Source organism: Narcine bancroftii, chromosome 7, assembly GCF_036971445.1.
Source record: "Narcine bancroftii isolate sNarBan1 chromosome 7, sNarBan1.hap1, whole genome shotgun sequence".
Taxonomy (NCBI): domain Eukaryota; kingdom Metazoa; phylum Chordata; class Chondrichthyes; order Torpediniformes; family Narcinidae; genus Narcine; species Narcine bancroftii.
In genome coordinates this window covers 118,636,955-118,925,312 of record NC_091475.1, presented here as the reverse complement: position 1 = coordinate 118,925,312, position 288,358 = coordinate 118,636,955, and positions in this window count along the sequence as shown.

Here is a 288,358-nt window from a genome sequence, read left to right as displayed (position 1 = left end):
CCCGCCTCTGATTCGCCAGCTATGATTCCCCGCCTCTGATTCCCCGCGTCTGATTCCCTGCCTCTGATTCCCTGCCTCTGATTCCACATCTCTGATTCACCACCTCTGTTTCCCCGCGTCTGATTCCCCGCCTCTGATTCCCCATCTCTGATTCCCCATCTCTGATTCCCCAATTCTGATTCCCCGCCTCTGATACCCCAGCTCTGATTCCTCGCCTCTGATTCCCTTCCTCTGATTCCCAACCACTCATTCCCCACCTCTGATTTCCCATATTGATTCCCTGCGTCTGATTCCCCGCCTCTGATTCCCCAACTCTGATTCCCCGGCTCTGATTCCCCAGCTCTGATTCCCCGCCTCTGATTCCCCGTGTTTGATTCCCTGCCTCAGATTCCCGGCCTCTGATTCCCCATCTCTGATTCACCGCCTTTGATTCGCCACCTCTGATTCCCCATATCTGATTCCCCGCCTCTGTTTCCCCGCCTCTGATTCCCGGACTCTGATTCCCCACCTCTGATTCCCGGCCTCTTATTCCCGGCATCTGATTCAGGCCTCTGATTCCCGGCCTCTGATTCCCTGCTTCTGATTCTGATTCCCTGCCTCTGATTCCCCATCTCTGATTCCGCACATCTGATTCCGCACATCTGATTACCCACCTCTGATTCCCCATATCTGACTCCCCGCCTCTGTTTCCCCGCCTCTGATTCCCCGCCTCTGTTTCCCAATATCTAAGTCCCCGCCTCTGATTCCCCAACTCTGATTCCCCACCTCTGTTTCCCCAGCTCTGATTCCCCGCCTCTGATTCCCCGCATCTGATTCCCTGCATCTGATTCCAAGCCTCTGATTCCCTGCCTCTGATTTCCAACCTCTGATTCCCCACCTCTGATTCCCCATATCTGAATCCCCGCCTCTGTTTCCCCGCCTCTGATTCCCCACCTCTGTTTCCCCATATCTGATTCCCGGCCTCTGATTCCCTGCCTCTGAATCCCCGCCTCTGATTCCCTGCCTCTGATTCCCCATCTCCGATTCCGCACATCTGATTCCCTGCCTCTGATTCCCCGCCTCTGATTCCCCGCCTCTGATTCCCTGCCTCTGATTCCCAACCTCTGATTCCCCACCTCTGATTCCCCATATCTGATTCCCCGCCTCTGTTTCCCCGTTTCTGATTCCCCTCCTCTGATTCCCCAACTCTAATTCCCCGCCTCTGATTCCCCAGCTCTGATTCCCCGTGTTTGATTCCCTGCCTCTGATTCCCCGCCCTGATTCCCCATCTCTGTTTCACCGCCTTTGATTCGCCACCTCTGATTCCCCATATCTGATTCCCCGCCTCTGTTTCCCCGCCTCTGATTCCCTGCCTCTGATTCCCAACCTCTGATTCCACACCTCTGATTCCCCATATCTGATTCCCCGCCTCTGTTTCCCCGCCTCTGATTCCCTGCCCCTGTTTCCCCATATCTGATTCCCTGCCTCTGATTCCCCAACTCGGATTCCCCGCCTCTGATTCCCCAGCTCTGATTCCCCGCCTCTGATTTCCAGTGTTTGATTCCCTGCCTCTGATTCCCCGCCTCTGATTTCCCATCTCTGATTCACCGCCTTTGATTCGCCACCTCTGATTCCACATATCTGATTCCCCACCTCTGTTTCCCCGCCTCTGATTCCCCGCCTCTGATTCTCCATATCTCATTCCCCGCCTCTGAATCCTCATCTCTGATTCCCGGACTCTGATTCCCCACCTCTGATTCCCGGCCTCTTATTCCCAGCATCTGATTCCCGGCCTCTGATTCCCGGCCTCTGATTCCCCGCTTCTGATTCTGATTCCCTGCCTCTGATTCCCCATCTCTAATTCCACACATCTGATTCCCTGCCTCTGATTCCCCACCTCTGATTCCCCATATCTGATATCCCGCCTCTGTTTCCCCGCCTCTGATTCCCCGCCTCTGTTTCCCCATATCTAATTCCCAACCTCTGATGCCCCAACTCTGATTCCCTGCCTCTGATTCCCCGCGTTCTATTCCCTGCCTCTGATTCCCCGCCTGTGATTCCCCATCTCTGATTCACCACCTCTGATTCCCCACCTCTGATTCCCCATATCTAATTCCCCGCCTCTGTTTGCCCGACTCTGATTCCCCGCCTCTGTTTCCCCATATCTGATTCCCCGCCTCTGAATCCCCAACTCTGATTCCCTGCCTCTGATTCCCCAGCTCTGATTCCCCGCCTTTGATTCCCCCGTCTGATTCCCAGCCTCTGAAACCCCGTGTCTGATTTCTTGCCTCTGATTCTCCGCCTCTGATTCCCCATCTCTGATTCACAGCCTCTGATTCCCCACCTCTGATTCCCCATCTCTGATTCCGCACATCTGATTCCCTGCCTCTGATTCCCCGACTCTGATTCCCCGCCTCTGATTCCCTGCCTCTGATTCCCCATCTCCGATTCCGCACATCTGATTCCCTGCCTCTGATTCCCCGCCTCTGATTCCCCGCCGCTGATTCCCTGCCTCTGATATCCAACCTCTGATTCCCCACCTCTGATTCCCCGTGTTTGATTCCCCGCCTCTGTTTCCCCACCACTGATTCCCCGCCTCTGATTCCCCAACTCTAATTCCCCGCCTCTGATTCCCCATATCTGATTCCCCGCCTCTGTTTCCCCGCCTCTGATTCCCCGCCCCTGTTTCCCCATATCAGATTCCCTGTCTCTGATTCCCCAACTTTGATTCCCAGCCTCTGATTCCCCAGCTCTGATTCCCCGCCTCTGATTCTCCGTGTTTGATTCCCTGCCTCTGATTCCCCGCCTCTGATTCCCCATCTCTGATTCACCGCCTTTGATTCGCCACCTCTGATTCCCCATATCTGATTCCCCACCTCTGTTTCCCCGCCTCTGATTCCCCGCCTCTGATTCTCCATATCTCATTCCCCGCCTCTGACTCCCCATCTCTGATTCCCGGACTCTGATTCCCCACCTCTGATTCCCGGCCTCTTATTCCCAGCATCTGATTCCAGGCCTCTGATTCCCGGCCTCTGACTCCCCGCTTCTGATTCTGATTCCCTGCCTCTGATTCCCCATCTCTGAGTACGCACATCTGATTACCTGCCTCTGATTCCCCACCTCTGATTCCCCATATCTGATTCCCCGCCTCTGTTTCCACGCCTCTGATTCCCCGCCTCTGTTTCCCCATATCTAATTCCCCACCTCTGATGCCCCAACTCTGATTCCCCGCCTCTGATACCCCAGCTCTGATTCCCCGCCTCTGATTCCCTGCATCCGATCGCCCATATCTGATTCCCCGCCTCTGTTTCCCTGCCCCTGATTCCCCGCCTCTGTTTCCCCATATCTGACTATCCGCCTCTGATTCCCAACTATGATTCCCCGCCTCTGAATCCCCGCGTCTGATTCCCTGCCTCTGCTTCCCCGCCTCTGATTCCCCAACTCTGATTCCCCGCCTCTGATTCCCCAGCTCTGATTCCCCGCCTCTGATTCCCCGTGTTTGATTCCCTGCCTCTGATTCCCGGCCTCTGATTCCCCATCTCTGATTCACCGCCTTTGATTCGCCACCTCTGATTCCCCATATCTGATTCTCGGCATCTGTTTCCCCGCCTCTGATTCCCCGCCTCTGATTCCCCATATCTCATTCCCCGCCTCTGAATAACCATCTCTGATTCCCGGACTCTGATTCCCCACCTCTGATTCCCGGCCTCTTATTCCCGGCATCTGATTCCGGCCTCTGATTCCCGGCCTCTGATTCCCTGCTTCTGATTCTGATTTCCTGCCTCTGATTCCCCATCTCTGATTCCGCACATCTGATTCCCTGCCTCTGATTTCCCACCTCTGATTCCCCATATCTGACTCCACGCCTCTGTTTCCCCGCCTCTGATTCCCCGCCTTTGTTTCCCAATATCTAAGTCCCCGCCTCTGATTCCCCAACTCTAATTCCCCACCTCTGATTCCCCAGCTCTGATTCCCCGCCTCTGATTCCCCGCATCTGATTCCCTGCATCTGATTCCAAGCCTCTGATTCCCTGCCTCTGATTCCCAACCTCTGATTCCCCACCTCTGATTCCCCATATCTGATTCCCCGCCTCTGTTTCCCCGCCTCTGATTCCCCACCTCTGTTTCCCCATATCTGATTCCCGGCCTCTTATTCCCCGCCTCTGATTCCCCACCTCTGATTCCCTACCTCTGATTACCCATCTCCGATTCCGCACATCTGATTCCCTGCCTCTGATTCCCCGCCTCTGATTCCCTGCCTCTGATTCCCAACCTCTGATTCCCCACCTTTGATTCCCCATATCTGATTCCCCGCCTCTGTTTCCCCGCCTCTGATTCCCCTCCTCTGATTCCCCAACTCTAATTCCCCGCCTCTGATTCCCCAGCTCTGATTCCCCGTGTTTGATTCCCTGCCTCTGATTCCCTGCCCTGATTCCCCATCTCTGTTTCACCGCCTTTGATTCGCCACCTCTGATTCCCCATATCTGATTCCCCGCCTCTGTTTCGCCGCCTCTGATTCCCTGCCTCTGATTCCCAACCTCTGATTCCACACCTCTGATTCCCCATATCTGATTCCCCGCCTCTGTTTCCCCGCCTCTGATTCCCTGCCCTTGTTTGCCCATATCTGATTCCCTGCCTCTGATTCCCCAACTCTGATTCCCCGCCTCTGATTCCCCAGCTCTGATTCCCCGCCTCTGATTTCCCGTGTTTGATTCCCTGCCTCTGATTCCCCGCCTCTGATTCCCCATCTCTGATTCAACGCCTTTGATTCGCCACCTCTGATTCCACATATCTGATTCCCCACCTCTGTTTCCCCGCCTCTGATTCCCCGCCTCTGATTCTCCATATCTCATTCCCCGCCTCTGAATCCCCATCTCTGATTCCCGGACTCTGATTCCACACCTCTGATTCCCGGCCTCCTATTCCCAGCATCTGATTCCCGGCCTCTGATTCCCGGCCTCTGATTCCCCGCTTCTGATTCTGATTCGCTGCCTCTGATTCCCCATCTCTGATTGCGCACATCTGATTCCCTGCCTCTGATTCCCCACCTCTGATTCCCCATATCTGATTTCCCGCCTCTGTTTCCCCGCCTCTGGTTCCCCGCCTCTGTTTCCCCATATCTAATTCCCAACCTCTGATGCCCCAACTCTGATTCCCTGCCTCTGATTCCCCGCGTTCTATTCCCTGCCTCTGATTCCCCGCCTGTGATTCCCCATCTCTGATTCACCACCTCTGATTCCCCACCTCTGATTCCCCATATCTAATTCCCCGCCTCTGTTTGCCCGCCTCTGATTCCCCGCCTCTGTTTCCCCATATCTGATTCCCCGCCTCTGAATCCCCAACTCTGATTCCCTGCCTCTGATTCCCCAGCTCTGATTCCCCGCCTTTGATTCCCCCCGTCTGATTCCCAGCCTCTGAATCCCCGTGTCTGATTTCCTGCCTCTGATTCCCCGCCTCTGATTCCCCATCTCTGATTCACAGCCTCTGATTCCCCACCTCTGATTCCCCATCTCGGATTCCGCACATCTGATTCCCTGCCTCTGATTCCCCGACTCTGATCCCCACCTCTGATTCCCAAGCTCTGATTCCCCGCCTCTGATTCCCCAACTCTGATTCCCCAGCTCTGATTCCCCGCCTCTGATTCCCTGCATCTGATTCCCTGCATCTGATTCCAAGCCTCTGATTCCCTGCCTCTGATTCCCAACCTCTGATTCCCCACCTCTGATTCCCCATATCTGATTCCCAGCCTCTGTTTCCCCGCCTCTGATTCCCCGCCTCTGTTTCCCCATATATGATTACCGGACTCTGATTCCCCGCCTCTGATTCCCTGCCTCTGATACCCCATCTCCGATTCCGCACATCTGATTCCCTGCCTCTGATTCCCCGCCTCTGATTCCCCGCCTCTGATTCCCTGCCTCTGATTCCCAACCTCTGATTCCCCACCTCTGATTCCCCGTGTTTGATTCCCCGCCTCTGTTTCCCCGCCTCTGATTCCCCGCCTCTGATTCCCCAACTCTAATTCCCCGCCTCTGATTCCCCATATCTGATTCCCCGCCTCTGTTGCCCCGCATCTCATTCCCCGCCCCTGTTTCCCCATATCTGATTCCCTGCCTCTGATTCCCCAACTTTGATTCCCAGCCTCTGATTCCCCAGCTCTGATTCCCCGCCTCTGATTCCCCGTGTTTGATTCCCTGCCTCTGATTCCCGGCCTCTGATTCCCCATCTCTGATTCACCGCCTTTGATTCGCCACCTCTGATTCCCCATATCTGATTCCCCGCCTCTGTTTCCCCGCCTCTGATTCCCCGCCTCTGATTCCCCATATCTCATTCCCCGCCTCTGAATCCCCATCTCTGATTCCCGGACTCTGATTCCCCACCTCTGATTCCCGGCCTCTTATTCCCGGCATCTGATTCCGGCCTCTGATTCCCGGCCTCTGATTCCCTGCTTCTGATTCTGATTCCCTGCCTTTGATTCCCCATCTCTGATTCCGCACATCTGATTCCCTGCCTCTGATTCCCCATCTCTGATTCCCCATATCTGATTCCCCGCCTCTGTTTCCCCGCCTCTGATACCCCGCCTCTGTTTCCCAATATCTAAGTCCCCGCCTCTGATTCCCCAACTCTGATTCCCCACCTCTGATTCCCCAGCTCTGATTCCCCGCCTTTGAATCCCCGCATCTGATTCCTTGCATCTGATTCCAAGCCTCTGATTCCCTGCCTCTGATTCCCAACCTCTGATTCCCCACCTCTGATTCCCCATATCTGATTCCCAGCCTCTGTTTCCCCACCTCTGATTCCCCGCCTCTGTTTCCCCATATCTGATTCCCGGCCTCTGATTCCCCGCCTCTGATTCCCCGCCTCTGATTCCCTGCCTCTGATTCCCAATCTCCGATTCCGCACATCTGATTCCCTGCCTCTGATTCCCCGCCTCTGATTCCCCGCCTCTGATTCCCTGCCTCTGATTCCCAACCTCTGATTTCCCCACCTCTGATTCCCCGTGTTTGATTCCCCGCCTCTGTTTCCCCACCTCTGATTCCCCGCCTCTGATTCCCCAACTCTAATTCCCCGCCTCTGATTCCCCATATCTGATTCCCCGCCTCTGTTTCCCCGCCTCTGATTCCCCGCCCCTGATTCCCCATATCTGATTCCCTGCCTCTGATTCCACAACTTTGATTCCCAGCCTCTGATTCCCCAGCTCTGATTCCCCGCCTCTGATTCCCCGTGTTTGATTCCCTGCCTCTGATTCCCCGCCTCTGATTCCCCATCTCTGATTCACCGCCTTTGATTCGCCACCTCTGATTCCCCATATCTGTTTCCCCACCTCTGTTTCCCCGCCTCTGATTCCCCGCCTCTGATTCTCCATATCTCATTCCCCGCCTCTGAATCCCCATCTCTGATTCCCGGACTCTGATTCCCCACCTCTGATTCCCGGCCTCTTATTCCCAGCATCTGATTCCAGGCCTCTGATTCCCGGCCTCTGACTCCCCGCTTCTGATTCTGATTCGCTGCCTCTGATTCCCCATCTCTGATTCCGCACATCTGATTACCTGCCTCTGATTCCCCACCCCTGATTCCCCATATCTGATTCCCCGCCTCTGTTTCCACGCCTCTGATTCCCCACCTCTGTTTCCCCATATCTAATTCGCCACCTCTGATGCCCCAACTCTGATTCCCCGCCTCTGATTCCCCAGTTCTGATTCCCCGCCTCTGATTCCCCGCATCCGATTCCCCATATCTGATTCCCCGCCTCTGTTTCCCCGCCCCTGATTCCCCGCCTCTGTTTCCCCATATCTGATTCCCCGCCTCTGATTCCCAACTATGATTCCCCGCCTCTGATTCCCCAGCTCTGATTCCCTGCCTCTGATTCCCCGCGTTCTATTCCCTGCCTCTGATTCCCCGCCTGTGATTCCCCATCTCTGATTCACCACCTCTGATTCCCCACAACTGATTCCCCATATCTAATTCCCCGCCTCTGTTTGCCCGCCTCTGATTCCCCGCCTCTGATTCCCCACCTCTGATTCCCCATCTCTGATTCCGCACACCGATTCCCTGCCTCTGATTCCCCGACTCTGATTCCCCACCTCTGATTCCCCATCTCTGATTCCCCGCCTCTGATTCCCCAACTCTGATTCCCCGCCTCTGATTCCCCAGCTCTGATTCCCCGCCTCTGATTCCCCGTGTTTGATCCCCTGCCTCTGATTCCCCGCATCTGATTCCCCATCTCTGATTCACCGCCTTTGATTCGCCACCTCTGATTCCCCTTATCTGATTCCTCGCCACTGTTTCCCCGCCTCTGATTCCCCGCCTCTGATTCCCCATATCTCATTCCCCGCCTCTGATTCGCCAGCTATGATTCCCCGCCTCTGATTCCCCGCGTCTGATTCCCTGCCTCTGATTCCCCGCCTCTGATTCCACATCTCTGATTCACCACCTCTGTTTCCCCGCGTCTGATTCCCCGCCTCTGATTCCCCATCTCTGATTCCCCATCTCTGATTCCCCAATTCTGATTCCCCGCCTCTGACACCCCAGCTCTGATTCCTCGCCTCTGATTCCCTTCCTCTGATTCCCAACCACTCATTCCCCACCTCTGATTTCCCATATTGATTCCCTGCGTCTGATTCCCCGCCTCTGATTCCCCAACTCTGATTCCCCGGCTCTGATTCCCCAGCTCTGATTCCCCGCCTCTGATTCCCCGTGTTTGATTCCCTGCCTCTGATTCCCGGCCTCTGATTCCCCATCTCTGATTCACCGCCTTTGATTCGCCACCTCTGATTCCCCATATCTGATTCCCCGCCTCTGTTTCCCCGCCTCTGATTCCCGGACTCTGATTCCCCACCTCTGATTCCCGACCTCTTATTCCCGGCATCTGATTCAGGCCTCTGATTCCCGGCTGATTCCCTGCTTCTGATTCTGACTCCCTGCCTCTGATTCCCCATCTCTGATTCCGCACATCTGATTCCCTGCCTCTGATTCCCCACCTCTGATTCCCCATATCTGACTCCCCGCCTCTGTTTCCCCGCCTCTGATTCCCCGCCTCTGTTTCCCAATATCTAAGTCCCCGCCTCTGATTCCCCAACTCTGATTCCCCACCTCTGTTTCCCCAGCTCTGATTCCCCGCCTCTGATTCCCCGCATCTGATTCCCTGCATCTGATTCCAAGCCTCTGATTCCCTGCCTCTGATTCCCAACCTCTGATTCCCCACCTATGATTCCCCATATCTGAATCCCCGCCTCTGTTTCCCCGCCTCTGATTCCCCACCTCTGTTTCCCCATATCTGATTCCCGGCCTCTGATTCCCCTCCTCTGATTCCCCAACTCTAATTCCCCGCCTCTGATTCCCCAGCTCTGATTCCCCGTGTTTGATTCCCTGCCTCTGATTCCCTGCCCTGATTCCCCATCTCTGTTTCACCGCCTTTGATTCGCCACCTCTGATTCCCCATATGTGATTCCCCGCCTCTGTTTCCCCGCCTCTGATTCCCTGCCTCTGATTCCCAACCTCTGATTCCACACCTCTGATTCCCCATATCTGATTCCCCGCCTCTGTTTCCCCGCCTCTGATTCCCTGCCCCTGTTTCCCCATATCTGATTCCATGCCTCTGATTCCCCAACTCTGATTCCCCGCCTCTGATTCCCCAGCTCTGATTCCCCGCCTCTGATTTCCAGTGTTTGATTCCCTGCCTCTGATTCCCCGCCTCTGGTTCCCCATCTCTGATTCACCGCCTTTGATTCGCCACCTCTGATTCCACATATCTGATTCCCCACCTCTGTTTCCCCGCCTCTGATTCCCCGCCTCTGATTCTCCATATCTCATTCCCCGCCTCTGAATCCTCATCTCTGATTCCCGGACTCTGATTCCCCACCTCTGAATCCCGGCCTCTTATTCCCAGCATCTGATTCCCGGCCTCTGATTCCCGGCCTCTGATTCCCCGCTTCTGATTCTGATTCCCTGCCTCTGATTCCCCATCTCTGATTCCGCACATCTGATTCCCTGCCTCTGATTCCCCACCTCTGATTCCCCATATCTGATATCCCGCCTCTGTTTCCCCGCCTCTGATTCCCCGCCTCTGTTTCCCCATATCTAATTCCCAACCTCTGATGCCCCAACTCTGATTCCCTGCCTCTGATTCCCCGCGTTCTATTCCCTGCCTCTGATTCCCCGCCTGTGATTCCCCATCTCTGATTCACCACCTCTGATTCCCCACCTCTGATTCCCCATATCTAATTCCCCGCCTCTGTTTGCCCGACTCTGATTCCCCGCCTCTGTTTCCCCATATCTGATTCCCCGCCTCTGAATCCCCAAGTCTGAATCCCTGCCTCTGATTCCCCAGCTCTGATTCCCCGCCTTTGATTCCCCCGTCTGATTCCCAGCCTCTGAAACCCCCCGTCTGATTCCCAGCCTCTGAATCCCCGTGTCTGATTTCCTGCCTCTGATTCCCCACCTCTGATTCCCCACCTCTGATTCCACATATCTGATTCCCCACCTCTGTTTCCCCGCCTCTGATTCCCCGCCTCTGATTCTCCATATCTCATTCCCCGCCTCTGAATCCCCATCTCTGATTCCCGGACTCTGATTCCCCACCTCTGATTCCCGGCCTCTTATTCCCAGCATCTGATTCCCGGCCTCTGATTCCCGGCCTCTGATTCCCCGCTTCTGATTCTGATTCCCTGCCTCTGATTCCCCATCTCTGATTCCGCACATCTGATTCCCTGCCTCTGATTCCCCACCTCTGATTCCCCATATCTGATTTCCCGCCTCTGTTTCCCCGCCTCTGATTCCCCGCCTCTGTTTCCCCATATCTAAATCCCAACCTCTGATGCCCCAACTCTGATTCCCTGCCTCTGATTCCCCGCGTTCTATTCCCTGCCTCTGATTCCCCGCCTGTGATTCCCCATCTCTGATTCACCACCTCTGATTCCCCACCTCTGATTCCCCATATCTAATTCCCCGCCTCTGTTTGCCCGCCTCTGATTCCCCGCCTCTGTTTCCCCATATCTGATTCCCCGCCTCTGAATCCCCAACTCTGATTCCCTGCCTCTGATTCCCCAGCTCTGATTCCCCGCCTTTGATTCCCCCCGTCTGATTCCCAGCCTCTGAGTCCCCGTGTCTGATTTCCAGCCTCTGATTCCCCGCCTCTGATTCCCCATCTCTGATTCACAGCCTCTGATTCCCCACCTCTGATTCCCCATCTCTGATTCCGCACATCTGATTCCCTGCCTCTGATTCCCCGACTCTGAACCCCACCTCTGATTCCCCAGCTCTGATTCCCCGCCTCTGATTCCCCGTGTTTGATTCCCTGCCTCTGATTCCCCGCCTCTGATTCCCCATCTCTGATTCAACGCCTTTGATTCGCCACCTCTGATTCCCCATATCTGATTCCTCGCCTCTGTTTCCCCGCCTCTGATTCCCCTCCTCTGATTCCCCATATCTCATTCCCCGCCTCTGATTCCCCATCTCTGATTCCCGGACTCTGATTCCCCACCTCTGATTCCCGGCCTCTTATTCCCGGCATCTGATTCCGGCCTCTGATTCCCGGCCTCTGATTCCCTGCTTCTGATTCCCCATCTCTGATTCCGCAAATCTAATTCCCTGCCTCTGATTCCCCACCTCTGATTCCCCATATCTGATTCCCCGCCTCTGTTTCCCCGCCTCTGATTCCCCGCCTCTGTTTCCCCATATCTAAGTCCCCGCCTCTGATTCCCCAACTTTGATTCCCCACCTCTGATTCACCAGCTCTGATTCCCCGCCTCTGATTCCCGGCATCTGATACCATGCATCTGATTCCCAGCCTCTGATTCCCAGCCTCTGATTCCCAACCTCTGATTCCCCACCTCTGATCCCCATATCTGATTCCCCGCCTCTGTTTCCCCGCCTCTGATTCCCCGCCTCTGTTTCCCCATATCTGATCCCCGCCTCTATTTGCCCGCCTCTGATTCCCCGCCTCTGTTTCCCCATATCTGATTCCCCGACTCTGAATCCCCAACTCTGATTCCCTGCCTCTAATTTCGCAGCTCTGATTCCCCGCCTCTGATTCCCCGCGTCTGATTATTGGCCTCTGATTCCCCTCCTCTGATTCCCCATCTCTGATTCACAACCTCTGATTCCCCACCTCTGATACCCCATATCTGATTCCCCGCCTCTGTTTCCCCGCCTCTGATTCCCCACCTCTGAATCCCAATATCTGATTCCCCGCCTCTGATTCCCCACCTCTGATTCCCCGCCTCTGATTCGCCAGCTATGATTCCCCGCCTCTTATTCCCCGCGTCTGATTCCCTGCCTCTGATTCCCCGCCTCTGATTCCACATCTCTGATTCACCACCTCTGATTCCCCGCGTCTGATTCCCTGCCTCTGATTCCCCATCTCTGATTCCCCATCTCTGATTCCCCAATTCTGATTCCCCTCCTCTGATTCCCCGTGTTTGATTCCCTGCCTCTGATTCCCGGCCTCTGATTCCCCATCTCTGATTCACCGCCTTTGATTCGCCACCTCTGATTCGCCATATCTGATTCCCCGCCTCTGTTTCCCCGCCTCTGATTCCCCGCCTCTTATTCCCCATATCTCATTCCCCGCCTCTGAATCCCCATCTCTGATTCTCGGACTCTGATTCCCCACCTCTGATTTCCGGCCTCTTATTCCCGGCATCTGATTCCGGCCTCTGATTCCCGGCATCTGATTCCCTGCTTCTGATTCTGATTCCCTGCCTTTGATTCCCCATCTCTGATTCCGCACATCTGATTCCCTGCCTCTGATTCCCCATCTCTGATTCCCCATATCTGATTCCCCAGCTCAATTCCCCGCCTCTGATTCGCCGCATCTGATTCCCTGCATCTGATTCCAAGCCTCTGATTCCCCATCTCTGATTCACCGCCTTTGATTCGCCACCTCTGATTCGCCATATCTGATTCCCCGCATCTGTTTCCCCGCCTCTGATTCCCCGCCTCTATTTCCCCATATCTCATTCCCCGCCTCTGAATCCCCATCTCTGATTCCCGGACTCTGATTCCCCACCTCTGATTTCCGGCCTCTTATTCCCGGCATCTGATTCCGGCCTCTGATTCCCGGCCTCTGATTCCCTGCTTCTGATTCTGATTCCCTGCCTTTGATTCCCCATCTCTGATTCCGCACATCTGATTCCCTGCCTCTGATTCCCCATCTCTGATACCCCATATCTGATTCCCCGCCTCTGATTCCCCGCCTCTGTTTCCCAATATCTAAGTCCCCGCCTCTGATTCCCCAACTCTGATTCCCCACCTCTGATTCCCCACCTCTGATTCCCTGCCTCTGATTCCCCAGCTCTGATTCCCCGCCTTTGATTCCCCCCGTCTGATTCCCAGCCTCTGAATCCCCGTGTCTGATTTCCTGCCTCTGATTCCCCACCTCTGATTCCCCATCTCTGATTCACAGCCTCTGATTCCCCACCTCTGATTCCACATATCTGATTCCCCACCTCTGTTTCCCCGCCTCTGATTCCCCGCCTCTGATTCTCCATATCTCATTCCCCGCCTCTGAATCCCCATCTCTGATTCCCGGACTCTGATTCCCCACCTCTGATTCCCGGCCTCTTATTCCCAGCATCTGATTCCCGGCCTCTGATTCCCGGCCTCCGATTCCCCGCTTCTGATTCTGATTCCCTGCCTCTGATTCCCCATCTCTGATTCCGCACATCTGATTCCCTGCCTCTGATTCCCCACCTCTGATTCCCCATATCAGATTTCCCGCCTCTGTTTCCCCGCCTCTGATTCCCCGCCTGTTTCCCCATATCTAATTCCCAACCTCTGATGCCCCAACTCTGATTCCCTGCCTCTGATTCCCCGCGTTCTATTCCCTGCCTCTGATTCCCCGCCTGTGATTCCCCATCTCTGATTCACCACCTCTGATTCCCCACCTCTGATTCCCCATATCTAATTCCCCGCCTCTGTTTGCCCGCCTCTGATTCCCCGCCTCTGTTTCCCCATATCTGATTCCCCGCCTCTGAATCCCCAACTCTGATTCCCTGCCTCTGTTTCCCCAGCTCTGATTCCCCGCCTTTGATTCCCCCCGTCTGATTCCCAGCCTCTGAGTCCCCGTGTCTGATTTCCAGCCTCTGATTCCCCGCCTCTGATTCCCCATCTCTGATTCACAGCCTCCGATTCCCCACCTCTGATTCCCCATCTCTGATTCCGCACATCTGATTCCCTGCCTCTGATTCCCCGACTCTGATCCCCACCTCTGATTCCCCAGCTCTGATTCCCCGCCTCTGATTCCCCAACTCTGATTCCCCGCCTCTGATTCCCCAGCTCTGATTCCCCGCCTCTGATTCCCCGTGTTTGATTCCCCGCCTCTGATTCCCCTCCTCTGATTCCCCATATCTCATTCCCCGCCTCTGATTCCCCATCTCTGAGTCCCGGACTCTGATTCCACACCTCTGTTTCCCGTCCTCTTATTCCCGGCATCTGATTTCGGCCTCTGATTCCCGGCCTCTGATTCCCTGCTTCTGATTCTCCATCTCTGATTCCGCAAATCTAATTCCCTGCCTCTGATTCCCCACCTCTGATTCCCCATATCTGATTCCCCGCCTCTGTTTCCCCGCCTCTGATTCCCCGCCTCTGTTTCCCCATATCTAAGTCCCCGCCTCTGATTCCCCAACTTTGATTCCCCACCTCTGATTCCCCAGCTCTGATTCCCCGCCTCTGATTCCCCGCATCTGATTCCATGCATCTGATTCCCAGCCTCTGATTCCCAGCCTCTGATTCCCAACCTCTGATTCCCCACCTCTGATCCCCATATCTGATTCCCCGCCTCTGTTTCCCCGCCTCTGATTCCCCGCCTCTGTTTCCCCATATCTGATCCCCGCCTCTATTTGCCCGCCTCTGATTCCCCGCCTCTGTTTCCCCATATCTGATTCCCCGCCTCTGAATCCCCAACTCTGATTCCCTGCCTCTAATTTCCCAGCTCTGATTCCCCGCCTCTGATTCCCCGCGTCTGATTACCGGCCTCTGATTCCCCGCCTCTGATTCCCCATCTCTGATTCACAACCTCTGATTCCCCACCTCTGATACCCCATATCTGATTCCCCGCCTCTGTTTCCCCGCCTCTGATTCCCCACCTCTGATTCCCAATATCTGATTCCCCGCCTCTGATTCCCCACCTCTGATTCCCCGCCTCTGATTCGCCCGCTATGATTCCCCGCCTCTTATTCCCCGCGTCTGATTCCCTGCCTCTGATTCCCCGCCTCTGATACAACATCTCTGATTCACCACCTCTGATTCCCCGCATCTGATTCCCTGCCTCTGATTCCCCATCTCTGATTCCCCATCTCTGATTCCCCATTTCTGATTCCCCTCCTCTGATTCCCCGTGTTTGATTCCCTGCCTCTGATTCCCGGCCTCTGATTCCCCATCTCTGATTCACCGCCTTTGATTCGCCACCTCTGATTCGCCATATCTGATTCCCCGCCTCTGTTTCCCCGCCTCTGATTCCCCGCCTCTGATTCCCCATATCTCATTCCCCGCCTCTGAATCCCCATCTCTGATTCCTGGATTCTGATTCCCCACCTCTGATTTCCGGCCTCTTATTCCCGGCATCTGATTCCGGCCTCTGATTCCCGGCCTCTGATTCCCTGCTTCTCATTCTGATTCCCTGCCTTTGATTCCCCATCTCTGATTCCGCACATCTGATTCCCTGCCTCTGATTCCCCATCTCTGATTCCCCATATCTGATTCCCCGCCTCTGATTCCCCGCCTCTGTTTCCCAATATCTAAGTCCCCGCCTCTGATTCCCCAACTCTGATTCCCCACCTCTGATTCCCCACCTCTGATTTCCGGCCTCTTATTCCCGGCATCTGATTCCGGCCTCTGATTCCCGGCCTCTGATTCCCTGCTTCTGATTCTGATTCCCTGCCTTTGATTCCCCATCTCTGATTCCGCACATCTGATTCCCTGCATCTGATTCCAAGCCTCTGATTCCCTGCCTCTGATTCCCAACCTCTGATTCCCCACCTCTGATTCCCCATATCTGATTCCCAGCCTCTGTTTCCCCGCCTCTGATTCCCCGCCTCTGTTTCCCCATATCTGATTTCCGGCCTCTGATTCCCCGCCTCTGATTCCCCGCCTCTGATTCCCTGCCTCTGAATCCCCATCTCCGATTCAGCACATCTGATTCCCTGCCTCTGATTCCCCGCCTCTGATTCCCCGCCTCTGATTCCCTGCCTCTGATTCCCAACCTCTGATTCCCCACCTGATTCCCCGTGTTTGATTCCCCGCCTCTGTTTCCCCGCCTCTGATTCCCCGCCTCTGATTCCCCAACTCTAATTCCCCGCCTCTGATTCCCCATATCTGATTCCCCGCCTCTGTTTCCCCGCCTCTGATTCCCCGCCCCTGTTTCCCCATATCTGATTCCCAGCCTCTGATTCCCCAACTTTGATTCCCAGCCTCTGATTCCCCAGCTCTGATTCCCCGCCTCTAATTCCCCGTGTTTGATTCCCTGCCTCTGATTCCCCGCCTCTGATTCCCCATCTCTGATTCACCACCTTTGATTCGCCACCTCTGATTCCCCATATCTGATTCCCCACCTCTGTTTTCCCGCATCTGATTCCCTGCATCTGATTCCAAGCCTCTGATTCCCTGCCTCTGATTCCCAACCTCTGATTCCCCACCTATGATTCCCCATATCTGAATCCCCGCCTCTGTTTCCCCGCCTCTGATTCCCCACCTCTGTTTCCCCATATCTGATTCCCGGCCTCTGATTCCCCTCCTCTGATTCCCCAACTCTAATTCCCCGCCTCTGATTCCCCAGCTCTGATTCCCCGTGTTTGATTCCCTGCCTCTGATTCCCTGCCCTGATTCCCCATCTCTGTTTCACCGCCTTTGATTCGCCACCTCTGATTCCCCATATCTGATTCCCCGCCTCTGTTTCCCCGCCTCTGATTCCCTGCCTCTGATTCCCAACCTCTGATTCCACACCTCTGATTCCCCATATCTGATTCCCCGCCTCTGTTTCCCCGCCTCTGATTCCCTGCCCCTGTTTCCCCATATCTGATTCCCTGCCTCTGATTCCCCAACTCTGATTCCCCGCCTCTGATTCCCCAGCTCTGATTCCCCGCCTCTGATTTCCAGTGTTTGATTCCCTGCCTCTGATTCCCCGCCTCTGATTCCCCATCTCTGATTCACCGCCTTTGATTCGCCACCTCTGATTCCACATATCTGATTCCCCACCTCTGTTTCCCCGCCTCTGATTCCCCGCCTCTGATTCTCCATATCTCATTCCCCGCCTCTGAATCCTCATCTCTGATTCCCGGACTCTGATTCCCCACCTCTGAATCCCGGCCTCTTATTCCCAGCATCTGATTCCCGGCCTCTGATTCCCGGCCTCTGATTCCCCGCTTCTGATTCTGATTCCCTGCCTCTGATTCCCCATCTCTGATTCCGCACATCTGATTCCCTGCCTCTGATTCCCCACCTCTGATTCCCCATATCTGATATCCCGCCTCTGTTTCCCCGCCTCTGATTCCCCGCCTCTGTTTCCCCATATCTAATTCCCAACCTCTGATGCCCCAACTCTGATTCCCTGCCTCTGATTCCCCGCGTTCTATTCCCTGCCTCTGATTCCCCGCCTGTGATTCCCCATCTCTGATTCACCACCTCTGATTCCCCACCTCTGATTCCCCATATCTAATTCCCCGCCTCTGTTTGCCCGACTCTGATTCCCCGCCTCTGTTTCCCCATATCTGATTCCCCGCCTCTGAATCCCCAAGTCTGATTCCCTGCCTCTGATTCCCCAGCTCTGATTCCCCGCCTTTGATTCCCCCGTCTGATTCCCAGCCTCTGAAACCCCCCGTCTGATTCCCAGCCTCTGAATCCCCGTGTCTGATTTCCTGCCTCTGATTCCCCACCTCTGATTCCCCATCTCTGATTCACAGCCTCTGATTCCCCACCTCTGATTCCACATATCTGATTCCCCACCTCTGTTTCCCCGCCTCTGATTCCCCGCCTCTGATTCTCCATATCTCATTCCCCGCCTCTGAATCCCCATCTCTGATTCCCGGACTCTGATTCCCCACCTCTGATTCCCGGCCTCTTATTCCCAGCATCTGATTCCCGGCCTCTGATTCCCGGCCTCTGATTCCCCGCTTCTGATTCTGATTCCCTGCCTCTGATTCCCCATCTCTGATTCCGCACATCTGATTCCCTGCCTCTGATTCCCCACCTCTGATTCCCCATATCTGATTTCCCGCCTCTGTTTCCCCGCCTCTGATTCCCCGCCTCTGTTTCCCCATATCTAATTCCCAACCTCTGATGCCCCAACTCTGATTCCCTGCCTCTGATTCCCCGCGTTCTATTCCCTGCCTCTGATTCCCCGCCTGTGATTCCCCATCTCTGATTCACCACCTCTGATTCCCCACCTCTGATTCCCCATATCTAATTCCCCGCCTCTGTTTGCTCGCCTCTGATTCCCCGCCTCTGTTTCCCCATATCTGATTCCCCGCCTCTGAATCCCCAACTCTGATTCCCTGCCTCTGATTCCCCAGCTCTGATTCCCCGCCTTTGATTCCCCCCGTCTGATTCCCAGCCTCTGAGTCCCCACCTCTGATTCCCCATCTCTGATTCCGCACATCTGATTCCCTGCCTCTGATTCCCCGACTCTGAACCCCACCTCTGATTCCCCAGCTCTGATTCCCCGCCTCTGATTCCCAGTGTTTGATTCCCTGCCTCTGATTCCCCGCCTCTGATTCCCCATCTCTGATTCAACGCCTTTGATTCGCCACCTCTGATTCCCCATATCTGATTCCTCGCCTCTGTTTCCCCGCCTCTGATTCCCCTCCTCTGATTCCCCATATCTCATTCCCCGCCTCTGATTCCCCATCTCTGATTCCCGGACTCTGATTCCCCACCTCTGATTCCCGGCCTCTTATTCCCGGCATCTGATTCCGGCCTCTGATTCCCGGCCTCTGATTCCCTGCTTCTGATTCCCCATCTCTGATTCCGCAAATCTAATTCCCTGCCTCTGATTCCCCACCTCTGATTCCCCATATCTGATTCCCCGCCTCTGTTTCCCCGCCTCTGATTCCCCGCCTCTGTTTCCCCATATCTAAGTCCCCGCCTCTGATTCCCCAACTTTGATTCCCCACCTCTGATTCCCCAGCTCTGATTCCCCGCCTCTGATTCCCGGCATCTGATACCATGCATCTGATTCCCAGCCTCTGATTCCCAGCCTCTGATTCCCAACCTCTGATTCCCCACCTCTGATCCCCATATCTGATTCCCCGCCTCTGTTTCCCCGCTTCTGATTCCCCGCCTCTGTTTCCCCATATCTGATCCCCGCCTCTATTTGCCCGCCTCTGATTCCCCGCCTCTGTTTCCCCATATCTGATTCCCCGCCTCTGAATCCCCAACTCTGATTCCCTGCCTCTAATTTCGCAGCTCTGATTCCCCGCCTCTGATTCCCCGCGTCTGATTATTGGCCTCTGATTCCCCGCCTTTGATTCCCCATCTCTGATTCACAACCTCTGATTCCCCACCTCTGATACCCCATATCTGATTCCCCGCCTCTGTTTCCCCGCCTCTGATTCCCCACCTCTGAATCCCAATATCTGATTCCCCGCCTCTGATTCCCCACCTCTGATTCCCCGCCTCTGATTCGCCAGCTATGATTCCCCGCCTCTTATTCCCCGCGTCTGATTCCCTGCCTCTGATTCCCCGCCTCTGATTCCACATCTCTGATTCACCACCTCTGATTCCCCGCGTCTGATTCCCTGCCTCTGATTCCCCATCTCTGATTCCCCATCTCTGATTCCCCAATTCTGATTCCCCTCCTCTGATTCCCCGTGTTTGATTCCCTGCCTCTGATTCCCGGCCTCTGATTCCCCATCTCTGATTCACCGCCTTTGATTCGCCACCTCTGATTCGCCATATCTGATTCCCCGCCTCTGTTTCCCCGCCTCTGATTCCCCGCCTCTTATTCCCCATATCTCATTCCCCGCCTCTGAATCCCCATCTCTGATTCTCGGACTCTGATTCCCCACCTCTGATTTCCGGCCTCTTATTCCCGGCATCTGATTCCGGCCTCTGATTCCCGGCATCTGATTCCCTGCTTCTGATTCTGATTCCCTGCCTTTGATTCCCCATCTCTGATTCCGCACATCTGATTCCCTGCCTCTGATTCCCCATCTCTGATTCCCCATATCTGATTCCCCGCCTCTGTTTCCCCGCCTCTGATTCCCCGCCTCTGTTTCCCAATATCTAAGTCCCCGCCTCTGATTCCCCAGCTCAATTCCCCGCCTCTGATTCGCCGCATCTGATTCCCTGCATCTGATTCCAAGCCTCTGATTCCCCATCTCTGATTCACCGCCTTTGATTCGCCACCTCTGATTCGCCATATCTGATTCCCCGCATCTGTTTCCCCGCCTCTGATTCCCCGCCTCTATTTCCCCATATCTCATTCCCCGCCTCTGAATCCCCATCTCTGATTCCCGGACTCTGATTCCCCACCTCTGATTTCCGGCCTCTTATTCCCGGCATCTGATTCCGGCCTCTGATTCCCGGCCTCTGATTCCCTGCTTCTGATTCTGATTCCCTGCCTTTGAATCCCCATCTCTGATTCCGCACATCTGATTCCCTGCCTCTGATTCCCCATCTCTGATTCCCCATATCTGATTCCCCGCCTCTGATTCCCCGCCTCTGTTTCCCAATATCTAAGTCCCCGCCTCTGATTCCCCAACTCTGATTCCCCACCTCTGATTCCCCACCTCTGATTCCCTGCCTCTGATTCCCCAGTTCTGATTCCCCGCCTTTGATTCCCCCCGTCTGATTCCCAGCCTCTGAATCCCCGTGTCTGATTTCCTGCCTCTGATTCCCCACCTCAGATTCCCCATCTCTGATTCACAGCCTCTGATTCCCCACCTCTGATTCCACATATCTGATTCCCCACCTCTGTTTCCCCGCCTCTGATTCCCCGCCTCTGATTCTCCATATCTCATTCCCCGCCTCTGAATCCCCATCTCTGATTCCCGGACTCTGATTCCCCACCTCTGATTCCCGGCCTCTTATTCCCAGCATCTGATTCCCGGCCTCTGATTCCCGGCCTCCGATTCCCCGCTTCTGATTCTGATTCCCTGCCTCTGATTCCCCATCTCTGATTCCGCACATCTGATTCCCTGCCTCTGATTCCCCACCTCTGATTCCCCATATCAGATTTCCCGCCTCTGTTTCCCCGCCTCTGATTCCCCGCCTGTTTCCCCATATCTAATTCCCAACCTCTGATGCCCCAACTCTGATTCCCTGCCTCAGATTCCCCGCGTTCTATTCCCTGCCTCTGATTCCCCGCCTGTGATTCCCCATCTCTGATTCACCACCTCTGATTCCCCACCTCTGATTCCCCATATCTAATTCCCCGCCTCTGTTTGCCCACCTCTGATTCCCCGCCTCTGTTTCCCCATATCTGATTCCCCGCCTCTGAATCCCCAACTCTGATTCCCTGCCTCTGATTCCCCAGCTCTGATTCCCCGCCTTTGATTCCCCCCGTCTGATTCCCAGCCTCTGAGTCCCCGTGTCTGATTTCCAGCCTCTGATTCCCCGCCTCTGATTCCCCATCTCTGATTCACAGCCTCTGATTCCCCACCTCTGATTCCCCATCTCTGATTCCGCACATCTGATTCCCTGCCTCTGATTCCCCGACTCTGATCCCCACCTCTGATTCCCCAGCTCTGATTCCCCGCCTCTGATTCCCCAACTCTGATTCCCCGCCTCTGATTCCCCAGCTCTGATTCCCCGCCTCTGATTCCCCGTGTTTGATTCCCTGCCTCTGATTCCCCACCTCTGATTCCCCATCTCTGATTCAACGCCTTTGATTCGCCACCTCTGATTCCCCATATCTGATTCCTCGCCTCTGTTTCCCCGCCTCTGATTCCCCTCCTCTGATTCCCCATATCTCATTCCCCGCCTCTGATTCCCCATCTCTGAGTCCCGGACTCTGATTCCACACCTCTGTTTCCCGTCCTCTTATTCCCGGCATCTGATTCCGGCCTCTGATTCCCGGCCTCTGATTCCCTGCTTCTGATTCTCCATCTCTGATTCCGCAAATCTAATTCCCTGCCTCTGATTCCCCACCTCTGATTCCCCATATCTGATTCCCCGCCTCTGTTTCCCCGCCTCTGATTCCCCGCCTCTGTTTCCCCATATCTAAGTCCCCGCCTCTGATTCCCCAACTTTGATTCCCCACCTCTGATTCCCCAGCTCTGATTCCCCGCCTCTGATTCCCCGCATCTGATTCCATGCATCTGATTCCCAGCCTCTGATTCCCAGCCTCTGATTCCCAACCTCTGATTCCCCACCTCTGATCCCCATATCTGATTCCCCGCCTCTGTTTCCCCGCCTCTGATTCCCCGCCTCTGTTTCCCCATATCTGATCCCCGCCTCTATTTGCCCGCCTCTGATTCCCCGCCTCTGTTTCCCCATATCTGATTCCCCGCCTCTGAATCCCCAACTCTGATTCCCTGCCTCTAATTTCCCAGCTCTGATTCCCCGCCTCTGATTCCCCGCGTCTGATTACCGGCCTCTGATTCCCCGCCTCTGATTCCCCATCTCTGATTCACAACCTCTGATTCCCCACCTCTGATACCCCATATCTGATTCCCCGCCTCTGTTTCCCCGCCTCTGATTCCCCACCTCTGATTCCCAATATCTGATTCCCCGCCTCTGATTCCCCACCTCTGATTCCCCGCCTCTGATTCGCCCGCTATGATTCCCCGCCTCTTATTCCCCGCGTCTGATTCCCTGCCTCTGATTCCACATCTCTGATTCACCACCTCTGATTCCCCGCATCTGATTCCCTGCCTCTGATTCCCCATCTCTGATTCCCCATCTCTGATTCCCCATTTCTGATTCCCCTCCTCTGATTCCCCGTGTTTGATTCCCTGCCTCTGATTCCCGGCCTCTGATTCCCCATCTCTGATTCACCGCCTTTGATTCGCCACCTCTGATTCGCCATATCTGATTCCCCGCCTCTGTTTCCCCGCCTCTGATTCCCCGCCTCTGATTCCCCATATCTCATTCCCCGCCTCTGAATCCCCATCTCTGATTCCTGGATTCTGATTCCCCACCTCTGATTTCCGGCCTCTTATTCCCGGCATCTGATTCCGGCCTCTGATTCCCGGCCTCTGATTCCCTGCTTCTCATTCTGATTCCCTGCCTTTGATTCCCCATCTCTGATTCCGCACATCTGATTCCCTGCCTCTGATTCCCCATCTCTGATTCCCCATATCTGATTCCCCGCCTCTGATTCCCCGCCTCTGTTTCCCAATATCTAAGTCCCCGCCTCTGATTCCCCAACTCTGATTCCCCACCTCTGATTCCCCACCTCTGATTTCCGGCCTCTTATTCCCGGCATCTGATTCCGGCCTCTGATTCCCGGCCTCTGATTCCCTGCTTCTGATTCTGATTCCCTGCCTTTGATTCCCCATCTCTGATTCCGCACATCTGATTCCCTGCATCTGATTCCAAGCCTCTGATTCCCTGCCTCTGATTCCCAACCTCTGATTCCCCACCTCTGATTCCCCATATCTGATTCCCAGCCTCTGTTTCCCCGCCTCTGATTCCCCGCCTCTGTTTCCCCATATCTGATTTCCGGCCTCTGATTCCCCGCCTCTGATTCCCCGCCTCTGATTCCCTGCCTCTGAATCCCCATCTCCGATTCAGCACATCTGATTCCCTGCCTCTGATTCCCCGCCTCTGATTCCCCGCCTCTGATTCCCTGCCTCTGATTCCCAACCTCTGATTCCCCACCTGATTCCCCGTGTTTGATTCCCCGCCTCTGTTTCCCCGCCTCTGATTCCCCGCCTCTGATTCCCCAACTCTAATTCCCCGCCTCTGATTCCCCATATCTGATTCCCCGCCTCTGTTTCCCCGCCTCTGATTCCCCGCCCCTGTTTCCCCATATCTGATTCCCAGCCTCTGATTCCCCAACTTTGATTCCCAGCCTCTGATTCCCCAGCTCTGATTCCCCGCCTCTGATTCCCCGTGTTTGATTCCCTGCCTCTGATTCCCCGCCTCTGATTCCCCATCTCTGATTCACCACCTTTGATTCGCCACCTCTGATTCCCCATATCTGATTCCCCACCTCTGTTTTCCCGCCTCTGATTCCCCGCCTCTGATTCTCCATATCTCATTCCCCGCCTCTGAATCCCCATCTCTGATTCCCGGACTCTGATTCCCCACCACTGATTCCCGGCCTCTTATTCCCAGCATCTGATTCCAGGCCTCTGATTCCCGGCCTCTGACTCCCCGCTTCTGATTCTGATTCCCTGCCTCTGATTCCCCATCTCTGATTCCGCACATCTGATTACCTGCCTCTGATTCCCCACCTCTGATTCCCCATATCTGATTCCCCGCCTCTGTTTCCACGCCTCTGATTCCCCACCTCTGATTCCCCATATCTGATTCCCCAGCTCTGATTCCCCGCCTCTCATTCCCCGCATCCGATTCCCCATATCTGATTCCCCGCCTCTGTTTCCCCGCCCCTGATTCCCCGCCTCTGTTTCCCCATATCTGATTCCCCGCCTCTGATTCCCAACTATGATTCCCCGCCTCTGATTCCCCAGCTCTGATTCCCTGCCTCTGATTCCCCGTGTTCTATTCCCTGCCTCTGATTCCCCGCCTGTGATTCCCCATCTCTGATAAACCACCTCTGATTCCCCACCACTGATTCCCCATATCTAAATCCCCGCCTCTGTTTGCCCGCCTCTGATTCCCCGCCTCTGTTTCCCCATATCTGATTCCCCGCCTCTGAATCCCCAACTCTGATTCCCTGCCTCTGATTCCCCAGCTTCATTCCCCGCCTTTGATTCCCCCGTCTGATTCCCAGCCTCTGAATCTCCGTGTCTGATAACCTGCCTCTGATTCCCAGCCTCTGATTCCCCATCTCAGATTCACCGCCTCTGATTCCCCACCTCTGATTCCCCATCTCTGATTCCGCACATCCGACTCCCTGCCTCTGATTCCCCGACTCTGATTCCCCACCTCTGATTCCCCAGCTCTGATTCCCCGCCTCTGATTCCCCGCCTCTGATTCCACAGCTCTGATTCCCCGCCTCTGATTCCCCGTGTTTGATCCCCTGCCTCTGATTCCCCGCATCTGATTCCCCATCTCTGATTCACCGCCTTTGATTCGACACCTCTGATTCCCGATATCTGATTCCTCGCCACTGTTTCCCCGCCTCTGATTCCCCGCCTCTGATTGCCCATATCTCATTCCCCGCCTCTGATTCGCCAGCTATGATTCCCCGCCTCTGATTCCCCGCGTCTGATTCCCTGCCTCTGATTCCCCGCCTCTGATTCCACATCTCTGATTCACCACCTCTGATTCCACGCGTCTGATTCCCCGCCTCTGATTCCCCATCTCTGATTCCCCATCTCTGACTCCCCAATTCTGATTCCCCGCCTCTGATTCCCCAGCTCTGATTCCTCGCCTCTGATTCCCTTCCTCTGATTCCCAACCTCTGATTCCCCACCTCTGATTTCCCATATTGATTCCCTGCGTCTGATTCCCCACCTCTGATTTCCCATATTGATTCCCTGCGTCTGATTCCCCGCCTCTGATTCCCCAACTCTGATTCCCCGCCTCTGATTCCCCAGCTCTGATTCCCCGCATCTGATTCCCCGTGTTTGATTCCCTGCCTCTGATTCCCGGCCTCTGATTCCCCATCTCTGATTCACCGCCTTTGATTCGCAACCGCTGATTCCCCATATCTGATTCCCCGCCTCTGTTTCCCCGCCTCTGATTCCCCGCCTCTGATTCCCCATATCTCATTCCCCGCCTCTAAATCCCCATCTCTGATTCCCGGACTCTGATTCCCCACCTCTGATTCCCGGCCTCTTATTCCCGGCATCTGATTCCGGCCTCTGATTCCCGGCCTCTGATTCCCTGCTTCTGATTCTGATTCCCTGCCTCTGATTCCCCATCTCTGATTCCGCACATCTGATTCCCTGCCTCTGATTCCCCACCTCTGATTCCCCATATCTGATTCCCCGCCTCTGTTTCCCCACCTTTGATTCCCCGCCTCTGTTTCCCAATATCTAAGTCCCCGCCTCTGATTCCCCAACTCTGATTCCCCACCTCTGATTCCCCAGCTCTGATTCCCCGCCTCTGATTCCCCGCATCTGATTCCCTGCAACTGATTCCAAGCCTCTGATTCCCTGCCTCTGATTCCCAACCTCTGATTCCCAACCTCTGATTCCACACCTCTGATTCCCCATATCTGATTCCCCACCTCTGTTTCCCCGCCTCTGATTCCCCGCCTCTGATTCCCCATATCTCATTCCCCGCCTCTAATTCCGCATCTCTGATTCCCAACCTCTGATTCCCCACCTCTGATTCCCCATATCTGATTCCCCGCCTCTGTTTCCCCGCCTCTGATTCCCCGCCTCTGTTTCCCCATATCTGATCCCCGCCTCTATTTGCCCGCCTCTGATTCCCCGCCTCTGTTTCCCCATATCTGATTCCCCGCCTCTGAATCCCCAACTCTGATTCCCTGCCTCTAATTTCCCATGTCTGATTCCCCGCCTCTGATTCCCCGCGTCTGATTACCGGCCTCTGATTCCCCGCCTCTGATTCCCCATCTCTGATTCACAACCTCTGATTCCCCACCTCTGATACCCCATATCTGATTCCCCGCCTCTGTTTCCCCGCCTCTGATTCCCCACCTCTGATTCCCAATATCTGATTCCCCGCCTCTGATTCCCCACCTCTGATTCCCCGCCTCTGATTCGCCAGCTATGATTCCCCGCCTCTGATTCCCCGTGTTTGATTCCCTGCCTCTGATTCCCGGCCTCTGATTCCCCATCTCTGATTCACCGCCTTTGATTCGCCACCTCTGATTCGCCATATCTGATTCCCCGCCTCTGTTTCCCCGCCTCTGATTCCCCGCCTCTGATTCCCCATATCTCATTCCCCGCCTCTGAATCCCCATCTCTGATTCCTGGATTCTGATTCCCCACCTCTGATTTCCGGCCTCTTATTCCCGGCATCTGATTCCGGCCTCTGATTCCCGGCCTCTGATTCCCTGCTTCTCATTCTGATTCCCTGCCTTTGATTCCCCATCTCTGATTCCGCACATCTGATTCCCTGCCTCTGATTCCCCATCTCTGATTCCCCATATCTGATTCCCCGCCTCTGATTCCCCGCCTCTGTTTCCCAATATCTAAGTCCCCGCCTCTGATTCCCCAACTCTGATTCCCCACCTCTGATTCCCCACCTCTGATTTCCGGCCTCTTATTCCCGGCATCTGATTCCGGCCTCTGATTCCCGGCCTCTGATTCCCTGCTTCTGATTCTGATTCCCTGCCTTTGATTCCCCATCTCTGATTCCGCACATCTGATTCCCTGCATCTGATTCCAAGCCTCTGATTCCCTGCCTCTGATTCCCAACCTCTGATTCCCCACCTCTGATTCCCCATATCTGATTCCCAGCCTCTGTTTCCCCGCCTCTGATTCCCCGCCTCTGTTTCCCCATATCTGATTTCCGGCCTCTGATTCCCCGCCTCTGATTCCCCGCCTCTGATTCCCTGCCTCTGAATCCCCATCTCCGATTCAGCACATCTGATTCCCTGCCTCTGATTCCCCGCCTCTGATTCCCCGCCTCTGATTCCCTGCCTCTGATTCCCAACCTCTGATTCCCCACCTGATTCCCCGTGTTTGATTCCCCGCCTCTGTTTCCCCGCCTCTGATTCCCCGCCTCTGATTCCCCAACTCTAATTCCCCGCCTCTGATTCCCCATATCTGATTCCCCGCCTCTGTTTCCCCGCCTCTGATTCCCCGCCCCTGTTTCCCCATATCTGATTCCCAGCCTCTGATTCCCCAACTTTGATTCCCAGCCTCTGATTCCCCAGCTCTGATACCCCGCCTCTGATTCCCCGTGTTTGATTCCCTGCCTCTGATTCCCCGCCTCTGATTCCCCATCTCTGATTCACCACCTTTGATTCGCCACCTCTGATTCCCCATATCTGATTCCCCACCTCTGTTTTCCCGCCTCTGATTCCCCGCCTCTGATTCTCCATATCTCATTCCCCGCCTCTGAATCCCCATCTCTGATTCCCGGACTCTGATTCCCCACCACTGATTCCCGGCCTCTTATTCCCAGCATCTGATTCCAGGACTCTGATTCCCGGCCTCTGACTCCCCGCTTCTGATTCTGATTCCCTGCCTCTGATTCCCCATCTCTGATTCCGCACATCTGATTACCTGCCTCTGATTCCCCACCTCTGATTCCCCATATCTGATTCCCCGCCTCTGTTTCCACGCCTCTGATTCCCCACCTCTGATTCCCCATATCTGATTCCCCAGCTCTGATTCCCCGCCTCTCATTCCCCGCATCCGATTCCCCATATCTGATTCCCCGCCTCTGTTTCCCCGCCCCTGATTCCCCGCCTCTGTTTCCCCATATCTGATTCCCCGCCTCTGATTCCCAACTATGATTCCCCGCCTCTGATTCCCCAGCTCTGATTCCCTGCCTCTGATTCCCCGTGTTCTATTCCCTGCCTCTGATTCCCCGCCTGTGATTCCCCATCTCTGATAAACCACCTCTGATTCCCCACCACTGATTCCCCATATCTAAATCCCCGCCTCTGTTTGCCCGCCTCTGATTCCCCGCCTCTGTTTCCCCATATCTGATTCCCCGCCTCTGAATCCCCAACTCTGATTCCCTGCCTCTGATTCCCCAGCTTCATTCCCCGCCTTTGATTCCCCCGTCTGATTCCCAGCCTCTGAATCTCCGTGTCTGATAACCTGCCTCTGATTCCCCGCCTCTGATTCCCCATCTCAGATTCACCGCCTCTGATTCCCCACCTCTGATTCCCCATCTCTGATTCCGCACATCCGACTCCCTGCCTCTGATTCCCCGACTCTGATTCCCCACCTCTGATTGCCCAGCTCTGATTCCCCGCCTCTGATTCCCCGCCTCTGATTCCACAGCTCTGATTCCCCGCCTCTGATTCCCCGTGTTTGATCCCCTGCCTCTGATTCCCCGCATCTGATTCCCCATCTCTGATTCACCGCCTTTGATTCGACACCTCTGATTCCCGATATCTGATTCCTCGCCACTGTTTCCCCGCCTCTGATTCCCCGCCTCTGATTCCCCATATCTCATTCCCCGCCTCTGATTCGCCAGCTATGATTCCCCGCCTCTGATTCCGCGCGTCTGATTCCCTGCCTCTGATTCCCCGCCTCTGATTCCACATCTCTGATTCACCACCTCTGATTCCACGCGTCTGATTCCCCGCCTCTGATTCCCCATCTCTGATTCCCCATCTCTGACTCCCCAATTCTGATTCCCCGCCTCTGATTCCCCAGCTCTGATTCCTCGCCTCTGATTCCCTTCCTCTGATTCCCAACCTCTGATTCCCCACCTCTGATTTCCCATATTGATTCCCTGCGTCTGATTCCCCACCTCTGATTTCCCATATTGATTCCCTGCGTCTGATTCCCCGCCTCTGATTCCCCAACTCTGATTCCCCGCCTCTGATTCCCCAGCTCTGATTCCCCGCATCTGATTCCCCGTGTTTGATTCCCTGCCTCTGATTCCCGGCCTCTGATTCCCCATCTCTGATTCACCACCTTTGATTCGCAACCGCTGATTCCCCATATCTGATTCCCCGCCTCTGTTTCCCCGCCTCTGATTCCCCGCCTCTGATTCCCCATATCTCATTCCCCGCCTCTAAATCCCCATCTCTGATTCCCGGACTCTGATTCCCCACCTCTGATTCCCGGCCTCTTATTCCCGGCATCTGATTCCGGCCTCTGATTCCCGGCCTCTGATTCCCTGCTTCTGATTCTGATTCCCTGCCTCTGATTCCCCATCTCTGATTCCGCACATCTGATTCCCTGCCTCTGATTCCCCACCTCTGATTCCCCATATCTGATTCCCCGCCTCTGTTTCCCCACCTTTGATTCCCCGCCTCTGTTTCCCAATATCTAAGTCCCCGCCTCTGATTCCCCAACTCTGATTCCCCACCTCTGATTCCCCAGCTCTGATTCCCCGCCTCTGATTCCCCGCATCTGATTCCCTGCAACTGATTCCAAGCCTCTGATTCCCTGCCTCTGATTCCCAACCTCTGATTCCCAACCTCTGATTCCACACCTCTGATTCCCCATATCTGATTCCCCACCTCTGTTTCCCCGCCTCTGATTCCCCGCCTCTGATTCCCCATATCTCATTCCCCGCCTCTAATTCCGCATCTCTGATTCCCAACCTCTGATTCCCCACCTCTGATTCCCCATATCTGATTCCCCGCCTCTGTTTCCCCGCCTCTGATTCCCCGCCTCTGTTTCCCCATATCTGATCCCCGCCTCTATTTGCCCGCCTCTGATTCCCCGCCTCTGTTTCCCCATATCTGATTCCCCGCCTCTGAATCCCCAACTCTGATTCCCTGCCTCTAATTTCCCATGTCTGATTCCCCGCCTCTGATTCCCCGCGTCTGATTACCGGCCTCTGATTCCCCGCCTCTGATTCCCCATCTCTGATTCACAACCTCTGATTCCCCACCTCTGATACCCCATATCTGATTCCCCACCTCTGTTTCCCCGCCTCTGATTCCCCACCTCTGATTCCCAATATCTGATTCCCCGCCTCTGATTCCCCACCTCTGATTCCCCGCCTCTGATTCGCCAGCTATGATTCCCCGCCTCTGATTCCCCGCGTCTGATTCCCTGCCTCTGATTCCCCGCCTCTGATTCCACATCTCTGATTCACCACCGCTGATTCCCCGCATCTGATTCCCCGCCTCTGATTCCCCATCTCTGATTCCCCATCTCTGATTCCCCAATTCTGATTCCCCGCCTCTGATTCCCCAGCTATGATTCCTCGCCTCTGATTCCCTTCCTCTGATTCCCAACCTCTGATTCCCCACCTCTGATTTCCCATATTGATTCCCTGCGTCTGATTCCCCGCCTCTGATTCCCCAACTCTGATTCCCCGCCTCTGATTCCCCAGCTCTGATTCCCCGCCTCTGATTCCCCAGCTCTGATTCCCTGCCTCTTATTCCCGGCCTCTGATTCCCCATCTCTGATTCACCGCCTTTGATTCGCCACCTCTGATTCCCCAAATCTGATTCCCCGCCTCTGTTTCCCCGCCTCTGATTCCCCGCCTCTGATTCCCCATATCTCATTCCCCGCCTCTGAATCCCCATCTCTGATTCCCGGACTCTGATTCCCCACCTCTGATTCCCGGCCTCTTATTCCCGGCATCTGATTCCGGCCTCTGATTCCCGGCCTCTGATTCCCTGCTTCTGATTCTGATTCCCTGCCTCTGATTCCCCATCTCTGATTCCGCACATCTGATTAGCTGCCTCTGATTACCCCCCTCTGTTTCCCCGCCTCTGATTCCCCGCCTCTGTTTCCCAATATCTAAGTCCCCGCCTCTGATTCCCCAACTCTGATTCCCCACCTCTGATTCCCCAGCTCTGATTCCCCACCTCTGATTCCCCGCCTCTGATTCCCTGCATCTGATTCCAAGCCTCTGATTCCCTGCCTCTGATTCCCCGCCCTGATTCCCCATCTCTGTTTCACCGCCTTTGATTCGCCACCTCTGATTCCCCATATCTGATTCCCCGCCTCTGTTTCCCCGCCTCTGATTCCCTGCCTCTGATTCCCAACCTCTGATTCCACACCTCTGATTCCCCATATCTGATTCCCCGCCTCTGTTTCCCCGCCTCTGATTCCCTGCCCCTGTTTCCCCATATCTGATTCCCTGCCTCTGATTCCCCAACTCAGATTCCCCGCCTCTGATTCCCCAGCTCTGATTCCCCGCCTCTGATTTCCCGTGTTTGATTCCCTGCCTCTGATTCCCCGCCTCTGATTCCCCATGTCTGATTCACTGCCTTTGATTCGCCACCTCTGATTCCACATATCTCATTCCCCACCTCTGTTTCCCCGCCTCTGATTCCCCGCCTCTGATTCTCCATATCTCATTCCCCGCCTCTGAATCCCCATCTCTGATTCCCGGACTCTGATTCCCCACCTCTGATTCCCGGCCTCTCATTCCCAGCATCTGATTCCCGGCCTCTGATTCCCGGCCTCTGATTCCCCGCTTCTGATTCTGATTCCCTGCCTCTGATTCCCCATCTCTGATTCCGCACATCTGATTCCCTGCCTCTGATTCCCCACCTCTGATTCCCCATATCTGATTTCCCGCCTCTGTTTCCCCGCCTCTGATTCCCCGCCTCTGTTTCCCCATATCTAATTCCCAACCTCTGATGCCCCAACTCTGATTCCCTGCCTCTGATTCCCCGCGTTCTATTCCCTGCCTATGATTCCCCGCCTGTGATTCCCCATCTCTGATTCACCACCTCTGATTCCCCACCTCTGATTCCCCATATCTAATTCCCCGCCTCTGTTTGCCCGCCTCTGATTCCCCGCCTCTGTTTCCCCATATCTGATTCCCCGCATCTGAATCCCCAACTCTGATTCCCTGCCTCTGATTCCCCAGCTCTGATTCCCCGCCTTTGATTCCCCCCGTCTGATTCCCAGCCTCTGAATCCCCGTGTCTGATTTCCTGCCTCTGATTCCCCACCTCTGATTCCCCATCTCTGATTCACAGCCTCTGATTCCCCATCTCTGATTCCGCACATCTGATTCCCTGCCTCTGATTCCCCGCCTCTGTTTCCCCATATCTAATTCCCAACCTCTGATGCCCCAACTCTGATTCCCTGCCTCTGATTCCCCGCGTTCTATTCCCTGCCTCTGATTCCCCGCCTGTGATTCCCCATCTCTGATTCACCACCTCTGATTCCCCACCTCTGATTCCCCATATCTAATTCCCCGCCTCTGTTTGCCCGCCTCTGATTCCCCGCCTCTGTTTCCCCATATCTGATTCCCCGCCTTTGATTCCCCCCGTCTGATTCCCAGCCTCTGAATCCCCGTGTCTGATTTCCTGCCTCTGATTCCCCACCTCTGATTCCCCATCTCTGATTCACAGCCTCTGATTCCCCACCTCTGATTCCCCATCTCTGATTCCGCACATCTGATTCCCTGCCTCTGATTCCCCGACTCTGATCCCCACCTCTGATTCCCAACCTCTGATTCCTAACCTCTGAATCCCCATATCTGATTCCCTGCCTCTGATTCCCCGCCTCTGATTCCCTGCCTCTGATTCCCCGCCTCTGATTCCCCAGCTCTGATTCCCCGCCTCTGAATCCCCAACTCTGGTTCCCTGCCTCTGATTCCCTGCCTCTGATTCCCTGCCTCTGATTCCCAACCTCTGATTCCCCACCTCTGAGTCCCCATATCTGTTTCCCCGCCTCTGTTTCCCCGCCTCTGATTCCCCGCCTCTGATTCCCAGGCTCTGATTCTCCGCCTCTGATTCCCCGCCTCTGGTTCCCCGCCTCTGATTCGCTGCCTCTGATTACCCATCTCTGATTCCGCACATCTGATTCCCTGCCTCTGATTCCCCGCCTCTGACTCCCCGCCTCTGATTCCCTGCCTCTGTTTCCCAACCTCTGATTCCCCACCTCTGATTCCCCATATCTGATTCCCCACCTCTGTTTCCCTGCCTCTGATTCCCCACCTCTGTTTCCCCATATCTGATATCCCGCCTCTGATTCCCCAACTCTGATACCCCGCCTCTGATTCCCCAGCTCTGATTCCCCACCTCTGATTCCCCGTGTTTGATTCCTGCCTCTGATTCCCCGCCTCTGATTCCCCATCTCTGATTCACTGCCTTTCATTCGCCACCTCTGATTCCCCATATCAAATTCCCCGCCTCTGTTTCCCCGCCTCTGATTCCCCGCCTCTGTTTCCCCATATCTGATTCCCCACCTCTGATACCCCATATCTGATTCCCCGCCTCTGTTTCCCCGCCTCTGATTCCCGGACTCTGATTCCCCACCTCTGATTCCCGGCCTCTTATTCCCGGCATCTGATTCAGGCCTCTGATTCCCGGCCTCTGATTCCCTGCTTCTGATTCTGACTCCCTGCCTCTGATTCCCCATCTCTGATTCCGCACATCTGATTCCCTGCCTCTGATTCCCCACCTCTGATTCCCCATATCTGACTCCCCGCCTCTGTTTCCCCGCCTCTGATTCCCCGCCTCTGTTTCCCAATATCTAAGTCCCCGCCTCTGATTCCCCAACTCTGATTCCCCACCTCTGTTTCCCCAGCTCTGATTCCCCGCCTCTGATTCCCCGCATCTGATTCCCTGCATCTGATTCCAAGCCTCTGATTCCCTGCCTCTGATTCCCAACCTCTGATTCCCCACCTATGATTCCCCATATCTGAATCCCCGCCTCTGTTTCCCCGCCTCTGATTCCCCACCTCTGTTTCCCCATATCTGATTCCCGGCCTCTGATTCCCCGCCTCTGAATCCCCGCCTCTGATTCCCTGCCTCTGATTCCCCATCTCCGATTCCGCACATCTGATTCCCTGCCTCTGATTCCCCGCCTCTGATTCCCCGCCTCTGATTCCCTGCCTCTGATTCCCAACCTCTGATTCCCCACCTCTGATTCCCCATATCTGATTCCCCGCCTCTGTTTCCCCGCCTCTGATTCCCCTCCTCTGATTCCCCAACTCTAATTCCCCGCCTCTGATTCCCCAGCTCTGATTCCCCGTGTTTGATTCCCTGCCTCTGATTCCCTGCCCTGATTCCCCATCTCTGTTTCACCGCCTTTGATTCGCCACCTCTGATTCCCCATATCTGATTCCCCGCCTCTGTTTCCCCACCACTGATTCCCGGCCTCTTATTCCCAGCATCTGATTCCAGGCCTCTGATTCCCGGCCTCTGACTCCCCGCTTCTGATTCTGATTCCCTGCCTCTGATTCCCCATCTCTGATTCCGCACATCTGATTACCTGCCTCTGATTCCCCACCTCTGATTCCCCATATCTGATTCCCCGCCTCTGTTTCCACGCCTCTGATTCCCCACCTCTGATTCCCCATATCTGATTCCCCAGCTCTGATTCCCCGCCTCTCATTCCCCGCATCCGATTCCCCATATCTGATTCCCCGCCTCTGTTTCCCCGCCCCTGATTCCCCGCCTCTGTTTCCCCATATCTGATTCCCCGCCTCTGATTCCCAACTATGATTCCCCGCCTCTGATTCCCCAGCTCTGATTCCCTGCCTCTGATTCCCCGTGTTCTATTCCCTGCCTCTGATTCCCCGCCTGTGATTCCCCATCTCTGATAAACCACCTCTGATTCCCCACCACTGATTCCCCATATCTAAATCCCCGCCTCTGTTTGCCCGCCTCTGATTCCCCGCCTCTGTTTCCCCATATCTGATTCCCCGCCTCTGAATCCCCAACTCTGATTCCCTGCCTCTGATTCCCCAGCTTCATTCCCCGCCTTTGATTCCCCCGTCTGATTCCCAGCCTCTGAATCTCCGTGTCTGATAACCTGCCTCTGATTCCCCGCCTCTGATTCCCCATCTCAGATTCACCGCCTCTGATTCCCCACCTCTGATTCCCCATCTCTGATTCCGCACATCCGACTCCCTGCCTCTGATTCCCCGACTCTGATTCCCCACCTCTGATTGCCCAGCTCTGATTCCCCGCCTCTGATTCCCCGCCTCTGATTCCACAGCTCTGATTCCCCGCCTCTGATTCCCCGTGTTTGATCCCCTGCCTCTGATTCCCCGCATCTGATTCCCCATCTCTGATTCACCGCCTTTGATTCGACACCTCTGATTCCCGATATCTGATTCCTCGCCACTGTTTCCCCGCCTCTGATTCCCCGCCTCTGATTCCCCATATCTCATTCCCCGCCTCTGATTCGCCAGCTATGATTCCCCGCCTCTGATTCCGCGCGTCTGATTCCCTGCCTCTGATTCCCCGCCTCTGATTCCACATCTCTGATTCACCACCTCTGATTCCACGCGTCTGATTCCCCGCCTCTGATTCCCCATCTCTGATTCCCCATCTCTGACTCCCCAATTCTGATTCCCCGCCTCTGATTCCCCAGCTCTGATTCCTCGCCTCTGATTCCCTTCCTCTGATTCCCAACCTCTGATTCCCCACCTCTGATTTCCCATATTGATTCCCTGCGTCTGATTCCCCACCTCTGATTTCCCATATTGATTCCCTGCGTCTGATTCCCCGCCTCTGATTCCCCAACTCTGATTCCCCGCCTCTGATTCCCCAGCTCTGATTCCCCGCATCTGATTCCCCGTGTTTGATTCCCTGCCTCTGATTCCCGGCCTCTGATTCCCCATCTCTGATTCACCACCTTTGATTCGCAACCGCTGATTCCCCATATCTGATTCCCCGCCTCTGTTTCCCCGCCTCTGATTCCCCGCCTCTGATTCCCCATATCTCATTCCCCGCCTCTAAATCCCCATCTCTGATTCCCGGACTCTGATTCCCCACCTCTGATTCCCGGCCTCTTATTCCCGGCATCTGATTCCGGCCTCTGATTCCCGGCCTCTGATTCCCTGCTTCTGATTCTGATTCCCTGCCTCTGATTCCCCATCTCTGATTCCGCACATCTGATTCCCTGCCTCTGATTCCCCACCTCTGATTCCCCATATCTGATTCCCCGCCTCTGTTTCCCCACCTTTGATTCCCCGCCTCTGTTTCCCAATATCTAAGTCCCCGCCTCTGATTCCCCAACTCTGATTCCCCACCTCTGATTCCCCAGCTCTGATTCCCCGCCTCTGATTCCCCGCATCTGATTCCCTGCAACTGATTCCAAGCCTCTGATTCCCTGCCTCTGATTCCCAACCTCTGATTCCCAACCTCTGATTCCACACCTCTGATTCCCCATATCTGATTCCCCACCTCTGTTTCCCCGCCTCTGATTCCCCGCCTCTGATTCCCCATATCTCATTCCCCGCCTCTAATTCCGCATCTCTGATTCCCAACCTCTGATTCCCCACCTCTGATTCCCCATATCTGATTCCCCGCCTCTGTTTCCCCGCCTCTGATTCCCCGCCTCTGTTTCCCCATATCTGATCCCCGCCTCTATTTGCCCGCCTCTGATTCCCCGCCTCTGTTTCCCCATATCTGATTCCCCGCCTCTGAATCCCCAACTCTGATTCCCTGCCTCTAATTTCCCATGTCTGATTCCCCGCCTCTGATTCCCCGCGTCTGATTACCGGCCTCTGATTCCCCGCCTCTGATTCCCCATCTCTGATTCACAACCTCTGATTCCCCACCTCTGATACCCCATATCTGATTCCCCACCTCTGTTTCCCCGCCTCTGATTCCCCACCTCTGATTCCCAATATCTGATTCCCCGCCTCTGATTCCCCACCTCTGATTCCCCGCCTCTGATTCGCCAGCTATGATTCCCCGCCTCTGATTCCCCGCGTCTGATTCCCTGCCTCTGATTCCCCGCCTCTGATTCCACATCTCTGATTCACCACCGCTGATTCCCCGCATCTGATTCCCCGCCTCTGATTCCCCATCTCTGATTCCCCATCTCTGATTCCCCAATTCTGATTCCCCGCCTCTGATTCCCCAGCTATGATTCCTCGCCTCTGATTCCCTTCCTCTGATTCCCAACCTCTGATTCCCCACCTCTGATTTCCCATATTGATTCCCTGCGTCTGATTCCCCGCCTCTGATTCCCCAACTCTGATTCCCCGCCTCTGATTCCCCAGCTCTGATTCCCCGCCTCTGATTCCCCAGCTCTGATTCCCTGCCTCTGATTCCCGGCCTCTGATTCCCCATCTCTGATTCACCGCCTTTGATTCGCCACCTCTGATTCCCCAAATCTGATTCCCCGCCTCTGTTTCCCCGCCTCTGATTCCCCGCCTCTGATTCCCCATATCTCATTCCCCGCCTCTGAATCCCCATCTCTGATTCCCGGACTCTGATTCCCCACCTCTGATTCCCGGCCTCTTATTCCCGGCATCTGATTCCGGCCTCTGATTCCCGGCCTCTGATTCCCTGCTTCTGATTCTGATTCCCTGCCTCTGATTCCCCATCTCTGATTCCGCACATCTGATTAGCTGCCTCTGATTACCCCCCTCTGTTTCCCCGCCTCTGATTCCCCGCCTCTGTTTCCCAATATCTAAGTCCCCGCCTCTGATTCCCCAACTCTGATTCCCCACCTCTGATTCCCCAGCTCTGATTCCCCACCTCTGATTCCCCGCCTCTGATTCCCTGCATCTGATTCCAAGCCTCTGATTCCCTGCCTCTGATTCCCCGCCCTGATTCCCCATCTCTGTTTCACCGCCTTTGATTCGCCACCTCTGATTCCCCATATCTGATTCCCCGCCTCTGTTTCCCCGCCTCTGATTCCCTGCCTCTGATTCCCAACCTCTGATTCCACACCTCTGATTCCCCATATCTGATTCCCCGCCTCTGTTTCCCCGCCTCTGATTCCCTGCCCCTGTTTCCCCATATCTGATTCCCTGCCTCTGATTCCCCAACTCAGATTCCCCGCCTCTGATTCCCCAGCTCTGATTCCCCGCCTCTGATTTCCCGTGTTTGATTCCCTGCCTCTGATTCCCCGCCTCTGATTCCCCATGTCTGATTCACTGCCTTTGATTCGCCACCTCTGATTCCACATATCTCATTCCCCACCTCTGTTTCCCCGCCTCTGATTCCCCGCCTCTGATTCTCCATATCTCATTCCCCGCCTCTGAATCCCCATCTCTGATTCCCGGACTCTGATTCCCCACCTCTGATTCCCGGCCTCTCATTCCCAGCATCTGATTCCCGGCCTCTGATTCCCGGCCTCTGATTCCCCGCTTCTGATTCTGATTCCCTGCCTCTGATTCCCCATCTCTGATTCCGCACATCTGATTCCCTGCCTCTGATTCCCCACCTCTGATTCCCCATATCTGATTTCCCGCCTCTGTTTCCCCGCCTCTGATTCCCCGCCTCTGTTTCCCCATATCTAATTCCCAACCTCTGATGCCCCAACTCTGATTCCCTGCCTCTGATTCCCCGCGTTCTATTCCCTGCCTATGATTCCCCGCCTGTGATTCCCCATCTCTGATTCACCACCTCTGATTCCCCACCTCTGATTCCCCATATCTAATTCCCCGCCTCTGTTTGCCCGCCTCTGATTCCCCGCCTCTGTTTCCCCATATCTGATTCCCCGCATCTGAATCCCCAACTCTGATTCCCTGCCTCTGATTCCCCAGCTCTGATTCCCCGCCTTTGATTCCCCCCGTCTGATTCCCAGCCTCTGAATCCCCGTGTCTGATTTCCTGCCTCTGATTCCCCACCTCTGATTCCCCATCTCTGATTCACAGCCTCTGATTCCCCATCTCTGATTCCGCACATCTGATTCCCTGCCTCTGATTCCCCGCCTCTGTTTCCCCATATCTAATTCCCAACCTCTGATGCCCCAACTCTGATTCCCTGCCTCTGATTCCCCGCGTTCTATTCCCTGCCTCTGATTCCCCGCCTGTGATTCCCCATCTCTGATTCACCACCTCTGATTCCCCACCTCTGATTCCCCATATCTAATTCCCCGCCTCTGTTTGCCCGCCTCTGATTCCCCGCCTCTGTTTCCCCATATCTGATTCCCCGCCTTTGATTCCCCCCGTCTGATTCCCAGCCTCTGAATCCCCGTGTCTAATTTCCTGCCTCTGATTCCCCACCTCTGATTCCCCATCTCTGATTCACAGCCTCTGATTCCCCACCTCTGATTCCCCATCTCTGATTCCGCACATCTGATTCCCTGCCTCTGATTCCCCGACTCTGATCCCCACCTCTGATTCCCAACCTCTGATTCCTAACCTCTGAATCCCCATATCTGATTCCCTGCCTCTGATTCCCCGCCTCTGATTCCCTGCCTCTGAATCCCCGCCTCTGATTCCCCAGCTCTGATTCCCCGCCTCTGAATCCCCAACTCTGGTTCCCTGCCTCTGATTCCCTGCCTCTGATTCCCTGCCTCTGATTCCCAACCTCTGATTCCCCACCTCTGAGTCCCCATATCTGTTTCCCCGCCTCTGTTTCCCCGCCTCTGATTCCCCGCCTCTGATTCCCAGGCTCTGATTCTCCGCCTCTGATTCCCCGCCTCTGGTTCCCCGCCTCTGATTCGCTGCCTCTGATTACCCATCTCTGATTCCGCACATCTGATTCCCTGCCTCTGATTCCCCGCCTCTGACTCCCCGCCTCTGATTCCCTGCCTCTGTTTCCCAACCTCTGATTCCCCACCTCTGATTCCCCATATCTGATTCCCCACCTCTGTTTCCCTGCCTCTGATTCCCCACCTCTGTTTCCCCATATCTGATATCCCGCCTCTGATTCCCCAACTCTGATACCCCGCCTCTGATTCCCCAGCTCTGATTCCCCACCTCTGATTCCCCGTGTTTGATTCCTGCCTCTGATTCCCGGCCTCTGATTCCCCATCTCTGATTCACTGCCTTTCATTCGCCACCTCTGATTCCCCATATCAAATTCCCCGCCTCTGTTTCCCCGCCTCTGATTCCCCGCCTCTGTTTCCCCATATCTGATTCCCCACCTCTGATACCCCATATCTGATTCCCCGCCTCTGTTTCCCCGCCTCTGATTCCCGGACTCTGATTCCCCACCTCTGATTCCCGGCCTCTTATTCCCGGCATCTGATTCAGGCCTCTGATTCCCGGCCTCTGATTCCCTGCTTCTGATTCTGACTCCCTGCCTCTGATTCCCCATCTCTGATTCCGCACATCTGATTCCCTGCCTCTGATTCCCCACCTCTGATTCCCCATATCTGACTCCCCGCCTCTGTTTCCCCGCCTCTGATTCCCCGCCTCTGTTTCCCAATATCTAAGTCCCCGCCTCTGATTCCCCAACTCTGATTCCCCACCTCTGTTTCCCCAGCTCTGATTCCCCGCCTCTGATTCCCCGCATCTGATTCCCTGCATCTGATTCCAAGCCTCTGATTCCCTGCCTCTGATTCCCAACCTCTGATTCCCCACCTATGATTCCCCATATCTGAATCCCCGCCTCTGTTTCCCCGCCTCTGATTCCCCACCTCTGTTTCCCCATATCTGATTCCCGGCCTCTGATTCCCCGCCTCTGAATCCCCGCCTCTGATTCCCTGCCTCTGATTCCCCATCTCCGATTCCGCACATCTGATTCCCTGCCTCTGATTCCCCGCCTCTGATTCCCCGCCTCTGATTCCCTGCCTCTGATTCCCAACCTCTGATTCCCCACCTCTGATTCCCCATATCTGATTCCCCGCCTCTGTTTCCCCGCCTCTGATTCCCCTCCTCTGATTCCCCAACTCTAATTCCCCGCCTCTGATTCCCCAGCTCTGATTCCCCGTGTTTGATTCCCTGCCTCTGATTCCCTGCCCTGATTCCCCATCTCTGTTTCACCGCCTTTGATTCGCCACCTCTGATTCCCCATATCTGATTCCCCGCCTCTGTTTCCCCGCCTCTGATTCCCTGCCTCTGATTCCCAACCTCTGATTCCACACCTCTGATTCCCCATATCTGATTCCCCGCCTCTGTTTCCCCGCCTCTGATTCCCTGCCCCTGTTTCCCCATATCTGATTCCCTGCCTCTGATTCCCCAACTCTGATTCCCCGCCTCTGATTCCCCAGCTCTGATTCCCCGCCTCTGATTTCCAGTGTTTGATTCCCTGCCTCTGATTCCCCGCCTCTGATTCCCCATCTCTGATTCACCGCCTTTGATTCGCCACCTCTGATTCCACATATCTGATTCCCCACCTCTGTTTCCCCGCCTCTGATTCCCCGCCTCTGATTCTCCATATCTCATTCCCCGCCTCTGAATCCTCATCTCTGATTCCCGGACTCTGATTCCCCACCTCTGAATCCCGGCCTCTTATTCCCAGCATCTGATTCCCGGCCTCTGATTCCCGGCCTCTGATTCCCCGCTTCTGATTCTGATTCCCTGCCTCTGATTCCCCATCTCTGATTCCGCACATCTGATTCCCTGCCTCTGATTCCCCACCTCTGATTCCCCATATCTGATATCCCGCCTCTGTTTCCCCGCCTCTTATTCCCCGCCTCTGTTTCCCCATATCTAATTCCCAACCTCTGATGCCCCAACTCTGATTCCCTGCCTCTGATTCCCCGCGTTCTATTCCCTGCCTCTGATTCCCCGCCTGTGATTCCCCATCTCTGATTCACCACCTCTGATTCCCCACCTCTGATTCCCCATATCTAATTCCCCGCCTCTGTTTGCCCGACTCTGATTCCCCGCCTCTGTTTCCCCATATCTGATTCCCCGCCTCTGAATCCCCAAGTCTGATTCCCTGCCTCTGATTCCCCAGCTCTGATTCCCCGCCTTTGATTCCCCCGTCTGATTCCCAGCCTCTGAAACCCCCCGTCTGATTCCCAGCCTCTGAATCCCCGTGTCTGATTTCCTGCCTCTGATTCCCCACCTCTGATTCCCCATCTCTGATTCACAGCCTCTGATTCCCCACCTCTGATTCCACATATCTGATTCCCCACCTCTGTTTCCCCGCCTCTGATTCCCCGCCTCTGATTCTCCATATCTCATTCCCCGCCTCTGAATCCCCATCTCTGATTCCCGGACTCTGATTCCCCACCTCTGATTCCCGGCCTCTTATTCCCAGCATCTGATTCCCGGCCTCTGATTCCCGGCCTCTGATTCCCCGCTCCTGATTCTGATTCCCTGCCTCTGATTCCCCATCTCTGATTCCGCACATCTGATTCCCTGCCTCTGATTCCCCACCTCTGATTCCCCATATCTGATTTCCCGCCTCTGTTTCCCCGCCTCTGATTCCCCGCCTCTGTTTCCCCATATCTAATTCCCAACCTCTGATGCCCCAACTCTGATTCCCTGCCTCTGATTCCCCGCGTTCTATTCCCTGCCTCTGATTCCCCGCCTGTGATTCCCCATCTCTGATTCACCACCTCTGATTCCCCACCTCTGATTCCCCATATCTAATTCCCCGCCTCTGTTTGCCCGCCTCTGATTCCCCGCCTCTGTTTCCCCATATCTGATTCCCCGCCTCTGAATCCCCAACTCTGATTCCCTGCCTCTGATTCCCCAGCTCTGTTTCCCCGCCTTTGATTCCCCCCGTCTGATTCCCAGCCTCTGAGTCCCCGTGTCTGATTTCCAGCCTCTGATTCCCCGCCTCTGATTCCCCATCTCTGATTCACAGCCTCTGATTCCCCACCTCTGATTCCCCATCTCTGATTCCGCACATCTGATTCCCTGCCTCTGATTCCCCGACTCTGAACCCCACCTCTGATTCCCCAGCTCTGATTCCCCGCCTCTGATTCCCCGTGTTTGATTCCCTGCCTCTGATTCCCCGCCTCTGATTCCCCGCCTCTGTTTCCCCGCCTCTGATTCCCGGACTCTGATTCCCCACCTCTGATTCCCGGCCTCTTATTCCCGGCATCTGATTCAGGCCTCTGATTCCCGGCCTCTGATTCCCTGCTTCTGATTCTGACTCCCTGCCTCTGATTCCCCATCTCTGATTCCGCACATCTGATTCCCTGCCTCTGATTCCCCACCTCTGATTCCCCATATCTGACTCCCCGCCTCTGTTTCCCCGCCTCTGATTCCCCGCCTCTGTTTCCCAATATCTAAGTCCCCGCCTCTGATTCCCCAACTCTGATTCCCCACCTCTGTTTCCCCAGCTCTGATTCCCCGCCTCTGATTCCCCGCATCTGATTCCCTGCATCTGATTCCAAGCCTCTGATTCCCTGCCTCTGATTCCCAACCTCTGATTCCCCACCTATGATTCCCCATATCTGAATCCCCGCCTCTGTTTCCCCGCCTCTGATTCCCCACCTCTGTTTCCCCATATCTGATTCCCGGCCTCTGATTCCCCGCCTCTGAATCCCCGCCTCTGATTCCCTGCCTCTGATTCCCCATCTCCGATTCCGCACATCTGATTCCCTGCCTCTGATTCCCCGCCTCTGATTCCCCGCCTCTGATTCCCTGCCTCTGATTCCCAACCTCTGATTCCCCACCTCTGATTCCCCATATCTGATTCCCCGCCTCTGTTTCCCCGCCTCTGATTCCCCTCCTCTGATTCCCCAACTCTAATTCCCCGCCTCTGATTCCCCAGCTCTGATTCCCCGTGTTTGATTCCCTGCCTCTGATTCCCTGCCCTGATTCCCCATCTCTGTTTCACCGCCTTTGATTCGCCACCTCTGATTCCCCATATCTGATTCCCCGCCTCTGTTTCCCCGCCTCTGATTCCCTGCCTCTGATTCCCAACCTCTGATTCCACACCTCTGATTCCCCATATCTGATTCCCCGCCTCTGTTTCCCCGCCTCTGATTCCCTGCCCCTGTTTCCCCATATCTGATTCCCTGCCTCTGATTCCCCAACTCTGATTCCCCGCCTCTGATTCCCCAGCTCTGATTCCCCGCCTCTGATTTCCAGTGTTTGATTCCCTGCCTCTGATTCCCCGCCTCTGATTCCCCATCTCTGATTCACCGCCTTTGATTCGCCACCTCTGATTCCACATATCTGATTCCCCACCTCTGTTTCCCCGCCTCTGATTCCCCGCCTCTGATTCTCCATATCTCATTCCCCGCCTCTGAATCCTCATCTCTGATTCCCGGACTCTGATTCCCCACCTCTGAATCCCGGCCTCTTATTCCCAGCATCTGATTCCCGGCCTCTGATTCCCGGCCTCTGATTCCCCGCTTCTGATTCTGATTCCCTGCCTCTGATTCCCCATCTCTGATTCCGCACATCTGATTCCCTGCCTCTGATTCCCCACCTCTGATTCCCCATATCTGATATCCCGCCTCTGTTTCCCCGCCTCTTATTCCCCGCCTCTGTTTCCCCATATCTAATTCCCAACCTCTGATGCCCCAACTCTGATTCCCTGCCTCTGATTCCCCGCGTTCTATTCCCTGCCTCTGATTCCCCGCCTGTGATTCCCCATCTCTGATTCACCACCTCTGATTCCCCACCTCTGATTCCCCATATCTAATTCCCCGCCTCTGTTTGCCCGACTCTGATTCCCCGCCTCTGTTTCCCCATATCTGATTCCCCGCCTCTGAATCCCCAAGTCTGATTCCCTGCCTCTGATTCCCCAGCTCTGATTCCCCGCCTTTGATTCCCCCGTCTGATTCCCAGCCTCTGAAACCCCCCGTCTGATTCCCAGCCTCTGAATCCCCGTGTCTGATTTCCTGCCTCTGATTCCCCACCTCTGATTCCCCATCTCTGATTCACAGCCTCTGATTCCCCACCTCTGATTCCACATATCTGATTCCCCACCTCTGTTTCCCCGCCTCTGATTCCCCGCCTCTGATTCTCCATATCTCATTCCCCGCCTCTGAATCCCCATCTCTGATTCCCGGACTCTGATTCCCCACCTCTGATTCCCGGCCTCTTATTCCCAGCATCTGATTCCCGGCCTCTGATTCCCGGCCTCTGATTCCCCGCTCCTGATTCTGATTCCCTGCCTCTGATTCCCCATCTCTGATTCCGCACATCTGATTCCCTGCCTCTGATTCCCCACCTCTGATTCCCCATATCTGATTTCCCGCCTCTGTTTCCCCGCCTCTGATTCCCCGCCTCTGTTTCCCCATATCTAATTCCCAACCTCTGATGCCCCAACTCTGATTCCCTGCCTCTGATTCCCCGCGTTCTATTCCCTGCCTCTGATTCCCCGCCTGTGATTCCCCATCTCTGATTCACCACCTCTGATTCCCCACCTCTGATTCCCCATATCTAATTCCCCGCCTCTGTTTGCCCGCCTCTGATTCCCCGCCTCTGTTTCCCCATATCTGATTCCCCGCCTCTGAATCCCCAACTCTGATTCCCTGCCTCTGATTCCCCAGCTCTGTTTCCCCGCCTTTGATTCCCCCCGTCTGATTCCCAGCCTCTGAGTCCCCGTGTCTGATTTCCAGCCTCTGATTCCCCGCCTCTGATTCCCCATCTCTGATTCACAGCCTCTGATTCCCCACCTCTGATTCCCCATCTCTGATTCCGCACATCTGATTCCCTGCCTCTGATTCCCCGACTCTGAACCCCACCTCTGATTCCCCAGCTCTGATTCCCCGCCTCTGATTCCCCGTGTTTGATTCCCTGCCTCTGATTCCCCGCCTCTGATTCCCCATCTCTGATTCAACGCCTTTGATTCGCCACCTCTGATTCCCCATATCTGATTCCTCGCCTCTGTTTCCCCGCCTCTGATTCCCCTCCTCTGATTCCCCATATCTCATTCCCCGCCTCTGATTCCCCATCTCTGATTCCCGGACTCTGATTCCCCACCTCTGATTCCCGGCCTCTTATTCCCGGCATCTGATTCCGGCCTCTGATTCCCGGCCTCTGATTCCCTGCTTCTGATTCCCCATCTCTGATTCCGCAAATCTAATTCCCTGCCTCTGATTCCCCACCTCTGATTCCCCATATCTGATTCCCCGCCTCTGTTTCCCCGCCTCTGATTCCCCGCCTCTGTTTCCCCATATCTAAGTCCCCGCCTCTGATTCCCCAACTTTGATTCCCCACCTCTGATTCCCCAGCTCTGATTCCCCGCCTCTGATTCCCCGCATCTGATTCCATGCATCTGATTCCCAGCCTCTGATTCCCAGCCTCTGATTCCCAACCTCTGATTCCCCACCTCTGATCCCCATATCTGATTCCCCGCCTCTGTTTCCCCGCCTCTGATTCCCCGCCTCTGTTTCCCCATATCTGATCCCCGCCTCTATTTGCCCGCCTCTGATTCCCCGCCTCTGTTTCCCCATATCTGATTCCCCGCCTCTGAATCCCCAACTCTGATTCCCTGCCTCTAATTTCGCAGCTCTGATTCCCCGCCTCTGATTCCCCGCGTCTGATTACCGGCCTCTGATTCCCCGCCTCTGATTCCCCATCTCTGATTCACAACCTCTGATTCCCCACCTCTGATACCCCATATCTGATTCCCCGCCTCTGTTTCCCCACCTCTGATTCCCCACCTCTGAATCCCAATATCTGATTCCCCGCCTCTGATTCCCCACCTCTGATTCCCCGCCTGTGATTCGCCAGCTATGATTCCCCGCCTCTTATTCCCCGCGTCTGATTCCCTGCCTCTGATTCCCCGCCTCTGATTCCACATCTCTGATTCACCACCTCTGATTCCCCGCGTCTGATTCCCTGCCTCTGATTCCCCATCTCTGATTCCCCATCTCTGATTCCCCAATTCTGATTCCCCTCCTCTGATTCCCCGTGTTTGATTCCCTGCCTCTGATTCCCGGCCTCTGATTCCCCATCTCTGATTCACCGCCTTTGATTCGCCACCTCTGATTCGCCATATCTGATTCCCCGCCTCTGTTTCCCCGCCTCTGATTCCCCGCCTCTTATTCCCCATATCTCATTCCCCGCCTCTGAATCCCCATCTCTGATTCTCGGACTCTGATTCCCCACCTCTGATTTCCGGCCTCTTATTCCCGGCATCTGATTCCGGCCTCTGATTCCCCGCATCTGATTCCCTGCTTCTGATTCTGATTCCCTGCCTTTGATTCCCCATCTCTGATTCCGCACATCTGATTCCCTGCCTCTGATTCCCCATCTCTGATTCCCCATATCTGATTCCCCGCCTCTGTTTCCCCGCCTCTGATTCCCCGCCTCTGTTTCCCAATATCTAAGTCCCCGCCTCTGATTCCCCAGCTCAATTCCCCGCCTCTGATTCGCCGCATCTGATTCCCTGCATCTGATTCCAAGCCTCTGATTCCCCATCTCTGATTCACCGCCTTTGATTCGCCACCTCTGATTCGCCATATCTGATTCCCCGCATCTGTTTCCCCGCCTCTGATTCCCCGCCTCTATTTCCCCATATCTCATTCCCCGCCTCTGAATCCCCATCTCTGATTCCCGGACTCTGATTCCCCACCTCTGATTTCCGGCCTCTTATTCCCGGCATCTGATTCCGGCCTCTGATTCCCGGCCTCTGATTCCCTGCTTCTGATTCTGATTCCCTGCCTTTGATTCCCCATCTCTGATTCCGCACATCTGATTCCCTGCCTCTGATTCCCCATCTCTGATTCCCCATATCTGATTCCCCGCCTCTGATTCCCCGCCTCTGTTTCCCAATATCTAAGTCCCCGCCTCTGATTCCCCAACTCTGATTCCCCACCTCTGATTCCCCACCTCTGATTCCCTGCCTCTGATTCCCCAGCTCTGATTCCCCGCCTTTGATTCCCCCGTCTGATTCCCAGCCTCTGAATCCCCGTGTCTGATTTCCTGCCTCTGATTCCCCACCTCTGATTCCCCATCTCTGATTCACAGCCTCTGATTCCCCACCTCTGATTCCACATATCTGATTCCCCACCTCTGTTTCCCCGCCTCTGATTCCCCGCCTCTGATTCTCCATATCTCATTCCCCGCCTCTGAATCCCCATCTCTGATTCCCGGACTCTGATTCCCCACCTCTGATTCCCGGCCTCTTATTCCCAGCATCTGATTCCCGGCCTCTGATTCCCGGCCTCCGATTCCCCGCTTCTGATTCTGATTCCCTGCCTCTGATTCCCCATCTCTGATTCCGCACATCTGATTCCCTGCCTCTGATTCCCCGCCTCTGATTCCCCATATCAGATTTCCCGCCTCTGTTTCCCCACCTCTGATTCCCCACCTGTTTCCCCATATCTAATTCCCAACCTCTGATGCCCCAACTCTGATTCCCTGCCTCTGATTCCCCGCGTTCTATTCCCTGCCTCTGATTCCCCGCCTGTGATTCCCCATCTCTGATTCACCACCTCTGATTCCCCACCTCTGATTCCCCATATCTAATTCCCCGCCTCTGATTGCCCGCCTCTGATTCCCCGCCTCTGTTTCCCCATATCTGATTCCCCGCCTCTGAATCCCCAACTCTGATTCCCTGCCTCTGATTCCCCAGCTCTGATTCCCCGCCTTTGATTCCCCCCGTCTGATTCCCAGCCTCTGAGTCCCCGTGTCTGATTTCCAGCCTCTGATTCCCCGCCTCTGATTCCCCATCTCTGATTCACAGCCTCTGATTCCCCACCTCTGATTCCCCATCTCTGATTCCGCACATCTGATTCCCTTCCTCTGATTCCCCGACTCTGATCCCCACCTCTGATTCCCCAGCTCTGATTCCCCGCCTCTGATTCCCCAACTCTGATTCCCCGCCTCTGATTCCCCAGCTCTGATTCCCCGCCTCTGATTCCCCGTGTTTGATTCCCTGCCTCTAATTCCCCACCTCTGATTCCCCATCTCTGATTCAAAGCCTTTGATTCGCCACCTCTGATTCCCCATATCTGATTCCTCGCCTCTGTTTCCCCGCCTCTGATTCCCCTCCTCTGATTCCCCATATCTCATTCCCCGCCTCTGATTCCCCATCTCTGAGTCCCGGACTCTGATTCCACACCTCTGTTTCCCGTCCTCTTATTCCCGGCATCTGATTCCGGCCTCTGATTCCCGGCCTCTGATTCCCTGCTTCTGATTCTCCATCTCTGATTCCGCAAATCTAATTCCCTGCCTCTGATTCCCCACCTCTGATTCCCCATATCTGATTCCCCGCCTCTGTTTCCCCGCCTCTGATTCCCCGCCTCTGTTTCCCCATATCTAAGTCCCCGCCTCTGATTCCCCAACTTTGATTCCCCACCTCTGATTCCCCAGCTCTGATTCCCCGCCTCTGATTCCCCGCATCTGATTCCATGCATCTGATTCCCAGCCTCTGATTCCCAGCCTCTGATTCCCAACCTCTGATTCCCCACCTCTGATCCCCATATCTGATTCCCCGCCTCTGTTTCCCCGCCTCTGATTCCCCGCCTCTGTTTCCCCATATCTGATCCCCGCCTCTATTTGCCCGCCTCTGATTCCCCGCCTCTGTTTCCCCATATCTGATTCCCCGCCTCTGAATCCCCAACTCTGATTCCCTGCCTCTAATTTCCCAGCTCTGATTCCCCGCCTCTGATTCCCCGCGTCTGATTACCGGCCTCTGATTCCCCGCCTCTGATTCCCAATATCTGATTCCCCGCCTCTGATTCCCCACCTCTGATTCCCCGCCTCTGATTCGCCCGCTATGATTCCCCGCCTCTTATTCCCCGCGTCTGATTCCCTGCCTCTGATTCCCCGCCTCTGATTCCACATCTCTGATTCACCACCTCTGATTCCCCGCATCTGATTCCCTGCCTCTGATTCCCCATCTCTGATTCCCCATCTCTGATTCCCCAATTCTGATTCCCCTCCTCTGATTCCCCGTGTTTGATTCCCTGCCTCTGATTCCCGGCCTCTGATTCCCCATCTCTGATTCACCGCCTTTGATTCGCCACCTCTGATTCGCCATATCTGATTCCCCGCCTCTGTTTCCCCGCCTCTGATTCCCCGCCTCTGATTCCCCATATCTCATTCCCCGCCTCTGAATCCCCATCTCTGATTCCTGGATTCTGATTCCCCACCTCTGATTTCCGGCCTCTTATTCCCGGCATCTGATTCCGGCCTCTGATTCCCGGCCTCTGATTCCCTGCTTCTCATTCTGTTTCCCTGCCTTTGATTCCCCATCTCTGATTCCGCACATCTGATTCCCTGCCTCTGATTCCCCATCTCTGATTCCCCATATCTGATTCCCCAACTCTGATTCCCCACCTCTGATTCCCCACCTCTGATTTCCGGCCTCTTATTCCCGGCATCTGATTCCGGCCTCTGATTCCCGGCCTCTGATTCCCTGCTTCTGATTCTGATTCCCTGCCTTTGATTCCCCATCTCTGATTCCGCACATCTGATTCCCTGCATCTGATTCCAAGCCTCTGATTCCCTGCCTCTGATTCCCAACCTCTGATTCCCCACCTCTGATTCCCCATATCTGATTCCCAGCCTCTGTTTCCCCGCCTCTGATTCCCCGCCTCTGTTTCCCCATATCTGATTTCCGGCCTCTGATTCCCCGCCTCTGATTCCCCGCCTCTGATTCCCTGCCTCTGATTCCCCATCTCCGATTCCGCACATCTGATTCCCTGCCTCTGATTCCCCGCCTCTGATTCCCCGCCTCTGATTCCCTGCCTCTGATTCCCAACCTCTGATTCCCCACCTGATTCCCCGTGTTTGATTCCCCGCCTCTGTTTCCCCGCCTCTGATTCCCCGCCTCTGATTCCCCAACTCTAATTCCCCGCCTCTGATTCCCCATATCTGATTCCCCGCCTCTGTTTCCCCGCCTCTGATTCCCCGCCCCTGTTTCCCCATATCTGATTCCCAGCCTCTGATTCCCCAACTTTGATTCCCAGCCTCTGATTCCCCAGCTCTGATTCCCCGCCTCTGATTCCCCGTGTTTGATTCCCTGCCTCTGATTCCCCGCCTCTGATTCCCCATCTCTGATTCACCACCTTTGATTCGCCACCTCTGATTCCCCATATCTGATTCCCCACCTCTGTTTTCCCGCCTCTGATTCCCCGCCTCTGATTCTCCATATCTCATTCCCCGCCTCTGAATCCCCATCTCTGATTCCCGGACTCTGATTCCCCACCACTGATTCCCGGCCTCTTATTCCCAGCATCTGATTCCAGGCCTCTGATTCCCGGCCTCTGACTCCCCGCTTCTGATTCTGATTCCCTGCCTCTGATTCCCCATCTCTGATTCCGCACATCTGATTACCTGCCTCCGATTCCCCACCTCTGATTCCCCATATCTGATTCCCCGCCTCTGTTTCCACGCCTCTGATTCCCCACCTCTGATTCCCCATATCTGATTCCCCAGCTCTGATTCCCCGCCTCTCATTCCCCGCATCCGATTCCCCATATCTGATTCCCCGCCTCTGTTTCCCCGCCCCTGATTCCCCGCCTCTGTTTCCCCATATCTGATTCCCCGCCTCTGATTCCCAACTATGATTCCCCGCCTCTGATTCCCCAGCTCTGATTCCCTGCCTCTGATTCCCCGTGTTCTATTCCCTGCCTCTGATTCCCCGCCTGTGATTCCCCATCTCTGATAAACCACCTCTGATTCTCCACCACTGATTCCCCATATCTAAATCCCCGCCTCTGTTTGCCCGCCTCTGATTCCCCGCCTCTGTTTCCCCATATCTGATTCCCCGCCTCTGAATCCCCAACTCTGATTCCCTGCCTCTGATTCCCCAGCTTCATTCCCCGCCTTTGATTCCCCCGTCTGATTCCCAGCCTCTGAATCTCCGTGTCTGATAACCTGCCTCTGATTCCCCGCCTCTGATTCCCCATCTCAGATTCACCGCCTCTGATTCCCCACCTCTGATTCCCCATCTCTGATTCCGCACATCCGACTCCCTGCCTCTGATTCCCCGACTCTGATTCCCCACCTCTGATTCCCCAGCTCTGATTCCCCGCCTCTGATTCCCCGCCTCTGATTCCACAGCTCTGATTCCCCGCCTCTGATTCCCCGTGTTTGATCCCCTGCCTCTGATTCCCCGCATCTGATTCCCCATCTCTGATTCACCGCCTTTGATTCGACACCTCTGATTCCCGATATCTGATTCCTCGCCACTGTTTCCCCGCCTCTGATTCCCCGCCTCTGATTCCCCATATCTCATTCCCCGCCTCTGATTCGCCAGCTATGATTCCCCGCCTCTGATTCCCCGCGTCTGATTCCCTGCCTCTGATTCCCCGCCTCTGGTTCCACATCTCTGATTCACCACCTCTGATTCCACGCGTCTGATTCCCCGCCTCTGATTCCCCATCTCTGATTCCCCATCTCTGACTCCCCAATTCTGATTCCCCGCCTCTGATTCCCCAGCTCTGATTCCTCGCCTCTGATTCCCTTCCTCTGATTCCCAACCTCTGATTCCCCACCTCTGATTTCCCATATTGATTCCCTGCGTCTGATTCCCCACCTCTGATTTCCCATATTGATTCCCTGCGTCTGATTCCCCGCCTCTGATTCCCCAACTCTGATTCCCCGCCTCTGATTCCCCAGCTCTGATTCCCCGCATCTGATTCCCCGTGTTTGATTCCCTGCCTCTGATTCCCGGCCTCTGATTCCCCATCTCTGATTCACCGCCTTTGATTCGCAACCTCTGATTCCCCATATCTGATTCCCCGCCTCTGTTTCCCCGCCTCTGATTCCCCGCCTCTGATTCCCCATATCTCATTCCCCGCCTCTAAATCCCCATCTCTGATTCCCGGACTCTGATTCCCCACCTCTGATTCCCGGCCTCTTATTCCCGGCATCTGATTCCGGCCTCTGATTCCCGGCCTCTGACTCCCTGCTTCTGATTCTGATTCCCTGCCTCTGATTCCCCATCTCTGATTCCGCACATCTGATTCCCTGCCTCTGATTCCCCACCTCTGATTCCCCATATCTGATTCCCCGCCTCTGTTTCCCCACCTTTGATTCCCCGCCTCTGTTTCCCAATATCTAAGTCCCCGCCTCTGATTCACCAACTCTGATTCCCCACCTCTGATTCCCCAGCTCTGATTCCCCGCCTCTGATTCCCCGCATCTGATTCCCTGCAACTGATTCCAAGCCTCTGATTCCCTGCCTCTGATTCCCAACCTCTGATTCCCAACCTCTGATTCCACACCTCTGATTCCCCATATCTGATTCCCCACCTCTGTTTCCCCGCCTCTGATTCCCCGCCTCTGATTCCCCATATCTCATTCCCCGCCTCTAATTCCGCATCTCTGATTCCCAACCTCTGATTCCCCACCTCTGATTCCCCATATCTGATTCCCCGCCTCTGATTCCCCGCCTCTGATTCCCCATCTCTGATTCACAACCTCTGATTCCCCACCTCTGATTCCCCATATCTGATTCCCCGCCTCTGTTTCCCCGCCTCTGATTCCCCACCTCTGATTCCCAATATCTGATTCCCCGCCTCTGATTCCCCACCTCTGATTCCCCGCCTCTGATTTGCCAGCTATGATTCCCCGCCTCTGATTCCCCGCGTCTGATTCCCTGCCTCTGATTCCCCGCCTCTGATTCCACATCTCTGATTCACCACCGCTGATTCCCCGCGTCTGATTCCCCGCCTCTGATTCCCCATCTCTGATTCCCCATCTCTGATTCCCCAATTCTGATTCCCCGCCTCTGATTCCCCAGCTATGATTCACAACCTCTGATTCCCCACCTCTGATTCCCCATATCTGATTCCCCGCCTCTGTTTCCCCGCCTCTGATTCCCCACCTCTGATTCCCAATATCTGATTCCCCGCCTCTGATTCCCCACCTCTGATTCCCCGCCTCTGATTTGCCAGCTATGATTCCCCGCCTCTGATTCCCCGCGTCTGATTCCCTGCCTCTGATTCCCCGCCTCTGATTCCACATCTCTGATTCACCACCGCTGATTCCCCGCGTCTGATTCCCCGCCTCTGATTCCCCATCTCTGATTCCCCATCTCTGATTCCCCAATTCTGATTCCCCGCCTCTGATTCCCCAGCTATGATTCCTCGCCTCTGATTCCCTTCCTCTGATTCCCAACCTCTGATTCCCCACCTCTGATTTCCCATATTGATTCCCTGCGTCTGATTCCCCGCCTCTGATTCCCCAACTCTGATTCCCCGCCTCTGATTCCCCAGCTCTGATTCCCCGCCTCTGATTCCCCAGCTCTGATTCCCTGCCTCTGATTCCCGGCCTCTGATTCCCCATCTCTGATTCACCGCCTTTGATTCGCCACCTCTGATTCCCCAAATCTGATTCCCCGCCTCTGTTTCCCCGCCTCTGATTCCCCGCCTCTGATTCCCCATATCTCATTCCCCGCCTCTGAATCCCCATCTCTGATTCCCGGACTCTGATTCCCCACCTCTGATTCCCGGCCTCTTATTCCCGGCATCTGATTCCGGCCTCTGATTCCCGGCCTCTGATTCCCTGCTTCTGATTCTGATTCCCTGCCTCTGATTCCCCATCTCTGATTCCGCACATCTGATTCCCTGCCTCTGATTACCCCCCTCTGTTTCCCCGCCTCTGATTCCCCGCCTCTGTTTCCCAATATCTAAGTCCCCGCCTCTGATTCCCCAACTCTGATTCCCCACCTCTGATTCCCCAGCTCTGATTCCCCACCTCTGATTCCCCGCCTCTGATTCCCTGCATCTGATTCCAAGCCTCTGATTCCCTGCCTCTGATTCCCCGCCCTGATTCCCCATCTCTGTTTCACCGCCTTTGATTCGCCACCTCTGATTCCCCATATCTGATTCCCCGCCTCTGTTTCCCCGCCTCTGATTCCCTGCCTCTGATTCCCAACCTCTGATTCCACACCTCTGATTTCCCATATCTGATTCCCCGCCTCTGTTTCCCCGCCTCTGATTCCCTGCCCCTGTTTCCCCATATCTGATTCCCTGCCTCTGATTCCCCAACTCAGATTCCCCGCCTCTGATTCCCCAGCTCTGATTCCCCGCCTCTGATTTCCCGTGTTTGATTCCCTGCCTCTGATTCCCCGCCTCTGATTCCCCATGTCTGATTCACCGCCTTTGATTCGCCACCTCTGATTCCACATATCTCATTCTCCACCTCTGTTTCCCCGCCTCTGATTCCCCGCCTCTGATTCTCCATATCTCATTCCCCGCCTCTGAATCCCCATCTCTGATTCCCGGACTCTGATTCCCCACCTCTGATTCCCGGCCTCTCATTCCCAGCATCTGATTCCCGGCCTCTGATTCCCGGCCTCTGATTCCCCGCTTCTGATTCTGATTCCCTGCCTCTGATTCCCCATCTCTGATTCCGCACATCTGATTCCCTGCCTCTGATTCCCCACCTCTGATTCCCCATATCTGATTTCCCGCCTCTGTTTCCCCGCCTCTGATTCCCCGCCTCTGTTTCCCCATATCTAATTCCCAACCTCTGATGCCCCAACTCTGATTCCCTGCCTCTGATTCCCCGCGTTCTATTCCCTGCCTATGATTCCCCGCCTGTGATTCCCCATCTCTGATTCACCACCTCTGATTCCCCACCTCTGATTCCCCATATCTAATTCCCCGCCTCTGTTTGCCCGCCTCTGATTCCCCGCCTCTGTTTCCCCATATCTGATTCCCCGCATCTGAATCCCCAACTCTGATTCCCTGCCTCTGATTCCCCAGCTCTGATTCCCCGCCTTTGATTCCCCCCGTCTGATTCCCAGCCTCTGAATCCCCGTGTCTGATTTCCTGCCTCTGATTCCCCACCTCTGATTCCCCATCTCTGATTCACAGCCTCTGATTCCCCATCTCTGATTCCGCACATCTGATTCCCTGCCTCTGATTCCCCGCATCTGTTTCCCCATATCTAATTCCCAACCTCTGATGCCCCAACTCTGATTCCCTGCCTCTGATTCCCCGCGTTCTATTCCCTGCCTCTGATTCCCCGCATCTGTTTCCCCATATCTAATTCCCAACCTCTGATGCCCCAACTCTGATTCCCTGCCTCTGATTCCCCGCATTCTATTCCCTGCCTCTGATTCCCCGCCTCTTATTCCCCGCCTCTGTTTCCCCATATCTAATTCCCAACCTCTGATGCCCCAACTCTGATTCCCTGCCTCTGATTCCCCGCGTTCTATTCCCTGCCTCTGATTCCCCGCCTGTGATTCCCCATCTCTGATTCACCACCTCTGATTCCCCACCTCTGATTCCCCATATCTAATTCCCCGCCTCTGTTTGCCCGACTCTGATTCCCCGCCTCTGTTTCCCCATATCTGATTCCCCGCCTCTGAATCCCCAAGTCTGATTCCCTGCCTCTGATTCCCCAGCTCTGATTCCCCGCCTTTGATTCCCCCGTCTGATTCCCAGCCTCTGAAACCCCCCGTCTGATTCCCAGCCTCTGAATCCCCGTGTCTGATTTCCTGCCTCTGATTCCCCACCTCTGATTCCCCATCTCTGATTCACAGCCTCTGATTCCCCACCTCTGATTCCACATATCTGATTCCCCACCTCTGTTTCCCCGCCTCTGATTCCCCGCCTCTGATTCTCCATATCTCATTCCCCGCCTCTGAATCCCCATCTCTGATTCCCGGACTCTGATTCCCCACCTCTGATTCCCGGCCTCTTATTCCCAGCATCTGATTCCCGGCCTCTGATTCCCGGCCTCTGATTCCCCGCTCCTGATTCTGATTCCCTGCCTCTGATTCCCCATCTCTGATTCCGCACATCTGATTCCCTGCCTCTGATTCCCCACCTCTGATTCCCCATATCTGATTTCCCGCCTCTGTTTCCCCGCCTCTGATTCCCCGCCTCTGTTTCCCCATATCTAATTCCCAACCTCTGATGCCCCAACTCTGATTCCCTGCCTCTGATTCCCCGCGTTCTATTCCCTGCCTCTGATTCCCCGCCTGTGATTCCCCATCTCTGATTCACCACCTCTGATTCCCCACCTCTGATTCCCCATATCTAATTCCCCGCCTCTGTTTGCCCGCCTCTGATTCCCCGCCTCTGTTTCCCCATATCTGATTCCCCGCCTCTGAATCCCCAACTCTGATTCCCTGCCTCTGATTCCCCAGCTCTGTTTCCCCGCCTTTGATTCCCCCCGTCTGATTCCCAGCCTCTGAGTCCCCGTGTCTGATTTCCAGCCTCTGATTCCCCGCCTCTGATTCCCCATCTCTGATTCACAGCCTCTGATTCCCCACCTCTGATTCCCCATCTCTGATTCCGCACATCTGATTCCCTGCCTCTGATTCCCCGACTCTGAACCCCACCTCTGATTCCCCAGCTCTGATTCCCCGCCTCTGATTCCCCGTGTTTGATTCCCTGCCTCTGATTCCCCGCCTCTGATTCCCCATCTCTGATTCAACGCCTTTGATTCGCCACCTCTGATTCCCCATATCTGATTCCTCGCCTCTGTTTCCCCGCCTCTGATTCCCCTCCTCTGATTCCCCATATCTCATTCCCCGCCTCTGATTCCCCATCTCTGATTCCCGGACTCTGATTCCCCACCTCTGATTCCCGGCCTCTTATTCCCGGCATCTGATTCCGGCCTCTGATTCCCGGCCTCTGATTCCCTGCTTCTGATTCCCCATCTCTGATTCCGCAAATCTAATTCCCTGCCTCTGATTCCCCACCTCTGATTCCCCATATCTGATTCCCCGCCTCTGTTTCCCCGCCTCTGATTCCCCGCCTCTGTTTCCCCATATCTAAGTCCCCGCCTCTGATTCCCCAACTTTGATTCCCCACCTCTGATTCCCCAGCTCTGATTCCCCGCCTCTGATTCCCCGCATCTGATTCCATGCATCTGATTCCCAGCCTCTGATTCCCAGCCTCTGATTCCCAACCTCTGATTCCCCACCTCTGATCCCCATATCTGATTCCCCGCCTCTGTTTCCCCGCCTCTGATTCCCCGCCTCTGTTTCCCCATATCTGATCCCCGCCTCTATTTGCCCGCCTCTGATTCCCCGCCTCTGTTTCCCCATATCTGATTCCCCGCCTCTGAATCCCCAACTCTGATTCCCTGCCTCTAATTTCGCAGCTCTGATTCCCCGCCTCTGATTCCCCGCGTCTGATTACCGGCCTCTGATTCCCCGCCTCTGATTCCCCATCTCTGATTCACAACCTCTGATTCCCCACCTCTGATACCCCATATCTGATTCCCCGCCTCTGTTTCCCCACCTCTGATTCCCCACCTCTGAATCCCAATATCTGATTCCCCGCCTCTGATTCCCCACCTCTGATTCCCCGCCTGTGATTCGCCAGCTATGATTCCCCGCCTCTTATTCCCCGCGTCTGATTCCCTGCCTCTGATTCCCCGCCTCTGATTCCACATCTCTGATTCACCACCTCTGATTCCCCGCGTCTGATTCCCTGCCTCTGATTCCCCATCTCTGATTCCCCATCTCTGATTCCCCAATTCTGATTCCCCTCCTCTGATTCCCCGTGTTTGATTCCCTGCCTCTGATTCCCGGCCTCTGATTCCCCATCTCTGATTCACCGCCTTTGATTCGCCACCTCTGATTCGCCATATCTGATTCCCCGCCTCTGTTTCCCCGCCTCTGATTCCCCGCCTCTTATTCCCCATATCTCATTCCCCGCCTCTGAATCCCCATCTCTGATTCTCGGACTCTGATTCCCCACCTCTGATTTCCGGCCTCTTATTCCCGGCATCTGATTCCGGCCTCTGATTCCCCGCATCTGATTCCCTGCTTCTGATTCTGATTCCCTGCCTTTGATTCCCCATCTCTGATTCCGCACATCTGATTCCCTGCCTCTGATTCCCCATCTCTGATTCCCCATATCTGATTCCCCGCCTCTGTTTCCCCGCCTCTGATTCCCCGCCTCTGTTTCCCAATATCTAAGTCCCCGCCTCTGATTCCCCAGCTCAATTCCCCGCCTCTGATTCGCCGCATCTGATTCCCTGCATCTGATTCCAAGCCTCTGATTCCCCATCTCTGATTCACCGCCTTTGATTCGCCACCTCTGATTCGCCATATCTGATTCCCCGCATCTGTTTCCCCGCCTCTGATTCCCCGCCTCTATTTCCCCATATCTCATTCCCCGCCTCTGAATCCCCATCTCTGATTCCCGGACTCTGATTCCCCACCTCTGATTTCCGGCCTCTTATTCCCGGCATCTGATTCCGGCCTCTGATTCCCGGCCTCTGATTCCCTGCTTCTGATTCTGATTCCCTGCCTTTGATTCCCCATCTCTGATTCCGCACATCTGATTCCCTGCCTCTGATTCCCCATCTCTGATTCCCCATATCTGATTCCCCGCCTCTGATTCCCCGCCTCTGTTTCCCAATATCTAAGTCCCCGCCTCTGATTCCCCAACTCTGATTCCCCACCTCTGATTCCCCACCTCTGATTCCCTGCCTCTGATTCCCCAGCTCTGATTCCCCGCCTTTGATTCCCCCGTCTGATTCCCAGCCTCTGAATCCCCGTGTCTGATTTCCTGCCTCTGATTCCCCACCTCTGATTCCCCATCTCTGATTCACAGCCTCTGATTCCCCACCTCTGATTCCACATATCTGATTCCCCACCTCTGTTTCCCCGCCTCTGATTCCCCGCCTCTGATTCTCCATATCTCATTCCCCGCCTCTGAATCCCCATCTCTGATTCCCGGACTCTGATTCCCCACCTCTGATTCCCGGCCTCTTATTCCCAGCATCTGATTCCCGGCCTCTGATTCCCGGCCTCCGATTCCCCGCTTCTGATTCTGATTCCCTGCCTCTGATTCCCCATCTCTGATTCCGCACATCTGATTCCCTGCCTCTGATTCCCCGCCTCTGATTCCCCATATCAGATTTCCCGCCTCTGTTTCCCCACCTCTGATTCCCCACCTGTTTCCCCATATCTAATTCCCAACCTCTGATGCCCCAACTCTGATTCCCTGCCTCTGATTCCCCGCGTTCTATTCCCTGCCTCTGATTCCCCGCCTGTGATTCCCCATCTCTGATTCACCACCTCTGATTCCCCACCTCTGATTCCCCATATCTAATTCCCCGCCTCTGATTGCCCGCCTCTGATTCCCCGCCTCTGTTTCCCCATATCTGATTCCCCGCCTCTGAATCCCCAACTCTGATTCCCTGCCTCTGATTCCCCAGCTCTGATTCCCCGCCTTTGATTCCCCCCGTCTGATTCCCAGCCTCTGAGTCCCCGTGTCTGATTTCCAGCCTCTGATTCCCCGCCTCTGATTCCCCATCTCTGATTCACAGCCTCTGATTCCCCACCTCTGATTCCCCATCTCTGATTCCGCACATCTGATTCCCTTCCTCTGATTCCCCGACTCTGATCCCCACCTCTGATTCCCCAGCTCTGATTCCCCGCCTCTGATTCCCCAACTCTGATTCCCCGCCTCTGATTCCCCAGCTCTGATTCCCCGCCTCTGATTCCCCGTGTTTGATTCCCTGCCTCTAATTCCCCACCTCTGATTCCCCATCTCTGATTCAAAGCCTTTGATTCGCCACCTCTGATTCCCCATATCTGATTCCTCGCCTCTGTTTCCCCGCCTCTGATTCCCCTCCTCTGATTCCCCATATCTCATTCCCCGCCTCTGATTCCCCATCTCTGAGTCCCGGACTCTGATTCCACACCTCTGTTTCCCGTCCTCTTATTCCCGGCATCTGATTCCGGCCTCTGATTCCCGGCCTCTGATTCCCTGCTTCTGATTCTCCATCTCTGATTCCGCAAATCTAATTCCCTGCCTCTGATTCCCCACCTCTGATTCCCCATATCTGATTCCCCGCCTCTGTTTCCCCGCCTCTGATTCCCCGCCTCTGTTTCCCCATATCTAAGTCCCCGCCTCTGATTCCCCAACTTTGATTCCCCACCTCTGATTCCCCAGCTCTGATTCCCCGCCTCTGATTCCCCGCATCTGATTCCATGCATCTGATTCCCAGCCTCTGATTCCCAGCCTCTGATTCCCAACCTCTGATTCCCCACCTCTGATCCCCATATCTGATTCCCCGCCTCTGTTTCCCCGCCTCTGATTCCCCGCCTCTGTTTCCCCATATCTGATCCCCGCCTCTATTTGCCCGCCTCTGATTCCCCGCCTCTGTTTCCCCATATCTGATTCCCCGCCTCTGAATCCCCAACTCTGATTCCCTGCCTCTAATTTCCCAGCTCTGATTCCCCGCCTCTGATTCCCCGCGTCTGATTACCGGCCTCTGATTCCCCGCCTCTGATTCCCAATATCTGATTCCCCGCCTCTGATTCCCCACCTCTGATTCCCCGCCTCTGATTCGCCCGCTATGATTCCCCGCCTCTTATTCCCCGCGTCTGATTCCCTGCCTCTGATTCCCCGCCTCTGATTCCACATCTCTGATTCACCACCTCTGATTCCCCGCATCTGATTCCCTGCCTCTGATTCCCCATCTCTGATTCCCCATCTCTGATTCCCCAATTCTGATTCCCCTCCTCTGATTCCCCGTGTTTGATTCCCTGCCTCTGATTCCCGGCCTCTGATTCCCCATCTCTGATTCACCGCCTTTGATTCGCCACCTCTGATTCGCCATATCTGATTCCCCGCCTCTGTTTCCCCGCCTCTGATTCCCCGCCTCTGATTCCCCATATCTCATTCCCCGCCTCTGAATCCCCATCTCTGATTCCTGGATTCTGATTCCCCACCTCTGATTTCCGGCCTCTTATTCCCGGCATCTGATTCCGGCCTCTGATTCCCGGCCTCTGATTCCCTGCTTCTCATTCTGTTTCCCTGCCTTTGATTCCCCATCTCTGATTCCGCACATCTGATTCCCTGCCTCTGATTCCCCATCTCTGATTCCCCATATCTGATTCCCCAACTCTGATTCCCCACCTCTGATTCCCCACCTCTGATTTCCGGCCTCTTATTCCCGGCATCTGATTCCGGCCTCTGATTCCCGGCCTCTGATTCCCTGCTTCTGATTCTGATTCCCTGCCTTTGATTCCCCATCTCTGATTCCGCACATCTGATTCCCTGCATCTGATTCCAAGCCTCTGATTCCCTGCCTCTGATTCCCAACCTCTGATTCCCCACCTCTGATTCCCCATATCTGATTCCCAGCCTCTGTTTCCCCGCCTCTGATTCCCCGCCTCTGTTTCCCCATATCTGATTTCCGGCCTCTGATTCCCCGCCTCTGATTCCCCGCCTCTGATTCCCTGCCTCTGATTCCCCATCTCCGATTCCGCACATCTGATTCCCTGCCTCTGATTCCCCGCCTCTGATTCCCCGCCTCTGATTCCCTGCCTCTGATTCCCAACCTCTGATTCCCCACCTGATTCCCCGTGTTTGATTCCCCGCCTCTGTTTCCCCGCCTCTGATTCCCCGCCTCTGATTCCCCAACTCTAATTCCCCGCCTCTGATTCCCCATATCTGATTCCCCGCCTCTGTTTCCCCGCCTCTGATTCCCCGCCCCTGTTTCCCCATATCTGATTCCCAGCCTCTGATTCCCCAACTTTGATTCCCAGCCTCTGATTCCCCAGCTCTGATTCCCCGCCTCTGATTCCCCGTGTTTGATTCCCTGCCTCTGATTCCCCGCCTCTGATTCCCCATCTCTGATTCACCACCTTTGATTCGCCACCTCTGATTCCCCATATCTGATTCCCCACCTCTGTTTTCCCGCCTCTGATTCCCCGCCTCTGATTCTCCATATCTCATTCCCCGCCTCTGAATCCCCATCTCTGATTCCCGGACTCTGATTCCCCACCACTGATTCCCGGCCTCTTATTCCCAGCATCTGATTCCAGGCCTCTGATTCCCGGCCTCTGACTCCCCGCTTCTGATTCTGATTCCCTGCCTCTGATTCCCCATCTCTGATTCCGCACATCTGATTACCTGCCTCCGATTCCCCACCTCTGATTCCCCATATCTGATTCCCCGCCTCTGTTTCCACGCCTCTGATTCCCCACCTCTGATTCCCCATATCTGATTCCCCAGCTCTGATTCCCCGCCTCTCATTCCCCGCATCCGATTCCCCATATCTGATTCCCCGCCTCTGTTTCCCCGCCCCTGATTCCCCGCCTCTGTTTCCCCATATCTGATTCCCCGCCTCTGATTCCCAACTATGATTCCCCGCCTCTGATTCCCCAGCTCTGATTCCCTGCCTCTGATTCCCCGTGTTCTATTCCCTGCCTCTGATTCCCCGCCTGTGATTCCCCATCTCTGATAAACCACCTCTGATTCTCCACCACTGATTCCCCATATCTAAATCCCCGCCTCTGTTTGCCCGCCTCTGATTCCCCGCCTCTGTTTCCCCATATCTGATTCCCCGCCTCTGAATCCCCAACTCTGATTCCCTGCCTCTGATTCCCCAGCTTCATTCCCCGCCTTTGATTCCCCCGTCTGATTCCCAGCCTCTGAATCTCCGTGTCTGATAACCTGCCTCTGATTCCCCGCCTCTGATTCCCCATCTCAGATTCACCGCCTCTGATTCCCCACCTCTGATTCCCCATCTCTGATTCCGCACATCCGACTCCCTGCCTCTGATTCCCCGACTCTGATTCCCCACCTCTGATTCCCCAGCTCTGATTCCCCGCCTCTGATTCCCCGCCTCTGATTCCACAGCTCTGATTCCCCGCCTCTGATTCCCCGTGTTTGATCCCCTGCCTCTGATTCCCCGCATCTGATTCCCCATCTCTGATTCACCGCCTTTGATTCGACACCTCTGATTCCCGATATCTGATTCCTCGCCACTGTTTCCCCGCCTCTGATTCCCCGCCTCTGATTCCCCATATCTCATTCCCCGCCTCTGATTCGCCAGCTATGATTCCCCGCCTCTGATTCCCCGCGTCTGATTCCCTGCCTCTGATTCCCCGCCTCTGGTTCCACATCTCTGATTCACCACCTCTGATTCCACGCGTCTGATTCCCCGCCTCTGATTCCCCATCTCTGATTCCCCATCTCTGACTCCCCAATTCTGATTCCCCGCCTCTGATTCCCCAGCTCTGATTCCTCGCCTCTGATTCCCTTCCTCTGATTCCCAACCTCTGATTCCCCACCTCTGATTTCCCATATTGATTCCCTGCGTCTGATTCCCCACCTCTGATTTCCCATATTGATTCCCTGCGTCTGATTCCCCGCCTCTGATTCCCCAACTCTGATTCCCCGCCTCTGATTCCCCAGCTCTGATTCCCCGCATCTGATTCCCCGTGTTTGATTCCCTGCCTCTGATTCCCGGCCTCTGATTCCCCATCTCTGATTCACCGCCTTTGATTCGCAACCTCTGATTCCCCATATCTGATTCCCCGCCTCTGTTTCCCCGCCTCTGATTCCCCGCCTCTGATTCCCCATATCTCATTCCCCGCCTCTAAATCCCCATCTCTGATTCCCGGACTCTGATTCCCCACCTCTGATTCCCGGCCTCTTATTCCCGGCATCTGATTCCGGCCTCTGATTCCCGGCCTCTGACTCCCTGCTTCTGATTCTGATTCCCTGCCTCTGATTCCCCATCTCTGATTCCGCACATCTGATTCCCTGCCTCTGATTCCCCACCTCTGATTCCCCATATCTGATTCCCCGCCTCTGTTTCCCCACCTTTGATTCCCCGCCTCTGTTTCCCAATATCTAAGTCCCCGCCTCTGATTCACCAACTCTGATTCCCCACCTCTGATTCCCCAGCTCTGATTCCCCGCCTCTGATTCCCCGCATCTGATTCCCTGCAACTGATTCCAAGCCTCTGATTCCCTGCCTCTGATTCCCAACCTCTGATTCCCAACCTCTGATTCCACACCTCTGATTCCCCATATCTGATTCCCCACCTCTGTTTCCCCGCCTCTGATTCCCCGCCTCTGATTCCCCATATCTCATTCCCCGCCTCTAATTCCGCATCTCTGATTCCCAACCTCTGATTCCCCACCTCTGATTCCCCATATCTGATTCCCCGCCTCTGATTCCCCGCCTCTGATTCCCCATCTCTGATTCACAACCTCTGATTCCCCACCTCTGATTCCCCATATCTGATTCCCCGCCTCTGTTTCCCCGCCTCTGATTCCCCACCTCTGATTCCCAATATCTGATTCCCCGCCTCTGATTCCCCACCTCTGATTCCCCGCCTCTGATTTGCCAGCTATGATTCCCCGCCTCTGATTCCCCGCGTCTGATTCCCTGCCTCTGATTCCCCGCCTCTGATTCCACATCTCTGATTCACCACCGCTGATTCCCCGCGTCTGATTCCCCGCCTCTGATTCCCCATCTCTGATTCCCCATCTCTGATTCCCCAATTCTGATTCCCCGCCTCTGATTCCCCAGCTATGATTCACAACCTCTGATTCCCCACCTCTGATTCCCCATATCTGATTCCCCGCCTCTGTTTCCCCGCCTCTGATTCCCCACCTCTGATTCCCAATATCTGATTCCCCGCCTCTGATTCCCCACCTCTGATTCCCCGCCTCTGATTTGCCAGCTATGATTCCCCGCCTCTGATTCCCCGCGTCTGATTCCCTGCCTCTGATTCCCCGCCTCTGATTCCACATCTCTGATTCACCACCGCTGATTCCCCGCGTCTGATTCCCCGCCTCTGATTCCCCATCTCTGATTCCCCATCTCTGATTCCCCAATTCTGATTCCCCGCCTCTGATTCCCCAGCTATGATTCCTCGCCTCTGATTCCCTTCCTCTGATTCCCAACCTCTGATTCCCCACCTCTGATTTCCCATATTGATTCCCTGCGTCTGATTCCCCGCCTCTGATTCCCCAACTCTGATTCCCCGCCTCTGATTCCCCAGCTCTGATTCCCCGCCTCTGATTCCCCAGCTCTGATTCCCTGCCTCTGATTCCCGGCCTCTGATTCCCCATCTCTGATTCACCGCCTTTGATTCGCCACCTCTGATTCCCCAAATCTGATTCCCCGCCTCTGTTTCCCCGCCTCTGATTCCCCGCCTCTGATTCCCCATATCTCATTCCCCGCCTCTGAATCCCCATCTCTGATTCCCGGACTCTGATTCCCCACCTCTGATTCCCGGCCTCTTATTCCCGGCATCTGATTCCGGCCTCTGATTCCCGGCCTCTGATTCCCTGCTTCTGATTCTGATTCCCTGCCTCTGATTCCCCATCTCTGATTCCGCACATCTGATTCCCTGCCTCTGATTACCCCCCTCTGTTTCCCCGCCTCTGATTCCCCGCCTCTGTTTCCCAATATCTAAGTCCCCGCCTCTGATTCCCCAACTCTGATTCCCCACCTCTGATTCCCCAGCTCTGATTCCCCACCTCTGATTCCCCGCCTCTGATTCCCTGCATCTGATTCCAAGCCTCTGATTCCCTGCCTCTGATTCCCCGCCCTGATTCCCCATCTCTGTTTCACCGCCTTTGATTCGCCACCTCTGATTCCCCATATCTGATTCCCCGCCTCTGTTTCCCCGCCTCTGATTCCCTGCCTCTGATTCCCAACCTCTGATTCCACACCTCTGATTTCCCATATCTGATTCCCCGCCTCTGTTTCCCCGCCTCTGATTCCCTGCCCCTGTTTCCCCATATCTGATTCCCTGCCTCTGATTCCCCAACTCAGATTCCCCGCCTCTGATTCCCCAGCTCTGATTCCCCGCCTCTGATTTCCCGTGTTTGATTCCCTGCCTCTGATTCCCCGCCTCTGATTCCCCATGTCTGATTCACCGCCTTTGATTCGCCACCTCTGATTCCACATATCTCATTCTCCACCTCTGTTTCCCCGCCTCTGATTCCCCGCCTCTGATTCTCCATATCTCATTCCCCGCCTCTGAATCCCCATCTCTGATTCCCGGACTCTGATTCCCCACCTCTGATTCCCGGCCTCTCATTCCCAGCATCTGATTCCCGGCCTCTGATTCCCGGCCTCTGATTCCCCGCTTCTGATTCTGATTCCCTGCCTCTGATTCCCCATCTCTGATTCCGCACATCTGATTCCCTGCCTCTGATTCCCCACCTCTGATTCCCCATATCTGATTTCCCGCCTCTGTTTCCCCGCCTCTGATTCCCCGCCTCTGTTTCCCCATATCTAATTCCCAACCTCTGATGCCCCAACTCTGATTCCCTGCCTCTGATTCCCCGCGTTCTATTCCCTGCCTATGATTCCCCGCCTGTGATTCCCCATCTCTGATTCACCACCTCTGATTCCCCACCTCTGATTCCCCATATCTAATTCCCCGCCTCTGTTTGCCCGCCTCTGATTCCCCGCCTCTGTTTCCCCATATCTGATTCCCCGCATCTGAATCCCCAACTCTGATTCCCTGCCTCTGATTCCCCAGCTCTGATTCCCCGCCTTTGATTCCCCCCGTCTGATTCCCAGCCTCTGAATCCCCGTGTCTGATTTCCTGCCTCTGATTCCCCACCTCTGATTCCCCATCTCTGATTCACAGCCTCTGATTCCCCATCTCTGATTCCGCACATCTGATTCCCTGCCTCTGATTCCCCGCATCTGTTTCCCCATATCTAATTCCCAACCTCTGATGCCCCAACTCTGATTCCCTGCCTCTGATTCCCCGCGTTCTATTCCCTGCCTCTGATTCCCCGCATCTGTTTCCCCATATCTAATTCCCAACCTCTGATGCCCCAACTCTGATTCCCTGCCTCTGATTCCCCGCATTCTATTCCCTGCCTCTGATTCCCCGCCTCTGATTCCCCGCCTCTGTTTCCCCATATCTGATTCCCCGCCTTTGATTCCCCCCGTCTGATTCCCAGCCTCTGAATCCCCGTGTCTGATTTCCTGCCTCTGATTCCCCACCTCTGATTCCCCATCTCTGATTCACAGCCTCTGATTCCCCACCTCTGATTCCCCATCTCTGATTCCGCACATCTGATTCCCTGCCTCTGATTCCCCGACTCTGATCCCCAACTCTGATTCCCAACCTCTGATTCCTAACCTCTGAATCCCCATATCTGATTCCCTGCCTCTGATTCCCCGCCTCTGATTCCCTGCCTCTGATTCCCCGCCTCTGATTCCCCAGCTCTGATTCCCCGCCTCTGAATCCCCAACTCTGGTTCCCTGCCTCTGATTCCCTGCCTCTGATTCCCTGCCTCTGATTCCCAACCTCTGATTCCCCACCTCTGAGTCCCCATATCTGTTTCCCCGCCTCTGTTTCCCCGCCTCTGATTCCCCGCCTCTGATTCCCAGGCTCTGATTCTCCGCCTCTGATTCCCCGCCTCTGGTTCCCCGCCTCTGATTCGCTGCCTCTGATTACCCATCTCTGATTCCGCATATCTGATTCCCTGCCTCTGATTCCCCGCCTCTGACTCCCCGCCTCTGATTCCCTGCCTCTGTTTCCCAACCTCTGATTCCCCACCTCTGATTCCCCATATCTGATTCCCCACCTCTGTTTCCCTGCCTCTGATTCCCCACCTCTGTTTCCCCATATCTGATATCCCGCCTCTGATTCCCCAACTCTGATACCCCGCCTCTGATTCCCCAGCTCTGATTCCCCACCTCTGATTCCCCGTGTTTGATTCCCTGCCTCTGATTCCCCGCCTCTGATTCCCCATCTCTGATTCACTGCCTTTCATTCGCCACCTCTGATTCCCCATATCAAATTCCCCGCCTCTGTTTCCCCGCCTCTGATTCCCCGCCTCTGTTTCCCCATATCTGATTCCCCACCTCTGATACCCCATATCTGATTCCCCGCCTCTGTTTCCCCGCCTCTGATTCCCGGACTCTGATTCCCCACCTCTGATTCCCGGCCTCTTATTCCCGGCATCTGATTCAGGCCTCTGATTCCCGGCCTCTGATTCCCTGCTTCTGATTCTGACTCCCTGCCTCTGATTCCCCATCTCTGATTCCGCACATCTGATTCCCTGCCTCTGATTCCCCACCTCTGATTCCCCATATCTGACTCCCCGCCTCTGTTTCCCCGCCTCTGATTCCCCGCCTCTGTTTCCCAATATCTAAGTCCCCGCCTCTGATTCCCCAACTCTGATTCCCCACCTCTGTTTCCCCAGCTCTGATTCCCCGCCTCTGATTCCCCGCATCTGATTCCCTGCATCTGATTCCAAGCCTCTGATTCCCTGCCTCTGATTCCCAACCTCTGATTCCCCACCTATGATTCCCCATATCTGAATCCCCGCCTCTGTTTCCCCGCCTCTGATTCCCCACCTCTGTTTCCCCATATCTGATTCCCGGCCTCTGATTCCCCGCCTCTGAATCCCCGCCTCTGATTCCCTGCCTCTGATTCCCCATCTCCGATTCCGCACATCTGATTCCATGCCTCTGATTCCCCGCCTCTGATTCCCCGCCTCTGATTCCCTGCCTCTGATTCCCAACCTCTGATTCCCCACCTCTGATTCCCCATATCTGATTCCCCGCCTCTGTTTCCCCGCCTCTGATTCCCCTCCTCTGATTCCCCAACTCTAATTCCCCGCCTCTGATTCCCCAGCTCTGATTCCCCGTGTTTGATTCCCTGCCTCTGATTCCCTGCCCTGATTCCCCATCTCTGTTTCACCGCCTTTGATTCGCCACCTCTGATTCCCCATATCTGATTCCCCGCCTCTGTTTCCCCGCCTCTGATTCCCTGCCTCTGATTCCCAACCTCTGATTCCACACCTCTGATTCCCCATATCTGATTCCCCGCCTCTGTTTCCCCGCCTCTGATTCCCTGCCCCTGTTTCCCCATATCTGATTCCCTGCCTCTGATTCCCCAACTCTGATTCCCCGCCTCTGATTCCCCAGCTCTGATTCCCCGCCTCTGATTTCCAGTGTTTGATTCCCTGCCTCTGATTCCCCGCCTCTGATTCCCCATCTCTGATTCACCGCCTTTGATTCGCCACCTCTGATTCCACATATCTGATTCCCCACCTCTGTTTCCCCGCCTCTGATTCCCCGCCTCTGATTCTCCATATCTCATTCCCCGCCTCTGAATCCTCATCTCTGATTCCCGGACTCTGATTCCCCACCTCTGAATCCCGGCCTCTTATTCCCAGCATCTGATTCCCGGCCTCCGATTCCCGGCCTCTGATTCCCCGCTTCTGATTCTGATTCCCTGCCTCTGATTCCCCATCTCTGATTCCGCACATCTGATTCCCTGCCTCTGATTCCCCACCTCTGATTCCCCATATCTGATATCCCGCCTCTGTTTCCCCGCCTCTGATTCCCCGCCTCTGTTTCCCCATATCTAATTCCCAACCTCTGATGCCCCAACTCTGATTCCCTGCCTCTGATTCCCCGCGTTCTATTCCCTGCCTCTGATTCCCCGCCTGTGATTCCCCATCTCTGATTCACCACCTCTGATTCCCCACCTCTGATTCCCCATATCTAATTCCCCGCCTCTGTTTGCCCGACTCTGATTCCCCGCCTCTGTTTCCCCATATCTGATTCCCCGCCTCTGAATCCCCAAGTCTGATTCCCTGCCTCTGATACCCCAGCTCTGATTCCCCGCCTTTGATTCCCCCGTCTGATTCCCAGCCTCTGAAACCCCCCGTCTGATTCCCAGCCTCTGAATCCCCGTGTCTGATTTCCTGCCTCTGATTCCCCACCTCTGATTCCCCATCTCTGATTCACAGCCTCTGATTCCCCACCTCTGATTCCACATATCTGATTCCCCACCTCTGTTTCCCCGCCTCTGATTCCCCGCCTCTGATTCTCCATATCTCATTCCCCGCCTCTGAATCCCCATCTCTGATTCCCGGACTCTGATTCCCCACCTCTGATTCCCGGCCTCTTATTCCCAGCATCTGATTCCCGGCCTCTGATTCCCGGCCTCTGATTCCCCGCTTCTGATTCTGATTCCCTGCCTCTGATTCCACATCTCTGATTCCGCACATCTGATTCCCTGCCTCTGATTCCCCACTTCTGATTCCCCATATCTGATTTCCCGCCTCTGTTTCCCCGCCTCTGATTCCCCGCCTCTGTTTCCCCATATCTAATTCCCAACCTCTGATGCCCCAACTCTGATTCCCTGCCTCTGATTCCCCGCGTTCTATTCCCTGCCTCTGATTCCCCGCCTGTGATTCCCCATCTCTGATTCACCACCTCTGATTCCCCACCTCTGATTCCCCATATCTAATTCCCCGCCTCTGTTTGCCCGCCTCTGATTCCCCGCCTCTGTTTCCCCATATCTGATTCCCCGCCTCTGAATCCCCAACTCTGATTCCCTGCCTCTGATTCCCCAGCTCTGATTCCCCGCCTTTGATTCCCCCCGTCTGATTCCCAGCCTCTGAGTCCCCGTGTCTGATTTCCAGCCTCTGATTCCCCGCCTCTGATTCCCCATCTCTGATTCACAGCCTCTGATTCCCCACCTCTGATTCCCCATCTCTGATTCCGCACATCTGATTCCCTGCCTCTGATTCCCCGACTCTGAACCCCACCTCTGATTCCCCAGCTCTGATTCCCCGCCTCTGATTCCCCGTGTTTGATTCCCTGCCTCTGATTCCCCGCCTCTGATTCCCCATCTCTGATTCAACGCCTTTGATTCGCCACCTCTGATTCCCCATATCTGATTCCTCGCCTCTGTTTCCCCGCCTCTGATTCCCCTCCTCTGATTCCCCATATCTCATTCCCCGCCTCTGATTCCCCATCTCTGATTCCCGGACTCTGATTCCCCACCTCTGATTCCCGGCCTCTTATTCCCGGCATATGATTCCGGCCTCTGATTCCCGGCCTCTGATTCCCTGCTTCTGATTCCCCATCTCTGATTCCGCAAATCTAATTCCCTGCCTCTGATTCCCCACCTCTGATTCCCCATATCTGATTCCCCGCCTCTGTTTCCCCGCCTCTGATTCCCCGCCTCTGTTTCCCCATATCTAAGTCCCCGCCTCTGATTCCCCAACTTTGATTCCCCACCTCTGATTCCCCAGCTCTGATTCCCCGCCTCTGATTCCCTGCATCTGATTCCATGCATCTGATTCCCAGCCTCTGATTCCCAGCCTCTGATTCCCAACCTCTGATTCCCCACCTCTGATCCCCATATCTGATTCCCCGCCTCTGTTTCCCCGCCTCTGATTCCCCGCCTCTGTTTCCCCATATCTGATCCCCGCCTCTATTTGCCCGCCTCTGATTCCCCGCCTCTGTTTCCCCATATCTGATTCCCCGCCTCTGAATCCCCAACTCTGATTCCCTGCCTCTAATTTCGCAGCTCTGATTCCCCGCCTCTGATTCCCCGCGTCTGATTACCGGCCTCTGATTCCCCGCCTCTGATTCCCCATCTCTGATTCACAACCTCTGATTCCCCACCTCTGATACCCCATATCTGATTCCCCGCCTCTGTTTCCCCGCCTCTGATTCCCCACCTCTGAATCCCAATATCTGATTCCCCGCCTCTGATTCCCCACCTCTGATTACCCGCCTCTGATTCGCCAGCTATGATTCCCCGCCTCTTATTCCCCGCGTCTGATTCCCTGCCTCTGATTCCCCGCCTCTGATTCCACATCTCTGATTCACCACCTCTGATTCCCCGCGTCTGATTCCCTGCCTCTGATTCCCCATCTCTGATTCCCCATCTCTGATTCCCCAATTCTGATTCCCCTCCTCTGATTCCCCGTGTTTGATTCCCTGCCTCTGATTCCCGGCCTCTGATTCCCCATCTCTGATTCACCGCCTTTGATTCGCCACCTCTGATTCGCCATATCTGATTCCCCGCCTCTGTTTCCCCGCCTCTGATTCCCCGCCTCTTATTCCCCATATCTCATTCCCCGCCTCTGAATCCCCATCTCTGATGCTCGGACTCTGATTCCCCACCTCTGATTTCCGGCCTCTTATTCCCGGCATCTGATTCCGGCCTCTGATTCCCGGCATCTGATTCCCTGCTTCTGATTCTGATTCCCTGCCTTTGATTCCCCATCTCTGATTCCGCACATCTGATTCCCTGCCTCTGATTCCCCATCTCTGATTCCCCATATCTGATTCCCCGCCTCTGCTTCCCCGCCTCTGATTCCCCGCCTCTGTTTCCCAATATCTAAGTCCCCGCCTCTGATTCCCCAGCTCAATTCCCCGCCTCTGATTCGCCGCATCTGATTCCCTGCATCTGATTCCAAGCCTCTGATTCCCCATCTCTGATTCACCGCCTTTGATTCGCCGCCTCTGATTCGCCATATCTGATTCCCCGCATCTGTTTCCCCGCCTCTGATTCCCCGCCTCTATTTCCCCATATCTCATTCCCCGCCTCTGAATCCCCATCTCTGATTCCCGGACTCTGATTCCCCACCTCTGATTTCCGGCCTCTTATTCCCGGCATCTGATTCCGGCCTCTGATTCCCGGCCTCTGATTCCCTGCTTCTGATTCTGATTCCCTGCCTTTGATTCCTCATCTCTGATTCCGCACATCTGATTCCCTGCCTCTGATTCCCCATCTCTGATTCCCCATATCTGATTCCCCGCCTCTGATTCCCCGCCTCTGTTTCCCAATATCTAAGTCCCCGCCTCTGATTCCCCAACTCTGATTCCCCACCTCTGATTCCCCACCTCTGATTCCCTGCCTCTGATTCCCCAGCTCTGATTCCCCACCTTTGATTCCCCCCGTCTGATTCCCAGCCTCTGAATCCCCGTGTCTGATTTCCTGCCTCTGATTCCCCACCTCTGATTCCCCATCTCTGATTCACAGCCTCTGATTCCCCACCTCTGATTCCACATATCTGATTCCCCACCTCTGTTTCCCCGCCTCTGATTCCCCGCCTCTGATTCTCCATATCTCATTCCCCGCCTCTGAATCCCCATGTCTGATTCCCGGACTCTGATTCCCCACCTCTGATTCCCGGCCTCTTATTCCCAGCATCTGATTCCCGGCCTCTGATTCCCGGCCTCCGATTCCCCGCTTCTGATTCTGATTCCCTGCCTCTGATTCCCCATCTCTGATTCCGCACATCTGATTCCCTGCCTCTGATTCCCCACCTCTGATTCCCCATATCAGATTTCCCGCCTCTGTTTCCCCGCCTCTGATTCCCCGCCTGTTTCCCCATATCTAATTCCCAACCTCTGATGCCCCAACTCTGATTCCCTGCCTCTGATTCCCCGCGTTCTATTCCCTGCCTCTGATTCCCCGCCTGTGATTCCCCATCTCTTATTCACCACCTCTGATTCCCCACCTCTGATTCCCCATATCTAATTCCCCGCCCCTGTTTGCCCGCCTCTGATTCCCCGCCTATGTTTCCCCATATCTGATTCCCCGCCTCTGAATCCCCAACTCTGATTCCCTGCCTCTGATTCCCCAGCTCTGATTCCCCGCCTTTGATTCCCCCCGTCTGATTCCCAGCCTCTGAGTCCCCGTGTCTGATTTCCAGCCTCTGATTCCCCGCCTCTGATTCCCCATCTCTGATTCACAGCCTCTGATTCCCCACCTCTGATTCCCCATCTCTGATTCTGCACATCTGATTCCCTGCCTCTGATTCCCCGACTCTGATCCCCACCTCTGATTCCCCAGCTCTGATTCCCCGCCTCTGATTCCCCAACTCTGATTCCCCGCCTCTGATTCCCCAGCTCTGATTCCCCGCCTCTGATTCCCCGTGTTTGATTCCCTGCCTCTGATTCCCCACCTCTGATTCCCCATCTCTGATTCAACGCCTTTGATTCGCCACCTCTGATTCCCCATATCTGATTCCCCGCCTCTGTTTCCCCGCCTCTGATTCCCCGCCTCTGTTTCCCCATATCTAAGTCCCCGCCTCTGATTCCCCAACTTTGATTCCCCACCTCTGATTCCCCAGCTCTGATTCCCCGCCTCTGATTCCCCGCATCTGATTCCATGCATCTGATTCCCAGCCTCTGATTCCCAGCCTCTGATTCCCAACCTCTGATTCCCCACCTCTGATCCCCATATCTGATTCCCCGCCTCTGTTTCCCCGCCTCTAATTCCCCGCCTCTGTTTCCCCATATCTGATCCCCGCCTCTATTTGCCCGCCTCTGATTCCCCGCCTCTGTTTCCCCATATCTGATTCCCCGCCTCTGAATCCCCAACTCTGATTCCCTGCCTCTAATTTCCCAGCTCTGATTCCCCGCCTCTGATTCCCCGCGTCTGATTACCGGCCTCTGATTCCCCGCCTCTGATTCCCCATCTCTGATTCACAACCTCTGATTCCCCACCTCTGATACCCCATATCTGATTCCCCGCCTCTGTTTCCCCGCCTCTGATTCCCCACCTCTGATTCCCAATATCTGATTCCCCGCCTCTGATTCCCCACCTCTGATTCCCCGCCTCTGATTCGCCCGCTATGATTCCCCGCCTCTTATTCCCCGCGTCTGATTCCCTGCCTCTGATTCCCCGCCTCTGATTCCACATCTCTGATTCACCACCTCTGATTCCCCGCATCTGATTCCCTGCCTCTGATTCCCCATCTCTGATTCCCCATCTCTGATTCCCCAATTCTGATTCCCCTCCTCTGATTCCCCGTGTTTGATTCCCTGCCTCTGATTCCCGGCCTCTGATTCCCCATCTCTGATTCACCGCCTTTGATTCGCCACCTCTGATTCGCCATATCTGATTCCCCGCCTCTGTTTCCCCGCCTCTGATTCCCCGCCTCTGATTCCCCATATCTCATTCCCCGCCTCTGAATCCCCATCTCTGATTCCTGGATTCTGATTCCCCACCTCTGATTTCCGGCCTCTTATTCCCGGCATCTGATTCCGGCCTCTGATTCCCCGCCTTTGATTCCCCCCGTCTGATTCCCAGCCTCTGAATCCCCGTGTCTGATTTCCTGCCTCTGATTCCCCACCTCTGATTCCCCATCTCTGATTCACAGCCTCTGATTCCCCACCTCTGATTCCACATATCTGATTCCCCACCTCTGTTTCCCCGCCTCTGATTCCCCGCCTCTGATTCTCCATATCTCATTCCCCGCCTCTGAATCCCCATCTCTGATTCCCGGACTCTGATTCCCCACCTCTGATTCCCGGCCTCTTATTCCCAGCATCTGATTCCCGGCCTCTGATTCCCGGCCTCCGATTCCCCGCTTCTGATTCTGATTCCCTGCCTCTGATTCCCCATCTCTGATTCCGCACATCTGATTCCCTGCCTCTGATTCCCCACCTCTGATTCCCCATATCAGATTTCCCGCCTCTGTTTCCCCGCCTCTGATTCCCCGCCTGTTTCCCCATATCTAATTCCCAACCTCTGATGCCCCAACTCTGATTCCCTGCCTCTGATACCCCGCGTTCTATTCCCTGCCTCTGATTCCCCGCCTGTGATTCCCCATCTCTGATTCACCACCTCTGATTCCCCACCTCTGATTCCCCATATCTAATTCCCCGCCTCTGTTTGCCCGCCTCTGATTCCCCGCCTCTGTTTCCCCATATCTGATTCCCCGCCTCTGAATCCCCAACTCTGATTCCCTGCCTCTGATTCCCCAGCTCTGATTCCCCGCCTTTGATTCCCCCCGTCTGATTCCCAGCCTCTGAGTCCCCGTGTCTGATTTCCAGCCTCTGATTCCCCGCCTCTGATTCCCCATCTCTGATTCACAGCCTCTGATTCCCCACCTCTGATTCCCCATCTCTGATTCCGCACATCTGATTCCCTGCCTCTGATTCCCCGACTCTGATCCCCACCTCTGATTCCCCAGCTCTGATTCCCCGCCTCTGATTCCCCAACTCTGATTCCCCGCCTCTGATTCCCCAGCTCTGATTCCCCGCCTCTGATTCCCCGTGTTTGATTCCCTGCCTCTGATTCCCCACCTCTGATTCCCCATCTCTGATTCAACGCCTTTGATTCGCCACCTCTGATTCCCCATATCTGATTCCTCGCCTCTGTTTCCCCGCCTCTGATTCCCCTCCTCTGATTCCCCATATCTCATTCCCCGCCTCTGATTCCCCATCTCTGAGTCCCGGACTCTGATTCCACACCAATGTTTCCCGTCCTCTTATTCCCGGCATCTGATTCCGGCCTCTGATTCCCGGCCTCTGATTCCCTGCTTCTGATTCTCCATCTCTGATTCCGCAAATCTAATTCCCTGCCTCTGATTCCCCACCTCTGATTCCCCATATCTGATTCCCCGCCTCTGTTTCCCCGCCTCTGATTCCCCGCCTCTGTTTCCCCATATCTAAGTCCCCGCCTCTGATTCCCCAACTTTGATTCCCCACCTCTGATTCCCCAGCTCTGATTCCCCGCCTCTGATTCCCCGCATCTGATTCCATGCATCTGATTCCCAGCCTCTGATTCCCAGCCTCTGATTCCCAACCTCTGATTCCCCACCTCTGATCCCCATATCTGATTCCCCGCCTCTGTTTCCCCGCCTCTGATTCCCCGCCTCTGTTTCCCCATATCTGATCCCCGCCTCTATTTGCCCGCCTCTGATTCCCCGCCTCTGTTTCCCCATATCTGATTCCCCGCCTCTGAATCCCCAACTCTGATTCCCTGCCTCTAATTTCCCAGCTCTGATTCCCCGCCTCTGATTCCCCGCGTCTGATTACCGGCCTCTGATTCCCCGCCTCTGATTCCCCATCTCTGATTCACAACCTCTGATTCCCCACCTCTGATACCCCATATCTGATTCCCCGCCTCTGTTTCCCCGCCTCTGATTCCCCACCTCTGATTCCCAATATCTGATTCCCCGCCTCTGATTCCCCACCTCTGATTCCCCGCCTCTGATTCGCCCGCTATGATTCCCCGCCTCTTATTCCCCGCGTCTGATTCCCTGCCTCTGATTCCCCGCCTCTGATTCCACATCTCTGATTCACCACCTCTGATTCCCCGCATCTGATTCCCTGCCTCTGATTCCCCATCTCTGATTCCCCATCTCTGATTCCCCAATTCTGATTCCCCTCCTCTGATTCCCCGTGTTTGATTCCCTGCCTCTGATTCCCGGCCTCTGATTCCCCATCTCTGATTCACCGCCTTTGATTCGCCACCTCTGATTCGCCATATCTGATTCCCCGCCTCTGTTTCCCCGCCTCTGATTCCCCGCCTCTGATTCCCCATATCTCATTCCCCGCCTCTGAATCCCCATCTCTGATTCCTGGATTCTGATTCCCCACCTCTGATTTCCGGCCTCTTATTCCCGGCATCTGATTCCGGCCTCTGATTCCCGGCCTCTGATTCCCTGCTTCTCATTCTGATTCCCTGCCTTTGATTCCCCATCTCTGATTCCGCACATCTGATTCCCTGCCTCTGATTCCCCATCTCTGATTCCCCATATCTGATTCCCCGCCTCTGATTCCCCGCCTCTGTTTCCCAATATCTAAGTCCCCGCCTCTGATTCCCCAACTCTGATTCCCCACCTCTGATTCCCCACCTCTGATTTCCGGCATCTTATTCCCGGCATCTGATTCTGGCCTCTGATTCCCGGCCTCTGATTCCCTGCTTCTGATTCTGATTCCCTGCCTTTGATTCCCCATCTCTGATTCCGCACATCTGATTCCCTGCATCTGATTCCAAGCCTCTGATTCCCTGCCTCTGATTCCCAACCTCTGATTCCCCACCTCTGATTCCCCATATCTGATTCCCAGCCTCTGTTTCCCCGCCTCTGATTCCCCGCCTCTGTTTCCCCATATCTGATTTCCGGCCTCTGATTCCCCGCCTCTGATTCCCCGCCTCTGATTCCCTGCCTCTGATTCCCCATCTCCGATTCCGCACATCTGATTCCCTGCCTCTGATTCCCCGCCTCTGATTCCCCGCCTCTGATTCCCTGCCTCTGATTCCCAACCTCTGATTCCCCACCTGATTCCCCGTGTTTGATTCCCCGCCTCTGTTTCCCCGCCTCTGATTCCCCGCCTCTGATTCCCCAACTCTAATTCCCCGCCTCTGATTCCCCATATCTGATTCCCCGCCTCTGTTTCCCCGCCTCTGATTCCCCGCCCCTGTTTCCCCATATCTGATTCCCAGCCTCTGATTCCCCAACTTTGATTCCCAGCCTCTGATTCCCCAGCTCTGATTCCCCGCCTCTGATTCCCCGTGTTTGATTCCCTGCCTCTGATTCCCCGCCTCTGATTCCCCATCTCTGATTCACCACCTTTGATTCGCCACCTCTGATTCCCCATATCTGATTCCCCACCTCTGTTTTCCCGCCTCTGATTCCCCGCCTCTGATTCTCCATATCTCATTCCCCGCCTCTGAATCCCCATCTCTGATTCCCGGACTCTGATTCCCCACCACTGATTCCCGGCCTCTTATTCCCAGCATCTGATTCCAGGCCTCTGATTCCCGGCCTCTGACTCCCCGCTTCTGATTCTGATTCCCTGCCTCTGATTCCCCATCTCTGATTCCGCACATCTGATTACCTGCCTCTGATTCCCCACCTCTGATTCCCCATATCTGATTCCCCGCCTCTGTTTCCACGCCTCTGATTCCCCACCTCTGATTCCCCATATCTGATTCCCCAGCTCTGATTCCCCGCCTCTCATTCCCCGCATCCGATTCCCCATATCTGATTCCCCGCCTCTGTTTCCCCGCCCCTGATTCCCCGCCTCTGTTTCCCCATATCTGATTCCCCGCCTCTGATTCCCAACTATGATTCCCCGCCTCTGATTCCCCAGCTCTGATTCCCTGCCTCTGATTCCCCGTGTTCTATTCCCTGCCTCTGATTCCCCGCCTGTGATTCCCCATCTCTGATAAACCACCTCTGATTCCCCACCACTGATTCCCCATATCTAAATCCCCGCCTCTGTTTGCCCGCCTCTGATTCCCCGCCTCTGTTTCCCCATATCTGATTCCCCGCCTCTGAATCCCCAACTCTGATTCCCTGCCTCTGATTCCCCAGCTTCATTCCCCGCCTTTGATTCCCCCGTCTGATTCCCAGCCTCTGAATCTCCGTGTCTGATAACCTGCCTCTGATTCCCCGCCTCTGATTCCCCATCTCAGATTCACCGCCTCTGATTCCCCACCTCTGATTCCCCATCTCTGATTCCGCACATCCGACTCCCTGCCTCTGATTCCCCGACTCTGATTCCCCACCTCTGATTCCCCAGCTCTGATTCCCCGCCTCTGATTCCCCGCCTCTGATTCCACAGCTCTGATTCCCCGCCTCTGATTCCCCGTGTTTGATCCCCTGCCTCTGATTCCCCGCATCTGATTCCCCATCTCTGATTCACCGCCTTTGATTCGACACCTCTGATTCCCGATATCTGATTCCTCGCCACTGTTTCCCCGCCTCTGATTCCCCGCCTCTGATTCCCCATATCTCATTCCCCGCCTCTGATTCGCCAGCTATGATTCCCCGCCTCTGATTCCCCGCGTCTGATTCCCTGCCTCTGATTCCCCGCCTCTGATTCCACATCTCTGATTCACCACCTCTGATTCCACGCGTCTGATTCCCCGCCTCTGATTCCCCATCTCTGATTCCCCATCTCTGACTCCCCAATTCTGATTCCCCGCCTCTGATTCCCCAGCTCTGATTCCTCGCCTCTGATTCCCTTCCTCTGATTCCCAACCTCTGATTCCCCACCTCTGATTTCCCATATTGATTCCCTGCGTCTGATTCCCCACCTCTGATTTCCCATATTGATTCCCTGCGTCTGATTCCCCGCCTCTGATTCCCCAACTCTGATTCCCCGCCTCTGATTCCCCAGCTCTGATTCCCCACATCTGATTCCCCGTGTTTGATTCCCTGCCTCTTATTCCCGGCCTCTGATTCCCCATCTCTGATTCACCGCCTTTGATTCGCAACCTCTGATTCCCCATATCTGATTCCCCGCCTCTGTTTCCCCGCCTCTGATTCCCCGCCTCTGATTCCCCATATCTCATTCCCCGCCTCTAAATCCCCATCTCTGATTCCCGGACTCTGATTCCCCACCTCTGATTCCCGGCCTCCTATTCCCGGCATCTGATTCCGGCCTCTGATTCCCGGCCTCTGATTCCCTGCTTCTGATTCTGATTCCCTGCCTCTGATTCCCCATCTCTGATTCCGCACATCTGATTCCCTGCCTCTGATTCCCCACCTCTGATTCCCCATATCTGATTCCCCGCCTCTGTTTCCCCACCTTTGATTCCCCGCCTCTGTTTCCCAATATCTAAGTCCCCGCCTCTGATTCCCCAACTCTGATTCCCCACCTCTGATTCCCCAGCTCTGATTCCCCGCCTCTGATTCCCCGCATCTGATTCCCTGCAACTGATTCCAAGCCTCTGATTCCCTGCCTCTGATTCCCAACCTCTGATTCCCAACCTCTGATTCCACACCTCTGATTCCCCATATCTGATTCCCCACCTCTGTTTCCCCGCCTCTGATTCCCCGCCTCTGATTCCCCATATCTCATTCCCCGCCTCTAATTCCGCATCTCTGATTCCCAACCTCTGATTCCCCACCTCTGATTCCCCATATCTGATTCCCCGCCTCTGTTTCCCCGCCTCTGATTCCCCGCCTCTGTTTCCCGATATCTGATCCCCGCCTCTATTTGCCCGCCTCTGATTTTCCGCCTCTGTTTCCCCATATCTGATTCCCCGCCTCTGAATCCCCAACTCTGATTCCCTGCCTCTAATTTCCCATGTCTGATTCCCCGCCTCTGATTCCCCGCGTCTGATTACCGGCCTCTGATTCCCCGCCTCTGATTCCCCATCTCTGATTCACAACCTCTGATTCCCCACCTCTGATTCCCCATATCTGATTCCCCGCCTCTGTTTCCCCGCCTCTGATTCCCCACCTCTGATTCCCAATATCTGATTCCCCGCCTCTGATTCCCCACCTCTGATTCCCCGCCTCTGATTCGCCAGCTATGATTCCCCGCCTCTGATTCCCCGCGTCTGATTCCCTGCCCCTGATTCCCCGCCTCTGATTCCACATCTTGAATTCACCACCGCTGATTCCCCGCGTCTGATTCCCCGCCTCCTATTCCCCATCTCTGATTCCCCATCTCTGATTCCCCAATTCTGATTCCCCGCCTCTGATTCCCCAGCTATGATTCCTCGCCTCTGATTCCCTTCCTCTGATTCCCAACCTCTGATTCCCCACCTCTGATTTCCCATATTGATTCCCTGCGTCTGATTCCCCGCCTCTGATTCCCCAACTCTGATTCCCCGCCTCTGATTCCCCAGCTCTGATTCCCCGCCTCTGATTCCCCAGCTCTGATTCCCTGCCTCTGATTCCCGGCCTCTGATTCCCCATCTCTGATTCACCGCCTTTGATTCGCCACCTCTGATTCCCCAAATCTGATTCCCCGCCTCTGTTTCCCCGCCTCTGATTCCCCGCCTCTGATTCCCCATATCTCATTCCCCGCCTCTGAATCCCCATCTCTGATTCCCGGACTCTGATTCCCCACCTCTGATTCCCGGCCTCTTATTCCTGGCATCTGATTCCGGCCTCTGATTCCCGGCCTCTGATTCCCTGCTTCTGATTCTGATTCCCTGCCTCTGATTCCCCATCTCTGATTCCGCACATCTGATTCCCTGCCTCTGATTACCCCCCTCTGTTTCCCCGCCTCTGATTCCCCGCCTCTGTTTCCCAATATCTAAGACCCCGCCTCTGATTCCCCAACTCTGATTCCCCACCTCTGATTCCCCAGCTCTGATTCCCCACCTCTGATTCCCCGCCTCTGATTCCCTGCATCTGATTCCAAGCCTCTGATTCCCTGCCTCTGATTCCCCGCCCTGATTCCCCATCTCTGTTTCACCGCCTTTGATTCGCCACCTCTGATTCCCCATATCTGATTCCCCGCCTCTGTTTCCCCACCTCTGATTCCCTGCCTCTGATTCCCAACCTCTGATTCCACACCTCTGATTCCCCATATCTGATTCCCCGCCTCTGTTTCCCCGCCTCTGATTCCCTGCCCCTGTTTCCCCATATCTGATTCCCTGCCTCTGATTCCCCAACTCAGATTCCCCGCCTCTGATTCCCCAGCTCTGATTCCCCGCCTCTGATTTCCCGTGTTTGATTCCCTGCCTCTGATTCCCCGCCTCTGATTCCCCATGTCTGATTCACCGCCTTTGATTCGCCACCTCTGATTCCACATATCTCATTTCCCACCTCTGTTTCCCCGCCTCTGATTCCCCGCCTCTGATTCTCCATATCTCATTCCCCGCCTCTGAATCCCCATCTCTGATTCCCGGACTCTGATTCCCCACCTCTGATTCCCGGCCTCTCATTCCCAGCATCTGATTCCCGGCCTCTGATTCCCGGCCTCTGATTCCCCGCTTCTGATTCTGATTCCCTGCCTCTGATTCCCCATCTCTGATTCCGCACATCTGATTCCCTGCCTCTGATTCCCCACCTCTGATTCCCCATATCTGATTTCCCGCCTCTGTTTCCCCGCCTCTGATTCCCCGCCTTTGTTTCCCCATATCTAATTCCCAACCTCTGATGCCCCAACTCTGATTCCCTGCCTCTGATTCCCCGCGTTCTATTCCCTGCCTATGATTCCCCGCCTGTGATTCCCCATCTCTGATTCACCACCTCTGATTCCCCACCTCTGATTCCCCATATCTAATTCTCCGCCTCTGTTTGCCCGCCTCTGATTCCCCGCCTCTGTTTCCCCATATCTGATTCCCCGCATCTGAATCCCCAACTCTGATTCCCTGCCTCTGATTCCCCAGCTCTGATTCCCCGCCTTTGATTCCCCCCGTCTGATTCCCAGCCTCTGAATCCCCGTGTCTGATTTCCTGCCTCTGATTCCCCACCTCTGATTCCCCATCTCTGATTCACAGCCTCTGATTCCCCATCTCTGATTCCGCACATCTGATTCCCTGCCTCTGATTCCCCGCCTCTGTTTCCCCATATCTAATTCCCAACCTCTGATGCCCCAACTCTGATTCCCTGCCTCTGATTCCCCGCGTTCTATTCCCTGCCTCTGATTCCCCGCCTGTGATTCCCCATCTCTGATTCACCACCTCTGATTCCCCACCTCTGATTCCCCATATCTAATTCCCCGCCTCTGTTTGCCCGCCTCTGATTCCCCGCCTCTGTTTCCCCATATCTGATTCCCCGCCTTTGATTCCCCCCGTCTGATTCCCAGCCTCTGAATCCCCGTGTCTGATTTCCTGCCTCTGATTCCCCACCTCTGATTCCCCATCTCTGATTCACAGCCTCTGATTCCCCACCTCTGATTCCCCATCTCTGATTCCGCACATCTGATTCCCTGCCTCTGATTCCCCGACTCTGATCCCCACCTCTGATTCCCAACCTCTGATTCCTAACCTCTGAATCCCCATATCTGATTCCCTGCCTCTGATTCCCCGCCTCTGATTCCCTGCCTCTGATTCCCCGCCTCTGATTCCCCAGCTCTGATTCCCCGCCTCTGAATCCCCAACTCTGGTTCCCTGCCTCTGATTCCCTGCCTCTGATTCCCTGCCTCTGATTCCCAACCTCTGATTCCCCACCTCTGAGTCCCCATATCTGTTTCCCCGCCTCTGTTTCCCCGCCTCTGATTCCCCGCCTCTGATTCCCAGGCTCTGATTCTCCGCCTCTGATTCCCCGCCTCTGGTTCCCCGCCTCTGATTCGCTGCCTCTGATTACCCATCTCTGATTCCGCACATCTGATTCCCTGCCTCTGATTCCCCGCCTCTGACTCCCCGCCTCTGATTCCCCACCTCTGTTTCCCTGCCTCTGATTCCCCACCTCTGTTTCCCCATATCTGATATCCCGCCTCTGATTCCCCAACTCTGATACCCCGCCTCTGATTCCCCAGCTCTGATTCCCCACCTCTGATTCCCCGTGTTTGATTCCCTGCCTCTGATTCCCCGCCTCTGATTCCCCATCTCTGATTCACTGCCTTTCATTCGCCACCTCTGATTCCCCATATCAAATTCCCCGCCTCTGTTTCCCCGCCTCTGATTCCCCGCCTCTGTTTCCCCATATCTGATTCCCCACCTCTGATACCCCATATCTGATTCCCCGCCTCTCTTTCCGCGCCTCTGATTCCCCGCCTCTGATTCCCCATATCTGATTCCCCGCCTCTGATTCCCCAACTCTGATTCCCCACCTCTGATTCCCCAGCTCTGTTTCCCAACCTCTGATTCCCCGCCTCTGTTTCCCCATATCTAATTCCCCGCCTCTGATTCCCAAACTCTGATTCCCCGACTCTGATTCCCCAGCTCTGATTCCCCGCCTCTGATTCCCCACATCTGATTCCCTGCCTCTGATTCCCTGCCTCCGATTCCCTGCCTCTGATTCCCAACCTCTGATTCCCCACCTCTGAATCCCCATATCTGATTCCCTGCCTCTGATTCCCCGCCTCTGATTCCCTGCCTCTGATTCCCCGCCTCTGATTCCCCAGCTCTGATTTCCCGCCTCTGATTTCCCGCCTGTGATTCCCCATCTCTGATTCACAACCTCTGATTCCCCACCTCTGATTCCCCATATCTGATTCCCCGCCTCTGTTTGCCCGCCTCTAATTCCCCGCCTCTGTTTCCCCATATCTGATTCCCCGCCTCTGAATCCCCGCCTCTGGTTCCCCGCCTCTGATTCGCTGCCTCTGATTCCCCATCTCTGATTCCGCACATCTGATTCCCTGCCTCTGATTCCCCGCCTCTGATTCCCCATATCTGATTCCCCATCTCTGAATCCCCGCCTCTGGTTCCCCGCCTCTGATTCCCCATCTCTGATTCCCCGCCTCTGAATCCCCGTGTCTGATACACAGCCTCTGATACCCCGCCCCTGATTCCCCACCTCTGATTCCCCATATCTGATACCCCGCCTCTGTTTCTGCGCCTCTGATTCCCCGCCTCTGATTCCCCGCCTCTGTTTCCCCAACTCTGATACCCAGCCTCTGATTCCCCAGCTCTGATTCCCCACCTCTGATTCCCCGTGTTTGATTCCCTGCCTCTGATTCCCCGCCTCTGATTCCCCATCTCTAATTCACCGCCTTTCATTCGCCACCTCTGATTCCCCATATCAGATTCCCAGCCTCTGTTTCCCCGCCTCTGATTCCCCGCCTCTGTTTCCCCATATCTGATTCCCCACCTCTGATTCCCCATATCTGATTCCAAGCCTCTCTTTCCGCGCCTCTGATTCCCCGCCTCTGATTCCCCATATCTGATTCCCCGCCTCTGATTCCCCAACTCAGATTCCACACCTCTGATTCCCCAGCTCTCTTTCCCCACCTCTGATTCCCCGCCTCTGTTTCCCCATATCTAATTCCCCGCCTCTGATTCCCAAACTCTGATTCCCCGACTCTGATTCCCCAGCTCTGATTCCCCGCCTCTGATTCCCCACATCTGATTCCCTGCCTCTGATTCCCTGCCTCCGATTCCCTGCCTCTGATTCCCAACCTCTGATTCCCCACCTCTGAATCCCCATATCTGATTCCCTGCCTCTGATTCCCCGCCTCTGATTCCCTGCCTCTGATTCCCCTCCTGTGATTCCCCAGCTCTGATTTCCCGCCTCTGAATCCCCAACTCTGATTCCCTGCCTCTGATTCCCCAGCTCTGATTCCCCGCCTCTGATTCCCCAGCTCTGATTCCCTGCCTCTGATTTCCCGCCTGTGATTCCCCATCTCTGATTCACAACCTCTGATTCCCCACCTCTGATTCCCCATATCTGATTCCCCGCCTCTGTTTGCCCGCCTCTAATTCCCCGCCTCTGTTTCCCCATATCTGATTCCCCGCCTCTGATTCCCCGCCTCTGATTCCCCATATCTGATTCCCCGCCTCTGATTCCCCAACTCTGATTCCCCACCTCTGATTCCCCAGCTCTGTTTCCCAACCTCTGATTCCCCGCCTCTGTTTCCCCATATCTAATTCCCCGCCTCTGATTCCCAAACTCTGATTCCCCGACTCTGATTCCCCAGCTCTGATTCCCCGCCTCTGATTCCCCACATCTGATTCCCTGCCTCTGATTCCCTGCCTCCGATTCCCTGCCTCTGATTCCCAACCTCTGATTCCCCACCTCTGAATCCCCATATCTGATTCCCTGCCTCTGATTCCCCGCCTCTGATTCCCTGCCTCTGATTCCCCGCCTCTGATTCCCCAGCTCTGATTTCCCGCCTCTGATTTCCCGCCTGTGATTCCCCATCTCTGATTCACAACCTCTGATTCCCCACCTCTGATTCCCCATATCTGATTCCCCGCCTCTGTTTGCCCGCCTCTAATTCCCCGCCTCTGTTTCCCCATATCTGATTCCCCGCCTCTGAATCCCCGCCTCTGGTTCCCCGCCTCTGATTCGCTGCCTCTGATTCCCCATCTCTGATTCCGCACATCTGATTCCCTGCCTCTGATTCCCCGCCTCTGATTCCCCATATCTGATTCCCCATCTCTGAATCCCCGCCTCTGGTTCCCCGCCTCTGATTCCCCATCTCTGATTCCCCGCCTCTGAATCCCCGTGTCTGATACACAGCCTCTGATACCCCGCCCCTGATTCCCCACCTCTGATTCCCCATATCTGATACCCCGCCTCTGTTTCTGCGCCTCTGATTCCCCGCCTCTGATTCCCCGCCTCTGTTTCCCCAACTCTGATACCCAGCCTCTGATTCCCCAGCTCTGATTCCCCACCTCTGATTCCCCGTGTTTGATTCCCTGCCTCTGATTCCCCGCCTCTGATTCCCCATCTCTAATTCACCGCCTTTCATTCGCCACCTCTGATTCCCCATATCAGATTCCCAGCCTCTGTTTCCCCGCCTCTGATTCCCCGCCTCTGTTTCCCCATATCTGATTCCCCACCTCTGATTCCCCATATCTGATTCCAAGCCTCTCTTTCCGCGCCTCTGATTCCCCGCCTCTGATTCCCCATATCTGATTCCCCGCCTCTGATTCCCCAACTCAGATTCCACACCTCTGATTCCCCAGCTCTCTTTCCCCACCTCTGATTCCCCGCCTCTGTTTCCCCATATCTAATTCCCCGCCTCTGATTCCCAAACTCTGATTCCCCGACTCTGATTCCCCAGCTCTGATTCCCCGCCTCTGATTCCCCACATCTGATTCCCTGCCTCTGATTCCCTGCCTCCGATTCCCTGCCTCTGATTCCCAACCTCTGATTCCCCACCTCTGAATCCCCATATCTGATTCCCTGCCTCTGATTCCCCGCCTCTGATTCCCTGCCTCTGATTCCCCTCCTGTGATTCCCCAGCTCTGATTTCCCGCCTCTGAATCCCCAACTCTGATTCCCTGCCTCTGATTCCCCAGCTCTGATTCCCCGCCTCTGATTCCCCAGCTCTGATTCCCTGCCTCTGATTTCCCGCCTGTGATTCCCCATCTCTGATTCACAACCTCTGATTCCCCACCTCTGATTCCCCATATCTGATTCCCCGCCTCTGTTTGCCCGCCTCTAATTCCCCGCCTCTGTTTCCCCATATCTGATTCCCCGCCTCTGAATCCCCGCCTCTGGTTCCCCGCCTCTGATTCGCTGCCTCTGATTCCCCATCTCTGATTCTGCACATCTGATTCCCTGCCTCTGATTCCCCGCCTCTGACTCCCCGCCTCTGTTTCCCTGCCTCTGTTTCCCAACCTCTGATTCCCCATCTCTGATTCCCCACCTCTGAATGCCCGCCTCTGGTTCCCCGCCTCTGATTCGCTGCCTCTGATTCCCCATCTCTGATTCCGCACATCTGATTCCCTGCCTCTGATTCCCCGCCTCTGATTCCCCATCTCTGATTTCCCACCTCTGAATCCGCGTGTCTGATACCCAGCCTCTGATACCCCGCCCCTGATTCCCCACCTCTGATTCCCCATATCTGATACCCCGCCTCTGTTTATGCGCCTCTGATTCCCCGCCTCTGATTCCCCGCCTCTGTTTCCCCATATCTGATTCGCCGCCTCAGATTCCCCAACTCTGATTCCCCGCCTCTGATTCCCCAGATCTGATTCCCCGTGTTTGATTCCCCACCTCTGATTCCCCATCTCTGATTCCCGGCCTCTGATTCCCGGCCTCTCATTCCCGGCCTCTGATTCCCGGCCTCTGATACCCCGCCTCTGGTTCCCCGCCTCTGATTCACTGCCTCTGATTCCCCATCTCTGATTCCGCCCATCTGATTCCCTGCCTCTGATTCCCCGCCTCTGACTCCCCGCCTCTGATTCCCTGCCTCTGTTTCCCAACCTCTGATTCCCCACCTCTGATTCCCCATATCTGATTCCCCACCTCTGTTTCCCCGCCTCTGGTTCCCCGCCTCTGATTCGCTGCCTCTGATTCCCCATCTCTGATTCCGCACATCTGATTCCCTGCCTCTGATTCCCCGCCTCTGATTCCCATCTCGGATTCCCCGCCTCTGAATCCCCGTGTCTGATACCCAGCCTCTGATACCCCGCCCCTGATTCCCCACCTCTGATTCCCCATATCTGATACCCCGCCTCTGTTTCTGCGCCTCTGATTCCCAGCCTCTGATTCCCCGCCTCTGTTTCCCCATATCTGATTCCCCGCCTCTGATTCCCCAGATCTGATTCCCCGTGTTTGAATCCCCGCCTCTGATTCCCCATCTCTGATTCCCAGCCTCTGATTCCCGGCCTCTCATTCCCGGCCTCTGATTCCCGGCCTCTGATTCCCCGCCTCTGCTTCCCCGCCTCTGATTCGCTGCCTCTGATTCCCCATCTCTGATTCCGCACATCTGATTCCCTGCCTCTGATTCCCCGCCTCTGACTCACCGCCTCTGATTGTCTGCCTCTGTTTCCCAACCTCTGATTCCCCACCTCTGATTCCCCATATCTGATTCCCCACCTCTGTTTCCCTGCCTCTGATTCCCCACCTCTGTTTCCCCATATCTGATTCCCCGCCTCTGATTCCCCAACTCAGATTCCCCGCCTCTGATTCCCCAGCTCTGATTTCCCACCTCTGATTCCCCGTGTTTGATTCCCTGCCTCTGATTCCCCGCCTCTGATTCCCCATCTCTGATTCACCGCCTTTGATTCGCCACCTCTGATTCCCCATATCTGATTCCCCACCTCTGTTTCCCCGCCTCTGATTCCCCGCCTCTGATTCTCCATATCTCATTCCCATCTCTGATTCCCGGACTCTGATTCCCAACCTCTGATTCCCGGCCTCTTATTCCCAGCATCTGATTCCAGGCCTCTGATTCCCGGCCTCTGACTCCCCGCTTCTGATTCTGATTCCCTGCCTCTGATTCCCCATCTCTGATTCCGCACATCTGATTACCTGCCTCTGATTCCCCACCTCTGATTCCCCATATCTGATTCCCCGCCTCTGTTTCCACGCCTCTGATTCCCCACCTCTGATTCCCCATATCTGATTCCCCAGCTCTGATTCCCTGCCTCTGATTCCCCGCATCCGATTCCCCATATCTGATTCCCCGCCTCTGTTTCCCCGCCCGTGATTCCCCGCCTCTGTTTCCCCATATCTGATTCCCCGCCTCTGATTCCCCAGCTCTGATTCCCTGCCTCTGATTCCCCGCGTTCTATTCCCTGCCTCTGATTCCCCGCCTGTGATTCCCCATCTCTGATTCACCACCTCTGATTCCCCACCACTGATTCCCCATATCTAATTCCCCGCCTCTGTTTGCCCGCCTCTGGTTCCCCGCCTCTGTTTCCCCATATCCGATTCCCTGCCTCTGATTCCCCGACTCTGATTCCCCACCTCTGATTCCCCAGCTCTGATTCCCCACCTCTGATTCCCCAACTCTGATTCCCCGCCTCTGATTCCACAGCTCTGATTCCCCGCCTCTGATTCTCCGTGTTTGATCCCCTGCCTCTGATTCCCCGCCTCTGATTCCACATCTCTGATTCACCACCTCTGATTCCACGCGTCTGATTCCCCGCCTCTGATTCCCCATCTCTGATTCCCCAATTCTGATTCCCCGCCTCTGATTCCCCAGCTCTGATTCCTCGCCTCTGATTCCCTTCCTCTGATTCCCAACCTCTGATTCCCCACCTCTGATTTCCCATATTGATTCCCTGCGTCTGATTCCCCACCTCTGATTTCCCATATTGATTCCCTGCGTCTGATTCCCCGCCTCTGATTCCCCAACTCTGATTCCCCGCCACTGATTCCCCAGCTCTGATTCCCCACATCTGATTCCCCGTGTTTGAATCCCTGCCTCTGATTCCCGGCCTCTGATTCCCCATCTCTGATTCACCGCCTTTGATTCGCAACCTCGGATTCCCCATATCTGATTCCCCGCCTCTGTTTCCCCGCCTCTGATTCCCCGCCTCTGATTCCCCATATCTCATTCCCCGCCTCTAAATCCCCATCTCTGATTCACGGACTCTGATTCCCCACCTCTGATTCCCGGCCTCTTATTCCCGGCATCTGATTCCGGCCTCTGATTCCCGGCCTCTGATTCCCTGCTTCTGATTCTGATTCCCTGCCTCTGATTCCCCATCTCTGATTCCGCAGATCTGATTCCCTGCCTCTGATTCCCCACCTCTGATTCCCCATATCTGATTCCCCGTCTCTGTTTCCCCGCCTTTGATTCCCCGCCTCTGTTTCCCAATATCTAAGTCCCCGCCTCTGATTCCCCAACTCTGTTTCCCCGCCCCTGATTCCCCGCCTCTGTTTCCCCATATCTGATTCCCCGCCTCTGATTCCCAACTATGATTCCCCGCCTATTATTCCCCAGCTCTGATTCCCTGCCTCTGATTCCCCGCGTTCTATTCCCTGCCTCTGATTCCCCGCCTGTGATTCCCCATCTCTGATTCACCACCTCTGATTCCCCACCACTGATTCCGCATATCTAATTCCCCGCCTCTGTTTGCCCGCCTCTGATTCCCCGCCTCTGTTTCCCCATATCCGATTCCCTGCCTCTGATTCCCCGACTCTGATTCCCCACCTCTGATTCCCCAGCTCTGATTCCCCACCTCTGATTCCCCAACTCTGATTCCCCGCCTCTGATTCCACAGCTCTGATTCCCCGCCTCTGATTCTCAGTGTTTGATCCCCTGCCTCTGATTCCCCGCCTCTGATTCCACATCTCCGATTCACCACCTATGATTCCACGCGTCTGATTCCCCGCCTCTGATTCCCCATCTCTGATTCCCCATCTCTGATTCCCCAATTCTGATTCCCCGCCTCTGATTCCCCAGCTCTGATTCCTCGCCTCTGATTCCCTTCCTCTGATTCCCAACCTCTGATTCCCCACCTCTGATTTCCCATCTTGATTCCCTGCGTCTGATTCCCCACCTCTGATTTCCCATATTGATTCCCTGCGTCTGATTCCCCGCCTCTGATTCCCCAACTCTGATTCCCCGCCACTGATTCCCCAGCTCTGATTCCCCACATCTGATTCCCCGTGTTTGATTCCCTGCCTCTGATTCCCGGCCTCTGATTCCCCATCTCTGATTCACCGCCTTTGATTCGCAACCTCTGATTCCCCATATCTGATTCCCCGCCTCTGTTTCCCCGCCTCTGATTCCCCGCCTCTGATTCCCCATATCTCATTCCCCGCCTCTAAATCCCCATCTCTGATTCCCGGACTCTGATTCCCCACCTCTGATTCCCGGCCTCTTATTCCCGGCATCTGATTCCGGCCTCTGATTCCCGGCCTCTGATTCCCTGCTTCTGATTCTGATTCCCTGCCTCTGATTCCCCATCTCTGATTCCGCAGATCTGATTCCCTGCCTCTGATTCCCCACCTCTGATTCCCCATATCTGATTCCCCGCCTCTGTTTCCCCGCCTTTGATTCCCCGCCTCTGTTTCCCAATATCTAAGTCCCCGCCTCTGATTCCCCAACTCTGATTCCCCACCTCTGATTCCCCAGCTCTGATTCCCCGCCTCTGATTCCACGCATCTGATTCCCTGCAACTGATTCCAAGCCTCTGATTCCCTGCCTCTGATTCCCAACCTCTGATTCCCAACCTCAGATTCCACACCTCTGATTCCCCATATCTGATTCCCCGCCTCTGTTTCCCCACCTCTGATTCCCCGCCTCTGATTCCCCATATCTCATTCCCCGCCTCTGATTCCGCATCTCTGATTCCCGGACTCTGATTCCCCACCTCTGATTCCCGGCCTCTTATTCCTGGCATCTGATTCCGGCCTCTGATTCCCGGCCTCTGATTCCCTGCTTCTGATTCTGATTCCCTGCCTCTGATTCCCCATCTCTGATTCTGCACATCTAATTCCCTGCCTCTGATTCCCCATCTCTGATTCCCCATATCTGATTCCCCACCTCTGTTTCCCCGCCTCTGATTCCCCGCCTCTGTTTCCCCATATCTAAGTCCCCGCCTCTGATTCCCCAACTTTGATTCCCCACCTCTGATTCCCCAGCTCTGATTCCCCGCCTCTGATTCCCCGCATATGATTCCATGCATCTGATTCCCAGCCTCTGATTCCCAGCCTCTGATTCCCAACCTCTGATTCCCCACCTCTGATTCCCTATATCTGATTCCCCGCCTCTGTTTCCCCGCCGCTGATTCCCCGCCTCTGTTTCCCCACATCTGATTCCCCGCCTCTGAATCCCCAACTCTGATTCCCTGCCTCTAATTTCCCATGTCTGATTCCCCGCCTCTGATTCCCCGCGTCTGATTACCGGCCTCTGATTCCCCGCCTCTGATTCCCCATCTCTGATTCACAACCTCTGATTCCCCACCTCTGATTCCCCATATCTGATTCCCCGCCTCTGTTTCCCCGCCTCTGATTCCCCATCTCTGATTCCCAATATCTGATTCCCCGCCTCTGAATCCCCGTGTCTGATACCCAGCCTCTGATACCCCGCCCCTGATTCCCCACCTCTGATTCCCCATATCTGATACCCCGCCTCTGTTTCTGCGCCTCTGATTCCCCGCCTCTGATTCCCCGCCTCTGTTTCCCCATATCTGATTCCCCGCCTCTGATTCCCCAGATCTGATTCCCCGTGTTTGAATCCCCGCCTCTGATTCCCCATCTCTGATTCCCGGCCTCTGATTCCCGACCTCTCATTCCCGGCCTCTGATTCCCGGCCTCTGATTCCCCGCCTCTGCTTCCCCGCCTCTGATTCGCTGCCTCTGATTCCCCATCTCTGATTCCGCACATCTGATTCCCTGCCTCTGATTCCCCGCCTCTGACTCACCGCCTCTGATTGTCTGCCTCTGTTTCCCAACCTCTGATTCCCCACCTCTGATTCCCCATATCTGATTCCCCACCTCTGTTTCCCTGCCTCTGATTCCCCACCTCTGTTTCCCCATATCTGATTCCCCGCCTCTGATTCCCCAACTCAGATTCCCCGCCTCTGATTCCCCAGCTCTGATTTCCCACCTCTGATTCCCCGTGTTTGATTCCCTGCCTCTGATTCCCCGCCTCTGATTCCCCATCTCTGATTCACCGCCTTTGATTCGCCACCTCTGATTCCCCATATCTGATTCCCCACCTCTGTTTCCCCGCCTCTGATTCCCCGCCTCTGATTCTCCATATCTCATTCCCCGCCTCTGAATCCCCATCTCTGATTCCCTGACTCTGATTCCCAACCTCTGATTCCCGGCCTCTTATTCCCAGCATCTGATTCCAGGCCTCTGCTTCCCGGCCTCTGACTCCCCGCTTCTGATTCTGATTCCCTGCCTCTGATTCCCCATCTCTGATTCCGCACATCTGATTACCTGCCTCTGATTCCCCACCTCTGATTCCCCATATCTGATTCCCCGCCTCTGTTTCCACGCCTCTGATTCCCCACCTCTGATTCCCCATATCTGATTCCCCAGCTCTGATTCCCCGCCTCTGATTCCCCGCATCCGATTCCCCATATCTGATTCCCCGCCTCTGTTTCCCCGCCCGTGATTCCCCGCCTCTGTTTCCCCATATCTGATTCCCCGCCTCTGATTCCCCAGCTCTGATTCCCTGCCTCTGATTCCCCGCGTTCTATTCCCTGCCTCTGATTCCCCGCCTGTGATTCCCCATCTCTGATTCACCACCTCTGATTCCCCACCACTGATTCCCCATATCTAATTCCCCGCCTCTGTTTGCCCGCCTCTGATTCCCCGCCTCTGTTTCCCCATATCCGATTCCCTGCCTCTGATTCCCCGACTCTGATTCCCCACCTCTGATTCCCCAGCTCTGATTCCCCACCTCTGATTCCCCAACTCTGATTCCCCGCCTCTGATTCCACAGCTCTGATTCCCCGCCTCTGATTCTCCGTGTTTGATCCCCTGCCTCTGATTCCCCGCCTCTGATTCCACATCTCTGATTCACCACCTCTGATTCCACGCGTCTGATTCCCCGCCTCTGATTCCCCATCTCTGATTCCCCAATTCTGATTCCCCGCCTCTGATTCCCCAGCTCTGATTCCTCGCCTCTGATTCCCTTCCTCTGATTCCCAACCTCTGATTCCCCACCTCTGATTTCCCATATTGATTCCCTGCGTCTGATTCCCCACCTCTGATTTCCCATATTGATTCCCTGCGTCTGATTCCCCGCCTCTGATTCCCCAACTCTGATTCCCCGCCACTGATTCCCCAGCTCTGATTCCCCACATCTGATTCCCCGTGTTTGAATCCCTGCCTCTGATTCCCGGCCTCTGATTCCCCATCTCTGATTCACCGCCTTTGATTCGCAACCTCTGATTCCCCATATCTGATTCCCCGCCTCTGTTTCCCCGCCTCTGATTCCCCGCCTCTGATTCCCCATATCTCATTCCCCGCCTCTAAATCCCCATCTCTGATTCACGGACTCTGATTCCCCACCTCTGATTCCCGGCCTCTTATTCCCGGCATCTGATTCCGGCCTCTGATTCCCGGCCTCTGATTCCCTGCTTCTGATTCTGATTCCCTGCCTCTGATTCCCCATCTCTGATTCCGCAGATCTGATTCCCTGCCTCTGATTCCCCACCTCTGATTCCCCATATCTGATTCCCCGTCTCTGTTTCCCCGCCTTTGATTCCCCGCCTCTGTTTCCCAATATCTAAGTCCCCGCCTCTGATTCCCCAACTCTGTTTCCCCGCCCCTGATTCCCCGCCTCTGTTTCCCCATATCTGATTCCCCGCCTCTGATTCCCAACTATGATTCCCCGCCTATTATTCCCCAGCTCTGATTCCCTGCCTCTGATTCCCCGCGTTCTATTCCCTGCCTCTGATTCCCCGCCTGTGATTCCCCATCTCTGATTCACCACCTCTGATTCCCCACCACTGATTCCCCATATCTAATTCCCCGCCTCTGTTTGCCCGCCTCTGATTCCCCGCCTCTGTTTCCCCATATCCGATTCCCTGCCTCTGATTCCCCGACTCTGATTCCCCACCTCTGATTCCCCAGCTCTGATTCCCCACCTCTGATTCCCCAACTCTGATTCCCCGCCTCTGATTCCACAGCTCTGATTCCCCGCCTCTGATTCTCAGTGTTTGATCCCCTGCCTCTGATTCCCCGCCTCTGATTCCACATCTCTGATTCACCACCTATGATTCCACGCGTCTGATTCCCCGCCTCTGATTCCCCATCTCTGATTCCCCATCTCTGATTCCCCAATTCTGATTCCCCGCCTCTGATTCCCCAGCTCTGATTCCTCGCCTCTGATTCCCTTCCTCTGATTCCCAACCTCTGATTCCCCACCTCTGATTTCCCATATTGATTCCCTGCGTCTGATTCCCCACCTCTGATTTCCCATATTGATTCCCTGCGTCTGATTCCCCGCCTCTGATTCCCCAACTCTGATTCCCCGCCACTGATTCCCCAGCTCTGATTCCCCACATCTGATTCCCCGTGTTTGATTCCCTGCCTCTGATTCCCGGCCTCTGATTCCCCATCTCTGATTCACCGCCTTTGATTCGCAACCACTGATTCCCCATATCTGATTCCCCGCCTCTGTTTCCCCGCCTCTGATTCCCCGCCTCTGATTCCCCATATCTCATTCCCCGCCTCTAAATCCCCATCTCTGATTCCCGGACTCTGATTCCCCACCTCTGATTCCCGGCCTCTTATTCCCGGCATCTGATTCCGGCCTCTGATTCCCGGCCTCTGATTCCCTGCTTCTGATTCTGATTCCCTGCCTCTGATTCCCAATCTCTGATTCCGCAGATCTGATTCCCTGCCTCTGATTCCCCACCTCTGATTCCCCATATCTGATTCCCCGCCTCTGTTTCCCCGCCTTTGATTCCCCGCCTCTGTTTCCCAATATCTAAGTCCCCGCCTCTGATTCCCCAACTCTGATTCCCCACCTCTGATTCCCCAGCTCTGATTCCCCGCCTCTGATTCCCCGCATCTGATTCCCTGCAACTGATTCCAAGCCTCTGATTCCCTGCCTCTGATTCCCAACCTCTGATTCCCAACCTCAGATTCCACACCTCTGATTCCCCATATCTGATTCCCCGCCTCTGTTTCCCCACCTCTGATTCCCCGCCTCTGATTCCCCATATCTCATTCCCCGCCTCTGATTCCGCATCTCTGATTCCCGGACTCTGATTCCCCACCTCTGATTCCCGGCCTCTTATTCCCGGCATCTGATTCCGGCCTCTGATTCCCGGCCTCTGATTCCCTGCTTCTGATTCTGATTCCCTGCCTCTGATTCCCCATCTCTGATTCTGCACATCTAATTCCCTGCCTCTGATTCCCCATCTCTGATTCCCCATATCTGATTCCCCACCTCTGTTTCCCCGCCTCTGATTCCTCGCCTCTGTTTCCCCATATCTAAGTCCCCGCCTCTGATTCCCCAACTTTGATTCCCCACCTCTGATTCCCCAGCTCTGATTCCCCGCCTCTGATTCCCCGCATATGATTCCATGCATCTGATTCCCAGCCTCTGATTCCCAGCCTCTGATTCCCAACCTCTGATTCCCCACCTCTGATTCCCTATATCTGATTCCCCGCCTCTGTTTCCCCGCCTCTGATTCCCCGCCTTTGTATCCCCACATCTGATTCCCCGCCTCTGAATCCCCAACTCTGATTCCCTGCCTCTAATTTCCCATGTCTGATTCCCCGCCTCTGATTCCCCGCGTCTGATTACCGGCCTCTGATTCCCCGCCTCTGATTCCCCATCTCTGATTCACAACCTCTGATTCCCCACCTCTGATTCCCCATATCTGATTCCCCGCCTCTGTTTCCCCGCCTCTGATTCCCCACCTCTGATTCCCAATATCTGATTCCCCGCCTCTGAATCCCCACCTCTGATTCCCCGCCTCTGATTCCCCAGCTATGATTCCCCGCCTCTGATTCCCCGCGTCTGATTCCCTGCCTCTGATTCCCCGCCTCTGATTCCACATTTCTAATTCACCAACGCTGATTCCCCGCGTCTGATTCCCCGCCTCTGATTCCACATCTCTGATTCCCCATCTCTGATTCCCCAATTCTGATTCCCCGCCTCTGATTCCCCAACTCTGATTCCCCGCCTCTGATTCCCCAGCTCTGATTCCCCACATCTGATTCCCCGTGTTTGATTCCCTGCCTCTGATTCCCGGCCTCTGATTCCCCATCTCTGATTCACCGCCTTTGATTCGCAACCTCTGATTCCCCATATCTGATTCCCCGCCTCTGTTTCCCCGCCTCTGATTCCCCGCCTCTGATTCCCCATATCTCATTCCCCGCCTCTAAATCCCCATCTCTGATTCCCGGACTCTGATTCCCCACCTCTGATTCCCGGCCTCTTATTCCCGGCATCTGGTTCCGGCCTCTGATTCCCGGCCTCTGATTCCCTGCTTCTGATTCTGATTCCCTGCCTCTGATTCCCCATCTCTGATTCCGCACATCTGATTCCCTGCCTCTGATTCCCCACCTCTGATTCCCCATATCTGATTCCCCGCCTCTGTTTCCCCGCCTTTGATTCCCCGCCTCTGTTTCCCCATATCCGATTCCCTGCCTCTGATTCCCCGACTCTGATTCCCCACCTCTGATTCCCCAGCTCTGATTCCCCACCTCTGATTCCCCAACTCTGATTCCCCGCCTCTGATTCCACAGCTCTGATTCCCCGCCTCTGATTCTCCGTGTTTGATCCCCTGCCTCTGATTCCCCGCCTCTGATTCCACATCTCTGATTCACCACCTCTGATTCCACGCGTCTGATTCCCCGCCTCTGATTCCCCATCTCTGATTCCCCAATTCTGATTCCAAGCCTCTGATTCCCCAGCTCTGATTCCTCGCCTCTGATTCCCTTCCTCTGATTCCCAACCTCTGATTCCCCACCTCTGATTTCCCATATTGATTCCCTGCGTCTGATTCCCCACCTCTGATTTCCCATATTGATTCCCTGCGTCTGATTCCCCGCCTCTGATTCCCCAACTCTGATTCCCCGCCACTGATTCCCCAGCTCTGATTCCCCACATCTGATTCCCCGTGTTTGAATCCCTGCCTCTGATTCCCGGCCTCTGATTCCCCATCTCTGATTCACCGCCTTTGATTCGCAACCTCTGATTCCCCATATCTGAATCCCCGCCTCTGTTTCCCCGCCTCTGATTCCCCGCCTCTGATTCCCCATATCTCATTCCCCGCCTCTAAATCCCCATCTCTGATTCACGGACTCTGATTCCCCACCTCTGATTCCCGGCCTCTTATTCCCGGCATCTGATTCCGGCCTCTGATTCCCGGCCTCTGATTCCCTGCTTCTGATTCTGATTCCCTGCCTCTGATTCCCCATCTCTGGTTCCGCAGATCTGATTCCCTGCCTCTGATTCCCCACCTCTGATTCCCCATATCTGATTCCCCGCCTCTGTTTCCCCGCCTTTGATTCCCCGCCTCTGTTTCCCAATATCTAAGTCCCCGCCTCTGATTCCCCAACTCTGTTTCCCCGCCCCTGATTCCCCGCCTCTGTTTCCCCATATCTGATTCCCCGCCTCTGATTCCCAACTATGATTCCCCGCCTCTTATTCCCCAGCTCTGATTCCCTGCCTCTGATTCCCCGCGTTCTATTCCCTGCCTCTGATTCCCCGCCTGTGATTCCCCATCTCTGATTCACCACCTCTGATTCCCCACCACTGATTCCCCATATCTAATTCCCCGCCTCTGTTTGCCCGCCTCTGATTCCCCGCCTCTTTTTCCCCATATCCGATTCCCTGCCTCTGATTCCCCGACTCTGATTCCCCACCTCTGATTCCCCAGCTCTGATTCCCCACCTCTGATTCCCCAACTCTGATTCCCCGCCTCTTATTCCACAGCTCTGATTCCCCGCCTCTGATTCTCCGTGTTTGATCCCCTGCCTCTGATTCCCCGCCTCTGATTCCACATCTCTGATTCACCACCTCTGATTCCACGCGTCTGATTCAGCGCCTCTGATTCCCCATCTCTGATTCCCCATCTCTGATTCCCCAATTCTGATTCCCCGCCTCTGATTCCCCAGCTCTGATTCCTCGCCTCTGATTCCCTTCCTCTGATTCCCAACCTCTGATTCCCCACCTCTGATTTCCCATATTGATTCCCTGCATCTGATTCCCCACCTCTGATTTCCCATATTGATTCCCTGCGTCTGATTCCCCGCCTCTGATTCCCCAACTCTGATTCCCCGCCACTGATTCCCCAGCTCTGATTCCCCACATCTGATTCCCCGTGTTTGATTCCCTGCCTCTGATTCCCGGCCTCTGATTCCCCATCTCTGATTCACCGCCTTTGATTCGCAACCTCTGATTCCCCATATCTGATTCCCCGCCTCTGTTTCCCCGCCTCTGATTCCCCGCCTCTGATTCCCCATATCTCATTCCCCGCCTCTAAATCCCCATCTCTGATTCCCGGACTCTGATTCCCCACCTCTGATTCCCGGCCTCTTATTCCCGGCATCTGATTCCGGCCTCTGATTCCCGGCCTCTGATTCCCTGCTTCTGATTCTGATTCCCTGCCTCTGATTCCCCATCTCTGATTCCGCAGATCTGATTCCCTGCCTCTGTTTCCCCACCTCTGATTCCCCATATCTGATTCCCCGCCTCTGTTTCCCCGCCTTTGATTCCCCGCCTCTGTTTCCCAATATCTAAGTCCCCGCCTCTGATTCCCCAACTCTGATTCCCCACCTCTGATTCCCCAGCTCTGATTCCCCGCCTCTGATTCCCCGCATCTGATTCCCTGCAACTGATTCCAAGCCTCTGATTCCCTGCCTCTGATTCCCAACCTCTGATTCCCAACCTCTGATTCCACACCTCTGATTCCCCATATCTGATTCCCCGCCTCTGTTTCCCCGCCTCTGATTCCCGGACTCTGATTCCCCACCTCTGATTCCCGGCCTCTTATTCCCGGCATCTGATTCCGGCCTCTGATTCCCAACCTCTGATTCCCCACCTCTGATTCCCTATATCTGATTCCCCGCCTCTGTTTCCCCGCCTCTGATTCCCCGCCTCTGTTTCCCCACATCTGATTCCCCGCCTCTGAATCCCCAACTCTGATTCCCTGCCTCTAATTTCCCATGTCTGATTCCCCGCCTCTGATTCCCCGCGTCTGATTACCGGCCTCTGATTCCCCGCCTCTGATTCCCCATCTCTGATTCACAACCTCTGATTCCCCACCTCTGATTCCCCATATCTGATTCCCCGCCTCTGTTTCCCCGCCTCTGATTCCCCACCTCTGATTCCCAATATCTGATTCCCCGCCTCTGAATCCCCACCTCTGATTCCCCGCCTCTGATTCCCCAGCTATGATTCCCCGCCTCTGATTCCCCGCGTCTGATTCCCTGCCTCTGATTCCCCGCCTCTGATTCCACATTTCTGATTCACCACCTCTGATTCCCCGCGTCTGATTCCCCGCCTCTGATTCCCCATCTCTGATTCCCCATCTCTGATTCCCCAATTCTGATTCCCCGCCTCTGATTCCCCAACTCTGATTCCCCGCCTCTGATTCCCCAGCTCTGATTCCCCACATCTGATTCCCCGTGTTTGATTCCCTGCCTCTGATTCCCGGCCTCTGATTCCCCATCTCTGATTCACCGCCTTTGATTCGCAACCTCTGATTCCCCATATCTGATTCCCCGCCTCTGTTTCCCCGCCTCTGATTCACCGCCTCTGATTCCCCATATCTCATTCCCCGCCTCTAAATCCCCATCTCTGATTCCCGGACTCTGATTCCCCACCTCTGATTCCCGGCCTCTTATTCCCGGCATCTGATTCCGGCCTCTGATTCCCGGCCTCTGATTCCCTGCTTCTGATTCTGATTCCCTGCCTCTGATTCCCCATCTCTGATTCCGCACATCTGATTCCCTGCCTCTGATTCCCCACCTCTGATTCCCCATATCTGATTCCCCGCCTCTGTTTCCCCGCCTTTGATTCCCCGCCTCTGTTTCCCAATATCTAAGTCCCCGCCTCTGATTCCCCAACTCTGATTCCCCACCTCTGATTCCCCAGCTCTGATTCCCCGCCTCTGATTCCCCGCATCTGATTCCCTGCAACTGATTCCAAGCCTCTGATTCCCCGCATCTGATTCCCTGCAACTGATTCCAAGCCTCTGATTCCCTGCCTCTGATTCCCAACTTCTGATTCCCAACCTCTGATTCCACACCTCTGATTCCCCATATCTGATTCCCCGCCTCTGTTTCCCCGCCTCTGATTCCCCGCCTCTGATTCCCCATATCTCATTCCCCGCCTCTGATTCCCCACCTCTGATTCCCGGCCTCTTATTCCCGGCATCTGATTCCGGCCTCTGATTCCCGGCCTCTGATTCCCTGCTTCTGATTCTGATTCCCTGCCTCTGATTCCCCATCTCTGATTCTGCACATCTAATTCCCTGCCTCTGATTCCCCACCTCTGATTCCCCATATCTGATTCCCCGCCTCTGTTTCCCCGCCTCTGATTCCCCGCCTCTGTTTCCCCATATCTAAGTCCCCGCCTCTGATTCCCCAACTTTGATTCCCCACCTCTGATTCCCCAGCTCTGATTCTCCGCTTCTGATTCCCCGCATATGATTCCATGCATCTGATTCCCAGCCTCTGATTCCCAGCCTCTGATTCCCAACCTCTGATTCCCCACCTCTGATTCCCTATATCCGATTCCCCGCCTCTGTTTCCCCGCCTCTGATTCCCCGCCTCAGATTCTCCATATCTCATTCCCCGCCTCTGATTCCCCGCCTCTGATTCCCCATATCTCATTCCCCGCCTCTGATTCCGCATCTCTGATTCCCGGACTCTGATTCCCCACCTCTGATTCCCGGCCTCTTATTCCCGGCATCTGATTCCGGCCTCTGATTCCCGGCCTCTGATTCCCTGCTTCTGATTCTGATTCCCTGCCTCTGATTCCCCATCTCTGATTCTGCACATCTAATTCCCTGCCTCTGATTCCCCACCTCTGATTCCCCATATCTGATTCCCCGCCTCTGTTTCCCCGCCTCTGATTCCCCGCCTCTGTTTCCCCATATCTAAGTCCCCGCCTCTGATTCCCCAACTTTGATTCCCCACCTCTGATTCCCCAGCTCTGATTCCCCGCCTCTGATTCCCCGCATATGATTCCATGCATCTGATTCCCAGCCTCTGATTCCCAGCCTCTGATTCCCAACCTCTGATTCCCCACCTCTGATTCCCTATATCTGATTCCCCGCCTCTGTTTCCCCGCCTCTGATTCCCCGCCTCTGATTCTCCATATCTCATTCCCCGCCTCTGAATCCCCATCTCTGATGCCCGGACTCTGATTCCCCACCTCTGATTCCCGGCCTCTTATTCCCAGCATCTGATTCCAGGCCACTGATTCCCTGCCTCTGATTCCCCGCGTCTGATTCCCGGCCTCTGATTCCCTGCTTCTGATTCTGATTCCCTGCCTTAAATTCCCGATCTCTGATTCCGCACATCTGATTCCCTGCCTCTGATTCCCCACCTCTGATTCCCCATATCTGATTCCCCGCCTCTGTTTCCCCGCCTCTGATTCCCCGCCTCCGTTTCCCAATATCTGTCCCCGCCTCTGATTCCCCAACTCTGATTCCCCACCTCTGATTCCCCAGCTCTGATTCCCCGCCTCTGATTCCCCGCATCTGATTCCCTGCATCTGATTCCAAGCCTCTGATTCCCAAACTCTGATTCCCAAACTCTGATTCCCCACCTCTGATTCACCATATCTGATTCCCTGCCTCTGTTTCCCCGCCTCTGATTCCCCGCCTCTGTTTCACCATATGTGATTCCTGGCCTCTGATTCCCCACCTCTGATTCCCCGCCTCTGATTCCTTGCCTCTGATTCCCCATCTCCGATTCCGCACATCTGATTCCATGCCTCTGATTCCCCGCCTCAGATTCCCCGAATCTGATTCCCTGCCTCTGATTCCCAACCTCTGATTCCCCACCTCTGATTCCCCGTGTTTTATTCCCCGCCTCTGTTTCCCCGCCTCTGATTGCCGGCCTCTGTTTCCCTGCTTCTGATTCTGATTCCCTGCCTCTGATTCCCCATCTCTGATTCCGCACATCTGATTCCCTGCCTCTGATTCCCCACCTCTGATTCCCCATATCTGATTCCCCGCCTCTGTTTCCCCGCCTTTGATTCCCCGCCTCTGTTTCCCAATATCTAAGTCCCCGCCTCTGATTCCCCAACTCTGATTCCCCACCTCTGATTCCCCAGCTCTGATTCCCCGCCTCTGATTCCCCGCATCTGATTCCCTGCATCTGATTCCAAGCCTCTGATTCCCTGCCTCTGATTCCCAACCTCTGATTCCCCACCTCTGATTCCCCATATCTGATTCCCCGCCTCTGTTTCCCCGCCTCTGATTCCCCACCTCTGTTTCCCCATATCTGATTCCCGGCCTCTGAATCCCCGCCTCTGATTCCCCTCCTCTGATTCCCCAACTCTAATTCCCCGCCTCTGATTCCCCAGCTCTGATTCCCCGTGTTTGATTCCCTGCCTCTGATTCCCTGCCCTGATTCCCCATCTCTGTTTCACCGCCTTTGATTCGCCACCTCTGATTCCCCATATCTGATTCCCCGCCTCTGTTTCCCCGCCTCTGATTCCCTGCCTCTGATTCCCAACCCCTGATTCCACACCTCTGATTCCCGATATCTGATTCCCCGCCTCTGTTTCCCCGCCTCTGATTCCCCGCCTCTGTTTCCCCATATCTGATTCCCCGCCTCTGATTCCCAACTATGATTCCCCGCCTATTATTCCCCAGCTCTGATTCCCTGCCTCTGATTCCCCGCGTTCTATTCCCTGCCTCTGATTCCCCGCCTGTGATTCCCCATCTCTGATTCACCACCTCTGATTCCCCACCACTGATTCCCCATATCTAATTCCCCGCCTCTGTTTGCCCGCCTCTGATTCCCCGCCTCTGTTTCCCCATATCCGATTCCCTGCCTCTGATTCCCCGACTCTGATTCCCCACCTCTGATTCCCCAGCTCTGATTCCCCACCTCTGATTCCCCAACTCTGATTCCCCGCCTCTGATTCCACAGCTCTGATTCCCCGCCTCTGATTCTCAGTGTTTGATCCCCTGCCTCTGATTCCCCGCCTCTGATTCCACATCTCTGATTCACCACCTATGATTCCACGCGTCTGATTCCCCGCCTCTGATTCCCCATCTCTGATTCCCCATCTCTGATTCCCCAATTCTGATTCCCCGCCTCTGATTCCCCAGCTCTGATTCCTCGCCTCTGATTCCCTTCCTCTGATTCCCAACCTCTGATTCCCCACCTCTGATTTCCCATATTGATTCCCTGCGTCTGATTCCCCACCTCTGATTTCCCATATTGATTCCCTGCGTCTGATTCCCCGCCTCTGATTCCCCAACTCTGATTCCCCGCCACTGATTCCCCAGCTCTGATTCCCCACATCTGATTCCCCGTGTTTGATTCCCTGCCTCTGATTCCCGGCCTCTGATTCCCCATCTCTGATTCACCGCCTTTGATTCGCAACCTCTGATTCCCCATATCTGATTCCCCGCCTCTGTTTCCCCGCCTCTGATTCCCCGCCTCTGATTCCCCATATCTCATTCCCCGCCTCTAAATCCCCATCTCTGATTCCCGGACTCTGATTCCCCACCTCTGATTCCCGGCCTCTTATTCCCGGCATCTGATTCCGGCCTCTGATTCCCGGCCTCTGATTCCCTGCTTCTGATTCTGATTCCCTGCCTCTGATTCCCAATCTCTGATTCCGCAGATCTGATTCCCTGCCTCTGATTCCCCACCTCTGATTCCCCATATCTGATTCCCCGCCTCTGTTTCCCCGCCTTTGATTCCCCGCCTCTGTTTCCCAATATCTAAGTCCCCGCCTCTGATTCCCCAACTCTGATTCCCCACCTCTGATTCCCCAGCTCTGATTCCCCGCCTCTGATTCCCCGCATCTGATTCCCTGCAACTGATTCCAAGCCTCTGATTCCCTGCCTCTGATTCCCCATATCTCATTCCCCGCCTCTGATTCCGCATCTCTGATTCCCCATATCTGATTCCCCGCCTCTGTTTCCCCACCTCTGATTCCCCGCCTCTGATTCCCCATATCTCATTCCCCGCCTCTGATTCCGCATCTCTGATTCCCGGACTCTGATTCCCCACCTCTGATTCCCGGCCTCTTATTCCCGGCATCTGATTCCGGCCTCTGATTCCCGGCCTCTGATTCCCTGCTTCTGATTCTGATTCCCTGCCTCTGATTCCCCATCTCTGATTCTGCACATCTAATTCCCTGCCTCTGATTCCCCATCTCTGATTCCCCATATCTGATTCCCCACCTCTGTTTCCCCGCCTCTGATTCCTCGCCTCTGTTTCCCCATATCTAAGTCCCCGCCTCTGATTCCCCAACTTTGATTCCCCACCTCTGATTCCCCAGCTCTGATTCCCCGCCTCTGATTCCCCGCATATGATTCCATGCATCTGATTCCCAGCCTCTGATTCCCAGCCTCTGATTCCCAACCTCTGATTCCCCACCTCTGATTCCCTATATCTGATTCCCCGCCTCTGTTTCCCCGCCTCTGATTCCCCGCCTCTGTATCCCCACATCTGATTCCCCGCCTCTGAATCCCCAACTCTGATTCCCTGCCTCTAATTTCCCATGTCTGATTCCCCGCCTCTGATTCCCCGCGTCTGATTACCGGCCTCTGATTCCCCGCCTCTGATTCCCCATCTCTGATTCACAACCTCTGATTCCCCACCTCTGATTCCCCATGTCTGATTCCCCGCCTCTGTTTCCCCGCCTCTGATTCCCCACCTCTGATGCCCAATATCTGATTCCCCGCCTCTGAATCCCCACCTCTGATTCCCCGCCTCTGATTCCCCAGCTATGATTCCCCGCCTCTGATTCCCCGCGTCTGATTCCCTGCCTCTGATTCCCCGCCTCTGATTCCACATTTCTAATTCACCACCGCTGATTCCCCGCGTCTGATTCCCCGCCTCTGATTCCCCATCTCTGATTCCCCATCTCTGATTCCCCAATTCTGATTCCCCGCCTCTGATTCCCCAACTCTGATTCCCCGCCTCTGATTCCCCAGCTCTGATTCCCCACATCTGATTCCCCGTGTTTGATTCCCTGCCTCTGATTCCCGGCCTCTGATTCCCCATCTCTGATTCACCGCCTTTGATTCGCAACCTCTCATTCCCCATATCTGATTCCCCGCCTCTGTTTCCCCGCCTCTGATTCCCCGCCTCTGATTCCCCATATCTCATTCCCCGCCTCTAAATCCCCATCTCTGATTCCCGGACTCTGATTCCCCACCTCTGATTCCCGGCCTCTTATTCCCGGCATCTGGTTCCGGCCTCTGATTCCCGGCCTCTGATTCCCTGCTTCTGATTCTGATTCCCTGCCTCTGATTCCCCATCTCTGATTCCGCACATCTGATTCCCTGCCTCTGATTCCCCACCTCTGATTCCCCATATCTGATTCCCCGCCTCTGTTTCCCCGCCTTTGATTCCCCGCCTCTGTTTCCCCATATCCGATTCCCTGCCTCTGATTCCCCGACTCTGATTCCCCACCTCTGATTCCCCAGCTCTGATTCCCCACCTCTGATTCCCCAACTCTGATTCCCCGCCTCTGATTCCACAGCTCTGATTCCCCGCCTCTGATTCTCCGTGTTTGATCCCCTGCCTCTGATTCCCCGCCTCTGATTCCACATCTCTGATTCACCACCTCTGATTCCACGCGTCTGATTCCCCGCCTCTGATTCCCCATCTCTGATTCCCCAATTCTGATTCCCCGCCTCTGATTCCCCAGCTCTGATTCCTCGCCTCTGATTCCCTTCCTCTGATTCCCAACCTCTGATTCCCCACCTCTGATTTCCCATATTGATTCCCTGCGTCTGATTCCCCACCTCTGATTTCCCATATTGATTCCCTGCGTCTGATTCCCCGCCTCTGATTACCCAACTCTGATTCCCCGCCACTGATTCCCCAGCTCTGATTCCCCACATCTGATTCCCCGTGTTTGAATCCCTGCCTCTGATTCCCGGCCTCTGATTCCCCATCTCTGATTCACCGCCTTTGATTCGCAACCTCTGATTCCCCATATCTGAATCCCCGCCTCTGTTTCCCCGCCTCTGATTCCCCGCCTCTGATTCCCCATATCTCATTCCCCGCCTCTAAATCCCCATCTCTGATTCACGGACTCTGATTCCCCACCTCTGATTCCCGGCCTCTTATTCCCGGCATCTGATTCCGGCCTCTGATTCCCGGCCTCTGATTCCCTGCTTCTGATTCTGATTCCCTGCCTCTGATTCCCCATCTCTGGTTCCGCAGATCTGATTCCCTGCCTCTGATTCCCCACCTCTGATTCCCCATATCTGATTCCCCGCCTCTGTTTCCCCGCCTTTGATTCCCCGCCTCTGTTTCCCAATATCTAAGTCCCCGCCTCTGATTCCCCAACTCTGTTTCCCCGCCCCTGATTCCCCGCCTCTGTTTCCCCATATCTGATTCCCCGCCTCTGATTCCCAACTATGATTCCCCGCCTCTTATTCCCCAGCTCTGATTCCCTGCCTCTGATTCCCCGCGTTCTATTCCCTGCCTCTGATTCCCCGCCTGTGATTCCCCATCTCTGATTCACCACCTCTGATTCCCCACCACTGATTCCCCATATCTAATTCCCCGCCTCTGTTTGCCCGCCTCTGATTCCCCGCCTCTTTTTCCCCATATCCGATTCCCTGCCTCTGATTCCCCGACTCTGATTCCCCACCTCTGATTCCCCAGCTCTGATTCCCCACCTCTGATTCCCCAACTCTGATTCCCCGCCTCTTATTCCACAGCTCTGATTCCCCGCCTCTGATTCTCCGTGTTTGATCCCCTGCCTCTGATTCCCCGCCTCTGATTCCACATCTCTGATTCACCACCTCTGATTCCACGCGTCTGATTCAGCGCCTCTGATTCCCCATCTCTGATTCCCCATCTCTGATTCCCCAATTCTGATTCCCCGCCTCTGATTCCCCAGCTCTGATTCCTCGCCTCTGATTCCCTTCCTCTGATTCCCAACCTCTGATTCCCCACCTCTGATTTCCCATATTGATTCCCTGCATCTGATTCCCCACCTCTGATTTCCCATATTGATTCCCTGCGTCTGATTCCCCGCCTCTGATTCCCCAACTCTGATTCCCCGCCACTGATTCCCCAGCTCTGATTCCCCACATCTGATTCCCCGTGTTTGATTCCCTGCCTCTGATTCCCGGCCTCTGATTCCCCATCTCTGATTCACCGCCTTTGATTCGCAACCTCTGATTCCCCATATCTGATTCCCCGCCTCTGTTTCCCCGCCTCTGATTCCCCGCCTCTGATTCCCCATATCTCATTCCCCGCCTCTAAATCCCCATCTCTGATTCCCGGACTCTGATTCCCCACCTCTGATTCCCGGCCTCTTATTCCCGGCATCTGATTCCGGCCTCTGATTCCCGGCCTCTGATTCCCTGCTTCTGATTCTGATTCCCTGCCTCTGATTCCCCATCTCTGATTCCGCAGATCTGATTCCCTGCCTCTGTTTCCCCACCTCTGATTCCCCATATCTGATTCCCCGCCTCTGTTTCCCCGCCTTTGATTCCCCGCCTCTGTTTCCCAATATCTAAGTTCCCGCCTCTGATTCCCCAACTCTGATTCCCCACCTCTGATTCCCCAGCTCTGATTCCCCGCCTCTGATTCCCCGCATCTGATTCCCTGCAACTGATTCCAAGCCTCTGATTCCCTGCCTCTGATTCCCAACCTCTGATTCCCAACCTCTGATTCCACACCTCTGATTCCCCATATCTGATTCCCCGCCTCTGTTTCCCCGCCTCTGATTCCCGGACTCTGATTCCCCACCTCTGATTCCCGGCCTCTTATTCCCGGCATCTGATTCCGGCCTCTGATTCCCAACCTCTGATTCCCCACCTCTGATTCCCTATATCTGATTCCCCGCCTCTGTTTCCCCGCCTCTGATTCCCCGCCTCTGTTTCCCCACATCTGATTCCCCGCCTCTGAATCCCCAACTCTGATTCCCTGCCTCTAATTTCCCATGTCTGATTCCCCGCCTCTGATTCCCCGCGTCTGATTACCGGCCTCTGATTCCCCGCCTCTGATTCCCCATCTCTGATTCACAACCTCTGATTCCCCACCTCTGATTCCCCATATCTGATTCCCCGCCTCTGTTTCCCCGCCTCTGATTCCCCACCTCTGATTCCCAATATCTGATTCCCCGCCTCTGAATCCCCACCTCTGATTCCCCGCCTCTGATTCCCCAGCTATGATTCCCCGCCTCTGATTCCCCGCGTCTGATTCCCTGCCTCTGATTCCCCGCCTCTGATTCCACATTTCTGATTCACCACCTCTGATTCCCCGCGTCTGATTCCCCGCCTCTGATTCCCCATCTCTGATTCCCCATCTCTGATTCCCCAATTCTGATTCCCCGCCTCTGATTCCCCAACTCTGATTCCCCGCCTCTGATTCCCCAGCTCTGATTCCCCACATCTGATTCCCCGTGTTTGATTCCCTGCCTCTGATTCCCGGCCTCTGATTCCCCATCTCTGATTCACCGCCTTTGATTCGCAACCTCTGATTCCCCATATCTGATTCCCCGCCTCTGTTTCCCCGCCTCTGATTCACCGCCTCTGATTCCCCATATCTCATTCCCCGCCTCTAAATCCCCATCTCTGATTCCCGGACTCTGATTCCCCACCTCTGATTCCCGGCCTCTTATTCCCGGCATCTGATTCCGGCCTCTGATTCCCGGCCTCTGATTCCCTGCTTCTGATTCTGATTCCCTGCCTCTGATTCCCCATCTCTGATTCCGCACATCTGATTCCCTGCCTCTGATTCCCCACCTCTGATTCCCCATATCTGATTCCCCGCCTCTGTTTCCCCGCCTTTGATTCCCCGCCTCTGTTTCCCAATATCTAAGTCCCCGCCTCTGATTCCCCAACTCTGATTCCCCACCTCTGATTCCCCAGCTCTGATTCCCCGCCTCTGATTCCCCGCATCTGATTCCCTGCAACTGATTCCAAGCCTCTGATTCCCCGCATCTGATTCCCTGCAACTGATTCCAAGCCTCTGATTCCCTGCCTCTGATTCCCAACCTCTGATTCCCAACCTCTGATTCCACACCTCTGATTCCCCATATCTGATTCCCCGCCTCTGTTTCCCCGCCTCTGATTCCCCGCCTCTGATTCCCCATATCTCATTCCCCGCCTCTGATTCCCCACCTCTGATTCCCGGCCTCTTATTCCCGGCATCTGATTCCGGCCTCTGATTCCCGGCCTCTGATTCCCTGCTTCTGATTCTGATTCCCTGCCTCTGATTCCCCATCTCTGATTCTGCACATCTAATTCCCTGCCTCTGATTCCCCACCTCTGATTCCCCATATCTGATTCCCCGCCTCTGTTTCCCCGCCTCTGATTCCCCGCCTCTGTTTCCCCATATCTAAGTCCCCGCCTCTGATTCCCCAACTTTGATTCCCCACCTCTGATTCCCCAGCTCTGATTCTCCGCTTCTGATTCCCCGCATATGATTCCATGCATCTGATTCCCAGCCTCTGATTCCCAGCCTCTGATTCCCAACCTCTGATTCCCCACCTCTGATTCCCTATATCTGATTCCCCGCCTCTGTTTCCCCGCCTCTGATTCCCCGCCTCAGATTCTCCATATCTCATTCCCCGCCTCTGATTCCCCGCCTCTGATTCCCCATATCTCATTCCCCGCCTCTGATTCCGCATCTCTGATTCCCGGACTCTGATTCCCCACCTCTGATTCCCGGCCTCTTATTCCCGGCATCTGATTCCGGCCTCTGATTCCCGGCCTCTGATTCCCTGCTTCTGATTCTGATTCCCTGCCTCTGATTCCCCATCTCTGATTCTGCACATCTAATTCCCTGCCTCTGATTCCCCACCTCTGATTCCCCATATCTGATTCCCCGCCTCTGTTTCCCCGCCTCTGATTCCCCGCCTCTGTTTCCCCATATCTAAGTCCCCGCCTCTGATTCCCCAACTTTGATTCCCCACCTCTGATTCCCCAGCTCTGATTCCCCGCCTCTGATTCCCCGCATATGATTCCATGCATCTGATTCCCAGCCTCTGATTCCCAGCCTCTGATTCCCAACCTCTGATTCCCCACCTCTGATTCCCTATATCTGATTCCCCGCCTCTGTTTCCCCGCCTCTGATTCCCCGCCTCTGATTCTCCATATCTCATTCCCCGCCTCTGAATCCCCATCTCTGATTCCCGGACTCTGATTCCCCACCTCTGATTCCCGGCCTCTTATTCCCAGCATCTGATTCCAGGCCACTGATTCCCTGCCTCTGATTCCCCGCGTCTGATTCCCGGCCTCTGATTCCCTGCTTCTGATTCTGATTCCCTGCCTTAAATTCCCGATCTCTGATTCCGCACATCTGATTCCCTGCCTCTGATTCCCCACCTCTGATTCCCCATATCTGATTCCCCGCCTCTGTTTCCCCGCCTCTGATTCCCCGCCTCCGTTTCCCAATATCTGTCCCCGCCTCTGATTCCCCAACTCTGATTCCCCACCTCTGATTCCCCAGCTCTGATTCCCCGCCTCTGATTCCCCGCATCTGATTCCCTGCATCTGATTCCAAGCCTCTGATTCCCAAACTCTGATTCCCAAACTCTGATTCCCCACCTCTGATTCACCATATCTGATTCCCTGCCTCTGTTTCCCCGCCTCTGATTCCCCGCCTCTGTTTCACCATATGTGATTCCTGGCCTCTGATTCCCCACCTCTGATTCCCCGCCTCTGATTCCTTGCCTCTGATTCCCCATCTCCGATTCCGCACATCTGATTCCATGCCTCTGATTCCCCGCCTCAGATTCCCCGAATCTGATTCCCTGCCTCTGATTCCCAACCTCTGATTCCCCACCTCTGATTCCCCGTGTTTTATTCCCCGCCTCTGTTTCCCCGCCTCTGATTGCCGGCCTCTGTTTCCCTGCTTCTGATTCTGATTCCCTGCCTCTGATTCCCCATCTCTGATTCCGCACATCTGATTCCCTGCCTCTGATTCCCCACCTCTGATTCCCCATATCTGATTCCCCGCCTCTGTTTCCCCGCCTTTGATTCCCCGCCTCTGTTTCCCAATATCTAAGTCCCCGCCTCTGATTCCCCAACTCTGATTCCCCACCTCTGACTCCCCAGCTCTGATTCCCCGCCTCTGATTCCCCGCATCTGATTCCCTGCATCTGATTCCAAGCCTCTGATTCCCTGCCTCTGATTCCCAACCTCTGATTCCCCACCTCTGATTCCCCATATCTGATTCCCCGCCTCTGTTTCCCCGCCTCTGATTCCCCACCTCTGTTTCCCCATATCTGATTCCCGGCCTCTGATTCCCCGCCTCTGATTCCCCTCCTCTGATTCCCCAACTCTAATTCCCCGCCTCTGATTCCCCAGCTCTGATTCCCCGTGTTTGATTCCCTGCCTCTGATTCCCTGCCCTGATTCCCCATCTCTGTTTCACCGCCTTTGATTCGCCACCTCTGATTCCCCATATCTGATTCCCCGCCTCTGTTTCCCCGCCTCTGATTCCCTGCCTCTGATTCCCAACCCCTGATTCCACACCTCTGATTCCCGATATCTGATTCCCCGCCTCTGTTTCCCCGCCTCTGATTCCCTGCCCCTGTTTCCCCATATCTCATTCCCTGCCTCTGATTCCCCAACTCTGATTCCCCGCCTCTGATTCCCCAGCTCTGATTCCCCGCCTCTGATTTCCCGTGTTTGATTCCCTGCCTCTGATTCCCCGCCTCTGATTCCCCATCTATGATTCACCGCCTTTGATTCGCCACCTCTGATTCCTCATATCTGATTCCCCACCTCTGTTTCCCCGCCTCTGATTCCCCGCCTCTGATTCCCCATCTCTGATTCACCGCCTTTGATTCGCCACCTCTGATTCCTCATATCTGATTCCCCACCTCTGTTTCCCCACCTCTGATTCCCCAGCTCTGATTCTCCGCTTCTGATTCCCCGCATATGATTCCATGCATCTGATTCCCAGCCTCTGATTCCCAGCCTCTGATTCCCAACCTCTGATTCCCCACCTCTGATTCCCTATATCTGATTCCCCGCCTCTGTTTCCCCGCCTCTGATTCCCCGCCTCAGATTCTCCATATCTCATTCCCCGCCTCTGATTCCCCGCCTCTGATTCCCCATATCTCATTCCCCGCCTCTGATTCCGCATCTCTGATTCCCGGACTCTGATTCCCCACCTCTGATTCCCGGCCTCTTATTCCCGGCATCTGATTCCGGCCTCTGATTCCCGGCCTCTGATTCCCTGCTTCTGATTCTGATTCCCTGCCTCTGATTCCCCATCTCTGATTCTGCACATCTAATTCCCTGCCTCTGATTCCCCACCTCTGATTCCCCATATCTGATTCCCCGCCTCTGTTTCCCCGCCTCTGATTCCCCGCCTCTGTTTCCCCATATCTAAGTCCCCGCCTCTGATTCCCCAACTTTGATTCCCCACCTCTGATTCCCCAGCTCTGATTCCCCGCCTCTGATTCCCCGCATATGATTCCATGCATCTGATTCCCAGCCTCTGATTCCCAGCCTCTGATTCCCAACCTCTGATTCCCCACCTCTGATTCCCTATATCTGATTCCCCGCCTCTGTTTCCCCGCCTCTGATTCCCCGCCTCTGATTCTCCATATCTCATTCCCCGCCTCTGAATCCCCATCTCTGATTCCCGGACTCTGATTCCCCACCTCTGATTCCCGGCCTCTTATTCCCAGCATCTGATTCCAGGCCACTGATTCCCTGCCTCTGATTCCCCGCGTCTGATTCCCGGCCTCTGATTCCCTGCTTCTGATTCTGATTCCCTGCCTTAAATTCCCGATCTCTGATTCCGCACATCTGATTCCCTGCCTCTGATTCCCCACCTCTGATTCCCCATATCTGATTCCCCGCCTCTGTTTCCCCGCCTCTGATTCCCCGCCTCCGTTTCCCAATATCTGTCCCCGCCTCTGATTCCCCAACTCTGATTCCCCACCTCTGATTCCCCAGCTCTGATTCCCCGCCTCTGATTCCCCGCATCTGATTCCCTGCATCTGATTCCAAGCCTCTGATTCCCAAACTCTGATTCCCAAACTCTGATTCCCCACCTCTGATTCACCATATCTGATTCCCTGCCTCTGTTTCCCCGCCTCTGATTCCCCGCCTCTGTTTCACCATATGTGATTCCTGGCCTCTGATTCCCCACCTCTGATTCCCCGCCTCTGATTCCTTGCCTCTGATTCCCCATCTCCGATTCCGCACATCTGATTCCATGCCTCTGATTCCCCGCCTCAGATTCCCCGAATCTGATTCCCTGCCTCTGATTCCCAACCTCTGATTCCCCACCTCTGATTCCCCGTGTTTTATTCCCCGCCTCTGTTTCCCCGCCTCTGATTGCCGGCCTCTGTTTCCCTGCTTCTGATTCTGATTCCCTGCCTCTGATTCCCCATCTCTGATTCCGCACATCTGATTCCCTGCCTCTGATTCCCCACCTCTGATTCCCCATATCTGATTCCCCGCCTCTGTTTCCCCGCCTTTGATTCCCCGCCTCTGTTTCCCAATATCTAAGTCCCCGCCTCTGATTCCCCAACTCTGATTCCCCACCTCTGATTCCCCAGCTCTGATTCCCCGCCTCTGATTCCCCGCATCTGATTCCCTGCATCTGATTCCAAGCCTCTGATTCCCTGCCTCTGATTCCCAACCTCTGATTCCCCACCTCTGATTCCCCATATCTGATTCCCCGCCTCTGTTTCCCCGCCTCTGATTCCCCACCTCTGTTTCCCCATATCTGATTCCCGGCCTCTGATTCCCCGCCTCTGATTCCCCTCCTCTGATTCCCCAACTCTAATTCCCCGCCTCTGATTCCCCAGCTCTGATTCCCCGTGTTTGATTCCCTGCCTCTGATTCCCTGCCCTGATTCCCCATCTCTGTTTCACCGCCTTTGATTCGCCACCTCTGATTCCCCATATCTGATTCCCCGCCTCTGTTTCCCCGCCTCTGATTCCCTGCCTCTGATTCCCAACCCCTGATTCCACACCTCTGATTCCCGATATCTGATTCCCCGCCTCTGTTTCCCCGCCTCTGATTCCCTGCCCCTGTTTCCCCATATCTGATTCCCTGCCTCTGATTCCCCAACTCTGATTCCCCGCCTCTGATTCCCCAGCTCTGATTCCCCGCCTCTGATTTCCCGTGTTTGATTCCCTGCCTCTGATTCCCCGCCTCTGATTCCCCATCTCTGATTCACCGCCTTTGATTCGCCACCTCTGATTCCTCATATCTGATTCCCCACCTCTGTTTCCCCGCCTCTGATTCCCCGCCTCTGATTCTCCATATCTCATTCCCCGCCTCTGAATCCCCATCTCTGATTCCCGGACTCTGATTCCCCACCTCTGATTCCCGGCCTCTTATTCCCAGCATCTGATTCCCAGCCTCTGATTCCCGGCCTCTGATTCCCCGCTTCTGATTCTGATTCCCTGCCTCTGATTCCCCATCTCTGATTCCGCACATCTGATTCCCTGCCTCTGATTCCCCACCTCTGATTCCCCATATCTGATTTCCCGCCTCTGTTACCCCGCCTCTGATTCCCCGCCTCTGTTTCCCCATATCTAATTCCCAACCTCTGATGCCCCAACTCTGATTCCCTGCCTCTGATTCCCCGCGTTCTATTCCCTGCCTCTGATTCCCCGCCTGTGATTCCCCATCTCTGATTCACCACCTCTGATTCCCCACCTCTGATTCCCCATATCTAATTCCCCGCCTCTGTTTGCCCGCCTCTGATTCCCCGCCTCTGTTTCCCCATATCTGATTCCCCGCCTCTGAATCCCCAACTCTGATTCCCTGCCTCTGATTCCCCAGCTCTGATTCCCCGCCTTTGATTCCCCCCGTCTGATTCCCAGCCTCTGAATCCCCGTGTCTGATTTCCTGCCTCTGATTCCCCGCCTCTGATTCCCCATCTCTGAATCACAGACTCTGATTCCCCACCTCTGATTCCCCATCTCTGATTCCGCACATCTGATTCCCTGCCTCTGATTCCCCGACTCTGATCCCCACCTCTGATTCCCCAGCTCTGATTCCCCGCCTCTGATTCCCCAACTCTGATTCCACACCTCTGATTCCCCAGCTCTGATTCCCCGCCTCTGATTCCCCGTGTTTGATTCCCTGCCTCTGATTCCCCGCCTCTGATTCCCCAGCTCTGATTCCCCGCCTCTGATTCCCCGCATCTGATTCCCTGCAACTGATTCCAAGCCTCTGATTCCCTGCCTCTGATTCCCAACCTCTGATTCCCAACCTCTGATTCCACACCTCTGATTCCGCATCTCTGATTCCCGGACTCTGATTCCCCACCTCTGATTCCCGGCCTCTTATTCCCGGCATCTGATTCCGGCCTCTGATTCCCGGCCTCTGATTCCCTGCTTCTGATTCTGATTCCCTGCCTCTGATTCCCCATCTCTGATTCTGCACATCTAATTCCCTGCCTCTGATTCCCCACCTCTGATTCCCCATATCTGATTCCCTGCCTCTGTTTCCCCGCCTCTGATTCCCCGCCTCTGTTTCCCCATATCTAAGTCCCCGCCTCTGATTCCCCAACTTTGATTCCCCACCTCTGATTCCCCACCTCTGATTCCCCGCCTCTGATTCCCCGCATATGATTCCATGCATCTGATTCCCAGCCTCTGATTCCCAGCCTCTGATTCCCAACCTCTGATTCCCCACCTCTGATTCCCTATATCTGATTCCCCGCCTCTGTTTCCCCGCCTCTGATTCCCCGCCTCTGATTCTCCATATCTCATTCCCCGCCTCTGAATCCCCATCTCTGATTCCCGGACTCTGATTCCCCACCTCTGATTCCCGGCCTCTTATTCCCAGCATCTGATTCCAGGCCTCTGATTCCCCGCCTCTGATTCCCCGCGTCTGATTCCCGGCCTCTGATTCCCTGCTTCTGATTCTGATTCCCTGCCTTAAATTCCCGATCTCTGATTCCGCACATCTGATTCCCTGCCTCTGATTCCCCACCTCTGATTCCCCATATCTGATTCCCCGCCTCTGTTTCCCCGCCTCTGATTCCCCGCCTCCGTTTCCCAATATCTGTCCCCGCCTCTGATTCCCCAACTCTGATTCCCCACCTCTGATTCCCCAGCTCTGATTCCCCGCCTCTGATTCCCCGCATCTGATTCCCTGCATCTGATTCCAAGCCTCTGATTCCCAAACTCTGATTCCCAAACTCTGATTCCCCACCTCTGATTCCCCATATCTGATTCCCTGCCTCTGTTTCCCCGCCTCTGATTCCCCGCCACTGTTTCACCATATGTGATTCCTGGCCTCTGATTCCCCACCTCTGATTCCCCGCCTCTGATTCCTTGCCTCTGATTCCCCATCTCCGATTCCGCACATCTGATTCCATGCCTCTGATTCCCCGCCTCAGATTCCCCGAATCTGATTCCCTGCCTCTGATTCCAAACCTCTGATTCCCCACCTCTGTTTCCCCGTGTTTTATTCCCCGCCTCTGTTTCCCCGCCTCTGATTCCCGGCCTCTGATTCACTGCTTCTGATTCTGATTCCCTGCCTCTGATTCCCCATCTCTGATTCCGCACATCTGATTCCCTGCCTCTGATTCCCCACCTCTGATTCCCCATATCTGATTCCCCGCCTCTGTTTCCCCTCCTTTGATTCCCCGCCTCTGTTTCCCAATATCTAAGTCCCCGCCTCTGATTCCCCAACTCTGATTCCCCACCTCTGATTCCCCAGCTCTGATTCCCCGCCTCTGATTCCCCGCATCTGATTCCCTGCATCTGATTCCAAGCCTCTGATTCCCTGCCTCTGATTCCCAACCTCTGATTCCCCACCTCTGATTCCCCATATCTGATTCCCCGCCTCTGTTTCCCCGCCTCTGATTCCCCACCTCTGTTTCCCCATATCTGATTCCCGGCCTCTGATTCCCCGCCTCTGATTCCCCTCCTCTGATTCCCCAACTCTAATTCCCCGCCTCTGATTCCCCAGCTCTGATTCCCCGTGTTTGATTCCCTGCCTCTGATTCCCTGCCCTGATTCCCCATCTCTGTTTCACCGCCTTTGATTCGCCACCTCTGATTCCCCATATCTGATTCCCCGCCTCTGTTTCCCCACCTCTGATTCCCTGCCTCTGATTCCCAACCCCTGATTCCACACCTCTGATTCCCGATATCTGATTCCCCGCCTCTGTTTCCCCGCCTCTGATTCCCTGTCCCTGTTTCCCCATATCTGATTCCCTGCCTCTGATTCCCCAACTCTGATTCCCCGCCTCTGATTCCCCAGCTCTGATTCCCCGCCTCTGATTTCCCGTGTTTGATTCCCTGCCTCTGATTCCCCGCCTCTTATTCCCCATCTCTGATTCAACGCCTTTGATTCGCCACCTCTGATTCCTCATATCTGATTCCCCACCTCTGTTTCCCCGCCTCTGATTCCCCGCCTCTGATTCTCCATATCTCATTCCCCGCCTCTGAATCCCCACCTCTGATTCCCGGCCTCTTATTCCCAGCATCTGATTCCCAGCCTCTGATTCCCGGCCTCTGATTCCCCGCTTCTGATTCTGATTCCCTGCCTCTGATTCCCCATCTCTGATTCCGCACATCTGATTCCCTGCCTCTGATTCCCCACCTCTGATTCCCCATATCTGATTTCCCGCCTCTGTTACCCCGCCTCTGATTCCCCGCCTCTGTTTCCCCATATCTAATTCCCAACCTCTGATGCCCCAACTCTGATTCCCTGCCTCTGATTCCCCGCGTTCTATTCTCTGCCTCTGATTCCCCGCCTGTGATTCCCCATCTCTGATTCACCACCTCTGATTCCCCACCTCTGATTCCCCATATCTAATTCCCCGCCTCTGTTTGCCCGCCTCTGATTTCCCGCCTCTGTTTCCCCATATCTGATTCCCCGCCTCTGAATCCCCAACTCTGATTCCCTGCCTCTGATTCCCCAGCTCTGATTCCCCGCCTTTGATTCCCCCCGTCTGATTCCCAGCCTCTGAATCCCCGTGTCTGATTTCCTGCCTCTGATTCCCCGCCTCTGATTCCCCATCTCTGATTCACAGCCTCTGATTCCCCACCTCTGATTCCCCATCTCTGATTCCGCACATCTGATTCCCTGCCTCTGATTCCCCGACTCTGATCCCCACCTCTGATTCCCCAGCTCTGATTCCCCGCCTCTGATTCCCCAACTCTGATTCCCCGCCTCTGATTCCCCGTGTTTGATTCCCTGCCTCTGATTCCCCGCCTCTGATTCCCCATCTCTGATTCAATGCCTTTGATTCGCCACCTCTGATTCCCCATATCTGATTCCTCGCCTCTGTTTCCCCGCCTCTGATTCCCCGCCTCTGATTCCCCATATCTCATTCCCCGCCTCTGATTCCCCATCTCTGATTCCCGGACTCTGATTCCCCACCTCTGATTCCCGGACTCTGATTCCCCACCTCTGATTCCCGGCCTCTGATTCCATGCTTCTGATTCCCCATCTCTGATTCCGCAAATCTAATTCCCTGCCTCTGATTCCCCACCTCTGATTCACCATATCTGATTCCCCGCCTCTGTTTCCCCGCCTCTGATTCCCCGCCTCTGTTTCCCCATATCTAAGTCCCCGCCTCTGATTCCCCAACTTTGATTCCCCACCTCTGATTCCCCAGCTCTGATTCCCCGCCTCTGATTCCCCGCATCTGATTCCATGCATCTGATTCCCAGCCTCTGATTCCCCACCTCTGATCCCCATATCTGATTCCCCGCCTCTGTTTCCCCGCCTCTGATTCCCCACCTCTGTTTCCCCATATCTGATCCCCGCCTCTATTTGCCCGCCTCTGATTCCCCGCCTCTGTTTCCCCATATCTGATTCCCCGCCTCTGAATGCCCAACTCTGATTCCCTGCCTCTAATTTCCCAGCTCTGATTCCCCGCCTCTGATTCCCCGCGTCTGATTACCGGCCTCTGATTCCCCGCCTCTGATTCCCCATCTCTGATTCACAACCTCTGATTCCCCACCTCTGATACACCATATCTGATTCCCCGCCTCTGTTTCACCGCCTCTGATTCCCCACCTCTGATTCCCAATATCTGATTCCCCGCCTCTGATTCCCCACCTCTGATTCCCCGCCTCTGATTCGCCAGCTATGATTCCCCGCCTCTTATTCCCCGCGTCTGATTCCCTGCCTCTGATTCCCCGCCTCAGATTCCACATCTCTGATTCACCACCTCTGATTCCCCGCGTCTGATTCCCTGCCTCTGATTCCCGGACTCTGATTCCCCACCTCTGATTCCTGGCCTCTTATTCCCGGCATCTGATTCCGGCCTCTGATTCCCGGCCTCTGATTCCCTGCTTCTGATTCTGATTCCCTGCCTCTGATTCCCCATCTCTGATTCCGCACATCTAATTCCCTGCCTCTGATTCCCCACCTCTGATTCCCCATATCTGATTCCCCGCCTCTGTTTCCCCGCCTCTGATTCACCGCCTCTGTTTCCCCATATCTAAGTCCCCGCCTCTGATTCCCCAACTTTGATTCCCCACCTCTGATTCCCCAGCTCTGATTCCCCGCCTCTGATTCCCCGCATATGATTCCATGCATCTGATTCCCAGCCTCTGATTCCCAGCCTCTGATTCCCAACCTCTGATTCCCCACCTCTGATTCCCTATATCTGATTCCCCGTCTCTGTTTCCCCGCCTCTGATTCCCCGCCTCTGTTTCCCCATATCTGATTCCCCGCCTCTGAATCCCCAACTCTGATTCCCTGCCTCTAATTTCCCATGTCTGATTCCCCGCCTCTGATTCCCCGCGTCTGATTACCGGCCTCTGATTCCCCGCCTCTGATTCCCCATCTCTGATTCACAACCTCTGATTCCCCACCTCTGATTCCCCATATCTGATTCCCCGCCTCTGTTTCCCCGCCTCTGATTCCCCACCTCTGATTCCCAATATCTGATTCCCCGCCTCTGATTCCCCACCTCTGATTCCCCGCCTCTGATTCGCCAGCTATGATTCCCCGCCTCTGATTCCCCGCATCTGATTCCCTGCCTCTGATTCCCCGCCTCTGATTCCACATCTCTGATTCACCACCTCTGATTCCCCGCGTCTGATTCCCTGCCTCTGATTCCCCATCTCTGATTCCCCATCTCTGATTCCTCAATTCTGATTCCCCGCCTCTGATTCCCTAGCTCTGATTCCTCGCCTCTGATTCCCTTCCTCTGATTCCCAACCTCTGATTCCCCACCTATGATTTCCCATATTGATTCCCTGCATCTGATTCCCCGCCTCTGATTCCCCAACTCTGATTCCCCGCCTCTGATTCCCCAGCTCTGATTCCCCGCCTCTGATTCCCCGTGTTTGATTCCCTGCCTCTGATTCCCGGCCTCTGATTCCCCATCTCTGATTCACCGCCTTTGATTCGCCACCTCTGATTCCCCAAATCTGATTCACAACCTCTGATTCCCCACCTCTGATACCCCATATCTGATTCCCCGCCTCTGTTTCACCGCCTCTGATTCCCCACCTCTGATTCCCAATATCTGATTCCCCGCCTCTGATTCCCCACCTCTGATTCCCCGCCTCTGATTCGCCAGCTATGATTCCCCGCCTCTTATTCCCCGCGTATGATTCCCTGCCTCTGATTCCCCGCCTCTGATTCCACATCTCTGATTCACCACCTCTGATTCCCCGCGTCTGATTCCCTGCCTCTGATTCCCGGACTCTGATTCCCCACCTCTGATTCCCGGCCTCTTATTCCCGGCATCTGATTCCGGCCTCTGATTCCCGGCCTCTGATTCCCTGCTTCTGATTCTGATTCCCTGCCTCTGATTCCCCATCTCTGATTCCGCACATCTAATTCCCTGCCTCTGATTCCCCACCTCTGATTCCCCATATCTGATTCCCCGCCTCTGTTTCCCCGCCTCTGATTCACCGCCTCTGTTTCCCCATATCTAAGTCCCCGCCTCTGATTCCCCAACTTTGATTCCCCACCTCTGATTCCCCAGCTCTGATTCCCCGCCTCTGATTCCCCGCATATGATTCCATGCATCTGATTCCCAGCCTCTGATTCCCAGCCTCTGATTCCCAACCTCTGATTCCCCACCTCTGATTCCCTATATCTGATTCCCCGCCTCTGTTTCCCCGCCTCTGATTCCCCGCGTCTGATTACCGGCCTCTGATTCCCCGCCTCTGATTCCCCATCTCTGATTCACAACCTCTGATTCCCCACCTCTGATACCCCATATCTGATTCCCCGCCTCTGTTTCACCGCCTCTGATTCCCCACCTCTGATTCCCAATATCTGATTCCCCGCCTCTGATTCCCCACCTCTGATTCCCCGCCTCTGATTCGCCAGCTATGATTCCCCGCCTCTTATTCCCCGCGTCTGATTCCCTGCCTCTGATTCCCCGCCTCTGATTCCACATCTCTGATTCACCACCTCTGATTCCCCGCGTCTGATTCCCTGCCTCTGATTCCCGGACTCTGATTCCCCACCTCTGATTCCCGGCCTCTTATTCCCGGCATCTGATTCCGGCCTCTGATTCCCGGCCTCTGATTCCCTGCTTCTGATTCTGATTCCCTGCCTCTGATTCCCCATCTCTGATTCCGCACATCTAATTCCCTGCCTCTGATTCCCCACCTCTGATTCCCCATATCTGATTTCCCGCCTCTGATTCCCCGCCTCTGATTCCACATCTCTGATTCACCACCTCTGATTCCCCGCGTCTGATTCCCTGCCTCTGATTCCCCATCTCTGATTCCCCATCTCTGATTCCTCAATTCTGATTCCCCGCCTCTGATTCCCTAGCTCTGATTCCTCGCCTCTGATTCCCTTCCTCTGATTCCCAACCTCTGATTCCCCACCTATGATTTCCCATATTGATTCCCTGCATCTGATTCCCCGCCTCTGATTCCCCAACTCTGATTCCCCGCCTCTGATTCCCCAGCTCTGATTCCCCGCCTCTGATTCCCCGTGTTTGATTCCCTGCCTCTGATTCCCGGCCTCTGATTCCCCATCTCTGATTCACCGCCTTTGATTCGCCACCTCTGATTCCCCAAATCTGATTCACAACCTCTGATTCCCCACCTCTGATACCCCATATCTGATTCCCCGCCTCTGTTTCACCGCCTCTGATTCCCCACCTCTGATTCCCAATATCTGATTCCCCGCCTCTGATTCCCCACCTCTGATTCCCCGCCTCTGATTCGCCAGCTATGATTCCCCGCCTCTTATTCCCCGCGTATGATTCCCTGCCTCTGATTCCCCGCCTCTGATTCCACATCTCTGATTCACCACCTCTGATTCCCCGCGTCTGATTCCCTGCCTCTGATTCCCGGACTCTGATTCCCCACCTCTGATTCCCGGCCTCTTATTCCCGGCATCTGATTCCGGCCTCTGATTCCCGGCCTCTGATTCCCTGCTTCTGATTCTGATTCCCTGCCTCTGATTCCCCATCTCTGATTCCGCACATCTAATTCCCTGCCTCTGATTCCCCACCTCTGATTCCCCATATCTGATTCCCCGCCTCTGTTTCCCCGCCTCTGATTCACCGCCTCTGTTTCCCCATATCTAAGTCCCCGCCTCTGATTCCCCAACTTTGATTCCCCACCTCTGATTCCCCAGCTCTGATTCCCCGCCTCTGATTCCCCGCATATGATTCCATGCATCTGATTCCCAGCCTCTGATTCCCAGCCTCTGATTCCCAACCTCTGATTCCCCACCTCTGATTCCCTATATCTGATTCCCCGCCTCTGTTTCCCCGCCTCTGATTCCCCGCGTCTGATTACCGGCCTCTGATTCCCCGCCTCTGATTCCCCATCTCTGATTCACAACCTCTGATTCCCCACCTCTGATACCCCATATCTGATTCCCCGCCTCTGTTTCACCGCCTCTGATTCCCCACCTCTGATTCCCAATATCTGATTCCCCGCCTCTGATTCCCCACCTCTGATTCCCCGCCTCTGATTCGCCAGCTATGATTCCCCGCCTCTTATTCCCCGCGTCTGATTCCCTGCCTCTGATTCCCCGCCTCTGATTCCACATCTCTGATTCACCACCTCTGATTCCCCGCGTCTGATTCCCTGCCTCTGATTCCCGGACTCTGATTCCCCACCTCTGATTCCCGGCCTCTTATTCCCGGCATCTGATTCCGGCCTCTGATTCCCGGCCTCTGATTCCCTGCTTCTGATTCTGATTCCCTGCCTCTGATTCCCCATCTCTGATTCCGCACATCTAATTCCCTGCCTCTGATTCCCCACCTCTGATTCCCCATATCTGATTTCCCGCCTCTGTTTCCCCGCCTCTTATTCACCGCCTCTGTTTCCCCATATCTAAGTCCCCGCCTCTGATTCCCCAACTTTGATTCCCCACCTCTGATTCCCCAGCTCTGATTCCCCGCCTCTGATTCCCCGCATATGATTCCATGCATCTGATTCCCAGCCTCTGATTCCCAGCCTCTGATTCCCAACCTCTGATTCCCCACCTCTGATTCCCTATATCTGATTCCCCGCCTCTGTTTCCCCGCCTATGATTCCCCGCCTCTGTTTCCCCATATCTGATTCCCCGCCTCTGAATTCCCAACTCTGAATCCCTGCCTCTAATTTCCCATGTCTGATTCCCCGCCTCTGATTCCCCGCGTCTGATTACCGGCCTCTGATTCCCCGCCTCTGATTCCCCATCTCTGATTCACAACCTCTGATTCCCCACCTCTGATTCCCCATATCTGATTCCCCGCCTCTGTTTCCCCGCCTCTGATTCCCCACCTCTGATTCCCAATATCTGATTCCCCGCCTCTGATTCCCCACCTCTGATTCCCCGCCTCTGATTCACCAGCTATGATTCCCCGCCTCTGATTCCCCGCGTCTGATTCCCTGCCTCTGATTCCCCGCCTCTGATTCCACATCTCTGATTCACCACCTCTGATTCCCCGCGTCTGATTCCCCGCCTCTGATTCCCCATCTCTGATTCCCCATCTCTGATTCCCCAATTCTGATACCCCGCCTCTGATTCCCCAGCTCTGATTCCTCGCCTCTGATTCCCTTCCTCTGATTCCCAACCACTGATTCCCCACCTCTGATTTCCCATATTGATTCCCTGCATCTGATTCCCCGCCTCTGATTCCCCAACTCTGATTCCCCGCGACTGATTCCCCAGCTCTGATTCCCCGCCTCTGATTCCCCGTGTTTGATTCCCTGCCTCTGATTCCCGGCCTCTGATTCCCCATCTCTGATTGACCGCCTTTGATTCTCCACCTCTGATTCCCCAAATCTGATTCCCCGCCTCTGTTTCCCCGCCTCTGATTCCCCGCCTCTGATTCCCCGCGTCTGATTACCGGCCTCTGATTCCCCGCCTCTGATTCCCCATCTCTGATTCACAACCTCTGATTCCCCACCTCTGATTCCCCATATCTGATTCCCCACCTCTGATTCCCGGCCTCTTATTCCCGGCATCTGATTCCGGCCTCTGATTCCCGGCCTCTGATTCCCTGCTTCTGATTCTGATTCCCTGCCTCTGATTCCCCATCTCTGATTCCGCACATCTGATTCCCTGCCTCTGATTACCCCCCTCTGTTTCCCCGCCTCTGATTCCCCGCCTCTGTTTCCCAATATCTAAGTCCCCGCCTCTGATTCCCCAACTCTGATTCCCCACCTCTGATTCCCCAGCTCTGATTCCCCGCCTCTGATTCCCCGCATCTGATTCCCTGCATCTGATTCCAAGCCTCTGATTCCCTGCCTCTGATTCCCAACCTCTGATTCCCCACCTCTGATTCCCCATATCTGATTCCCCGCCTCTGTTTCCCCGCCTCTGATTCCCCACCTCTGTTTCCCCATATCTGATTCCCGGCCTCTGATTCCCCGCCTCTGATTCCCCGCCTCTGATTCCCTGCCTCTGATTCCCCATCTCCGATTCCGCACATCTGATTCCCTGCCTCTGATTCCCCGCCTCTGATTCCCCACCTCTGATTCCCTGCCTCTGATTCCCAACCTCTGATTCCCCACCTCTGATTCCCCATATCTGATTCCCCGCCTCTGTTTCCCCGCCTCTGATTCCCCTCCTCTGATTCCCCAACTCTAATTCCCCGCCTCTGATTCCCCAGCTCTGATTCCCCGTGTTTGATTCCCTGCCTCTGATTCCCTGCCCTGATTCCCCATCTCTGTTTCACCGCCTTTGATTCGCCACCTCTGATTCCCCATATCTGATTCCCCGCCTCTGTTTCCCCGCCTCTGATTCCCTGCCTCTGATTCCCAACCTCTGATTCCACACCTCTGATTCCCCATATCTGATTCCCCGCCTCTGTTTCCCCGCCTCTGATTCCCTGCCCCTGTTTCCCCATATCTGATTCCCTGCCTCTGATTCCCCAACTCTGATTCCCCGCCTCTGATTCCCCAGCTCTGATTCCCCGCCTCTGATTTCCCGTGTTTGATTCCCTGCCTCTGACTCCCCGCCTCTGATTCCCCATCTCTGATTCACCGCCTTTGATTCGCCACCTCTGATTCCACATATCTGAGTCCCCACCTCTGTTTCCCCGCCTCTGATTCCCCGCCTCTGATTCTCCATATCTCATTCCCCGCCTCTGAATCCCCATCTCTGATTCCCGGACTCTGATTCCCCACCTCTGATTCCCGGCCTCTTATTCCCAGCATCTGATTCCCGGCCTCTGATTCCCGGCCTCTGATTCCCCGCTTCTGATTCTGATTCACTGCCTCTGATTCCCCATCTCTGATTCCGCACATCTGATTCCCTGCCTCTGATTCCCCACCTCTGATTCCCCATATCGGATTTCCCGCCTCTGTTTCCCCATATCTAATTCCCAACCTCTGATGCCCCAACTCTGATTCCCTGCCTCTGATTCCCCGCGTTCTATTCCCTGCCTCTGATTCCCCGCCTGTGATTCCCCATCTCTGATTCACCACCTCTGATTCCCCACCTCTGATTCCCCATATCTAATTCCCCGCCTCTGTTTGCCCGCCTCTGATTCCCCGCCTCTGTTTCCCCATATCTGATTCCCCGCCTCTGAATCCCCAACTCTGATTCCCTGCCTCTGATTCCCCAGCTCTGATTCCCCGCCTTTGATTCCCCCCGTCTGATTCCCAGCCTCTGAATCCCCGTGTCTGATTTCCTGCCTCTGATTCCCCGCCTCTGATTCCCCATCTCTGATTCACAGCCTCTGATTCCCCACCTCTGATTCCCCATCTCTGATTCCGCACATCTGATTCCCTGCCTCTGATTCCCCGACTCTGATCCCCACCTCTGATTCCCCAGCTCTGATTCCCCGCCTCTGATTCCCCAACTCTGATTCCCTGCCTCTGATTCCCCAGCTCTGATTCCCCGCCTCTGATTCCCCGTGTTTAATTCCCTGCCTCTGATTCCCCGCCTCTGATTCCCCATCTCTGATTCAACGCCTTTGATTCGCCACCTCTGATTCCCCATATCTGATTCCACGCCTCTGTTTCCCCGCCTCTGATTCCCCGCCTCTGATTCCCCATATCTCATTCCCCGCCTCTGATTCCCCATCTCTGATTCCCGGACTCTGATTCCCCACCTCTGATTCCCGGCCTCTTATTCCCGGCATCTGATTCCGGCCTCTGATTCCCGGCCTCTGATTCCATGCTTCTGATTCCCCATCTCTGATTCCCCATATCTGATTCCCCGCCTCTGTTTCCCCACCTCTGATTCCCCGCCTCTGTTTCCCCATATCTAAGTCCCCGCAACTGATTCCCCAACTTTGATTCCCCACCTCTGATTCCCCAGCTCTGATTCCCCGCCTCTGATTCCCCGCATCTGATTCCATGCATCCGATTCCCAGCCTCTGATTCCCAGCCTCTGATTCCCAACCTCTGATTCCCCACCTCTGATCCCCATATCTGATTCCCCTCCTCTGTTTCCCCGCCTCTGATTCCCCGCCTCTGTTTCCCCATATCTGATCCCCGCCTCTATTTGCCCGCCTCTGATTCCCCGCCTCTGTTCCCCATATCTGATTCCCCGCCTCTGAATCCCCAACTCTGATTCCCTGCCTCTAATTTCCCAGCTCTAATTCCCCGCCTCTGATTCCCCGCGTCTGATTCCCTGCCTCTGATTCCCCACCTCTGATTCCCCATATCTGATTCCCCGCCTCTGTTTCCCCACCTCTGATTCCCCGCCTCTGTTTCCCCATATCTAAGTCCCCGCCTCTGATTCCCCAACTTTGATTCCCCACCTCTGATTCCCCAGCTCTGATTCCCCGCCTCTGATTCCCCGCATCTGATTCCATGCATCTGATTCCCAGCCTCTGATTCCCAGCCTCTGATTCCCAACCTCTGATTCCCCACCTCTGATCCCCATATCTGATTCGCCGCCTCTGTTTCCCCGCCTCTGATTCCCCGCCTCTGTTTCACCATATCTGATCCCCGCCTCTATTTGCCCGCCTCTGATTCCCCGCCTCTGTTCCCCATATCTGATTCCCCGCCTCTGAATCCCCAACTCTGATTCCATGCCTCTAATTTCCCAGCTCTGATTCCCCGCCTCTGATTCCCCACGTCTGATTATCGGCCTCTGATTCCCCGCCTCTGATTCCCCATCTCTGATTCACAACCTCTGATTCCCCACCTCTGATACCCCATATCTGATTCCCCGCCTCTGTTTCACCGCCTCTGATTCCCCACCTCTGATTCCCAATATCTGATTCCCCGCCTCTGATTCCCCACCTCTGATTCCCCGCCTCTGATTCGCCAGCTATGATTCCCCGCCTCTTATTCCCCGCGTCTGATTCCCTGCCTCTGATTCCCCGCCTCTGATTCCACATCTCTGATTCACCACCTCTGATTCCCCGCGTCTGATTCCCTGCCTCTGATTCCCCATCTCTGATTCCCCATCTCTGATTCCCCAATTCTGATTCCCCTCCTCTGATTCCCCGTGTTTGATTCCCTGCCTCTGATTCCCGGCCTCTGATTCCCCATCTCTGATTCACCGCCTTTGATTCGCCACCTCTGATTCGCCATATCTGATTCCCCGCCTCTGTTTCCCCGCCTCTGATTCCCCGCCTCTTATTCCCCATATCTCATTCCCCGGCTCTGAATCCCCATCTCTGATTCCCGGACTCTGATTCCCCACCTCTGATTTCCGGCCTCTTATTCCCGGCATCTGATTCCGGCCTCTGATTCCCGGCATCTGATTCCCTGCTTCTGATTCTGATTCCCTGCCTTTGATTCCCCATCTCTGATTCCGCACATCTGATTCCCTGCCTCTGATTCCCCATCTCTGATTCCCCATATCTGATTCCCCGCCTCTGTTACCCCGCCTCTGATTCCCCGCCTCTGTTTCCCCATATCTAATTCCCAACCTCTGATGCCCCAACTCTGATTCCCTGCCTCTGATTCCCCGCGTTCTATTACCTGCCTCTGATTCCCCGCCTGTGATTCCCCATCTCTGATTCACCACCTCTGATTCCCCACCTCTGATTCCCCATATCTAATTCCCCGCCTCTGTTTGCCCGCCTCTGATTCCCCGCCTCTGTTTCCCCATATCTGATTCCCCGCCTCTGAATCCCCAACTCTGATTCCCTGCCTCTGATTCCCCAGCTCTGATTCCCCGCCTTTGATTCCCCCCGTCTGATTCCCAGCCTCTGAATCCCCGTGTCTGATTTCCTGCCTCTGATTCCCCGCCTCTGATTCCCCATCTCTGATTCACAGACTCTGATTCCCCACCTCTGATTCCCCATCTCTGATTCCGCACATCTGATTCCCTGCCTCTGATTCCCCGACTCTGATCCCCACCTCTGATTCCCCAGCTCTGATTCCCCGCCTCTGATTCCCCAACTCTGATTCCACGCCTCTGATTCCCCAGCTCTGATTCCCCGCCTCTGATTCCCCGTGTTTGATTCCCTGCCTCTGATTCCCCGCCTCTGATTCCCCAGCTCTGATTCCCCGCCTCTGATTCCCCGCATCTGATTCCCTGCAACTGATTCCAAGCCTCTGATTCCCTGCCTCTGATTCCCTGCCTCTGATTCCCAACCTCTGATTCCCAACCTCTGATTCCACACCTCTGATTCCGCATCTCTGATTCCCGGACTCTGATTCCCCACCTCTGATTCCCGGCCTCTTATTCCCGGCATCTGATTCCGGCCTCTGATTCCCGGCCTCTGATTCCCTGCTTCTGATTCTGATTCCCTGCCTCTGATTCCCCATCTCTGATTCTGCACATCTAATTCCCTGCCTCTGATTCCCCACCTCTGATTCCCCATATCTGATTCCCTGCCTCTGTTTCCCCGCCTCTGATTCCCCGCCTCTGTCTCCCCATATCTAAGTCCCCGCCTCTGATTCCCCAACTTTGATTCCCCACCTCTGATTCCCCACCTCTGATTCCCCGCCTCTGATTCCCCGCATATGATTCCATGCATCTGATTCCCAGCCTCTGATTCCCAGCCTCTGATTCCCAACCTCTGATTCCCCACCTCTGATTCCCTATATCTGATTCCCCGCCTCTGTTTCCCCGCCTCTGATTCCCCGCCTCTGATTCTCCATATCTCATTCCCCGCCTCTCAATCCCCATCTCTGATTCCCGGACTCTGATACCCCACCTCTGATTCCCGGCCTCTTATTCCCAGCATCTGATTCCAGGCCTCTGATTCCCCGCCTCTGATTCCCCGCGTCTGATTCCCGGCCTCTGATTCCCTGATTCTGATTCTGATTCCCTGCCTTAAATTCCCGATCTCTGATTCCGCACATCTGATTCCCTGCCTCTGATTCCCCACCTCTGATTCCCCATATCTGATTCCCCGCCTCTGTTTCCCCGCCTCTGATTCCCCGCCTCCGTTTCCCAATATCTGTCCCCGCCTCTGATTCCCCAACTCTGATTCCTCACCTCTGATTCCCCAGCTCTGATTCCCCGCCTCTGATTCCCCGCATCTGATTCCCTGCATCTGATTCCAAGCCTCTGATTCCCAAACTCTGATTCCCCACCTCTGATTCCCCATATCTGATTCCCTGCCTCTGTTTCCCCGCCTCTGATTCCCCGCCACTCTTTCACCATATGTGATTCCTGGCCTCTGATTCCCCACCTCTGATTCCCCGCCTCTGATTCCTTGCCTCTGATTCCCCATCTCCGATTCCGCACATCTGATTCCATGCCTCTGATTCCCCGCCTCAGATTCCCCGAATCTGATTCCCTGCCTCTGATTCCAAACCTCTGATTCCCCACCTCTGATTCCCCGTGTTTTATTCCCCGCCTCTGTTTCCCCGCCTCTGATTCCCGGCCTCTGATTCACTGCTTCTGATTCTGATTCCCTGCCTCTGATTCCCCATCTCTGATTCCGCACATCTGATTCCCCACCTCTGATTCCCCATATCTGATTCCCCGCCTCTGTTTCCCCTCCTTTGATTCCCCGCCTCTGTTTCCCAATATCTAAGTCCCCGCCTCTGATTCCCCAACTCTGATTCCCCACCTCTGATTCCCCAGCTCTGATTCCCCGCCTCTGATTCCCCGCATCTGATTCCCTGCATCTGATTCCAAGCCTCTGATTCCATGCCTCTGATTCCCAACCTCTGATTCCCCACCTCTGATTCCCCATATCTGATTCCCCGCCTCTGTTTCCCCGCCTCTGATTCCCCACCTCTGTTTCCCCATATCTGATTCCCGGCCTCTGATTCCCCGCCTCTGATTCCCCTCCTCTGATTCCCCAACTCTAATTCCCCGCCTCTGATTCCCCAGCTCTGATTCCCCGTGTTTGATTCCCTGCCTCTGATTCCCTGCCCTGATTCCCCATCTCTGTTTCACCGCCTTTGATTCGCCACCTCTGATTCCCCATATCTGATTCCCCGCCTCTGTTTCCCCGCCTCTGATTCCCTGCCTGTGATTCCCAACCCCTGATTCCACACCTCTGATTCCCGATATCTGATTCCCCGCCTCTGTTTCCCCGCCTCTGATTCCCTGCCCCTGTTTCCCCATATCTGATTCCCTGCCTCTGATTCCCCAACTCTGATTCCCCGCCTCTGATTCCCAAGCTCTGATTCCCCGCCTCTGATTCCCCGTGTTTGATTCCCTGCCTCTGATTCCCGGCCTCTGATTCCCCATCTCTGATTGACCGCCTTTGATTCTCCACCTCTGATTCCCCAAATCTGATTCCCCGCCTCTGTTTCCCCGCCTCTGATTCCCCGCCTCTGATTCCCCGCGTCTGATTACCGGCCTCTGATTCCCCGCCTCTGATTCCCCATCTCTGATTCACAACCTCTGATTCCCCACCTCTGATTCCCCATATCTGATTCCCCACCTCTGATTCCCGGCCTCTTATTCCCGGCATCTGATTCCGGCCTCTGATTCCCGGCCTCTGATTCCCTGCTTCTGATTCTGATTCCCTGCCTCTGATTCCCCATCTCTGATTCCGCACATCTGATTCCCTGCCTCTGATTACCCCCCTCTGTTTCCCCGCCTCTGATTCCCCGCCTCTGTTTCCCAATATCTAAGTCCCCGCCTCTGATTCCCCAACTCTGATTCCCCACCTCTGATTCCCCAGCTCTGATTCCCCGCCTCTGATTCCCCGCATCTGATTCCCTGCATCTGATTCCAAGCCTCTGATTCCCTGCCTCTGATTCCCAACCTCTGATTCCCCACCTCTGATTCCCCATATCTGATTCCCCGCCTCTGTTTCCCCGCCTCTGATTCCCCACCTCTGTTTCCCCATATCTGATTCCCGGCCTCTGATTCCCCGCCTCTGATTCCCCGCCTCTGATTCCCTGCCTCTGATTCCCCATCTCCGATTCCGCACATCTGATTCCCTGCCTCTGATTCCCCGCCTCTGATTCCCCACCTCTGATTCCCTGCCTCTGATTCCCAACCTCTGATTCCCCACCTCTGATTCCCCATATCTGATTCCCCGCCTCTGTTTCCCCGCCTCTGATTCCCCTCCTCTGATTCCCCAACTCTAATTCCCCGCCTCTGATTCCCCAGCTCTGATTCCCCGTGTTTGATTCCCTGCCTCTGATTCCCTGCCCTGATTCCCCATCTCTGTTTCACCGCCTTTGATTCGCCACCTCTGATTCCCCATATCTGATTCCCCGCCTCTGTTTCCCCGCCTCTGATTCCCTGCCTCTGATTCCCAACCTCTGATTCCACACCTCTGATTCCCCATATCTGATTCCCCGCCTCTGTTTCCTCGCCTCTGATTCCCTGCCCCTGTTTCCCCATATCTGATTCCCTGCCTCTGATTCCCCAACTCTGATTCCCCGCCTCTGATTCCCCAGCTCTGATTCCCCGCCTCTGATTTCCCGTGTTTGATTCCCTGCCTCTGACTCCCCGCCTCTGATTCCCCATCTCTGATTCACCGCCTTTGATTCGCCACCTCTGATTCCACATATCTGAGTCCCCACCTCTGTTTCCCAGCCTCTGATTCCCCGCCTCTGATTCTCCATATCTCATTCCCCGCCTCTGAATCCCCATCTCTGATTCCCGGACTCTGATTCCCCACCTCTGATTCCCGGCCTCTTATTCCCAGCATCTGATTCCCGGCCTCTGATTCCCGGCCTCTGATTCCCCGCTTCTGATTCTGATTCACTGCCTCTGATTCCCCATCTCTGATTCCGCACATCTGATTCCCTGCCTCTGATTCCCCACCTCTGATTCCCCATATCGGATTTCCCGCCTCTGTTTCCCCATATCTAATTCCCAACCTCTGATGCCCCAACTCTGATTCCCTGCCTCTGATTCCCCGCGTTCTATTCCCTGCCTCTGATTCCCCGCCTGTGATTCCCCATCTCTGATTCACAACCTCTGATTCCCCACCTCTGATTCCCCATATCTAATTCCCCGCCTCTGTTTGCCCGCCTCTGATTCCCCGCCTCTGTTTCCCCATATCTGATTCCCCGCCTCTGAATCCCCAACTCTGATTCCCTGCCTCTGATTCCCCAGCTCTGATTCCCCGCCTTTGATTCCCCCCGTCTGATTCCCAGCCTCTGAATCCCCGTGTCTGATTTCCTGCCTCTGATTCCCCGCCTCTGATTCCCCATCTCTGATTCACAGCCTCTGATTCCCCACCTCTGATTCCCCATCTCTGATTCCGCACATCTGATTCCCTGCCTCTGATTCCCCGACTCTGATCCCCACCTCTGATTCCCCAGCTCTGATTCCCCGCCTCTGATTCCCCAACTCTGATTCCCTGCCTCTGATTCCCCAGCTCTGATTCCCCGCCTCTGATTCCCCGTGTTTAATTCCCTGCCTCTGATTCCCCGCCTCTGATTCCCCATCTCTGATTCAACGCCTTTGATTCGCCACCTCTGATTCCCCATATCTGATTCCACGCCTCTGTTTCCCCGCCTCTGATTCCCCGCCTCTGATTCCCCATATCTCATTCCCCGCCTCTGATTCCCCATCTCTGATTCCCGGACTCTGATTCCCCACCTCTGATTCCCGGCCTCTTATTCCCGGCATCTGATTCCGGCCTCTGATTCCCGGCCTCTGATTCCATGCTTCTGATTCCCCATCTCTGATTCCCCATATCTGATTCCCCGCCTCTGTTTCCCCACCTCTGATTCCCCGCCTCTGTTTCCCCATATCTAAGTCCCCGCAACTGATTCCCCAACTTTGATTCCCCACCTCTGATTCCCCAGCTCTGATTCCCCGCCTCTGATTCCCCGCATCTGATTCCATGCATCCGATTCCCAGCCTCTGATTCCCAGCCTCTGATTCCCAACCTCTGATTCCCCACCTCTGATCCCCATATCTGATTCCCCTCCTCTGTTTCCCCGCCTCTGATTCCCCGCCTCTGTTTCCCCATATCTGATCCCCGCCTCTATTTGCCCGCCTCTGATTCCCCGCCTCTGTTCCCCATATCTGATTCCCCGCCTCTGAATCCCCAACTCTGATTCCCTGCCTCTAATTTCCCAGCTCTAATTCCCCGCCTCTGATTCCCCGCGTCTGATTCCCTGCCTCTGATTCCCCACCTCTGATTCCCCATATCTGATTCCCCGCCTCTGTTTCCCCACCTCTGATTCCCCGCCTCTGTTTCCCCATATCTAAGTCCCCGCCTCTGATTCCCCAACTTTGATTCCCCACCTCTGATTCCCCAGCTCTGATTCCCCGCCTCTGATTCCCCGCATCTGATTCCATGCATCTGATTCCCAGCCTCTGATTCCCAGCCTCTGATTCCCAACCTCTGATTCCCCACCTCTGATCCCCATATCTGATTCGCCGCCTCTGTTTCCCCGCCTCTGATTCCCCGCCTCTGTTTCACCATATCTGATCCCCGCCTCTATTTGCCCGCCTCTGATTCCCCGCCTCTGTTCCCCATATCTGATTCCCCGCCTCTGAATCCCCAACTCTGATTCCATGCCTCTAATTTCCCAGCTCTGATTCCCCGCCTCTGATTCCCCACGTCTGATTACCGGCCTCTGATTCCCCGCCTCTGATTCCCCATCTCTGATTCACAACCTCTGATTCCCCACCTCTGATACCCCATATCTGATTCCCCGCCTCTGTTTCACCGCCTCTGATTCCCCACCTCTGATTCCCAATATCTGATTCCCCGCCTCTGATTCCCCACCTCTGATTCCCCGCCTCTGATTCGCCAGCTATGATTCCCCGCCTCTTATTCCCCGCGTCTGATTCCCTGCCTCTGATTCCCCGCCTCTGATTCCACATCTCTGATTCACCACCTCTGATTCCCCGCGTCTGATTCCCTGCCTCTGATTCCCCATCTCTGATTCCCCATCTCTGATTCCCCAATTCTGATTCCCCTCCTCTGATTCCCCGTGTTTGATTCCCTGCCTCTGATTCCCGGCCTCTGATTCCCCATCTCTGATTCACCGCCTTTGATTCGCCACCTCTGATTCGCCATATCTGATTCCCCGCCTCTGTTTCCCCGCCTCTGATTCCCCGCCTCTTATTCCCCATATCTCATTCCCCGGCTCTGAATCCCCATCTCTGATTCCCGGACTCTGATTCCCCACCTCTGATTTCCGGCCTCTTATTCCCGGCATCTGATTCCGGCCTCTGATTCCCGGCATCTGATTCCCTGCTTCTGATTCTGATTCCCTGCCTTTGATTCCCCATCTCTGATTCCGCACATCTGATTCCCTGCCTCTGATTCCCCATCTCTGATTCCCCATATCTGATTCCCCGCCTCTGTTACCCCGCCTCTGATTCCCCGCCTCTGTTTCCCCATATCTAATTCCCAACCTCTGATGCCCCAACTCTGATTCCCTGCCTCTGATTCCCCGCGTTCTATTACCTGCCTCTGATTCCCCGCCTGTGATTCCCCATCTCTGATTCACCACCTCTGATTCCCCACCTCTGATTCCCCATATCTAATTCCCCGCCTCTGTTTGCCCGCCTCTGATTCCCCGCCTCTGTTTCCCCATATCTGATTCCCCGCCTCTGAATCCCCAACTCTGATTCCCTGCCTCTGATTCCCCAGCTCTGATTCCCCGCCTTTGATTCCCCCCGTCTGATTCCCAGCCTCTGAATCCCCGTGTCTGATTTCCTGCCTCTGATTCCCCGCCTCTGATTCCCCATCTCTGATTCACAGACTCTGATTCCCCACCTCTGATTCCCCATCTCTGATTCCGCACATCTGATTCCCTGCCTCTGATTCCCCGACTCTGATCCCCACCTCTGATTCCCCAGCTCTGATTCCCCGCCTCTGATTCCCCAACTCTGATTCCACGCCTCTGATTCCCCAGCTCTGATTCCCCGCCTCTGATTCCCCGTGTTTGATTCCCTGCCTCTGATTCCCCGCCTCTGATTCCCCAGCTCTGATTCCCCGCCTCTGATTCCCCGCATCTGATTCCCTGCAACTGATTCCAAGCCTCTGATTCCCTGCCTCTGATTCCCTGCCTCTGATTCCCAACCTCTGATTCCCAACCTCTGATTCCACACCTCTGATTCCGCATCTCTGATTCCCGGACTCTGATTCCCCACCTCTGATTCCCGGCCTCTTATTCCCGGCATCTGATTCCGGCCTCTGATTCCCGGCCTCTGATTCCCTGCTTCTGATTCTGATTCCCTGCCTCTGATTCCCCATCTCTGATTCTGCACATCTAATTCCCTGCCTCTGATTCCCCACCTCTGATTCCCCATATCTGATTCCCTGCCTCTGTTTCCCCGCCTCTGATTCCCCGCCTCTGTCTCCCCATATCTAAGTCCCCGCCTCTGATTCCCCAACTTTGATTCCCCACCTCTGATTCCCCACCTCTGATTCCCCGCCTCTGATTCCCCGCATATGATTCCATGCATCTGATTCCCAGCCTCTGATTCCCAGCCTCTGATTCCCAACCTCTGATTCCCCACCTCTGATTCCCTATATCTGATTCCCCGCCTCTGTTTCCCCGCCTCTGATTCCCCGCCTCTGATTCTCCATATCTCATTCCCCGCCTCTCAATCCCCATCTCTGATTCCCGGACTCTGATTCCCCACCTCTGATTCCCGGCCTCTTATTCCCAGCATCTGATTCCAGGCCTCTGATTCCCCGCCTCTGATTCCCCGCGTCTGATTCCCGGCCTCTGATTCCCTGATTCTGATTCTGATTCCCTGCCTTAAATTCCCGATCTCTGATTCCGCACATCTGATTCCCTGCCTCTGATTCCCCACCTCTGATTCCCCATATCTGATTCCCCGCCTCTGTTTCCCCGCCTCTGATTCCCCGCCTCCGTTTCCCAATATCTGTCCCCGCCTCTGATTCCCCAACTCTGATTCCTCACCTCTGATTCCCCAGCTCTGATTCCCCGCCTCTGATTCCCCGCATCTGATTCCCTGCATCTGATTCCAAGCCTCTGATTCCCAAACTCTGATTCCCCACCTCTGATTCCCCATATCTGATTCCCTGCCTCTGTTTCCCCGCCTCTGATTCCCCGCCACTCTTTCACCATATGTGATTCCTGGCCTCTGATTCCCCACCTCTGATTCCCCGCCTCTGATTCCTTGCCTCTGATTCCCCATCTCCGATTCCGCACATCTGATTCCATGCCTCTGATTCCCCGCCTCAGATTCCCCGAATCTGATTCCCTGCCTCTGATTCCAAACCTCTGATTCCCCACCTCTGATTCCCCGTGTTTTATTCCCCGCCTCTGTTTCCCCGCCTCTGATTCCCGGCCTCTGATTCACTGCTTCTGATTCTGATTCCCTGCCTCTGATTCCCCATCTCTGATTCCGCACATCTGATTCCCCACCTCTGATTCCCCATATCTGATTCCCCGCCTCTGTTTCCCCTCCTTTGATTCCCCGCCTCTGTTTCCCAATATCTAAGTCCCCGCCTCTGATTCCCCAACTCTGATTCCCCACCTCTGATTCCCCAGCTCTGATTCCCCGCCTCTGATTCCCCGCATCTGATTCCCTGCATCTGATTCCAAGCCTCTGATTCCATGCCTCTGATTCCCAACCTCTGATTCCCCACCTCTGATTCCCCATATCTGATTCCCCGCCTCTGTTTCCCCGCCTCTGATTCCCCACCTCTGTTTCCCCATATCTGATTCCCGGCCTCTGATTCCCCGCCTCTGATTCCCCTCCTCTGATTCCCCAACTCTAATTCCCCGCCTCTGATTCCCCAGCTCTGATTCCCCGTGTTTGATTCCCTGCCTCTGATTCCCTGCCCTGATTCCCCATCTCTGTTTCACCGCCTTTGATTCGCCACCTCTGATTCCCCATATCTGATTCCCCGCCTCTGTTTCCCCGCCTCTGATTCCCTGCCTGTGATTCCCAACCCCTGATTCCACACCTCTCATTCCCGATATCTGATTCCCCGCCTCTGTTTCGCCGCCTCTGATTCCCTGCCCCTGTTTCCCCATATCTGATTCCCTGCCTCTGATTCCCCAACTCTGATTCCCCGCCTCTGATTCCCCAGCTCTGATTCCCCGCCTCTGATTTCCCGTGTTTGATTCCCTGCCTCTGATTCCCCGCCTCTTATTCCCCATCTCTGATTCACCGCCTTTGATTCGCCACCTCTGATTCCTCATATCTGATTCCCCACCTCTGTTTCCCCGCCTCTGATTCCCCGCCTCTGATTCTCCATATCTCATTCCCCGCCTCTGAATCCCCACCTCTGATTCCCGGCCTCTTATTCCCAGCATCTGATTCCCAGCCTCTGATTCCCGGCCTCTGATTCCCCGCTTCTGATTCTGATTCCCTGCCTCTGATTCCCCATCTCTGATTCCGCACATCTGATTCCCTGCCTCTGATTCCCCACCTCTGATTCCCCATATCTGATTTCCCGCCTCTGTTACCCCGCCTCTGATTCCCCGCCTCTGTTTCCCCATATCTAATTCCCAACCTCTGATGCCCCAACTCTGATTCCCTGCCTCTGATTCCCCGCGTTCTATTCCCTGCCTCTGATTCCCCGCCTGTGATTCCCCATCTCTGATTCACCACCTCTGATTCCCCACCTCTGATTCCCCATATCTAATTCCCCGCCTCTGTTTGCCCGCCTCTGATTCCCCGCCTCTGTTTCCCCATATCTGATTCCCCGCCTCTGAATCCCCAACTCTGATTCCCTGCCTCTGATTCCCCAGCTCTGATTCCCCGCCTTTGATTCCCCCCGTCTGATTCCCAGCCTCTGAATCCCCGTGTCTGATTTCCTGCCTCTGATTCCCCGCCTCTGATTCCCAATCTCTGATTCACAGCCTCTGATTCCCCACCTCTGATTCCCCATCTCTGATTCCGCACATCTGATTCCCTGCCTCTGATTCCCCGACTCTGATCCCCACCTCTGATTCCCCAGCTCTGATTCCCCGCCTCTGATTCCCCAACTCTGATTCCCCGCCTCTGATTCCCCGTGTTTGATTCCCTGCCTCTGATTCCCCGCCTCTGATTCCCCATCTCTGATTCAACGCCTTTGATTCGCCACCTCTGATTCCCCATATCTGATTCCTCGCCTCTGTTTCCCCGCCTCTGATTCCCCGCCTCTGATTCCCCATATCTCATTCCCCGCCTCTGATTCCCCATCTCTGATTCCCGGACTCTGATTCCCCACCTCTGATTCCCGGCCTCTTATTCCCGGCATCTGATTCCGGCCTCTGATTCCCGGCCTCTGATTCCATGCTTCTGATTCCCCATCTCTGATTCCGCAAATCTAATTCCCTGCCTCTGATTCCCCACCTCTGATTCACCATATCTGATTCCCCGCCTCTGTTTCCCCGCCTCTGATTCCCCGCCTCTGTTTCCCCATATCTAAGTCCCCGCCTCTGATTCCCCAACTTTGATTCCCCACCTCTGATTCCCCAGCTCTGATTCCCCGCCTCTGATTCCCCGCATCTGATTCCATGCATCTGATTCCCAGCCTCTGATTCTGATTCCCTGCCTTAAATTCCCGATCTCTGATTCCGCACATCTGATTCCCTGCCTCTGATTCCCCACCTCTGATTCCCCATATCTGATTCCCCGCCTCTGTTTCCCCGCCTCTGATTCCCCGCCTCCGTTTCCCAATATCTGTCCCCGCCTCTGATTCCCCAACTCTGATTCCTCACCTCTGATTCCCCAGCTCTGATTCCCCGCCTCTGATTCCCCGCATCTGATTCCCTGCATCTGATTCCAAGCCTCTGATTCCCAAACTCTGATTCCCAAACTCTGATTCCCCACCTCTGATTCCCCATATCTGATTCCCTGCCTCTGTTTCCCCGCCTCTGATTCCCCGCCACTGTTTCACCATATGTGATTCCTGGCCTCTGATTCCCCACCTCTGATTCCCCGCCTCTGATTCCTTGCCTCTGATTCCCCATCTCCGATTCCGCACATCTGATTCCATGCCTCTGATTCCCCGCCTCAGATTCCCCGAATCTGATTCCCTGCCTCTGATTCCAAACCTCTGATTCCCCACCTCTGATTCCCCGTGTTTTATTCCCCGCCTCTGTTTCCCCGCCTCTGATTCCCGGCCTCTGATTCACTGCTTCTGATTCTGATTCCCTGCCTCTGATTCCCCATCTCTGATTCCGCACATCTGATTCCCTGCCTCTGATTCCCCACCTCTGATTCCCCATATCTGATTCCCCGCCTCTGTTTCCCCTCCTTTGATTCCCCGCCTCTGTTTCCCAATATCTAAGTCCCCGCCTCTGATTCCCCAACTCTGATTCCCCACCTCTGATTCCCCAGCTCTGATTCCCCGCCTCTGATTCCCCGCATCTGATTCCCTGCAACTGATTCCAAGCCTCTGATTCCCTGCCTCTGATTCCCAACCTCTGATTCCCCACCTCTGATTCCCCATATCTGATTCCCCGCCTCTGTTTCCCCGCCTCTGATTCCCCACCTCTGTTTCCCCATATCTGATTCCCGGCCTCTGATTCCCCGCCTCTGATTCCCCTCCTCTGATTCCCCAACTCTAATTCCCCGCCTCTGATTCCCCAGCTCTGATTCCCCGTGTTTGATTCCCTGCCTCTGATTCCCTGCCCTGATTCCCCATCTCTGTTTCACCGCCTTTGATTCGCCACCTCTGATTCCCCATATCTGATTCCCCGCCTCTGTTTCCCCGCCTCTGATTCCCTGCCTCTGATTCCCAACCCCTGATTCCACACGTCTGATTCCCGATATCTGATTCCCCGCCTCTGTTTCCCCGCCTCTGATTCCCTGCCCCTGTTTCCCCATATCTGATTCCCTGCCTCTGATTCCCCAACTCTGATTCCCCGCCTCTGATTCCCCAGCTCTGATTCCCCGCCTCTGATTTCCCGTGTTTGATTCCCTGCCTCTGATTCCCCGCCTCTTATTCCCCATCTCTGATTCACCGCCTTTGATTCGCCACCTCTGATTCCTCATATCTGATTCCCCACCTCTGTTTCCCCGCCTCTGATTCCCCGCCTCTGATTCTCCATATCTCATTCCCCGCCTCTGAATCCCCACCTCTGATTCCCGGCCTCTTATTCCCAGCATCTGATTCCCAGCCTCTGATTCCCGGCCTCTGATTCCCCGCTTCTGATTCTGATTCCCTGCCTCTGATTCCCCATCTCTGATTCCGCACATCTGATTCCCTGCCTCTGATTCCCCACCTCTGATTCCCCATATCTGATTTCCCGCCTCTGTTACCCCGCCTCTGATTCCCCGCCTCTGTTTCCCCATATCTAATTCCCAACCTCTGATGCCCCAACTCTGATTCCCTGCCTCTGATTCCCCGCGTTCTATTCCCTGCCTCTGATTCCCCGCCTGTGATTCCCCATCTCTGATTCACCACCTCTGATTCCCCACCTCTGATTCCCCATATCTAATTCCCCGCCTCTGTTTGCCCGCCTCTGATTCCCCGCCTCTGTTTCCCCATATCTGATTCCCCGCCTCTGAATCCCCAACTCTGATTCCCTGCCTCTGATTCCCCAGCTCTGATTCCCCGCCTTTGATTCCCCCCGTCTGATTCCCAGCCTCTGAATCCCCGTGTCTGATTTCCTGCCTCTGATTCCCCGCCTCTGATTCCCCATCTCTGATTCACAGCCTCTGATTCCCCACCTCTGATTCCCCATCTCTGATTCCGCACATCTGATTCCCTGCCTCTGATTCCCCGACTCTGATCCCCACCTCTGATTCCCCAGCTCTGATTCCCCGCCTCTGATTCCCCAACTCTGATTCCCCGCCTCTGATTCCCCGTGTTTGATTCCCTGCCTCTGATTCCCCGCCTCTGATTCCCCATCTCTGATTCAACGCCTTTGATTCGCCACCTCTGATTCCCCATATCTGATTCCTCGCCTCTGTTTCCCCGCCTCTGATTCCCCGCCTCTGATTCCCCATATCTCATTCCCCGCCTCTGATTCCCCATCTCTGATTCCCGGACTCTGATTCCCCACCTCTGATTCCCGGCCTCTTATTCCCGGCATCTGATTCCGGCCTCTGATTCCCGGCCTCTGATTCCATGCTTCTGATTCCCCATCTCTGATTCCGCAAATCTAATTCCCTGCCTCTGATTCCCCACCTCTGATTCACCATATCTGATTCCCCGCCTCTGTTTCCCCGCCTCTGATTCCCCGCCTCTGTTTCCCCATATCTAAGTCCCCGCCTCTGATTCCCCAACTTTGATTCCCCACCTCTGATTCCCCAGCTCTGATTCCCCGCCTCTGATTCCCCGCATCTGATTCCATGCATCTGATTCCCAGCCTCTGATTCCCAGCCTCTGATTCCCAACCTCTGATTCCCCACCTCTGATCCCCATATCTGATTCCCCGCCTCTGTTTCCCCGCCTCTGATTCCCCACCTCTGTTTCCCCATATCTGATCCCCGCCTCTATTTGCCCGCCTCTGATTCCCCGCCTCTGTTTCCCCATATCTGATTCCCCGCCTCTGAATGCCCAACTCTGATTCCCTGCCTCTAATTTCCCAGCTCTGATTCCCCGCCTCTGATTCCCCGCGTCTGATTACCGGCCTCTGATTCCCCGCCTCTGATTCCCCATCTCTGATTCACAACCTCTGATTCCCCACCTCTGATACACCATATCTGATTCCCTGCCTCTGATTCCCCAACTCTGATTCCCCGCCTCTGATTCCCAATATCTGATTCCCCGCCTCTGATTCCCCACCTCTGATTCCCCGCCTCTGATTCGCCAGCTATGATTCCCCGCCTCTTATTCCCCGCGTCTGATTCCCTGCCTCTGATTCCCCGCCTCAGATTCCACATCTCTGATTCACCACCTCTGATTCCCCGCGTCTGATTCCCTGCCTCTGATTCCCGGACTCAGATTCCCCACCTCTGATTCCCGGCCTCTTATTCCCGGCATCTGATTCCGGCCTCTGATTCCCGGCCTCTGATTCCCTGCTTCTGATTCTGATTCCCTGCCTCTGATTCCCCATCTCTGATTCCGCACATCTAATTCCCTGCCTCTGATTCCCCACCTCTGATTCCCCATATCTGATTCCCCGCCTCTGTTTCCCCGCCTCTGATTCACCGCCTCTGTTTCCCCATATCTAAGTCCCCGCCTCTGATTCCCCAACTTTGATTCCCCACCTCTGATTCCCCAGCTCTGATTCCCCGCCTCTGATTCCCCGCATATGATTCCATGCATCTGATTCCCAGCCTCTGATTCCCAGCCTCTGATTCCCAACCTCTGATTCCCCACCTCTGATTCCCTATATCTGATTCCCCGCCTCTGTTTCCCCGCCTCTGATTCCCCGCCTCTGTTTCCCCATATCTGATTCCCCGCCTCTGAATCCCCAACTCTGATTCCCTGCCTCTAATTTCCCATGTCTGATTCCCCGCCTCTGATTCCCCGCGTCTGATTACCGGCCTCTGATTCCCCGCCTCTGATTCCCCATCTCTGATTCACAACCTCTGATTCCCCACCTCTGATTCCCCATATCTGATTCCCCGCCTCTGTTTCCCCGCCTCTGATTCCCCACCTCTGATTCCCAATATCTGATTCCCCGCCTCTGATTCCCCACCTCTGATTCCCCGCCTCTGATTCGCCAGCTATGATTCCCCGCCTCTGATTCCCCGCATCTGATTCCCTGCCTCTGATTCCCCGCCTCTGATTCCACATCTCTGATTCACCACCTCTGATTCCCCGCGTCTGATTCCCTGCCTCTGATTCCCCATCTCTGATTCCCCATCTCTGATTCCTCAATTCTGATTCCCCGCCTCTGATTCCCCAGCTCTGATTCCTCGCCTCTGATTCCCTTCCTCTGATTCCCAACCTCTGATTCCCCACCTATGATTTCCCATATTGATTCCCTGCATCTGATTCCCCGCCTCTGATTCCCCAACTCTGATTCCCCGCCTCTGATTCCCCAGCTCTGATTCCCCGCCTCTGATTCCCCGTGTTTGATTCCCCGCCTCTGATTCCCGGCCTCTGATTCCCCATCTCTGATTCACCGCCTTTGATTCGCCACCTCTGATTCCCCAAATCTGATTCACAACCTCTGATTCCCCACCTCTGATACCCCATATCTGATTCCCCGCCTCTGTTTCACCGCCTCTGATTCCCCACCTCTGATTCCCAATATCTGATTCCCCGCCTCTGATTCCCCACCTCTGATTCCCCGCCTCTGATTCGCCAGCTATGATTCCCCGCCTCTTATTCCCCGCGTATGATTCCCTGCCTCTGATTCCCCGCCTCTGATTCCACATCTCTGATTCACCACCTCTGATTCCCCGCGTCTGATTCCCTGCCTCTGATTCCCGGACTCTGATTCCCCACCTCTGATTCCCGGCCTCTTATTCCCGGCATCTGATTCCGGCCTCTGATTCCCGGCCTCTGATTCCCTGCTTCTGATTCTGATTCCCTGCCTCTGATTCCCCATCTCTGATTCCGCACATCTAATTCCCTGCCTCTGATTCCCCACCTCTGATTCCCCATATCTGATTCCCCGCCTCTGTTTCCCCGCCTCTGATTCACCGCCTCTGTTTCCCCATATCTAAGTCCCCGCCTCTGATTCCCCAACTTTGATTCCCCACCTCTGATTCCCCAGCTCTGATTCCCCGCCTCTGATTCCCCGCATATGATTCCATGCATCTGATTCCCAGCCTCTGATTCCCAGCCTCTGATTCCCAACCTCTGATTCCCCACCTCTGATTCCCTATATCTGATTCCCCGCCTCTGTTTCCCCGCCTCTGATTCCCCGCGTCTGATTACCGGCCTCTGATTCCCCGCCTCTGATTCCCCATCGCTGATTCACAACCTCTGATTCCCCACCTCTGATACCCCATATCTGATTCCCCGCCTCTGTTTCACCGCCTCTGATTCCCCACCTCTGATTCCCAATATCTGATTCCCCGCCTCTGATTCCCCACCTCTGATTCCCCGCCTCTGATTCGCCAGCTATGATTCCCCGCCTCTTATTCCCCGCGTCTGATTCCCTGCCTCTGATTCCCCGCCTCTGATTCCACATCTCTGATTCACCACCTCTGATTCCCCGCGTCTGATTCCCTGCCTCTGATTCCCGGACTCTGATTCCCCACCTCTGATTCCCGGCCTCTTATTCCCGGCATCTGATTCCGGCCTCTGATTCCCGGCCTCTGATTCCCTGCTTCTGATTCTGATTCCCTGCCTCTGATTCCCCATCTCTGATTCCGCACATCTAATTCCCTGCCTCTGATTCCCCACCTCTGATTCCCCATATCTGATTCCCCGCCTCTGTTTCCCCGCCTCTTATTCACCGCCTCTGTTTCCCCATATCTAAGTCCCCGCATCTGATTCCCCAACTTTGATTCCCCACCTCTGATTCCCCAGCTCTGATTCCCCGCCTCTGATTCCCCGCATATGATTCCATGCATCTGATTCCCAGCCTCTGATTCCCAGCCTCCGATTCCCAACCTCTGATTCCCCACCTCTGATTCCCTATATCTGATTCCCCGCCTCTGTTTCCCCGCCTATGATTCCCCGCCTCTGTTTCCCCATATCTGATTCCCCGCCTCTGAATTCCCAACTCTGATTCCCTGCCTCTAATTTCCCATGTCTGATTCCCCGCCTCTGATTCCCTGCGTCTGATTACCGGCCTCTGATTCCCCGCCTCTGATTCCCCATCTCTGATTCACAACCTCTGATTCCCTACCTCTGATTCCCCATATCTGATTCCCCGCCTCTGTTTCCCCGCCTCTGATTCCCCACCTCTGATTCCCAATATCTGATTCCCCGCCTCTGATTCCCCACCTCTGATTCCCCGCCTCTGATTCACCAGCTATGATTCCCCGCCTCTGATTCCCCGCGTCTGATTCCCTGCCTCTGATTCCCCGCCTCTGATTCCACATCTCTGATTCACCACCTCTGATTCCCCGCATCTGATTCCCCGCCTCTGATTCCCCATCTCTGATTCCCCATCTCTGATTCCCCAATTCTGATTCCCCGCCTCTGATTCCCCAGCTCTGATTCCTCGCCTCTGATTCCCTTCCTCTGATTCCCAACCACTGATTCCCCACCTCTGATTTCCCATATTGATTCCCTGCATCTGATTCCCCGCCTCTGATTCCCCAACTCTGATTCCCCGCCTCTGATTCCCCAGCTCTGATTCCCCGCCTCTGATTCCCCGTGTTTGATTCCCTGCCTCTGATTCCCGGCCTCTGATTCCCCATCTCTGATTCACCGCCTTTGATTCTCCACCTCTGATTCCCCAAATCTGATTCCCCGCCTCTGTTTCCCCGCCTCTGATTCCCCGCCTCTGATTCCCCGCGTCTGATTACCGGCCTCTGATTCCCCGCCTCTGATTCCCCATCTCTGATTCACAACCTCTGATTCCCCACCTCTGATTCCCCATATCTGATTCCCCACCTCTGATTCCCGGCCTCTTATTCCCGGCATCTGATTCCGGCCTCTGATTCCCGGCCTCTGATTCCCTGCTTCTGATTCTGATTCCCTGCCTCTGATTCCCCATCTCTGATTCCGCACATCTGATTCCCTGCCTCTGATTACCCCCCTCTGTTTCCCCGCCTCTGATTCCCCGCCTCTGTTTCCCAATATCTAAGTCCCCGCCTCTGATTCCCCAACTCTGATTCCCCACCTCTGATTCCCCAGCTCTGATTCCCCGCCTCTGATTCCCCGCATCTGATTCCCTGCATCTGATTCCAAGCCTCTGATTCCCTGCCTCTGATTCCCAACCTCTGATTCCCCACCTCTGATTCCCCATATCTGATTCCCCGCCTCTGTTTCCCCGCCTCTGATTCCCCACCTCTGTTTCCCCATATCTGATTCCCGGCCTCTGATTCCCCGCCTCTGATTCCCCGCCTCTGATTCCCTGCCTCTGATTCCCCATCTCCGATTCCGCACATCTGATTCCCTGCCTCTGATTCCCCGCCTCTGATTCCCCACCTCTGATTCCCTGCCTCTGATTCCCAACCTCTGATTCCCCACCTCTGATTCCCCATATCTGATTCCCTGCCTCTGTTTCCCCGCCTCTGATTCCCCTCCTCTGATTCCCCAACTCTAATTCCCCGCCTCTGATTCCCCAGCTCTGATTCCCCGTGTTTGATTCCCTGCCTCTGATTCCCTGCCCTGATTCCCCATCTCTGTTTCACCGCCTTTGATTCGCCACCTCTGATTCCCCATATCTGATTCCCCGCCTCTGTTTCCCCGCCTCTGATTCCCTGCCTCTGATTCCCAACCTCTGATTCCACACCTCTGATTCCCCATATCTGATTCCCCGCCTCTGTTTCCCCGCCTCTGATTCCCTGCCCCTGTTTCCCCATATCTGATTCCCTGCCTCTGATTCCCCAACTCTGATTCCCCGCCTCTGATTCCCCAGCTCTGATTCCCCGCCTCTGGTTTCCCGTGTTTGATTCCCTGCCTCTGACTCCCCGCCTCTGATTCCCCATCTCTGATTCACCGCCTTTGATTCGCCACCTCTGATTCCACATATCTGAGTCCCCACCTCTGTTTCCCCGCCTCTGATTCCCCGCCTCTGATTCTCCATATCTCATTCCCCGCCTCTGAATCCCCATCTCTGATTCCCGGACTCTGATTCCCCACCTCTGATTCCCGGCCTCTTATTCCCAGCATCTGATTCCCGGCCTCTGATTCCCGGCCTCTGATACCCGCTTCTGATTCTGATTCACTGCCTCTGATTCCCCATCTCTGATTCCGCACATCTGATTCCCCGCCTCTGATTCCCCATCTCTGATTCCCGGACTCTGATTCCCCACCTCTGATTCCCGGCCTCTTATTCCCGGCATCTGATTCCGGCCTCTGATTCCCGGCCTCTGATTCCATGCTTCTGATTCCCCATCTCTGATTCCCCATATCTGATTCCCCGCCTCTGTTTCCCCACCTCTGATTCCCCGCCTCTGTTTCCCCATATCTAAGTCCCCGCAACTGATTCCCCAACTTTGATTCCCCACCTCTGATTCCCCAGCTCTGATTCCCCGCCTCTGATTCCCCGCATCTGATTCCATGCATCCGATTCCCAGCCTCTGATTCCCAGCCTCTGATTCCCAACCTCTGATTCCCCACCTCTGATCCCCATATCTGATTCCCCTCCTCTGTTTCCCCGCCTCTGATTCCCCGCCTCTGTTTCCCCATATCTGATCCCCGCCTCTATTTGCCCGCCTCTGATTCCCCGCCTCTGTTCCCCATATCTGATTCCCCGCCTCTGAATCCCCAACTCTGATTCCCTGCCTCTAATTTCCCAGCTCTAATTCCCCGCCTCTGATTCCCCGCGTCTGATTCCCTGCCTCTGATTCCCCACCTCTGATTCCCCATATCTGATTCCCCACCTCTGTTTCCCCACCTCTGATTCCCCGCCTCTGTTTCCCCATATCTAAGTCCCCGCCTCTGATTCCCCAACTTTGATTCCCCACCTCTGATTCCCCAGCTCTGATTCCCCGCCTCTGATTCCCCGCATCTGATTCCATGCATCTGATTCCCAGCCTCTGATTCCCAGCCTCTGATTCCCAACCTCTGATTCCCCACCTCTGATCCCCATATCTGATTCCCCGCCTCTGTTTCCCCGCCTCTGATTCCCCGCCTCTGTTTCACCATATCTGATCCCCGCCTCTATTTGCCCGCCTCTGATTCCCCGCCTCTGTTCCCCATATCTGATTCCCCGCCTCTGAATCCCCAACTCTGATTCCATGCCTCTAATTTCCCAGCTCTGATTCCCCGCCTCTGATTCCCCACGTCTGATTACCGGCCTCTGATTCCCCGCCTCTGATTCCCCATCTCTGATTCACAACCTCTGATTCCCCACCTCTGATACCCCATATCTGATTCCCCGCCTCTGTTTCACCGCCTCTGATTCCCCACCTCTGATTCCCAATATCTGATTCCCCGCCTCTGATTCCCCACCTCTGATTCCCCGCCTCTGATTCGCCAGCTATGATTCCCCGCCTCTTATTCCCCGCGTCTGATTCCCTGCCTCTGATTCCCCGCCTCTGATTCCACATCTCTGATTCACCACCTCTGATTCCCCGCGTCTGATTCCCTGCCTCTGATTCCCCATCTCTGATTCCCCATCTCTGATTCCCCAATTCTGATTCCCCTCCTCTGATTCCCCGTGTTTGATTCCCTGCCTCTGATTCCCGGCCTCTGATTCCCCATCTCTGATTCACCGCCTTTGATTCGCCACCTCTGATTCGCCATATCTGATTCCCCGCCTCTGTTTCCCCCCTCTGATTCCCCGCCTCTTATTCCCCATATCTCATTCCCCGGCTCTGAATCCCCATCTCTGATTCCCGGACTCTGATTCCCCACCTCTGATTTCCGGCCTCTTATTCCCGGCATCTGATTCCGGCCTCTGATTCCCGGCATCTGATTCCCTGCTTCTGATTCTGATTCCCTGCCTTTGATTCCCCATCTCTGATTCCGCACATCTGATTCCCTGCCTCTGATTCCCCATCTCTGATTCCCCATATCTGATTCCCCGCCTCTGTTTCCCCGCCTCTGATTCCCCGCCTCTGTTTCCCAATATCTAAGTCCCCGCCTCTGTTTCCCCGCCTCTGATTCCCCGCCTCTGATTCCCCGCGTCTGATTACCGGCCTCTGATTCCCCGCCTCTGATTCCCCATCTCTGATTCACAACCTCTGATTCCCCACCTCTGATTCCCCATATCTGATTCCCCACCTCTGATTCCCGGCCTCTTATTCCCGGCATCTGATTCCGGCCTCTGATTCCCGGCCTCTGATTCCCTGCTTCTGATTCTGATTCCCTGCCTCTGATTCCCCATCTTTGATTCCGCACATCTGATTCCCTGCCTCTGATTACCCCCCTCTGTTTCCCCGCCTCTGATTCCCCGCCTCTGTTTCCCAATATCTCTGATTCCCCAACTCTGATTCCCCACCTCTGATTCCCCAGCTCTGATTCCCCGCCTCTGATTCCCCGCATCTGATTCCCTGCATCTGATTCCAAGCCTCTGATTCCCTGCCTCTGATTCCCAACCTCTGATTCCCCTCCTCTGATTCCCCATATCTGATTCCCCGCCTCTGTTTCCCCGCCTCTGATTCCCCACCTCTGTTTCCCCATATCTGATTCCCGGCCTCTGATTCCCCGCCTCTGATTCCCCGCCTCTGATTCCCTGCCTCTGATTCCCCATCTCCGATTCCGCACATCTGATTCCCTGCCTCTGATTCCCCGCCTCTGATTCCCCACCTCTGATTCCCTGCCTCTGATTCCCAACCTCTGATTCCCCACCTCTGATTCCCCATATCTGATTCCCCGCCTCTGTTTCCCCGCCTCTGATTCCCCTCCTCTGATTCCCCAACTCTAATTCCCCGCCTCTGATTCCCCAGCTCTGATTCCCCGTGTTTGATTCCCTGCCTCTGATTCCCTGCCCTGATTCCCCATCTCTGTTTCACCGCCTTTGATTCGCCACCTCTGATTCCCCATATCTGATTCCCCGCCTCTGTTTCCCCGCCTCTGATTCCCTGCCTCTGATTCCCAACCTCTGATTCCACACCTCTGATTCCCCATATCTGATTCCCCGCCTCTGTTTCCCCGCCTCTGATTCCCTGCCCCTGTTTCCCCATATCTTATTCCCTGCCTCTGATTCCCCAACTCTGATTCCCCGCCTCTGATTCCCCAGCTCTGATTCCCCGCCTCTGATTTCCCGTATTTGATTCCCTGCCTCTGATTCCCCGCCTCTGATTCCATGCCTCTGATTCCCCGCCTCTGATTCCACATCTCTGATTCACCACCTCTGATTCCCCGCGTCTGATTCCCCACCTCTGATTCCCCATCTCTGATTCCCCATCTCTGATTCCCCAATTCTGATTCCCCGCCTCTGATTCCCCAGCTCTGATTCCTCGCCTCTGATTCCCTTCCTCTGATTCCCAACCTCTGATTCCCCACCTCTGATTTCCCATATTGATTCCCTGCATCTGATTCCCCGCCTCTGATTCCCCAACTCTGATTCCCCGCCTCTGATTCCCCTGCTCTGATTCCCCGCCTCTGATTCCCCGTGTTTGATTCCCTGCCTCTGATTCCCGGCCTCTGATTCCCCATCTCTGATTCACCGCCTTTGATTCGCCACCTCTGATTCCCCAAATCTGATTCACAACCTCTGATTCCCCACCTCTGATACCCCATATCTGATTCCCCGCCTCTGTTTCACCGCCTCTGATTCCCCACCTCTGATTCCCAATATCTGATTCCCCGCCTCTGATTCCCCACCTCTGATTCCCCGCCTCTGATTCGCCAGCTATGATTCCCCGCCTCTTATTCCCCGCGTATGATTCCCTGCCTCTGATTCCCCGCCTCTGATTCCACATCTCTGATTCACCACCTCTGATTCCCCGCGTCTGATTCCCTGCCTCTGATTCCCGGACTCTGATTCCCCACCTCTGATTCCCGGCCTCTTATTCCCGGCATCTGATTCCGGCCTCTGATTCCTGGCCTCTGATTCCCTGCCTCTGATTCCCCATCTCTGATTCCGCACATCTAATTCCCTGCCTCTGATTCCCCACCTCTGATTCCCCATATCTGATTCCCCGCTTCTGTTTCCCCGCCTCTGATTCACCGCCTCTGTTTCCCCATATCTAAGTCCCCGCCTCTGATTCCCCAACTTTGATTCCCCACCTCTGATTCCCCAGCTCTGATTCCCCGCCTCTGATTCCCCGCATATGATTCCATGCATCTGATTCCCAGCCTCTGATTCCCAGCCTCTGATTCCCAACCTCTGATTCCCCACCTCTGATTCCCTATATCTGATTCCCCGCCTCTGTTTCCCCGCCTCTGATTCCCCGCGTCTGATTACCGGCCTCTGATTCCCCGCCTCTGATATCCCATCTCTGATTCACAACCTCTGATTCCCCACCTCTGATACCCCATATCTGATTCCCCGCCTCTGTTTCACCGCCTCTGATTCCCCACCTCTGATTCCCAATATCTGATTCCCCGCCTCTGATTCCCCAGCTCTGATTCCTCGCCTCTGATTCCCTTCCTCTGATTCCCAACCACTGATTCCCCACCTCTGATTTCCCATATTGATTCCCTGCATCTGATTCCCCGCCTCTGATTCCCCAACTCTGATTCCCCGCCACTGATTCCCCAGCTCTGATTCCCCGCCTCTGATTCCCCGTGTTTGATTCCCTGCCTCTGATTCCCGGCCTCTGATTCCCCATCTCTGATTGACCGCCTTTGATTCTCCACCTCTGATTCCCCAAATCTGATTCCCCGCCTCTGTTTCCCCGCCTCTGATTCCCCGCCTCTGATTCCCCGCGTCTGATTACCGGCCTCTGATTCCCCGCCTCTGATTCCCCATCTCTGATTCACAACCTCTGATTCCCCACCTCTGATTCCCCATATCTGATTCCCCACCTCTGATTCCCGGCCTCTTATTCCCGGCATCTGATTCCGGCCTCTGATTCCCGGCCTCTGATTCCCTGCTTCTGATTCTGATTCCCTGCCTCTGATTCCCCATCTCTGATTCCGCACATCTGATTCCCTGCCTCTGATTACCCCCCTCTGTTTCCCCGCCTCTGATTCCCCGCCTCTGTTTCCCAATATCTAAGTCCCCGCCTCTGATTCCCCAACTCTGATTCCCCACCTCTGATTCCCCAGCTCTGATTTCCCGCCTCTGATTCCCCGCATCTGATTCCCTGCATCTGATTCCAAGCCTCTGATTCCCTGCCTCTGATTCCCAACCTCTGATTCCCCACCTCTGATTCCCCATATCTGATTCCCCGCCTCTGTTTCCCCGCCTCTGATTCCCCACCTCTGTTTCCCCATATCTGATTCCCGGCCTCTGATTCCCCGCCTCTGATTCCCCGCCTCTGATTCCCTGCCTCTGATTCCCCATCTCCGATTCCGCACATCTGATTCCCTGCCTCTGATTCCCCGCCTCTGATTCCCCACCTCTGATTCCCTGCCTCTGATTCCCAACCTCTGATTCCCCACCTCTGATTCCCCATATCTGATTCCCCGCCTCTGTTTCCCCGCCTCTGATTCCCCTCCTCTGATTCCCCAACTCTAATTCCCCGCCTCTGATTCCCCAGCTCTGATTCCCCGTGTTTGATTCCCTGCCTCTGATTCCCTGCCCTGATTCCCCATCTCTGTTTCACCGCCTTTGATTCGCCACCTCTGATTCCCCATATCTGATTCCCCGCCTCTGTTTCCCCGCCTCTGATTCCCTGCCTCTGATTCCCAACCTCTGATTCCACACCTCTGATTCCCCATATCTGATTCCCCGCCTCTGTTTCCCCGCCTCTGATTCCCTGCCCCTGTTTCCCCATATCTGATTCCCTGCCTCTGATTCCCCAACTCTGATTCCCCGCCTCTGATTCCCCAGCTCTGAATCCCCGCCTCTGATTTCCCGTGTTTGATTCCCTGCCTCTGACTCCCCGCCTCTGATTCCCCATCTCTGATTCACCGCCTTTGATTCGCCACCTCTGATTCCACATATCTGAGTCCCCACCTCTGTTTCCCCGCCTCTGATTCCCCGCCTCTGATTCTCCATATCTCATTCCCCGCCTCTGAATCCCCATCTCTGATTCCCGGACTCTGATTCCCCACCTCTGATTCCCGGCCTCTTATTCCCAGCATCTGATTCCCGGCCTCTGATTCCCGGCCTCTGATTCCCCGCTTCTGATTCTGATTCACTGCCTCTGATTCCCCATCTCTGATTCCGCACATCTGATTCCCTGCCTCTGATTCCCCACCTCTGATTCCCCATATCGGATTTCCCGCCTCTGTTTCCCCATATCTAATTCCCAATCTCTGATGCCCCAACTCTGATTCCCTGCCTCTGATTCCCCGCGTTCTATTCCCTGCCTCTGATTCCCCGCCTGTGATTCCCCATCTCTGATTCACCACCTCTGATTCCCCACCTCTGATTCCCCATATCTAATTCCCCGCCTCTGTTTGCCCGCCTCTGATTCCCCGCCTCTGTTTCCCCATATCTGATTCCCCGCCTCTGAATCCGCAACTCTGATTCCCTGCCTCTGATTCCCCAGCTCTGATTCCCCGCCTTTGATTCCCCCCGTCTGATTCCCAGCCTCTGAATCCCCGTGTCTGATTTCCTGCCTCTGATTCCCCGCCTCTGATTCCCCATCTCTGATTCACAGCCTCTGATTCCCCACCTCTGATTCCCCATCTCTGATTCCGCACATCTGATTCCCTGCCTCTGATTCCCCGACTCTGATCCCCACCTCTGATTCCCCAGCTCTGATTCCCCGCCTCTGATTCCCCAACTCTAATTCCCCGCCTCTGATTCCCCAGCTCTGATTCCCCGCCTCTGATTCCCCGTGTTTAATTCCCTGCCTCTGATTCCCCGCCTCTGATTCCCCATCTCTGATTCAACGCCTTTGATTCGCCACCTCTGATTCCCCATATCTGATTCCACGCCTCTGTTTCCCCGCCTCTGATTCCCCGCCTCTGATTCCCCATATCTCATTCCCCGCCTCTGATTCCCCATCTCTGATTCCCGGACTCTGATTCCCCACCTCTGATTCCCGGCCTCTTATTCCCGGCATCTGATTCCTGCCTCTGATTCCCGGCCTCTGATTCCATGCTTCTGATTCCCCATCTCTGATTCCCCATATCTGATTCCCCGCCTCTGTTTCCCCACCTCTGATTCCCCGCCTCTGTTTCCCCATATCTAAGTCCCCGCAACTGATTCCCCAACTTTGATTCCCCACCTCTGATTCCCCAGCTCTGATTCCCCGCCTCTGATTCCCCGCATCTGATTCCATGCATCCGATTCCCAGCCTCTGATTCCCAGCCTCTGATTCCCAACCTCTGATTCCCTACCTCTGATCCCCATATCTGATTCCCCTCCTCTGTTTCCCCGCCTCTGATTCCCCGCCTCTGTTTCCCCATATCTGATCCCCGCCTCTATTTGCCCGCCTCTGATTCCCCGCCTCTGTTCCCCATATCTGATTCCCCGCCTCTGAATCCCCAACTCTGATTCCCTGCCTCTAATTTCCCAGCTCTAATTCCCCGCCTCTGATTCCCCGCGTCTGATTCCCTGCCTCTGATTCCCCACCTCTGATTCCCCATATCTGATTCCCCGCCTCTGTTTCCCCACCTCTGATTCCCCGCCTCTGTTTCCCCATATCTAAGTCCCCGCCTCTGACTCCCCAACTTTGATTCCCCACCTCTGATTCCCCAGCTCTGATTCCCCGCCTCTGATTCCCCGCATCTGATTCCATGCATCTGATTCCCAGCCTCTGATTCCCAGCCTCTGATTCCCAACCTCTGATTCCCCACCTCTGATCCCCATATCTGATTCCCCGCCTCTGTTTCCCCGCCTCTGATTCCCCGCCTCTGTTTCACCATATCTGATCCCCGCCTCTATTTGCCCGCCTCTGATTCCCCGCCTCTGTTCCCCATATCTGATTCCCCGCCTCTGAATCCCCAACTCTGATTCCATGCCTCTAATTTCCCAGCTCTGATTCCCCGCCTCTGATTCCCCACGTCTGATTACCGGCCTCTGATTCCCCGCCTCTGATTCCCCATCTCTGATTCACAACCTCTGATTCCCCACCTCTGATACCCCATATCTGATTCCCCGCCTCTGTTTCACCGCCTCTGATTCCCCACCTCTGATTCCCAATATCTGATTCCCCGCCTCTGATTCCCCACCTCTGATTCCCCGCCTCTGATTCGCCAGCTATGATTCCCCGCCTCTTATTCCCCGCGTCTGATTCCCTGCCTCTGATTCCCCGCCTCTGATTCCACATCTCTGATTCACCACCTCTGATTCCCCGCGTCTGATTCCCTGCCTCTGATTCCCCATCTCTGATTCCCCATCTCTGATTCCCCAATTCTGATTCCCCTCCTCTGATTCCCCGTGTTTGATTCCCTGCCTCTGATTCCCGGCCTCTGATTCCCCATCTCTGATTCACCGCCTTTGATTCGCCACCTCTGATTCGCCATATCTGATTCCCCGCCTCTGTTTCCCCGCCTCTGATTCCCCGCCTCTTATTCCCCATATCTCATTCCCCGGCTCTGAATCCCCATCTCTGATTCCCGGACTCTGATTCCCCACCTCTGATTTCCGGCCTCTTATTCCCGGCATCTGATTCCGGCCTCTGATTCCCGGCATCTGATTCCCTGCTTCTGATTCTGATTCCCTGCCTTTGATTCCCCATCTCTGATTCCGCACATCTGATTCCCTGCCTCTGATTCCCCATCTCTGATTCCCCATATCTGATTCCCCGCCTCTGTTACCCCGCCTCTGATTCCCCGCCTCTGTTTCCCCATATCTAATTCCCAACCTCTGATGCCCCAACTCTGATTCCCTGCCTCTGATTCCCCGCGTTCTATTCCCTGCCTCTGATTCCCCGCCTGTGATTCCCCATCTCTGATTCACCACCTCTGATTCCCCACCTCTGATTCCCCATATCTAATTCCCCGCCTCTGTTTGCCCGCCTCTGATTCCCCGCCTCTGTTTCCCCATATCTGATTCCCCGCCTCTGAATCCCCAACTCTGATTCCCTGCCTCTGATTCCCCAGCTCTGATTCCCCGCCTTTGATTCCCCCCGTCTGATTCCCAGCCTCTGAATCCCCGTGTCTGATTTCCTGCCTCTGATTCCCCGCCTCTGATTCCCCATCTCTGATTCACAGACTCTGATTCCCCACCTCTGATTCCCCATCTCTGATTCCGCACATCTGATTCCCTGCCTCTGATTCCCCGACTCTGATCCCCACCTCTGATTCCCCAGCTCTGATTCCCCGCCTCTGATTCCCCAACTCTGATTCCACGCCTCTGATTCCCCAGCTCTGATTCCCCGCCTCTGATTCCCCGTGTTTGATTCCCTGCCTCTGATTCCCCGCCTCTGATTCCCCAGCTCTGATTCCCCGCCTCTGATTCCCCGCATCTGATTCCCTGCAACTGATTCCAAGCCTCTGATTCCCTGCCTCTGATTCCCTGCCTCTGATTCCCAACCTCTGATTCCCAACCTCTGATTCCACACCTCTGATTCCGCATCTCTGATTCCCGGACTCTGATTCCCCACCTCTGATTCCCGGCCTCTTATTCCCGGCATCTGATTCCGGCCTCTGATTCCCGGCCTCTGATTCCCTGCTTCTGATTCTGATTCCCTGCCTCTGATTCCCCATCTCTGATTCTGCACATCTAATTCCCTGCCTCTGATTCCCCACCTCTGATTCCCCATATCTGATTCACTGCCTCTGTTTCCCCGCCTCTGATTCCCCGCCTCTGTTTCCCCATATCTAAGTCCCCGCCTCTGATTCCCCAACTTTGATTCCCCACCTCTGATTCCCCACCTCTGATTCCCCGCCTCTGATTCCCCGCATATGATTCCATGCATCTGATTCCCAGCCTCTGATTCCCAGCCTCTGATTCCCAACCTCTGATTCCCCACCTCTGATTCCCTATATCTGATTCCCCGCCTCTGTTTCCCCGCCTCTGATTCCCCGCCTCTGATTCTCCATATCTCATTCCCCGCCTCTCAATCCCCATCTCTGATTCCCGGACTCTGATTCCCCACCTCTGATTCCCGGCCTCTTATTCCCAGCATCTGATTCCAGGCCTCTGATTCCCCGCCTCTGATTCCCCGCGTCTGATTCCCGGCCTCTGATTCCCTGATTCTGATTCTGATTCCCTGCCTTAAATTCCCGATCTCTGATTCCGCACATCTGATTCCCTGCCTCTGATTCCCCACCTCTGATTCCCCATATCTGATTCCCCGCCTCTGTTTCCCCGCCTCTGATTCCCCGCCTCCGTTTCCCAATATCTGTCCCCGCCTCTGATTCCCCAACTCTGATTCCTCACCTCTGATTCCCCAGCTCTGATTCCCCGCCTCTGATTCCCCGCATCTGATTCCCTGCATCTGATTCCAAGCCTCTGATTCCCAAACTCTGATTCCCAAACTCTGATTCCCCACCTCTGATTCCCCATATCTGATTCCCTGCCTCTGTTTCCCCGCCTCTGATTCCCCGCCACTGTTTCACCATATGTGATTCCTGGCCTCTGATTCCCCACCTCTGATTCCCCGCCTCTGATTCCTTGCCTCTGATTCCCCATCTCCGATTCCGCACATCTGATTCCATGCCTCTGATTCCCCGCCTCAGATTCCCCGAATCTGATTCCCTGCCTCTGATTCCAAACCTCTGATTCCCCACCTCTGATTCCCCGTGTTTTATTCCCCGCCTCTGTTTCCCCGCCTCTGATTCCCGGCCTCTGATTCACTGCTTCTGATTCTGATTCCCTGCCTCTGATTCCCCATCTCTGATTCCGCACATCTGATTCCCTGCCTCTGATTCCCCACCTCTGATTCCCCATATCTGATTCCCCGCCTCTGTTTCCCCTCCTTTGATTCCCCGCCTCTGTTTCCCAATATCTAAGTCCCCGCCTCTGATTCCCCAACTCTGATTCCCCACCTCTGATTCCCCAGCTCTGATTCCCCGCCTCTGATTCCCCGCATCTGATTCCCTGCAACTGATTCCAAGCCTCTGATTCCCTGCCTCTGATTCCCAACCTCTGATTCCCCACCTCTGATTCCCCATATCTGATTCCCCGCCTCTGTTTCCCCGCCTCTGATTCCCCACCTCTGTTTCCCCATATCTGATTCCCGGCCTCTGATTCCCCGCCTCTGATTCCCCTCCTCTGATTCCCCAACTCTAATTCCCCGCCTCTGATTCCCCAGCTCTGATTCCCCGTGTTTGATTCCCTGCCTCTGATTCCCTGCCCTGATTCCCCATCTCTGTTTCACCGCCTTTGATTCGCCACCTCTGATTCCCCATATCTGATTCCCCGCCTCTGTTTCCCCGCCTCTGATTCCCTGCCTCTGATTCCCAACCCCTGATTCCACACCTCTGATTCCCGATATCTGATTCCCCGCCTCTGTTTCCCCGCCTCTGATTCCCTGCCCCTGTTTCCCCATATCTGATTCCCTGCCTCTGATTCCCCAACTCTGATTCCCCGCCTCTGATTCCCCAGCTCTGATTCCCCGCCTCTGATTTCCCGTGTTTGATTCCCTGCCTCTGATTCCCCGCCTCTTATTCCCCATCTCTGATTCACCGCCTTTGATTCGCCACCTCTGATTCCTCATATCTGATTCCCCACCTCTGTTTCCCCGCCTCTGATTCCCCGCCTCTGATTCTCCATATCTCATTCCCCGCCTCTGAATCCCCACCTCTGATTCCCGGCCTCTTATTCCCAGCATCTGATTCCCAGCCTCTGATTCCCGGCCTCTGATTCCCCGCTTCTGATTCTGATTCCCTGCCTCTGATTCCCCATCTCTGATTCCGCACATCTGATTCCCTGCCTCTGATTCCCCACCTCTGATTCCCCATATCTGATTTCCCGCCTCTGTTACCCCGCCTCTGATTCCCCGCCTCTGTTTCCCCATATCTAATTCCCAACCTCTGATGCCCCAACTCTGATTCCCTGCCTCTGATTCCCCGCGTTCTATTCCCTGCCTCTGATTCCCCGCCTGTGATTCCCCATCTCTGATTCACCACCTCTGATTCCCCACCTCTGATTCCCCATATCTAATTCCCCGCCTCTGTTTGCCCGCCTCTGATTCCCCGCCTCTGTTTCCCCATATCTGATTCCCCGCCTCTGAATCCCCAACTCTGATTCCCTGCCTCTGATTCCCCAGCTCTGATTCCCCGCCTTTGATTCCCCCCGTCTGATTCCCAGCCTCTGAATCCCCGTGTCTGATTTCCTGCCTCTGATTCCCCGCCTCTGATTCCCCATCTCTGATTCACAGCCTCTGATTCCCCACCTCTGATTCCCCATCTCTGATTCCGCACATCTGATTCCCTGCCTCTGATTCCCCGACTCTGATCCCCACCTCTGATTCCCCAGCTCTGATTCCCCGCCTCTGATTCCCCAACTCTGATTCCCCGCCTCTGATTCCCCGTGTTTGATTCCCTGCCTCTGATTCCCCGCCTCTGATTCCCCATCTCTGATTCAACGCCTTTGATTCGCCACCTCTGATTCCCCATATCTGATTCCTCGCCTCTGTTTCCCCGCCTCTGATTCCCCGCCTCTGATTCCCCATATCTCATTCCCCGCCTCTGATTCCCCATCTCTGATTCCCGGACTCTGATTCCCCACCTCTGATTCCCGGCCTCTTATTCCCGGCATCTGATTCCGGCCTCTGATTCCCGGCCTCTGATTCCATGCTTCTGATTCCCCATCTCTGATTCCGCAAATCTAATTCCCTGCCTCTGATTCCCCACCTCTGATTCACCATATCTGATTCCCCGCCTCTGTTTCCCCGCCTCTGATTCCCCGCCTCTGTTTCCCCATATCTAAGTCCCCGCCTCTGATTCCCCAACTTTGATTCCCCACCTCTGATTCCCCAGCTCTGATTCCCCGCCTCTGATTCCCCGCATCTGATTCCATGCATCTGATTCCCAGCCTCTGATTCCCAGCCTCTGATTCCCAACCTCTGATTCCCCACCTCTGATCCCCATATCTGATTCCCCGCCTCTGTTTCCCCGCCTCTGATTCCCCACCTCTGTTTCCCCATATCTGATCCCCGCCTCTATTTGCCCGCCTCTGATTCCCCGCCTCTGTTTCCCCATATCTGATTCCCCGCCTCTGAATGCCCAACTCTGATTCCCTGCCTCTAATTTCCCAGCTCTGATTCCCCGCCTCTGATTCCCCGCGTCTGATTACCGGCCTCTGATTCCCCGCCTCTGATTCCCCATCTCTGATTCACAACCTCTGATTCCCCACCTCTGATACACCATATCTGATTCCCTGCCTCTGATTCCCCAACTCTGATTCCCCGCCTCTGATTCCCAATATCTGATTCCCCGCCTCTGATTCCCCACCTCTGATTCCCCGCCTCTGATTCGCCAGCTATGATTCCCCGCCTCTTATTCCCCGCGTCTGATTCCCTGCCTCTGATTCCCCGCCTCAGATTCCACATCTCTGATTCACCACCTCTGATTCCCCGCGTCTGATTCCCTGCCTCTGATTCCCGGACTCAGATTCCCCACCTCTGATTCCCGGCCTCTTATTCCCGGCATCTGATTCCGGCCTCTGATTCCCGGCCTCTGATTCCCTGCTTCTGATTCTGATTCCCTGCCTCTGATTCCCCATCTCTGATTCCGCACATCTAATTCCCTGCCTCTGATTCCCCACCTCTGATTCCCCATATCTGATTCCCCGCCTCTGTTTCCCCGCCTCTGATTCACCGCCTCTGTTTCCCCATATCTAAGTCCCCGCCTCTGATTCCCCAACTTTGATTCCCCACCTCTGATTCCCCAGCTCTGATTCCCCGCCTCTGATTCCCCGCATATGATTCCATGCATCTGATTCCCAGCCTCTGATTCCCAGCCTCTGATTCCCAACCTCTGATTCCCCACCTCTGATTCCCTATATCTGATTCCCCGCCTCTGTTTCCCCGCCTCTGATTCCCCGCCTCTGTTTCCCCATATCTGATTCCCCGCCTCTGAATCCCCAACTCTGATTCCCTGCCTCTAATTTCCCATGTCTGATTCCCCGCCTCTGATTCCCCGCGTCTGATTACCGGCCTCTGATTCCCCGCCTCTGATTCCCCATCTCTGATTCACAACCTCTGATTCCCCACCTCTGATTCCCCATATCTGATTCCCCGCCTCTGTTTCCCCGCCTCTGATTCCCCACCTCTGATTCCCAATATCTGATTCCCCGCCTCTGATTCCCCACCTCTGATTCCCCGCCTCTGATTCGCCAGCTATGATTCCCCGCCTCTGATTCCCCGCATCTGATTCCCTGCCTCTGATTCCCCGCCTCTGATTCCACATCTCTGATTCACCACCTCTGATTCCCCGCGTCTGATTCCCTGCCTCTGATTCCCCATCTCTGATTCCCCATCTCTGATTCCTCAATTCTGATTCCCCGCCTCTGATTCCCCAGCTCTGATTCCTCGCCTCTGATTCCCTTCCTCTGATTCCCAACCTCTGATTCCCCACCTATGATTTCCCATATTGATTCCCTGCATCTGATTCCCCGCCTCTGATTCCCCAACTCTGATTCCCCGCCTCTGATTCCCCAGCTCTGATTCCCCGCCTCTGATTCCCCGTGTTTGATTCCCCGCCTCTGATTCCCGGCCTCTGATTCCCCATCTCTGATTCACCGCCTTTGATTCGCCACCTCTGATTCCCCAAATCTGATTCACAACCTCTGATTCCCCACCTCTGATACCCCATATCTGATTCCCCGCCTCTGTTTCACCGCCTCTGATTCCCCACCTCTGATTCCCAATATCTGATTCCCCGCCTCTGATTCCCCACCTCTGATTCCCCGCCTCTGATTCGCCAGCTATGATTCCCCGCCTCTTATTCCCCGCGTATGATTCCCTGCCTCTGATTCCCCGCCTCTGATTCCACATCTCTGATTCACCACCTCTGATTCCCCGCGTCTGATTCCCTGCCTCTGATTCCCGGACTCTGATTCCCCACCTCTGATTCCCGGCCTCTTATTCCCGGCATCTGATTCCGGCCTCTGATTCCCGGCCTCTGATTCCCTGCTTCTGATTCTGATTCCCTGCCTCTGATTCCCCATCTCTGATTCCGCACATCTAATTCCCTGCCTCTGATTCCCCACCTCTGATTCCCCATATCTGATTCCCCGCCTCTGTTTCCCCGCCTCTGATTCACCGCCTCTGTTTCCCCATATCTAAGTCCCCGCCTCTGATTCCCCAACTTTGATTCCCCACCTCTGATTCCCCAGCTCTGATTCCCCGCCTCTGATTCCCCGCATATGATTCCATGCATCTGATTCCCAGCCTCTGATTCCCAGCCTCTGATTCCCAACCTCTGATTCCCCACCTCTGATTCCCTATATCTGATTCCCCGCCTCTGTTTCCCCGCCTCTGATTCCCCGCGTCTGATTACCGGCCTCTGATTCCCCGCCTCTGATTCCCCATCGCTGATTCACAACCTCTGATTCCCCACCTCTGATACCCCATATCTGATTCCCCGCCTCTGTTTCACCGCCTCTGATTCCCCACCTCTGATTCCCAATATCTGATTCCCCGCCTCTGATTCCCCACCTCTGATTCCCCGCCTCTGATTCGCCAGCTATGATTCCCCGCCTCTTATTCCCCGCGTCTGATTCCCTGCCTCTGATTCCCCGCCTCTGATTCCACATCTCTGATTCACCACCTCTGATTCCCCGCGTCTGATTCCCTGCCTCTGATTCCCGGACTCTGATTCCCCACCTCTGATTCCCGGCCTCTTATTCCCGGCATCTGATTCCGGCCTCTGATTCCCGGCCTCTGATTCCCTGCTTCTGATTCTGATTCCCTGCCTCTGATTCCCCATCTCTGATTCCGCACATCTAATTCCCTGCCTCTGATTCCCCACCTCTGATTCCCCATATCTGATTCCCCGCCTCTGTTTCCCCGCCTCTTATTCACCGCCTCTGTTTCCCCATATCTAAGTCCCCGCATCTGATTCCCCAACTTTGATTCCCCACCTCTGATTCCCCAGCTCTGATTCCCCGCCTCTGATTCCCCGCATATGATTCCATGCATCTGATTCCCAGCCTCTGATTCCCAGCCTCCGATTCCCAACCTCTGATTCCCCACCTCTGATTCCCTATATCTGATTCCCCGCCTCTGTTTCCCCGCCTATGATTCCCCGCCTCTGTTTCCCCATATCTGATTCCCCGCCTCTGAATTCCCAACTCTGATTCCCTGCCTCTAATTTCCCATGTCTGATTCCCCGCCTCTGATTCCCTGCGTCTGATTACCGGCCTCTGATTCCCCGCCTCTGATTCCCCATCTCTGATTCACAACCTCTGATTCCCTACCTCTGATTCCCCATATCTGATTCCCCGCCTCTGTTTCCCCGCCTCTGATTCCCCACCTCTGATTCCCAATATCTGATTCCCCGCCTCTGATTCCCCACCTCTGATTCCCCGCCTCTGATTCACCAGCTATGATTCCCCGCCTCTGATTCCCCGCGTCTGATTCCCTGCCTCTGATTCCCCGCCTCTGATTCCACATCTCTGATTCACCACCTCTGATTCCCCGCATCTGATTCCCCGCCTCTGATTCCCCATCTCTGATTCCCCATCTCTGATTCCCCAATTCTGATTCCCCGCCTCTGATTCCCCAGCTCTGATTCCTCGCCTCTGATTCCCTTCCTCTGATTCCCAACCACTGATTCCCCACCTCTGATTTCCCATATTGATTCCCTGCATCTGATTCCCCGCCTCTGATTCCCCAACTCTGATTCCCCGCCTCTGATTCCCCAGCTCTGATTCCCCGCCTCTGATTCCCCGTGTTTGATTCCCTGCCTCTGATTCCCGGCCTCTGATTCCCCATCTCTGATTCACCGCCTTTGATTCTCCACCTCTGATTCCCCAAATCTGATTCCCCGCCTCTGTTTCCCCGCCTCTGATTCCCCGCCTCTGATTCCCCGCGTCTGATTACCGGCCTCTGATTCCCCGCCTCTGATTCCCCATCTCTGATTCACAACCTCTGATTCCCCACCTCTGATTCCCCATATCTGATTCCCCACCTCTGATTCCCGGCCTCTTATTCCCGGCATCTGATTCCGGCCTCTGATTCCCGGCCTCTGATTCCCTGCTTCTGATTCTGATTCCCTGCCTCTGATTCCCCATCTCTGATTCCGCACATCTGATTCCCTGCCTCTGATTACCCCCCTCTGTTTCCCCGCCTCTGATTCCCCGCCTCTGTTTCCCAATATCTAAGTCCCCGCCTCTGATTCCCCAACTCTGATTCCCCACCTCTGATTCCCCAGCTCTGATTCCCCGCCTCTGATTCCCCGCATCTGATTCCCTGCATCTGATTCCAAGCCTCTGATTCCCTGCCTCTGATTCCCAACCTCTGATTCCCCACCTCTGATTCCCCATATCTGATTCCCCGCCTCTGTTTCCCCGCCTCTGATTCCCCACCTCTGTTTCCCCATATCTGATTCCCGGCCTCTGATTCCCCGCCTCTGATTCCCCGCCTCTGATTCCCTGCCTCTGATTCCCCATCTCCGATTCCGCACATCTGATTCCCTGCCTCTGATTCCCCGCCTCTGATTCCCCACCTCTGATTCCCTGCCTCTGATTCCCAACCTCTGATTCCCCACCTCTGATTCCCCATATCTGATTCCCTGCCTCTGTTTCCCCGCCTCTGATTCCCCTCCTCTGATTCCCCAACTCTAATTCCCCGCCTCTGATTCCCCAGCTCTGATTCCCCGTGTTTGATTCCCTGCCTCTGATTCCCTGCCCTGATTCCCCATCTCTGTTTCACCGCCTTTGATTCGCCACCTCTGATTCCCCATATCTGATTCCCCGCCTCTGTTTCCCCGCCTCTGATTCCCTGCCTCTGATTCCCAACCTCTGATTCCACACCTCTGATTCCCCATATCTGATTCCCCGCCTCTGTTTCCCCGCCTCTGATTCCCTGCCCCTGTTTCCCCATATCTGATTCCCTGCCTCTGATTCCCCAACTCTGATTCCCCGCCTCTGATTCCCCAGCTCTGATTCCCCGCCTCTGGTTTCCCGTGTTTGATTCCCTGCCTCTGACTCCCCGCCTCTGATTCCCCATCTCTGATTCACCGCCTTTGATTCGCCACCTCTGATTCCACATATCTGAGTCCCCACCTCTGTTTCCCCGCCTCTGATTCCCCGCCTCTGATTCTCCATATCTCATTCCCCGCCTCTGAATCCCCATCTCTGATTCCCGGACTCTGATTCCCCACCTCTGATTCCCGGCCTCTTATTCCCAGCATCTGATTCCCGGCCTCTGATTCCCGGCCTCTGATACCCGCTTCTGATTCTGATTCACTGCCTCTGATTCCCCATCTCTGATTCCGCACATCTGATTCCCCGCCTCTGATTCCCCATCTCTGATTCCCGGACTCTGATTCCCCACCTCTGATTCCCGGCCTCTTATTCCCGGCATCTGATTCCGGCCTCTGATTCCCGGCCTCTGATTCCATGCTTCTGATTCCCCATCTCTGATTCCCCATATCTGATTCCCCGCCTCTGTTTCCCCACCTCTGATTCCCCGCCTCTGTTTCCCCATATCTAAGTCCCCGCAACTGATTCCCCAACTTTGATTCCCCACCTCTGATTCCCCAGCTCTGATTCCCCGCCTCTGATTCCCCGCATCTGATTCCATGCATCCGATTCCCAGCCTCTGATTCCCAGCCTCTGATTCCCAACCTCTGATTCCCCACCTCTGATCCCCATATCTGATTCCCCTCCTCTGTTTCCCCGCCTCTGATTCCCCGCCTCTGTTTCCCCATATCTGATCCCCGCCTCTATTTGCCCGCCTCTGATTCCCCGCCTCTGTTCCCCATATCTGATTCCCCGCCTCTGAATCCCCAACTCTGATTCCCTGCCTCTAATTTCCCAGCTCTAATTCCCCGCCTCTGATTCCCCGCGTCTGATTCCCTGCCTCTGATTCCCCACCTCTGATTCCCCATATCTGATTCCCCACCTCTGTTTCCCCACCTCTGATTCCCCGCCTCTGTTTCCCCATATCTAAGTCCCCGCCTCTGATTCCCCAACTTTGATTCCCCACCTCTGATTCCCCAGCTCTGATTCCCCGCCTCTGATTCCCCGCATCTGATTCCATGCATCTGATTCCCAGCCTCTGATTCCCAGCCTCTGATTCCCAACCTCTGATTCCCCACCTCTGATCCCCATATCTGATTCCCCGCCTCTGTTTCCCCGCCTCTGATTCCCCGCCTCTGTTTCACCATATCTGATCCCCGCCTCTATTTGCCCGCCTCTGCTTCCCCGCCTCTGTTCCCCATATCTGATTCCCCGCCTCTGAATCCCCAACTCTGATTCCATGCCTCTAATTTCCCAGCTCTGATTCCCCGCCTCTGATTCCCCACGTCTGATTACCGGCCTCTGATTCCCCGCCTCTGATTCCCCATCTCTGATTCACAACCTCTGATTCCCCACCTCTGATACCCCATATCTGATTCCCCGCCTCTGTTTCACCGCCTCTGATTCCCCACCTCTGATTCCCAATATCTGATTCCCCGCCTCTGATTCCCCACCTCTGATTCCCCGCCTCTGATTCGCCAGCTATGATTCCCCGCCTCTTATTCCCCGCGTCTGATTCCCTGCCTCTGATTCCCCGCCTCTGATTCCACATCTCTGATTCACCACCTCTGATTCCCCGCGTCTGATTCCCTGCCTCTGATTCCCCATCTCTGATTCCCCATCTCTGATTCCCCAATTCTGATTCCCCTCCTCTGATTCCCCGTGTTTGATTCCCTGCCTCTGATTCCCGGCCTCTGATTCCCCATCTCTGATTCACCGCCTTTGATTCGCCACCTCTGATTCGCCATATCTGATTCCCCGCCTCTGTTTCCCCCCTCTGATTCCCCGCCTCTTATTCCCCATATCTCATTCCCCGGCTCTGAATCCCCATCTCTGATTCCCGGACTCTGATTCCCCACCTCTGATTTCCGGCCTCTTATTCCCGGCATCTGATTCCGGCCTCTGATTCCCGGCATCTGATTCCCTGCTTCTGATTCTGATTCCCTGCCTTTGATTCCCCATCTCTGATTCCGCACATCTGATTCCCTGCCTCTGATTCCCCATCTCTGATTCCCCATATCTGATTCCCCGCCTCTGTTTCCCCGCCTCTGATTCCCCGCCTCTGTTTCCCAATATCTAAGTCCCCGCCTCTGTTTCCCCGCCTCTGATTCCCCGCCTCTGATTCCCCGCGTCTGATTACCGGCCTCTGATTCCCCGCCTCTGATTCCCCATCTCTGATTCACAACCTCTGATTCCCCACCTCTGATTCCCCATATCTGATTCCCCACCTCTGATTCCCGGCCTCTTATTCCCGGCATCTGATTCCGGCCTCTGATTCCCGGCCTCTGATTCCCTGCTTCTGATTCTGATTCCCTGCCTCTGATTCCCCATCTTTGATTCCGCACATCTGATTCCCTGCCTCTGATTACCCCCCTCTGTTTCCCCGCCTCTGATTCCCCGCCTCTGTTTCCCAATATCTCTGATTCCCCAACTCTGATTCCCCACCTCTGATTCCCCAGCTCTGATTCCCCGCCTCTGATTCCCCGCATCTGATTCCCTGCATCTGATTCCAAGCCTCTGATTCCCTGCCTCTGATTCCCAACCTCTGATTCCCCTCCTCTGATTCCCCATATCTGATTCCCCGCCTCTGTTTCCCCGCCTCTGATTCCCCACCTCTGTTTCCCCATATCTGATTCCCGGCCTCTGATTCCCCGCCTCTGATTCCCCGCCTCTGATTCCCTGCCTCTGATTCCCCATCTCCGATTCCGCACATCTGATTCCCTGCCTCTGATTCCCCGCCTCTGATTCCCCACCTCTGATTCCCTGCCTCTGATTCCCAACCTCTGATTCCCCACCTCTGATTCCCCATATCTGATTCCCCGCCTCTGTTTCCCCGCCTCTGATTCCCCTCCTCTGATTCCCCAACTCTAATTCCCCGCCTCTGATTCCCCAGCTCTGATTCCCCGTGTTTGATTCCCTGCCTCTGATTCCCTGCCCTGATTCCCCATCTCTGTTTCACCGCCTTTGATTCGCCACCTCTGATTCCCCATATCTGATTCCCCGCCTCTGTTTCCCCGCCTCTGATTCCCTGCCTCTGATTCCCAACCTCTGATTCCACACCTCTGATTCCCCATATCTGATTCCCCGCCTCTGTTTCCCCGCCTCTGATTCCCTGCCCCTGTTTCCCCATATCTTATTCCCTGCCTCTGATTCCCCAACTCTGATTCCCCGCCTCTGATTCCCCAGCTCTGATTCCCCGCCTCTGATTTCCCGTATTTGATTCCCTGCCTCTGATTCCCCGCCTCTGATTCCATGCCTCTGATTCCCCGCCTCTGATTCCACATCTCTGATTCACCACCTCTGATTCCCCGCGTCTGATTCCCCACCTCTGATTCCCCATCTCTGATTCCCCATCTCTGATTCCCCAATTCTGATTCCCCGCCTCTGATTCCCCAGCTCTGATTCCTCGCCTCTGATTCCCTTCCTCTGATTCCCAACCTCTGATTCCCCACCTCTGATTTCCCATATTGATTCCCTGCATCTGATTCCCCGCCTCTGATTCCCCAACTCTGATTCCCCGCCTCTGATTCCCCTGCTCTGATTCCCCGCCTCTGATTCCCCGTGTTTGATTCCCTGCCTCTGATTCCCGGCCTCTGATTCCCCATCTCTGATTCACCGCCTTTGATTCGCCACCTCTGATTCCCCAAATCTGATTCACAACCTCTGATTCCCCACCTCTGATACCCCATATCTGATTCCCCGCCTCTGTTTCACCGCCTCTGATTCCCCACCTCTGATTCCCAATATCTGATTCCCCGCCTCTGATTCCCCACCTCTGATTCCCCGCCTCTGATTCGCCAGCTATGATTCCCCGCCTCTTATTCCCCGCGTATGATTCCCTGCCTCTGATTCCCCGCCTCTGATTCCACATCTCTGATTCACCACCTCTGATTCCCCGCGTCTGATTCCCTGCCTCTGATTCCCGGACTCTGATTCCCCACCTCTGATTCCCGGCCTCTTATTCCCGGCATCTGATTCCGGCCTCTGATTCCTGGCCTCTGATTCCCTGCCTCTGATTCCCCATCTCTGATTCCGCACATCTAATTCCCTGCCTCTGATTCCCCACCTCTGATTCCCCATATCTGATTCCCCGCTTCTGTTTCCCCGCCTCTGATTCACCGCCTCTGTTTCCCCATATCTAAGTCCCCGCCTCTGATTCCCCAACTTTGATTCCCCACCTCTGATTCCCCAGCTCTGATTCCCCGCCTCTGATTCCCCGCATATGATTCCATGCATCTGATTCCCAGCCTCTGATTCCCAGCCTCTGATTCCCAACCTCTGATTCCCCACCTCTGATTCCCTATATCTGATTCCCCGCCTCTGTTTCCCCGCCTCTGATTCCCCGCGTCTGATTACCGGCCTCTGATTCCCCGCCTCTGATATCCCATCTCTGATTCACAACCTCTGATTCCCCACCTCTGATACCCCATATCTGATTCCCCGCCTCTGTTTCACCGCCTCTGATTCCCCACCTCTGATTCCCAATATCTGATTCCCCGCCTCTGATTCCCCAGCTCTGATTCCTCGCCTCTGATTCCCTTCCTCTGATTCCCAACCACTGATTCCCCACCTCTGATTTCCCATATTGATTCCCTGCATCTGATTCCCCGCCTCTGATTCCCCAACTCTGATTCCCCGCCACTGATTCCCCAGCTCTGATTCCCCGCCTCTGATTCCCCGTGTTTGATTCCCTGCCTCTGATTCCCGGCCTCTGATTCCCCATCTCTGATTGACCGCCTTTGATTCTCCACCTCTGATTCCCCAAATCTGATTCCCCGCCTCTGTTTCCCCGCCTCTGATTCCCCGCCTCTGATTCCCCGCGTCTGATTACCGGCCTCTGATTCCCCGCCTCTGATTCCCCATCTCTGATTCACAACCTCTGATTCCCCACCTCTGATTCCCCATATCTGATTCCCCACCTCTGATTCCCGGCCTCTTATTCCCGGCATCTGATTCCGGCCTCTGATTCCCGGCCTCTGATTCCCTGCTTCTGATTCTGATTCCCTGCCTCTGATTCCCCATCTCTGATTCCGCACATCTGATTCCCTGCCTCTGATTACCCCCCTCTGTTTCCCCGCCTCTGATTCCCCGCCTCTGTTTCCCAATATCTAAGTCCCCGCCTCTGATTCCCCAACTCTGATTCCCCACCTCTGATTCCCCAGCTCTGATTTCCCGCCTCTGATTCCCCGCATCTGATTCCCTGCATCTGATTCCAAGCCTCTGATTCCCTGCCTCTGATTCCCAACCTCTGATTCCCCACCTCTGATTCCCCATATCTGATTCCCCGCCTCTGTTTCCCCGCCTCTGATTCCCCACCTCTGTTTCCCCATATCTGATTCCCGGCCTCTGATTCCCCGCCTCTGATTCCCCGCCTCTGATTCCCTGCCTCTGATTCCCCATCTCCGATTCCGCACATCTGATTCCCTGCCTCTGATTCCCCGCCTCTGATTCCCCACCTCTGATTCCCTGCCTCTGATTCCCAACCTCTGATTCCCCACCTCTGATTCCCCATATCTGATTCCCCGCCTCTGTTTCCCCGCCTCTGATTCCCCTCCTCTGATTCCCCAACTCTAATTCCCCGCCTCTGATTCCCCAGCTCTGATTCCCCGTGTTTGATTCCCTGCCTCTGATTCCCTGCCCTGATTCCCCATCTCTGTTTCACCGCCTTTGATTCGCCACCTCTGATTCCCCATATCTGATTCCCCGCCTCTGTTTCCCCGCCTCTGATTCCCTGCCTCTGATTCCCAACCTCTGATTCCACACCTCTGATTCCCCATATCTGATTCCCCGCCTCTGTTTCCCCGCCTCTGATTCCCTGCCCCTGTTTCCCCATATCTGATTCCCTGCCTCTGATTCCCCAACTCTGATTCCCCGCCTCTGATTCCCCAGCTCTGATTCCCCGCCTCTGATTTCCCGTGTTTGATTCCCTGCCTCTGACTCCCCGCCTCTGATTCCCCATCTCTGATTCACCGCCTTTGATTCGCCACCTCTGATTCCACATATCTGAGTCCCCACCTCTGTTTCCCCGCCTCTGATTCCCCGCCTCTGATTCTCCATATCTCATTCCCCGCCTCTGAATCCCCATCTCTGATTCCCGGACTCTGATTCCCCACCTCTGATTCCCGGCCTCTTATTCCCAGCATCTGATTCCCGGCCTCTGATTCCCGGCCTCTGATTCCCCGCTTCTGATTCTGATTCACTGCCTCTGATTCCCCATCTCTGATTCCGCACATCTGATTCCCTGCCTCTGATTCCCCACCTCTGATTCCCCATATCGGATTTCCCGCCTCTGTTTCCCCATATCTAATTCCCAATCTCTGATGCCCCAACTCTGATTCCCTGCCTCTGATTCCCCGCGTTCTATTCCCTGCCTCTGATTCCCCGCCTGTGATTCCCCATCTCTGATTCACCACCTCTGATTCCCCACCTCTGATTCCCCATATCTAATTCCCCGCCTCTGTTTGCCCGCCTCTGATTCCCCGCCTCTGTTTCCCCATATCTGATTCCCCGCCTCTGAATCCGCAACTCTGATTCCCTGCCTCTGATTCCCCAGCTCTGATTCCCCGCCTTTGATTCCCCCCGTCTGATTCCCAGCCTCTGAATCCCCGTGTCTGATTTCCTGCCTCTGATTCCCCGCCTCTGATTCCCCATCTCTGATTCACAGCCTCTGATTCCCCACCTCTGATTCCCCATCTCTGATTCCGCACATCTGATTCCCTGCCTCTGATTCCCCGACTCTGATCCCCACCTCTGATTCCCCAGCTCTGATTCCCCGCCTCTGATTCCCCAACTCTAATTCCCCGCCTCTGATTCCCCAGCTCTGATTCCCCGCCTCTGATTCCCCGTGTTTAATTCCCTGCCTCTGATTCCCCGCCTCTGATTCCCCATCTCTGATTCAACGCCTTTGATTCGCCACCTCTGATTCCCCATATCTGATTCCACGCCTCTGTTTCCCCGCCTCTGATTCCCCGCCTCTGATTCCCCATATCTCATTCCCCGCCTCTGATTCCCCATCTCTGATTCCCGGACTCTGATTCCCCACCTCTGATTCCCGGCCTCTTATTCCCGGCATCTGATTCCTGCCTCTGATTCCCGGCCTCTGATTCCATGCTTCTGATTCCCCATCTCTGATTCCCCATATCTGATTCCCCGCCTCTGTTTCCCCACCTCTGATTCCCCGCCTCTGTTTCCCCATATCTAAGTCCCCGCAACTGATTCCCCAACTTTGATTCCCCACCTCTGATTCCCCAGCTCTGATTCCCCGCCTCTGATTCCCCGCATCTGATTCCATGCATCCGATTCCCAGCCTCTGATTCCCAGCCTCTGATTCCCAACCTCTGATTCCCCACCTCTGATCCCCATATCTGATTCCCCTCCTCTGTTTCCCCGCCTCTGATTCCCCGCCTCTGTTTCCCCATATCTGATCCCCGCCTCTATTTGCCCGCCTCTGATTCCCCGCCTCTGTTCCCCATATCTGATTCCCCGCCTCTGAATCCCCAACTCTGATTCCCTGCCTCTAATTTCCCAGCTCTAATTCCCCGCCTCTGATTCCCCGCGTCTGATTCCCTGCCTCTGATTCCCCACCTCTGATTCCCCATATCTGATTCCCCGCCTCTGTTTCCCCACCTCTGATTCCCCGCCTCTGTTTCCCCATATCTAAGTCCCCGCCTCTGACTCCCCAACTTTGATTCCCCACCTCTGATTCCCCAGCTCTGATTCCCCGCCTCTGATTCCCCGCATCTGATTCCATGCATCTGATTCCCAGCCTCTGATTCCCAGCCTCTGATTCCCAACCTCTGATTCCCCACCTCTGATCCCCATATCTGATTCCCCGCCTCTGTTTCCCCGCCTCTGATTCCCCGCCTCTGTTTCACCATATCTGATCCCCGCCTCTATTTGCCCGCCTCTGATTCCCCGCCTCTGTTCCCCATATCTGATTCCCCGCCTCTGAATCCCCAACTCTGATTCCATGCCTCTAATTTCCCAGCTCTGATTCCCCGCCTCTGATTCCCCACGTCTGATTACCGGCCTCTGATTCCCCGCCTCTGATTCCCCATCTCTGATTCACAACCTCTGATTCCCCACCTCTGATACCCCATATCTGATTCCCCGCCTCTGTTTCACCGCCTCTGATTCCCCACCTCTGATTCCCAATATCTGATTCCCCGCCTCTGATTCCCCACCTCTGATTCCCCGCCTCTGATTCGCCAGCTATGATTCCCCGCCTCTTATTCCCCGCGTCTGATTCCCTGCCTCTGATTCCCCGCCTCTGATTCCACATCTCTGATTCACCACCTCTGATTCCCCGCGTCTGATTCCCTGCCTCTGATTCCCCATCTCTGATTCCCCATCTCTGATTCCCCAATTCTGATTCCCCTCCTCTGATTCCCCGTGTTTGATTCCCTGCCTCTGATTCCCGGCCTCTGATTCCCCATCTCTGATTCACCGCCTTTGATTCGCCACCTCTGATTCGCCATATCTGATTCCCCGCCTCTGTTTCCCCGCCTCTGATTCCCCGCCTCTTATTCCCCATATCTCATTCCCCGGCTCTGAATCCCCATCTCTGATTCCCGGACTCTGATTCCCCACCTCTGATTTCCGGCCTCTTATTCCCGGCATCTGATTCCGGCCTCTGATTCCCGGCATCTGATTCCCTGCTTCTGATTCTGATTCCCTGCCTTTGATTCCCCATCTCTGATTCCGCACATCTGATTCCCTGCCTCTGATTCCCCATCTCTGATTCCCCATATCTGATTCCCCGCCTCTGTTACCCCGCCTCTGATTCCCCGCCTCTGTTTCCCCATATCTAATTCCCAACCTCTGATGCCCCAACTCTGATTCCCTGCCTCTGATTCCCCGCGTTCTATTCCCTGCCTCTGATTCCCCGCCTGTGATTCCCCATCTCTGATTCACCACCTCTGATTCCCCACCTCTGATTCCCCATATCTAATTCCCCGCCTCTGTTTGCCCGCCTCTGATTCCCCGCCTCTGTTTCCCCATATCTGATTCCCCGCCTCTGAATCCCCAACTCTGATTCCCTGCCTCTGATTCCCCAGCTCTGATTCCCCGCCTTTGATTCCCCCCGTCTGATTCCCAGCCTCTGAATCCCCGTGTCTGATTTCCTGCCTCTGATTCCCCGCCTCTGATTCCCCATCTCTGATTCACAGACTCTGATTCCCCACCTCTGATTCCCCATCTCTGATTCCGCACATCTGATTCCCTGCCTCTGATTCCCCGACTCTGATCCCCACCTCTGATTCCCCAGCTCTGATTCCCCGCCTCTGATTCCCCAACTCTGATTCCACGCCTCTGATTCCCCAGCTCTGATTCCCCGCCTCTGATTCCCCGTGTTTGATTCCCTGCCTCTGATTCCCCGCCTCTGATTCCCCAGCTCTGATTCCCCGCCTCTGATTCCCCGCATCTGATTCCCTGCAACTGATTCCAAGCCTCTGATTCCCTGCCTCTGATTCCCTGCCTCTGATTCCCAACCTCTGATTCCCAACCTCTGATTCCACACCTCTGATTCCGCATCTCTGATTCCCGGACTCTGATTCCCCACCTCTGATTCCCGGCCTCTTATTCCCGGCATCTGATTCCGGCCTCTGATTCCCGGCCTCTGATTCCCTGCTTCTGATTCTGATTCCCTGCCTCTGATTCCCCATCTCTGATTCTGCACATCTAATTCCCTGCCTCTGATTCCCCACCTCTGATTCCCCATATCTGATTCCCTGCCTCTGTTTCCCCGCCTCTGATTCCCCGCCTCTGTTTCCCCATATCTAAGTCCCCGCCTCTGATTCCCCAACTTTGATTCCCCACCTCTGATTCCCCACCTCTGATTCCCCGCCTCTGATTCCCCGCATATGATTCCATGCATCTGATTCCCAGCCTCTGATTCCCAGCCTCTGATTCCCAACCTCTGATTCCCCACCTCTGATTCCCTATATCTGATTCCCCGCCTCTGTTTCCCCGCCTCTGATTCCCCGCCTCTGATTCTCCATATCTCATTCCCCGCCTCTCAATCCCCATCTCTGATTCCCGGACTCTGATTCCCCACCTCTGATTCCCGGCCTCTTATTCCCAGCATCTGATTCCAGGCCTCTGATTCCCCGCCTCTGATTCCCCGCGTCTGATTCCCGGCCTCTGATTCCCTGATTCTGATTCTGATTCCCTGCCTTAAATTCCCGATCTCTGATTCCGCACATCTGATTCCCTGCCTCTGATTCCCCACCTCTGATTCCCCATATCTGATTCCCCGCCTCTGTTTCCCCGCCTCTGATTCCCCGCCTCCGTTTCCCAATATCTGTCCCCGCCTCTGATTCCCCAACTCTGATTCCTCACCTCTGATTCCCCAGCTCTGATTCCCCGCCTCTGATTCCCCGCATCTGATTCCCTGCATCTGATTCCAAGCCTCTGATTCCCAAACTCTGATTCCCAAACTCTGATTCCCCACCTCTGATTCCCCATATCTGATTCCCTGCCTCTGTTTCCCCGCCTCTGATTCCCCGCCACTGTTTCACCATATGTGATTCCTGGCCTCTGATTCCCCACCTCTGATTCCCCGCCTCTGATTCCTTGCCTCTGATTCCCCATCTCCGATTCCGCACATCTGATTCCATGCCTCTGATTCCCCGCCTCAGATTCCCCGAATCTGATTCCCTGCCTCTGATTCCAAACCTCTGATTCCCCACCTCTGATTCCCCGTGTTTTATTCCCCGCCTCTGTTTCCCCGCCTCTGATTCCCGGCCTCTGATTCACTGCTTCTGATTCTGATTCCCTGCCTCTGATTCCCCATCTCTGATTCCGCACATCTGATTCCCTGCCTCTGATTCCCCACCTCTGATTCCCCATATCTGATTCCCCGCCTCTGTTTCCCCTCCTTTGATTCCCCGCCTCTGTTTCCCAATATCTAAGTCCCCGCCTCTGATTCCCCAACTCTGATTCCCCACCTCTGATTCCCCAGCTCTGATTCCCCGCCTCTGATTCCCCGCATCTGATTCCATGCATCTGATTCCAAGCCTCTGATTCCCTGCCTCTGATTCCCAACCTCTGATTCCCCACCTCTGATTCCCCATATCTGATTCCCCGCCTCTGTTTCCCCGCCTCTGATTCCCCACCTCTGTTTCCCCATATCTGATTCCCGGCCTCTGATTCCCCGCCTCTGATTCCCCTCCTCTGATTCCCCAACTCTAATTCCCCGCCTCTGATTCCCCAGCTCTGATTCCCCGTGTTTGATTCCCTGCCTCTGATTCCCTGCCCTGATTCCCCATCTCTGTTTCACCGCCTTTGATTCGCCACCTCTGATTCCCCATATCTGATTCCCCGCCTCTGTTTCCCCGCCTCTGATTCCCTGCCTCTGATTCCCAACCCCTGATTCCACACCTCTGATTCCCGATATCTGATTCCCCGCCTCTGTTTCCCCGCCTCTGATTCCCTGCCCCTGTTTCCCCATATCTGATTCCCTGCCTCTGATTCCCCAACTCTGATTCCCCGCCTCTGATTCCCCAGCTCTGATTCCCCGCCTCTGATTTCCCGTGTTTGATTCCCTGCCTCTGATTCCCCGCCTCTTATTCCCCATCTCTGATTCACCGCCTTTGATTCGCCACCTCTGATTCCTCATATCTGATTCCCCACCTCTGTTTCCCCGCCTCTGATTCCCCGCCTCTGATTCTCCATATCTCATTCCCCGCCTCTGAATCCCCACCTCTGATTCCCGGCCTCTTATTCCCAGCATCTGATTCCCAGCCTCTGATTCCCGGCCTCTTATTCCCCGCTTCTGATTCTGATTCCCTGCCTCTGATTCCCCATCTCTGATTCCGCACATCTGATTCCCTGCCTCTGATTCCCCACCTCTGATTCCCCATATCTGATTTCCCGCCTCTGTTACCCCGCCTCTGATTCCCCGCCTCTGTTTCCCCATATCTAATTCCCAACCTCTGATGCCCCAACTCTGATTCCCTGCCTCTGATTCCCCGCGTTCTATTCCCTGCCTCTGATTCCCCGCCTGTGATTCCCCATCTCTGATTCACCACCTCTGATTCCCCACCTCTGATTCCCCATATCTAATTCCCCGCCTCTGTTTGCCCGCCTCTGATTCCCCGCCTCTGTTTCCCCATATCTGATTCCCCGCCTCTGAATCCCCAACTCTGATTCCCTGCCTCTGATTCCCCAGCTCTGATTCCCCGCCTTTGATTCCCCCCGTCTGATTCCCAGCCTCTGAATCCCCGTGTCTGATTTCCTGCCTCTGATTCCCCGCCTCTGATTCCCCATCTCTGATTCACAGCCTCTGATTCCCCACCTCTGATTCCCCATCTCTGATTCCGCACATCTGATTCCCTGCCTCTGATTCCCCGACTCTGATCCCCACCTCTGATTCCCCAGCTCTGATTCCCCGCCTCTGATTCCCCAACTCTGATTCCCCGCCTCTGATTCCCCGTGTTTGATTCCCTGCCTCTGATTCCCCGCCTCTGATTCCCCATCTCTGATTCAACGCCTTTGATTCGCCACCTCTGATTCCCCATATCTGATTCCTCGCCTCTGTTTCCCCGCCTCTGATTCCCCGCCTCTGATTCCCCATATCTCATTCCCCGCCTCTGATTCCCCATCTCTGATTCCCGGACTCTGATTCCCCACCTCTGATTCCCGGCCTCTTATTCCCGGCATCTGATTCCGGCCTCTGATTCCCGGCCTCTGATTCCATGCTTCTGATTCCCCATCTCTGATTCCGCAAATCTAATTCCCTGCCTCTGATTCCCCACCTCTGATTCACCATATCTGATTCCCCGCCTCTGTTTCCCCGCCTCTGATTCCCCGCCTCTGTTTCCCCATATCTAAGTCCCCGCCTCTGATTCCCCAACTTTGATTCCCCACCTCTGATTCCCCAGCTCTGATTCCCCGCCTCTAATTCCCCGCATCTGATTCCATGCATCTGATTCCCAGCCTCTGATTCCCAGCCTCTGATTCCCAACCTCTGATTCCCCACCTCTGATCCCCATATCTGATTCCCCGCCTCTGTTTCCCCGCCTCTGATTCCCCACCTCTGTTTCCCCATATCTGATCCCCGCCTCTATTTGCCCGCCTCTGATTCCCCGCCTCTGTTTCCCCATATCTGATTCCCCGCCTCTGAATGCCCAACTCTGATTCCCTGCCTCTAATTTCCCAGCTCTGATTCCCCGCCTCTGATTCCCCGCGTCTGATTACCGGCCTCTGATTCCCCGCCTCTGATTCCCCATCTCTGATTCACAACCTCTGATTCCCCACCTCTGATACACCATATCTGATTCCCCGCCTCTGTTTCACCGCCTCTGATTCCCCACCTCTGATTCCCAATATCTGATTCCCCGCCTCTGATTCCCCACCTCTGATTCCCCGCCTCTGATTCGCCAGCTATGATTCCCCGCCTCTTATTCCCCGCGTCTGATTCCCTGCCTCTGATTCCCCGCCTCAGATTCCACATCTCTGATTCACCACCTCTGATTCCCCGCGTCTGATTCCCTGCCTCTGATTCCCGGACTCTGATTCCCCACCTCTGATTCCCGGCCTCTTATTCCCGGCATCTGATTCCGGCCTCTGATTCCCGGCCTCTGATTCCCTGCTTCTGATTCTGATTCCCTGCCTCTGATTCCCCATCTCTGATTCCGCACATCTAATTCCCTGCCTCTGATTCCCCACCTCTGATTCCCCATATCTGATTCCCCGCCTCTGTTTCCCCGCCTCTGATTCACCGCCTCTGTTTCCCCATATCTAAGTCCCCGCCTCTGATTCCCCAACTTTGATTCCCCACCTCTGATTCCCCAGCTCTGATTCCCCGCCTCTGATTCCCCGCATATGATTCCATGCATCTGATTCCCAGCCTCTGATTCCCAGCCTCTGATTCCCAACCTCTGATTCCCCACCTCTGATTCCCTATATCTGATTCCCCGCCTCTGTTTCCCCGCCGCTGATTCCCCACCTCTGTTTCCCCATATCTGATTCCCCGCCTCTGAATCCCCAACTCTGATTCCCTGCCTCTAATTTCCCATGTCTGATTCCCCGCCTCTGATTCCCAGCGTCTGATTACCGGCCTCTGATTCCCCGCCTCTGATTCCACATCTCTGATTCACAACCTCTGATTCCCCACCTCTGATTCCCCATATCTGATTCCCCGCCTCTGTTTCCCCGCCTCTGATTCCCCACCTCTGATTCCCAATATCTGATTCCCCGCCTCTGATTCCCCACCTCTGATTCCCCGCCTCTGATTCGCCAGCTATGATTCCCCGCCTCTGATTCCCCGCATCTGATTCCCTGCCTCTGATTCCCCGCCTCTGATTCCACATCTCTGATTCACCACCTCTGATTCCCCGCGTCTGATTCCCTGCCTCTGATTCCCCATCTCTGATTCCCCATCTCTGATTCCTCAATTCTGATTCCCCGCCTCTGATTCCCCAGCTCTGATTCCTCGCCTCTGATTCCCTTCCTCTGATTCCCAACCTCTGATTCCCCACCTATGATTTCCCATATTGATTCCCTGCATCTGATTCCCCGCCTCTGATTCCCCAACTCTGATTCCCCGCCTCTGATTCCCCAGCTCTGATTCCCCGCCTCTGATTCCCCGTGTTTGATTCCCTGCCTCTGATTCCCGGCCTCTGATTCCCCATCTCTGATTCACCGCCTTTGATTCGCCACCTCTGATTCCCCAAATCTGATTCACAACCTCTGATTCCCCACCTCTGATACCCCATATCTGATTCCCCGCCTCTGTTTCACCGCCTCTGATTCCCCACCTCTGATTCCCAATATCTGATTCCCCGCCTCTGATTCCCCACCTCTGATTCCCCGCCTCTGATTCGCCAGCTATGATTCCCCGCCTCTTATTCCCCGCGTATGATTCCCTGCCTCTGATTCCCCGCCTCTGATTCCACATCTCTGATTCACCACCTCTGATTCCCCGCGTCTGATTCCCTGCCTCTGATTCCCGGACTCTGATTCCCCACCTCTGATTCCCGGCCTCTTATTCCCGGCATCTGATTCCGGCCTCTGATTCCCGGCCTCTGATTCCCTGCTTCTGATTCTGATTCCCTGCCTCTGATTCCCCATCTCTGATTCCGCACATCTAATTCCCTGCCTCTGATTCCCCACCTCTGATTCCCCATATCTGATTCCCCGCCTCTGTTTCCCCGCCTCTGATTCACCGCCTCTGTTTCCCCATATCTAAGTCCCCGCCTCTGATTCCCCAACTTTGATTCCCCACCTCTGATTCCCCAGCTCTGATTCCCCGCCTCTGATTCCCCGCATATGATTCCATGCATCTGATTCCCAGCCTCTGATTCCCAGCCTCTGATTCCCAACCTCTGATTCCCCACCTCTGATTCCCTATATCTGATTCCCCGCCTCTGTGTCCCCGCCTCTGATTCCCCGCGTCTGATTACCGGCCTCTGATTCCCCGCCTCTGATTCCCCATCTCTGATTCACAACCTCTGATTCCCCACCTCTGATACCCCATATCTGATTCCCCGCCTCTGTTTCACCGCCTCTGATTCCCCACCTCTGATTCCCAATATCTGATTCCCCGCCTCTGATTCCCCACCTCTGATTCCCCGCCTCTGATTCGCCAGCTATGATTCCCCGCCTCTTATTCCCCGCGTCTGATTCCCTGCCTCTGATTCCCCGCCTCTGATTCCACATCTCTGATTCACCACCTCTGATTCCCCGCGTCTGATTCCCTGCCTCTGATTCCCGGACTCTGATTCCCCACCTCTGATTCCCGGCCTCTTATTCCCGGCATCTGATTCCGGCCTCTGATTCCCGGCCTCTGATTCCCTGCTTCTGATTCTGATTCCCTGCCTCTGATTCCCCATCTCTGATTCCGCACATCTAATTCCCTGCCTCTGATTCCCCACCTCTGATTCCCCATATCTGATTCCCCGCCTCTGTTTCCCCGCCTCTTATTCACCGCCTCTGTTTCCCCATATCTAAGTCCCCGCCTCTGATTCCCCAACTTTGATTCCCCACCTCTGATTCCCCAGCTCTGATTCCCCGCCTCTGATTCCCCGCATATGATTCCATGCATCTGATTCCCAGCCTCTGATTCCCAGCCTCCGATTCCCAACCTCTGATTCCCCACCTCTGATTCCCTATATCTGATTCCCCGCCTCTGTTTCCCCGCCTATGATTCCCCGCCTCTGTTTCCCCATATCTGATTCCCCGCCTCTGAATTCCCAACTCTGATTCCCTGCCTCTAATTTCCCATGTCTGATTCCCCGCCTCTGATTCCCTGCGTCTGATTACCGGCCTCTGATTCCCCGCCTCTGATTCCCCATCTCTGATTCACAACCTCTGATTCCCCACCTCTGATTCCCCATATCTGATTCCCCGCCTCTGTTTCCCCGCCTCTGATTCCCCACCTCTGATTCCCAATATCTGATTCCCCGCCTCTGATTCCCCACCTCTGATTCCCCGCCTCTGATTCACCAGCTATGATTCCCCGCCTCTGATTCCCCGCGTCTGATTCCCTGCCTCTGATTCCCCGCCTCTGATTCCACATCTCTGATTCACCACCTCTGATTCCCCGCATCTGATTCCCCGCCTCTGATTCCCCATCTCTGATTCCCCATCTCTGATTCCCCAATTCTGATTCCCCGCCTCTGATTCCCCAGCTCTGATTCCTCGCCTCTGATTCCCTTCCTCTGATTCCCAACCACTGATTCCCCACCTCTGATTTCCCATATTGATTCCCTGCATCTGATTCCCCGCCTCTGATTCCCCAACTCTGATTCCCCGCCTCTGATTCCCCAGCTCTGATTCCCCGCCTCTGATTCCCCGTGTTTGATTCCCTGCCTCTGATTCCCGGCCTCTGATTCCCCATCTCTGATTCACCGCCTTTGATTCTCCACCTCTGATTCCCCAAATCTGATTCCCCGCCTCTGTTTCCCCGCCTCTGATTCCCCGCCTCTGATTCCCCGCGTCTGATTACCGGCCTCTGATTCCCCGCCTCTGATTCCCCATCTCTGATTCACAACCTCTGATTCCCCACCTCTGATTCCCCATATCTGATTCCCCACCTCTGATTCCCGGCCTCTTATTCCCGGCATCTGATTCCGGCCTCTGATTCCCGGCCTCTGATTCCCTGCTTCTGATTCTGATTCCCTGCCTCTGATTCCCCATCTCTGATTCCGCACATCTGATTCCCTGCCTCTGATTACCCCCCTCTGTTTCCCCGCCTCTGATTCCCCGCCTCTGTTTCCCAATATCTAAGTCCCCGCCTCTGATTCCCCAACTCTGATTCCCCACCTCTGATTCCCCAGCTCTGATTCCCCGCCTCTGATTCCCCGCATCTGATTCCCTGCATCTGATTCCAAGCCTCTGATTCCCTGCCTCTGATTCCCAACCTCTGATTCCCCACCTCTGATTCCCCATATCTGATTCCCCGCCTCTGTTTCCCCGCCTCTGATTCCCCACCTCTGTTTCCCCATATCTGATTCCCGGCCTCTGATTCCCCGCCTCTGATTCCCCGCCTCTGATTCCCTGCCTCTGATTCCCCATCTCCGATTCCGCACATCTGATTCCCTGCCTCTGATTCCCCGCCTCTGATTCCCCACCTCTGATTCCCTGCCTCTGATTCCCAACCTCTGATTCCCCACCTCTGATTCCCCATATCTGATTCCCCGCCTCTGTTTCCCCGCCTCTGATTCCCCTCCTCTGATTCCCCAACTCTAATTCCCCGCCTCTGATTCCCCAGCTCTGATTCCCCGTGTTTGATTCCCTGCCTCTGATTCCCTGCCCTGATTCCCCATCTCTGTTTCACCGCCTTTGATTCGCCACCTCTGATTCCCCATATCTGATTCCCCGCCTCTGTTTCCCCGCCTCTGATTCCCTGCCTCTGATTCCCAACCTCTGATTCCACACCTCTGATTCCCCATATCTGATTCCCCGCCTCTGTTTCCCCGCCTCTGATTCCCTGCCCCTGTTTCCCCATATCTGATTCCCTGCCTCTGATTCCCCAACTCTGATTCCCCGCCTCTGATTCCCCAGCTCTGATTCCCCGCCTCTGATTTCCCGTGTTTGATTCCCTGCCTCTGACTCCCCGCCTCTGATTCCCCATCTCTGATTCACCGCCTTTGATTCGCCACCTCTGATTCCACATATCTGAGTCCCCACCTCTGTTTCCCCGCCTCTGATTCCCCGCCTCTGATTCTCCATATCTCATTCCCCGCCTCTGAATCCCCATCTCTGATTCCCGGACTCTGATTCCCCACCTCTGATTCCCGGCCTCTTATTCCCAGCATCTGATTCCCGGCCTCTGATTCCCGGCCTCTGATACCCGCTTCTGATTCTGATTCACTGCCTCTGATTCCCCATCTCTGATTCCGCACATCTGATTCCCTGCCTCTGATTCCCCACCTCTGATTCCCCATATCGGATTTCCCGCCTCTGTTTCCCCATATCTAATTCCCAACCTCTGATGCCCCAACTCTGATTCCCTGCCTCTGATTCCCCGCGTTCTATTCCCTGCCTCTGATTCCCCGCCTGTGATTCCCCATCTCTGATTCACCACCTCTGATTCCCCACCTCTGATTCCCCATATCTAATTCCCCGCCTCTGTTTGCCCGCCTCTGATTCCCCGCCTCTGTTTCCCCATATCTGATTCCCCGCCTCTGAATCCCCAACTCTGATTCCCTGCCTCTGATTCCCCAGCTCTGATTCCCCGCCTTTGATTCCCCCCGTCTGATTCCCAGCCTCTGAATCCCCGTGTCTGATTTCCTGCCTCTGATTCCCCGCCTCTGATTCCCCATCTCTGATTCACAGCCTCTGATTCCCCACCTCTGATTCCCCATCTCTGATTCCGCACATCTGATTCCCTGCCTCTGATTCCCTGACTCTGATCCCCACCTCTGATTCCCCAGCTCTGATTCCCCGCCTCTGATTCCCCAACTCTGATTCCCCGCCTCTGATTCCCCAGCTCTGATTCCCCGCCTCTGATTCCCCGTGTTTAATTCCCTGCCTCTGATTCCCCGCCTCTGATTCCCCATCTCTGATTCAACGCCTTTGATTCGCCACCTCTGATTCCCCATATCTGATTCCTCGCCTCTGTTTCCCCGCCTCTGATTCCCCGCCTCTGATTCCCCATATCTCATTCCCCGCCTCTGATTCCCCATCTCTGATTCCCGGACTCTGATTCCCCACCTCTGATTCCCGGCCTCTTATTCCCGGCATCTGATTCCGGCCTCTGATTCCCGGCCTCTGATTCCATGCTTCTGATTCCCCATCTCTGATTCCCCATATCTGATTCCCCGCCTCTGTTTCCCCACCTCTGATTCCCCGCCTCTGTTTCCCCATATCTAAGTCCCCGCAACTGATTCCCCAACTTTGATTCCCCACCTCTGATTCCCCAGCTCTGATTCCCCGCCTCTGATTCCCCGCATCTGATTCCATGCATCCGATTCCCAGCCTCTGATTCCCAGCCTCTGATTCCCAACCTCTGATTCCCCACCTCTGATCCCCATATCTGATTCCCCTCCTCTGTTTCCCCGCCTCTGATTCCCCGCCTCTGTTTCCCCATATCTGATCCCCGCCTCTATTTGCCCGCCTCTGATTCCCCGCCTCTGTTCCCCATATCTGATTCCCCGCCTCTGAATCCCCAACTCTGATTCCCTGCCTCTAATTTCCCAGCTCTAATTCCCCGCCTCTGATTCCCCGCGTCTGATTCCCTGCCTCTGATTCCCCACCTCTGATTCCCCATATCTGATTCCCCGCCTCTGTTTCCCCACCTCTGATTCCCCGCCTCTGTTTCCCCATATCTAAGTCCCCGCCTCTGATTCCACAACTTTGATTCCCCACCTCTGATTCCCCAGCTCTGATTCCCCGCCTCTGAATCCCCGCATCTGATTCCATGCATCTGATTCCCAGCCTCTGATTCCCAGCCTCTGATTCCCAACCTCTGATTCCCCACCTCTGATCCCCATATCTGATTCCCCGCCTCTGTTTCCCCGCCTCTGATTCCCCGCCTCTGTTTCACCATATCTGATCCCCGCCTCTATTTGCCCGCCTCTGATTCCCCGCCTCTGTTCCCCATATCTGATTCCCCGCCTCTGAATCCCCAACTCTGATTCCATGCCTCTAATTTCCCAGCTCTGATTCCCCGCCTCTGATTCCCCACGTCTGATTACCGGCCTCTGATTCCCCGCCTCTGATTCCCCATCTCTGATTCACAACCTCTGATTCCCCACCTCTGATACCCCATATCTGATTCCCCGCCTCTGTTTCACCGCCTCTGATTCCCCACCTCTGATTCCCAATATCTGATTCCCCGCCTCTGATTCCCCACCTCTGATTCCCCGCCTCTGATTCGCCAGCTATGATTCCCCGCCTCTTATTCCCCGCGTCTGATTCCCTGCCTCTGATTCCCCGCCTCTGATTCCACATCTCTGATTCACCACCTCTGATTCCCCGCGTCTGATTCCCTGCCTCTGATTCCCCATCTCTGATTCCCCATCTCTGATTCCCCAATTCTGATTCCCCTCCTCTGATTCCCCGTGTTTGATTCCCTGCCTCTGATTCCCGGCCTCTGATTCCCCATCTCTGATTCACCGCCTTTGATTCGCCACCTCTGATTCGCCATATCTGATTCCCCGCCTCTGTTTCCCCCCTCTGATTCCCCGCCTCTTATTCCCCATATCTCATTCCCCGGCTCTGAATCCCCATCTCTGATTCCCGGACTCTGATTCCCCACCTCTGATTTCCGGCCTCTTATTCCCGGCATCTGATTCCGGCCTCTGATTCCCGGCATCTGATTCCCTGCTTCTGATTCTGATTCCCTGCCTTTGATTCCCCATCTCTGATTCTGCACATCTGATTCCCTGCCTCTGATTCCCCATCTCTGATTCCCCATATCTGATTCCCCGCCTCTGTTTCCCCGCCTCTGATTCCCCGCCTCTGTTTCCCAATATCTAAGTCCCCGCCTCTGTTTCCCCGCCTCTGATTCCCCGCCTCTGATTCCCCGCGTCTGATTACCGGCCTCTGATTCCCCGCCTCTGATTCCCCATCTCTGATTCACAACCTCTGATTCCCCACCTCTGATTCCCCATATCTGATTCCCCACCTCTGATTCCCGGCCTCTTATTCCCGGCATCTGATTCCGGCCTCTGATTCCCGGCCTCTGATTCCCTGCTTCTGATTCTGATTCCCTGCCTCTGATTCCCCATCTCTGATTCCGCACATCTGATTCCCTGCCTCTGATTACCCCCCTCTGTTTCCCCGCCTCTGATTCCCCGCCTCTGTTTCCCAATATCTCTGATTCCCCAACTCTGATTCCCCACCTCTGATTCCCCAGCTCTGATTCCCCGCCTCTGATTCCCCGCATCTGATTCCCTGCATCTGATTCCAAGCCTCTGATTCCCTGCCTCTGATTCCCAACCTCTGATTCCCCTCCTCTGATTCCCCATATCTGATTCCCCGCCTCTGTTTCCCCGCCTCTGATTCCCCACCTCTGTTTCCCCATATCTGATTCCCGGCCTCTGATTCCCCGCCTCTGATTCCCCGCCTCTGATTCCCTGCCTCTGATTCCCCATCTCCGATTCCGCACATCTGATTCCCTGCCTCTGATTCCCCGCCTCTGATTCCCCACCTCTGATTCCCTGCCTCTGATTCCCAACCTCTGATTCCCCACCTCTGATTCCCCATATCTGATTCCCCGCCTCTGTTTCCCCGCCTCTGATTCCCCTCCTCTGATTCCCCAACTCTAATTCCCCGCCTCTGATTCCCCAGCTCTGATTCCCCGTGTTTGATTCCCTGCCTCTGATTCCCTGCCCTGATTCCCCATCTCTGTTTCACCGCCTTTGATTCGCCACCTCTGATTCCCCATATCTGATTCCCCGCCTCTGTTTCCCCGCCTCTGATTCCCTGCCTCTGATTCCCAACCTCTGATTCCACACCTCTGATTCCCCATATCTGATTCCCCGCCTCTGTTTCCCCGCCTCTGATTCCCTGCCCCTGTTTCCCCATATCTTATTCCCTGCCTCTGATTCCCCAACTCTGATTCCCCGCCTCTGATTCCCCAGCTCTGATTCCCCGCCTCTGATTTCCCGTGTTTGATTCCCTGCCTCTGATTCCCCGCCTCTGATTCCATGCCTCTGATTCCCCGCCTCTGATTCCACATCTCTGATTCACCACCTCTGATTCCCCGCGTCTGATTCCCCGCCTCTGATTCCCCATCTCTGATTCCCCATCTCTGATTCCCCAATTCTGATTCCCCGCCTCTGATTCCCCAGCTCTGATTCCTCGCCTCTGATTCCCTTCCTCTGATTCCCAACCTCTGATTCCCCACCTCTGATTTCCCATATTGATTCCCTGCATCTGATTCCCCGCCTCTGATTCCCCAACTCTGATTCCCCGCCTCTGATTCCCCTGCTCTGATTCCCCGCCTCTGATTCCCCGTGTTTGATTCCCTGCCTCTGATTCCCGGCCTCTGATTCCCCATCTCTGATTCACCGCCTTTGATTCGCCACCTCTGATTCCCCAAATCTGATTCACAACCTCTGATTCCCCACCTCTGATACCCCATATCTGATTCCCCGCCTCTGTTTCACCGCCTCTGATTCCCCACCTCTGATTCCCAATATCTGATTCCCCGCCTCTGATTCCCCACCTCTGATTCCCCGCCTCTGATTCGCCAGCTATGATTCCCCGCCTCTTATTCCCAGCGTATGATTCCCTGCCTCTGATTCCCCGCCTCTGATTCCACATCTCTGATTCACCACCTCTGATTCCCCGCGTCTGATTCCCTGCCTCTGATTCCCGGACTCTGATTCCCCACCTCTGATTCCCGGCCTCTTATTCCCGGCATCTGATTCCGGCCTCTGATTCCTGGCCTCTGATTCCCTGCTTCTGATTCTGATTCCCTGCCTCTGATTCCCCATCTCTGATTCCGCACATCTAATTCCCTGCCTCTGATTCCCCACCTCTGATTCCCCATATCTGATTCCCCGCTTCTGTTTCCCCGCCTCTGATTCACCGCCTCTGTTTCCCCATATCTAAGTCCCCGCCTCTGATTCCCCAACTTTGATTCCCCACCTCTGATTCCCCAGCTCTGATTCCCCGCCTCTGATTCCCCGCATATGATTCCATGCATCTGATTCCCAGCCTCTGATTCCCAGCCTCTGATTCCCAACCTCTGATTCCCCGCCTCTGATTCGCCAGCTATGATTCCCCGCCTCTTATTCCCCGCGTATGATTCCCTGCCTCTGATTCCCCGCCTCTGATTCCACATCTCTGATTCACCACCTCTGATTCCCCGCGTCTGATTCCCTGCCTCTGATTCCCGGACTCTGATTCCCCACCTCTGATTCCCGGCCTCTTATTCCCGGCATCTGATTCCGGCCTCTGATTCCTGGCCTCTGATTCCCTGCTTCTGATTCTGATTCCCTGCCTCTGATTCCCCATCTCTGATTCCGCACATCTAATTCCCTGCCTCTGATTCCCCACCTCTGATTCCCCATATCTGATTCCCCGCTTCTGTTTCCCCGCCTCTGATTCACCGCCTCTGTTTCCCCATATCTAAGTCCCCGCCTCTGATTCCCCAACTTTGATTCCCCACCTCTGATTCCCCAGCTCTGATTCCCCGCCTCTGATTCCCCGCATATGATTCCATGCATCTGATTCCCAGCCTCTGATTCCCAGCCTCTGATTCCCAACCTCTGATTCCCCACCTCTGATTCCCTATATCTGATTCCCCGCCTCTGTTTCCCCGCCTCTGATTCCCCGCGTCTGATTACCGGCCTCTGATTCCCCGCCTCTGATTCCCCATCTCTGATTCACAACCTCTGATTCCCCACCTCTGATACCCCATATCTGATTCCCCGCCTCTGTTTCACCGCCTCTGATTCCCCACCTCTGATTCCCAATATCTGATTCCCCGCCTCTGATTCCCCACCTCTGATTCCCCGCCTCTGATTCGCCAGCTATGATTCCCCGCCTCTTATTCCCCGCGTCTGATTCCCTGCCTCTGATTCCCCGCCTCTGATTCCACATCTTTGATTCACCACCTCTGATTCCCCGCGTCTGATTCCCTGCCTCTGATTCCCGGACTCTGATTCCCCACCTCTGATTCCCAGCCTCTTATTCCCGGCATCTGATTCCGGCCTCTGATTCCCGGCCTCTGATTCCCTGCTTCTGATTCTGATTCCCTGCCTCTGATTCCCCATCTCTGATTCCGCACATCTAATTCCCTGCATCTGATTCCCCACCTCTGATTCCCCATATCTGATTCCCCGCCTCTGTTTCCCCGCCTCTTATTCACCGCCTCTGTTTCCCCATATCTAAGTCCCCGCCTCTGATTCCCCAACTTTGATTCCCCACCTCTGATTCCACAGCTCTGATTCCCCGCCTCTGATTCCCCGCATATGATTCCATGCATCTGATTCCCAGCCTCTGATTCCCAGCCTCTGATTCCCAACCTCTGATTCCCCACCTCTGATTCCCTATATCTGATTCCCCGCCTCTGTTTCCCCGCCTATGATTCCCCGCCTCTGATTCCCCATATCTGATTCCCCGCCTCTGTTTCCCCGCCTCTGATTCCCCACCTCTGATTCCCAATATCTGATTCCCCGCCTCTGATTCCCCACCTCTGATTCCCCATATCTGATTCCCCGCCTCTGTTTCCCCGCCTCTGATTCCCCACCTCTGATTCCCAATATCTGATTCCCCGCCTCTGATTCCCCACCTCTGATTCCCCGCCTCTGATTCCCTGCCTCTGATTCCCCGTCTCTGATTCCCCATCTCTGATTCCCCAATTCTGATTCCCCTCCTCTGATTCCCCGTGTTTGATTCCCTGCCTCTGATTCCCGGCCTCTGATTCCCCATCTCTGATTCACCGCCTTTGATTCGCCACCTCTGATTCGCCATATCTGATTCCCCGCCTCTGTTTCCCCCCTCTGATTCCCCGCCTCTTATTCCCCATATCTCATTCCCCGGCTCTGAATCCCCATCTCTGATTCCCGGACTCTGATTCCCCACCTCTGATTTCCGGCCTCTTATTCCCGGCATCTGATTCCGGCCTCTGATTCCCGGCATCTGATTCCCTGCTTCTGATTCTGATTCCCTGCCTTTGATTCCCCATCTCTGATTCTGCACATCTGATTCCCTGCCTCTGATTCCCCATCTCTGATTCCCCATATCTGATTCCCCGCCTCTGTTTCCCCGCCTCTGATTCCCCGCCTCTGTTTCCCAATATCTAAGTCCCCGCCTCTGTTTCCCCGCCTCTGATTCCCCGCCTCTGATTCCCCGCGTCTGATTACCGGCCTCTGATTCCCCGCCTCTGATTCCCCATCTCTGATTCACAACCTCTGATTCCCCACCTCTGATTCCCCATATCTGATTCCCCACCTCTGATTCCCGGCCTCTTATTCCCGGCATCTGATTCCGGCCTCTGATTCCCGGCCTCTGATTCCCTGCTTCTGATTCTGATTCCCTGCCTCTGATTCCCCATCTCTGATTCCGCACATCTGATTCCCTGCCTCTGATTACCCCCCTCTGTTTCCCCGCCTCTGATTCCCCGCCTCTGTTTCCCAATATCTCTGATTCCCCAACTCTGATTCCCCACCTCTGATTCCCCAGCTCTGATTCCCCGCCTCTGATTCCCCAGCTCTGATTCCCCGCCTCTGATTCCCCGCATCTGATTCCCTGCATCTGATTCCAAGCCTCTGATTCCCTGCCTCTGATTCCCAACCTCTGATTCCCCTCCTCTGATTCCCCATATCTGATTCCCCGCCTCTGTTTCCCCGCCTCTGATTCCCCACCTCTGTTTCCCCATATCTGATTCCCGGCCTCTGATTCCCCGCCTCTGATTCCCCGCCTCTGATTCCCTGCCTCTGATTCCCCATCTCCGATTCCGCACATCTGATTCCCTGCCTCTGATTCCCCGCCTCTGATTCCCCACCTCTGATTCCCTGCCTCTGATTCCCAACCTCTGATTCCCCACCTCTGATTCCCCATATCTGATTCCCCGCCTCTGTTTCCCCGCCTCTGATTCCCCTCCTCTGATTCCCCAACTCTAATTCCCCGCCTCTGATTCCCCAGCTCTGATTCCCCGTGTTTGATTCCCTGCCTCTGATTCCCTGCCCTGATTCCCCATCTCTGTTTCACCGCCTTTGATTCGCCACCTCTGATTCCCCATATCTGATTCCCCGCCTCTGTTTCCCCGCCTCTGATTCCCTGCCTCTGATTCCCAACCTCTGATTCCACACCTCTGATTCCCCATATCTGATTCCCCGCCTCTGTTTCCCCGCCTCTGATTCCCTGCCCCTGTTTCCCCATATCTTATTCCCTGCCTCTGATTCCCCAACTCTGATTCCCCGCCTCTGATTCCCCAGCTCTGATTCCCCGCCTCTGATTTCCCGTGTTTGATTCCCTGCCTCTGATTCCCCGCCTCTGATTCCATGCCTCTGATTCCCCGCCTCTGATTCCACATCTCTGATTCACCACCTCTGATTCCCCGCGTCTGATTCCCCGCCTCTGATTCCCCATCTCTGATTCCCCATCTCTGATTCCCCAATTCTGATTCCCCGCCTCTGATTCCCCAGCTCTGATTCCTCGCCTCTGATTCCCTTCCTCTGATTCCCAACCTCTGATTCCCCACCTCTGATTTCCCATATTGATTCCCTGCATCTGATTCCCCGCCTCTGATTCCCCAACTCTGATTCCCCGCCTCTGATTCCCCTGCTCTGATTCCCCGCCTCTGATTCCCCGTGTTTGATTCCCTGCCTCTGATTCCCGGCCTCTGATTCCCCATCTCTGATTCACCGCCTTTGATTCGCCACCTCTGATTCCCCAAATCTGATTCACAACCTCTGATTCCCCACCTCTGATACCCCATATCTGATTCCCCGCCTCTGTTTCACCGCCTCTGATTCCCCACCTCTGATTCCCAATATCTGATTCCCCGCCTCTGATTCCCCACCTCTGATTCCCCGCCTCTGATTCGCCAGCTATGATTCCCCGCCTCTTATTCCCCGCGTATGATTCCCTGCCTCTGATTCCCCGCCTCTGATTCCACATCTCTGATTCACCACCTCTGATTCCCCGCATCTGATTCCCTGCCTCTGATTCCCGGACTCTGATTCCCCACCTCTGATTCCCGGCCTCTTATTCCCGGCATCTGATTCCGGCCTCTGATTCCTGGCCTCTGATTCCCTGCTTCTGATTCTGATTCCCTGCCTCTGATTCCCCATCTCTGATTCCGCACATCTAATTCCCTGCCTCTGATTCCCCACCTCTGATTCCCCATATCTGATTCCCCGCTTCTGTTTCCCCGCCTCTGATTCACCGCCTCTGTTTCCCCATATCTAAGTCCCCGCCTCTGATTCCCCAACTTTGATTCCCCACCTCTGATTCCCCAGCTCTGATTCCCCGCCTCTGATTCCCCGCATATGATTCCATGCATCTGATTCCCAGCCTCTGATTCCCAGCCTCTGATTCCCAACCTCTGATTCCCCGCCTCTGATTCGCCAGCTATGATTCCCCGCCTCTTATTCCCCGCGTATGATTCCCTGCCTCTGATTCCCCGCCTCTGATTCCACATCTCTGATTCACCACCTCTGATTCCCCGCGTCTGATTCCCTGCCTCTGATTCCCGGACTCTGATTCCCCACCTCTGATTCCCGGCCTCTTATTCCCGGCATCTGATTCCGGCCTCTGATTCCTGGCCTCTGATTCCCTGCTTCTGATTCTGATTCCCTGCCTCTGATTCCCCATCTCTGATTCCGCACATCTAATTCCCTGCCTCTGATTCCCCACCTCTGATTCCCCATATCTGATTCCCCGCTTCTGTTTCCCCGCCTCTGATTCACCGCCTCTGTTTCCCCATATCTAAGTCCCCGCCTCTGATTCCCCAACTTTGATTCCCCACCTCTGATTCCCCAGCTCTGATTCCCCGCCTCTGATTCCCCGCATATGATTCCATGCATCTGATTCCCAGCCTCTGATTCCCAGCCTCTGATTCCCAACCTCTGATTCCCCACCTCTGATTCCCTATATCTGATTCCCCGCCTCTGTTTCCCCGCCTCTGATTCCCCGCGTCTGATTACCGGCCTCTGATTCCCCGCCTCTGATTCCCCATCTCTGATTCACAACCTCTGATTCCCCACCTCTGATACCCCATATCTGATTCCCCGCCTCTGTTTCACCGCCTCTGATTCCCCACCTCTGATTCCCAATATCTGATTCCCCGCCTCTGATTCCCCACCTCTGATTCCCCGCCTCTGATTCGCCAGCTATGATTCCCCGCCTCTTATTCCCCGCGTCTGATTCCCTGCCTCTGATTCCCCGCCTCTGATTCCACATCTTTGATTCACCACCTCTGATTCCCCGCGTCTGATTCCCTGCCTCTGATTCCCGGACTCTGATTCCCCACCTCTGATTCCCAGCCTCTTATTCCCGGCATCTGATTCCGGCCTCTGATTCCCGGCCTCTGATTCCCTGCTTCTGATTCTGATTCCCTGCCTCTGATTCCCCATCTCTGATTCCGCACATCTAATTCCCTGCATCTGATTCCCCACCTCTGATTCCCCATATCTGATTCCCCGCCTCTGTTTCCCCGCCTCTTATTCACCGCCTCTGTTTCCCCATATCTAAGTCCCCGCCTCTGATTCCCCAACTTTGATTCCCCACCTCTGATTCCACAGCTCTGATTCCCCGCCTCTGATTCCCCGCATATGATTCCATGCATCTGATTCCCAGCCTCTGATTCCCAGCCTCTGATTCCCAACCTCTGATTCCCCACCTCTGATTCCCTATATCTGATTCCCCGCCTCTGTTTCCCCGCCTATGATTCCCCGCCTCTGATTCCCCATATCTGATTCCCCGCCTCTGTTTCCCCGCCTCTGATTCCCCACCTCTGATTCCCAATATCTGATTCCCCGCCTCTGATTCCCCACCTCTGATTCCCCATATCTGATTCCCCGCCTCTGTTTCCCCGCCTCTGATTCCCCACCTCTGATTCCCAATATCTGATTCCCCGCCTCTGATTCCCCACCTCTGATTCCCCGCCTCTGATTCCCCACCTCTGATTCCCCGCCTCTGATTCCCCGCGTCTGATTCCCTGCCTCTGATTCCCCACCTCTGATTCCACATCTCTGATTCACCACCTCTGATTCCCCGCGTCTGATTCCCCGCCTCTGATTCCCCATCTCTGATTCCCCATCTCTGATTCCCCAATTCTGATTCCCCGCCTCTGATTCCCCAGCTCTGATTCCTCGCCTCTGATTCCCTTCCTCTGATTCCCAACCACTGATTCCCCACCTCTGATTTCCCATATTGATTCCCTGCATCTGATTCCCCGCCTCTGATTCCCCAACTCTGATTCCCCGCCTCTGATTCCCCAGCTCTGATTCCCCGCCTCTGATTCCCCGTATTTGATTCCCTGCCTCTGATTCCCGGCCTCTGATTCCCGATCTCTGATTCACCGCCTTTGATTCTCCACCTCTGATTCCCCAAATCTGATTCCCCGCCTCTGTTTCCCCACCTCTGATTCCCCGCCTCTGATTCCCCGCGTCTGATTACCGGCCTCTGATTCCCCGCCTCTGATTCCCCATCTCTGATTCACAACCTCTGATTCCCCACCTCAGATTCCCCATATCTGATTCCCCACCTCTGATTCCTGGCCTCTTATTCCCGGCATCTGATTCCGGCCTCTGATTCCCGGCCTCTGATTCCCTGCTTCTGATTCTGATTCCCTGCCTCTGATTCCCCATCTCTGATTCCGCACATCTGATTCCCTGCCTCTGATTACCCCCCTCTGTTTCCCCGCCTCTGATTCCCCGCCTCTGTTTCCCAATATCTAAGTCCCCGCCTCTGATTCCCCAACTCTGATTCCCCACCTCTGATTCCCCAGCTCTGATTCCCCGCCTCTGATTCCCCGCATCTGATTCCCTGCATCTGATTCCAAGCCTCTGATTCCCTGCCTCTGATTCCCAACCTCTGATTCCCCACCTCTGATTCCCCATATCTGATTCCCCGCCTCTGTTACCCCGCCTCTGATTCCCCACCTCTGTTTCCCCATATCTGATTCCCGGCCTCTGATTCCCCGCCTCTGATTCCCCGCCTCTGATTCCCTGCCTCTGATTCCCCATCTCCGATTCCGCACATCTGATTCCCTGCCTCTGATTCCCCGCCTCTGATTCCCCACCTCTGATTCCCTGCCTCTGATTCCCAACCTCTGATTCCCCACCTCTGATTCCCCATATCTGATTCCCCGCCTCTGTTTCCCCGCCTCTGATTCCCCTCCTCTGATTCCCCAACTCTAATTCCCCGCCTCTGATTCCCCAGCTCTGATTCCCCGTGTTTGATTCCCTGCCTCTGATTCCCTGCCCTGATTCCCCATCTCTGTTTCACCGCCTTTGATTCGCCACCTCTGATTCCTCATATCTGATTCCCCGCCTCTGTTTCCCCGCCTCTGATTCCCTGCCTCTGATTCCCAACCTCTGATTCCACACCTCTGATTCCCCATATCTGATTCCCCGCCTCTGTTTCCCCGCCTCTGATTCCCTGCCCCTGTTTCCCCATATCTGATTCCCTGCCTCTGATTCCCCAACTCTGATTCCCCGCCTCTGATTCCCCAGCTCTGATTCTCCGCCTCTGATTTCCCGTGTTTGATTCCCTGCCTCTGACTCCCCGCCTCTGATTCCCCATCTCTGATTCACCGCCTTTGATTCGCCACCTCTGATTCCACATATCTGAGTCCCCACCACTGTTTCCCCGCCTCTGATACCCCGCCTCTGATTCTCCATATCTCATTCCCCGCCTCTGAATCCCCATCTCTGATTCCCGGACTCTGATTCCCCACCTCTGATTCCCGGCCTCTTATTCCCAGCATCTGATTCCCGGCCTCTGATTCCCGGCCTCTGATTCCCCGCTTCTGATTCTGATTCACTGCCTCTGATTCCCCATCTCTGATTCCGCACATCTGATTCCCTGCCTCTGATTCCCCACCTCTGATTCCCCATATCGGATTTCCCGCCTCTGTTTCCCCATATCTAATTCCCCGCCTCTATTTCCCCACCTCTGATGCCCCAACTCTGATTCCCTGCCTCTGATTCCCCGCGTTCTATTCCCTGCCTCTGATTCCCCGCCTGTGATTCCCCATCTCTGATTCACCAACTCTGATTCCCCACCTCTGATTCCCCATATCTAATTCCCCGCCTCTGTTTGCCCGCCTCTGATTCCCCGCCTCTGTTTCCCCATATCTGATTCCCCGCCTCTGAATCCCCAACTCTGATTCCCTGCCTCTGATTCCCCAGCTCTGATTCCCCGCCTTTGATTCCCCCCGTCTGATTCCCAGCCTCTGAATCCCCGTGTCTGATTTCCTGCCTCTGATTCCCCGCCTCTGATTCCCCATCTCTGATTCACAGCCTCTGATTCCCCACCTCTGATTCCCCATCTCTGATTCCGCACATCTGATTCCCTGCCTCTGATTCCCCGACTCTGATCCCCACCTCTGATTCCCCAGCTCTGATTCCCCGCCTCTGATTCCCCAACTCTGATTCCCCGCCTCTGATTCCCCAGCTCTGATTCCCCGCCTCTGATTCCCCGTGTTTGATTCCCTGCCTCTGATTCCCCGCCTCTGATTCCCCATCTCTGATTCAACGCCTTTGATTCGCCACCTCTGATTGCCCATATCTGATTCCTCGCCTCTGTTTCCCCGCCTCTGATTCCCCGCCTCTGATTCCCCATATCTCATTCCCCGCCTCTGATTCCCCATCTCTGATTCCCGGACTCTGAATCCCCACCTCTGATTCCCGGCCTCTTATTCCCGGCATCTGATTCCGGCCTCTGATTCCCGGCCTCTGATTCCATGCTTCTGATTCCCCATCTCTGATTCCGCAAATCTAATTCCCTGCCTCTGATTCCCCACCTCTGATTCCCCATATCTGATTCCCCGCCTCTGTTTCCCCACCTCTGATTCCCCGCCTCTGTTTCCCCATATCTAAGTCCCCGCCTCTGATTCCCCAACTTTGATTCCCCACCTCTGATTCCCCAGCTCTGATTCCCCGCCTCTGATTCCCCGCATCTGATTCCATGCATCTGATTCCCAGCCTCTGATTCCCAGCCTCTGATTCCCAACCTCTGATTCCCCACCTCTGATCCCCATATCTGATTCCCTGCCTCTGTTTCCCCGCCTCTGATTCCCCGCCTCTGTTTCCCCATATCTGATCCCCGCCTCTATTTGCCCGCCTCTGATTCCCCGCCTCTGTTTCCCCATATCTGATTCCCCGCCTCTGAATCCCCAACTCTGATTCCCTGCCTCTAATTTCCCAGCTCTGATTCCCCGCCTCTGATTCCCCGCGTCTGATTACCGGCCTCTGATTCCCCGCCTCTGATTCCCCATCTCTGATTCACAACCTCTGATTCCCCACCTCTGATACCCCATATCTGACTCCACGCCTCTGTTTCACCGCCTCTGATTCCCCACCTCTGATTCCCAATATCTGATTCCCCGCCTCTGATTCCCCACCTCTGATTCCCCGCCTCTGATTCGCCAGCTATGATTCCCCGCCTCTTATTCCCCGCGTCTGATTCCCTGCCTCTGATTCCCCGCCTCTGGTTCCACATCTCTGATTCACCACCTCTGATTCCCCGCGTCTGATTCCCTGCCTCTGATTCCCCATCTCTGATTCCCCATCTCTGATTCCCCAATTCTGATTCCCCTCCTCTGATTCCCCGTGTTTGATTCCCTGCCTCTGATTCCCCGCCTCTCATTCCCCATCTCTGATTCACCGCCTTTGGTTCGCCACCTCTGATTCCACATATCTGATTCCCCACCTCTGTTTCCCCGCCTCTGATTCCCCGCCTCTGATTCTCCATATCTCACTCCCCGCCTCTGAATCCCCATCTCTGATTCCTGGACTCTGATTCCCCACCTCTGATTCCCGGCCTCTTATTCCCAGCATCTGATTCCCGGCCTCTGATTCCCGGCCTCTGATTCCCCGCTTCTGATTCTGATTCCCTGCCTCTGATTCCCCATCTCTGATTAGGCGCATCTGATTCCCTGCCTCTTATTCCCCACCTCTGATTCCCCATATCGGATTTCCCGCCTCTGTTTCCCCATATCTAATTCCCAACCTCTGATGCCCCAACTCTGATTCCCTGCCTCTGATTCCCCGCGTTCTATTCCCTGCCTCTGATTCCCCGCCTGTGATTCCCCATCTCTGATTCACCACCTCTGATTCCCCACCTCTGATTCCCCATATCTAATTCCCCGCCTCTGTTTGCCCGCCTCTGATTCCCCGCCTCTGTTTCCCCATATCTGATTCCCCGCCTCTGAATCCCCAACTCTGATTCCCTGCCTCTGATTCCCCAGCTCTGATTCCCCGCCTTTGATTCCCCCCGTCTGATTCCCAGCCTCTGAATCCCCGTGTCTGATATCCTGCCTCTGATTCCCCGCCTCTGATTCCCCATCTCTGATTCACAGCCTCTGATTCCCCACCTCTGATTCCCCATCTCTGATTCCGCACATCTGATTCCCTGCCTCTGATTCCCCGACTCTGATCCCCACCTCTGATTCCCCAGCTCTGATTCCCCGCCTCTGATTCCCCAACTCTGATTCCCTGCCTCTGATTCCCCAGCTCTGATTCCCCGCCTCTGATTCCCCGTGTTTGATTCCCTGCCTCTGATTCCCCGCCTCTGATTCCCCATCTCTGATTCAACGCCTTTGATTCGCCACCTCTGATTCCCATATCTGATTCCTCGCCTCTGTTTCCCCGCCTCTGATTCCCCGCCTCTGATTCCCCATATCTCATTCCCCGCCTCTGATTCCCCATCTCTGATTCCCGGACTCTGATTCCCCACCTCTGATTCCCGGCCTCTTATTCCCGGCATCTGATTCCGGCCTCTGATTCCCGGCCTCTGATTCCCTGCTTCTGATTCTGATTCCCTGCCTCTGATTCCCCATCTCTGATTCCGCACATCTAATTCCCTGCCTCTGATTCCCCACCTCTGATTCCACATATCTGATTCCCCGCCTCTGTTTCCCCGCCTCTTATTCACCGCCTCTGTTTCCCCATATCTAAGTCCCCGCCTCTGATTCCCCAACTTTGATTCCCCACCTCTGATTCCACAGCTCTGATTCCCCGCCTCTGATTCCCCGCATATGATTCCATGCATCTGATTCCCAGCCTCTGATTCCCAGCCTCTGATTCCCAACCTCTGATTCCCCACCTCTGATTCCCCAAATCTGATTCCCCGCCTCTGTTTCCCCACCTCTGATTCCCCGCCTCTGATTCCCCGCGTCTGATTACCGGCCTCTGATTCCCCGCCTCTGATTCCCCATCTCTGATTCACAACCTCTGATTCCCCACCTCAGATTCCCCATATCTGATTCCCCACCTCTGATTCCCGGCCTCTTATTCCCGGCATCTGATTCCGGCCTCTGATTCCCGGCCTCTGATTCCCTGCTTCTGATTCTGATTCCCTGCCTCTGATTCCCCATCTCTGATTCCGCACATCTGATTCCCTGCCTCTGATTACCCCCCTCTGTTTCCCCGCCTCTGATTCCCCGCCTCTGTTTCCCAATATCTAAGTCCCCGCCTCTGATTCCCCAACTCTGATTCCCCACCTCTGATTCCCCAGCTCTGATTCCCCGCCTCTGATTCCCCGCATCTGATTCCCTGCATCTGATTCCAAGCCTCTGATTCCCTGCCTCTGATTCCCAACCTCTGATTCCCCACCTCTGATTCCCCATATCTGATTCCCCGCCTCTGTTACCCCGCCTCTGATTCCCCACCTCTGTTTCCCCATATCTGATTCCCGGCCTCTGATTCCCCGCCTCTGATTCCCCGCCTCTGATTCCCTGCCTCTGATTCCCCATCTCCGATTCCGCACATCTGATTCCCTGCCTCTGATTCCCCGCCTCTGATTCCCCACCTCTGATTCCCTGCCTCTGATTCCCAACCTCTGATTCCCCACCTCTGATTCCCCATATCTGATTCCCCGCCTCTGTTTCCCCGCCTCTGATTCCCCTCCTCTGATTCCCCAACTCTAATTCCCCGCCTCTGATTCCCCAGCTCTGATTCCCCGTGTTTGATTCCCTGCCTCTGATTCCCTGCCCTGATTCCCCATCTCTGTTTCACCGCCTTTGATTCGCCACCTCTGATTCCTCATATCTGATTCCCCGCCTCTGTTTCCCCGCCTCTGATTCCCTGCCTCTGATTCCCAACCTCTGATTCCACACCTCTGATTCCCCATATCTGATTCCCCGCCTCTGTTTCCCCGCCTCTGATTCCCTGCCCCTGTTTCCCCATATCTGATTCCCTGCCTCTGATTCCCCAACTCTGATTCCCCGCCTCTGATTCCCCAGCTCTGATTCTCCGCCTCTGATTTCCCGTGTTTGATTCCCTGCCTCTGACTCCCCGCCTCTGATTCCCCATCTCTGATTCACCGCCTTTGATTCGCCACCTCTGATTCCACATATCTGAGTCCCCACCTCTGTTTCCCCGCCTCTGATACCCCGCCTCTGATTCTCCATATCTCATTCCCCGCCTCTGAATCCCCATCTCTGATTCCCGGACTCTGATTCCCCACCTCTGATTCCCGGCCTCTTATTCCCAGCATCTGATTCCCGGCCTCTGATTCCCGGCCTCTGATTCCCCGCTTCTGATCCTGATTCACTGCCTCTGATTCCCCATCTCTGATTCCGCACATCTGATTCCCTGCCTCTGATTCCCCACCTCTGATTCCCCATATCGGATTTCCCGCCTCTGTTTCCCCATATCTAATTCCCCGCCTCTATTTCCCCACCTCTGATGCCCCAACTCTGATTCCCTGCCTCTGATTCCCCGCGTTCTATTCCCTGCCTCTGATTCCCCGCCTGTGATTCCCCATCTCTGATTCACCAACTCTGATTCCCCACCTCTGATTCCCCATATCTAATTCCCCGCCTCTGTTTGCCCGCCTCTGATTCCCCGCCTCTGTTTCCCCATATCTGATTCCCCGCCTCTGAATCCCCAACTCTGATTCCCTGCCTCTGATTCCCCAGCTCTGATTCCCCGCCTTTGATTCCCCCCGTCTGATTCCCAGCCTCTGAATCCCCGTGTCTGATTTCCTGCCTCTGATTCCCCGCCTCTGATTCCCCATCTCTGATTCACAGCCTCTGATTCCCCACCTCTGATTCCCCATCTCTGATTCCGCACATCTGATTCCCTGCCTCTGATTCCCCGACTCTGATCCCCACCTCTGATTCCCCAGCTCTGATTCCCCGCCTCTGATTCCCCAACTCTGATTCCCCGCCTCTGATTCCCCAGCTCTGATTCCCCGCCTCTGATTCCCCGTGTTTGATTCCCTGCCTCTGATTCCCCGCCTCTGATTCCCCATCTCTGATTCAACGCCTTTGATTCGCCACCTCTGATTGCCCATATCTGATTCCTCGCCTCTGTTTCCCCGCCTCTGATTCCCCGCCTCTGATTCCCCATATCTCATTCCCCGCCTCTGATTCCCCATCTCTGATTCCCGGACTCTGAATCCCCACCTCTGATTCCCGGCCTCTTATTCCCGGCATCTGATTCCGGCCTCTGATTCCCGGCCTCTGATTCCATGCTTCTGATTCCCCATCTCTGATTCCGCAAATCTAATTCCCTGCCTCTGATTCCCCACCTCTGATTCCCCATATCTGATTCCCCGCCTCTGTTTCCCCACCTCTGATTCCCCGCCTCTGTTTCCCCATATCTAAGTCCCCGCCTCTGATTCCCCAACTTTGATTCCCCACCTCTGATTCCCCAGCTCTGATTCCCCGCCTCTGATTCCCCGCATCTGATTCCATGCATCTGATTCCCAGCCTCTGATTCCCAGCCTCTGATTCCCAACCTCTGATTCCCCACCTCTGATCCCCATATCTCATTCCCTGCCTCTGTTTCCCCGCCTCTGATTCCCCGCCTCTGTTTCCCCATATCTGATCCCCGCCTCTATTTGCCCGCCTCTGATTCCCCGCCTCTGTTTCCCCATATCTGATTCCCCGCCTCTGAATCCCCAACTCTGAATCCCTGCCTCTAATTTCCCAGCTCTGATTCCCCGCCTCTGATTCCCCGCGTCTGATTACCGGCCTCTGATTCCCCGCCTCTGATTCCCCATCTCTGATTCACAACCTCTGATTCCCCACCTCTGATACCCCATATCTGACTCCACGCCTCTGTTTCACCGCCTCTGATTCCCCACCTCTGATTCCCAATATCTGATTCCCCGCCTCTGATTCCCCACCTCTGATTCCCCGCCTCTGATTCGCCAGCTATGATTCCCCGCCTCTTATTCCCCGCGTCTGATTCCCTGCCTCTGATTCCCCGCCTCTGGTTCCACATCTCTGATTCACCACCTCTGATTCCCCGCGTCTGATTCCCTGCCTCTGATTCCCCATCTCTGATTCCCCATCTCTGATTCCCCAATTCTGATTCCCCTCCTCTGATTCCCCGTGTTTGATTCCCTGCCTCTGATTCCCCGCCTCTCATTCCCCATCTCTGATTCACCGCCTTTGGTTCGCCACCTCTGATTCCACATATCTGATTCCCCACCTCTGTTTCCCCGCCTCTGATTCCCCGCCTCTGATTCTCCATATCTCACTCCCCGCCTCTGAATCCCCATCTCTGATTCCTGGACTCTGATTCCCCACCTCTGATTCCCGGCCTCTTATTCCCAGCATCTGATTCCCGGCCTCTGATTCCCGGCCTCTGATTCCCCGCTTCTGATTCTGATTCCCTGCCTCTGATTCCCCATCTCTGATTAGGCGCATCTGATTCCCTGCCTCTGATTCCCCACCTCTGATTCCCCATATCGGATTTCCCGCCTCTGTTTCCCCATATCTAATTCCCAACCTCTGATGCCCCAACTCTGATTCCCTGCCTCTGATTCCCCGCGTTCTATTCCCTGCCTCTGATTCCCCGCCTGTGATTCCCCATCTCTGATTCACCACCTCTGATTCCCCACCTCTGATTCCCCATATCTAATTCCCCGCCTCTGTTTGCCCGCCTCTGATTCCCCGCCTCTGTTTCCCCATATCTGATTCCCCGCCTCTGAATCCCCAACTCTGATTCCCTGCCTCTGATTCCCCAGCTCTGATTCCCCACCTTTGATTCCCCCCGTCTGATTCCCAGCCTCTGAATCCCCGTGTCTGATATCCTGCCTCTGATTCCCCGCCTCTGATTCCCCATCTCTGATTCACAGCCTCTGATTCCCCACCTCTGATTCCCCATCTCTGATTCCGCACATCTGATTCCCTGCCTCTGATTCCCCGACTCTGATCCCCACCTCTGATTCCCCAGCTCTGATTCCCCGCCTCTGATTCCCCAACTCTGATTCCCTGCCTCTGATTCCCCAGCTCTGATTCCCCGCCTCTGATTCCCCGTGTTTGATTCCCTGCCTCTGATTCCCCGCCTCTGATTCCCCATCTCTGATTCAACGCCTTTGATTCGCCACCTCTGATTCCCATATCTGATTCCTCGCCTCTGTTTCCCCGCCTCTGATTCCCCGCCTCTGATTCCCCATATCTCATTCCCCGCCTCTGATTCCCCATCTCTGATTCCCGGACTCTGATTCCCCACCTCTGATTCCCGGCCTCTTATTCCCGGCATCTGATTCCGGCCTCTGATTCCCGGCCTCTGATTCCCTGCTTCTGATTCTGATTCCCTGCCTCTGATTCCCCATCTCTGATTCCGCACATCTAATTCCCTGCCTCTGATTCCCCACCTCTGATTCCACATATCTGATTCCCCGCCTCTGTTTCCCCGCCTCTTATTCACCGCCTCTGTTTCCCCATATCTAAGTCCCCGCCTCTGATTCCCCAACTTTGATTCCCCACCTCTGATTCCACAGCTCTGATTCCCCGCCTCTGATTCCCCGCATATGATTCCATGCATCTGATTCCCAGCCTCTGATTCCCAGCCTCTGATTCCCAACCTCTGATTCCCCACCTCTGATTCCCTATATCTGATTCCCCGCCTCTGTTTCCCCGCCTATGATTCCCCGCCTCTGATTCCCCATATCTGATTCCCCGCCTCTGTTTCCCCGCCTCTGATTCCCCACCTCTGATTCCCAATATCTGATTCCCCGCCTCTGATTCCCCACCTCTGATTCCCCATATCTGATTCCCCGCCTCTGTTTCCCCGCCTCTGATTCCCCACCTCGGATTCCCAATATCTGATTCCCCGCCTCTGATTCCCCACCTCTGATTCCCCGCCTCTGATTCCCCAGCTCTGATTCCCCGCCTTTGATTCCCCCCGTCTGATTCCCAGCCTCTGAATCCCCGTGTCTGATTTCCTGCCTCTGATTCCCCGCCTCTGATTCCCCATCTCTGATTCACAGCCTCTGATTCCCCACCTCTGATTCCCCATCTCTGATTCCGCACATCTGATTCCCTGCCTCTGATTCCCCGACTCTGATCCCCACCTCTGATTCCCCAGCTCTGATTCCCCGCCTCTGATTCCCCAACTCTGATTCCCCGCCTCTGATTCCCCAGCTCTGATTCCCCGCCTCTGATTCCCCGTGTTTGATTCCCTGCCTCTGATTCCCCGCCTCTGATTCCCCATCTCTGATTCAACGCCTTTGATTCGCCACCTCTGATTCCCATATCTGATTCCTCGCCTCTGTTTCCCCGCCTCTGATTCCCCGCCTCTGATTCCCCATATCTCATTCCCCGCCTCTGATTCCCCATCTCTGATTCCCGGACTCTGATTCCCCACCTCTGATTCCCGGCCTCTTATTCCCGGCATCTGATTCCGGCCTCTGATTCCCGGCCTCTGATTCCCTGCTTCTGATTCTGATTCCCTGCCTCTGATTCCCCATCTCTGATTCCGCACATCTAATTCCCTGCCTCTGATTCCCCACCTCTGATTCCCCATATCTGATTCCCCGCCTCTGTTTCCCCGCCTCTTATTCACTGCCTCTGTTTCCCCATATCTAAGTCCCCGCCTCTGATTCCCCAACTTTGATTCCCCACCTCTGATTCCACAGCTCTGATTCCCCGCCTCTGATTCCCCGCATATGATTCCATGCATCTGATTCCCAGCCTCTGATTCCCAGCCTCTGATTCCCAACCTCTGATTCCCCACCTCTGATTCCCTATATCTGATTCCCCGCCTCTGTTTCCCCGCCTATGATTCCCCGCCTCTGATTCCCCATATCTGATTCCCCGCCTCTGTTTCCCCGCCTCTGATTCCCCACCTCTGATTCCCAATATCTGATTCCCCGCCTCTGATTCCCCACCTCTGATTCCCCATATCTGATTCCCCGCCTCTGTTTCCCCGCCTCTGATTCCCCACCTCGGATTCCCAATATCTGATTCCCCGCCTCTGATTCCCCACCTCTGATTCCCCGCCTCTGATTCGCCAGCTATGATTCCCCGCCTCTGATTCCCCGCGTCTGATTCCCTGCCTCTGATTCCCCAACTCTGATTCCACATCTCTGATTCACCACCTCTGATTCCCCGCGTCTGATTCCCCGCCTCTGATTCCCCATCTCTGATTCCCCATCTCTGATTCCCCGCCTCTGATTCCCCAGCTCTGATTCCTCGCCTCTGATTCCCTTCCTCTGATTCCCAACCACTGATTCCCAACCTCTGATTTCCCATATTGATTCCCTGCATCTGATTCCCCGCCTCTGATTCCCCAACTCTGATTCCCCGCCTCTGATTCCCCAGCTCTGATTCCCCGCCTCTGATTCCCCGTGTTTGATTCCCTGCCTCTGATTCCCGGCCTCTGATTCCCCATCTCTGATTCACCGCCTTTGATTCTCCACCTCTGATTCCCCAAATCTGATTCCCCGCCTCTGTTTCCCCACCTCTGATTCCCCGCCTCTGATTCCCCGCGTCTGATTACCGGCCTCTGATTCCCCGCCTCTGATTCCCCATCTCTGATTCACAACCTCTGATTCCCCACCTCAGATTCCCCATATCTGATTCCCCACCTCTGATTCCCGGCCTCTTATTCCCGGCATGTGATTCCGGCCTCTGATTCCCGGCCTCTGATTCCCTGCTTCTGATTCTGATTCCCTGCCTCTGATTCCCCATCTCTGATACCGCACATCTGATTCCCTGCCTCTGATTACCCCCCTCTGTTTCCCCGCCTCTGATTCCCCGCCTCTGTTTCCCAATATCTAAGTCCCCGCCTCTGATTCCCGAACTCTGATTCCCCACCTCTGATTCCCCAGCTCTGATTCCCCGCCTCTGATTCCCCGCATCTGATTCCCTGCATCTGATTCCAAGCCTCTGATTCCCTGCCTCTGATTCCCAACCTCTGATTCCCCACCTCTGATTCCCCATATCTGATTCCCCGCCTCTGTTACCCCGCCTCTGATTCCCCACCTCTGTTTCCCCATATCTGATTCCCGGCCTCTGATTCCCCGCCTCTGATTCCCCGCCTCTGATTCCCTGCCTCTGATTCCCCATCTCCGATTCCGCACATCTGATTCCCTGCCTCTGATTCCCCGCCTCTGATTCCCCACCTCTGATTCCCTGCCTCTGATTCCCAACCTCTGATTCCCCACCTCTGATTCCCCATATCTGATTCCCCGCCTCTGTTTCCCCGCCTCTGATTCCCCTCCTCTGATTCCCCAACTCTAATTCCCCGCCTCTGATTCCCCAGCTCTGATTCCCCGTGTTTGATTCCCTGCCTCTGATTCCCTGCCCTGATTCCCCATCTCTGTTTCACCGCCTTTGATTCGCCACCTCTGATTCCCCATATCTGATTCCCCGCCTCTGTTTCCCCGCCTCTGATTCCCTGCCTCTGATTCCCAACCTCTGATTCCACACCTCTGATTCCCCATATCTGATTCCCCGCCTCTGTTTCCCCGCCTCTGATTCCCTGCCCCTGTTTCCCCATATCTGATTCCCTGCCTCTGATTCCCCAACTCTGATTCCCCGCCTCTGATTCCCCAGCTCTGATTCTCCGCCTCTGATTTCCCGTGTTTGATTCCCTGCCTCTGACTCCCCGCCTCTGATTCCCCATCTCTGATTCACCGCCTTTGATTCGCCACCTCTGATTCCACATATCTGAGTCCCCACCTCTGTTTCCCCGCCTCTGATTCCCCGCCTCTGATTCTCCATATCTCATTCCCCGCCTCTGAATCCCCATCTCTGATTCCCGGACTCTGATTCCCCACCTCTGATTCCCGGCCTCTTATTCCCAGCATCTGATTCCCGGCCTCTGATTCCCGGCCTCTGATTCCCCGCTTCTGATTCTGATTCACTGCCTCTGATTCCCCATCTCTGATTCCGCACATCTGATTCCCTGCCTCTGATTCCCCACCTCTGATTCCCCATATCGGATTTCCCGCCTCTGTTTCCCCATATCTAATTCCCCGCCTCTATTTCCCCACCTCTGATGCCCCAACTCTGATTCCCTGCCTCTGATTCCCCGCGTTCTATTCCCTGCCTCTGATTCCCCGCCTGTGATTCCCCATCTCTGATTCACCACCTCTGATTCCCCACCTCTGATTCCCCATATCTAATTCCCCGCCTCTGTTTGCCCGCCTCTGATTCCCCGCCTCTGTTTCCCCATATCTGATTCCCCGCCTCTGAATCCCCAACTCTGATTCCCTGCCTCTGATTCCCCAGCTCTGATTCCCCGCCTTTGATTCCCCCCGTCTGATTCCCAGCCTCTGAATCCCCGTGTCTGATTTCCTGCCTCTGATTCCCCGCCTCTGATTCCCCATCTCTGATTCACAGCCTCTGATTCCCCACCTCTGATTCCCCATCTCTGATTCCGCACATCTGATTCCCTGCCTCTGATTCCCCGACTCTGATCCCCACCTCTGATTCCCCAGCTCTGATTCCCCGCCTCTGATTCCCCAACTCTGATTCCCCGCCTCTGATTCCCCAGCTCTGATTCCCCGCCTCTGATTCCCCGTGTTTGATTCCCTGCCTCTGATTCCCCGCCTCTGATTCCCCATCTCTGATTCAACGCCTTTGATTCGCCACCTCTGATTCCCCATATCTGATTCCTCGCCTCTGTTTCCCCGCCTCTGATTCCCCGCCTCTGATTCCCCATATCTCATTCCCCGCCTCTGATTCCCCATCTCTGATTCCCGGACTCTGAATCCCCACCTCTGATTCCCGGCCTCTTATTCCCGGCATCTGATTCCGGCCTCTGATTCCCGGCCTCTGATTCCATGCTTCTGATTCCCCATCTCTGATTCCGCAAATCTAATTCCCTGCCTCTGATTCCCCACCTCTGATTCCCCATATCTGATTCCCCGCCTCTGTTTCCCCACCTCTGATTCCCCGCCTCTGTTTCCCCATATCTAAGTCCCCGCCTCTGATTCCCCAACTTTGATTCCCCACCTCTGATTCCCCAGCTCTGATTCCCCGCCTCTGATTCCCCGCATCTGATTCCATGCATCTGATTCCCAGCCTCTGATTCCCAGCCTCTGATTCCCAACATCTGATTCCCCACCTCTGATCCCCATATCTGATTCCCTGCCTCTGTTTCCCCGCCTCTGATTCCCCGCCTCTGTTTCCCCATATCTGATCCCCGCCTCTATTTGCCCGCCTCTGATTCCCTGCCTCTGTTTCCCCATATCTGATTCCCCGCCTCTGAATCCCCAACTCTGATTCCCTGCCTCTAATTTCCCAGCTCTGATTCCCCGCCTCTGATTCCCCGCGTCTGATTACCGGCCTCTGATTCCCCGCCTCTGATTCCCCATCTCTGATTCACAACCTCTGATTCCCCACCTCTGATACCCCATATCTGACTCCACGCCTCTGTTTCACCGCCTCTGAATCTCCACCTCTGATTCCCAATATCTGATTCCCCGCCTCTGATTCCCCACCTCTGATTCCCCGCCTCTGATTCGCCAGCTATGATTCCCCGCCTCTTATTCCCCGCGTCTGATTCCCTGCCTCTGATTCCCCGCCTCTGATTCCACATCTCTGATTCACCACCTCTGATTCCCCGCGTCTGATTCCCTGCCTCTGATTCCCCATCTCTGATTCCCCATCTCTGATTCCCCAATTCTGATTCCCCTCCTCTGATTCCCCGTGTTTGATTCCCTGCCTCTGATTCCCCGCCTCTCATTCCCCATCTCTGATTCACCGCCTTTGGTTCGCCACCTCTGATTCCACATATCTGATTCCCCACCTCTGTTTCCCCGCCTCTGATTCCCCGCCTCTGATTCTCCATATCTCACTCCCCGCCTCTGAATCCCCATCTCTGATTCCTGGACTCTGATTCCCCACCTCTGATTCCCGGCCTCTTATTCCCAGCATCTGATTCCCGGCCTCTGATTCCCGGCCTCTGATTCCCCGCTTCTGATTCTGATTCCCTGCCTCTGATTCCCCATCTCTGATTAGGCACATCTGATTCCCTGCCTCTGATTCCCCACCTCTGATTCCCCATATCGGATTTCCCGCCTCTGTTTCCCCATATCTAATTCCCAACCTCTGATGCCCCAACTCTGATTCCCTGCCTCTGATTCCCCGCGTTCTATTCCCTGCCTCTGATTCCCCGCCTGTGATTCCCCATCTCTGATTCACCACCTCTGATTCCCCACCTCTGATTCCCCATATCTAATTCCCCGCCTCTGTTTGCCCGCCTCTGATTCCCCGCCTCTGTTTCCCCATATCTGATTCCCCGCCTCTGAATCCCCAACTCTGATTCCCTGCCTCTGATTCCCCAGCTCTGATTCCCCGCCTTTGATTCCCCATATCTCATTCCCCGCCTCTGATTTCCCGTGTTTGATTCCCTGCCTCTGACTCCCCGCCTCTGATTCCCCATCTCTGATTCACCGCCTTTGATTCGCCACCTCTGATTCCACATATCTGAGTCCCCACCTCTGTTTCCCCGCCTCTGATTCCCCGCCTCTGATTCTCCATATCTCATTCCCCGCCTCTGAATCCCCATCTCTGATTCCCGGACTCTGATTCCCCACCTCTGATTCCCGGCCTCTTATTCCCAGCATCTGATTCCCGGCCTCTGATTCCCGGCCTCTGATTCCCCGCTTCTGATTCTGATTCACTGCCTCTGATTCCCCATCTCTGATTCCGCACATCTGATTCCCTGCCTCTGATTCCCCACCTCTGATTCCCCATATCGGATTTCCCGCCTCTGTTTCCCCATATCTAATTCCCCGCCTCTATTTCCCCACCTCTGATGCCCCAACTCTGATTCCCTGCCTCTGATTCCCCGCGTTCTATTCCCTGCCTCTGATTCCCCGCCTGTGATTCCCCATCTCTGATTCACCACCTCTGATTCCCCACCTCTGATTCCCCATATCTAATTCCCCGCCTCTGTTTGCCCGCCTCTGATTCCCCGCCTCTGTTTCCCCATATCTGATTCCCCGCCTCTGAATCCCCAACTCTGATTCCCTGCCTCTGATTCCCCAGCTCTGATTCCCCGCCTTTGATTCCCCCCGTCTGATTCCCAGCCTCTGAATCCCCGTGTCTGATTTCCTGCCTCTGATTCCCCGCCTCTGATTCCCCATCTCTGATTCACAGCCTCTGATTCCCCACCTCTGATTCCCCATCTCTGATTCCGCACATCTGATTCCCTGCCTCTGATTCCCCGACTCTGATCCCCACCTCTGATTCCCCAGCTCTGATTCCCCGCCTCTGATTCCCCAACTCTGATTCCCCGCCTCTGATTCCCCAGCTCTGATTCCCCGCCTCTGATTCCCCGTGTTTGATTCCCTGCCTCTGATTCCCCGCCTCTGATTCCCCATCTCTGATTCAACGCCTTTGATTCGCCACCTCTGATTCCCCATATCTGATTCCTCGCCTCTGTTTCCCCGCCTCTGATTCCCCGCCTCTGATTCCCCATATCTCATTCCCCGCCTCTGATTCCCCATCTCTGATTCCCGGACTCTGAATCCCCACCTCTGATTCCCGGCCTCTTATTCCCGGCATCTGATTCCGGCCTCTGATTCCCGGCCTCTGATTCCATGCTTCTGATTCCCCATCTCTGATTCCGCAAATCTAATTCCCTGCCTCTGATTCCCCACCTCTGATTCCCCATATCTGATTCCCCGCCTCTGTTTCCCCACCTCTGATTCCCCGCCTCTGTTTCCCCATATCTAAGTCCCCGCCTCTGATTCCCCAACTTTGATTCCCCACCTCTGATTCCCCAGCTCTGATTCCCCGCCTCTGATTCCCCGCATCTGATTCCATGCATCTGATTCCCAGCCTCTGATTCCCAGCCTCTGATTCCCAACATCTGATTCCCCACCTCTGATCCCCATATCTGATTCCCTGCCTCTGTTTCCCCGCCTCTGATTCCCCGCCTCTGTTTCCCCATATCTGATCCCCGCCTCTATTTGCCCGCCTCTGATTCCCCGCCTCTGTTTCCCCATATCTGATTCCCCGCCTCTGAATCCCCAACTCTGATTCCCTGCCTCTAATTTCCCAGCTCTGATTCCCCGCCTCTGATTCCCCGCGTCTGATTACCGGCCTCTGATTCCCCGCCTCTGATTCCCCATCTCTGATTCACAACCTCTGATTCCCCACCTCTGATACCCCATATCTGACTCCACGCCTCTGTTTCACCGCCTCTGAATCTCCACCTCTGATTCCCAATATCTGATTCCCCGCCTCTGATTCCCCACCTCTGATTCCCCGCCTCTGATTCGCCAGCTATGATTCCCCGCCTCTTATTCCCCGCGTCTGATTCCCTGCCTCTGATTCCCCGCCTCTGATTCCACATCTCTGATTCACCACCTCTGATTCCCCGCGTCTGATTCCCTGCCTCTGATTCCCCATCTCTGATTCCCCATCTCTGATTCCCCAATTCTGATTCCCCTCCTCTGATTCCCCGTGTTTGATTCCCTGCCTCTGATTCCCCGCCTCTCATTCCCCATCTCTGATTCACCGCCTTTGGTTCGCCACCTCTGATTCCACATATCTGATTCCCCACCTCTGTTTCCCCGCCTCTGATTCCCCGCCTCTGATTCTCCATATCTCACTCCCCGCCTCTGAATCCCCATCTCTGATTCCTGGACTCTGATTCCCCACCTCTGATTCCCGGCCTCTTATTCCCAGCATCTGATTCCCGGCCTCTGATTCCCGGCCTCTGATTCCCCGCTTCTGATTCTGATTCCCTGCCTCTGATTCCCCATCTCTGATTAGGCACATCTGATTCCCTGCCTCTGATTCCCCACCTCTGATTCCCCATATCGGATTTCCCGCCTCTGTTTCCCCATATCTAATTCCCAACCTCTGATGCCCCAACTCTGATTCCCTGCCTCTGATTCCCCGCGTTCTATTCCCTGCCTCTGATTCCCCGCCTGTGATTCCCCATCTCTGATTCACCACCTCTGATTCCCCACCTCTGATTCCCCATATCTAATTCCCCGCCTCTGTTTGCCCGCCTCTGATTCCCCGCCTCTGTTTCCCCATATCTGATTCCCCGCCTCTGAATCCCCAACTCTGATTCCCTGCCTCTGATTCCCCAGCTCTGATTCCCCGCCTTTGATTCCCCCCGTCTGATTCCCAGCCTCTGAATCCCCGTGTCTGATTTCCTGCCTCTGATTCCCCGCCTCTGATTCCCCATCTCTGATTCACAGCCTCTGATTCCCCACCTCTGATTCCCCATCTCTGATTCCGCACATCTGATTCCCTGCCTCTGATTCCCCGACTCTGATCCCCACCTCTGATTCCCCAGCTCTGATTCCCCGCCTCTGATTCCCCAACTCTGATTCCCCGCCTCTGATTCCCCAGCTCTGATTCCCCGCCTCTGATTCCCCGTGTTTGATTCCCTGCCTCTGATTCCCCGCCTCTGATTCCCCATCTCTGATTCAATGCCTTTGATTCGCCACCTCTGATTCCCATATCTGATTCCTCGCCTCTGTTTCCCCGCCTCTGATTCCCCGCCTCTGATTCCCCATATCTCATTCCCCGCCTCTGATTCCCCATCTCTGATTCCCGGACTCTGATTCCCCACCTCTGATTCCCGGCCTCTTATTCCCGGCATCTGATTCCGGCCTCTGATTCCCGGCCTCTGATTCCATGCTTCTGATTCCCCATCTCTGATTCCGCAAATCTAATTCCCTGCCTCTGATTCCCCACCTATGATTCCCCATATCTGATTCCCCGCCTCTGTTTCCCCACCTCTGATTCCCCGCCTCTGTTTCCCCACCTCTGATTCCCCGCCTCTGTTTCCCCATATCTAAGTCCCCGCCTCTGATTCCCCAACTTTGATTCCCCACCTCTGATTCCCCAGCTCTGATTCCCCGCCTCTGATTCCCCGCATCTGATTCCATGCATCTGATTCCCAGCCTCTGATTCCCAGCCTCTGATTCCCAACCTCTGATTCCCCAGCTCTGATCCCCATATCTGATTCCCCGCCTCTGTTTCCCCGCCTCTGATTCCCCGCCTCTGTTTCCCCATATCTGATCCCCGCCTCTATTTGCCCGCCTCTGATTCCCCGCCTCTGTTTCCCCATATCTGATTCCCCGCCTCTGAATCCCCAACTCTGATTCCCTGCCTCTAATTTCCCAGCTCTGATTCCCCGCCTCTGATACCCCGCGTCTGATTACCGGCCTCTGATTCCCCGCCTCTGATTCCCCATCTCTGATTCACAACCTCTGATTCCCCACCTCTGATACCCCATATCTGATTCCCCGCCTCTGTTTCACCGCCTCTGATTCCCCACCTCTGATTCCCAATATCTGATTCCCCGCCTCTGATTCCCCACCTCTGATTCCCTTCCTCTGATTCGCCAGCTATGATTCCCCGCCTCTTATTCCCCGCGTCTGATTCCCTGCCTCTGATTCCCCGCCTCTGATTCCACATCTCTGATTCACCACCTCTGATTCCCCGCGTCTGATTCCCTGCCTCTGATTCCCCATCTCTGATTCCCCATCTCCGATTCCCCAATTCTGATTCCCCTCCTCTGATTCCCCGTGTTTGATTCCCTGCCTCTGATTCCCGTCCTCTGATTCCCCATCTCTGATTCACCGCCTTTTATTCGCCACCTCTGATTCGCCATATCTGATTCCCCGCCTCTGTTTCCCCGCCTCTGATTCCCCGCCTCTTATTCCCCATATCTCATTCCCCGCCTCTGAATCCCCATCTCTGATTCCCGGACTCTGATTCCCCACCTCTGATTTCCGGCCTCTTATTCCCGGCATCTGATTCCGGCCTCTGATTCCCGGCATCTGATTCCCTGCTTCTGATTCTGATTCCCTGCCTTTGATTCCCCATCTCTGATTCCGCACATCTGATTCCCTGCCTCTGATTCCCCATCTCTGATTCCCCATATCTGATTCCCCGCCTCTGTTTCCCCACCTCTGATTTCCCATATTGATTCCCTGCATCTGATTCCCCGCCTCTGATTCCCCACCTCTGATTCCCGGCCTCTTATTCCCAGCATCTGATTCCCGGCCTCTGATTCCCGGCCTCTGGTTCCCCGCTTCTGATTCTGATTCCCTGCCTCTGATTCCCCATCTCTGATTCCGCACATCTGATTCCCTGCCTCTGATTCCCCACCTCTGATTCCCCATATCGGATTTCCCGCCTCTGTTTCCCCATATCTAATTCCCAAACTCTGATGCCCCAACTCTGATTCCCTGCCTCTGATTCCCCGCGTTCTATTCCCTGCCTCTGATTCCCCGCCTGTGATTCCCCATCTCTGATTCACCACCTCTGATTCCCCACCTCTGATTCCCCATATCTAATTCCCCGCCTCTGTTTGCCCGCCTCTGATTCCCCGCCTCTGTTTCCCCATATCTGATTCCCCGCCTCTGAATCCCCAACTCTGATTCCCTGCCTCTGATTCCCCAGCTCTGATTCCCCGCCTCTGTTTCCCCATATCTGATTCCCCGCATCTGAATCCCCAACTCTGATTCCCTGCCTCTGATTCCCCAGCTCTGATTCCCCGCCTTTGATTCCCCCCGTCTGATTCCCAGCCTCTGAATCCCCGTGTCTGATTTCCTGCCTCTGATTCCCCGCCTCTGATTCCCCATCTCTGATTCACAGCCTCTGATTCCCCACCTCTGATTCCCCATCTCTGATTCCGCACATCTGATTCCCTGCCTCTGATTCCCCGACTCTGATCCCCACCTCTGATTCTCCAGCTCTGATTCCCCGCCTCTGATTCCCCAACTCTGATTCCCCGCCTATGATTCCCCAGCTCTGATTCCCCGCCTCTGATTCCCCGTGTTTGATTCCCTGCCTCTGATTCCCCGCCTCTGATTCCCGATCTCTGATTCAACGCCTTTGATTCGCCACCTCTGATTCCCCATATCTGATTCCTCGCCTCTGTTTCCCCACCTCTGATTTCCCGCCTCTGATTCCCCATATCTCATTCCCCGCCTCTGATTCCCCATCTCTGATTCCCGGACTCTGATTCCCCACCTCTGATTCCCGGCCTCTTATTCCCGGCATCTGATTCCGGCCTCTGATTCCCGGCCTCTGATTCCATGCTTCTGATTCCCCATCTCTGATTCCCCATATCTGATTCCCCGCCTCTGTTTCCCCACCTCTGATTCCCCACCTCTGTTTCCCCATATCTAAGTCCCCGCAACTGATTCCCCAACTTTGATTCCCCACCTCTGATTCCCCAGCTCTGATTCCCCGCCTCTGATTCCCCGCATCTGATTCCATGCATCCGATTCCCAGCCTCTGATTCCCAGCCTCTGATTCCCAACCTCTGATTCCCCACCTCTGATCCCCATATCTGATTCCCCGCCTCTGTTTCCCCGCCTCTGATTCCCCGCCTCTGTTTCCCCATATCTGATCCCCGCCTCTATTTGCCCGCCTCTGATTCCCCGCCTCTGTTCCCCATATCTGATTCCCCGCCTCTGAATCCCCAACTCTGATTCCCTGCCTCTAATTTCCCAGCTCTGATTCCCCGCCTCTGATTCCCCGCGTCTGATTCCCTGCCTCTGATTCCCCACCTCTGATTCCCCATATCTGATTCCCCGCCTCTGTTTCCCCACCTCTGATTCCCCGCCTCTGTTTCCCCATATCTAATTCCCCGCCTCTGATTCCCCAACTTTGATTCCCCACCTCTGATTCCCCAGCTCTGATTCCCCGCCTCTGATTCCCCGCATCTGATTCCATGCATCTGATTCCCAGCCTCTGATTCCCAGCCTCTGATTCCCAACCTCTGATTCCCCACCTCTGATCCCCATATCTGATTCCCCGCCTCTGTTTCCCCACCTCTGATTCCCCGCCTCTGTTTCACCATATCTGATCCCCGCCTCTATTTGCCCGCCTCTGATTCCCCGCCTCTGTTCCCCATATCTGATTCCCCGCCTCTGAATCCCCAACTCTGATTCCCTGCCTCTAATTTCCCAGCTCTGATTCCCCGCCTCTGATTCCCCGCGTCTGATTACCGGCCTCTGATTCCCCGCCTCTGATTCCCCATCTCTGATTCACAACCTCTGATTCCCCACCTCTGATACCCCATATCTGATTCCCCGCCTCTGTTTCACCGCCTCTGATTCCCCACCTCTGATTCCCAATATCTGATTCCCCGCCTCTGATTCCCCACCTCTGATTCCCCGCCTCTGATTCGCCAGCTATGATTCCCCGCCTCTTATTCCCCGCGTCTGATTCCCTGCCTCTGAATCCCCGCCTCTGATTCCACATCTCTGATTCACCACCTCTGATTTCCCGCGTCTGATTCCCTGCCTCTGATTCCCCATCTCTGATTCCCCATCTCTGATTCCCCATCTCTGATTCCCCAATTCTGATTCCCCTCCTCTGATTCCCCGTGTTTGATTCCCTGCCTCTGATTCCCGGCCTCTGATTCCCCATCTCTGATTCACCGCCTTTGATTCGCCACCTCTGATTCGCCATATCTGATTCCCCGCCTCTGTTTCCCCGCCTCTGATTCCCCGCCTCTTATTCCCCATATCTCATTCCCCGGCTCTGAATCCCCATCTCTGATTCCGGGACTCTGATTCCCCAACTCTGATTTCCGGCCTCTTATTCCCGGCATCTGATTCCGGCCTCTGATTCCCGGCATCTGATTCCCTGCTTCTGATTCTGATTCCCTGCCTTTGATTCCCCATCTCTGATTCCGCACATCTGATTCCCTGCCTCTGATTCCCCATCTCTGATTCCCCATATCTGATTCCCCGCCTCTGTTTCCCCGCCTCTGATTCCCCGCCTCTGTTTCCCAATATCTAAGTCCCCGCCTCTGTTTCCCCGCCTCTGATTCCCCGCCTCTGATTCCCCGCGTCTGATTACCGGCCTCTGATTCCCCGCCTCTGATTCCCCATCTCTGATTCACAACCTCTGATTCCCCACCTCTGATTCCCCATATCTGATTCCCCACCTCTGATTCCCGGCCTCTTATTCCCGGCATCTGATTCCGGCCTCTGATTCCCGGCCTCTGATTCCCTGCTTCTGATTCTGATTCCCTGCCTCTGATTCCCCATCTCTGATTCCGCACATCTGATTCCCTGCCTCTGATTACCCCCCTCTGTTTCCCCGCCTCTGATTCCCCGCCTCTGTTTCCCAATATCTCTGATTCCCCAACTCTGATTCCCCACCTCTGATTCCCCAGCTCTGATTCCCCGCCTCTGATTCCCCGCATCTGATTCCCTGCATCTGATTCCAAGCCTCTGATTCCCTGCCTCTGATTCCCAACCTCTGATTCCCCACCTCTGATTCCCCATATCTGATTCCCCGCCTCTGTTTTCCCGCCTCTGATTCCCCACCTCTGTTTCCCCATATCTGATTCCCGGCCTCTGATTCCCGGCCTCTGATTCCCCGCCTCTGATTCCCTGCATCTGATTCCCCATCTCCGATTCCGCACATCTGATTCCCTGCCTCTGATTCCCCGCCTCTGATTCCCCACCTCTGATTCCCTGCCTCTGATTCCCAACCTCTGATTCCCCACCTCTGATTCCCCATATCTGATTCCCCGCCTCTGTTTCCCCGCCTATGATTCCCCTCCTCTGATTCCCCAACTCTAATTCCCCGCCTCTGATTCCCCAGCTCTGATTCCCCGTGTTTGATTCCCTGCCTCTGATTCCCTGCCCTGATTCCCCATCTCTGTTTCACCGCCTTTGATTCGCCACCTCTGATTCCCCATATCTGATTCCCCGCCTCTGTTTCCCCGCCTCTGATTCCCTGCCTCTGATTCCCAACCTCTGATTCCACACCTCTGATTCCCCATATCTGATTCCCCGCCTCTGTTTCCCCGCCTCTGATTCCCTGCCCCTGTTTCCCCATATCTGATTCCCTGCCTCTGATTCCCCAACTCTGATTCCCCGCCTCTGATTCCCCAGCTCTGATTCCCCGCCTCTGATTTCCCGTGTTTGATTCCCTGCCTCTGATTCCCCGCCTCTGATTCCCCATCTCTGATTCACCGCCTTTGATTCGCCACCTCTGATTCCACATATCTGATTCCCCACCTCTGTTTCCCCGCCTCTGATTCCCCGCCTCTGATTCTCCATATCTCATTCCCCGCCTCTGAATCCCCATCTCTGATTCCCGGACTCTGATTCCCCACCTCTGATTCCCGGCCTCTTATTCCCAGCATCTGATTCCCGGCCTCTGATTCCCGGCCTCTGATTCCCCGCTTCTGATTCTGATTCCCTGCCTCTGATTCCCCATCTCTGATTCCGCACATCTGATTCCCTGCCTCTGATTCCCCACCTCTGATTCCCCATATCGGATTTCCCGCCTCTGTTTCCCCATATCTAATTCCCAACCTCTGATGCCCCAACTCTGATTCCCTGCCTCTGATTCCCCGCGTTCTATTCCCTGCCTCTGATTCCCCGCCTGTGATTCCCCATCTCTGATTCACCACCTCTGATTCCCCACCTCTGATTCCCCATATCTAATTCCCCGCCTCTGTTTGCCCGCCTCTGATTCCACTCCTCTGTTTCCCCATATCTGATTCCCCGCCTCTGAATCCCCAACTCTGATTCCCTGCCTCTGATTCCCCAGCTCTGATTCCCCGCCTTTGATTCCCCCCGTCTGATTCCCAGCCTCTGAATCCCCGTGTCTGATTTCCTGCCTCTGATTCCCCGCCTCTGATTCCCCATCTCTGATTCACAGCCTCTGATTCCCCACCTCTGATTCCCCATCTCTGATTCCGCACATCTGATTCCCTGCCTCTGATTCCCCGACTCTGATCCCCACCTCTGATTCCCCAGCTCTGATTCCCCGCCTCTGATTCCCCAACTCTGATTCCCCGCCTCTGATTCCCCAGCTCTGATTCCCCGCCTCTGATTCCCCGTGTTTGATTCCCTGCCTCTGATTACCCGCCTCTGATTCCCCATCTCTGATTCAACGCCTTTGATTCGCCACCTCTGATTCCCCATATCTGATTCCTCGCCTCTGTTTCCCCGCCTCTGATTCCCCGCCTCTGATTCCCCATATCTCATTCCCCGCCTCTGATTCCCCATCTCTGATTCCCGGACTCTGATTCCCCACCTCTGATTCCCGACCTCTTATTCCCGGCATCTGATTCCGGCCTCTGATTCCCGGCCTCTGATTCCATGCTTCTGATTCCCCATCTCTGATTCCGCAAATCTAATTCCCTGCCTCTGATTCCCCACCTCTGATTCCCCATATCTGATTCCCCGCCTCTGTTTCCCCACCTCTGATTCCCCGCCTCTGTTTCCCCATATCTAAGTCCCCGCCTCTGATTCCCCAACTTTGATTCCCCACCTCTGATTCCCCAGCTCTTATTCCCCGCCTCTGATTCCCCGCATCTGATTCCATGCATCTGATTCCCAGCCTCTGATTCCCAGCCTCTGATTCCCAACCTCTGATTCCCCACCTCTGATCCCCATATCTGATTCCCTGCCTCTGTTTCCCCGCCTCTGATTCCCCGCCTCTGTTTCCCCATATCTGATCCCCGCCTCTATTTGCCCGCCTCTGATTCCCCGCCTCTGTTTCCCCATATCTGATTCCCCGCCTCTGAATCCCCAACTCTGATTCCCTGCCTCTAATTTCCCAGCTCTGATTCCCCGCCTCTGATTCCCCGCGTCTGATTACCGGCCTCTGATTCCCCGCCTCTGATTCCCCATCTCTGATTCACAACCTCTGATTCCCCACCTCTGATACCCCATATCTGATTCCACGCCTCTGTTTCACCGCCTCTGATTCCCCACCTCTGATTCCCAATATCTGATTCCCCGCCTCTGATTCCCCACCTCTGATTCCCCGCCTCTGATTCGCCAGCTATGATTCCCCGCCTCTTATTCCCCGCGTCTGATTCCCTGCCTCTGATTCCCCGCCTCTGATTCCACATCTCTGATTCACCACCTCTGATTCCCCGCGTCTGATTCCCTGCCTCTGATTCCCCATCTCTGATTCCCCATCTCTGATTCCCCAATTCTGATTCCCCTCCTCTGATTCCCCGTGTTTGATTCCCTGCCTCTGATTCCCGGCCTCTGATTCCCCATCTCTGATTCACCGCCTTTGATTCGCCACCTCTGATTCGCCATATCTGATTCCCCGCCTCTGTTTCCCCGCCTCTGATTCCCCGCCTCTTATTCCCCATATCTCATTCCCCGCCTCTGAATCCCCATCTCTGATTCCCGGACTCTGATTCCCCACCTCTGATTTCCGGCCTCTTATTCCCGGAATCTGATTCTGGCCTCTGATTCCCGGCATCTGATTCCCTGCTTCTGATTCTGATTCCCTGCCTTTGATTCCCCATCTCTGATTCCGCACATCTGATTCCCTGCCTCTGATTCCCCATCTCTGATTCCCCATATCTGATTCCCCGCCTCTGTATCCCCGCCTCTGATTCCCCGCCTCTGTTTCCCAATATCTAAGTCCCCGCCTCTGATTCCCCAGCTCTGATTCCCCGCCTCTGATTCCCCGCATCTGATTCCCTGCATCTGATTCCAAGCCTCTGATTCCCTGCCTCTGATTCCCAACCTTTGATTCCCCACCTCTGATTCCCCATATCTGATTCCCAGCGACTGTTTCCCCGCCTCTGATTCCCCGCCTCTGTTTCTCCATATCTGATTCCCGGCCTCTGATTCCCCGCCTCTGATTCCCCGCCTCTGATTCCCTGCCTCTGATTCCCCATCTCCGATTCAGCACATCTGATTCCCTGCCTCTGATTCCCCGCCTCTGATTCCCCGCCTCTGATTCCCTGCCTCTGATTCCCAACCTCTGATTCCCCACCTCTGATTCCCCGTGTTTGATTCTCCGCCTCTGTTTCCCCGCCTCTGATTCCCCGCCTCTGATTCCCCAACTCTAATTCCCCGCCTCTGATTCCCCATATATGATTCCCCGCCTCTTTTTCCCCGCCTCTGATTCCCCGCCCCTGTTTCCCCATATCTGATTCCCTGCCTCTGATTCCCCAACTTTGATTCCCAGCCTCTGATTCCCCAGCTCTGATTCCCCGCCTCTGATTCCCCGTGTTTGATTCCCTGCCTCTGATTCCCCGCCTCTGATTCCCCATCTCTGATTCACCGCCTTTGATTCGCCACCTCTGATTCCCCATATCTGATTCCCCACCTCTGTTTCCCCGCCTCTGATTCCCCGCCTCTGATTCTCCATATCTCATTTCCCGCCTCTGATTCCCCACCTCTGATTCCCGGCCTCTTATTCCCAGCATCTGATTCCAGGCCTCTGATTCCCTGCCTCTGATTCCCCATCTCTGATTCCGCACATCTGATTACCTGCCTCTGATTCCCCACCTCTGATTCCCCATATCTGATTCCCCGCCTCTGTTTCCACGCCTCTGATTCCCCACCTCTGATTCCCCATATCTGATTCCCCAGCTCTGATTTCCCGCCTCTGATTCCCCGCATCCGATTCCCCATATCTGATTCCCCGCCTCTGTTTCCCCGCCACTGCTTCCCCGCCTCTGTTTCCCCATATCTGATTCCCCGCCTCCGTTTCCCCGCCCCTGATTCCCCGCCTCTGTTTCCCCATATCTGATTCCCCGCCTCTGATTCCCAACTATGATTCCCCGCCTCTGATTCCCCAGCTCTGAATCCCTGCCTCTGATTCCCTGCGTCTGATTCCCTGCCTCTGATTCCCCATCTCTGATTCCCCATCTCTGATTCCCCAATTCTGATTCCCCTCCTCTGATTCCCCGTGTTTGATTCCCTGCCTCTGATTCCCGGCCTCTGATTCCCCATCTCTGATTCACCGCGTTAGATTCGCCACCTCTGATTCGCCATATCTGATTCCCCACCTCTGATTCCCTATATCTGATTCCCCGCCTCTGTTTCCCCGCCTCTGATTCCCCGCCTCTGTTTCCCCATATCTGATTCCCCGCCTCTGAATCCCCAACTCTGATTCCCTGCCTCTAATTTCCCATGTCTGATTCCCCGCCTCTGATTCCCCGCGTCTGATTACCGGCCTCTGATTCCCCGCCTCTGATTCCCCATCTCTGATTCACAACCTGTGATTCCCCACCTCTGATTCCCCATATCTGATTCCCCACCTCTGTTTCCCCGCCTCTGATTCCCCACCTCTGATTCCCAATATCTGATTCCCCGCCTCTGATTCCCCACCTCTGATTCCCCGCCTCTGATTCGCCAGCTATGATTCCCCGCCTCTGATTCCCCGCGTCTGATTCCCTGCCTCTGATTCCCCGCCTCTGATTCCACATCTCTGATTCACCACCTCTGATTCCCCGCGTCTGATTCCCCGCCTCTGATTCCCCATCTCTGATTCCCCATCTCTGATTCCCCAATTCTGATTCCCCGCCTCTGATTCCCCAGCTCTGATTCCCCGCCTCTGATTCCCCGTGTTTGATTCCCTGCCTCTGATTCCCGGCCTCTGATTCCCCATCTCTGATTCACCGCCTTTGATTCGCCACCTCTGATTCCCCAAATCGGATTCCCCGCCTCTGTTTCCCCGCCTCTGATTCCCCGCCTCAGATTCCCCGCGTCTGATTACCGGCCTCTGATTCCCCGCCTCTGATTCCCCATCTCTGATTCACAACCTCTGATTCCCCACCTCTGATTCCCCATATCTGATTCCCCACCTCTGATTCCCGGCCTCTTATTCCCGGCATCTGATTCCGGCCTCTGATTCCCGGCCTCTGATTCCCTGCTTCTGATTCTGATTCCCTGCCTCTGATTCCCCATCTCTGATTCCGCACATCTGATTCCCTGCCTCTGATTACCCCCCTCTGTTTCCCCGCCTCTGATTCCCCGCCTCTGTTTCCCAATATCTAAGTCCCCGCCTCTGATTCCCCAACTCTGATTCCCCACCTCTGATTCCGCAGCTCTGATTCCCCGCCTCTGATTCCCCGCATCTGATTCCCTGCATCTGATTCCAAGCCTCTGATTCCCTGCCTCTGATTCCCAACCTCTGATTCCCCACCTCTGATTCCCCATATCTGATTCCCCGCCTCTGTTTCCCCGCCTCTGATTCCCCACCTCTGTTTCCCCATATCTGATTCCCGGCCTCTGATTCCCCACCTCTGATTCCCCGCCTCTGATTCCCTGCCTCTGATTCCCCATCTCCGATTCCGCACATCTGATTCCCTGCCTCTGATTCCCCGCCTCTGATTCCCCACCTCTGATTCCCTGCCTCTGATTCCCAACCTCTGATTCCCCACCTCTGATTCCCCATATCTGATTCCCCGCCTCTGCTTCCCCGCCTCTGATTCCCCTCCTCTGATTCCCCAACTCTAGTTCCCCGCCTCTGATTCCGCAGCTCTGATTCCCCGTGTTTGATTCCCTGCCTCTGATTCCCTGCCCTGATTCCCCATCTGTTTCACCGCCTTTGATTCGCCACCTCTGATTCCCCATATCTGATTCCCCGCCTCTGTTTCCCCGACTCTGATTCCCTGCCTCTGATTCCCAACCTCTGATTCCACACCTCTGATTCCCCATATCTGATTCCCCGCCTCTGTTTCCCCGCCTCTGATTCCCTGCCCCTGTTTCCCCATATCTGATTCCCTGCCTCTGATTCCCCAACTCTGATTCCCCGCCTCTGATTTCCCGTGTTTGATTCCCTGCCTCTGATTCCCCGCCCCTCATTCCCCATCTCTGATTCACCGCCTTTGATTCGCCACCTCTGATTCCACATATCTGATTCCCCACCTCTGTTTCCCCGCCTCTGATTCTCCGCCTCTGATTCTCCATATCTCATTCCCCGCCTCTGAATCCCCATCTCTGATTCCCGGACTCTGATTCCCCACCTCTGATTCCCGGCCTCTTATTCCCAGCATCTGATTCCCGGCCTCTGATTCCCGGCCTCTGATTCCCCGCTTCTGATTCTGATTCCCTGCCTCTGATTCCCCATCTCTGATTAGGCACATCTGATTCCCTGCCTCTGATTCCCCACCTCTGATTCCCCATATCGGAATTCCCGCCTCTGTTTCCCCATATCTAATTCCCAACCTCTGATGCCCCAACTCTGATTCCCTGCCTCTGATTCCCCGCGTTCTATTCCCTGCCTCTGATTCCCCGCCTGTGATTCCCCATCTCTGATTCACCACCTCTGATTCCCCACCTCTGATTCCCCATATCTAATTCCCCGCCTCTGTTTGCCCGCCTCTGATTCCCCGCCTCTGTTTCCCCATATCTGATTCCCTGCCTCTGAATACCCAACTCTGATTCCCTGCCTCTGATTCCCCAGCTCTGATTCCCCGCCTTTGATTCCCCCCGTCTGATTCCCAGCCTCTGAATCCCCGTGTCTGATTTCCTGCCTCTGATTCCCCGCCTCTGATTCCCCATCTCTGATTCACAGCCTCTGATTCCCCACCTCTGATTCCCCATCTCTGATTCCGCACATCTGATTCCCTGCCTCTGATTCCCCGACTCTGATCCCCACCTCTGATTCCCCAGCTCTGATTCCCCGCCTCTGATTCCCCAACTCTGATTCCCCGCCTCTGATTCCCCAGCTCTGATTCCCCGCCTCTGATTCCCCGTGTTTGATTCCCTGCCTCTGATTCCCCGCCTCTGATTCCCCATCTCTGATTCAACGCCTTTGATTCGCCACCTCTGATTCCCATATCTGATTCCTCGCCTCTGTTTCCCCGCCTCTGATTCCCCGCCTCTGATTCCCCATATCTCATTCCCCGCCTCTGATTCCCCATCTCTGATTCCCGGACTCTGATTCCCCACCTCTGATTCCCGGCCTCTTATTCCCGGCATCTGATTCCGGCCTCTGATTCCCGGCCTCTGATTCCATGCTTCTGATTCCCCATCTCTGATTCCGCAAATCTAATTCCCTGCCTCTGACTCCCCACCTATGATTCCCCATATCTGATTCCCCGCCTCTGTTTCCCCACCTCTGATTCCCCGCCTCTGTTTCCCCACCTCTGATTCCCCGCCTCTGTTTCCCCATATCTAAGTCCCCGCCTCTGATTCCCCAACTTTGATTCCCCACCTCTGATTCCCCAGCTCTGATTCCCCGCCTCTGATTCCCCGCATCTGATTCCATGCATTTGAGTCCCAGCCTCTGATTCCCAGCCTCTGATTCCCAACCTCTGATTCCCCACCTCTGATCCCCATATCTGATTCCCCGCCTCTGTTTCCCCGCCTCTGATTCCCCGCCTCTGTTTCCCCATATCTGATCCCCGCCTCTATTTGCCCGCCTCTGATTCCCCGCCTCTGTTTCCCCATATCTGATTCCCCGCCTCTGAATCCCCAACTCTGATTCCCTGCCTCTAATTTCCCAGCTCTGATTCCCCGCCTCTGATTCCCCGCGTCTGATTACCGGCCTCTGATTCCCCGCCTCTGATTCCCCATCTCTGATTCACAACCTCTGATTCCCCACCTCTGATACCCCATATCTGATTCCCCGCCTCTGTTTCACCGCCTCTGATTCCCCACCTCTGATTCCCAATATCTGATTCCCCGCCTCTGATTCCCCACCTCTGATTCCCCGCCTCTGATTCGCCAGCTATGATTCCCCGCCTCTTATTCCCCGCGTCTGATTCCCTGCCTCTGATTCCCCTCCTCTGATTCCACATCTCTGATTCACCACCTCTGATTCCCCGCGTCTGATTCCCTGCCTCTGATTCCCCATCTCTGATTCCCCATCTCTGATTCCCCAATTCTGATTCCCCTCCTCTGATTCCCCGTGTTTGATTCCCTGCCTCTGATTCCCGTCCTCTGATTCCCCATCTCTGATTCACCGCCTTTTATTCGCCACCTCTGATTCGCCATATCTGATTCCCCGCCTCTGTTTCCCCGCCTCTGATTCCCCGCCTCTTATTCCCCATATCTCATTCCCCGCCTCTGAATCCCCATCTCTGATTCCCGGACTCTGATTCCCCGCATCTGATTCCCTGCATCTGATTCCAAGCCTCTGATTCCCTGCCTCTGATTCCCAACCTTTGATTCCCCACCTCTGATTCCCCATATCTGATTCCCAGCGACTGTTTCCCCGCCTCTGATTCCCCGCCTCTGTTTCTCCATATCTGATTCCCGGCCTCTGATTCCCCGCCTCTGATTCCCCGCCTCTGATTCCCTGCCTCTGATTCCCCATCTCCGATTCAGCACATCTGATTCCCTGCCTCTGATTCCCCGCCTCTGATTCCCCGCCTCTGATTCCCTGCCTCTGATTCCCAACCTCTGATTCCCCACCTCTGATTCCCCGTGTTTGATTCTCCGCCTCTGTTTCCCCGCCTCTGATTCCCCGCCTCTGATTCCCCAACTCTAATTCCCCGCCTCTGATTCCCCATATATGATTCCCCGCCTCTTTTTCCCCGCCTCTGATTCCCCGCCCCTGTTTCCCCATATCTGATTCCCTGCCTCTGATTCCCCAACTTTGATTCCCAGCCTCTGATTCCCCAGCTCTGATTCCCCGCCTCTGATTCCCCGTGTTTGATTCCCTGCCTCTGATTCCCCGCCTCTGATTCCCCATCTCTGATTCACCGCCTTTGATTCGCCACCTCTGATTCCCCATATCTGATTCCCCACCTCTGTTTCCCCGCCTCTGATTCCCCGCCTCTGATTCTCCATATCTCATTTCCCGCCTCTGATTCCCCACCTCTGATTCCCGGCCTCTTATTCCCAGCATCTGATTCCAGGCCTCTGATTCCCTGCCTCTGATTCCCCATCTCTGATTCCGCACATCTGATTACCTGCCTCTGATTCCCCACCTCTGATTCCCCATATCTGATTCCCCGCCTCTGTTTCCACGCCTCTGATTCCCCACCTCTGATTCCCCATATCTGATTCCCCAGCTCTGATTTCCCGCCTCTGATTCCCCGCATCCGATTCCCCATATCTGATTCCCCGCCTCTGTTTCCCCGCCACTGCTTCCCCGCCTCTGTTTCCCCATATCTGATTCCCCGCCTCCGTTTCCCCGCCCCTGATTCCCCGCCTCTGTTTCCCCATATCTGATTCCCCGCCTCTGATTCCCAACTATGATTCCCCGCCTCTGATTCCCCAGCTCTGAATCCCTGCCTCTGATTCCCTGCGTCTGATTCCCTGCCTCTGATTCCCCATCTCTGATTCCCCATCTCTGATTCCCCAATTCTGATTCCCCTCCTCTGATTCCCCGTGTTTGATTCCCTGCCTCTGATTCCCGGCCTCTGATTCCCCATCTCTGATTCACCGCGTTAGATTCGCCACCTCTGATTCGCCATATCTGATTCCCCACCTCTGATTCCCTATATCTGATTCCCCGCCTCTGTTTCCCCGCCTCTGATTCCCCGCCTCTGTTTCCCCATATCTGATTCCCCGCCTCTGAATCCCCAACTCTGATTCCCTGCCTCTAATTTCCCATGTCTGATTCCCCGCCTCTGATTCCCCGCGTCTGATTACCGGCCTCTGATTCCCCGCCTCTGATTCCCCATCTCTGATTCACAACCTGTGATTCCCCACCTCTGATTCCCCATATCTGATTCCCCACCTCTGTTTCCCCGCCTCTGATTCCCCACCTCTGATTCCCAATATCTGATTCCCCGCCTCTGATTCCCCACCTCTGATTCCCCGCCTCTGATTCGCCAGCTATGATTCCCCGCCTCTGATTCCCCGCGTCTGATTCCCTGCCTCTGATTCCCCGCCTCTGATTCCACATCTCTGATTCACCACCTCTGATTCCCCGCGTCTGATTCCCCGCCTCTGATTCCCCATCTCTGATTCCCCATCTCTGATTCCCCAATTCTGATTCCCCGCCTCTGATTCCCCAGCTCTGATTCCCCGCCTCTGATTCCCCGTGTTTGATTCCCTGCCTCTGATTCCCGGCCTCTGATTCCCCATCTCTGATTCACCGCCTTTGATTCGCCACCTCTGATTCCCCAAATCGGATTCCCCGCCTCTGTTTCCCCGCCTCTGATTCCCCGCCTCAGATTCCCCGCGTCTGATTACCGGCCTCTGATTCCCCGCCTCTGATTCCCCATCTCTGATTCACAACCTCTGATTCCCCACCTCTGATTCCCCATATCTGATTCCCCACCTCTGATTCCCGGCCTCTTATTCCCGGCATCTGATTCCGGCCTCTGATTCCCGGCCTCTGATTCCCTGCTTCTGATTCTGATTCCCCACCTCTGATTCCCCATATCTGATTCCCCGCCTCTGTTTCCACGCCTCTGATTCCCCACCTCTGATTCCCCATATCTGATTCCCCAGCTCTGATTTCCCGCCTCTGATTCCCCGCATCCGATTCCCCATATCTGATTCCCCGCCTCTGTTTCCCCGCCACTGCTTCCCCGCCTCTGTTTCCCCATATCTGATTCCCCGCCTCCGTTTCCCCGCCCCTGATTCCCCGCCTCTGTTTCCCCATATCTGATTCCCCGCCTCTGATTCCCAACTATGATTCCCCGCCTCTGATTCCCCAGCTCTGAATCCCTGCCTCTGATTCCCTGCGTCTGATTCCCTGCCTCTGATTCCCCATCTCTGATTCCCCATCTCTGATTCCCCAATTCTGATTCCCCTCCTCTGATTCCCCGTGTTTGATTCCCTGCCTCTGATTCCCGGCCTCTGATTCCCCATCTCTGATTCACCGCGTTAGATTCGCCACCTCTGATTCGCCATATCTGATTCCCCACCTCTGATTCCCTATATCTGATTCCCCGCCTCTGTTTCCCCGCCTCTGATTCCCCGCCTCTGTTTCCCCATATCTGATTCCCCGCCTCTGAATCCCCAACTCTGATTCCCTGCCTCTAATTTCCCATGTCTGATTCCCCGCCTCTGATTCCCCGCGTCTGATTACCGGCCTCTGATTCCCCGCCTCTGATTCCCCATCTCTGATTCACAACCTGTGATTCCCCACCTCTGATTCCCCATATCTGATTCCCCACCTCTGTTTCCCCGCCTCTGATTCCCCACCTCTGATTCCCAATATCTGATTCCCCGCCTCTGATTCCCCACCTCTGATTCCCCGCCTCTGATTCGCCAGCTATGATTCCCCGCCTCTGATTCCCCGCGTCTGATTCCCTGCCTCTGATTCCCCGCCTCTGATTCCACATCTCTGATTCACCACCTCTGATTCCCCGCGTCTGATTCGCCATATCTGATTCCCCGCCTCTGTTTCCCCGCCTCTGATTCCCCGCCTCTTATTCCCCATATCTCATTCCCCGCCTCTGAATCCCCATCTCTGATTCCCGGACTCTGATTCCCCGCATCTGATTCCCTGCATCTGATTCCAAGCCTCTGATTCCCTGCCTCTGATTCCCAACCTTTGATTCCCCACCTCTGATTCCCCATATCTGATTCCCAGCGACTGTTTCCCCGCCTCTGATTCCCCGCCTCTGTTTCTCCATATCTGATTCCCGGCCTCTGATTCCCCGCCTCTGATTCCCCGCCTCTGATTCCCTGCCTCTGATTCCCCATCTCCGATTCAGCACATCTGATTCCCTGCCTCTGATTCCCCGCCTCTGATTCCCCGCCTCTGATTCCCTGCCTCTGATTCCCAACCTCTGATTCCCCACCTCTGATTCCCCGTGTTTGATTCTCCGCCTCTGTTTCCCCGCCTCTGATTCCCCGCCTCTGATTCCCCAACTCTAATTCCCCGCCTCTGATTCCCCATATATGATTCCCCGCCTCTTTTTCCCCGCCTCTGATTCCCCGCCCCTGTTTCCCCATATCTGATTCCCTGCCTCTGATTCCCCAACTTTGATTCCCAGCCTCTGATTCCCCAGCTCTGATTCCCCGCCTCTGATTCCCCGTGTTTGATTCCCTGCCTCTGATTCCCCGCCTCTGATTCCCCATCTCTGATTCACCGCCTTTGATTCGCCACCTCTGATTCCCCATATCTGATTCCCCACCTCTGTTTCCCCGCCTCTGATTCCCCGCCTCTGATTCTCCATATCTCATTTCCCGCCTCTGATTCCCCACCTCTGATTCCCGGCCTCTTATTCCCAGCATCTGATTCCAGGCCTCTGATTCCCTGCCTCTGATTCCCCATCTCTGATTCCGCACATCTGATTACCTGCCTCTGATTCCCCACCTCTGATTCCCCATATCTGATTCCCCGCCTCTGTTTCCACGCCTCTGATTCCCCACCTCTGATTCCCCATATCTGATTCCCCAGCTCTGATTTCCCGCCTCTGATTCCCCGCATCCGATTCCCCATATCTGATTCCCCGCCTCTGTTTCCCCGCCACTGCTTCCCCGCCTCTGTTTCCCCATATCTGATTCCCCGCCTCCGTTTCCCCGCCCCTGATTCCCCGCCTCTGTTTCCCCATATCTGATTCCCCGCCTCTGATTCCCAACTATGATTCCCCGCCTCTGATTCCCCAGCTCTGAATCCCTGCCTCTGATTCCCTGCGTCTGATTCCCTGCCTCTGATTCCCCATCTCTGATTCCCCATCTCTGATTCCCCAATTCTGATTCCCCTCCTCTGATTCCCCGTGTTTGATTCCCTGCCTCTGATTCCCGGCCTCTGATTCCCCATCTCTGATTCACCGCGTTAGATTCGCCACCTCTGATTCGCCATATCTGATTCCCCACCTCTGATTCCCTATATCTGATTCCCCGCCTCTGTTTCCCCGCCTCTGATTCCCCGCCTCTGTTTCCCCATATCTGATTCCCCGCCTCTGAATCCCCAACTCTGATTCCCTGCCTCTAATTTCCCATGTCTGATTCCCCGCCTCTGATTCCCCGCGTCTGATTACCGGCCTCTGATTCCCCGCCTCTGATTCCCCATCTCTGATTCACAACCTGTGATTCCCCACCTCTGATTCCCCATATCTGATTCCCCACCTCTGTTTCCCCGCCTCTGATTCCCCACCTCTGATTCCCAATATCTGATTCCCCGCCTCTGATTCCCCACCTCTGATTCCCCGCCTCTGATTCGCCAGCTATGATTCCCCGCCTCTGATTCCCCGCGTCTGATTCCCTGCCTCTGATTCCCCGCCTCTGATTCCACATCTCTGATTCACCACCTCTGATTCCCCGCGTCTGATTCCCCGCCTCTGATTCCCCATCTCTGATTCCCCATCTCTGATTCCCCAATTCTGATTCCCCGCCTCTGATTCCCCAGCTCTGATTCCCCGCCTCTGATTCCCCGTGTTTGATTCCCTGCCTCTGATTCCCGGCCTCTGATTCCCCATCTCTGATTCACCGCCTTTGATTCGCCACCTCTGATTCCCCAAATCGGATTCCCCGCCTCTGTTTCCCCGCCTCTGATTCCCCGCCTCAGATTCCCCGCGTCTGATTACCGGCCTCTGATTCCCCGCCTCTGATTCCCCATCTCTGATTCACAACCTCTGATTCCCCACCTCTGATTCCCCATATCTGATTCCCCACCTCTGATTCCCGGCCTCTTATTCCCGGCATCTGATTCCGGCCTCTGATTCCCGGCCTCTGATTCCCTGCTTCTGATTCTGATTCCCTGCCTCTGATTCCCCATCTCTGATTCCGCACATCTGATTCCCTGCCTCTGATTACCCCCCTCTGTTTCCCCGCCTCTGATTCCCCGCCTCTGTTTCCCAATATCTAAGTCCCCGCCTCTGATTCCCCAACTCTGATTCCCCACCTCTGATTCCGCAGCTCTGATTCCCCGCCTCTGATTCCCCGCATCTGATTCCCTGCATCTGATTCCAAGCCTCTGATTCCCTGCCTCTGATTCCCAACCTCTGATTCCCCACCTCTGATTCCCCATATCTGATTCCCCGCCTCTGTTTCCCCGCCTCTGATTCCCCACCTCTGTTTCCCCATATCTGATTCCCGGCCTCTGATTCCCCACCTCTGATTCCCCGCCTCTGATTCCCTGCCTCTGATTCCCCATCTCCGATTCCGCACATCTGATTCCCTGCCTCTGATTCCCCGCCTCTGATTCCCCACCTCTGATTCCCTGCCTCTGATTCCCAACCTCTGATTCCCCACCTCTGATTCCCCATATCTGATTCCCCGCCTCTGCTTCCCCGCCTCTGATTCCCCTCCTCTGATTCCCCAACTCTAGTTCCCCGCCTCTGATTCCGCAGCTCTGATTCCCCGTGTTTGATTCCCTGCCTCTGATTCCCTGCCCTGATTCCCCATCTGTTTCACCGCCTTTGATTCGCCACCTCTGATTCCCCATATCTGATTCCCCGCCTCTGTTTCCCCGACTCTGATTCCCTGCCTCTGATTCCCAACCTCTGATTCCACACCTCTGATTCCCCATATCTGATTCCCCGCCTCTGTTTCCCCGCCTCTGATTCCCTGCCCCTGTTTCCCCATATCTGATTCCCTGCCTCTGATTCCCCAACTCTGATTCCCCGCCTCTGATTTCCCGTGTTTGATTCCCTGCCTCTGATTCCCCGCCCCTCATTCCCCATCTCTGATTCACCGCCTTTGATTCGCCACCTCTGATTCCACATATCTGATTCCCCACCTCTGTTTCCCCGCCTCTGATTCTCCGCCTCTGATTCTCCATATCTCATTCCCCGCCTCTGAATCCCCATCTCTGATTCCCGGACTCTGATTCCCCACCTCTGATTCCCGGCCTCTTATTCCCAGCATCTGATTCCCGGCCTCTGATTCCCGGCCTCTGATTCCCCGCTTCTGATTCTGATTCCCTGCCTCTGATTCCCCATCTCTGATTAGGCACATCTGATTCCCTGCCTCTGATTCCCCACCTCTGATTCCCCATATCGGAATTCCCGCCTCTGTTTCCCCATATCTAATTCCCAACCTCTGATGCCCCAACTCTGATTCCCTGCCTCTGATTCCCCGCGTTCTATTCCCTGCCTCTGATTCCCCGCCTGTGATTCCCCATCTCTGATTCACCACCTCTGATTCCCCACCTCTGATTCCCCATATCTAATTCCCCGCCTCTGTTTGCCCGCCTCTGATTCCCCGCCTCTGTTTCCCCATATCTGATTCCCTGCCTCTGAATACCCAACTCTGATTCCCTGCCTCTGATTCCCCAGCTCTGATTCCCCGCCTTTGATTCCCCCCGTCTGATTCCCAGCCTCTGAATCCCCGTGTCTGATTTCCTGCCTCTGATTCCCCGCCTCTGATTCCCCATCTCTGATTCACAGCCTCTGATTCCCCACCTCTGATTCCCCATCTCTGATTCCGCACATCTGATTCCCTGCCTCTGATTCCCCGACTCTGATCCCCACCTCTGATTCCCCAGCTCTGATTCCCCGCCTCTGATTCCCCAACTCTGATTCCCCGCCTCTGATTCCCCAGCTCTGATTCCCCGCCTCTGATTCCCCGTGTTTGATTCCCTGCCTCTGATTCCCCGCCTCTGATTCCCCATCTCTGATTCAACGCCTTTGATTCGCCACCTCTGATTCCCATATCTGATTCCTCGCCTCTGTTTCCCCGCCTCTGATTCCCCGCCTCTGATTCCCCATATCTCATTCCCCGCCTCTGATTCCCCATCTCTGATTCCCGGACTCTGATTCCCCACCTCTGATTCCCGGCCTCTTATTCCCGGCATCTGATTCCGGCCTCTGATTCCCGGCCTCTGATTCCATGCTTCTGATTCCCCATCTCTGATTCCGCAAATCTAATTCCCTGCCTCTGACTCCCCACCTATGATTCCCCATATCTGATTCCCCGCCTCTGTTTCCCCACCTCTGATTCCCCGCCTCTGTTTCCCCACCTCTTATTCCCCGCCTCTGTTTCCCCATATCTAAGTCCCCGCCTCTGATTCCCCAACTTTGATTCCCCACCTCTGATTCCCCAGCTCTGATTCCCCGCCTCTGATTCCCCGCATCTGATTCCATGCATTTGAGTCCCAGCCTCTGATTCCCAGCCTCTGATTCCCAACCTCTGATTCCCCACCTCTGATCCCCATATCTGATTCCCCGCCTCTGTTTCCCCGCCTCTGATTCCCCGCCTCTGTTTCCCCATATCTGATCCCCGCCTCTATTTGCCCGCCTCTGATTCCCCGCCTCTGTTTCCCCATATCTGATTCCCCGCCTCTGAATCCCCAACTCTGATTCCCTGCCTCTAATTTCCCAGCTCTGATTCCCCGCCTCTGATTCCCCGCGTCTGATTACCGGCCTCTGATTCCCCGCCTCTGATTCCCCATCTCTGATTCACAACCTCTGATTCCCCACCTCTGATACCCCATATCTGATTCCCCGCCTCTGTTTCACCGCCTCTGATTCCCCACCTCTGATTCCCAATATCTGATTCCCCGCCTCTGATTCCCCACCTCTGATTCCCCGCCTCTGATTCGCCAGCTATGATTCCCCGCCTCTTATTCCCCGCGTCTGATTCCCTGCCTCTGATTCCCCTCCTCTGATTCCACATCTCTGATTCACCACCTCTGATTCCCCGCGTCTGATTCCCTGCCTCTGATTCCCCATCTCTGATTCCCCATCTCTGATTCCCCAATTCTGATTCCCCTCCTCTGATTCCCCGTGTTTGATTCCCTGCCTCTGATTCCCGTCCTCTGATTCCCCATCTCTGATTCACCGCCTTTTATTCGCCACCTCTGATTCGCCATATCTGATTCCCCGCCTCTGTTTCCCCGCCTCTGATTCCCCGCCTCTTATTCCCCATATCTCATTCCCCGCCTCTGAATCCCCATCTCTGATTCCCGGACTCTGATTCCCCACCTCTGATTCACCGCCTTTGATTCGCCACCTCTGATTCCCCAAATCTGATTCCCCGCCTCTGTTTCCCCGCCTCTGATTCCCCGCTTCTGATTCCCCGCGTCTGATTACCGGCCTCTGATTCCCCGCCTCTGATTCCCCATCTCTGATTCACAACCTCTGATTCCCCACCTCTGATTCCCCATATCTGATTCCCCACCTCTGATTCCCGGCCTCTTATTCCCGGCATCTGATTCCGGCCTCTGATTCCCGGCCTCTGATTCCCTGCTTCTGATTCTGATTCCCTGCCTCTGATTCCCCATCTCTGATTCCGCACATCTGATTCCCTGCCTCTGATTACCCCCCTCTGTTTCCCCGCCTCTGATTCCCCGCCTCTGTTTCCCAATATCTAAGTCCCCGCCTCTGATTCCCCAACTCTGATTCCCCACCTCTGATTCCCCAGCTCTGATTCCCCGCCTCTGATTCCCTGCATCTGATTCCCTGCATCTGATTCCAAGCCTCTGATTCCCTGCTTCTGATTCCCAACCTCTGATACCCCACCTCTGATTCCCCATATCTGATTCCCCGCCTCTGTTTCCCCGCCTCTGATTCCCCACCTCTGTTTCCCCATATCTGATTCCCGGCCTCTGATTCCCCGCCTCTGATTCCCCGCCTCTGATTCCCTGCCTCTGATTCCCCATCTCCGATTCCGCACATCTGATTCCCTGCCTCTGATTCCCCGCCTCTGATTCCCCACCTCTGATTCCCCGCCTCTGATTCGCCAGCTATGATTCCCCGCCTCTTATTCCCCGCGTCTGATTCCCTGCCTCTGATTCCCCTCCTCTGATTCCACATCTCTGATTCACCACCTCTGATTCCCCGCGTCTGATTCCCTGCCTCTGATTCCCCATCTCTGATTCCCCATCTCTGATTCCCCAATTCTGATTCCCCTCCTCTGATTCCCCGTGTTTGATTCCCTGCCTCTGATTCCCGTCCTCTGATTCCCCATCTCTGATTCACCGCCTTTTATTCGCCACCTCTGATTCGCCATATCTGATTCCCCGCCTCTGTTTCCCCGCCTCTGATTCCCCGCCTCTTATTCCCCATATCTCATTCCCCGCCTCTGAATCCCCATCTCTGATTCCCGGACTCTGATTCCCCACCTCTGATTTCCGGCCTCTTATTCCCGGCATCTGATTCCGGCCTCTGATTCCCGGCATCTGATTCCCTGCTTCTGATTCTGATTCCCTGCCTTTGATTCCCCATCTCTGATTCCGCACATCTGATTCCCTGCCTCTGATTCCACATCTCTGATTCCCCATATCTGATTCCCCACCTCTGTTTCCCCGCCTCTGATTTCCCATATTGATTCCCTGCATCTGATTCCCCGCCTCTGATTCCCCAACTCTGATTCCCCGCCTCTGATTCCCCAGCTCTGATTCCCCTCCTCTGATTCCCCGTGTTTGATTCCCTGCCTCCGATTCCCGGCCTCTGATTCCCCATCTCTGATTCACCGCCTTTGATTCGCCACCTCTGATTCCCCAAATCTGATTCCCCGCCTCTGTTTCCCCGCCTCTGATTCCCCGCTTCTGATTCCCCGCGTCTGATTACCGACCTCTGATTCCCCGCCTCTGATTCCCCATCTCTGATTCACAACCTCTGATTCCACACCTCTGATTCCCCATATCTGATTCCCCACCTCTGATTCCCGGCCTCTTATTCCCGGCATCTGATTCCGGCCTCTGATTCCCGGCCTCTGATTCCCTGCTTCTGATTCTGATTCCCTGCCTCTGATTCCCCATCTCTGATTCCGCACATCTGATTCCCTGCCTCTGATTACCCCCCCTCTGTTTCCCCGCCTCTGATTCCCCGCCTCTGTTTCCCAATATCTAAGTCCCCGCCTCTGATTCCCCAACTCTGATTCCCCACCTCTGATTCCCCAGCTCTGATTCCCCGCCTCTGATTCCCCGCATCTGATTCCCTGCATCTGATTCCAAGCCTCTGATTCCCTGCCTCTGATTCCCAACCTCTGATACCCCACCTCTGATTCCCCATATCTGATTCCCCGCCTCTGTTTCCCCGCCTCTGATTCCCCACCTCTGTTTCCCCATATCTGATTCCCGGCCTCTGATTCCCCGCCTCTGAATTCCCGCCTCTGATTCCCTGCCTCTGATTCCCCATCTCCGATTCCGCACATCTGATTCCCTGCCTCTGATTCCCCGCCTCTGATTCCCCACCTCTGATTCCCTGCCTCTGATTCCCAACCTCTGATTCCCCACCTCTGATTCCCCATATCTGATTCCCCGCCTCTGTTTCCCCGCCTCTGATTCCCCTCCTCTGATTCCCCAACTCTAATTCCCCGCCTCTGATTCCCCAGCTCTGATTCCCCGTGTTTGATTCCCTGCCTCTGATTCCCTGCTCTGATTCACCATCTCTGTTTCACCGCCTTTGATTCGCCACCTCTGATTCCCCATATCTAATTCCCCGCCTCTGTTTCCCCGCCTCTGATTCCCTGCCTCTGATTCCCAACCTCTGATTCCACACCTCTGATTCCCCATGTCTGATTCCCCGCCTCTGTTTCCCCACCTCTGATTCCCTGCCCCTGTTTCCCCATATCTGATTCCCTGCCTCTGATTCCCCAACTCTGATTCCCCGCCTCTGATTCCCCAGCTCTGATTCCCCGCCTCTGATTCCCCATCTCTGATTCACCGCCTTTGATTCGCCACCTCTGATTCCACATATCTGATTCCCCACCTCTGTTTCCCCGCCTCTGATTCCCCGCCTCTGATTCTCCATATCTCATTCCCCGCCTCTGAATCCCCATCTCTGATTCCCGGACTCTGATTCCCCACCTCTGATTCCCGGCCTCTTATTCCCAGCATCTGATTCCCGGCCTCTGATTCCCGGCCTCTGATTCCCCGCTTCTGATTCTGATTCCCTGCCTCTGATTCATCATCTCTGATTCCGCACATCTGATTCCCTGCCTCTGATTCCCCACCTCTGATTCCCCATATCGGATTTCCCGCCTCTGTTTCCCCATATCTAATTCCCAACCTCTGATGCCCCAACTCTGATTCCCTGCCTCTGATTCCCCGCGTTCTATTCCCTGCCTCTGATTCCCCGCCTGTGATTCCCCATCTCTGATTCACCACCTCTGATTCCCCACCTCTGATTCCCCATATCTAATTCCCCGCCTCTGTTTGCCCGCCTCTGATTCCCCGCCTCTGTTTCCCCATATCTGATTCCCCGCCTCTGAATCCCCTACTCTGATTCCCTGCCTCTGATTCCCCAGCTCTGATTCCCCGCCTTTGATTCCCCCCGTCTGATTCCCAGCCTCTGAATCCCCGTGTCTGATTTCCTGCCTCTGATTCCCCGCCTCTGATTCCCCATCTCTGATTCACAGCCTCTGATTCCCCACCTCTGATTCCCCATCTCTGATTCCGCACATCTGATTCCCTGCCTCTGATTCCCCGACTCTGATCCCCACCTCTGATTCCCCAGCTCTGATTCCCCGCCTCTGATTCCCCAACTCTGATTCCCCGCCTCTGATTCCCCAGCTCTGATTCCCCGCCTCTGATTCCCCGTGTTTGATTCCCTGCCTCTGATTCCCCGCCTCTGATTCCCCATCTTTGATTCAACGCCTTTGATTCGCCACCTCTGATTCCCATATCTGATTCCTCGCCTCTGTTTCCCCGCCTCTGATTCCCCGCCTCTGATTCCCCATATCTCATTCCCCGCCTCTGATTCCCCATCTCTGATTCCCGGACTCTGATTCCCCACCTCTGATTCCCGGCCTCCTATTCCCGGCATCTGATTCCGGCCTCTGATTCCCGGCCTCTGATTCCATGCTTCTGATTCCCCATCTCTGATTCCGCAAATCTAATTCCCTGCCTCTGATTCCCCACCTATGATTCCCCATATCTGATTCCCCGCCTCTGTTTCCCCACCTCTGATTCCCCGCCTCTGTTTCCCCATATCTAAGTCCCCGCCTCTGATTCCCCAACTTTGATTCCCCACCTCTGATTCCCCAGCTCTGATTCCCCGCCTCTGATTCCCCGCATCTGATTCCATGCATCTGATTCCCAGCCTCTGATTCCCCAACTCTGATTCCCCGCCTCTGATTCCCCAGCTCTGATTCCCCTCCTCTGATTCCCCGTGTTTGATTCCCTGCCTCCGATTCCCGACCTCTGATTCCCCATCTCTGATTCACCGCCTTTGATTCGCCACCTCTGATTCCCCAAATCTGATTCCCCGCCTCTGTTTCCCCGCCTCTGATTCCCCGCCTCTCATTCCCCGCGTCTGATTACCGGCCTCTGATTCCCCGCCTCTGATTCCCCATCTCTGATTCACAACCTCTGATTCCCCACCTCTGATTCCCCATATCTGATTCCCCACCTCTGATTCCCGGCCTCTTATTCCCGGCATCTGATTCCGGCCTCTGATTCCCGGCCTCTGATTCCCTGCTTCTGATTCTGATTCCCTGCCTCTGATTCCCCATCTCTGATTCCGCACATCTGATTCCCTGCCTCTGATTACCCCCCTCTGTTTCCCCGCCTCTGATTCCCCGCCTCTGTTTCCCAATATCTAAGTCCCCGCCTCTGATTCCCCAACTCTGATTCCCCACCTCTGATTCCCCGCCTCTGTTTCCCCGCCTCTGATTCCCCACCTCTGTTTCCCCATATCTGATTCCCGGCCTCTGATTCCCCGCCTCTGATTCCCCTCCACTGATTCCCTGCCTCTGATTCCCCATCTCCGATTCCGCACATCTGATTCCCTGCCTCTGATTCCCCGCCTCTGATTCCCCACCTCTGATTCCCTGCCTCTGATTCCCAACCTCTGATTCCCCACCTCTGATTCCCCATATCTGATTCCCCGCCTCTGTTTCCCCGCCTCTGATTCCCCTCCTCTGATTCCCCAACTCTGATTCACCGCCTTTGATTCGCCACCTCTGATTCCACATATCTGATTCCCCACCTCTGTTTCCCCGCCTCTGATTCCCCGCCTCTGATTCTCCATATCTCATTCCCCGCCTCTGAATCCCCATCTCTGATTCCCGGACTCTGATTCCCCACCTCTGATTCCCGGCCTCTTATTCCCAGCATCTGATTCCCGGCCTCTGATTCCCGGCCTCTGGTTCCCCGCTTCTGATTCTGATTCCCTGCCTCTGATTCCCCATCTCTGATTCCGCACATCTGATTCCCTGCCTCTGATTCCCCACCTCTGATTCCCCATCTCTGATTCACAGCCTCTGATTCCCCACCTCTGATTCCCCATCTCTGATTCCGCACATCTGATTCCCTGCCTCTGATTCCCCTCCTCTGATTCCCCAACTCTAATTCCCCGCCTCTGATTCCCCAGCTCTGATTCCCCGTGTTTGATTCCCTGCCTCTGATTCCCTGCTCTGATTCACCATCTCTGTTTCACCGCCTTTGATTCCCCATCTCTGATTCCGCACATCTGATTCCCTGCCTCTGATTCCCCATCTCTGATTCCCCATATCTGATTCCCAACCTCTGATTCCACACCTCTGATTCCCCATATCTGATTCCCCGCCTCTGTTTCCCCGCCTCTGATTCCCTGCCCCTGTTTCCCCATATCTGATTCCCTGCCTCTGATTCCCCAATTCTGATTCCCCGCCTCTGATTCCCCAGCTCTGATTCCCCGCCTCTGATTCCCCATCTCTGATTCACCGCCTTTGATTCGCCACCTCTGATTCCACATATCTGATTCCCCACCTCTGTTTCCCCGCCTCTGATTCCCCGCCTCTGCTTCTCCATATCTCATTCCCCGCCTCTGATTCCCCACCTCTGATTCCCGGCCTCTTATTCCCAGCATCTGATTCCCGGCCTCTGATTCCCGGCCTCTGGTTCCCCGCTTCTGATTCTGATTCCCTGCCTCTGATTCCCCATCTCTGATTCCGCACATCTGATTCCCTGCCTCTGATTCCCCACCTCTGATTCCCCATATCGGATTTCCCGCCTCTGTTTCCCCATATCTAATTCCCAACCTCTGATGCCCCAACTCTGATTCCCTGCCTCTGATTCCCCGCGTTCTATTCCCTGCCTCTGATTCCCCGCCTGTGATTCCCCATCTCTGATTCACCACCTCTGATTCCCCACCTCTGATTCACCATATCTAATTCCCCGCCTCTGTTTGCCCGCCTCTGATTCCCCGCCTCTGTTTCCCCATATCTGATTCCCCGCCTCTGAATCCCCAACTCTGATTCCCTGCCTCTGATTCCCCAGCTCTGATTCCCCGCCTCTGTTTCCCCATATCTGATTCCCCGCCTCTGAATCCCCAACTCTGATTCCCTGCCTCTGATTCCCCAGCTCTGATTCCCCGCCTTTGATTCCCCCCGTCTGATTCCCAGCCTCTGAATCCCCGTGTCTGATTTCCTGCCTCTGATTCCCCGCCTCTGATTCCCCATCTCTGATTCACAGCCTCTGATTCCCCACCTCTGATTCCCCATCTCTGATTCCGCACATCTGATTCCCTGCCTCTGATTCCCCGACTCTGATCCCCACCTCTGATTCTCCAGCTCTGATTCCCCGCCTCTGATTCCCCAACTCTGATTCCCCGCCTATGATTCCCCAGCTCTGATTCCCCGCCTCTGATTCCCCGTGTTTGATTCCCTGCCTCTGATTCCCCGCCTCTGATTCCCGATCTCTGATTCAACGCCTTTGATTCGCCACCTCTGATTCCCCATATCTGATTCCTCGCCTCTGTTTCCCCGCCTCTGATTCCCCGCCTCTGATTCCCCATATCTCATTCCCCGCCTCTGATTCCCCATCTCTGATTCCCGGACTCTGATTCCCCACCTCTGATTCCCGGCCTCTTATTCCCGGCATCTGATTCCGGCCTCTGATTCCCGGCCTCTGATTCCATGCTTCTGATTCCCCATCTCTGATTCCCCATATCTGATTCCCCGCCTCTGTTTCCCCACCTCTGATTCCCCGCCTCTGTTTCCCCATATCTAAGTCCCCGCAACTGATTCCCCAACTTTGATTCCCCACCTCTGATTCCCCAGCTCTGATTCCCCGCCTCTGATTCCCCGCATCTGATTCCATGCATCCGATTCCCAGCCTCTGATTCCCAGCCTCTGATTCCCAACCTCTGATTCCCCACCTCTGATCCCCATATCTGATTCCCCGCCTCTGTTTCCCCGCCTCTGATTCCCCGCCTCTGTTTCCCCATATCTGATCCCCGCCTCTATTTGCCCGCCTCTGATTCCCCGCCTCTGTTCCCCATATCTGATTCCCCGCCTCTGAATCCCCAACTCTGATTCCCTGCCTCTAATTTCCCAGCTCTGATTCCCCGCCTCTGATTCCCCGCGTCTGATTCCCTGCCTCTGATTCCCCACCTCTGATTCCCCATATCTGATTCCCCGCCTCTGTTTCCCCACCTCTGATTCCCCGCCTCTGTTTCCCCATATCTAAGTCCCCGCCTCTGATTCCCCAACTTTGATTCCCCACCTCTGATTCCCCAGCTCTGATTCCCCGCCTCTGATTCCCCGCATCTGATTCCATGCATCTGATTCCCAGCCTCTGATTACCAGCCTCTGATTCCCAACCTCTGATTCCCCACCTCTGATCCCCATATCTGATTCCCCGCCTCTGTTTCCCCACCTCTGATTCCCCGCCTCTGTTTCACCATATCTGATCCCCGCCTCTATTTGCCCGCCTCTGATTCCCCGCCTCTGTTCCCCATATCTGATTCCCCGCCTCTGAATCCCCAACTCTGATTCCCTGCCTCTAATTTCCCAGCTCTGATTCCCCGCCTCTGATTCCCCGCGTCTGATTACCGGCCTCTGATTCCCCGCCTCTGATTCCCCATCTCTGATTCACAACCTCTGATTCCCCACCTCTGATACCCCATATCTGATTCCCCGCCTCTGTTTCACCGCCTCTGATTCCCCACCTCTGATTCCCAATATCTGATTCCCCGCCTCTGATTCCCCACCTCTGATTCCCCGCCTCTGATTCGCCAGCTATGATTCCCCGCCTCTTATTCCCCGAGTCTGATTCCCTGCCTCTGAATCCCCGCCTCTGATTCCACATCTCTGATTCACCACCTCTGATTTCCCGCGTCTGATTCCCTGCCTCTGATTCCCCATCTCTGATTCCCCATCTCTGATTCCCCATCTCTGATTCCCCAATTCTGATTCCCCTCCTCTGATTCCCCGTGTTTGATTCCCTGCCTCTGATTCCCGGCCTCTGATTCCCCATCTCTGATTCACCGCCTTTGATTCGCCACCTCTGATTCGCCATATCTGATTCCCCGCCTCTGTTTCCCCGCCTCTGATTCCCCGCCTCTTATTCCCCATATCTCATTCCCCGGCTCTGAATCCCCATCTCTGATTCCGGGACTCTGATTCCCCAACTCTGATTTCCGGCCTCTTATTCCCGGCATCTGATTCCGGCCTCTGATTCCCGGCATCTGATTCCCTGCTTCTGATTCTGATTCCCTGCCTTTGATTCCCCATCTCTGATTCCGCACATCTGATTCCCTGCCTCTGATTCCCCATCTCTGATTCCCCATATCTGATTCCCCGCCTCTGTTTCCCCGCCTCTGATTCCCCGCCTCTGTTTCCCAATATCTAAGTCCCCGCCTCTGTTTCCCCGCCTCTGATTCCCCGCCTCTGATTCCCCACGTCTGATTACCGGCCTCTGATTCCCCGCCTCTGATTCCCCATCTCTGATTCACAACCTCTGATTCCCCACCTCTGATTCCCCATATCTGATTCCCCACCTCTGATTTCCGGCCTCTTATTCCCGGCATCTGATTCCGGCCTCTGATTCCCGGCCTCTGATTCCCTGCTTCTGATTCTGATTCCCTGCCTCTGATTCCCCATCTCTGATTCCGCACATCTGATTCCCTGCCTCTGATTACCCCCCTCTGTTTCCCCGCCTCTGATTCCCCGCCTCTGTTTCCCAATATCTCTGATTCCCCAACTCTGATTCCCCACCTCTGATTCCCCAGCTCTGATTCCCCGCCTCTGATTCCCCGCATCTGATTCCCTGCATCTGATTCCAAGCCTCTGATTCCCTGCCTCTGATTCCCAACCTCTGATTCCCCACCTCTGATTCCCCATATCTGATTCCCCGCCTCTGTTTCCCCGCCTCTGATTCCCCACCTCTGTTTCCCCATATCTGATTCCCGGCCTCTGATTCCCGGCCTCTGATTCCCCGCCTCTGATTCCCTGCATCTGATTCCCCATCTCCGATTCCGCACATCTGATTCCCTGCCTCTGATTCCCCGCCTCTGATTCCCCACCTCTGATTCCCTGCCTCTGATTCCCAACCTCTGATTCCCCACCTCTGATTCCCCATATCTGATTCCCCGCCTCTGTTTCCCCGCCTCTGATTCCCCTCCTCTGATTCCCCAACTCTAATTCCCCGCCTCTGATTCCCCAGCTCTGATTCCCCGTGTTTGATTCCCTGCCTCTGATTCCCTGCCCTGATTCCCCATCTCTGTTTCACCGCCTTTGATTCGCCACCTCTGATTCCCCATATCTGATTCCCCGCCTCTGTTTCCCCGCCTCTGATTCCCTGCCTCTGATTCCCAACCTCTGATTCCACACCTCTGATTCCCCATATCTGATTCCCCGCCTCTGTTTCCCCGCCTCTGATTCCCTGCCCCTGTTTCCCCATATCTGATTCCCTGCCTCTGATTCCCCAACTCTGATTCCCCGCCTCTGATTCCCCAGCTCTGATTCCCCGCCTCTGATTTCCCGTGTTTGATTCCCTGCCTCTGATTCCCCGCCTCTGATTCCCCATCTCTGATTCACCGCCTTTGATTCGCCACCTCTGATTCCACATATCTGATTCCCCACCTCTGTTTCCCCGCCTCTGATTCCCCGCCTCTGATTCTCCATATCTCATTCCCCGCCTCTGAATCCCCATCTCAGATTCCCGGACTCTGATTCCCCACCTCTGATTCCCGGCCTCTTATTCCCAGCATCTGATTCCCGGCCTCTGATTCCCGGCCTCTGATTCCCCGCTTCTGATTCTGATTCCCTGCCTCTGATTCCCCTTCTCTGATTCCGCACATCTGATTCCCTGCCTCAGATTCCCCACCTCTGATTCCCCATATCGGATTTCCCGCCTCTGTTTCCCCATATCTAATTCCCAACCTCTGATGCCCCAACTCTGATTCCCTGCCTCTGATTCCCCGCGTTCTATTCCCTGCCTCTGATTCCCCGCCTGTGATTCCCCATCTCTGATTCACCACCTCTGATTCCCCACCTCTGATTCCCCATATCTAATTCCCCGCCTCTGTTTGCCCGCCTCTGATTCCACTCCTCTGTTTCCCCATATCTGATTCCCCGCCTCTGAATCCCCAACTCTGATTCCCTGCCTCTGATTCCCCAGCTCTGATTCCCCGCCTTTGATTCCCCCCGTCTGATTCCCAGCGTCTGAATCCCCGTGTCTGATTTCCTGCCTCTGATTCCCCGCCTCTGATTCCCCATCTCTGATTCACAGCCTCTGATTCCCCACCTCTGATTCCCCATCTCTGATTCCGCACATCTGATTCCCTGCCTCTGATTCCCCGACTCTGATCCCCACCTCTGATTCCCCAGCTCTGATTCCCCGCCTCTGATTCCCCAACTCTGATTCCCCGCCTCTGATTCCCCAGCTCTGATTCCCCGCCTCTGATTCCCCGTGTTTGATTCCCTGCCTCTGATTCCCCGCCTCTGATTCCCCATCTCAGATTCAACGCCTTTGATTCGCCACCTCTGATTCCCCATATCTGATTCCTCGCCTCTGTTTCCCCGCCTCTGATTCCCCGCCTCTGATTCCCCATATCTCATTCCCCGCCTCTGATTCCCCATCTCTGATTCCCGGACTCTGATTCCCCACCTCTGATTCCCGACCTCTTATTCCCGGCATCTGATTCCGGCCTCTGATTCCCGGCCTCTGATTCCATGCTTCTGATTCCCCATCTCTGATTCCGCAAATCTAATTCCCTGCCTCTGATTCCCCACCTCTGATTCCCCATATCTGATTCCCCGCCTCTGTTTCCCCACCTCTGATTCCCCGCCTCTGTTTCCCCATATCTAAGTCCCCGCCTCTGATTCCCCAACTTTGATTCCCCACCTCTGATTCCCCAGCTCTTATTCCCCGCCTCTGATTCCCCGCATCTGATTCCATGCATCTGATTCCCAGCCTCTGATTCCCAGCCTCTGATTCCCAACCTCTGATTCCCCACCTCTGATCCCCATATCTGATTCCCTGCCTCTGTTTCCCCGCCTCTGATTCCCCGCCTCTGTTTCCCCATATCTGATCCCCGCCTCTATTTGCCCGCCTCTGATTCCCCGCCTCTGTTTCCCCATATCTGATTCCCCGCCTCTGAATCCCCAACTCTGATTCCCTGCCTCTAATTTCCCAGCTCTGATTCCCCGCCTCTGATTCCCCGCGTCTGATTACCGGCCTCTGATTCCCCGTCTCTGATTCCCCATCTCTGATTCACAACCTCTGATTCCCCACCTCTGATACCCCATATCTGATTCCACGCCTCTGTTTCACCGCCTCTGATTCCCCACCTCTGATTCCCAATATCTGATTCCCCGCCTCTGATTCCCCACCTCTGATTCCCCGCCTCTGATTCGCCAGCTATGATTCCCCGCCTCTTATTCCCCGCGTCTGATTCCCTGCCTCTGATTCCCCGCCTCTGATTCCACATCTCTGATTCACCACCTCTGATTCCCCGCGTCTGATTCCCTGCCTCTGATTCCCCATCTCTGATTCCCCATCTCTGATTCCCCAATTCTGATTCCCCTCCTCTGATTCCCCGTGTTTGATTCCCTGCCTCTGATTCCCGGCCTCTGATTCCCCATCTCTGATTCACCGCCTTTGATTCGCCACCTCTGATTCGCCATATCTGATTCCCCGCCTCTGTTTCCCCGCCTCTGATTCCCCGCCTCTTATTCCCCATATCTCATTCCCCGCCTCTGAATCCCCATCTCTGATTCCCGGACTCTGATTCCCCACCTCTGATTTCCGGCCTCTTATTCCCGGAATCTGATTCTGGCCTCTGATTCCCGGCATCTGATTCCCTGCTTCTGATTCTGATTCCCTGCCTTTGATTCCCCATCTCTGATTCCGCACATCTGATTCCCTGCCTCTGATTCCCCATCTCTGATTCCCCATATCTGATTCCCCGCCTCTGTATCCCCGCCTCTGATTCCCCGCCTCTGTTTCCCAATATCTAAGTCCCCGCCTCTGATTCCCCAGCTCTGATTCCCCGCCTCTGATTCCCCGCATCTGATTCCCTGCATCTGATTCCAAGCCTCTGATTCCCTGCCTCTGATTCCCAACCTTTGATTCCCCACCTCTGATTCCCCATATCTGATTCCCAGCGACTGTTTCCCCGCCTCTGATTCCCCGCCTCTGTTTCCCCATATCTGATTCCCGGCCTCTGATTCCCCGCCTCTGATTCCCCGCCTCTGATTCCCTGCCTCTGATTCCCCATCTCCGATTCAGCACATCTGATTCCCTGCCTCTGATTCCCCGCCTCTGATTCCCCGCCTCTGATTCCCTGCCTCTGATTCCCAACCTCTGATTCCCCACCTCTGATTCCCCGTGTTTGATTCTCCGCCTCTGTTTCCCCGCCTCTGATTCCCCGCCTCTGATTCCCCAACTCTAATTCCCCGCCTCTGATTCCCCATATATGATTCCCCGCCTCTTTTTCCCCGCCTCTGATTCCCCGCCCCTGTTTCCCCATATCTGATTCCCTGCCTCTGATTCCCCAACTTTGATTCCCAGCCTCTGATTCCCCAGCTCTGATTCCCCGCCTCTGATTCCCCGTGTTTGATTCCCTGCCTCTGATTCCCCGCCTCTGATTCCCCATCTCTGATTCACCGCCTTTGATTCGCCACCTCTGATTCCCCATATCTGATTCCCCACCTCTGTTTCCCCGCCTCTGATTCCCCGCCTCTGATTCTCCATATCTCATTTCCCGCCTCTGATTCCCCACCTCTGATTCCCGGCCTCTTATTCCCAGCATCTGATTCCAGGCCTCTGATTCCCTGCCTCTGATTCCCCATCTCTGATTCCGCACATCTGATTACCTGCCTCTGATTCCCCACCTCTGATTCCCCATATCTGATTCCCCGCCTCTGTTTCCACGCCTCTGATTCCCCACCTCTGATTCCCCATATCTGATTCCCCAGCTCTGATTTCCCGCCTCTGATTCCCCGCATCCGATTCCCCATATCTGATTCCCCGCCTCTGTTTCCCCGCCACTGCTTCCCCGCCTCTGTTTCCCCATATCTGATTCCCCGCCTCCGTTTCCCCGCCCCTGATTCCCCGCCTCTGTTTCCCCATATCTGATTCCCCGCCTCTGATTCCCAACTATGATTCCCCGCCTCTGATTCCCCAGCTCTGAATCCCTGCCTCTGATTCCCTGCGTCTGATTCCCTGCCTCTGATTCCCCATCTCTGATTCCCCATCTCTGATTCCACAATTCTGATTCCCCTCCTCTGATTCCCCGTGTTTGATTCCCTGCCTCTGATTCCCGGCCTCTGATTCCCCATCTCTGATTCACCGCGTTAGATTCGCCACCTCTGATTCGCCATATCTGATTCCCCACCTCTGATTCCCTATATCTGATTCCCCGCCTCTGTTTCCCCGCCTCTGATTCCCCGCCTCTGTTTCCCCATATCTGATTCCCCGCCTCTGAATCCCCAACTCTGATTCCCTGCCTCTAATTTCCCATGTCTGATTCCCCGCCTCTGATTCCCCGCGTCTGATTACCGGCCTCTGATTCCCCGCCTCTGATTCCCCATCTCTGATTCACAACCTGTGATTCCCCACCTCTGATTCCCCATATCTGATTCCCCACCTCTGTTTCCCCGCCTCTGATTCCCCACCTCTGATTCCCAATATCTGATTCCCCGCCTCTGATTCCCCACCTCTGATTCCCCGCCTCTGATTCGCCAGCTATGATTCCCCGCCTCTGATTCCCCGCGTCTGATTCCCTGCCTCTGATTCCCCGCCTCTGATTCCACATCTCTGATTCACCACCTCTGATTCCCCGCGTCTGATTCCCCGCCTCTGATTCCCCATCTCTGATTCCCCATCTCTGATTCCACAATTCTGATTCCCCGCCTCTGATTCCCCAGCTCTGATTCCCCGCCTCTGATTCCCCGTGTTTGATTCCCTGCCTCTGATTCCCGGCCTCTGATTCCCCATCTCTGATTCACCGCCTTTGATTCGCCACCTCTGATTCCCCAAATCGGATTCCCCGCCTCTGTTTCCCCGCCTCTGATTCCCCGCCTCAGATTCCCCGCGTCTGATTACCGGCCTCTGATTCCCCGCCTCTGATTCCCCATCTCTGATTCACAACCTCTGATTCCCCACCTCTGATTCCCCATATCTGATTCCCCACCTCTGATTCCCGGCCTCTTATTCCCGGCATCTGATTCCGGCCTCTGATTCCCGGCCTCTGATTCCCTGCTTCTGATTCTGATTCCCTGCCTCTGATTCCCCATCTCTGATTCCGCACATCTGATTCCCTGCCTCTGATTACCCCCCTCTGTTTCCCCGCCTCTGATTCCCCGCCTCTGTTTCCCAATATCTAAGTCCCCGCCTCTGATTCCCCAACTCTGATTCCCCACCTCTGATTCCGCAGCTCTGATTCCCTGCATCTGATTCCAAGCCTCTGATTCCCTGCCTCTGATTCCCAACCTCTGATTCCCCACCTCTGATTCCCCATATCTGATTCCCCGCCTCTGTTTCCCCGCCTCTGATTCCCCACCTCTGTTTCCCCATATCTGATTCCCGGCCTCTGATTCCCCACCTCTGATTCCCCGCCTCTGATTCCCTGCCTCTGATTCCCCATCTCCGATTCCGCACATCTGATTCCCTGCCTCTGATTCCCCGCCTCTGATTCCCCACCTCTGATTCCCTGCCTCTGATTCCCAACCTCTGATTCCCCACCTCTGATTCCCCATATCTGATTCCCCGCCTCTGCTTCCCCGCCTCTGATTCCCCTCCTCTGATTCCCCAACTCTAGTTCCCCGCCTCTGATTCCGCAGCTCTGATTCCCCGTGTTTGATTCCCTGCCTCTGATTCCCTGCCCTGATTCCCCATCTGTTTCACCGCCTTTGATTCGCCACCTCTGATTCCCCATATCTGATTCCCCGCCTCTGTTTCCCCGACTCTGATTCCCTGCCTCTGATTCCCAACCTCTGATTCCACACCTCTGATTCCCCATATCTGATTCCCCGCCTCTGTTTCCCCGCCTCTGATTCCCTGCCCCTGTTTCCCCATATCTGATTCCCTGCCTCTGATTCCCCAACTCTGATTCCCCGCCTCTGATTTCCCGTGTTTGATTCCCTGCCTCTGATTCCCCGCCCCTCATTCCCCATCTCTGATTCACCGCCTTTGATTCGCCACCTCTGATTCCACATATCTGATTCCCCACCTCTGTTTCCCCGCCTCTGATTCTCCGCCTCTGATTCTCCATATCTCATTCCCCGCCTCTGAATCCCCATCTCTGATTCCCGGACTCTGATTCCCCACCTCTGATTCCCGGCCTCTTATTCCCAGCATCTGATTCCCGGCCTCTGATTCCCGGCCTCTGATTCCCCGCTTCTGATTCTGATTCCCTGCCTCTGATTCCCCATCTCTGATTAGGCACATCTGATTCCCTGCCTCTGATTCCCCACCTCTGATTCCCCATATCGGAATTCCCGCCTCTGTTTCCCCATATCTAATTCCCAACCTCTGATGCCCCAACTCTGATTCCCTGCCTCTGATTCCCCGCGTTCTATTCCCTGCCTCTGATTCCCCGCCTGTGATTCCCCATCTCTGATTCACCACCTCTGATTCCCCACCTCTGATTCCCCATATCTAATTCCCCGCCTCTGTTTGCCCGCCTCTGATTCCCCGCCTCTGTTTCCCCATATCTGATTCCCTGCCTCTGAATACCCAACTCTGATTCCCTGCCTCTGATTCCCCAGCTCTGATTCCCCGCCTTTGATTCCCCCCGTCTGATTCCCAGCCTCTGAATCCCCGTGTCTGATTTCCTGCCTCTGATTCCCCGCCTCTGATTCCCCATCTCTGATTCACAGCCTCTGATTCCCCACCTCTGATTCCCCATCTCTGATTCCGCACATCTGATTCCCTGCCTCTGATTCCCCGACTCTGATCCCCACCTCTGATTCCCCAGCTCTGATTCCCCGCCTCTGATTCCCCAACTCTGATTCCCCGCCTCTGATTCCCCAGCTCTGATTCCCCGCCTCTGATTCCCCGTGTTTGATTCCCTGCCTCTGATTCCCCGCCTCTGATTCCCCATCTCTGATTCAACGCCTTTGATTCGCCACCTCTGATTCCCATATCTGATTCCTCGCCTCTGTTTCCCCGCCTCTGATTCCCCGCCTCTGATTCCCCATATCTCATTCCCCGCCTCTGATTCCCCATCTCTGATTCCCGGACTCTGATTCCCCACCTCTGATTCCCGGCCTCTTATTCCCGGCATCTGATTCCGGCCTCTGATTCCCGGCCTCTGATTCCATGCTTCTGATTCCCCATCTCTGATTCCGCAAATCTAATTCCCTGCCTCTGACTCCCCACCTATGATTCCCCATATCTGATTCCCCGCCTCTGTTTCCCCACCTCTGATTCCCCGCCTCTGTTTCCCCATATCTAAGTCCCCGCCTCTGATTCCCCAACTTTGATTCCCCACCTCTGATTCCCCAGCTCTGATTCCCCGCCTCTGATTCCCCGCATCTGATTCCATGCATTTGAGTCCCAGCCTCTGATTCCCAGCCTCTGATTCCCAACCTCTGATTCCCCACCTCTGATCCCCATATCTGATTCCCCGCCTCTGTTTCCCCGCCTCTGATTCCCCGCCTCTGTTTCCCCATATCTGATCCCTGCCTCTATTTGCCCGCCTCTGATTCCCCGCCTCTGTTTCCCCATATCTGATTCCCCGCCTCTGAATCCCCAACTCTGATTCCCTGCCTCTAATTTCCCAGCTCTGATTCCCCGCCTCTGATTCCCCGCGTCTGATTACCGGCCTCTGATTCCCCGCCTCTGATTCCCCATCTCTGATTCACAACCTCTGATTCCCCACCTCTGATACCCCATATCTGATTCCCCGCCTCTGTTTCACCGCCTCTGATTCCCCACCTCTGATTCCCAATATCTGATTCCCCGCCTCTGATTCCCCACCTCTGATTCCCCGCCTCTGATTCGCCAGCTATGATTCCCCGCCTCTTATTCCCCGCGTCTGATTCCCTGCCTCTGATTCCCCTCCTCTGATTCCACATCTCTGATTCACCACCTCTGATTCCCCGCGTCTGATTCCCTGCCTCTGATTCCCCATCTCTGATTCCCCATCTCTGATTCCCCAATTCTGATTCCCCTCCTCTGAATCCCCAACTCTGATTCCCCATCTCTGATTCACCGCCTTTTATTCGCCACCTCTGATTCGCCATATCTGATTCCCCGCCTCTGTTTCCCCGCCTCTGATTCCCCGCCTCTTATTCCCCATATCTCATTCCCCGCCTCTGAATCCCCATCTCTGATTCCCGGACTCTGATTCCCCACCTCTGATTCACCGCCTTTGATTCGCCACCTCTGATTCCCCAAATCTGATTCCCCGCCTCTGTTTCCCCGCCTCTGATTCCCCGCTTCTGATTCCCCGCGTCTGATTACCGGCCTCTGATTCCCCGCCTCTGATTCCCCATCTCTGATTCACAACCTCTGATTCCCCACCTCTGATTCCCCATATCTGATTCCCCACCTCTGATTCCCGGCCTCTTATTCCCGGCATCTGATTCCGGCCTCTGATTCCCGGCCTCTGATTCCCTGCTTCTGATTCTGATTCCCTGCCTCTGATTCCCCATCTCTGATTCCGCACATCTGATTCCCTGCCTCTGATTACCCCCCTCTGTTTCCCCGCCTCTGATTCCCCGCCTCTGTTTCCCAATATCTAAGTCCCCGCCTCTGATTCCCCAACTCTGATTCCCCACCTCTGATTCCCCAGATCTGATTCCCCGCCTCTGATTCCCCGCCTCTGATTCCCCACCTCTGTTTCCCCATATCTGATTCCCGGCCTCTGATTCCCCGCCTCTGATTCCCCGCCTCTGATTCCCTGACTCTGATTCCCCATCTCCGATTCCGCACATCTGATTCCCTGCCTCTGATTCCCCGCCTCTGATTCCCCACCTCTGATTCCCCGCCTCTGATTCGCCAGCTATGATTCCCCGCCTCTTATTCCCCGCGTCTGATTCCCTGCCTCTGATTCCCCTCCTCTGATTCCACATCTCTGATTCACCACCTCTGATTCCCCGCGTCTGATTCCCTGCCTCTGATTCCCCATCTCTGATTCCCCATCTCTGATTCCCCAATTCTGATTCCCCTCCTCTGATTCCCCGTGTTTGATTCCCTGCCTCTGATTCCCGTCCTCTGATTCCCCATCTCTGATTCACCGCCTTTTATTCGCCACCTCTGATTCGCCATATCTGATTCCCCGCCTCTGTTTCCCCGCCTCTGAGTCCCCGCCTCTTATTCCCCATATCTCATTCCCCGCCTCTGAATCCCCATCTCTGATTCCCGGACTCTGATTCCCCACCTCTGATTTCCGGCCTCTTATTCCCGGCATCTGATTCCGGCCTCTGATTCCCGGCATCTGATTCCCTGCTTCTGATTCTGATTCCCTGCCTTTGATTCCCCATCTCTGATTCCGCACATCTGATTCCCTGCCTCTGATTCCACATCTCTGATTCCCCATATCTGATTCCCCACCTCTGTTTCCCCGCCTCTGATTTCCCATATTGATTCCCTGCATCTGATTCCCCGCCTCTGATTCCCCAACTCTGATTCCCCGCCTCTGATTCCCCAGCTCTGATTCCCCTCCTCTGATTCCCCGTGTTTGATTCCCTGCCTCCGATTCCCGGCCTCTGATTCCCCATCTCTGATTCACCGCCTTTGATTCGCCACCTCTGATTCCCCAAATCTGATTCCCCGCCTCTGTTTCCCCGCCTCTGATTCCCCGCTTCTGATTCCCCGCGTCTGATTACCGGCCTCTGATTCCCCGCCTCTGATTCCCCATCTCTGATTCACAACCTCTGATTCCACACCTCTGATTCCCCATATCTGATTCCCCACCTCTGATTCCCGGCCTCTTATTCCCGGCATCTGATTCCGGCCTCTGATTCCCGGCCTCTGATTCCCTGCTTCTGATTCTGATTCCCTGCCTCTGATTCCCCATCTCTGATTCCGCACATCTGATTCCCTGCCTCTGATTACCCCCCCTCTGTTTCCCCGCCTCTGATTCCCCGCCTCTGTTTCCCAATATCTAAGTCCCCGCCTCTGATTCCCCAACTCTGATTCCCCACCTCTGATTCCCCAGCTCTGATTCCCCGCCTCTGATTCCCCGCATCTGATTCCCTGCATCTGATTCCAAGCCTCTGATTCCCTGCCTCTGATTCCCAACCTCTGATACCCCACCTCTGATTCCCCATATCTGATTCCCCGCCTCTGTTTCCCCGCCTCTGATTCCCCACCTCTGTTTCCCCATATCTGATTCCCGGCCTCTGATTCCCCGCCTCTGAATTCCCGCCTCTGATTCCCTGCCTCTGATTCCCCATCTCCGATTCCGCACATCTGATTCCCTGCCTCTGATTCCCCGCCTCTGATTCCCCACCTCTGATTCCCTGCCTCTGATTCCCAACCTCTGATTCCCCACCTCTGATTCCCCATATCTGATTCCCCGCCTCTGTTTCCCCGCCTCTGATTCCCCTCCTCTGATTCCCCAACTCTAATTCCCCGCCTCTGATTCCCCAGCTCTGATTCCCCGTGTTTGATTCCCTGCCTCTGATTCCCTGCTCTGATTCACCATCTCTGTTTCACCGCCTTTGATTCGCCACCTCTGATTCCCCATATCTAATTCCCCGCCTCTGTTTCCCCGCCTCTGATTCCCTGCCTCTGATTCCCAACCTCTGATTCCACACCTCTGATTCCCCATGTCTGATTCCCCGCCTCTGTTTCCCCGCCTCTGATTCCCTGCCCCTGTTTCCCCATATCTGATTCCCTGCCTCTGATTCCCCAACTCTGATTCCCCGCCTCTGATTCCCCAGCTCTGATTCCCCGCCTCTGATTCCCCATCTCTGATTCACCGCCTTTGATTCGCCACCTCTGATTCCACATATCTGATTCCCCACCTCTGTTTCCCCGCCTCTGATTCCCCGCCTCTGATTCTCCATATCTCATTCCCCGCCTCTGAATCCCCATCTCTGATTCCCGGACTCTGATTCCCCACCTCTGATTCCCGGCCTCTTATTCCCAGCATCTGATTCCCGGCCTCTGATTCCCGGCCTCTGATTCCCCGCTTCTGATTCTGATTCCCTGCCTCTGATTCATCATCTCTGATTCCGCACATCTGATTCCCTGCCTCTGATTCCCCACCTCTGATTCCCCATATCGGATTTCCCGCCTCTGTTTCCCCATATCTAATTCCCAACCTCTGATGCCCCAACTCTGATTCCCTGCCTCTGATTCCCCGCGTTCTATTCCCTGCCTCTGATTCCCCGCCTGTGATTCCCCATCTCTGATTCACCACCTCTGATTCCCCACCTCTGATTCCCCATATCTAATTCCCCGCCTCTGTTTGCCCGCCTCTGATTCCCCGCCTCTGTTTCCCCATATCTGATTCCCCGCCTCTGAATCCCCAACTCTGATTCCCTGCCTCTGATTCCCCAGCTCTGATTCCCCGCCTTTGATTCCCCCCGTCTGATTCCCAGCCTCTGAATCCCCGTGTCTGATTTCCTGCCTCTGATTCCCCGCCTCTGATTCCCCATCTCTGATTCACAGCCTCTGATTCCCCACCTCTGATTCCCCATCTCTGATTCCGCACATCTGATTCCCTGCCTCTGATTCCCCGACTCTGATCCCCACCTCTGATTCCCCAGCTCTGATTCCCCGCCTCTGATTCCCCAACTCTGATTCCCCGCCTCTGATTCCCCAGCTCTGATTCCCCGCCTCTGATTCCCCGTGTTTGATTCCCTGCCTCTGATTCCCCGCCTCTGATTCCCCATCTTTGATTCAACGCCTTTGATTCGCCACCTCTGATTCCCATATCTGATTCCTCGCCTCTGTTTCCCCGCCTCTGATTCCCCGCCTCTGATTCCCCATATCTCATTCCCCGCCTCTGATTCCCCATCTCTGATTCCCGGACTCTGATTCCCCACCTCTGATTCCCGGCCTCCTATTCCCGGCATCTGATTCCGGCCTCTGATTCCCGGCCTCTGATTCCATGCTTCTGATTCCCCATCTCTGATTCCGCAAATCTAATTCCCTGCCTCTGATTCCCCACCTATGATTCCCCATATCTGATTCCCCGCCTCTGTTTCCCCACCTCTGATTCCCCGCCTCTGTTTCCCCATATCTAAGTCCCCGCCTCTGATTCCCCAACTTTGATTCCCCACCTCTGATTCCCCAGCTCTGATTCCCCGCCTCTGATTCCCCGCATCTGATTCCATGCATCTGATTCCCAGCCTCTGATTCCCAGCCTCTGATTCCCAACCTCTGATTCCCCACCTCTGATCCCCATATCTGATTCCCCGCCTCTGTTTCCCCGCCTCTGATTCCCCGCCTCTGTTTCCCCATATCTGATCCCCGCCTCTATTTGCCCGCCTCTGATTCCCCGCCTCTGTTTCCCCATATCTGATTCCCCGCCTCTGAATCCCCAACTCTGATTCCCTGCCTCTAATTTCCCAGCTCTGATTCCCCGCCTCTGATTCCCCGCGTCTGATTACCGGCCTCTGATTCCCCGCCTCTGATTCCCCATCTCTGATTCACAACCTCTGATTCCCCACCTCTGATACCCCATATCTGATTCCCCGCCTCTGTTTCACCGCCTCTGATTCCCCACCTCTGATTCCCAATATCTGATTCCCCGCCTCTGATTCCCCACCTCTGATTCCCCGCCTCTGATTCGCCAGCTATGATTCCCCGCCTCTTATTCCCCGCGTCTGATTCCCTGCCTCTGATTCCCCGCCTCTGATTCCACATCTCTGATTCACCACCTCTGATTCCCCGCGTCTGATTCCCTGCCTCTGATTCCCCATCTCTGATTCCCCATCTCTGATTCGCCAATTCTGATTCCCCTCCTCTGATTCCCCGTGTTTGATTCCCTGCCTCTGATTCCCGGCCTCTGCTTCCCCATCTCTGATTCACCGCCTTTGATTCGCCACCTCTGATTCGCCATATCTGATTCCCCGCCTCTGTTTCCCCGCCTCTGATTCCCCGCCTCTTATTCCCCATATCTCATTCCCCGCCTCTGAATCCCCATCTCTGATTCTCGGACTCTGATTCCCCACCTCTGATTTTCGGCCTCTTATTCCCGGCATCTGATTCCGGCCTCTGATTCCCGGCATCTGATTCCCTGCTTCTGATTCTGATTCCCTGCCTTTGATTCCCCATCTCTGATTCCGCACATCTGATTCCCTGCCTCTGATTCCCCATCTCTGATTCCCCATATCTGATTCCCCGCCTCTGTTTCCCCGCCTCTGATTCCCCGCCTCTGTTTCCCAATATCTAAGTCCCCGCCTCTGATTCCCCAGCTCTGATTCCCCGCCTCTGATTCCCCGCATCTGATTCCCTGCATCTGATTCCAAGCCTCTGATTCCCTGCCTCTGATTCCCAACCTCTGATTCCCCACCTCTGATTCCCCATATCTGATTCCCAGCCTCTGTTTCCCCGCCTCGTATTCCCCGCCTCTGTTTCCCCATATCTGATTCCTGGCCTCTGATTCCCCGCCTCTGATTCCCCGCCTCTGATTCCCTGCCTCTGATTCCCCATCTCCGATTCCGCACATCTGATTCCCTGCCTCTGATTCCCCGCCTCTGATTCCCCATCTCTGATTCACAACCTCTGATTCCCCACCTCTGATTCCCCATATCTGATTCCCCACCTCTGTTTCCCCGCCTCTGATTCCCCACCTCTGATTCCCAATATCTGATTCCCCGCCTCTGATTCCCCACCTCTGATTCCCCGCCTCTGATTCGCCAGCTATGATTCCCCGCCTCTGATTCCCCGCGTCTGATTCCCTGCCTCTGATTCCCCGCCTCTGATTCCACATCTCTGATTCACCACCTCTGATTCCCCGCGTCTGATTCCCCGCCTCTGATTCCCCAGCTCTGATTCTCCATCTCTGATTCCCCAATTCTGATTCCCCGCCTCTGATTCCCCAGCTCTGATTCCTCGCCTCTGATTCCCTTCCTCTGATTCCCAACCTCTGATTCCCCACCTCTGATTTCCCATATTGATTCCCTGCATCTGATTCCCCGCCTCTGATTCCCCAACTCTGATTCCCCGCCTCTGATTCCCCAGCTCTGATTCCCCGCCTCTGATTCCCCGTGTTTGATACCCTGCCTCTGATTCCCGGCCTCTGATTCCCCGCCTCTGATTCCCCGCCTCTGATTCCCCGCGTCTGATTACCGGCCTCTGATTCCCCGCCTCTGATTCCCCATCTCTGATTCACAACCTCTGATTCCCCACCTCTGATTCCCCATATCTGATTCCCCACCTCTGATTCCCGGCCTCTTATTCCCGGCATCTGATTCCGGCCTCTGATTCCCGGCCTCTGATTCCCTGCTTCTGATTCTGATTCCCTGCCTCTGATTCCCCATCTCTGATTCCGCACATCTGATTCCCTGCCTCTGATTACCCCCCTCTGTTTCCCCGCCTCTGATTCCCCGCCTCTGTTTCCCAATATCTAAGTCCCCGCCTCTGATTCCCCAACTCTGATTCCCCACCTCTGATTCCGCAGCTCTGATTCCCCGCCTCTGATTCCCCGCATCTGATTCCCTGCATCTGATTCCAAGCCTCTGATTCCCTGCCTCTGATTCCCAACCTCTGATTCCCCACCTCTGATTCCCCATATCTGATTCCCCGCCTCTGTTTCCCCGCCTCTGATTCCCCACCTCTGTTTCCCCATATCTGATTCCCGGCCTCTGATTCCCCACCTCTGATTCCCCGCCTCTGATTCCCTGCCTCTGATTCCCCATCTCCGATTCCGCACATCTGATTCCCTGCCTCTGATTCCCCGCCTCTGATTCCCCACCTCTGATTCCCTGCCTCTGATTCCCAACCTCTGATTCCCCACCTCTGATTCCCCATATCTGATTCCCCGCCTCTGCTTCCCCGCCTCTGATTCCCCTCCTCTGATTCCCTGCCCCTGTTTCCCCATCTGTTTCACCGCCTTTGATTCGCCACCTCTGATTCCCCATATCTGATTCCCCGCCTCTATTTCCCCGACTCTGATTCCCTGCCTCTGATTCCCAACCTCTGATTCCACACCTCTGATTCCCCATATCTGATTCCCAGCCTCTGTTTCCCCGCCTCTGATTCCCTGCCCCTGTTTCCCCATATCTGATTCCCTGTCTCTGATTCCCCAACTCTGATTCCCCGCCTCTGATTTCCCGTGTTTGATTCCCTGCCTCTGATTCCCCACCCCTCATTCCCCATCTCTGATTCACCGCCTTTGATTCGCCACCTCTGATTCCACATATCTGATTCCCCACCTCTGTTTCCCCGCCTCTGATTCTCCGCCTCTGATTCTCCATATCTCATTCCCCGCCTCTGAATCCCCATCTCTGATTCCCAGACTCTGATTCCCCACCTCTGATTCCCGGCCTCTTATTCGCAGCATCTGATTCCCGGCCTCTGATTCCCGGCCTCTGATTCCCCGCTTCTGATTCTGATTCCCTGCCTCTGATTCCCCATCTCTGATTAGGCACATCTGATTCCCTGCCTCTGATTCCCCACCTCTGATTCCCCATATCGGATTTCCCGCCTCTGTTTCCCCATATCTAATTCCCAACCTCTGATGCCCCAACTCTGATTCCCTGCCTCTGATTCCCCGCGTTCTATTCCCTGCCTCTGATTCCCCGCCTGTGATTCCCCATCTCTGATTCACCACCTCTGATTCCCCACCTCTGATTCCCCATATCTAATTCCCCGCCTCTGTTTGCCCGCCTCTGATTCCCCGCCTCTGTTTCCCCATATCTGATTCCCCGCCTCTGAATACCCAACTCTGATTCCCTGCCTCTGATTCCCCAGCTCTGATTCCCCGCCTTTGATTCCCCCCGTCTGATTCCCAGCCTCTGAATCCCCGTGTCTGATTTCCTGCCTCTGATTCCCCGCCTCTGATTCCCCATCTCTGATTCACAGCCTCTGATTCCCCACCTCTGATTCCCCATCTCTGATTCCGCACATCTGATTCCCTGCCTCTGATTCCCCGACTCTGATCCCCACCTCTGATTCCCCAGCTCTGATTCCCCGCCTCTGATTCCCCAACTCTGATTCCCCGCCTCTGATTCCCCAGCTCTGATTCCCCGCCTCTGATTCCCCGTGTTTGATTCCCTGCCTCTGATTCCCCGCCTCTGATTCCCCATCTCTGATTCAACGCCTTTGATTCGCCACCTCTGATTCCCATATCTGATTCCTCGCCTCTGTTTCCCCGCCTCTGATTCCCCGCCTCTGATTCCCCATATCTCATTCCCCGCCTCTGATTCCCCAGCTCTGATTCCCCGTGTTTGATTCCATGCCTCTGATTCCCTGCTCTGATTCACCATCTCTGTTTCACCGCCTTTGATTCGCCACCTCTGATTCCCCATATCTAATTCCCCGCCTCTGTTTCCCCGCCTCTGATTCCCTGCCTCTGATTCCCAACCTCTGATTCCACACCTCTGATTCCCCATGTCTGATTCCCCGCCTCTGTTTCCCCGCCTCTGATTCCCTGCCCCTGTTTCCCCATATCTGATTCCCTGCCTCTGATTCCCCAACTCTGATTCCCCGCCTCTGATTCCCCAGCTCTGATTCCCCGCCTCTGATTCCCCATCTCTGATTCACCGCCTTTGATTCGCCACCTCTGATTCCACATATCTGATTCCCCACCTCTGTTTCCCCGCCTCTGATTCCCCGCCTCTGATTCTCCATATCTCATTCCCCGCCTCTGAATCCCCATCTCTGATTCCCGGACTCTGATTCCCCACCTCTGATTCCCGGCCTCTTATTCCCAGCATCTGATTCCCGGCCTCTGATTCCCGGCCTCTGATTCCCCGCTTCTGATTCTGATTCCCTGCCTCTGATTCATCATCTCTGATTCCGCACATCTGATTCCCTGCCTCTGATTCCCCACCTCTGATTCCCCATATCGGATTTCCCGCCTCTGTTTCCCCATATCTAATTCCCAACCTCTGATGCCCCAACTCTGATTCCCTGCCTCTGATTCCCCGCGTTCTATTCCCTGCCTCTGATTCCCCGCCTGTGATTCCCCATCTCTGATTCACCACCTCTGATTCCCCACCTCTGATTCCCCATATCTAATTCCCCGCCTCTGTTTGCCCGCCTCTGATTCCCCGCCTCTGTTTCCCCATATCTGATTCCCCGCCTCTGAATCCCCAACTCTGATTCCCTGCCTCTGATTCCCCAGCTCTGATTCCCCGCCTTTGATTCCCCCCGTCTGATTCCCAGCCTCTGAATCCCCGTGTCTGATTTCCTGCCTCTGATTCCCCGCCTCTGATTCCCCATCTCTGATTCACAGCCTCTGATTCCCCACCTCTGATTCCCCATCTCTGATTCCGCACATCTGATTCCCTGCCTCTGATTCCCCGACTCTGATCCCCACCTCTGATTCCCCAGCTCTGATTCCCCGCCTCTGATTCCCCAACTCTGATTCCCCGCCTCTGATTCCCCAGCTCTGATTCCCCGCCTCTGATTCCCCGTGTTTGATTCCCTGCCTCTGATTCCCCGCCTCTGATTCCCCATCTTTGATTCAACGCCTTTGATTCGCCACCTCTGATTCCCATATCTGATTCCTCGCCTCTGTTTCCCCGCCTCTGATTCCCCGCCTCTGATTCCCCATATCTCATTCCCCGCCTCTGATTCCCCATCTCTGATTCCCGGACTCTGATTCCCCACCTCTGATTCCCGGCCTCCTATTCCCGGCATCTGATTCCGGCCTCTGATTCCCGGCCTCTGATTCCATGCTTCTGATTCCCCATCTCTGATTCCGCAAATCTAATTCCCTGCCTCTGATTCCCCACCTATGATTCCCCATATCTGATTCCCCGCCTCTGTTTCCCCACCTCTGATTCCCCGCCTCTGTTTCCCCATATCTAAGTCCCCGCCTCTGATTCCCCAACTTTGATTCCCCACCTCTGATTCCCCAGCTCTGATTCCCCGCCTCTGTTTCCCCGCCTCTGATTCCCTGCCCCTGTTTCCCCATATCTGATTCCCTGCCTCTGATTCCCCAACTCTGATTCCCCGCCTCTGATTCCCCAGCTCTGATTCCCCGCCTCTGATTCCCCATCTCTGATTCACCGCCTTTGATTCGCCACCTCTGATTCCACATATCTGATTCCCCACCTCTGTTTCCCCGCCTCTGATTCCCCGCCTCTGATTCTCCATATCTCATTCCCCGCCTCTGAATCCCCATCTCTGATTCCCGGACTCTGATTCCCCACCTCTGATTCCCGGCCTCTTATTCCCAGCATCTGATTCCCGGCCTCTGATTCCCGGCCTCTGATTCCCCGCTTCTGATTCTGATTCCCTGCCTCTGATTCATCATCTCTGATTCCGCACATCTGATTCCCTGCCTCTGATTCCCCACCTCTGATTCCCCATATCGGATTTCCCGCCTCTGTTTCCCCATATCTAATTCCCAACCTCTGATGCCCCAACTCTGATTCCCTGCCTCTGATTCCCCGCGTTCTATTCCCTGCCTCTGATTCCCCGCCTGTGATTCCCCATCTCTGATTCACCACCTCTGATTCCCCACCTCTGATTCCCCATATCTAATTCCCCGCCTCTGTTTGCCCGCCTCTGATTCCCCGCCTCTGTTTCCCCATATCTGATTCCCCGCCTCTGAATCCCCAACTCTGATTCCCTGCCTCTGATTCCCCAGCTCTGATTCCCCGCCTTTGATTCCCCCCGTCTGATTCCCAGCCTCTGAATCCCCGTGTCTGATTTCCTGCCTCTGATTCCCCGCCTCTGATTCCCCATCTCTGATTCACAGCCTCTGATTCCCCACCTCTGATTCCCCATCTCTGATTCCGCACATCTGATTCCCTGCCTCTGATTCCCCGACTCTGATCCCCACCTCTGATTCCCCAGCTCTGATTCCCCGCCTCTGATTCCCCAACTCTGATTCCCCGCCTCTGATTCCCCAGCTCTGATTCCCCGCCTCTGATTCCCCGTGTTTGATTCCCTGCCTCTGATTCCCCGCCTCTGATTCCCCATCTTTGATTCAACGCCTTTGATTCGCCACCTCTGATTCCCATATCTGATTCCTCGCCTCTGTTTCCCCGCCTCTGATTCCCCGCCTCTGATTCCCCATATCTCATTCCCCGCCTCTGATTCCCCATCTCTGATTCCCGGACTCTGATTCCCCACCTCTGATTCCCGGCCTCCTATTCCCGGCATCTGATTCCGGCCTCTGATTCCCGGCCTCTGATTCCATGCTTCTGATTCCCCATCTCTGATTCCGCAAATCTAATTCCCTGCCTCTGATTCCCCACCTATGATTCCCCATATCTGATTCCCCGCCTCTGTTTCCCCACCTCTGATTCCCCGCCTCTGTTTCCCCATATCTAAGTCCCCGCCTCTGATTCCCCAACTTTGATTCCCCACCTCTGATTCCCCAGCTCTGATTCCCCGCCTCTGATTCCCCGCATCTGATTCCATGCATCTGATTCCCAGCCTCTGATTCCCAGCCTCTGATTCCCAACCTCTGATTCCCCACCTCTGATCCCCATATCTGATTCCCCGCCTCTGTTTCCCCGCCTCTGATTCCCCGCCTCTGTTTCCCCATATCTGATCCCCGCCTCTATTTGCCCGCCTCTGATTCCCCGCCTCTGTTTCCCCATATCTGATTCCCCGCCTCTGAATCCCCAACTCTGATTCCCTGCCTCTAATTTCCCAGCTCTGATTCCCCGCCTCTGATTCCCCGCGTCTGATTACCGGCCTCTGATTCCCCGCCTCTGATTCCCCATCTCTGATTCACAACCTCTGATTCCCCACCTCTGATACCCCATATCTGATTCCCCGCCTCTGTTTCACCGCCTCTGATTCCCCACCTCTGATTCCCAATATCTGATTCCCCGCCTCTGATTCCCCACCTCTGATTCCCCGCCTCTGATTCGCCAGCTATGATTCCCCGCCTCTTATTCCCCGCGTCTGATTCCCTGCCTCTGATTCCCCGCCTCTGATTCCACATCTCTGATTCACCACCTCTGATTCCCCGCGTCTGATTCCCTGCCTCTGATTCCCCATCTCTGATTCCCCATCTCTGATTCCCCAATTCTGATTCCCCTCCTCTGATTCCCCGTGTTTGATTCCCTGCCTCTGATTCCCGGCCTCTGCTTCCCCATCTCTGATTCACCGCCTTTGATTCGCCACCTCTGATTCGCCATATCTGATTCCCCGCCTCTGTTTCCCCGCCTCTGATTCCCCGCCTCTTATTCCCCATATCTCATTCCCCGCCTCTGAATCCCCATCTCTGATTCTCGGACTCTGATTCCCCACCTCTGATTTTCGGCCTCTTATTCCCGGCATCTGATTCCGGCCTCTGATTCCCGGCATCTGATTCCCTGCTTCTGATTCTGATTCCCTGCCTTTGATTCCCCATCTCTGATTCCGCACATCTGATTCCCTGCCTCTGATTCCCCATCTCTGATTCCCCATATCTGATTCCCCGCCTCTGTTTCCCCGCCTCTGATTCCCCGCCTCTGTTTCCCAATATCTAAGTCCCCGCCTCTGATTCCCCAGCTCTGATTCCCCGCCTCTGATTCCCCGCATCTGATTCCCTGCATCTGATTCCAAGCCTCTGATTCCCTGCCTCTGATTCCCAACCTCTGATTCCCCACCTCTGATTCCCCATATCTGATTCCCAGCCTCTGTTTCCCCGCCTCGTATTCCCCGCCTCTGTTTCCCCATATCTGATTCCTGGCCTCTGATTCCCCGCCTCTGATTCCCCGCCTCTGATTCCCTGCCTCTGATTCCCCATCTCCGATTCCGCACATCTGATTCCCTGCCTCTGATTCCCCGCCTCTGATTCCCCATCTCTGATTCACAACCTCTGATTCCCCACCTCTGATTCCCCATATCTGATTCCCCACCTCTGTTTCCCCGCCTCTGATTCCCCACCTCTGATTCCCAATATCTGATTCCCCGCCTCTGATTCCCCACCTCTGATTCCCCGCCTCTGATTCGCCAGCTATGATTCCCCGCCTCTGATTCCCCGCGTCTGATTCCCTGCCTCTGATTCCCCGCCTCTGATTCCACATCTCTGATTCACCACCTCTGATTCCCCGCGTCTGATTCCCCGCCTCTGATTCCCCAGCTCTGATTCTCCATCTCTGATTCCCCAATTCTGATTCCCCGCCTCTGATTCCCCAGCTCTGATTCCTCGCCTCTGATTCCCTTCCTCTGATTCCCAACCTCTGATTCCCCACCTCTGATTTCCCATATTGATTCCCTGCATCTGATTCCCCGCCTCTGATTCCCCAACTCTGATTCCCCGCCTCTGATTCCCCAGCTCTGATTCCCCGCCTCTGATTCCCCGTGTTTGATTCCCTGCCTCTGATTCCCGGCCTCTGATTCCCCGCCTCTGATTCCCCGCCTCTGATTCCCCGCGTCTGATTACCGGCCTCTGATTCCCCGCCTCTGATTCCCCATCTCTGATTCACAACCTCTGATTCCCCACCTCTGATTCCCCATATCTGATTCCCCACCTCTGATTCCCGGCCTCTTATTCCCGGCATCTGATTCCGGCCTCTGATTCCCGGCCTCTGATTCCCTGCTTCTGATTCTGATTCCCTGCCTCTGATTCCCCATCTCTGATTCCGCACATCTGATTCCCTGCCTCTGATTACCCCCCTCTGTTTCCCCGCCTCTGATTCCCCGCCTCTGTTTCCCAATATCTAAGTCCCCGCCTCTGATTCCCCAACTCTGATTCCCCACCTCTGATTCCGCAGCTCTGATTCCCCGCCTCTGATTCCCCGCATCTGATTCCCTGCATCTGATTCCAAGCCTCTGATTCCCTGCCTCTGATTCCCAACCTCTGATTCCCCACCTCTGATTCCCCATATCTGATTCCCCGCCTCTGTTTCCCCGCCTCTGATTCCCCACCTCTGTTTCCCCATATCTGATTCCCGGCCTCTGATTCCCCACCTCTGATTCCCCGCCTCTGATTCCCTGCCTCTGATTCCCCATCTCCGATTCCGCACATCTGATTCCCTGCCTCTGATTCCCCGCCTCTGATTCCCCACCTCTGATTCCCTGCCTCTGATTCCCAACCTCTGATTCCCCACCTCTGATTCCCCATATCTGATTCCCCGCCTCTGCTTCCCCGCCTCTGATTCCCCTCCTCTGATTCCCTGCCCCTGTTTCCCCATCTGTTTCACCGCCTTTGATTCGCCACCTCTGATTCCCCATATCTGATTCCCCGCCTCTATTTCCCCGACTCTGATTCCCTGCCTCTGATTCCCAACCTCTGATTCCACACCTCTGATTCCCCATATCTGATTCCCAGCCTCTGTTTCCCCGCCTCTGATTCCCTGCCCCTGTTTCCCCATATCTGATTCCCTGCCTCTGATTCCCCAACTCTGATTCCCCGCCTCTGATTTCCCGTGTTTGATTCCCTGCCTCTGATTCCCCACCCCTCATTCCCCATCTCTGATTCACCGCCTTTGATTCGCCACCTCTGATTCCACATATCTGATTCCCCACCTCTGTTTCCCCGCCTCTGATTCTCCGCCTCTGATTCTCCATATCTCATTCCCCGCCTCTGAATCCCCATCTCTGATTCCCAGACTCTGATTCCCCACCTCTGATTCCCGGCCTCTTATTCGCAGCATCTGATTCCCGGCCTCTGATTCCCGGCCTCTGATTCCCCGCTTCTGATTCTGATTCCCTGCCTCTGATTCCCCATCTCTGATTAGGCACATCTGATTCCCTGCCTCTGATTCCCCACCTCTGATTCCCCATATCGGATTTCCCGCCTCTGTTTCCCCATATCTAATTCCCAACCTCTGATGCCCCAACTCTGATTCCCTGCCTCTGATTCCCCGCGTTCTATTCCCTGCCTCTGATTCCCCGCCTGTGATTCCCCATCTCTGATTCACCACCTCTGATTCCCCACCTCTGATTCCCCATATCTAATTCCCCGCCTCTGTTTGCCCGCCTCTGATTCCCCGCCTCTGTTTCCCCATATCTGATTCCCCGCCTCTGAATACCCAACTCTGATTCCCTGCCTCTGATTCCCCAGCTCTGATTCCCCGCCTTTGATTCCCCCCGTCTGATTCCCAGCCTCTGAATCCCCGTGTCTGATTTCCTGCCTCTGATTCCCCGCCTCTGATTCCCCATCTCTGATTCACAGCCTCTGATTCCCCACCTCTGATTCCCCATCTCTGATTCCGCACATCTGATTCCCTGCCTCTGATTCCCCGACTCTGATCCCCACCTCTGATTCCCCAGCTCTGATTCCCCGCCTCTGATTCCCCAACTCTGATTCCCCGCCTCTGATTCCCCAGCTCTGATTCCCCGCCTCTGATTCCCCGTGTTTGATTCCCTGCCTCTGATTCCCCGCCTCTGATTCCCCATCTCTGATTCAACGCCTTTGATTCGCCACCTCTGATTCCCATATCTGATTCCTCGCCTCTGTTTCCCCGCCTCTGATTCCCCGCCTCTGATTCCCCATATCTCATTCCCCGCCTCTGATTCCCCAGCTCTGATTCCCCGTGTTTGATTCCATGCCTCTGATTCCCTGCTCTGATTCACCATCTCTGTTTCACCGCCTTTGATTCGCCACCTCTGATTCCCCATATCTAATTCCCCGCCTCTGTTTCCCCGCCTCTGATTCCCTGCCTCTGATTCCCAACCTCTGATTCCACACCTCTGATTCCCCATGTCTGATTCCCCGCCTCTGTTTCCCCGCCTCTGATTCCCTGCCCCTGTTTCCCCATATCTGATTCCCTGCCTCTGATTCCCCAACTCTGATTCCCCGCCTCTGATTCCCCAGCTCTGATTCCCCGCCTCTGATTCCCCATCTCTGATTCACCGCCTTTGATTCGCCACCTCTGATTCCACATATCTGATTCCCCACCTCTGTTTCCCCGCCTCTGATTCCCCGCCTCTGATTCTCCATATCTCATTCCCCGCCTCTGAATCCCCATCTCTGATTCCCGGACTCTGATTCCCCACCTCTGATTCCCGGCCTCTTATTCCCAGCATCTGATTCCCGGCCTCTGATTCCCGGCCTCTGATTCCCCGCTTCTGATTCTGATTCCCTGCCTCTGATTCATCATCTCTGATTCCGCACATCTGATTCCCTGCCTCTGATTCCCCACCTCTGATTCCCCATATCGGATTTCCCGCCTCTGTTTCCCCATATCTAATTCCCAACCTCTGATGCCCCAACTCTGATTCCCTGCCTCTGATTCCCCGCGTTCTATTCCCTGCCTCTGATTCCCCGCCTGTGATTCCCCATCTCTGATTCACCACCTCTGATTCCCCACCTCTGATTCCCCATATCTAATTCCCCGCCTCTGTTTGCCCGCCTCTGATTCCCCGCCTCTGTTTCCCCATATCTGATTCCCCGCCTCTGAATCCCCAACTCTGATTCCCTGCCTCTGATTCCCCAGCTCTGATTCCCCGCCTTTGATTCCCCCCGTCTGATTCCCAGCCTCTGAATCCCCGTGTCTGATTTCCTGCCTCTGATTCCCCGCCTCTGATTCCCCATCTCTGATTCACAGCCTCTGATTCCCCACCTCTGATTCCCCATCTCTGATTCCGCACATCTGATTCCCTGCCTCTGATTCCCCGACTCTGATCCCCACCTCTGATTCCCCAGCTCTGATTCCCCGCCTCTGATTCCCCAACTCTGATTCCCCGCCTCTGATTCCCCAGCTCTGATTCCCCGCCTCTGATTCCCCGTGTTTGATTCCCTGCCTCTGATTCCCCGCCTCTGATTCCCCATCTTTGATTCAACGCCTTTGATTCGCCACCTCTGATTCCCATATCTGATTCCTCGCCTCTGTTTCCCCGCCTCTGATTCCCCGCCTCTGATTCCCCATATCTCATTCCCCGCCTCTGATTCCCCATCTCTGATTCCCGGACTCTGATTCCCCACCTCTGATTCCCGGCCTCCTATTCCCGGCATCTGATTCCGGCCTCTGATTCCCGGCCTCTGATTCCATGCTTCTGATTCCCCATCTCTGATTCCGCAAATCTAATTCCCTGCCTCTGATTCCCCACCTATGATTCCCCATATCTGATTCCCCGCCTCTGTTTCCCCACCTCTGATTCCCCGCCTCTGTTTCCCCATATCTAAGTCCCCGCCTCTGATTCCCCAACTTTGATTCCCCACCTCTGATTCCCCAGCTCTGATTCCCCGCCTCTGATTCCCCGCATCTGATTCCATGCATCTGATTCCCAGCCTCTGATTCCCAGCCTCTGATTCCCAACCTCTGATTCCCCACCTCTGATCCCCATATCTGATTCCCCGCCTCTGTTTCCCCGCCTCTGATTCCCCGCCTCTGTTTCCCCATATCTGATCCCCGCCTCTATTTGCCCGCCTCTGATTCCCCGCCTCTGTTTCCCCATATCTGATTCCCCGCCTCTGAATCCCCAACTCTGATTCCCTGCCTCTAATTTCCCAGCTCTGATTCCCCGCCTCTGATTCCCCGCGTCTGATTACCGGCCTCTGATTCCCCGCCTCTGATTCCCCATCTCTGATTCACAACCTCTGATTCCCCACCTCTGATACCCCATATCTGATTCCCCGCCTCTGTTTCACCGCCTCTGATTCCCCACCTCTGATTCCCAATATCTGATTCCCCGCCTCTGATTCCCCACCTCTGATTCCCCGCCTCTGATTCGCCAGCTATGATTCCACGCCTCTTATTCCCCGCGTCTGATTCCCTGCCTCTGATTCCCCGCCTCTGATTCCACATCTCTGATTCACCACCTCTGATTCCCCGCGTCTGATTCCCTGCCTCTGATTCCCCATCTCTGATTCCCCATCTCTGATTCCCCAATTCTGATTCCCCTCCTCTGATTCCCCGTGTTTGATTCCCTGCCTCTGATTCCCGGCCTCTGCTTCCCCATCTCTGATTCACCGCCTTTGATTCGCCACCTCTGATTCGCCATATCTGATTCCCCGCCTCTGTTTCCCCGCCTCTGATTCCCCGCCTCTTATTCCCCATATCTCATTCCCCGCCTCTGAATCCCCATCTCTGATTCTCGGACTCTGATTCCCCACCTCTGATTTTCGGCCTCTTATTCCCGGCATCTGATTCCGGCCTCTGATTCCCGGCATCTGATTCCCTGCTTCTGATTCTGATTCCCTGCCTTTGATTCCCCATCTCTGATTCCGCACATCTGATTCCCTGCCTCTGATTCCCCATCTCTGATTCCCCATATCTGATTCCCCGCCTCTGTTTCCCCGCCTCTGATTCCCCGCCTCTGTTTCCCAATATCTAAGTCCCCGCCTCTGATTCCCCAGCTCTGATTCCCCGCCTCTGATTCCCCGCATCTGATTCCCTGCATCTGATTCCAAGCCTCTGATTCCCTGCCTCTGATTCCCAACCTCTGATTCCCCACCTCTGATTCCCCATATCTGATTCCCAGCCTCTGTTTCCCCGCCTCGTATTCCCCGCCTCTGTTTCCCCATATCTGATTCCTGGCCTCTGATTCCCCGCCTCTGATTCCCCGCCTCTGATTCCCTGCCTCTGATTCCCCATCTCCGATTCCGCACATCTGATTCCCTGCCTCTGATTCCCCGCCTCTGATTCCCCATCTCTGATTCACAACCTCTGATTCCCCACCTCTGATTCCCCATATCTGATTCCCCACCTCTGTTTCCCCGCCTCTGATTCCCCACCTCTGATTCCCAATATCTGATTCCCCGCCTCTGATTCCCCACCTCTGATTCCCCGCCTCTGATTCGCCAGCTATGATTCCCCGCCTCTGATTCCCCGCGTCTGATTCCCTGCCTCTGATTCCCCGCCTCTGATTCCACATCTCTGATTCACCACCTCTGATTCCCCGCGTCTGATTCCCCGCCTCTGATTCCCCAGCTCTGATTCTCCATCTCTGATTCCCCAATTCTGATTCCCCGCCTCTGATTCCCCAGCTCTGATTCCTCGCCTCTGATTCCCTTCCTCTGATTCCCAACCTCTGATTCCCCACCTCTGATTTCCCATATTGATTCCCTGCATCTGATTCCCCGCCTCTGATTCCCCAACTCTGATTCCCCGCCTCTGATTCCCCAGCTCTGATTCCCCGCCTCTGATTCCCCGTGTTTGATTCCCTGCCTCTGATTCCCGGCCTCTGATTCCCCGCCTCTGATTCCCCGCCTCTGATTCCCCGCGTCTGATTACCGGCCTCTGATTCCCCGCCTCTGATTCCCCATCTCTGATTCACAACCTCTGATTCCCCACCTCTGATTCCCCATATCTGATTCCCCACCTCTGATTCCCGGCCTCTTATTCCCGGCATCTGATTCCGGCCTCTGATTCCCGGCCTCTGATTCCCTGCTTCTGATTCTGATTCCCTGCCTCTGATTCCCCATCTCTGATTCCGCACATCTGATTCCCTGCCTCTGATTACCCCCCTCTGTTTCCCCGCCTCTGATTCCCCGCCTCTGTTTCCCAATATCTAAGTCCCCGCCTCTGATTCCCCAACTCTGATTCCCCACCTCTGATTCCGCAGCTCTGATTCCCCGCCTCTGATTCCCCGCATCTGATTCCCTGCATCTGATTCCAAGCCTCTGATTCCCTGCCTCTGATTCCCAACCTCTGATTCCCCACCTCTGATTCCCCATATCTGATTCCCCGCCTCTGTTTCCCCGCCTCTGATTCCCCACCTCTGTTTCCCCATATCTGATTCCCGGCCTCTGATTCCCCACCTCTGATTCCCCGCCTCTGATTCCCTGCCTCTGATTCCCCATCTCCGATTCCGCACATCTGATTCCCTGCCTCTGATTCCCCGCCTCTGATTCCCCACCTCTGATTCCCTGCCTCTGATTCCCAACCTCTGATTCCCCACCTCTGATTCCCCATATCTGATTCCCCGCCTCTGCTTCCCCGCCTCTGATTCCCCTCCTCTGATTCCCTGCCCCTGTTTCCCCATCTGTTTCACCGCCTTTGATTCGCCACCTCTGATTCCCCATATCTGATTCCCCGCCTCTATTTCCCCGACTCTGATTCCCTGCCTCTGATTCCCAACCTCTGATTCCACACCTCTGATTCCCCATATCTGATTCCCCGCCTCTGTTTCCCCGCCTCTGATTCCCTGCCCCTGTTTCCCCATATCTGATTCCCTGCCTCTGATTCCCCAACTCTGATTCCCCGCCTCTGATTTCCCGTGTTTGATTCCCTGCCTCTGATTCCCCACCCCTCATTCCCCATCTCTGATTCACCGCCTTTGATTCGCCACCTCTGATTCCACATATCTGATTCCCCACCTCTGTTTCCCCGCCTCTGATTCTCTGCCTCTGATTCTCCATATCTCATTCCCCGCCTCTGAATCCCCATCTCTGATTCCCAGACTCTGATTCCCCACCTCTGATTCCCGGCCTCTTATTCCCAGCATCTGATTCCCGGCCTCTGATTCCCGGCCTCTGATTCCCCGCTTCTGATTCTGATTCCCTGCCTCTGATTCCCCATCTCTGATTAGGCACATCTGATTCCCTGCCTCTGATTCCCCACCTCTGATTCCCCATATCGGATTTCCCGCCTCTGTTTCCCCATATCTAATTCCCAACCTCTGATGCCCCAACTCTGATTCCCTGCCTCTGATTCCCCGCGTTCTATTCCCTGCCTCTGATTCCCCGCCTGTGATTCCCCATCTCTGATTCACCACCTCTGATTCCCCACCTCTGATTCCCCATATCTAATTCCCCGCCTCTGTTTGCCCGCCTCTGATTCCCCGCCTCTGTTTCCCCATATCTGATTCCCCGCCTCTGAATACCCAACTCTGATTCCCTGCCTCTGATTCCCCAGCTCTGATTCCCCGCCTTTGATTCCCCCCGTCTGATTCCCAGCCTCTGAATCCCCGTGTCTGATTTCCTGCCTCTGATTCCCCGCCTCTGATTCCCCATCTCTGATTCACAGCCTCTGATTCCCCACCTCTGATTCCCCATCTCTGATTCCGCACATCTGATTCCCTGCCTCTGATTCCCCGACTCTGATCCCCACCTCTGATTCCCCAGCTCTGATTCCCCGCCTCTGATTCCCCAACTCTGATTCCCCGCCTCTGATTCCCCAGCTCTGATTCCCCGCCTCTGATTCCCCGTGTTTGATTCCCTGCCTCTGATTCCCCGCCTCTGATTCCCCATCTCTGATTCAACGCCTTTGATTCGCCACCTCTGATTCCCATATCTGATTCCTCGCCTCTGTTTCCCCGCCTCTGATTCCCCGCCTCTGATTCCCCATATCTCATTCCCCGCCTCTGATTCCCCATCTCTGATTCCCCGACTCTGATTCCCCACCTCTGATTCCCGGCCTCTTATTCCCGGCATCTGATTCCGGCCTCTGATTCCCGGCCTCTGATTCCATGCTTCTGATTCCCCATCTCTGATTCCGCAAATCTAATTCCCTGCCTCTGACTCCCCACCTATGATTCCCCATATCTGATTCCCCGCCTCTGTTTCCCCACCTCTGATTCCCCGCCTCTGTTTCCCCACCTCTGATTCCCCGCCTCTGTTTCCCCATATCTAAGTCCCCGCCTCTGATTCCCCAACTTTGATTCCCCACCTCTGATTCCCCAGCTCTGATTCCCCGCCTCTGATTCCCCGCATCTGATTCCATGCATCTGATTCCCAGCCTCTGATTCCCAGCCTCTGATTCCCAACCTCTGATTCCCCACCTCTGATCCCCATATCTGATTCCCCGCCTCTGTTTCCCCGCCTCTGATTCCCCGCCTCTGTTTCCCCATATCTGATCCCCGCCTCTATTTGCCCGCCTCTGATTCCCCGCCTCTGTTTCCCCATATCTGATTCCCCGCCTCTGAATCCCCAACTCTGATTCCCTGCCTCTAATTTCCCAGCTCTGATTCCCCGCCTCTGATTCCCCGCGTCTGATTACCGGCCTCTGATTCCCCGCCTCTGATTCCCCATCTCTGATTCACAACCTCTGATTCCCCACCTCTGATACCCCATATCTGATTCCCCGCCTCTGTTTCACCGCCTCTGATTCCCCACCTCTGATTCCCAATATCTGATTCCCCGCCTCTGATTCCCCACCTCTGATTCCCCGCCTCTTATTCGCCAGCTATGATTCCCCGCCTCTTATTCCCCGCGTCTGATTCCCTGCCTCTGATTCCCCTCCTCTGATTCCACATCTCTGATTCACCACCTCTGATTCCCCGCATCTGATTCCCTGCCTCTGATTCCCCATCTCTGATTCCCCATCTCTGATTCCCCAATTCTGATTCCCCTCCTCTGATTCCCCGTGTTTGATTCCCTGCCTCTGATTCCCGTCCTCTGATTCCCCATCTCTGATTCACCGCCTTTTATTCGCCACCTCTGATTCGCCATATCTGATTCCCCGCCTCTGTTTCCCCGCCTCTGATTCCCCGCCTCTTATTCCCCATATCTCATTCCCCGCCTCTGAATCCCCATCTCTGATTCCCGGACACTGATTCCCCACCTCTGATTCACCGCCTTTGATTCGCCACCTCTGATTCCCCAAATCTGATTCCCCGCCTCTGTTTCCCCGCCTCTGATTCCCCGCTTCTGATTCCCCGCGTCTGATTACCGGCCTCTGATTCCCCGCCTCTGATTCCCCATCTCTGATTCACAACCTCTGATTCCCCACCTCTGATTCCCCATATCTGATTCCCCACCTCTGATTCCCGGCCTCTTATTCCCGGCATCTGATTCCGGCCTCTGATTCCCGGCCTCTGATTCCCTGCTTCTGATTCTGATTCCCTGCCTCTGATTCCCCATCTCTGATTCCGCACATCTGATTCCCTGCCTCTGATTACCCCCCTCTGTTTCCCCGCCTCTGATTCCCCGCCTCTGATTCCCCACCTCTGATTCCCCAGCTCTGATTCCCCGCCTCTGATTCCCCGCATCTGATTCCCTGCATCTGATTCCAAGCCTCTGATTCCCTGCCTCTGATTCCCAACCTCTGATACCCCACCTCTGATTCCCCATATCTGATTCCCCGCCTCTGTTTCCCCGCCTCTGATTCCCCACCTCTGTTTCCCCATATCTGATTCCCGGCCTCTGATTCCCCGCCTCTGATTCCCCGCCTCTGATTCCCTGCCTCTGATTCCCCATCTCCGATTCCGCACATCTGATTCCCTGCCTCTGATTCCCCGCCTCTGATTCCCCACCTCTGATTCCCCGCCTCTGATTCGCCAGCTATGATTCCCCGCCTCTTATTCCCCGCGTCTGATTCCCTGCCTCTGATTCCCCTCCTCTGATTCCACATCTCTGATTCACCACCTCTGATTCCCCGCGTCTGATTCCCTGCCTCTGATTCCCCATCTCTGATTCCCCATCTCTGATTCCCCAATTCTGATTCCCCTCCTCTGATTCCCCGTGTTTGATTCCCTGCCTCTGATTGCCGTCCTCTGATTCCCCATCTCTGATTCACCGCCTTTTATTCGCCACCTCTGATTCGCCATATCTGATTCCCCGCCTCTGTTTCCCCGCCTCTGATTCCCCACCTCTTATTCCCCATATCTCATTCCCCGCCTCTGAATCCCCATCTCTGATTCCCGGACTCTGATTCCCCACCTCTGATTTCCGGCCTCTTATTCCCGGCATCTGATTCCGGCCTCTGATTCCCGGCATCTGATTCCCTGCTTCTGATTCTGATTCCCTGCCTTTGATTCCCCATCTCTGATTCCGCACATCTGATTCCCTGCCTCTGATTCCCCATCTCTGATTCCCCATATCTGATTCCCCACCTCTGTTTCCCCGCCTCTGATTTCCCATATTGATTCCCTGCATCTGATTCCCCGCCTCTGATTCCCCAGCTCTGATTCCCCTCCTCTGATTCCCCGTGTTTGATTCCCTGCCTCCGATTCCCGGCCTCTGATTCCCCATCTCTGATTCACCGCCTTTGATTCGCCACCTCTGATTCCCCAAATCTGATTCCCCGCCTCTGTTTCCCCGCCTCTGATTCCCCGCTTCTGATTCCCCGCGTCTGATTACCGGCCTCTGATTCCCCGCCTCTGATTCCCCATCTCTGATTCACAACCTCTGATTCCCCACCTCTGATTCCCCATATCTGATTCCCCACCTCTGATTCCCGGCCTCTTATTCCCGGCATCTGATTCCGGCCTCTGATTCCCGGCCTCTGATTCCCTGCTTCTGATTCTGATTCCCTGCCTCTGATTCCCCATCTCTGATTCCGCACATCTGATTCCCTGCCTCTGATTACCCCCCTCTGTTTCCCCGCCTCTGATTCCCCGCCTCTGTTTCCCAATATCTAAGTCCCCGCCTCTGATTCCCCAACTCTGATTCCCCACCTCTGATTCCCCAGCTCTGATTCCCCGCCTCTGATTCCCCGCATCTGATTCCCTGCATCTGATTCCAAGCCTCTGATTCCCTGCCTCTGATTCCCAACCTCTGATACCCCACCTCTGATTCCCCATATCTGATTCCCCGCCTCTGTTTCCCCGCCTCTGATTCCCCACCTCTGTTTCCCCATATCTGATTCCCGGCCTCTGATTCCCCGCCTCTGATTCCCCTCCTCTGATTCCCTGCCTCTGATTCCCCATCTCCGATTCCGCACATCTGATTCCCTGCCTCTGATTCCCCGCCTCTGATTCCCCACCTCTGATTCCCTGCCTCTGATTCCCAACCTCTGATTCCCCACCTCTGATTCCCCATATCTGATTCCCCGCCTCTGTTTCCCCGCCTCTGATTCCCCTCCTCTGATTCCCCAACTCTAATTCCCCGCCTCTGATTCCCCAGCTCTGATTCCCCGTGTTTGATTCCCTGCCTCTGATTCCCTGCTCTGATTCACCATCTCTGTTTCACCGCCTTTGATTCGCCACCTCTGATTCCCCATATCTAATTCCCCGCCTCTGTTTCCCCGCCTCTGATTCCCTGCCTCTGATTCCCAACCTCTGATTCCACACCTCTGATTCCCCATGTCTGATTCCCCGCCTCTGTTTCCCCGCCTCTGATTCCCTGCCCCTGTTTCCCCATATCTGATTCCCTGCCTCTGATTCCCCAACTCTGATTCCCCGCCTCTGATTCCCCAGCTCTGATTCCCCGCCTCTGATTCCCCATCTCTGATTCACCGCCTTTGATTCGCCACCTCTGATTCCACATATCTGATTCCCCACCTCTGTTTCCCCGCCTCTGATTCCCCGCCTCTGATTCTCCATATCTCATTCCCCGCCTCTGAATCCCCATCTCTGATTCCCGGACTCTGATTCCCCACCTCTGATTCCCGGACTCTTATTCCCAGCATCTGATTCCCGGCCTCTGATTCCCGGCCTCTGATTCCCCGCTTCTGATTCTGATTCCCTGCCTCTGATTCATCATCTCTGATTCCGCACATCTGATTCCCTGCCTCTGATTCCCCACCTCTGATTCCCCAAATCGGATTTCCCGCCTCTGTTTCCCCATATCTAATTCCCAACCTCAAATGCCCCAACTCTGATTCCCTGCCTCTGATTCCCCGCGTTCTATTCCCTGCCTCTGATTCCCCGCCTGTGATTCCCCATCTCTGATTCACCACCTCTGATTCCCCACCTCTGATTCCCCATATCTAATTCCCCGCCTCTGTTTGCCCGCCTCTGATTCCCCGCCTCTGTTTCCCCATATCTGATTCCCCGCCTCTGAATCCCCAACTCTGATTCCCTGCCTCTGATTCCCCAGCTCTGATTCCCCGCCTTTGATTCCCCCCGTCTGATTCCCAGCCTCTGAATCCCCGTGTCTGATTTCCTGCCTCTGATTCCCCGCCTCTGATTCCCCATCTCTGATTCCCTGCCTCTGATTCCCAACCTCTGATTCCACACCTCTGATTCCCCATATCTGATTCCCCGCCTCTGTTTCCCCGCCTCTGATTCCCTGCCCCTGTTTCCCCATATCTGATTCCCTGCCTCTGATTCCCCAACTCTGATTCCCCGCCTCTGATTTCCCGTGTTTGATTCCCTGCCTCTGATTCCCCACCCCTCATTCCCCATCTCTGATTCACCGCCTTTGATTCGCCACCTCTGATTCCACATATCTGATTCCCCACCTCTGTTTCCCCGCCTCTGATTCTCCGCCTCTGATTCTCCATATCTCATTCCCCGCCTCTGAATCCCCATCTCTGATTCCCAGACTCTGATTCCCCACCTCTGATTCCCGGCCTCTTATTCCCAGCATCTGATTCCCGGCCTCTGATTCCCGGCCTCTGATTCCCCGCTTCTGATTCTGATTCCCTGCCTCTGATTCCCCATCTCTGATTAGGCACATCTGATTCCCTGCCTCTGATTCCCCACCTCTGATTCCCCATATCGGATTTCCCGCCTCTGTTTCCCCATATCTAATTCCCAACCTCTGATGCCCCAACTCTGATTCCCTGCCTCTGATTCCCCGCGTTCTATTCCCTGCCTCTGATTCCCCGCCTGTGATTCCCCATCTCTAATTCACCACCTCTGATTCCCCACCTCTGATTCCCCATATCTAATTCCCCGCCTCTGTTTGCCCGCCTCTGATTCCCCGCCTCTGTTTCCCCATATCTGATTCCCCGCCTCTGAATACCCAACTCTGATTCCCTGCCTCTGATTCCCCAGCTCTGATTCCCCGCCTTTGATTCCCCCCGTCTGATTCCCAGCCTCTGAATCCCCGTGTCTGATTTCCTGCCTCTGATTCCCCGCCTCTGATTCCCCATCTCTGATTCACAGCCTCTGATTCCCCACCTCTGATTCCCCATCTCTGATTCCGCACATCTGATTCCCTGCCTCTGATTCCCCGACTCTGATCCCCACCTCTGATTCCCCAGCTCTGATTCCCCGCCTCTGATTCCCCAACTCTGATTCCCCGCCTCTGATTCCCCAGCTCTGATTCCCCGCCTCTGATTCCCCGTGTTTGATTCCCTGCCTCTGATTCCCCGCCTCTGATTCCCCATCTCTGATTCAACGCCTTTGATTCGCCACCTCTGATTCCCATATCTGATTCCTCGCCTCTGTTTCCCCGCCTCTGATTCCCCGCCTCTGATTCCCCATATCTCATTCCCCGCCTCTGATTCCCCATCTCTGATTCCCGGACTCTGATTCCCCACCTCTGATTCCCGGCCTCTTATTCCCGGCATCTGATTCCGGCCTCTGATTCCCGGCCTCTGATTCCATGCTTCTGATTCCCCATCTCTGATTCCGCAAATCTAATTCCCTGCCTCTGACTCCCCACCTATGATTCCCCATATCTGATTCCCCGCCTCTGTTTCCCCACCTCTGATTCCCCGCCTCTGTTTCCCCACCTCTGATTCCCCGCCTCTGTTTCCCCATATCTAAGTCCCCGCCTCTGATTCCCCAACTTTGATTCCCCACCTCTGATTCCCCAGCTCTGATTCCCCGCCTCTGATTCCCCGCATCTGATTCCATGCATCTGATTCCCAGCCTCTGATTCCCAGCCTCTGATTCCCAACCTCTGATTCCCCACCTCTGATCCCCATATCTGATTCCCCGCCTCTGTTTCCCCGCCTCTGATTCCCCGCCTCTGTTTCCCCATATCTGATCCCCGCCTCTATTTGCCCGCCTCTGATTCCCCGCCTCTGTTTCCCCATATCTGATTCCCCGCCTCTGAATCCCCAACTCTGATTCCCTGCCTCTAATTTCCCAGCTCTGATTCCCCGCCTCTGATTCCCCGCGTCTGATTACCGGCCTCTGATTCCCCGCCTCTGATTCCCCATCTCTGATTCACAACCTCTGATTCCCCACCTCTGATACCCCATATCTGATTCCCCGCCTCTGTTTCACCGCCTCTGATTCCCCACCTCTGATTCCCAATATCTGATTCCCCGCCTCTGATTCCCCACCTCTGATTCCCCGCCTCTGATTCGCCAGCTATGATTCCCCGCCTCTTATTCCCCGCGTCTGATTCCCTGCCTCTGATTCCCCTCCTCTGATTCCACATCTCTGATTCACCACCTCTGATTCCCCGCGTCTGATTCCCTGCCTCTGATTCCCCATCTCTGATTCCCCATCTCTGATTCCCCAATTCTGATTCCCCTCCTCTGATTCCCCGTGTTTGATTCCCTGCCTCTGATTCCCGTCCTCTGATTCCCCATCTCTGATTCACCGCCTTTTATTCGCCACCTCTGATTCGCCATATCTGATTCCCCGCCTCTGTTTCCCCGCCTCTGATTCCCCGCCTCTTATTCCCCATATCTCATTCCCCGCCTCTGAATCCCCATCTCTGATTCCCGGACTCTGATTCCCCACCTCTGATTCACCGCCTTTGATTCGCCACCTCTGATTCCCCAAATCTGATTCCCCGCCTCTGTTTCCCCGCCTCTGATTCCCCGCTTCTGATTCCCCGCGTCTGATTACCGGCCTCTGATTCCCCGCCTCTGATTCCCCATCTCTGATTCACAACCTCTGATTCCCCACCTCTGATTCCCCATATCTGATTCCCCACCTCTGATTCCCGGCCTCTTATTCCCGGCATCTGATTCCGGCCTCTGATTCCCGGCCTCTGATTCCCTGCTTCTGATTCTGATTCCCTGCCTCTGATTCCCCACCTCTGATTCCGCACATCTGATTCCCTGCCTCTGATTACCCCCCTCTGTTTCCCCGCCTCTGATTCCCCGCCTCTGTTTCCCAATATCTAAGTCCCCGCCTCTGATTCCCCAACTCTGATTCCCCACCTCTGATTCCCCAGCTCTGATTCCCCGCCTCTGATTCCCCGCATCTGATTCCCTGCATCTGATTCCAAGCCTCTGATTCCCTGCCTCTGATTCCCAACCTCTGATACCCCACCTCTGATTCCCCATATCTGATTCCCCGCCTCTGTTTCCCCGCCTCTGATTCCCCACCTCTGTTTCCCCATATCTGATTCCCGGCCTCTGATTCCCCGCCTCTGATTCCCCGCCTCTGATTCCCTGCCTCTGATTCCCCATCTCCGATTCCGCACATCTGATTCCCTGCCTCTGATTCCCCGCCTCTGATTCCCCACCTCTGATTCCCCGCCTCTGATTCGCCAGCTATGATTCCCCGCCTCTTATTCCCCGCGTCTGATTCCCTGCCTCTGATTCCCCTCCTCTGATTCCACATCTCTGATTCACCACCTCTGATTCCCCGCGTCTGATTCCCTGCCTCTGATTCCCCATCTCTGATTCCCCATCTCTGATTCCCCAATTCTGATTCCCCTCCTCTGATTCCCCGTGTTTGATTCCCTGCCTCTGATTCCCGTCCTCTGATTCCCCATCTCTGATTCACCGCCTTTTATTCGCCACCTCTGATTCGCCATATCTGATTCCCCGCCTCTGTTTCCCCGCCTCTTATTCCCCGCCTCTTATTCCCCATATCTCATTCCCCGCCTCTGAATCCCCATCTCTGATTCCCGGACTCTGATTCCCCACCTCTGATTTCCGGCCTCTTATTCCCGGCATCTGATTCCGGCCTCTGATTCCCGGCATCTGATTCCCTGCTTCTGATTCTGATTCCCTGCCTTTGATTCCCCATCTCTGATTCCGCACATCTGATTCCCTTCCTCTGATTCCCCATCTCTGATTCCCCATATCTGATTCCCCACCTCTGTTTCCCCGCCTCTGATTTCCCATATTGATTCCCTGCATCTGATTCCCCGCCTCTGATTCCCCAACTCTGATTCCCCGCCTCTGATTCCCCAGCTCTGATTCCCCTCCTCTGATTCCCCGTGTTTGATTCCCTGCCTCCGATTCCCGGCCTCTGATTCCCCATCTCGGATTCACCGCCTTTGATTCGCCACCTCTGATTCCCCAAATCTGATTCCCCGCCTCTGATTCCCCGCTTCTGATTCCCCGCGTCTGATTACCGGCCTCTGATTCCCCGCCTCTGATTCCCCATCTCTGATTCACAACCTCTGATTCCCCACCTCTGATTCCCCATATCTGATTCCCCACCTCTGATTCCCGGCCTCTTATTCCCGGCATCTGATTCCGGCCTCTGATTCCCGGCCTCTGATTCCCTGCTTCTGATTCTGATTCCCTGCCTCTGATTCCCCATCTCTGATTCCGCACATCTGATTCCCTGCCTCTGATTACCCCCCTCTGTTTCCCCGCCTCTGATTCCCCGCCTCTGTTTCCCAATATCTAAGTCCCCGCCTCTGATTCCCCAACTCTGATTCCCCACCTCTGATTCCCCAGCTCTGATTCCCCGCCTCTGATTCCCCGCATCTGATTCCCTGCATCTGATTCCAAGCCTCTGATTCCCTGCCTCTGATTCCCAACCTCTGATACCCCACCTCTGATTCCCCATATCTGATTCCCCGCCTCTGTTTCCCCGCCTCTGATTCCCCACCTCTGTTTCCCCATATCTGATTCCCGGCCTCTGATTCCCCGCCTCTGATTCCCCTCCTCTGATTCCCTGCCTCTGATTCCCCATCTCCGATTCCGCACATCTGATTCCCTGCCTCTGATTCCCCGCCTCTGATTCCCCACCGCTGATTCCCTGCCTCTGATTCCCAACCTCTGATTCCCCACCTCTGATTCCCCATATCTGATTCCCCGCCTCTGTTTCCCCGCCTCTGATTCCCCTCCTCTGATTCCCCAACTCTAATTCCCCGCCTCTGATTCCCCAGCTCTGATTCCCCGTGTTTGATTCCCTGCCTCTGATTCCCTGCTCTGATTCACCATCTCTGTTTCACCGCCTTTGATTCGCCACCTCTGATTCCCCATATCTAATTCCCCGCCTCTGTTTCCCCGCCTCTGATTCCCTGCCTCTGATTCCCAACCTCTGATTCCACACCTCTGATTCCCCATGTCTGATTCCCCGCCTCTGTTTCCCCGCCTCTGATTCCCTGCCCCTGTTTCCCCATATCTGATTCCCTGCCTCTGATTCCCCAACTCTGATTCCCCGCCTCTGATTCCCCAGCTCTGATTCCCCGCCTCTGATTCCCCATCTCTGATTCACCGCCTTTGATTCGCCACCTCTGATTCCACATATCTGATTCCCCACCTCTGTTTCCCCGCCTCTGATTCCCCGCCTCTGATTCTCCATATCTCATTCCCCGCCTCTGAATCCCCATCTCTGATTCCCGGACTCTGATTCCCCACCTCTGATTCCCGGCCTCTTATTCCCAGCATCTGATTCCCGGCCTCTGATTCCCGGCCTCTGATTCCCCGCTTCTGATTCTGATTCCCTGCCTCTGATTCATCATCTCTGATTCCGCACATCTGATTCCCTGCCTCTGATTCCCCACCTCTGATTCCCCATATCGGATTTCCCGCCTCTGTTTCCCCATATCTAATTCCCAACCTCAAATGCCCCAACTCTGATTCGCTGCCTCTGATTCCCCGCGTTCTATTCCCTGCCTCTGATTCCCCGCCTGTGATTCCCCATCTCTGATTCTCCACCTCTGATTCCCCACCTCTGATTCCCCATATCTAATTCCCCGCCTCTGTTTGCCCGCCTCTGATTCCCCGCCTCTGTTTCCCCATATCTGATTCCCCGCCTCTGAATCCCCAACTCTGATTCCCTGCCTCTGATTCCCCAGCTCTGATTCCCCGCCTTTGATTCCCCCCGTCTGATTCCCAGCCTCTGAATCCCCGTGTCTGATTTCCTGCCTCTGATTCCCCGCCTCTGATTCCCCATCTCTGATTCACAGCCTCTGATTCCCCACCTCTGATTCCCCATCTCTGATTCCGCACATCTGATTCCCCGCCTCTGATTCCCCAGCTCTGATTCCCCGCCTCTGATTCCCCGTGTTTGATTCCCGGCCTCTGATTCCCCGCCTCTGATTCCCCATCTTTGATTCAACGCCTTTGATTCGCCACCTCTGATTCCCATATCTGATTCCTCGCCTCTGTTTCCCCGCCTCTGATTCCCCGCCTCTGATTCCCCATATCTCATTCCCCGCCTCTGATTCCCCATCTCTGATTCCCGGACTCTGATTCCCCACCTCTGATTCCCGGCCTCCTATTCCCGGCATCTGATTCCGGCCTCTGATTCCCGGCCTCTGATTCCATGCTTCTGATTCCCCATCTCTGATTCCGCAAATCTAATTCCCTGCCTCTGATTCCCCACCTATGATTCCCCATATCTGATTCCCCGCCTCTGTTTCCCCACCTCTGATTCCCCGCCTCTGATTCCCCATATCTGATTCCCCGCCTCTGATTCCCCGCCTCTGTTTCCCCGCCTCTGATTCCCCGCCTCTGTTTCCCCATATCTGATCCCCGCCTCTATTTGCCCGCCTCTGATTCCCCGCCTCTGTTTCCCCATATCTGATTCCCCGCCTCTGAATCCCCAACTCTGATTCCCTGCCTCTAATTTCCCAGCTCTGATTCCCCGCCTCTGATTCCCCGCGTCTGATTACCGGCCTCTGATTCCCCGCCTCTGATTCCCCATCTCTGATTCACAACCTCTGATTCCCCACCTCTGATACCCCATATCTGATTCCCCGCCTCTGTTTCACCGCCTCTGATTCCCCACCTCTGATTCCCAATATCTGATTCCCCGCCTCTGATTCCCCACCTCTGATTCCCCGCCTCTGATTCGCCAGCTATGATTCCCCGCCTCTTATTCCCCGAGTCTGATTCCCTGCCTCTGATTCCCCGCCTCTGATTCCACATCTCTGATTCACCACCTCTGATTCCCCGCGTCTGATTCCCTGCCTCTGATTCCCCATCTCTGATTCCCCATCTCTGATTCCCCAATTCTGATTCCCCTCCTCTGATTCCCCGTGTTTGATTCCCTGCCTCTGATTCCCGGCCTCTGCATCCCCATCTCTGATTCACCGCCTTTGATTCGCCACATCTGATTCGCCATATCTGATTCCCCGCCTCTGTTTCCCCATCTCTGATTCTCGGACTCTGATTCCCCACCTCTGATTTTCGGCCTCTTATTCCCGGCATCTGATTCCGGCCTCTGATTCCCGGCATCTGATTCCCTGCTTCTGATTCTGATTCCCTGCCTTTGATTCCCCATCTCTGATTCCGCACATCTGATTCCCTGCCTCTGATTCCCCATCTCTGATTCCCCATATCTGATTCCCCGCCTCTGTTTCCCCGCCTCTGATTCCCCGCCTCTGTTTCCCAATATCTAAGTCCCCGCCTCTGATTCCCCAGCTCTGATTCCCCGCCTCTGATTCCCCGCATCTGATTCCCTGCATCTGATTCCAAGCCTCTGATTCCCTGCCTCTGATTCCCAACCTCTGATTCCCCACCTCTGATTCCCCATATCTGATTCCCAGCCTCTGTTTCCCCGCCTCGTATTCCCCGCCTCTGTTTCCCCATATCTGATTCCTGGCCTCTGATTCCCCGCCTCTGATTCCCCGCCTCTGATTCCCTGCCTCTGATTCCCCATCTCCGATTCCGCACATCTGATTCCCTGCCTCTGATTCCCCGCCTCTGATTCCCCATCTCTGATTCACAACCTCTGATTCCCCACCTCTGATTCCCCATATCTGATTCCCCACCTCTGTTTCCCCGCCTCTGATTCCCCACCTCTGATTCCCAATATCTGATTCCCCGCCTCTGATTCCCCACCTCTGATTCCCCGCCTCCGATTCGCCAGCTATGATTCCCCGCCTCTGATTCCCCGCGTCTGATTCCCTGCCTCTGATTCCCCGCCTCTGATTCCACATCTCTGATTCACCACCTCTGATTCCCCGCGTCTGATTCCCCGCCTCTGATTCCCCATCTCTGATTCTCCATCTCTGATTCCCAAATTCTGATTCCCCGCCTCTGATTCCCCAGCTCTGATTCCTCGCCTCTGATTCCCTTCCTCTGATTCCCAACCTCTGATTCCACACCTCTGATTTCCCATATTGATTCCCTGCATCTGATTCCCCGCCTCTGATTCCCCAACTCTGATTCCCCGCCTCTGATTCCCCAGCTCTGATTCCCCGCCTCTGATTCCCCGTGTTTGATTCCCTGCCTCTGATTCCCGGCCTCTGATTCCCCGCCTCTGATTCCCCGCCTCTGATTCCCCGCGTCTGATTACCGGCCTCTGATTCCCCGCCTCTGATTCCCCATCTCTGATTCACAACCTCTGATTCCCCACCTCTGATTCCCCATATCTGATTCCCCACCTCTGATTCCCGGCCTCTTATTCCCGGCATCTGATTCCGGCCTCTGATTCCCGGCCTCTGATTCCCTGCTTCTGATTCTGATTCCCTGCCTCTGATTCCCCATCTCTGATTCCGCACATCTGATTCCCTGCCTCTGATTACCCCCCTCTGTTTCCCCGCCTCTGATTCCCCGCCTCTGTTTCCCAATATCTAAGTCCCCGCCTCTGATTCCCCAACTCTGATTCCCCACCTCTGATTCCGCAGCTCTGATTCCCCGCCTCTGATTCCCCGCATCTGATTCCCTGCATCTGATTCCAAGCCTCTGATTCCCTGCCTCTGATTCCCAACCTCTGATTCCCCACCTCTGATTCC